The sequence below is a fragment of the Hemiscyllium ocellatum genome, chromosome 11 (assembly GCF_020745735.1).
Source record: "Hemiscyllium ocellatum isolate sHemOce1 chromosome 11, sHemOce1.pat.X.cur, whole genome shotgun sequence".
Taxonomy (NCBI): domain Eukaryota; kingdom Metazoa; phylum Chordata; class Chondrichthyes; order Orectolobiformes; family Hemiscylliidae; genus Hemiscyllium; species Hemiscyllium ocellatum.
The window spans coordinates 103,200,068-103,469,066 of record NC_083411.1 but is presented as its reverse complement, the minus strand read 5'-3'; the positions used below and the strand labels follow the sequence as shown (position 1 = coordinate 103,469,066).

At 42.0% G+C, this 268,999-nt stretch overlaps 1 protein-coding gene across 3 annotated transcripts; it reads left to right on the top strand.

Moving 5' to 3' along the window:
- The first annotated feature begins 32,833 nt into the window (after window positions 1–32,833).
- On the top strand, window positions 32,834–247,886 carry stard8 (StAR related lipid transfer domain containing 8). 3 transcript variants are annotated; one of them, XM_060832771.1, is made up of 16 exons: window positions 32,896–32,957; window positions 76,709–77,387; window positions 107,126–107,159; window positions 183,103–183,174; window positions 189,663–189,744; window positions 199,291–199,354; window positions 202,447–203,771; window positions 210,092–210,265; window positions 213,273–213,432; window positions 215,883–216,081; window positions 218,013–218,223; window positions 223,582–223,696; window positions 226,904–227,125; window positions 231,480–231,697; window positions 242,141–242,317; window positions 243,549–247,886. In XM_060832771.1, the coding sequence occupies exons 2-16, from the start codon at window positions 76,845–76,847 to the stop codon at window positions 243,661–243,663; spliced, it is 3,711 nt and encodes a 1,236-aa protein (XP_060688754.1). In that variant the 5' UTR covers window positions 32,896–32,957; window positions 76,709–76,844; the 3' UTR covers window positions 243,664–247,886. The 3 variants fall into 3 exon arrangements, with proteins under 3 accessions (XP_060688756.1, XP_060688754.1, XP_060688755.1); XM_060832773.1 differs by lacking the exon at window positions 76,709–77,387 and having other exon boundaries at window positions 32,834–32,957; XM_060832772.1 differs by lacking the exons at window positions 32,896–32,957; window positions 76,709–77,387; window positions 107,126–107,159 and adding an exon at window positions 137,202–137,594.
- Window positions 247,887–268,999: the final 21,113 nt, after the last annotated feature.

Sequence of the window (268,999 nt, the reverse complement as noted above, 5' to 3'; positions counted from 1 at the left end):
GGAAAATGGGCAAAGGAGTGGCAATGGAATATAGCATGGGAAAGTGAAGCTATGCATTTTGATAGGAAGAATAGAGGCATAGACTATTGTCTAATTGGGAAAAGGCTTCAGATGTCTGAAGCACAAAGGGATTTAGGAGTCGTAGATTAGGATTCTCTTAAGGTTAATGTGCAGGTTCAATTGGCAGTTGGGAAATGCAATTTAGTGTTTATTTCAAGAGGGTGAGAATGCAAGAGCATAGATGTACTGCTGGGACTGTATAACACCTGGTCAGACCACATTTGCAATATTGTGAGGAGTTTTGACCCCCGTATCTAAAGAATATGCTGGTGTTGGAGGGGCCTAGAGTAGGTTTACTAGAATGATCCTGAGGTTGAAGGGCTTGTCATATGAGGAACAGTCAAGGACTGTGGGTCCATACTTGTTAAGAGTTTAAATGAGAGGGAATCTGATAGAAACATCTTCTCCACATCCACTGTATCCAGGCGTCTCAGTATTCTGTAAGTTTCAACTAGTAGGAGAGACTAGGACCCAAGGGCACAGCCTCAGACTGAGGGGATAACCCTTTAGAACTGAGGTGAGAAGGACTTTCTTCAGCCAGAAGGTGGTCAATCTGTGGAACTCATTGCTGCAGAGGGTTGCGGAGGCCAGATCATTAAGTGTATTTATGACAGAGATGGTAAAGCTCTTGATTGGTAAGGGGATCAAGGGTTATACGGAGAATAGGGTTGCAAAACATACCCACCATAATCGAATGGTGGAGCAGACCCGATGGGCTGAATGGCTGAATTCTGCTTCTATCTCTTATGGTCTTATGTCCAGTCCCTCTTGTAGGATAGACCCACCAGAGTTGGCAGCTCAATGACACATATTCAGGAAGAAGTTGCCCTGGGAGTCCTTGATGTGCACTCCAGATTCCATGAAATCTCATGGTATCAGGTCAAGCATTGGGAAGGAAACTACCTGTTGATTACCATCGGCTGCCCTTTCTGCAGATTAATCAGTATTTCTCCAGCATCAACCTAGTCTGTATTAATTTGGTTATTTGATGAGATATAGACATTGCATTTATTGTTCATCCTAGTTAACTGGATAGTATCACAACCTATCTGTTTCTGACCTTCACACATAGACCTTCCAGAAGCAGTTATTGGAAATGACCAAAAGCAAAACTCTTTTCTCCTTCATAATTCAGGTGTGTTGAAGCTAATTATAACACCCTGATTGCAAGCCTGGCTGATATCAACAACTCATGTGGCATACTGAGGAAATTTGGCCATTTTAGAAATTGGCCAAGAATGAGCCTAACCCTGTGTGTTTTTTTGAAAAAAATGTGTTTCCCATTGTTCACTCAATATGCTATATTGTATAAAACACCCTTTAGTCACCTACACCTCCAACTTGAACGCTAAAACCAGTCATTTGGAATTGTGAGTATTGTTAGCTAGAAGGCTATGGTGGGAGAGAAATGATATTTTTCTTTGTTTCCACTATTTGAACATATGGGTTTGGGTTGATTTTATCATTTTTCCTAACATGTCTTGAGGTGGTGAAAAGATTAGTGCTTGGATTTCACCAAAGTGCAAATAATTCAGGAAAATGTTTATGTGACGTTAAATAGCTGCCTCACTGACCATTTTTAGGTTGACACAGAAAGAATGGTGTTTTGGGCAAGGCGATACTTATTTGGCAGTTATGAATTCATACGGCTAGAAATCATCGCTATCAGGAAAGGACGGTTGAGAAAATATGAAACTGAAATAATCTTTTGAAAGAAATGGCAATTATTCATGGAAGAATAAGCAGAATGCTGTCTTTGTAAAACAGATTGAAACAATTGTTCACAATAATGGACAACCTGCACAATGAGATATGTCAAAAAGTTCTTTTGTATTAGATTTGTCCTTCAAGTTGATGAATTTGCAACATGGTTTCCTATTTTCATTCAAGAACTAAAGGAGAAAGATGAGGGAACATTGGAGGCAGCGTCATGAATGAACATTTGCCTACTGCATATCTTATTTGCTATAGCCAATTATATTTTTGTCAGAAACTGTTGTTTGAAATGTTGTTAGATTCAAGTTACAGCAAAAGGGAAGGAGAGAAGACAGTAACAAAGGTAAAGCACATAAATCTCCTCTAACTGACCTACGTAGTAGTAGGGGGAATGTTTCAAACTTGCTAAAGTGTTAACGAATATAATAGCTTTGTCCATGCTTCTCTCCAACTTCTCCCATCCCATCCTTCTCCGAAATAGAAGCCAAAGTGAATTTGTCCCTTCATAAAATTAGATATCACTCATATTTCACCTTAATTTCAATTGACCCAGTGTCCACAGCCATTAGGCAGTTAGTGTTCCAGTTTTTCACTAACATTCATACGGAAAACTTCTTGCATTTCTAAGAGCCTGAGTTTTGAAATAGTGTCACCTTCTTGATGATTTCCACTGCTCCCGCAGCCCTCCTGCATTCCATCATAATTGTAATGACCTCAGTAAGTTGATGCTTCAAGGATCTAAGGAATAGAAGCATGTAGTACATGAAGCCCAATGGCCCATTGAGTGTGTAATTAAAAAGGAGCAACTCTGAGGCCACACTTGTTCCACTTTCCAGTGCTTGGCCAATAGTTTTAATGTTATGACACTTTAAAAGTTGTCAGGTTTCCCATCTCAACTAGTCTCTTGGGTACTGCGTTAATGATTTCCCACCACTCTCTGGGTGAGAAAAGATTTCCTCAAATCCCCTTTAAACCTTCAGCTATTCACCTTAAATGTATGCACCTTGTTCTTGACCCATTAACTAAGGGGAACAGCTGTTACCTATCCTCGCTGTCCATGTCCCTTACATTCCTAAACATCTCAATCAGGTCTTTGCAGCATTCTTGCTGCAAAGAAAACAACACAAGCTTATCCAGCTTCTCTTCAAGCTAAACTGCTCCAAGCCAGGTAACGTTCTGGTGAATCTCCTCTGAATCTGCTCCACTGCACATGTCCTTCCTATGGTGTGGTGACCAGAGCTGCACACACTACCCCAGCTGTGGCCTAACCAAAGTTTTGTGCAGCTCCAACAAAACATTGCTGTTCTTATAATTTATACCACAACTGTTAAAGGTGTGTGTCCTACATGCCTCCTTAACCACCCTATTAAACTGTCCTGCCACGTTAAACTATCTGTGAACAAGCAGTCCAAGATCTGTCTTATGGTTTTCCTGATGTCTTGCCATTCTTTGAGTATGATGTAAAGTTATTTAATCTGTTTTCATAATTTAACCACTTAAACCATGGTAGACTACTGGTAACTTTGTGCTATGGCTCCTCTAAGGCCAGTGTATCATCCCAGAACCCATTTGCAATTCAGGACTCCATATTAGGTTTGACCAGGTCTCTGGTCTACTGAAGTAAGTTTTTTTCATAGAGGGATGAGCTGTCTTGAGATCACTAGAACTTGTGTGAGACACAAGAAGAAATAGGATATAACCTGGGACACCCTGAGGCTTGAGGCCTTCCCCATCACCCAATGCATGGCAATGATTTTGGATGTTGTGTCACACGCTGGCACATCGTTCCCCCTCAGCACCATATCATACACCTCCTCAACACCTCAGATGATTGTGACACCATCACCAACTCATTCCTGCTGGGGGTCCCAGGCTATCTCCATAACTGCCTTCTTGACTGCCCTGTTTGTTTTTATCAGTTGGGTGCCATTCCCCGGTGCACACCCCAATTTCAGATCCTTTCCTGGCACCAGTTTTTCCTACAAGGATGGGAAAGAGATGGAAGAAGGGGGACTATAGTCCTGCAAGGAGAAGGACAACTCCTCCCAATGGAATGAGTCAACATGTTAATGTTGTCACATGTCCCCATCAGCACTAAGCTGCAAAGTTTTGCTGAAGGTTAACATTTAGGAGGAACAGGTTGAAATGTTAAGCTGTACAAGATCAGATCCAGGTTAGATGTCAGGAGCCTATTGTTTTTGCAGCAAATAGTGAAACACTGGAGCAAGCTGCTGTCTCAAGTTGTGAACACCTATTTACTGAATTCCTTCAAGTAAGAAGGCTGGACCTCCTGTTTGGGACAGATGTTACAATCCATAAAATGTTGGTATTATAAGGAACATCAGACCTACAGAGATTTACTGGGCAGGATTTGCTCACATAGGATGATGAGAGGGCAAGATCCCAGATGTCTTTCCTTGAAATTAACTAGGGCTTTGATTTGATTCTCCATCTCGCTCAAATGATCACAGGTTTTGGGTTGGGTGGAGAGTGAACATATTTGTGTGGGACCAACTATATAGAGCAGAGTGCATATTCATGTCTATCACTGCCCATATGTTTCTTCATACCCTTTGCTGAGCCTGGGTATGTTTAGTAACTATTCATAATTGAATACATGATGTGCAGCTGACACCAGATGTCCTGAAAACCTACCAAATTGTTTCAAAATTTACTTCAGCTGTGGGCTACTTATTCTATTTATTGCAATTCTGAAATCACTACATTCAATGTTCCTTAAGGATGCCAAGATTCTAATATCTATTCTGGATAGCTCGTCAAAGATCCCTACTGAATGATATTTACTGACCTTGATCTCAAAACCATTGGTGTGCATTGAGACCAAGAAAAACATAGTACAGGCCAATTTCCTTTCACATGGATATTTGTTATACTGTAGTCAGAGAATAGACTTATGACATAGTAGGGAGAAAAATGAAGAGTGTGTTTGGACAGAATCAAAGCTTGGGATGTGGGAAAGTGAGTCCAAGGATATACATGTGGTAAGGATTGTAAGAGAAGGAGCCCAGTAAATATGTAATAAGAGATTGTGTGGAGTCCCTGGATGTCCAGATGTAAGAATAGCATAATGAGACATGGAGAGAAACACACATCCTATCAAAGAGTAAAGAAAATAAGAAACAGAACAGTTCTATAAAAGTATCACAAGGCTTTCTTTACTTGAAGTCAAATTCCCACAAATTTTATTTTCATATTTTATTAGTCGGCTGGGATAGAAAAGTTTCTCAGAGAAAAGCAGATGAGCTTTATCTTGTCTACAAGCGGAAAGCAGCCAAAATGTTGCATATATTTATCTGACCCTTAGGTATTTCTGTATTGCAACCATATCAGAAAGTGTTTTGTTAATTATGTTTAACTCCTTCCATTCTTTTCAATCCTGGTCTTAGCTGATATTTTCATTAAACTTATAGATAGTTACATAATTCATAAAGTAATTGGTTGACATGTAGAGGTATGGTTGCATTGGTCCCGGGAAAGCCTGAAATAATGGTCTATGTTTGGCTTCAGCTATTCTATCTTTTCATATTAATGTTTCCAGTTTTTTTGTGTTTATTTTCGATATTTATGAACTAAGGTCAGGGTGTGTTGATACATTATTTATTAACTTTTAAGTTCAAAGACTCTTCGATACTTAGCAGAAGAAAACCTTTTTAAAAACATTTTTGAATGAGCACTGTTATAGCCAAATTAATGTACAAAACAGAAAAAGGTTTTTTTCAATTATTTTCTTACATCTAGTCTTATAAGCACAAACTTTGATTTTGAAATTTTTTGAATTTTTTCTTGAGAGGTTGGAGCTTTCTCTTATATGTTATCAGTAAAAACACAAATTTGGACATCGAGTTTAAGGAAGTTAGCCTTATGCTCTTTGGAAAATCTGTTAGAATTTTCAAGGTTCTGAATTGATTAGCAATGTTGATATAGAGAGATTGGTAAATGAATACATAATAGAACCAAAATAAGAATGAAGATATTAGAAGGCAAATACAAGACTGATGTTTTTCATGCAGACGGAAGCAGTGTTGTCGATTAAATATAATTTATTAAACTTCAATCTCAATCTAAACTGAGTTAGCTGATTTCAACTATGATGGAAACATTTGATCTATTGTGGCAACAGGGAGTCCTAGCAAAAATGGAGTCAAATCCACACTTGTTAGAGTCATATTTAGCTCAAACAAATGGTTATGATTTTTGGAGGTCAATTTTCTCAACTGTACAGAAACTCCTCAGGGGAGTGTGCTAGGCCGTAGTTTAGAAGTGGGGATGTTTGCTCATGTTTTCACAATGATGATGACTTCTCAGATATAAGGATTCTGAGTATCCAAGATGGAGGACGTGAAAAATTTCTGGCTACAACAGCTGCTCCTTTTTTGAGGTACTTTAGGAGCTGGAGGTGATTTCCTGGAGCAGCAATTACTGTTTTATATGCTGTTGCATTGTTTTGGAACTTTGGAAAAAATAGTCAAAACAACAGCATTTTAAAAGGGAGAAGAACAGACAAGGAAGCACATGGTGAAGTCATTGCAGGAGAGACAGAGAAAGAGAGAAAGAGAAAAAGAGAACCTGCACAGTTACTGCCTTTGCTGTTTGAATTCATGTATCGCTGGACATTGGAGTGCATCTGGGAAAATTAACAAACAGTGAAATTTACAACTGATCTTGGAGGAACTGTTGGGCGAAGTTCACAGCACAGAATCAGATAAGTTAATCGTTGTTTTAAGTGGCCTACAGAGAATCTGCAGTAGTGAGTAGAGTGTGTTCTTTCTTGATTATATGTTTTTGGAGGTCGGTCTCTTGATTAAACTTAAAATATAAGCGATAACTATTAATTTAACCTGGGGGCAGTGTTTGTAGAGGAATAAGACAGTGTTATTTTCTGGGTCTGGGCAGTAGGAGTATACTTAAGAGGGAAATCAGGAGGACAAAAAGGGGACATGATATAGCTTTGGCAAATATAATTAAGGAGAATCCAAAGAGTTTTTACAAATACATTAAGGACAAAAGGGTAACTAGGGAGAGAATAGGGCCCCTCAAAGATCAGCAAGGTGGCCTTTGTGTGGAGCTGCAGAAAATGGGGGAGATACTAAATGAGTATTTTGCATCAATATTTACTGTGGAAAAGGATATAGAAGATATAGAATGTAGGGAAATAGATGGTGACATCTTGCAAAATGTCCATGTCACAGAGGAGGATGTCTTGAAATGGATAAAGGTGGATAAATCCCCAGGACCTGATCAGGTATACCCTCGAACTCTGTGGGAAGCTGAAGAAGTGATTGCTGGGTCTATTGCTGAGATATTTGTATCATCAATAGTCACATGTGAGGTGCCAGAAGACTGGAGGTTGGCTAACGTGGTGCCACTGTTTAAGAAGTGTGGTAAGGACAAGCCAGGGAACTATAGACCAGTAAACCAGACGTCGGTGGTGAGCAAGTTGTTGGAGGGAATCCTGAGGGACAGGATGTACATGTATTTGGAAAGATAAGGACTGATTAGGGATAGTCAACATGACTTTGTGCGAGGGAAATCATGTCTCACAAACTTGATTGAGTTTTTTGAAGAAGTAACAAACAGGATTGATGAGGGCACTGCAGTAGATGTGATCTATATGGGCTTCAGTAAGGTGTTCGTCAAGGTTCCCCATGGGAGACTGATTAGCAAGGTTAGATCTCATGGAATACAGGGAGAACTAGCCATTTGGATACAGAACTGACTCAAACGTAGAAGACAGAGGGTGGTGGTAGAGGGTTATTTTTCAGACTGGAGGCCTGTGACCAGTGTAGTGCCACAAGGATCGGTGCTGGGTCCTCTACATTTTGTCATTTACAAAAATTATTTGGATGCAAGCATAAGAGGTACAGTTAGTAAGTTTGCAGCAGACACCAAAATTGGAGGTGTAGTAGACAACGAAGAGGGTTACGTCCGATTACAACTGAATCTTGACCAAATGGGCCAATTGGCTGAGAAGTGGCAGATGGAGTTTAATTCAGATAAATGCGAGGTGCTACATTTTGGGAAAGCAAATCTTAAAAGGACTTATACACTTAATGGTAAGGTCCTAGCGAGTGTTGCTGAACAAAAAGACCTTGGAGTACAGGTTCGTAGCACCTTGAAAGTGGAGTCGCAGGTAGATAGGATAGTGAAGGCGGCGTTTGGTATGATTTCCTTTATTGGTCAGAGTATTGAGTACAGGAGTTGGGTGGTCATGTTGCGGATGTACAGGACATTGGTTAGGCCACTGTTGAAATATTGCGTGCAATTCTGGTCTCCTTCCTATTGGAAAGATGTTGTGAAACTTGAAAGGGTTCAGAAAAGATTTTCATGGATTTTGCCAGGGTTGGAGGATTTGAGGTATAGGGAGAGGCTGAACAGGCTGGGGCTGTTTTCCCTGGAGCATTGGAGGCTGAGGGGTGACCTTATAGAGGTTTACAAAATTATGAGGGGCATGGGTAGGGTAAATAAGCAAAGTCTTTTCCCTGGGTTAGGAGTCTAGAACTAGAGGGCATAGGGTTAGGGTGAGAGGGGAAAGATATAAAAGAGACCTAAGGGGCAACTTTTTCACACAGAGGATGGTATGTGTATGGAATGAGCTGCCAGAGGAAGTGGTGGAGGCTGGTACAATTGCAACATTTAAGAGGCATTTGGATGGAAGGGTTTGGAAGGATATGGGCCAGGTGCTGGCAGGTGGGACTAGATTGGATTGGGATATCTGGTCGGCATGGATAGGTTGGATTGAAGGGTCTGTTTCCATGCTGTACATCTCTATGACTCTATGACTGTATGAAGTAGGTCAGTGGTCAAATGCAGCAATACTTGGATAAAACCTTGTTCTGACAAGTGAGAAGTAACACTTGTCGCACCCAAGTGTCAGGCAATCACAATCATTTAATGTAACTTGTGAAGAGAAACTTGCCAGGAGCACCAGACATGGGACCTCTCAACTTGTACTGTGGGACCTGGAAAAGCACTTGTGTTCCTTCTGGCACAAGACGAAATTGAAAAACACCTTATCCATTGAGGCTTTTTATGACAATAGGTTTTCTTTCTCATGATCTCTTTTGAGGACAAGTTGTACTCCATTCTGCACAGGCCACAGTTAAAAGTGAATTTAGGGTCCAAAGAAGTAATTGGACTCTGATGGTGCTGATTTAAATAAGGAGCCTGCTGGCTTCACACTGTTCACTGATTCACATTTAGCTGGCCGCTCAGAAAAGAACTATTTTAAAGTGGAGAATGGCAAGATTGGTGCAGGATGCCAGCTGCAAATTACTTGGCTGACTTTAACTGCCCGCTTAGTTAGTTTCCAATGGATGGGAAGAGTTAAGAAAAATTCTTAGCAGCCCAGTCACACAGGACAAACAGGCATTATGGGGGAATATGCAGAGGATATTCAGTGCTTCTCAAACTGTATTCAGAAAACCATTAACTCTTTTTAAAATAAACAAATTGGGTAAAATAAAACATCCAGAAACTTTGACTCATTTACCTGATTTTATGATGAATGTGAGTGTTTAGATTAAAATTCAAATCTTCTAATTTTTGGCTCTTGTTTGAACATAGAACATAGAACATAGAAAAATACAGCGCAGTACAGGCCCTTCGGCCCTTGATGTTGCGCCGACCGAAGCCTACCTAACCTACACTAGCCCAATAACCTCCATATGCTTATCCAATGCCCGCTTAAATGACCATAAAGAGGGAGAGTCCACCACTGCTACTGGCAGGGCATTCCATGAACTCACAACCCGCTGAGTAAAGAATCTACCCCTAACATCTGTCCTATACCTACCACCCCTTAATTTAAACCTGTGTCCCCTAGTAACAGCTAACTCCACTAGCGGAAAAAGGTTCTCACTGTCAACCCTATCTAAACCCCTAATCATCTTGTACACCTCTATCAAATCTCTCCTAAACCTTCTTTTCTCCAATGAGAACAGCCCCAAGTGCCTCAGCCTTTCCTCATACGATCTTCCTACCATGCCAGGCAACATCCTGGTAAACCTCCTCTGCACTCGTTCCAATGCCTCCATGTCCTTCCTATAGTATGGCGACCAAAACTGCACACAATACTCCAGATGAGGCCGCACCAGAGCCTTATACAACTGCAACATGACCTCAGGACTCCGGAACTCAATTCGTCTAACAATAAAGCCCAGTACGCCATATGCCTTCCTCACAGCACTATTAATCTGGGTGGCAACTTTCAGAGATCTGTGTACATGGACACCAAGATCCATGTTTGCTGAGGCCTATTTCAATCAGTTACTCTTGCTTTGAGTTCTTGGCAACTGCACACAATAAGCAGTTTATATACCAGATTGGAATGGATAATAATTACTTTTAGCATCTTAGGTTCTGGAAAAAGCATTGTTAACTCAGGTTGATAGCCAGTTGGCCCTGAACCAAGGAAAACCAGTTTGAGGTATCTGGGATGGTATACTTTCTTGACAGTATGCACCATTACAGTATATGGTGTATCAGAATGAATGGAAATCCCCCTTTAAATTCACGTGTACTTACATAACATTAGTGTTTATAGCCATCTGCAGAGAAACACTTCATTGCAATGGAAAACCTCCTTCAGGTAAAATTCAGAAAAATGTTAAGAGCACTGTACTTTCCAGTAAATTGTGTGCATTTATTGTTCATCCAAAATTGTTTTTAAATTTGAATTAGAACAGAAGATGCAGGTAGGTAGAAACAATGGAAACTGAAATAGTTAACATTTCATATCTGTGGCCTTTTATCAGAACTGGAAATTTAGGATGTCATAAATTCTACACAAATAAAAAGGGGGTTAAAGAACAAAAGGGAACATCATGTGAAAGGCTGTGAGAAGCCCTGCCTATACACCATCCCCTTCACCTCCATCCAGGGCTACAAACAGTCCGTCCAAGTGAGACAGAGATTCACCTGCCTCTCTTTCAACCTAATTTACTGCATCAGGTGCTTCCGATGTGGTCTTCTCCAAATCAGGGAGACCAAACATAAAGCTAGGGAATGGTTCACCAAGCATCTCAGTCAGGCTGGGAGGGGCCAACTGGAAATCTCAGTCACCGCCCATTTTAATTTCCCATCCCATGCTCTTTTCGACATGACCATCTTTGGCCTCCTCCATTTCTACAACGAACCAAACTGCAAGTTGGAGGAACATCACCTCATCTTCCAGCTGGGCAGCCTACAGTCTGGAGGACTCAACATTGAGTCCCTTCCCTTCTCCCGACTCCCTTCCCAACCCCTTCCCTTCCCTTTCATGCCTCCCAGCCACCTGCTGGATTCATTCTTCCCATTGACCAAACAGGTTGTACCCTCTGCTTGTCTTCACCTATCCCCACTTCACCACCCTGCCCCCGCCACCCCCTTTATCTGTAGCTCCCCTTACACCCACCCCCAGTCCTGAAGAAGGGTTACACCCGAAACGTTGACTTCCCCATCTCCTGATGCTGCCTGGCTTGCTATGTTTTTCCAGTCTCCTGCCTATCTACCATGGGATTAAATGGGCAGGAGTGGGTGCAAAACCAGACAGAGTGGTAATGGATCAATTAAAGAAATAAAACTTGGTCTAAAAAAGTTGGTGGATGGAATGATAGACAGTTGCATCCAAAAACAAAAAAAGAGGGAAGAAATCCAAAGCCTTCAAGGAAAAAAGAAACAAACTGGTGGTGGAAGTATGGTCTGAAATGACTAAACTCAATGCTGAGTTTAGAAGGTTATAATGTGCCTAATTGAAACACGTGTTCTGTTGCAGGAGTTTACTTTTAAATTTAATTGGAGTTGGTGCAGGAGGCTAACGGTTAGGAAGCATGTAATGGCAATTCATGAATATGATTGGAATTCACTGTGTGACTGACCAGTGCCATGATGTGAAGTCTGAATGAAAATTCAGTTTCTGCAGGGAGAGGGGTTGGGCATTGGAAATGTGCTACAGAGGTGTCCTACAGGCAAGAGTCAGATTTTATGTCTTTAAATTTCAATGACTATCTTTTATAACATATTAAAAATTACATCAGACAACTGTGTGTCTTGAAAAGCTGGTTTCTGAATGGCCAGTGCAGATGATTGATGGTAATACAGATGTTTTATCATTGTTGGAATGATTAAGATCACTAGTTATTAAACTTTCATCTGAGGCATTGATAAGAGAGTTACTGTGTCAAATTATTCCATGGAGACAAAATAATTCTGACAAAACATCGCTGAGCTGAAATGTTAACTCTGTTTCTGTCTCTATAGATGCTGCCAAATGTGCTGAACCTTTCTAGCAATTTCTGCTTTTATTTCAAATTCTCAGCATCTGTAAATTTTATTTTGTTGTCTTGATGAATGACTTTTTGTTGCTTATTGTGTTTAGAAGGTTATTTTATGTGAATCAGTTAATGTTCCTGTCTTTTCCTCATGTTTCAAGCAATTTTCAAGTATTGTTTAAGGAAGCATTTTTAAAACTTCTGAATTTGTGCATATATTTGATCTGATTTTTGACTTTTAATAATTTGCTGATCACATCCTGCCAGTTTTGTTTTAAGTGGGGAGGAACAAACATCTATTGTAAGCATTTGAGAAAACTGCGCTCTCTACTCTCTGCTGGGGGAGTATACGTATCTCGTCCAGATCCCGTACCTCCGCCCTCAGACCACACCCCTCCAACAGTAACAAGGACAGAACGCCCCTGGTGCTCACCTTCCACCCTACCAACCTTCACATAAACCAAATCATCCGCCGACATTTCCGCCACCTCCAAAAAGACCCCACCACCAGGGATATATTTCCCTCCCCACCCCTTTCCGCCTTCCGCAAAGACCGTTCCCTCCGTGACTACCTGGTCAGGTCCATGCCCCCCTACGACCCACCCTCCCATCCTGGCACTTTCCCCTGCCACCGCAGGAACTGTAAAACCTGTGCCCATACCTCCTCCCTCACCTCTATCCAAGGCCCTAAAGGAGCCTTCCACATCCACCAAAGTTTTACCTGCACATCCACTAATATCATTTATTGTATCCGTTGCTCCCGAAAGATCTCCTTTACATTGGGGAGACTGGGCGCCTCCTAGCAGAGCACTTTAGGGAACATTTCCGAGATACCCGCACCAATCAACCACACCGCCCCGTGGCCCAACATTTCAACTCCCCCTCCCACTCTGCCGAGGACATGGAGGTCCTGGGCCTCCTTCACCGCCGCTCCCTCACCACCAGACGCCTGGAGGAAGAACGCCTCATCTTCCGCCACGGAACACTTCAACCCCAGGGCATCAATGTGGACTTCAACAGTTTCCTCATTTCCCCTTCCCCCACCTCACCCTAGTTCCAAACTTCCAGCTCAGCACTGTCCCCATGACTTGTCCGGCCTTGTCCTACCTGCCTATCTTCTTTTCCACCTATCCACTCCACCCTCTCCTCCCTGACCTATACCTTCCTCTCCTCCCCCACTCACCTATTGTACTCTATGCTACTCTCTCCCCACCCCACCCCCCTTCTAGCTTATCTCTCCATGCTTCCAGCTCACTGCCTTTATTCCTGATGAAGGGCTTTTGCCCGAAATGTCGATTTTGCTGCTCGTTGGAAGCTGCCTGAACTGCTGTGCTCTTCCAGCACCACTAATCCAGAAAATGGGAGGGTATAGGTTTGTTAGTTCAAGAATGAATACCTACAACTGAACATATGTTAATCTTATTCAGTACAATCCACCAGGAAAGGAAGTGATGAGGCTGGGATTAAATTTTCTTAGACATTTCTTTTGCAAAACTAAGGACTGCAGAACTTTGAAACCTTTTACATTTAGGAAAGGTTGCAGCGGGAAAATTTCCCTCTAAATAGCAATCTGTGACTATGTCTGCACTCAGGCACAAAGGAACTCTAGGACAGTCCATTGGCACCCCCTCTTCCCACATCAGTTGCCTGGTGCACACGCTCAGAAACCTAAACTGGCCTCCATTCGTTGAGAAATCTATAGTCTCCATAGGGAATTCCAGTTGGCTTCCTTTAATTTGCCTCAGTTAGTCATTTAATAAGTGATGACAGCTAACATCCCGTGTGAGTAAGTAAACCTGTTGTCCATGATCCTTGCTTCACAAACAAAAACCTGGAACTGTGGAGTTAGCCTTTAGTCCAATGGGGCTATTTTCAGCACCTGCCCACCACTGAACCCAGCCCCAGTGGGAGCTAAAATCCACTCCTAGTTTTTCTAACACCATAGAGAAGAGATAAGATCCCTGTCACTAAATATAACAATGTGTGTATTACAGACAAGGCTGCTGTGGAAAACCTGAACTTCACTTTTGCATTTCACATTATCCACATAACTGCCTGTACTGTTGAGTACTGGTGGAGAGAATTCATACAGTTGGCTGTAACCTAAAGAAAACTTGGCCTGGATTCAGTAGGGCAGGTGATAATTGGTGGACTTATTTTTAATTCAGTTTTTCTAGCAGCTGCTCTTATTGAATCCATGTTTGGATTATAGGCAGCTGCAAGGAACTCTCACATTAGGAAGGATATTGCATAATGTCTGAACATATTATAACAACATCTGCAGAGGCTACAATTTTTCTGCACAGGATATTGGGTCAGAAGAGAGTCAGGCCTAGTTGTCCCCTAATGCCTCCTTGTGGCCTATTATGGGAGTATTGACAATGTTCTGGGACAGTACTGATGACTTAAATCAAAGCAAATACTGTGGATGATTGAAATCTGAACAAGATAACAAAACAAACTGCTGGAAGACTCAGGAGACTGTGGGGAGAGAGAGAGGGAGAGAGAGACAGACCAAGTGAATAGGCTGATTCTCCATTCCAGAGTTTGCACCTTCACGTTGGGACCATTTATATTTTTCAACATTGCTCTACTTAATATCTGATGCTACTTTGAAGGAAGAGGCCAACTAATGGTCCAGTGAGGGATTCACCATCTGACTAAGGACATGTGGAGCTTTTAAGAGATCTAATGGAAATATACTATGTCCGTTTGGAAGGGCGTGTGGCAGCCATGATTCTGAATGTGACATTTTGAGCTTGGCAGAGGCTGGACAGCAGTAAAGCAGCAACATGGCATACACATAGAAGCCCCATGGTTTGCTAATCCTTCCCTGGAGATGTTATTAGCGGTAGCTTGGAGGAGAGTCTTGTTTCTGGAGAAGAGAAGGACGAGGCCTATTTGTCAAAATGGCATGGCTTGTGTGACCCAGGAGATGAATAGCTGCAGTGTGATCAGCAGGGTCTAGGATCTGTTAAGGTGAATGAATTTCTGCACCAGGCCTTCAGGTCTGGCATCACCAGCCTGTGGGTACATAGCACTCAGAAACATCCATATACGTGTGCCAGTTGCACTTCTGAGCCATGGAAAATGCTCACAACACAAGCACTTGGAAAAGTGATATTGAAGTCATGGATGTCATATATGAATGAGCTGCAGGGTGTGGTGATAGACAGCACCAATGTATTTCACTCTTGATTTTGTGAAATGGGCATAGAGAGAGAGGGAAAAGAGTTGTGTTGGTGATGGAGTTGATGTTTTCGCTTTACTGAAGACCATAGACGAGCTGCTGCAAGCTACTCCTTCATCAAGCAACTGGAGCAACTTGTGGCTGTGTCCCCGCTGGTACTATGGCACAGAGGACACAGTATGGGCATCTTAGCTACATGCAAATACAAACCATTAGCCTCTCCCCACATCTGCCTCTGTCATGAGATGGTGTTGTGGGAGTGGGGAACAGTTTGCAATTATTGTGTGTAAACAGAGCTGCATCAGTCATTTCATTTTCCGATTCACTTTGGTGATTTTTGTAACCTTTCCATTTACTGTCTTGTGGGTGGCACGGTGGCACAGTGGTTAGCACTGCTACCTCACAGCACCTGAGACCCGGGTTCAATTCCCGACTCAGGCGACTGACTGTGTGGAGTTTGCACGTTCTCCCCATGTCTGCGTGGGTTTCCTCCGGGTGCTCCGGTTTCCTCCCACAGTCCAAAGATGTGCGGGTCAGGTGAATTGGCCATGCTAAATTGCCCGTAGTGTTAGGTAAGGTGTAAATGTAGGGGTAAGGGTGGGTTGCGCTTCGGCGGGTCGGTGTGGACTTATTGGGCCGAAGGGCCTGTTTCCACACTGTAAGTAATCTAATCTAAAAACCATGAAGTAACCTGATTTTTATTGTTCTGCTCCGAACAGAGATGATACCTTTTCTTCTTATTTCTTTTAACTTTTCAAATAGGTGGTCATGTGTTTACCCAAACCATGTTTATGAGCTTCAAATTTAAAAATGATCCATATGGACGAAAACATAGTGGAATTGATATGCATTCAAAATTCAGAATGGCTGGTATGGTGAGAATTGTTATCATCATACACCCGCACACACAAGCATGCAAAGAAAGAAAGGCCAGGAAAAAAAGTTACAACTATGATTATAGTTACAAATGATTTAAACCATGTTCATTACCTTCCTGTGGTTGGCTCGCCAGGGAGAATTCTTTTCTGTATGACCTCATGCAGTTGGTGGCAATTAAAGATGTAGCAATATAATTCTTGTACAAATGGAATTTGCTTATCTATCTAGTGAAATACAGGGATCTTGAGATTAAAAGAAGGCTGCAGCTAAGTTGAAAGCTGCTCTGTGGTTGATTGTGCCAATGTAAAAAGCATTCTGAGGAATGAAGTCAATTACAGACTGTTCAAACAATCCAGTAGTTTCAGTCAATCCTTGAAAGTGGAGTCGCAGGTAGACAGCATATTGAAGAAGCCGTTTGGTATGCTTGCCTTTATTGGTCAGTGCACTGAATATAGAAGTTGGGAGGTTATGTTGCGGCTGTACAGGACATTGATTAGACCACTTTTGCAATTCTGCTTGTCTCCCTGCTATAAAAGGACATTGTGAAACTTGGAAGGGTTTAGTAAAGATTTACAAGGATGTTGCCAGAAGTGGAGGGTTTGAGCTATAGAGACAGGCTGAATAGGCTGGTGTAACTTTCCTTGGAGGGGTGACTTTATAGAGGTGCATGAAATCATAAGGGACATGGATAGGATAAATAGACAAGGTCTTTTTCCCAGGATGGGGAGTCCAAAACTAGAGGGCATAGGTTTAGGGTGAGAGGGGAAAGATATAAAAGGGGCAACCTTTTCATTCAGAGGTTGGCATGTGTACAGAATGAGCTGCCAAAGGAAGTGGTGGAAGCTGGTACAATTACAACATTTAAAAGGTATTTGGATGGGTATATGAATAGGAAGGGTTTGGAGGGATATGGGCCAAATGCTGGCAAATGGGACTAGATTTATATAGATTATCTGATCGGCATGGACAAGTAGACTGACGGATCTGTTTCTGCGCTGTACATCTCTATGACTATATGAGACTATGCGACTGTTTTTCCCAGTTGTGACAGCTCAACTGATTTGATGGAGATGATTTTGATGTCCTCATAACTGTGAAGGCCATTAGTGTCATAGCATATGTAAAGTGTTTCAATTATTTATTTTGTTCCAAACTGACTGAAGTATTCATCTTGTCTACAGTTCCTCTATGCTGAAAATGTGTTGCTGGAAAAGCGCAGCAGGTCAGGCAGCATCCAAGAAGCAGGAGAATCGACGTTTCGGGCATGAGCCCTTCTTCAGGAATGAGGAGAGTGTGCCAAGCAGGCTAAGATAAAAGGTAGGGAGGAGGGACTTGGGGGAGGGGCATTGGAAATGCGATAGGTGGAAGGAGGTTAAGTAGAGGGTGATAGGTCGGAGTGGGGGTGGGGGCGGAGAGGTCAGGAAGAAGATTGCAGATTAGGAAGGTGGTGCTGAGTTTGAGGTTTGGGACTGAGACAAGGTGAGGGGAGGGGAAATGAGGAAACTGGAGAAATCTGAGTTCATCCCTTATGGTTGGAGGGTTCCTAGGCAGAAGATGAGGCGCTCTTCCTCCAGCCGTCGTGTTGCTATGGTCTGGCGATGGAAGAGTCCAAGGACCTGCATGCCCTTGGTGGAATGGGAGGGGGAGTTGAAGTGTTGAGCCACGGGGTGGTTGGGTTGGTTGGTCCGGGTGTCCCAGAGGTGTTCTCTGAAATGTTCTGCAAGTAGGCGGCCTGTCTCCCCAATATAGAGGAGGCCGCATCGGGTGCAGCGGACGCAGTAAATGATGTGTGTGGAGGTGCAGGTGAATTTGCGGTGGATATGGAAGGATCCCTTGGGGCCTTGGAGGGAAGTAAGGGGGGAGGTGTGGGCGCAAGTTTTGCATTTCTTGCGGTTGCAGGGGAAGGTGCCTGGAGTGGAGGTTGGGTTGGTGGGGGGTGTGGACCTGACGAGGGAGTGGTCTTTTTGGAAAGCTGATAGGGGAGGGGAGGGAAATATATCGCTGGTGGTGGGGTCCGTTTGGAGGTGGCAGAAATAACGACGGATGATATCATGTATATGGAAGTTGGTGGGGTGGTAGGTGAGGACCAGTGAGGTTCTGTCCTGGTGGCGATTGGAGGGGTAGGGCTCAAGGGTGGAGGAACGGGAAGTGGAGGAGATGTGGTGGAGAGCATCGTCGATCATGTCTAGGGGGGAGATTGCGGTCTTTGAAGAAGGAAGCCATCTGGGTTGTCACTATCAAACCGGCAGACAAGGGAGACGCGGTTGTAGTTTGGCGCACCGACCTTTACACCACTGAGGCTAGATGCCAGCTCGCGGACACCTCCTCCTACTGCCCCCTTGACCATGACCCCACCTCCCACCACCAAACCATCATCTCCCAGACCATCCATAACCTCATCACCTCAGGGGACTCCCATCCACCGCCTCCAACCCCGCACCACCCGTTTCTACCTCCTGCCCAAAATCCACAAACCTGACTGCCCCGGCTGACCCATCAGCCTGCTCCTGCCCCAATGAACTCATCTCTGCATACCTCGACACGGTCGTGTCTCCCTGAGTCTAAGAACTCCCCACCTACGTTCGGGACACCACCCACGCCCTCCACCTCCTCCATGATTTTCGCTTCCCCGGTCCCCAACGCCTTATCTTCACCATGGACATCCAGTCCCTGTACACCTCCATCCCCCATCACGAAGGACTCAAAGCCCTCCGCTTCTTCCTTTCCCATCGTACCAACCAGTACCCTTCCACTGACACCCTCCTTCGACTGACTGAACGGATCCTCACTCTGAACAACTTCTCTTTCCAATCCTCCCACTTCGTCCAAATCAAAGGAGTAGCCATGGGCACCCACATGGGCCCCAGCTATGCCTGCCTCTTCGTAGGATATGTGGAACAGTCCATTTTCCACAGCTACACTGGCACCACCTCCTACCTTTTCCTCGCTACATCGATGACTGAATCGGCACTGCCTCGTGCTCCCACGAGGAGGTTGAACACTTTATCCACTTTACTCACACCTTCCACCCCAACTTCAAATTTACTTGGACTGTCTCAGACTTCTCCCTCCCCTTCCTAGGCCATTCCATTTCTATCTTGGGCGACTGAATCAACACAGACATTTACTACAAACTGACCGACTCCCACAGCTACCTAGACTACACCTCCTCCCACCCTGCCCCCTGTAAAAACGCCATCCCATATTCCCAATTCCTTCATCTCTGCTGTATCAGCTCCCAGGAGGACCAGTTCCAATACCAAACAACCCAGATGGCCTCCTTATTCAAAGACCGCAATTTCCCCCCAAACGTGGTCGACGATGCTCTCCACCACATCTCCTCCACTTCCCGTTCCTCCGCCCTTGAGTCCCGCCCCTCCAATCGCCACCAGGTCAGAACCCCACTGGTTCTCACCTACCACCCCACCAACCTCCGTATACAGCGTATCATCCGCCGTCATTTCTGCCACTTCCAAACGGACCCCACCACCAGGGATATATTTCCCTCCCCTCCCCTATCAGCTTTCCGAAAAGACCACTCCCTCCTTAACTCCCTCGTCAGGCTCACACCCCCCACCAACCCAACCTCCACTCCCGGCACCTTCCCCTGCAACCGCAAGAAATGCAAAACTTGCACCCGCACCTCCCCCCTCACTTCCCTCCAAGGCCCCAAGGGATCCTTCCATATCCGCCACAAATTCACCTGCACCTCCACACACATCATTTACTGCATCCGCTGCACCCGATGTGGCCTCCTCTATATTGGGGAGACAGGCCGCCTACTTGTGGAACGTTTCAGGGAACACCTCTGGAACACCCGGACCAACCAACCCAACCACTCCGTGGCTCAACACTTAAACCCCCCCTCCCATTCCACCAAGGACATGCAGGTCCTTGGACTCCTCCATCACCAGACCATAGCAACACGACGGCTGGAGGAAGAGCGCCTCATCTTCTGCCTAGGAACCCTCCAACCATAAGGGATGAACTTAGATTTCTCCAGTTTCCTCATTCCCCTCCCCCCACCTTGTCTCAGTTGATTCCCTCGAACTCAGCACCGCCCTCCTAACCTGCAATCCTCTTCCTGACCTCTCCGCCCCCACCCCACTCCGGCCTATCACCCTCACCTTAACCTCCTTCCACCTATCGCATTTCCAACACCCCTCCCCCAAGTCCCTCCTCCCTACCTTTTATCTTAGCCTGCTTGGCACACTTTCCTCGTTCCTGAAGAAGGGTTCATGCCCGAAACGCCGATTCTCCTGCTCATTGGATGCTGCCTGACCTGCTGCGCTTTTCCAGCAATACATTTTCAGCTCTGATCTCCAGCATCTGCAGACCTCACTTTCTCCTACAGTTCCTCTATGTAGAGTTACCAGAAATGCAAGGAGTGTGATATTCCAAGGAGGTAATTTAAACTGGTTATTGCTGTTCAGAACTTGCAGAAATTGTTTTCAATTGCCTTAAATTTCTCTCTGTTTGATTTCTCTGATTGTGTACAGATGCGACATTCCATAAGTCTCACACAAGACTTTGTCAGTCAGTTGCTGAATTTATGTCCGGAGTTTTTCTTTGAAAAGCAGTTCTCGTTTTTTAAAAAGAATGCATTTCACAAGTAGATGTATAAATTATTTACAAATACTTTGATGTTTTGGTCTGTTATCTTAACAATCCAGTAGGTGCAAAAATTGGATAAGAGTCAAGGTTAGAGCGATGTTGGAAAAGCACAGCAGGTCAGGCAGCATCCAAGGAGCAGGAAAAATCAACGTTGCGGGCAAAAGCCCTTCGTTATTCCTGATGAAGGCTTTTGCCCAAAACATCGATTTTCCTGCTCCTCGGATGATGCTGCCTGACCTGCTGTGCTTTTCCAGCACCACTCATCTTGACTCGAATCTCCTTCATCTGCAGAACCCACTTCTAATGCAGGAATTGGATAAACCTGTTTGGAAATCCTAACTTGGAGAACAAGTAGCCTAGAGCTGATGACTTAGAGTGTAAAAAAAAATTGGTTAGGTTTATAATCAGCATATTTAAATGCTGATGTTGTTTTCAGCACTCTTCTGAATAGCTGTCTTGCTGTAAAGATGATATCCATTGTCCTATAGTTAGCTCATAAACCACACGGATTGCAGGAGGAAGTCATCTATGAAGTTGTATTCAGGATGGTCAATCGAGAAAAAGTGCCAGGAAACTAATAGGGGCTGAAGACTGATAAGTCCCCTGGACCTGATATATTGCATCATCAGATATTAAAGAAAGTAGCTAATAATGAAAATAAATACGCTGTTAATTCTTAGAGTCAGGAAAAGCCTGAGAGAATTGGAAAATTGACAATGTAATACCTTTATTCAAAAAGGGAAGTAAGCAAAAAAAAGACTATTTTAGGCCATATAGCTTAACATCTGATGTTGGGAAAGTATTAGAATCTAATATAACAGAAGTAATAGCAGGGTATTTAGAAATAATATAATCAAGCTGAGTCAGCATGACATTGTGAAGGAGAAAACTGCTGAAAGAATATATTAGAATTCTTAGAGAAAGTTAAAAATCAGGGTAGGTGAAGGGAACCTCCGATGTTATACATTTGGATTTCCAAAGGGTGTTCAATAAGGTACAACATGTAAGACTATGTAATAAGAGCCTGTGGCTAATTAATAGGAAATGGCAAGTTGAGATAAAGGACGCAATTTCAAGATGGCAACATGTAACTAGTGGAGTGCTGGAGCCACAACTATTTGTAATATGTTAATGAATTTGATGACGGAAATGAATATACTATTGTCAAGTTTGCAGGTGACATAATAAGTGGGAAGACAAGTGGTTATGATGACATCAAGAGTCTGCAGAGGGATACAAACAAGTTAAATTAGTAGACAAAAACTTGGCAGGTGGAATATTAGATGCAAAAATGTGAGGTTATGCACTATGGCAAGAAGAACAGTGAAGCTAAAAATTATTTAAATGGAGAAAGGCTACAGAACCCTGAGGCACAGTGGGATTTAGGGGTCATTGTGCATAAATTTCAAAAAGGTCACATTAAATTCAATAGGTAATACAGAATGCAAATAGAGTGTTGGCCTTTCTTTCACAAGAAAATGAGTATGAAAATGGGGAATATAAGCAAAATACTACAGATGCTGGAAATCTGAAATAATGATGAAAAAAAAATAAGGTGCTGGAGAAACTGATCAGATTTGGCAGCATTCGTAGACAGAGAAAAAACAGGATTCATGTTTTGAGTCCTATATGACTTTGTGTCAGATTCTGAGGAAGAGTCATTTTAGATTCAAAACATTAACTGTTTTTCTTTTAATTGTAATTCATTATTTTGGATTTCCAGTATCTGCAATATGTTGATTTTATTCCCTATTTTTATACTTATTTCCCTTGAATCTGGGCTCTCTGGGTCAGAGGAAGGGGACACTGCACCACACGTGCCTTCGGAGTTGCCTCATAAGTGATTAATTCCTTGCAAGAATGAAGCAAATACTGTGGTGGAATGGGGGCCATATATGCTTTTTCAATGTACTGTAAAACTGGGGATTGTTTCTCTGTTTGGTGTTCCAGCCTGTCAGCTTTTGCATTCCATCAATCATTTACATTTCCCTTCAAGCAAGCTGGGACATGTGTCGAGCATTTTTATAAGCTTGAGGCCTGGTTTTGTTGACTGTAGGGCTGCTTAAAGGATTTCATGTGCAACCTTTTTCATTTGAGAAGATAGAAGACATTTCTCCATCATTCTGAACAAACCAGCCCTGGTGCTTGCTCACTGTGTTCCAGGATGTCCACTGAAGTAGACTACTTTTGGATACTTTTGGGGGGAATGACCTACCAGGGGAAAGCCATAGTGGCCAGGTTTCTGGAACTGAGCCTGACCCTGTGGCTCAAAAGGGAAGGGGGGAGAATAGAAAAGTGCTAGTGGTAGGAGATTCAATAGTTAGAGGAACGGACAGGAGATTCTGTAGTCATGAATGGGACTCCCAGAAGGTATGTTGCCTCCCAGCTGTCAGGGTCTGGGATGTTTCTGATCGAGTTGAGATTCTGAAGGGGAACGGTGAGCAGCCAGAAGTTGTGGTGCACGTTGGCACCAATGACATAGCCAGGAAAAGGGATGAGGATGTAAAACATGATTTCAGGGAGTCAGGTTGGAAGCTGAAAAGCAGGATAAGCAAAGTAGTAATCTCAAGATTACTACCGATGCCATGTGCTAGTTTGGTGAGGAACAGGGAGTGAGTGCAGCTAAGCACATGACTGCAGAGCTGGTGCAGGAGGGAGGGTTTCAGATACATAAATGATTGGGGTACCTTCTAGGGAAAGTGAAGGATAGGTTGCACTTAAACTGGAGAGGTATCAATGTGGGAGATTTGCTAGAGCACTTCAGGAGCGTTTAAACTAGTTTGGCAGGGGGATGGGAACCAGAGCTGCCAATCAGAAGAGAGGGTGATTATTGAACGGGCAGAAATAGAATGCAGAGAGTCTGTCAGGAAGGATACACAGTTGATAGGGCAAAGGTCTGTTTCAATGTGAGGAGTGTCAGGAATAAGAGTGATGGGTTTAGAGCATGGATCAGTACTTGGAATTATGATGTTGTGACCATAACTGAGACATGGATTTCACAGGGCAGGAATGGTTACTGGATGTTCCAGGGTTTAGATCTTTTTTTGAAAAAACAGGGAGGGGAAGGTAAAAGAGAAGGGGAGTGGTTTTGTTAATTAGAGAGTGCATCGCAGCAGAAAAAGGAGGTTGTTGAGGAGGATTTGTTTACTGAGTCATTATGAGTGGAAATCAGTAACTGGAAATGAGCAGTCACTGTATTGTATGTTTTCGATCACCACCACTCCTCCCCCCGCTCCCCCCCCCATACCAGTGGAGAGATGGAAGAACACGATTGGACATCAGATCTTGGAGAGGTGCAGATGTAACAGAGTTGGTGTTATGGATGACTTCAACTTCCCCAATATTGATTGGAACGTCCTCAGGGCACATGGTCTGGATGGAGCCAATTTTGTCAGGTGTGTCCAGAAGGGATCCCTGACTCAATATGCAAGTAGGCTGACTGGGAGGGGGGAGGCTATATTGGATTTGGTGCTCAGCTACAGGCCAGGCCAGCTGTCAGATCTCTTAGTGAGAGAGCATTTCAGTGACAGTGACCACAACTTGCTCACCTTTACCATAGCTATGGAGAGGGATAGAAACAGACAATATAGGAATGTATTTAATTGTAGGAAGGAAATTATACTGCTATTTTACAGGAGCTGTGGAGTATAAATTGGGAACAATTTTTCTACAGGAAATGCACAACAGAAATGTGGAGACTGGCTACAAGTGCTCCTTATAAACAGAGTTAGATAACTCTGTCCTACTGAGATAGGCAAGGAATGGCAAGGTGAAGGAGCCTTGGATGACAAGAGCAGAGGAGCTTCTCATCAAAAGAAAGAAGGAAGCTTATGCAAGGTTGAGGAAACAAGGATCTGGCACAGCTTTAGAGGATTACAACTCAAAAATGGACTGAGGAGATCTAGGAGGAGGCATGTAAAAGCCTTAGCAGGAAGGATTAGAGAAAACCCAGAGGCATTCAACACTTAGGTGAGGAATAAGAGAAAGATCAGAGAGAGGATAGGGCCAATCAGGGATAGTGGAGGAAACTTGTGCTTGGAGTCTGAAGAGGTAGGGGAGGCTTTAAATGAGTTTATTGCTTCAGTATTCACTAGAGAGAGGGACGTGAGAACATCATGGACCAAGTTAATGGGCTTGAAAAGATTGATATTAAGGAAATGGATGTGCCAGAAATTCTGGAAAGCCTCAAGATAGCTAAGTCCCCAAGGCCAGATCAAATATATCCAAGGTTACTACAGAAAGCGAGGAATGAGATTGCTGTGCCTTTGGCAATGAACTTAGCATCCTCCATCTCCATGGGATTGGTACTGGCTGATTGGAGGAAGACAAATGTTATTCCTCTGTTCAAGGAAGGGAATAAGGAAATCCATGGAATTACAGACCTAGTCAGCCTGATGAAGGGCTCTGGCCCGAAACGTTGAATTTCCTGTTCCTTGGATGCTGCCTAACCTGCTGTGCTTTAACCAGCAACACATTTTCAGTCTTACATCTGTGGTCAGCAAAGTACTGGAAGGGATTCTGAAGGATAGGATTTATGACTATTTGAAAAAACATAGTTTGATTAAAGGTAGTCAACATAGCTTTGTGAGGGGCAGGTCATGCCTCACAAGCCTTATTGAGTTCTTTGAGGATGTGATGAGACAAGTTGATGAAGGTTGAGCAATGGATGTGGTGTATATGGATTTCAGTAAGGCACTTAATAAATTTCCCCATGGTAGGCTTATTCAGAATGTTACGAGGTATGGGATACAGGGAAATCTGGCTGTCTGGATACAGAATTGGCTGGCCAAAAGAATTCAGTGAGTGGTCGTGGATAGAAAGTATTCCACCTGGAGAGTGGTGACCAATGGTGTCCTGCAAGCATCTGTTCTTGGGCCTCTGCTCTTTTGTGGTTTTATAAATAACTTAGATGAAGAAATAGAAGGGTGGGTTAGTAAGTTTTCTGATGACACAAAAGTCAGTGGTGTTGGAGATAGTATCGAGGGCTGTTGCAGGCTACAACAAGACATTGACAGGATGCAGTCCTGGGTGGAGAAGTGGCAGATAGAGTACAACTTGGATAAATGCAAACTGATTCATATTTGAAGGTTGAATTTGAAAGCTGAATACAAGGTTAGCTTCAGGATTCTTGGCAGTGTGGAGGAACAGCAGGATCTTGGGGTCTAAGTACATAGATCCCTTAAAGTTGCCACCCAAGTTGATAGGGTTGTTAAGAAGGTGTATGATATTTTGGCTTTCATTAACAGGAGGATTGAATTTAAGAGCTGCAAGGCTCTATAAAACCTTGGTTAGGCAACACTTGGAATATTGTGTCCAGTTCTGGTTGCCTTATTATTGGAAGAATGTAGATACTTTAGAGAGGGTGCAGAGGAGATTTACCAGGATGCTGCCTGGATTGTAGGGCTTGTCTTATGAAGAGAGGTTGAGTGAGGTAGACTTTTTCACATTGGAGAGAAGAAGGAAGAGAGTTGAATTGATAGAAGTGTACAAGGTGATGAGAGGCACAGACAGAGTAGATAGAATAGATAGGCAGAGACTTTTCCACAGGGCAGAAATAGCTGTCACAAGGGGTCATAATTTTAAGGTGATTGGAGAAAGGTATAGGGAGATGTCAGAGGTAGGTTCTTTACGCAGAGAGTGGTGTGTGTGTGGAATGCACTGCCAGAGATGGTAGTAGAGTCAGAGACATTAGGGGCATTTAAGCGACTGCTGGACAAGCACGTGGACGGCAGTCAATTGAGGGGTGTGTAGGTAAGGTTGATCTTAGATTAAGATAAATGCTTGGCACAACACCATGGGCTGGAGGGCCTGCACTGTGTTATACTGTTCTATGTTCTATGAAGTCTTAAAAATCCAGAGATGGAGTTGTTCCATTCATCATTTTTATCACTTGGAAAATCAAACTGCAGAGCAGTGTAACAAGGTCTAAGGCAATAGTAGGCTCCTTAAGTAGTTTGACATTGAGTTTAGGCTATGTTGGAAGTTAACTTACTATGATTTGGTTAGAAAATTTCAGGATAGGAATCTTTAAACTTGCTGTTGAAAAATACTCTTGGCTGTTTGTCTGGAGTTTTCATGGCCACATCGGTGTATCAATCATGGCCTGTACCTGACTGAAATCTGCCAGGGAGACAAAGCACACCCTTCATTGCCAGAGTGGCCTCATCAGTCTGGAAATCAATTTATTCCAATGGCTACTCTTCTGGTGGCTTTCTAATGCTACGATGGACAATTCCTTACAATATGAACACAGGTCTGCTGCCACACCTTGAAATTACCAAGCGGCAAAGAAGTTCATCACCACTGTCCATTTCATTGGCTAGTGGAAGGACATGAACATGTCAGACCTGAGCTCCTCTTCCATTAAGACAGGCATGACATCAGCAAACTGCTTTCATAGTAACATGTCTGCTTTGACATATTCCAAAATTGAGTCATTGGGAAAAGCGCACCTGAAATCAAGTCTCTCCTCCATTTCATAAGTCATCACAATGTGAAATATAAGCAAATTTATCTCTAGGATGGTTGCTGTCTGAAATGAGAGCACTATGTAAAATAAAAGAAACTCATACCAGGTTTCAACGTTAGACAAGGAAACAAAAAAATAATTTATTATAACAAATATATCCTCTAAATTGGCAAAAACAAATGATTTATTTACTAATATATAAGCTAAGGCAGTGATAAGGTCTTTCTCTCCTACCTTGCCATCCCATTTACACTGCGTAAAATCATCAATTTCCTTGAGAATCTTCAGTTCGCCAATCCTCTTATTTTTTTTGCCTCTAAACTGGAATGAGACTCTGATCGCTATATCCTTCAACATGTCAAGTGCAATCTTCTTTCTGATAATAGCCAAGGGATCTGAACTTCAAGTTTGGGTATCCCAAGCCTGCTGCTGCTGTTACCACTGTACAGGATTCCGTCTGTTGTATGTGGCGGGCGATGCAGGAATTCTTTCACTGCCCTGCAAATAATTTGATCAGGTTTGATATGTGTATTCTGCAATTCCTCTGCCAGGATCAGGTGGAAGTACAACCTGGGGATGACATGGGTCTTTAATATCTCATGGCTACTGCTTGCAGGTTATCTACCCATGTTCAAAGCTTTTCCTCGCACCGTCATTTTCATCCGCTGTCATTTCCGCCACCTCCAAACGGACCCCACCACCAGGGATATATTTCCCTCCCCTCCCCTATCAGCGTTCCGCAAAGACCACTCCCTTCGTGACTCCCTCGTCAGGTCCACACCCCCCACCAACCCAACCTCCACTCCCGGCACCTTCCCATGCAACCGCAGGAAATGTAAAACTTGCGCCCACACCTCCTCCCTCACTTCCCTCCAAGGCCCCAAGGGATCCTTCCATATCCGCCACAAGTTCACCTGCACCGCCACACACATCATCTATTGCATCCGCTGCACCCGATGTGGCCTCCTCTATATTGGGGAGACGGGCCGCTTACTTCCGGAACGCTTCAGAGAACACCTCAGGGACGCCTGGACTAACCAACCCAACCACCCCGTGGCTCAACACTTTAACTCTCCCTCCCACTCCACCGAGGACATGCAGGTCCTTGGACTCCTCCACTGGCAGAACATAACAACATGACGGCTGGAGGAGGAGCGCCTCATCTTCCGCCTGGGAACCCTCCAACCACAAGGAATGAACTCAGATTTCTCCAGTTTCCTCATTTCCCCTCCCCCCACCTTGTCTCCGTCGGTTCCCTCAACTCAGCACCGCCCTCCTAACCTGCAATCTTCTTCCTGACCTCTCCGCTCCCACCCCACTCCGGCCTATCACCCTCACCTTGACCTCCTTCCACCTATCACATCTCCATCGCCCCTCCCCCAAGTCCCTCCTCCCTACCTTTTATCTTAGCCTGCTTGGCACACTCTCCTCATTCCTGATGAAGGGCTTATGCCCGAAGCGTCGCATTTCCTATTCCTTGGATGCTGCCTAACCTGCTGTGCTTTAACCAGCAACACATTTTCAGCTTTTCCTCCCAATCCTCTTCTGTCACGCCTGCCCATAGATTGATTGGGCTCCCAGGTACTTTTCAGTATCACCTGGAGTTATGTATGCGATGGGTTCCTTCCTGCGTCTCCAATTCGCACAGTTGTTGTATATCATATTGGATTTAAGGTGGGAACCTTTTGTCTTGGTCACGCTGATATTCAAACCTGTGCAGTTACAGACGTTTTGTAGAACCCTCATGTTCTGTCCCATCCCAGCATGTGAGTTGCTCAGAAGGGCTATATCGTCTGTGAATGCCAAAACAGAACAGTTAACTCTTCTGTTCACCCAGGGCTAAGGGAACCCCTGAGTTAGCTTTCTCCGGGGAGCACATCAGTGAATCCAAAGCTATTTTCAATAAGATTGGTGAGAGTGAGTTGCCCTGCTTGACTCCCCTCTCAATATTGATTAGGTTGCTCTTAGGTTTGGTCCCTTCAACTGCTGTAGTAAGATCTTGTAAGATGCTTGATTAATGCTATGAATTTATCTGGTAGATGCATTCTCTTTAATGATTGCAGAAGAGGTTTGTGTCCAACTGAGTTGAACGCCTTTGCCCAATCGGCATAAACAACTGCGAGTTCCTTCCTGTTGTTCTTGGCTCCCTTGATAATGTTCTCAAGCACTACAATATTTTCATTGCAGCCCGGAGTTGCTGTCATCTTCCGCCTGGGAACCCTCCAACCACAAGGAATGAACTCAGATTTCTCCAGTTTCCTCATTTCCCCTCCCCCCACCTTGTCTCAGTCGGTTCCCTCAACTCAGCACCGCCCTCCTAACCTGCAATCTTCTTCCTGACCTCTCCGCCCCCACCCCACTCCGGCCTATCACCCTCACCTTGACCTCCTTCCACCTATCACATCTCCATCGCCCCTCCCCCAAGTCCCTCCTCCCTACCTTTTATCTTAGCCTGCTTGGCACACTCTCCTTAGGTTAATTTCGACTGTCTCACTCAGTCTTTTCACCATGATCTTCATAAATAGGCATAGAAGTATTGGACCAATCGTTAACGAAAGCCAGTTGTCAATATCTTTCAGGTGTTCCTGATCCTTGCATTTAGGAATCAGGATGGTCCAACTCTTTTTCAATGACTCCAAAAGCGTACTAGATTACAGCCATCTTGAAAAAAGTATTGACAATCTCATTTCATCCTCCTCGTGGACATTCTCAATATCTGTCAGCCTCATGCCATCTGGTCCTGTGGCACTATGAGCAAAGGTGGCCTTAATTGCATCGCTGACCTCCTTTTCCTCTATCTACCTCTTCAGTAGCCTGATATCCACAACACCATTGTGTAGTGTACATTTGTTAAGCATAGCCTTGTTATTTGGACTGGAGAGCTTACCACGGAAGCTCTGTTCCAGTTCATCTGTACATATTGGACATGAGAGTGCTGTTGGCGCTCCCACAATCTGTCTAGCTAATTGTTGTCTGTTTCTGCTAGAGCAATTGTGTTACTCTAAATACTGCCTTTCGCTGTGCCCGTGTCTTCTTTGCTCCGGTGTTTACCGTTTCCTCTCCAAACTTTCTTTTATCTTTCTTGTCTCCATTCAGGGCACGCTTACTTCTGGAAGATTTCCCTTTGCTCATCAGTATTTCAGTGATACTTTCCATTTGTCCAGTCTCAGGGCTTGACTGTCAGGGTCATTCTTTGCTTCAAGAGTTCCTTGGCTGGTGTAAGCTGGTCACCCATGCCCCTATGGGTAGGGATGAGTGAAGTCAGTCTGGTGGTTCTTCCCAGTCACACTCTGGGTTTCTCTGGGTTACTGGACTCCCCTTCCAGTTCTCCTTCCGGGGGGTACTCTGTAGGAGTACCAGCGGTGATTGCTTGCACTTGTAAATGCCTGTGTTTATCTGAGATTTTTTTTGCAGATTTTGTTGTCAGGATGCCTGTAATCTTTATATTTATTTGCTTGCTTCCAGCAAATCAGGTCTCCAACTTTCTGAGGAGTGCAACTTCTTCCTCAGACCATTTATAGGCTCTCCTCCCTGGCTTGGACTTTGCTATTGTTATTTGGTGACATTTCTCATTATGTAAGGCCGATGTCTACGTCTCTCGTGCTGACCAAGTCTTCTCTCTGTCGTGAACTGCAGTTCACATTTGCTGCATTGTAAGTTACCATTCAGAATGGGCTGTCCTGTCCCCTTACATTTGATATAATGGCAGTAGATAGAATGATACTCCACAGCCTTGTTGCAGTGAGAACAAGCCAATGGGGAAAGGAGTGTATTGCAGAGCCTACAGAATAAACCATCAATGGGATAATGGATAATCACTTATCTCACTGATGATCTGACATAAGTAGACTTGAATGTGACCTCGTCAATATAGGTGTTTGCCTCTCGTGTTTCATTTTCCTCGATTGTTTTGGTCTCTCTATCTGTCATTGCCATTTCCTTCTGTATCTCCACTGGAAGTATCTTGTTGTAGAAGATTTGTGCTCTATCTATATTCACTTCTCCAGGTGGATGGGGAATCCGCACTGGCTCTTCCACAATAGTCTTTATTTCATCCTTGGTCTGGTCTGCTGATCCTCTCGGTCCAGCACCTGGACTTGGCTCCCAGAAGAGCAGGTAATATTGTATATAAGGTCTCGAGATCTCCTCATCAGTTTGTGCAGAGGCACACCTCTTCTCTAGCTCGATGATAGAGTTTGCACAACTGTGCATTGGTACTTATCACAACTCACTACTCCTGATGAAGCTGCAGAGAGGTTGTTTTCAGGGACACTTCCCATCCAGACTCTTTTGTTGGAAATGGATGCTCCATCGCTTTTTTTTGTGGCTGATACTGTCTCATGACAGATATCTGATCTATGCAGATCAATGGCCATTTCAGACTTTTTTCTCTGCCTTTTGGTTACTCAAAAAGAGCGTTCCAGTAGGGTCCGAGATGAGGTATGACCTTGTTACTGAGGCTGCCAAAAGCATTTCAAAATGACCACAAAGGTGACTAGCCAGATTTGACCCTCCTGGGAGACCTATCCAAAAAGGTCATAGTTACTCCCTCCATGAAGGATGTCACAGGTACTACCTTGCTCTCCACCAGACAAGAGAAGTCCTGTCACTTGTTGGAAAGTTCTGGTGATGAAGCATTCTGCCAAATGACTTTGAAAGTCTGCTCAGGGAAGCACATGACAGGATCCTTTTCCTGCAGGGGTTCAAGGATGCTACATGCTAACCACTACCTGATGGACTTGTGGTCAAAGGTGTTTCTCTATGCAAATCTCTCCATAAAAGACACATGCTATGGAACAGTCCGATTACATGGAGTGTTCTGCGACAACTTCAGTACATAAAGACACTTGGAGTTTGCGTACTTAGAGTCTATACACAGATTGATGCTGCCACACACAGAGGTGGCCATCAGGATAAGGGTGTCATTGGGTATGTTCTTCCTCCCTTAACCAAAGGTTTGTTATTAGTGTTCTTGCAGACATGGTCTGTCTTAGACCTCCAGATGAAGTGAACATTGCCTCAGGTGACTGCAACAGTGCAGGATCTGGAATGGGCTAGGCCTGCGCCATGTACAACAGATGCTGCCAGACCTGCTGAGCTTTTCCAGCAGCTTCTGTTTTTGTTTCTGATTTACAGAATCCACAGTTCTTTCAGTTTTGTTTTAATCCATCATTATTGATTGGTACAAAAGTGCTGCCAGGGTCCATGTCCTGAAAGGAATATTCACCTCCAGCAGTGGCTGGGTGATGACTTTAAATGAAAAAAATTGTGACTTGTTTATTTTATGTCACTCACTACCTGAAATGTTCATGGGCCATGTGGCAATTTTCGGGTTTATTTAGGCCCTTAGGCCCTTTGGCAGCTACTCTGGCAGGGATCAAATCTGCCACAGTTGTAAACCAAAATGCTGTGTCTTGAATGTGAGATAGAAAAGGGTTAAGTACTGGATTTCTTTGCTGCCTGCCTCTTTGTATCTGATTCTCTGCTGTCTTTTTTCAAATGCATGCAGATGTCAGCAGTCAGGTGTGTGGCTGATGATGTCATGGGGGAAGTGAGACAGCGCTCACTCACCTTGTGGATCTGCTCCTTCTAAAAGTAAAAAAAACGTTGGCTGCTTGCCAGTGGAGAATGTGGACTTTGAATATTTGCAGCTTAAGCTGGCGGGTGAAAATGTCTTGCAAAGAAAGGTCACCTTCTCACATAGGCTGATGTTTCTCGAATGACGACCGTCAAGGGGTATCTGCTTTGGGTTCACATTGAGGTAAATACTTTTTCAAAGCACATTTTTAATTATGAAAGCTTGAACTTGTGAAGGCACTCGGTTTGCTCTAAGTCCGACTGAATACTGTGATTAGGTTGATAGGGCTGCTGATAATTGGAGTTACAGGATAATTAGCTATTTACTTAAATTGGTTTTAATGCCATGGTTCAGTATTGCTGTGGATTCATTTCTTAGGTTCCTGTGTTCTTCTCAGAGCTTTGAAAGCATAAACACTTAGGTTCCAATTGGTGTGCTTAAGAATGTAATACAAGAAAGTAAATGTGTTCATTATTTTTCCCATCAATATTTATATCCTGCTGGCCTGAAAAGAGCTAATTCTTGTTGGATATGGTTCTCCAGTTCCATGTCCAATTAGCAGGTAAATTAAGTTAGCATCTGTCATAGGGAAGACGTTAAAAACAAGTTTAAAAGGTGTTATAGCAAAACACTTAGAAAAAGTCAAGATAAGCAAGCAGATACTGTACACTACCATTTTGTGAAAGGAAATCCTGTTTATTGGATCATTTCATTATGTTTATTTAAAAATTTACAGGAGTTCTTTGAGAAACTAACATGTGCTGCAGATAAAGTGGAACCGGTGGATGTATTGTATGTGTATATCAAGAAGGCATTTGAGAAAGTGCCGTATGGAAGGTTATTCTTGAATGCGTAAGCTCATGGTCTGCATAACAGGAAATTGTAAACCTAAAAGGGTCATTTTTTTGGTTCACAAGATGTAGCAAATGGTGTGTCACAGGGATCAACGCTGGACCAATGCTCTATTTTTACAATTTATATGACTAACTTGGATAAAGTTAGAAGGACGAAGGAATGGTTGCTAACATTGCTGATAACACAAAGCAGGAAACTAAGTTAAGGACTATAAAGCTATAAAAATATATAGATTGTTTAAATGAATGGGCAACGATCTGGCAAATAGAGTATAACGTGTGTAAGTTCTCTAAGACTCTATGACTTTAAACATGCACTTGTCCAGATTGGCAGGAAGGGTAAAAATGAAGAGTACTACCTAAATGGTGAGAGATTGCAGAGCTTAGCTACAGAGGGATTTAGGTGTACTGGCGCATCATTTGCAAACTTTTATTATGCAGGTACAGCAAGTGACAAAGAATGCTAAAAGAATGCCAATGAAGTGAATTAAATTTAAAAAAATGTGCTTCCGTTATACATGATGTTGATGAGACCACATCTAAGGAGTCCTGTGTTGGTCTCCTTATTTAAGAAAGGGTATAAATGCACTTGAGGCATTTTTGAGAAGGTTTATGAGACTAATCTTGGAATGGGAGGGAGAACTGAAGAAAGATGGAACAGGCCAGATTTATATCCATTGGAGTTTAAAGAGGTGAGAGGTAACTTAACTGAAATATATAGGATCCTGAGGGATTTTGATTGGGTGGATGTCAAATAGGTGTTTCCTTGTGGAAGAATCCAAAACTAGAGATTACTGTTTGAAAATTAAGGTGCCCCATTAAAGAAAGGGACGGTGGCACAGTGGTTAGCACTGCTGCCTCACAGCGCCGGAGACCCGGGTTCAATTCCCGACTCAGGCGACTGACTGTGTGGAGTTTGCACGTTCTCCCCGTGTCTGCGTGGGTTTCCTCCGGGTGCTCCGGTTTCCTCCCACAGTCCAAAGATGTGCGGGTTAGGTGAATTGACCATGCTAAATTGCCCGTAGTGTTAGGTAAGGGGTAAATGTAGGGGTATGGGTGGGTTGCGCTTCGGCGGGTTGGTGTGGACTTGTTGGGCCGAAGGGCCTGTTTCCACACTGTAAGTCTAATCTAATCTAAAAAATTATTTCTTCAAAGAGTGGTAAGCCTTCGGAACTCTCTTTGTCGCAAAACAGCAGTGGCAGATTCTTTGAATATTTTTCAAGCAAATGTTGAGAAATTCTTGGTAAGTAAAGGTGAAAGGTTGTTGGACTGTAGCTGCTGAAGGGCAATCAGAAATGGACAATTTATGCTGTCTCTGTCACTGAGGCCAGCATCCCATAAACAAATACTTTTAACAAACCCATAGGGGATGCAACCTTTAATAAGGTCATATGATCAGATATCTTATTTTAAAACATCAGGGAGATGAGTGCATGAATGGGAGGAACTTGGAAGGATGTGGACCAAACTAGTTGGGCTGAAAGATCTGCTTCCACGTTGTATAACCCTAACTCTATGACTTACAGCAGTTGTCCCTGAAACTAACCAATGTTGTACCTGAGACTCGGAGGGTGCAAGATGGGGATTATTTGAGATAAACTTTATTTTGCATCCAATCTGTTGTGTTGCTGGTCTGAAAGTGTGAGAAATTGATCTCCAACCAAAGTAAAGCCTGTGATTGTCTATCTTGAACTGTGTTTGTTTGCTAATGGCAATTAAAGTTCTATTGAAGCAAGTTTCATATAGACTTGTGGAGATCACTTGCTAGTACAGAAATTGTGTACTGGTTTAAAATAAAACTACTGTTGAAGCTTTGAATACTTGTAAGGACCAAATGGACAATGGACTGAATCTTACTTTTTTTGGTAAGTGTCAGATTGTGTCCAGTTTTTTTGAAAGTTTTTCAGTTCTAGGCCTAGCGAGATCTCTTGCTATATCTCACCAAACTCATCTTGTTAACGATCTACCCTGCCCCTAAGATGTCCCTTTTGTCCATTTTACCACTTGCTGTTCTAAAAGCAACTCACCACTCAGCAGATAACTGCTGAAAGACTCTTCTCTAGCACATAATAATCTTTAAAAGGCTGCTTTGCACCCAGCCAAGTGTTGGCAGTCTGGCATAGATCATCACTGGCATCATCATGGCAGAACAGCTGTAAAGCCACGCTGTTCATGGCACATAGTATGGCTGACACTGCCTTGCACATACTCTCTCTCTCATCCAGTGTTTAATCATTGGGTCACATAGTCACATTGGGTCACATACCTGTCCTTAACTACATCCTGTTTAACTATGCTCTCTAAGTGACAGCAGGTCTATCCTTAAAGCCCGCAGGATGCTCACAGCTTATTATCGTTCCGTTGAGAAAGATCACAAAGAGGCAAGTTTTCAAGTAATTCCAAACATGAGCCAATGGAAATGTACAGCAAAAGCGAATAGAGGCTGCAATACACATTGTTACACCTCATTGGGAGAGCTTGCTGGAAATCAGACACTGGGACTCTTGGAGACATTGTAAGAGTAAATAAAAATTGTAAAACTGCGCAAAATTCCCAATTTACTGCCTTTTGGATTAAGTTGGCAGGAAGTACAGAGCATGTTTCTCTATTTAATAAGAATGAATATTTATTACAAATAAATAGATTCTAGCTATAGGTAGATACTTGTGAACTGCTGCCTGTAACTCTACGAGCTAATACTTCAAATTCCTTGTAAAGACTTTTAAAGACAGAAAGAAAAAAAAACATGAGTTTCATGAGCAGGTGGAAAAATTGGGAAGGCAGTTCAATGGTCCTTGTTCACTGAGATGGTCCTTTTTGTTGTCAGGACTTGCAGCTCCTCAATCTTCCTTTTCCACTTACTTTCACTTGTTACCAGGAAGCACAGGAGTCCAATCACAGGACAGGTTCACAACTTATAAAGTGCCTGACTTATTAGTTAAAGGCCACAACAGATAACAACTGTTGAGGGAGAATAAACTAACTTTCTTTAGGCTTGAGGTTTTTTTTTCACTGTAAAGGAAGGACAGCTCCTTCCTTTTTGGAAATCTGCTGAGCAATCAGACATTCACACTCACAAGCTGCTTAGCGACCTGGGAATTACTCACATAGTTGCTGGAAAACAGAAAGCTTTTGTCATTGAAAACAGATCTTCATTCCACAATCTAATCAGTTACTTATTGCCAGCTGAATCTCCATTCGTACACATCCCTTGGCTCCATTTTGTCTGCAATTAGACATAGCAGTGTAAACAACACATACAATGAGGGTCAGGCTACTTGGTTTTAAAAGGTACAAAAGTTCTTTCAACAGTCCATAGATTTTAATTGCTCCTTTTCCCACTTCAGTCCACAATCAAAAACAGACAATAAAAAATTCTCGTATTTCCAGCCTCCACAATCCAAGCCAAATGCTGGCCATGCTGACCAAATTCCACCTAATATACAAAGTATCAAAGGGACAAAAAACTCATGTCAAATAGGGCTTTGATTTGTTGAGACATTGACATGGAAAATCCAAGTGAACAGTTATGATTCAAAATTAAAAACAGCGTGACTTAGTTTAAACGATCTGTTCATTCTGATGTGCTACAATTTATCTCTGGAGAAGTTGAGACTTGAACAAGGTCTTCCAGCTCAAAGATAGGGACATCACCACAGTACCACAAGAACTTTGTCTTTTTCTATTTATTCATGGGATGTGGGCATCACTTGCTAGCAACCAGGTTGCTGTGGGTCTGGGATCACATGCAGACTAGAGCAGATGGCAATATCCTTCCCTACAATACATTATAGACCATAAGGACATAACATATAGGAGCAGAATTAGGCCCTTTGAGTCTATACCACCATTTGATCATGACTGATATGTTTCTCAGCCCCATTTTTAAATTTATTTGTGGGATGTGGGTGCCGCTGGCTGGCCAACATCTATTGCTCATCCCTAGTTATCCTTGAGAAGGTGTACTGCTGTAGTCCACCTGTGGGTTGACCTATAATACCATTAGGGAGGGAATTCCAGGATTTTGACCTGTTTTCGTGCTTTCTCCCTGTAACTCTTGATCCCCTTTCTGATCATGAATATATCTTCCTCTGCCTTAAATACATTCAATGACTTAACTTCCACAGCCTTGTACAGCAATTCCACATTAGTGGCCGAGTTTTTACAACAAGTGACAGTAATTACATGGTTACCGCAGGATTAAATTTTAATTCCAGAGTTTTCACATAATTCAAACCTATGCCTATAGAATAGGAGCCCAGGCGTCTGGTTACTGGTTCAGTTACATTGCCATAACATGACCACAGAAACCTCATGGAGCAGCACCCTGCCCCCTACCCCAGCTTTTGGCAAATTAAAGAAAACACAATGTTTGGACCTTTTGCCTGCCTTTTCAACCCTGATTGACAGAGTTTGCTTGAGGCAATTGCACCTTTTCAATTAAACACAAGTTTGGGGGACATTGTTCTCTGGTCCATCCCTTGCAGCATCTTTTGACCAATCGGAGTCAACTTGTCTTTTTTGAATTTAAACAGAAATATTGTTGAAATAACTCCACAGAGGCTGATGTCTCAGCACCAAGTCACCCTTTATTTACACATGCGTAATACTTGACACTGGTCTGGCTTCCTCAGAGCCAGTTCTGACTGAGCAGAGCCTCTGACACTCTTGTTTATATCTGTCAGTCAGAGCTCCCGGATTGGATGAAATTTAACAGCCCAATCAGGGAACTCATAATCTATGAGGTCCACTTTGCTGACCTTGTTACAATCACTACAATTCTGAAACTGTGTTTCGGAGCATTCTCCATGGAAATATCTTGACCAATCAGAACAAGGTATTTGGCCGGATGGGTGCATGATGAGCTTTGAGAGCATGTCTTTTTCTTCCAGAAATGCACAAGTAGAGGTCTTGCTTTCTAGACCTGCAGGTGGAAAGTTCTTTTTGGCCGTGTAAAAAAGTACATAAATATACACATTACAAGTAAGTGTTTGTTAGAACAGACAATTTTACTTCATTTACCAGATGATGCAGCAGATTGAAACCTGGTGGCCTCTCAAGATCAAGGGATTTGTTCACATTTATACTGGAGATTAACTATAGCTTCAACATTTTTTAATTTGCTTTTATGTTCAAAGACTAAAGTGTTCACACCTTGAACTCTCCCTATTTTGTTTTATCAATATTATGAACACCAACCTTCCATTTCTTTCATCATTCTGCCCTAAATTCAAACACAGACTAAGTTTTCAAGACTTTGCTCTGAGGATATTTTTCATCTTCATCACTTGGCAACAAATTTACAGAGTGAATTACCTACCAGTTGTAGAAAACTGCTTGCTTATCATTTCACCTTGATACTCACTAGCTTTTTGTCCTTTTGGTCTGAATCTATTACCTCTCTCATGTGAAAGATTGAGTGCAGTTTGAAATAAATAACCTATATACTTTAATTTAAAACCAGTCTAGAGATAGCAAATCAAGCTCAGATGAAGTTGTCACTGTTTCTGACACTTTGTAATGACCTGTAGAAAATAGTGACTTTGAGAAGGATGGAGAAACAACATCACCCTCTGAGTTTGAACCATAACCTTCACCTTTTAGACATGGATGATAATGTAGCCTTAGTTAGATAGAATGCTGCTATACACAATGTTTCAAGTCAAAAAAAAGATTAACTCATTATCTTGAGAATGAACGATAGATACTGACTTACCTCTGGCTCATTGTGTACCACATCCAGCAGAATCTGAAGCAATCAGTGTGTGTGGAAATAGGAGACAGAGATTGTCTCATTCCTTTTTGCTAATGTCCTTTACTTAGGCAAACATGGTTTAAAGTACACAGATATGTTAATTGATCTTGAAGCAGCTTCCATGATATTATAAGCTGCAATGGGGATATGACATAATTTCTTAATATTAAGACTCAAAGATCAATTTTTATTACAGAAAGTATGAAATACTTTATTTTCATTCTGCTCCTCCTTCTGCCATAGGCTGAATGTAGCAATGTCAGAACCCACATGACAAATAATTCCAGAAATATACCATTTTTCCTATAAATGATTATTCTCTCTTCAATTGGTTGCACAGCCTTCAGCTCTCCAAGTGGAAGGTTTTCAAATCTGTACCTAAAAGTGAATTTTCATTAACCTCTCATAAACACTGTCACATAACCATTTTCAAATTCTACTGGCTAGGGATCAGAAATGTCAACCTGATTGATTTTTTTTCCCTCCCGTGAGATGCTGTGGTTAGTTGTCACAGCTTGCATGAAATCGTCCAGTTCAGCACAGAACAGGGTTGTACCTACTTTCTCCTCATCTGTGTGGTTCAATGCAGCAACATCCCACTAGTGAGTGGCTGTAGCCAACATTTAAAAATGTCTAACTTATAACCTAATAATCTATCAATTGGAAAAATGCTATATTTAATAGGAGTGTTTAAAAATGCATGCAAATCATTTTGCTCACAGATATGTGATTTTCTTTTTGACAGGGTGGTAGCTATTGGTTTCTGTCCAGATAAATTACCTTTACCTTAAAGACTGGGGTGTGGCTTTCTCCTCTACTGGGCAAAGGAATGGCAAGTTTAAACCCAGGGAACTGGTGAAGTGATTCACCTAGTATAAAGCAAAGTTAAATTACTGTTTACAGATTACTCATATATCAGCACTGTACAAAGTCAAGTACTTTGCAATGGTTGCTACTGATAAAGAACAATGACACTTGAAATTGAGTAAATAAATATTTGAGTGTTGAAAATTCCAAGGAAAAGGACAGAAAAATGAGTTAATAGTTTAACCAGTGCAAGCACAGGTATGATATAGCAGTTGTTTTCAGAGATCAGTATGATTCTTCAGAACAAGTTGTGCCTGAAAAATGTCAACTCAATTGTTAATGTCACAGACACATTTTTTTTCCACATCATTTCCCTCGAACAAAATCGAATCTCTTATGAGCTGAAATCTGGTGAGCTGGAGTCACTAATTATCCCATTGACTTACGTGTTGAGTTTTCTTGGCATCTAGTTTCTCTCCATTCTGTGGTACAATGGAAACTGCCTATTAATGAGGCAGGATTTGCAGTTAAAGAGGATGATAACAAACAATAATCTCCAACAATCGGGCTCTCACAAATTCTGTCGCCCCTGCCGACAATGCCTCATTGGAATTCTCATGCAATTTTTTTCAGATGTTTTCCCTTAGCCCATCTTGTTTGGTGAAGTTGTGAGTGTGAGATACCATATTGATGGTACTCCACCTGGCCAAGAGGAGAAGGTCATTGACATTCGTTTTGCACTGTTGGACTTTCTGTCAGACAGCTGAGACCACTCTGAACCTTGTTGCAACCTTGGACCAGGTTCTTTGGTCTGCTGTCATGACATGTGATTAGAGGAAGTCCCTTTTCTCCACCAACCTGTCCACCTGGACCTCTATGTCCCTGATTACAAAGCAGGTTGCCAAATTCCATTTTTGCTAAGACCAGCGCAGATGTCACAAAGTGTGCAGGGCATCTCTGGCTATTCAACAACCTTTTAAAGATGGTGCTGGTGTCAGGAATGATCATCTATTCCAGGATGACCCAGCTGTGTGAGTTCTTTTGACTTTGTTTGGTAGAGACCAGCTTGCGTTAGACGAGAGGGCGCCCTTAGGACATGTTAGGTAGTGAATTAGGCAAGTTTGAGACCATAGTATGAGAAATCCTCCACAAAACTCAATGAAAATGATGGTTAACCAAGTACTGTAAGATTCAGCCCAATGTGTCAAATCCCAGATGACTCTTGTTTAGAATTGTCCTTTTTCTGGCAGGTTTTATTAATCTATACCTCAAATTTTAGCCATTTATGTATCTTTACCCTCAGATCCCCCAGTTGCTCTTCCTCTTTCAATTATTTTTTAAAAATCAAAGTACTTGTGGACTCCTTATTCTTCTTTCCAAATGCGTATGTTGTGATGGAACCAGGTGGACCTCAGTCACTATGAGATCCTTGATTGGAGTTGGTAACCTGGGCCAATCAGGAAAGCCCTGGCTGGCCAATATAAACAGGAGATCGCTGCTGTTTGGTGGTAGTGTGGGGGTTTATATGTTAAAAAAAATTAAAATGTATATAACCAGGAGGTGAGAATCTCCTTAGTTCAGGCGACTGACTCCAAGGTGGCTGGTCACAGCCAGTGTACTGTGTACAAGTAAATGAAGGGAGAGTTGGTGATGAGATACTAGCCTCTGAAGTTATGTCACAAATCTTGGGCTGTAGAGTGGATGCTGCTCTATAATGTGCAGCATTGTTTGTGGCTGGACACAAATGTGTAAGGTTTATCTACTGAAGTCCCAGTGGTGGAGATTGGCTATGCAGTGGTTTGTCCAGAATTAAAAAAAAATAAACAGGAGATTTAGAATCTCCTAATGGCTTCGAGCTGGCTGATCACACAGCCAGTGTCCTGTGCTCGAGTAAATAAAGGGTGACGTGGTGACGGGGTACCAGCCACCATGCAGTTATTTCAATGGTTACAGGAGAAAACTGTATGTGCTTGAAGAACATTCACGTAGAACAGTCAATTGGAGTTGGGGTAAGCATTTCTGGCATCATGCCTTTATTTGCGAAACCTGACTTGTTTGATCCTGCTGTCGAACACTGGCCCCAGTATGTGGAAAGAAGGCAGTGTGTTTTCTGGGCAAATGACATTGGGGCAGATGAAAAGCAACGGGTAATCCTTCTGACTCCTCGTGGACTTGCAGCATTTTAACTTTCCCAGATACAACAGACACTAAAAACTTCCAAGAATTGACGGAGTTGGTTAAAGAATATTACAACCTCAAGCCTGCATTAATTCTGAGATACTATCGGTATTAATTTGGCTGTTATTAAAGTGGAGGAACCGTATCGGGATTTTTGACAAGGTTAAGACAACTGGTAGAGGCATGTGATTTTGGGTTTATCCTGAATGAAATGCTGAGACCCCATTTAGTATGTGGCATTAATGACATAACCATTCAGCCTACTGGTTGAAGTCCAACTGGACTTCAAACAGGCACTGCAACTGGCTTTGCCATTAGAAAATGCATCAGGTTGAGTTTTTTGAAGAAGTAACAAAGAATATTGATGAGAGCAGAGCAGTAGATGTGATCTATATGGACTCCAGTAAGGCATTCGACAAGGTTCCCATGGGATTAGCAAGGTTAGATCTCATGGAATGCAGGGAAAACTAGCCATTTGGATACAGAACTGACTCAAAGGTAGAAGACAGAGGGTGGTGGTGGAGGGTTGTTTTTCAGACTGGAGGCCTGTGACCAATGAAATGCCACAAGGATCAGTGCTGGGCCCTCTACGTTTTGACATTTACATAAATGATTTGGATGCAAGCATAGGAGGTACAGTTAATAAGTTTGCAGATGACACCAAAATTGGAAGTGTAGTGGACAGCGAAGAGGATTACCTCAGATTACAACAGGACTTGGACCAGATGGGCCAATGAGCTGAGAAGTGGCAGATGGAGTTTAATTCAGATAAATGTGAGGTGCTGCATTTTGGGAAAGCAAATCTTAGCAGGATTTATATACTTAATGGTAAGGTCCTAGGGAGTGTGCTGAACAAAGAGACCTTGCAGTGCAGGTTCATTGCTCCTTGAAAGTGGAGTTAAAGGTAGATAGGATAGTGAAGAAGGCGTTTGGTATGCTTTCCTTTATTGATCAGAGTATTGAGTACAGGAGTTGGGTGGTCATGTTGCAGCTGTACAGGACATTGGTTAGACCAATGTTGGAATATTTCGTGCAGTTCTGGTCTCCTTCCTATTGGAAAGATTTTGTGAAACTTGAAAGGGTTCAGAAAAGATTTACAAGGATGTTGCCTGGGTTGGAGGATCTGAGCTACAGGGAGAGGCTGAACAGGCTGGGGCTGTTTTCCCTGGAGTATCAGAGGCTGAGGGGTGACCTTATAGAGGTTTACAAAATTACGAGAGGCATGGGTAGGGTAAATAAGCAAAGTCTTTTCCCTGGGGTTGGGAGTCTAGAACTAGAGGGCATAGGGTAAGGGTGAGAGGGGAAAGATATAAAAGAGACCTAAGGGGCAATGTTTTCACACAGAGGATGGTATGTGTATGGAATGAGCTGCCAGAGGAAGTGGTGGAGGCTGGTACAATTGCAACATTTAAGAGGCATTTGGATGGGTATATGAATAGGAAGGGTTTGGAAGGATATGGGCTGGGTGCTGGCAGGTGGGACTAGATTGGGTTGGGATGTCTGGTCGGCATGTACGGGTTGGACCGAAGGGTTTGTTTCCATGCTGTACATCTCTATGACTCTATGACTCTAAGTGGAGCATGGAAGCTATAGGACATCCCAATATAAGTGAACACCCTCACCTGTTCAAATGAACTTGGGGAATACCATATAAGTGTTGGCAATCACAGGGCCTCAGACAGAGCATATCCTGAACAGAGTGACCCCAGGCTAGCCCCACAGCAGAATCCCACAACAAAGCTGACCCTTGGCCAAGTGGCTAAAATGTTCTTCAGGGTCTGGGTTAAAAATCACACAACACCAGGTTATAGTCCAACAGGTTTATTTGGAAGCACTAGCTTTCAGAGCACTGCTCCTTCATTATGATGACCCACCTGATGAAGGAGCAGAGCTCTGAAAGCTAGAGCTTCCAAATAAACCTGTTGGACTATAAAATGGTCTTATGTGAGTTGTAACTTTTTATGCCCCAGTCTAACACTGGCACCTCCAATTCAAGATCTTGACTGGCAAGCCATTGTAGTTGCCTCTGGTATGCAGACTAGAGACAGCAAAGGGTCCTAAAAGGCCTGATTTGATTAAGAAAACTTGTAGGCTGGTGCCCAGGAGGGTGCACATTTTGGAAAGTTCCCCTCTATGTGGGTTGCAACACGTAAAATGAATGTTTAGTTAAATGGTCACTCTGTTCCCATGGAGGCCAATACCAGTGCAGTTGTATTTGTTTGCAGCTGTATTCTGGTTGCAGAATCTGGATTTAATGAGATTTGCTCGTGATTCCAACCTTCAAGTTTGCACAAGACCTCAGCTAGACTGAGAACATACAATGGTGAACCGTTGTAACTCAAGGATACAACTTCTCTTCCGGTCTCCTATGGGTAGCAGCTGGTGCAGTTACCACTGATGGCAGGAAAAGGCTCTAGTCCAAGCCTATTGAGGCAGAATTGGTTGAGAAAGGTTCACTCTGATTGCTCAATATTTTTTGATTGGAAAATGGCTGCCTTAGTGAAGTCCTAGTGAAATACTCAGGAGTTTTTTAGGAAGGGCCTGGGCTATCAAAGGAGCCAAAGCCACTTTACATGTTGACCAGAAAGCAATTCCAAGAGTTTGCAAAGCCCATCCAGTACTATTTGCCTTGTGGGAAAAAGCAGAGGTGGAAATCAGGAGGCTGGAGAGCGAAGGAATCAGCAAACCAGTGCGGTTTGCAGAACAGGCAGCACCAGTCATACCGATTGTGAAGGCTAACAGCTCAGTTTGCCTTTGTGGGGATTTTAAGCAAATGGTAAACCACTGTTTGCAGCTGGATAAATACCCGATCCCTCACATCGAGGCCTTGTATGCAAAGTTGGCAGGGGGGCCTGATCTTTATGAATCTGGACATGAACCACTCCTACCTACAATAATGATTGGATGAGGAGTCCCAGCAGTATTATAAAATTAATACCCATAAGGGTTTATACCAACATGCAAGTCTGCCATTTGGGGTACCATTAGCCTGAACCCTTTTCCAGCAGACTGTGGCAAACATTTTACATGGGCCACCCTGGTTTCCATTTATCTGGATGACATGCTAATAACTGGGAAGGCCAATAGCGAACACTTGGAGAACATGGACAAAGTGCTTAAATGTTTCTCCCAGGCACACTTAGAACAGAAAAAAAGAGTGTTCCAGGCACCCTAAGTGACCCACTTGGATTACAGAGTTAACAAAACCAGGTTACACCCGTTGGAGGATAATATGAGGGTGTTCAAAGGAGCCCTAGCTCCCAGGTCTGTACTGGAGCTTAGGTATTTCCATGGGTTAGTGAATTAATACGGAAAATTCATATGTAACCTGGCCTCCATCTTGATATCCCTAAACCCACTTTTGAAAAAGGGTCAGCTTTGGAAATGATCGCATTGCCAAAAAGTAGCCTTTTGGAAAGTGAAAAAGCAGCTATCGTCATTTAAGGTGTTGGCCCACTACAATCTGAATCGAGAGGTGGTGCTAACACATGATGCCTTCCCCTACAGCACTGGGGTAGTGTTGGCTCACACGTGGCCAACAGAGAGGAACATTCAAGAATGTATACTTCCCAGACGTTGGCTGATGCCGAATGCAAATATGCCCAAATAGAGAAGGAAGGTTTGATAGTCATCTTTGGAGTGAGGAAATCCCACCTGTACCTTTATGAATGCAAATTTGTCATAGTAACAGATCACAAACCTTGCTAGGGCTACTGAAGGAAGACAAGGCGTGCTGACCATAGTTTCCAGTAGAATTCAGTGGTGGGTCCTTATTCTCAGCATGTACAAGTACCAGCTAGAACACCACCCAGGAAGCCAGGTGGTTAATGCAGGTACCTTGAGCCACAGGTCACTGGCAGATATTCCATCAGTGGTGCCTCTCCTTGAAAAGCTGAAAATGTGTTGCTGGTTAAAGCACAGCAGGTCAGGCAGCATCCAAGGAATAGGAAATTCGACGTTTCGGGCATAAGCCCTTCATCAGGAATGAGGAGAGTGTGCCAAGCAGGCTAAGATAAAAGGATAAAAGGAGGGACTTGGGGGAGGGGCGATGGAGATGTGATAGGTGGAAGGAGGTCAAGGTGAGGGTGATAGGCCGGAGTGGGGTGGGGGCGGAGAGGTCAGGAAGAGGATTGCAGGTTAGGAGGGCGGTGCTGAGTTGAGGGAACCGACTGGGACAAGGTGGGGGGGAGGGGAAATGAGGAAACTGGAGAAATCTGAGTTAATTCCTTGTGGTTGGAGGGTTCCCAGGCGGAAGATGAGGCGCTCCTCCTCTAGCCGTCGTGTTGTTATGTTCTGCCGGTGGAGGAGTCCAAGGACCTGCATGTCCTCGGTGGAGTGGGAGGGAGAGTTAAAGTGTTGAGCCACGGGGTGGTTGGGTTGGTTGATCCGGGTGTCCCTGAGGTGTTCTCTGAAGCGTTCCGCAAGTAAGCGGCCCGTCTCCCCAATGTAGAGGAGGCCACATCGGGTGCAGCGGATGCAATAGATGATGTGTGTGGAGGTACAGGTGAACTTGTGGCGGATATGGAAGGATCCCTTGGGGCCTTGGAGGGAAGTGAGGGAGGAGGTGTGGGCGCAAGTTTTACATTTCCTGCGGTTGCAGGGGAAGGTGCTGGGAGTGGAGGTTGGGCTGGTGGGGGGTGTGGACCTGACGAGGGAGTCACGAAGGGAGTGGTCTTTGTGGAACGCAGATAGGGGAGGGGAGGGAAATATATCCCTGGTGATGGGGTCCGTTTGGAGGTGGCGGAAATGACGGCGGATGATACGTTGTATGCGGAGGTTGGTGGGGTGGTAGGTGAGAACCAGTGGGGTTCTATCTTGGTGGCGGTTGGAGGAGCGGGGCTCAAGGGCGGAGGAGCGGGAAGTGGAGGAGATGCGGTGGAGGGCATCGTCGATCACGTCTGGGGGGAATCTGCGGCCCTTGAAGAAGGAGGCCATCTGGGCTGTGCGGTGTTGGAACTGGTCCTCCTGGGAGCAGATGCGGCGGAGACGAAGGAATTGGGAATATGGGATGGAGTTTTTACAGGGGGTAGGGTGGGAGGAGGTGTAGTCCAGGTAGCTGTGGGAGTCAGTCGGTTTATAGTAGATGTCTGTGTTGAGTCGGTCGCCTGAGATAGAAATGGAAAGGTCTAGGAAGGGGAGGGAGGAGTCTGAGACAGTCCAGGTGAATTTGAGGTCGGGATGGAAGGTGTTAGTAAAGTTGATGAACTGTTCAACCTTCTCGTGGGAGCACGAGGCAGCGCCGATACAGTCATCGATGTAGCGAAGGAAAAAGTGGGGGGTGGTGCCAGTGTAGTTGCGGAAGATGGACTGTTCCACATATCCCACGAAGAGACAGGCATAGCTGGGGCCCATGCGGGTGCCCATGGCAACTCCTTTAGTTTGGAGGAAGTGGGAGGATTGAAAAGAGAAGTTATTCAGGGTGAGGACCAGTTCAGTCAGTCGAAGGAGGGTGTCAGTGGAAGGATACTTCAGTCAGTCGAAGGAGGGTGTCAGTGGAAGGGTACTTTCAGTCAGTCGAAGGAGGGTGTCAGTGGAAGGGTACTACTGCGAACCCTCTCCTTGAAAAGTCTGTTTTGGTTTGAACTTTCCTGGACACTCTTCCAGTCACTGCTGACAATATCCGACTGTGGACACAAAAAAATCCTATCCTGGTGAAATTAAAAGAACTGGTGGTAATAGGGGAGACAGAAGGGCCACCACCAACCAGTACTGAAACCTTTCTGGACCTGTCGAGACCAGATCACCATAGAGGACAGCATATTACTGTGGGCAGCAAGGGTGATTGTCCTGAGTAAAGGTTGCCATCAGATAATGGCTGAACTCTGTCACAGTCATCCAGGGTTTTCAAGATGAGGATGCTGGTAAGAAGCTATGTCTGGTGGCCAGGGTTGCATGCAGACATAGCTGGTGGGACAGTGCTCAGAGTGCCAACAAGCACAAAAATTGCCATCCATGGCACCCTCACATTCATGGGAACGGACAAGTAAACCCTTGTTGAATATCGACTCTGCTGATTCTTTCATGGGCTCAATGTTCCTAGTCATTGTGAACACCCATTCAAAGTGGTTGGAAGTGCATAAAGATTGTTCAACAAACTCAGGGGTGATGATTGAGAAGCTGTGGGCATTGTTTGTGAAACACAGACTGAAAATGTGTTGCTGGAAAAGCGCAGCAGGTTAGGCAGCATCCAAGGAACAGGAAATTCGACGTTTTGGGTATAAGCCCTTCTTCAGGAATGAGGAGAGGGTGCCAGGCAGGCTAAGATAAAAGGTAGGGAGGAGGGACTTGGGGGAGGGGCGATGGAGATGTGATAGGTGGAAGGAGGTCAAGGTGAGGGTGATAGGCCGGAGTGGGGTGGGGGCGGAGAGGTCAGGAAGAAGATTGCAGGTTAGGAGGATGGTGCTGAGTTCAAGGGAATCGACTGAGACAAGATGGGGGGAGGGGAAATGACGAAACTGGAGAAACACAGACTCCCAAAAGTATTGATCACAAACAATGGCACGTCATTTGCCAGCAGAGAATTTGAATATTTCCTCAAGTTGAATGGTATTTGGCATGTAAGGACAGCTTCATACCATCCATCGTCCAATGGTCTAGTAGAAAGAGCAGCCAAAATGTTGAAGGCAGGCTTAAAGGAGCAACCTACAGCATCACTTCATGCTAAACTGTTCCAGTTCCCGTTCAATTATAGGACAACCCCACACGCAACAACAGGGGATAGCTCCAGTACAGTTGCTGATGGGAGAAGATTCTTCTTTTTAAGGTGAGAGGAGAGAGATTTACAAAAGACATGAGAGGTAATTTTTTTTTAACAGAGGATGATCTGTGTGTGGAATGAATTTCCTGAGGAACAGTCTTGTGTGCCCCTGGGTCTGGCAGGCCTTACTGTGAGCTGGGAGCTGGAGGGTGGGTAAAACAGATTAGATTACTTACAGTGTGGAAACAGGCCCTTCGGCCCAACAGGTCCATATCAACCCACCGAAGCGCAACCCACTCATTCCCCTACATTTACCCCTTTACCTAACACTACGGGCAATTTAGCATAACCTGCACATCTTTGGACTGTGGGAGGAAACCGGAGCACCCAGAGGAAACCCACGCAGACACGGGGAGAACGTGCAAACTCCACACAGTCAGTCACCTGAGTCGGGAATTGAACCCGGGTCTCTGGCGCTGTGAGGTAGCAGTGCTAACCACTGTGCCACCGTGCCGCCCACTGTTTTTTTTTCTTTGTTAGAACACAATCAGGAAGGTAAGTAGGCTGCCCTGAAGAGCTGGAAAGGGCATGGGGTGAGCTGCCTCGTGATCGGTGGGTGGATTGATCGTGTTGGTGGGGGTGGGGGGTGGAATCTCTTTCTATGCACTTTTTCATTTGATTGGACTGTCTTGTTTTTTTTTGTTACTGTTTCGTTTTGTTAAGTGAAGGTGGGGTTTCACCCTCCTCTCCATGTTACCTGATTGCTTGGTGGGGTTTGACCTTGATGCTCCTTCTCCTGGAGTGTTTTTTTTTGTGAACTACTGTTTTTTGTTTATCATCAATTGTTTGTATTTCACCTAACCCACACATCTTTGGACTGTGGGAGGAAATCGGAGCACCCGGAGGAAACCCATGAGACACAGGGAGAATGTGCAAACTCCACACAGTCAGTCGCCTGAGGTGGGAATTGAACCCGGGTCTCTGGCACTGTGAGGCAGCAGTGCTAACCACTGTGCCACCATACCAACTTGCAAGATATGGAAGCATTTATGAATTAACTGCTGCATTTTACTGAACAAATGGGCGGCACGGTGGCACAGTGGTTAGCACTGCTGCCTCACAGCGCCTGAGACCCGGGTTCAATTCCCGACTCAGGCGACTGGCTGTGTGGAGTTTGCACGTTCTCCCCGTGTCAGCGTGGGTTTCCTCCGGGTGCTCCGGTTTCCTCCCACAGTCCAAAGATGTGCGTGTCAGGTGAATTGGCCATGATAAATTGCCCATAGTGTTAGGTAAGGGGTAAATGTAGGGGTACGGGTGGGTTTCGCTTCGGCGGGTCGGTGTGGACTTGTTGGGCCGAAGGGCCTGTTTCCACACTGTAAATCTACTCTAAAAAAAAATGGAGACAATGTAAGCTGAAGTTTATATTTGATGTTTTTATCATGAGGCAATGCACTGTTGTTATTCTAATATTTTAATACAGTTAAATACGAAGTGGCACACTGAAATACCTGCACAGAGGCCGGTGTCCCATCACCAAGTCACCTTTTATTTCCTTGTGCACAGTACACAGGCTGTGCCCAGCCAGCTCACAGTCAGTCCCCCAGACTGAGGACATTCTAAAGCTCCTGGTTATCCTTTTTTTCATTTCATGAATTTTATTTTATTTTATTTTATTTTTTTCCACCCATAGCACCAAAGATGTGCAGGTTAGGTGAACTGGCCATACTAAACTGCCAATATGTAGGTTCGGTGCATGGGAATGGGTTGGTTGGGATACTCTTTGGAGGGCTGATGTGGACTTGTTGGGCCAAATGGCCTATTTCCACACTGTATGGGGTTCTATCAATAAATTAGCTTCAAGCAATATTCCTGTTTGGATGCTGATTAACAAATTATTCTTTAAAATACTAATTTTAGTACAGTTAGAGGTCTTGTGGTTCAATAGGTAACATTCTTGCCTCTGAGACAGGGAGCTCAACATTCAAATCCCAATTCTGGACTTCCTGGCTACAGAAGGAGAGCTTATGATTCGGTTCAAACAGGTTGGTAATTAGTTTGCTCTTCCTTTCTAAACTTCCTTGATATTTCCAAAAGAAGCGAAGTGTGTGTGAAACAAGAAAATCCTTTCCCTTTAACATAGTACTTATCCCGATTAATTCATGATTTTGTCTTTATGGCACTTTCATTAGATAAAAACAAATTGCACAGCCTCAGGACATCCCATTGCACTTTCGAGCCATGACAATTGTTGTTTTGTAAATAAGTGTGGAAGTCAATTTGTTCCCATCAGATAATCTGTAGGCTGTGTGTTAATTAAGGGATAAAAGTTACTTAAGCCATTGGAAAGATTCTTGACTGTTCATTCTTTTAATGCTGTACTGAGGTGCCAATATAGATTATATGCTCAAGGACAGCAACTGGGCTTGGACTGCTAATTTAGAGTCTGTTCTCATTGAATCATGGATTACAATCAACTGCAGGGAAACTGTTTGTGAGGACCCATTTCAGTTTGCAATATCATATTTGGAAACCATTCTAGAAATAGTTTACCATCACTTTAAAAAGATTTATGGTCCTATTTTCTTTGTGGTGCTCATGACGCATAAGATTTGGATGACTTCACACACACAGTTGCCAGAGGGTGGAATCGAACCCAGGGCCCTGGCATTGTGAGGGTCAAATAGAGGTCAGAAGCACAGTCATGAAGCTATGGTTTTCCTCAAATCCACAAATTAATAGCTCAAAGGTGGGTTTTCCATTAAATTAAGGATGGTGGGTGACTGTAGCTGAAGCTTACTAGTCTTTTAGGGAAGGCCTGAAAGCTCACTTGAGCACAGCCCACTGCTCAGCTGCCTGGAGGCACCCTTCCAGCAGTTGGGCTGCTCCTTGATGTCTCGTGAAGGCTGACTAAATCCTGTTGGCCTCGGACATTGACTTTAGCTCGGTCTTTAAACAGTTTTTAATTAGCCATTACACATCCCACTTTGGGGAATGTGGGCAAGGGCTGGGATGACAACAGGAAATAGACACATCAGCCAGAAGATGGAGCTTTACAGAATCTGTTGCTGAGTTCACACCCACAAGGGCCTAAAAATTCTGCCTTTACAAACATGATATGCATTTCTGGCATATTGTACAGTCAATATCAAATATTCTATGATATATACAGACCCTTGGTACATTAGAGTGGGAGGCCTTTAGTCAACAGCCTTTTCCCATTGAGCTTTTGCTGACACCAACTTTACTGTGTAACTCAACTGGACAGTGGAGTATGTCGATTTGTTACAAAATCAGTTGCTACAGCATTTTGCACTTGCTGACCATAAAGTTTTGGGCAGACCAAATTGAAGCTCCTCCAATTCAAGTTAACATTTATCTCAGTGTACATCCCTGGGAACAGTCTGTAGAGCACAGAGTCCAGTGTTTTGGTACTGCTTGAGATAAACGTTGACAAAAAACACTGCATCATTTTACAGACCTTCTTTGCAAACTCACATTGCAGAGAGGTAGACAGCACTCTCCTTCTCCACTGCAGCTGCCTCGAGGGCAGCACGCTGGGAGAATCCTTTTCAAAAATATCATTTATTCTTTACTTATGATTGTATTGGTTCTAATGGAGGTAGGTTGCAAACACTTGTGTGAGCTGCACACATTTCCACCTCTTCCTCAATTTTAGAGTTGAACCCGGGCTACTAAACATTGCTTCTGCCTATCTCCTTCACTCTGATAATGCCATAGTGATCTTTGTTTATTTGATTCAACCATGTTTCTTTAGCTGTGGTGGAATGATGACCTTCATTTCCCATTGGAGACATCCTGCTTGTATAAACATGTGACATATGGCTGCAGTTTGGGGTTGTTCCTGTGATCTCTCCATGAAATACCATGTCCATCACTTTGTAGTAGCAGATTATTTCCAGTGTGCTTAAATTATCCTGACATTACTGAAGTGTTTGCTACTTGTTTTAAGTAAAGACTGTTTGTTTGTTTATAAGTGGTACATTTAGGAAAAGGTAATCTAGAGAGCCCATGAGCATCACCGTATAAATTGGATTGCTACCACTTAATTGCACAGATATGAGCTGGTAGTAACAACACATCCTCCTCTGCGTATGGCTTGCTGTTTGAGAAGGTATCCCTGTACGAAGCCCAAGTATTACGGTCAATGGTCTGTGGTTTGAATTTCATGAATCACAGAAGGTTGGTCTGTAGGCCAAACAGGTAAATAAGAAGGTAAATGGAATTTTGTCCTTCGTTACTTAAGAGATTGAGTTTAAAAGCAGAACAGTTATGTTGCAGCTGTATAGAGTGCTAGTGAGGCAGTTTTGGTCTCCTGATTGGAAAAGGACGTACTAGCACTGGAAGAGATGCAGAGGAAGTTTACTAATTTGATTGTGGAATTGGCTTATGAGGAAAGACTGAGTTGACGGGGCTTATATTCATTGGAATTTAGAAGAATGGGGGAGGTCTTATAGAAACATATAACATTATGAAGGGAATAGATAAGATAGAAATAGAGAGGATGTTTCCACTGGTGGGTGAAACTGGGACAAGAGGGCATAGCCTCCAAATTAGGGGGAGCAGATTTAGGACTGAATTGAGTAGGAACTTCACCCAGAGGGTTGTAAATCTATGGAATTCCCTGCCCAGTGAAGTGGTTGAGGCTTCTGCAATAAATATTTTTAAAGATAAGAATTTTTTGAACAGTAAAGGAATTAAATGTGGCCACAAAAAGATCAGCCTTGATTTTATTGAATGGTGGAACAGGCTTGAAGGCCCAGATGGCTTCTCCTGCACCTAGATCTTAGTCTTTTAGTCAGGTACATTTCTGGCTACTTGTTTTGGTGGCATCAAATAATGTCAAAATAATTTTTAAACCTTGTTTCTCTGCCTGTGCCGAGCTCATTATCCCATAATACAGACTCGACAATGCAGTGATGAGCATATCTGCTTCGGTTTTGTAAGCTTGAACAAAATAATGGAATCTGTCTGCATAAGAGTCACAGCTTATTATATTTTCATCATACAGTCCCACAAAGCCACAACTTCCTGCTTTTGTTTTAACAGGGAAGGGTCTTCAGAGTGAGGCACATGGAAAATTTCTTCTGCACTTTTCACCTCTTTCAGGTGAATCCATTATAATAGTTTTTCGCTGACCATAGATACTTTGGTACAGTTATGGTGTCTTTTGACTTCTTTTTATTGAAATGCCTCTGAGATCTGCCGTGAGCAGTACGATCCTGTCTTTTTTCCCCCCAACAAATCAGTGGATTGATCCAATGGATCTTGAAGCAGTTTTAATCCTTCATGCCATTTTTCTTTTTGTGATATGTTTCAAGAAAAACCAGGAGGCTGAAGAGTTTAACAATAGCAGGAGTTTTATTATGGAGGTGTTAACTCTGCAGGAAGCAATGTTAAAATAAGCTGTTTCCCTCCAAAATGATCAATGATTTCACGTGATCAGATTGTTAAAGTAGCAGTCCACCCTACTTACCAAATACATAAAGATTTCTCTCTACCCTCAACTTGGTTAGATGAAATACGTTTAACTTGCCACTCGGGTTCCTTGCTCTCATGGATACATTTCTCAGTTCAAATTTACTTATGTTTTAAAAGGAACAATTTTCATTAGAATTTCTTGGGTTAAGGAAAAGGGTGTGTTGATTAGTTACTGAAATGTAAGGAAAATTAATAAAATCCAATGTGAATATATACAAAGTAGAAATAAGAAAACACATAGGTAGAAAAATGTTTATACAAATCAATCTTTGGCTGGTCAGTGATGGTGTAGCTATTATGCTGGGTGATTTCAAGTGTCTTGCCTCTGGAATGAAGTTGTTCTGTTTCCTTTTTGGCAGCTGCTTTGCAGATTGGTAATTTGCTTCAAACAGTTAGTGAAAGGAAGAGAGATTTCTTCCGGTACTCTCATGTCCACGGGTGCTAAATAGATGTTCCTCTATGAGCTTTGCAACATATACCGCTCCCATAGATCTAGAACATCAGAGAAACACACTGAGACCTTTGTTGTAGTTGTCTTTTTTACTCCTCTTGTCTATTCCTGGAAGAGGAAAACACAAACATATCTTTATCCCAGAACTGATTTGACTTTGCGTCCACATCATGTCCACAGTCTAGGATATAACTTATAGGATTTGGTTATCTTCTGAAATGGCCTCAATTATTTCTAGAACTACAAGAGATTGCAGTTCAGAGGTTGCATTGCACCAATTCCTTTTAGGTGTCTCTGACTGATGTTCCTAGATACTCTCATGCAACATTCCATGGGTCTGTCTTGGGACTGAATACAATTCCTACAGGAATCTTTCAGACTGTCATTGAATTGCATTCGCAGCATGTGCACTCTGGTCATGATTGGTTTATATGTACATTTTAAAAATAATGAACAAAAATAACTGATTTACTTAAAAGTTCAATGTCTATGTAATTAGTGATCTGTTATTGTGATACCATGTTAAAGATCAATGATTTGTTCTAAGTTTCCTGTTTGAAAAAAAAGGACCATTTTTTAAAGGAGAGCCTAAACAGCAGATGTCAGTGAGCTATTTAACAGTATACTTGGGCCATCATAATCACACTTGATGCAGATTCCCCAGTAAGGGTCCATGAAAAGGGATTACATAGTGAATTCTGGTTCAGTGTTATCCTCTTCACTCGGGTCAGGATGTAAATGCTGCTTTTAGTGCTTTACGACCACCATAATTGGGTCAATCAGCTCAGTGGAACCATCAATGAAATGAGCCCTTTAGGGTTGCACATTTACTGAGGGGAACTATTGGGCAAATTCAAGACAGGTAAAGCAGTGAATAGGTACGTAATATAAAGAAGTCTTGCACTATTAAAAAGTGAAGGGCATTCAGCAGTGGGCATACATCACCTGTGCTGAGTTAAATGTTGTTCTTACTATTACATGGTTCATCCTTAAAATCTTTCCCTGTATAGTTAATACTTTGTAACTACAACACTGAAAATGTCTTTTTTTAGGAACTTCCATCTCACTTAGGAGTCTTCATGTCAATTCACATTCAACAATCGGCTTTGAAAACTCTGCTCACATTTTGTCAGTTGTGGCATATTCACCTCAGCTCTGAGGCAACCCACAACATTCTAAAACAATCTACAACACTCTACAAAAAAAATCCTAATCTCTTAATGTTGATAGAAATTCCAGGATCTTGATTTGAATCTGTATCATCACCAGAAACTAACCAGTTTCTTCCTTGGGCATACCCAATGTCTATACCAGGTTTTGTTAAAATCCATTCATTTTACTACAAACAGGCTTACAACAGGTGTAAACACATTCCCTCCACTATTTGAAGCTGGCTGGAGATAATAAGAGAGTTCTAATGCATGTTTATTATTCCAAAGGTCATGAAGCATTACAGAAAGGATGCTGATAAACAGAGGGTGTGCTGCTAGTGATAGGATCAGAAACAGTATGTATTGTGTCAGTGTACTTTTATAGAGCTCTTGTTATAGTGTAGAGGATATCCTGCTATGTAAAATAATTTAGTACAAATGCTGTTGGTTTTGCTTTGTTAAATAAAACACTCAAATTGGTAAGTGCACAATCTGGCACACTATTGAACCACAGAATCAGTCTTTAGATTAAACTGAATTATTTGATTTCATAAGAGTGGGACTGGGGTTATAATTTGTTCTAAGAAAAGAGCTAACATGAGCCAAAATTCTTAATCACCATTATTGCTCATTGAAATCTTCTGGAACCTCGATAGTGTTCAAGCAAAGTGAAATTTGGATGGCATTATGGTCAATCCCAGAGCTCGCTTCTGTTGACAATAAAATTAGGTCAGAGAAACTGGAAGAACCCTCCTGCCATTCATTGAATACTGCCCTGGGACGACGAAGTCCAGAGTAAACAGAGAGGCATTTTGTTTAACATTTCATTCAAAAAGACTGCTTCACTGAAGGTCCAGTGCCCCATCAGCTCTGCAAAGCCATCACTTGGAGAAGACTGTGTGTCTTTTTTGTTGCTATATTTGCATTTATTCATTTTGTTGGGATCAGAAAATTTGTGACCCAAAATCTTTGCTTTCCACATAGCCTAAAAACTCCATAGTGTTGTGAGATATCATTATTCTACAGCAAAAAGGTTAAAAAAAAGTTGCCAATTTACCCATTGGGAAGCCATGAAGAATGAGAAGGAGGAGATGATGCAACAGATTTACGTAGCATCCAATATCGAGAGGACTCGGAGGCAAAATTAATATGATTGGTAGCCTCAGAAAATTTACCTGGTTAAGACTAACCAGCATTTCTCTAGACCATGTATAAAGTAGATACTCTACATAAAGTTCTGTTTTTACTTGTGCTGTAACTGAAGCTGCATGCAAAACAGAATATTACTCTTTCATGACTTCTAGCAAATACCAGTGTTGACACACTTCCAAACTACATTTAAAACTGGCACTATTGTTGCAATAGCCTTTATAAAAGTACACCCAAGCAGTAAAACTCCTACCACAATCTAAATATATGATATTAGTGTAATTACTCACTCTGTTCCAACTGAGGCTGGAAGATTGCATTGTGGCTCTGGTCCCATTACCCCATGGGTCAACAACATAACATAAAAATGCTTTTCCCGGTTACCACAATGACTAAGTAAATAACAATATCAGGTTTTACATGATAAGATCAATCAACTAGGTTTCTTAATAAACAAAATAAAAAAATTTATTCAATAAAGATTCTACAGTTGGTTACCAAAAACAGTCAGTAATATAAAATTACAAATACTTATTTCCTTAATAATTACAAAGTGCACACAGAAACTCGTTAGGAAAGAACAAAAAATTTCCCTGCACAGATTGTCCATTTGAGGGATAAAGAACTTTGGCCATTGGTTATTCTTAAAGGCAAAAGAACAAAACCATTGGATGTTCTAGAGTCAATGGCTCTCGTTTGTGACTGATGTGGTCATCACTCATCACACGCGATTGTCTCTGAGGTTTTCTTGACATAGCTTGCTCAAGAAATACAATCTTGAGAATTTAAACATTCTTTCAAAAGAACAAATTATTTTCATATTGAACTCAATAAAAGGATTTGTTTTCCAGAAATGAAAGATCAACTAGGCTACTTGTTCTTAACAGGTTTTCCTTTAACAAGTAACAGGCAAAACAATTTCAACTAACCTATAAAGCCAAGAATCCAGAAATCAAATGTTGATTATCAAAATTCCATTGTCTACTCTTCATGAAAAACCTAGAGTAACCCATTTATCTCTTGATTTTTAGTTTTTTTTCTTTTAACTATCATTTAAAACCTGTATGTATTTGTATTGCAGTATTATTCTTTCTCAAGATTAGCAAATAATTAGATTAGATTAGACTAGATTACTTAGTGTGGAAACAGGCCCTTTGGCCCAACAAGTTCACACCGACCCTCCGAAGAGCAACCCACCCTGACCTATTCCTCTACATTTACCCCTTCACCTAACACTACGGGCAATTTAGCACGGCCAATTCACCTATCCTGCACATCTTTGGACCGTGGGAGGAAACCGGAGCACCCGGAGGAAACCCACGCAGACACGGGGAGAATGTGCAAACTCCACACAGACAGTTGCCCGAGGTGGGAATTGAACCCAGGTGCCTTGCACTGTGAGGCAGCAGTGCTAACCACTGTGCCGCCCTTTATAATAAACCATGCTGCCCTAATAAACTCCTTCATTTGTTAACTCAAACCTGGTGTAATTGGCTTCTTTTAAAAAAAACATAAATACATTTGGCCTGGGGGAAAGGCATCCACAGGGAGGGAATCCTTTATAAATTAACCTTGTTGTAACCAACCAAGGGACAAATAAAGAAGGGCAGACAGTTAATCCCTGCTCAGCTGGGGGCTTGATAATTTGGAGTATTCTGTCTGAGACTGTAACAGTTGGGGAACCTTGCCCAGGATCTGGCCAAGAAGGTTCAAGCCACATTCCTATGAGTAGCAGGGTCAGGCATTTGATGCAGTTGCAATGTGGTGAAATGCAGCTGAAAGGTTTTGTCATGACTGATCACAAACATTCAGAGCGTTTCATCAGTTCTTGGCAGCACAGTAGCTAGCCATTTTATTTCATCATACTACTATGGGAACACATAAGAAATGTTGGGTCACATCCAGAAGTTTCATTCATTATTGCTGAAGGGAGGCATGAACTAGAATGCACAGTTACACACACTCGTTGATTTTAGTGAATTAAATTTGGTTGCATTTCATTTCAACTGTGCCCAGTTTGCTGACACTGCAGCATCAGATACCAGCAGATCAGGCAGACAGTCTTGTGGAGTAATAGTGCCAAATCATTATCATTGTCTCTAAGGGCATTAAAGATTTAAATGCAGGGAATAGTTTATTTGGTTTGTCATTGCTGTTTGCTACTCTTTCACCAAATTATGTACAGATGTTGGAATTGAGCAGAGCTTTGATACTTAATCTGTGTTGAACTAATTGCTCACAGATGAATTGACGTTATTGAGTATGATTATTAACTTGAATATGGAGAAGAAATCTCAGAGCAGGTTCACATTCCTGACTACTGCCCAGTGACAACTGTTGAAGAGTGCACTTGTGAATAATGATTGGAGCTTCAGTTGTTCCTCAGATCAGATTCAGTCATGAAAGATTGTGGCTTGTATCAGCTATTAGACAGGAGTCTGTACTTGAATACCAACATCTAAATTTGAGTGAACAGCCTTCAGGGGATTAAAGGAATGAAAAATATTTTTATTTTTGTGACATTTTAATTAGAGTGCTGTCATACTTCGTACCATGCCTGGAAATAATGGGGTAAGTTTTTTGAGACGAATTGTGGAGATGGTTCTCACTGTGGGATTGACTTTAGCATGGGGACAGGTCAGGTTTCTCACCAAATTATGTTCTTCTCAGCACATTACAGATGCACAGACAGATAAATGGCCAAATTTTATGGACAAGAAAGTTAGGAAATTCTCAAGTGCTATCAACACCATATTTGAAAGATAACCTGGACAACACTTCACTGTCTGCAAACCAGGGACACCATTTAACCTCTGCTCATCACCCTATGCACTCCTGGAGATGTCAGAAATCAGACAAAAAGTGGCACTTTGTTTAAGCAACATCTTGCTAGAGGTTCTTCAGAAAGCTGCTTCTGAGGGCAGGATAGTTCTCTTCCCTACAATGTCAGAAGGAGGTGATCCTGACTAGTAAATCAGCTATCAGAGATGGCTGGTGAAGTTGGCATCTGTGGTAGCTCGAGAGAACCTGGCTGCAGGGCTGCAAGCAGATGGATATACGACTGCCCTCCACCAGATGTTTGTGCCAGTCTCTGCTCAATGCATTATGACCCTTTATGATTGTGAGTTAGCTTCGCTAGGTTCCCACTGCATAGGATTGTGCACAAAAGGTTGGGTGCCAGGCATCAGATACCTCATGTAATCAATGTCTGTCACTTCATCGCAACTACCAATGTAGCAGTGCTGGCATCTCAGTGACACTGCCTCCTACACATCTGCCCAGGTTCACACTTAAAATGAGCTACAACACCAGTGTTTCATCACAACTGAGAGAACATACGTATTTCATTGCTTTTCACCAAGACATTGGATATGGACACAATCACAAAATGGCCTTTAGAGTTGATTGATCTTCTGAGTTCAGCTCTACTTACCTGCCCTGGTCAGGTTTGCAGCTATCAGTCAGTGCGGCTGCCTCATCTGGGCAGATTAGCTGGCTTAGTCAGGATGCACCTCTTACTCTTTGAGTGTTTAACAATGACAAGCCAGGCTACGCATAACCTCTCATGAGCTCATCAGCTTGGAGAGATTTCACTTCTAAGCCTGGCAACATTTATGCAAAGAAACAGCTTGCATATGAAGGAACCAAGTAACTGAAGAGGCTTATACCACTGGGGCTTAGAGGAAGATGTCTTCTCACCAGTTCACAGTGCAGTGTTAATGAGTGTCATGCACTGCCTACGAATGTAGAAAGTTGCTGATTACGAAGGCTAGGAGAGCCAAAGCCCCTGAAAGATTGTGAGAACTAACATAGAACATAGGAAAATACAGCGCAGTACAGGCCCTTCGGCCCTCAATGTTGCGCCGACCGAAGCCTACCTAACCTACACTAGCCCAATAACCTCCATATGCTTATCCAATGCCCGCTTAAATGACCATAAAGAGGGAGAGTCCACCACTGATACTGGCAGGGCATTCCATGAACTCACAACCGATACCAGATAAACTTTAAGCTGTCTTTGGGAAACTAAATGTTTGCCTCTTGTTCAATTAAGATCCTCACACCCTTGCTCACTCTTCTAAAAGCTCTGGGTGAGCTCAGAAAATTCTGACTGATGTTTCATGTTTAGTTTGGCATGCAAATTTAAAACTGACATACTTTGATGGGATTTTCTCACTTAGTTCACTTTTCTATTTGTTTTGAAAGTCCTTATCATGATGCACTCCTATCAGCGGGATGAAAATAATTATACTTGCACTCTTCTTGCCATAAGATATAAAATATCCAAAAGTACAATAAATAATTATGAAATAAACTGTCTGCCATTATATTGGGAAATGGAAAAGCCATATTCGACAAACTGTGAGGCTGCTCTGTTCAGTTTAGGATACCTTGTTATAGGAAGGATCTTATTAAACTGGAAAGAGTGCAGAAGAAATTTACAAGGATGTTGTCTGGATTCAATGGTCTGAGTTTTAGGGAGAGGTTGGACAAGCTAAGACATTTTTCTTTAGAGCATAGGAGACTAAGAGGGGACCTTATAGAGGTGTATAAGATCATGAGAGGCATTGATAGTGTGAGTGCACTAGTCTTTTTCCCAGGGTTGGGGAATCGAGGACCAGAGGGCAGCAGTTTAAGGTTAGAGGGGTGAGAATAAAAGGGAACCTGAGGGGCATTGTTTTTTACACTGAGGGTGGTATGCATATCGAGCTGCCAGTGGAAGTGGTTGATGTTGGTACATTAACAACATTTAAAAAAACATTTGTCCAAATACATGGATAGGAAAGGATTAGCAGGATGTATGCCAAGTGAAGGGAAATGGGGTTAGTTCGGCATGGACTAGTTTGGGCCAAATGGCCTATCTCCATGCTGTAGCACTCTATGTCTCTAATCTGCTTTCGATGGTGTTTATTTAGTTCAGAGATTCAAAAGAAATCACAATTCTTCTTCAAGTACTTATATCAATCCTTCACTGTCTATATGAAATATTGCAATAAGCAAAATGAGCACTGGCTTAATGTTAATGAATGGCATCTCCAGCATGGAACTTTCTCAATACTGCCCTGAGGTAAGTATCAGGAGAAAGTGAGGACTGCCAAGGTTATGCTGAGGCTTAAACACAAGCTTCTGATCTGGTCACATCTGAATTTTCTTGGCTACAGCTGTATTTATGAATGATTTTGCTTCACAATGTGACAGAACAATAGGCAGTATACTTCCATGGTGGAATATCATGCCCAACTTATGGAATGCTTGGAGATAAGGAGCACTTAAGTAGACAGGAGGAAGGTGGGAACATGTGCTTGGGAACTCCATCTCCTTTTCACCTGGAGGATATTTAAACCTATGGTAGGAAGGCCTGACATAGTTTTCCTGCCCTGCTGCTAATTGAGGTTCTAAGTAGCAAATTATGGCCATTTAAGGACTTCATCGTGCCACTGCTGGTAATTTCACCAATGGTGGATTGAGAGCTTGCTATGTAAAGAATACACCAAGCAGAGTTTGCTGGCTTATGATGGGGGTGATCCCATGTTTAAAGGCACTATGCCTGACCAAGGGATCCTGCTTCAGAAATGAGGGTGCCCACTGAACAAAACCTTACTGCTGAGACCCCTCAACTGCAAGCCAAGACCTGTACCTATGATCCTGACCTGCCATCCTTTCCCTCTGGTATAGGATTGGCAATGAGCTGAGGTCTTGGATGGTTGTAGGCACTCCCTTCCTGATGACATGGATGTTCAATAGAGCAGATGCCAGGATGGCATCTCTGCCCTTGGCATCCTTGATCCTCAGGAAGAGCTGCTGCAGGAAGACCTGCTGAATACTAGGAGCAGCACATGATGTTGCAGAACTTCCCAAAATGAGGTGATGGGGCTGTCCCACCAGTGGCTGAACAATAGCTGCTTCCTGCACAAGATTATGTCTTCACTAGTTGTCAATAAAGCCATCAAACTGTGGATGTTTATTGTATGACCCAATGCTGGCATAGCAACAGCAAGGATGGATGTTGGACCCCTGCAACACTCGGTTAACCCTGTAGTTAGGGCAAATATAGTTAGGGATGGGTGGGGAGAGGAAGCAATTGATTGGAGACCTGTGTTTGAATTCTACCCGGGCAAATGGTAGAATTTGAATTCACAAGAATATGGGATGAAGAGCAAATGATAACTATGAAACATCGTCCCTGTTTGATGCAACAATGTCCTTTAGAAAAAGAAACCACCATCCTCATTAGGTCTGACCTAGCTGTCTCCAGAACCCTGACTGACTCTTAACTGTCTTCTGGGCAATTAGGGATGAGCAATAAATACTGGCCTAGCCCACATCCTGTTAATGAATAAAATAATGCACTATGCTCAGCACCATTTAACATGCCCCAGATACAGAGGTAGTCCATGCCCAAGTGTAAAACAACCAGGACAACATCCAGGCTTGGGCTGATAAGTGACAAAGAACATTCATCACTCAATTACCAGGCAATGATCATCTCCAACAAGAAAGAATCTGAACATTTCTTTCTTATTCGATTACCATTGCTGAATCTTTTATAATCAACAGAGGGGGTTACCATTGACCAGAAACTGAACTGGACTGGCCATGTAAATACTCCAGTTACAAGACTCGGCGACTGACTGTGTGGAGTTTGCACGTTCTCCCCGAGTCTGCGTGGGTTTCCTCCGGGTGCTCCGGTTTCCTCCCACAGTCCAAAGATGTGCGGGGTCAGGTGAATTGGCCATGCTAAATTGCCCGTAGTGTTAGGTAAGGGGTATATGTAGGGGTATGGGTGGGTTGCGCTTCGGCGGGTCGGTGTGGACTTGTTGGGCCAAAGGGCCTGTTTCCACACTGTAAGTAATCTAATCTAATCTAATCTAAAGAGGAGATCAGAGACTATGTATCCTGTATTGAGTAACTTATCTCTTGACTCCCCAAAACCTATCCATAATCTAGAAGGCACAGATTAAGAGTGTGAAGGAACAATCTCCCCATTCCATTTAATAACTGCTAATAACACTCAAATAACTTGACACCATCCAGGACAGTGTGGCCCACTTGATTGGTACTCTAACTATCATCATCACACATTCCCTTCACCATTGATGCATATGGTAGTTGTATAAGCCATTTTAAAGATGGACTACAACAATCCCTAGACTCCTTCGAGAGCACCTTTTGATCTCTATCAATCATGAGGACAATGCCAGCAAGGGAACATTACCAATTGCAAGCTATCTTTCAAACCATACACTATCCTTACTCAATACATTCAGCCCTTTAATGCTGCCCTGACATTTTATAAGACCATGGCTGATCTGATTGTGGTTTCAACTCCAATTTCTTGTCCCGCCCATAATGCTTGACTCTTTTGTTTATCAGAAATCTATCTAACTCAACTTTGTATCAATTCAGTGATCCAGCCTCAGTTGCTTTTTGGGGGAGCAGATTTCAGAGCTGAATGACCCTCAGAGACAAAAAAAATTCTCCTCATCCCATCTTAAAGGGGAAGTCTTTCACTCTTAACTTTCCTCCTCCTGGTTCTTGTCACCCCATGCAGAGGATATATCCTCCCACTATCAACCCTATTAAGTTCTCTCAGGATCTTATATAATTCAATAGGATCACCTAAGATTCTTCTACATTTCAATCCACTTGGAAATGGTTGCAATTGGTCTTAACTTTACCACTGCTGTCTTTGTTTGCTCTTTGCTAATTAGAGTCATAGAGATGTACAGCATGGAAACAGACCCTTCGGTCCAACCTGTCCATGCTGACCAGATATCCCAACCCAATCCAGTCCTACTTGCCAGCACCCAGCCCATATCCCTCCAAATCCTTCCTATTCATATACCCATCCAAATCCCTTTTAAATGTTGCGATCATACTCTCCTCCACCACTTCCTTTGGCAGCTCATTCCATACACATACCACCCTCTGCATGAAAACGTTACCCCTTATGTCTATTTTATATCTTTTCCTTTTCATTCTAAACCTATGCCCTCTAGTTCTGTACTCCCCCACCCCAGGGAAGATATTTTGTCTATTTACCCTATCAATGTCCATCATGATTTTATAAACCTCTATAAGGTCACCCCTCAGCCCCGGCCTATTCAACTTCTCCCTATAGCTCAAATCTTCCAACCCTGGCAACATCCTTGTAAATCTTTTCTGAACCCTTTCAAGTTTCATAACATTCTTCTGATAGGAAGGAGACCAGAATTGCACGCAATTTTCCAAAAGTGGTCTAACCAATGTCCTGTACAGCCGCAACGTGACCTCCCAATGCCTGGACTCAATACTCTGACCAATAAAGGAAAGTATACCAAATGCCTTCTTCACTATCCTATCTACTTGCAACTCCACTTTAAAGGAGCTATAAACCTGTACTCCAAGGTCTGTTTGTTCAACAACACTCCCTTATCTCTCAATCAATATTACTACAGATTACATTTTCATTACAACGTTGTTATTTGAATGCACAAATCTGATACAATCCTTCCTAAATTAGTGACTAATTGAAATTAATTAATTGTCAGTAAAACATCTGTAATAGATTGCGGAAGCCACTAAGTATTAATTTAGATCTATGTTCTTTAGACAGGGAGTAAACAATTATGGAGCGCAGACAGAAAACAGATTAACTCAAAGCCTGAAATACCATGAATTTCTGAATGGTGAAACAAGCTCAAAGCATTAAGTAGTATACACCTGGTACTGTGTTTATATGCCTTCTTAAGTTGCCTGCAAGTACAGAATTAATGCAGGTAAGCAGGCCATACAACCCATCTGGTCCGGGTAGTTTTTGTGCTCAAATCAAGCATGCTCCCATTTGCTTTCATCTAAAACCATAACTATCCCTTCAACGTAAGGGATAAATACACCAACACTATTTCCTTCACCCACTCTGTGGTCGTTTGTTCCACATCTTAACATTCATTAGCAAAACAAGTTCCTTCTGAATCCCTGACTGGATTTCTTGATGACTCTTATATTGCTGGCATCTCATTATGCTCTTCCTCATGAGAGGTGATATTCTCTCTATACCCACTATCCAAATTTTATGTACTGAAAATTGGTCACCCAGTCTTCATTTTCATGAGAAGAAATATTGTCAAACATTTCTTGATTTAGTCCACAAAAAAAATGAGTTATTTCAGAACTCGCCATATGTTATAATGTAATACTAAAGTAGCCACAATGTTTAATGCAGGAATGTTAATACCAGTGTTAATTCTACAGACACATTATATACAAAATAGATCCTGCATTTCAAGTCAATGATGAGAGGTCAGTAACTTACACTGGCACCACCTCACCTGTTCCTCCCCTAATCGATGACTCTAGCACCACCCTCATCTGTTCCTCCGCTACATTGATGATTGTATTGGTGTTACCTCGTGCTCCCACAAGGAGATTGAACAGTTCATCAACTTTACCAACACCTTCCACCCTGACCTCAAACCCACCTGGACCATCTCAGACACCTCCCTCCCCTTCCTGGACCTCTCCATCTCTTTCTCTGGTGAACAACTAACCATGGACATCTACTATAAGTCCACTGACTCCCACAGCTACCTAGACTACACCTTCTCCCACTCTACCTCCTGGAAAAACGCCATCCCTTATTCCCAATTCCTCCACTTCTGTCAATCTGTTTCCAGGATGACCCAGATGGCTTCCTTTTTCCATGATCGCAACTTTCCTTCCCACATGGTTGATGATGTCCTCCATGCACCTCCTCCACTTTACGCACCACTGACCTTAAACCACGTCCCTCCCAATGCAACAAGGACAGAACCTCCCTGGTCCTCACCTTCCATCCCACTAACCTCCACATACAATGCATCATTCTCCGCCGCTTCTGCCACCTCCAAACGGACACCACCACTAAAGGTATATTTCCCTCCCCACTCCTATCAGTGTTCCGCAGAGACCATTCCCTCCGCGACTCCCTCGTCAGGATGATGCCTTCCACCGGCCCAACCCCCATTCCTGGCACCTTCCCTGCCACCACAGGAAGTGCAAACCCTGCGCCCGCACCTTCCCCTCACCTCCGACCAAAGCCCCAAGGAATCCTTGTGGGCGGCACGGTGGCATAGTGGTTAGCACTGCTGCCTCACAGCGCCTGAGACTCGGGTTCAATTCCCGACTCAGGCGACTGACTGTGTGGAGTTTGCACGTTCTCCCCGTGTCTGCGTGGGTTTCCTCCGTGTGCTCTGGTTTCCTCCCACAGTCCAAAGATGTGCGGGTCACGTGAATTGGCCATGCTAAATTGCCCGTAGTGTTAGGTAAGGGGTAAATGTAGGGGTATGGGTGGGTTGCGCTTCGGCGGGTCGGTGTGGACTTGTTGGGCCGAAGGGCCTTTTTCCACACTGTAAGTATTCTAACCTAATCTAATCTACTCCATCAAAAATTTGCCTGTACGTTTATCAATGTCATCTCCTGCATCTGTTGCATGTGATGTGGTCTCCTCTACATTGGGAGAGAGGACGCCTTCTTGTGGATCGTTTCAGAGAACATCTCTGGGACACCTGCACCCACCAACCTCATTGCCCCATGGTTGAACAGTTCAACTTCCCCACCCACTCTGTCAAGGACACGCAGGTTCTGGGCCTTCCCAACCACCAAACCATTCCCACCTGGCGCCAGGAGGAAGAACACCTCATATTCTGCCATGGGAGCCTGCAATCACACATAAATTGTGGATTTCAACAGCTTCTTCATTTCCCCTCCCCCCACATTATCCCAGTCCCAAGCCTCCGACTCGGCTCTGCTCCCTCCCCCTCTGACTTATCACCTTTGAACTCACCTTCATCCACCTATTGCTTTCTCAGCTACCTTTCCCCCAAGCCTATCCCCATTTATCTCTCAGCCCTGGCCCACAAACCTCATTCCTGATGAAGGACTTATGCCCGAAACGGCGATTCTCCTGCTCCTCAGATGTTGCCTGGCCTACTGTGCTTTCACAGCAACACACTGTCGACCCACTTTCCACATATTTGCCAAATCTGACCCTTTCCAACATTTTTCATTTCATCAGGTGCTCAGCGCTCCCAGTATTTTGCTTTTGAAATAAGACATAATGCTGACATTTTGCAATTTATATGTTTTGTTTAGTACACCCTTAAAACCACATGGACTGCAGGGAAAACATTGTTCGCCCTCCCATTATAAACAGGTACTGTGAAAAGCAAGTAGAAATAGGAAATTAATACAGAAATTGCTGGAAATGTGCAGTGGGTCAGGCAGCATCTGTGGAGGTGGGGAGGGAAGGAGGGAGAGAGGGGAAAGAGGGAGAGACAGTAAAACATGAGTTAATATTTGCAGTCATTGGGCTATTACCAGAATTGTAAACTGAAAGTTGGGTTCTTGCTAAACAGAGGGAGATGACTGTAGGCTGTGGTGGGAGGCACAGTATTTCAATTACCTGGTTGTTAAAGTTCCTGTTTTTGCTCATTGTAGTGAAAATGTTGAACCCATTTGTAATCATGCAGTTTGTTTTTTTTTGCTACATATAGAAATATATGGAAAGTAGAACAGCTGCTCAGGAAATATATTTTTTGGTGAAAGACAAGGTTGTGTTTATAAGAGAAAGCTTATTGTTTGGAATCTTTTGAACTTTGGCACTTGCTAAATGGACCATAGTGATATTTTGAAGTTGTGTACATTCTCACACTGCTAAGATGTTCAATTTGTTCTTTGCCAGGCTTCACTTTATTGGTCATGCTGGGTACATTTAGGACCGGGTTAAAATCATTTTAAATTTGAAGAAGAGTTTGTCACAATGATAACGAAAGAGATTTTTTTTATCACCATTGTCTAAGGACATTCAATAATGTTCCAAATGGGACTGATGAAAACGTTTGTGAAAAACAAATTGCTGCTACATTTCATGAGGTAATATGAGGCACATCAGTAATATGCAGAGTACATCCTCCTACCTCTGATCATATCAGTGAGTAGAAACTAGATGCAAGATAGTAAAGCAAAGCATGCCTTTACATGTGTTTTTTAACCTCTGATCTCTTGGCAATCTGAAATATGTCTTTCCTTTGACAGTTCAAGAGCATTTAAAAGAGTAGTCTACAGCTGAGTACATTTTGTGATATGCTGTTGGGCAAAGCAGTCTAGTATTTGGTAAAACAGACAGAAAGAAAAATTAGAGTCTAAATTATTAAACTGTTTTGAAAATTAGTCGCTTAGTCATACAGATCTTGAGAATTGATTAAAAAGACATGTTGTCAAATTTTATATCTTGCATTCATCAGAACAGACACAAAAAAACCCATATTTCAAAGGGAATAACTTACACTGGATGTGAAAGCACGCTGAAAACAAAAATGCTGGAAATCACAGCGGGTTAGGCAGCTTCCATGGAGGTAGAGCAAGCTAATGTTTTGAGTCTAGATGGGTGCGGATTGATCAAGGTGTTGTGATGGAGAATGTTCCAGGGAACAGTTATATCCAAAGCTTCTGCTGAAATCCAGAGGGCAAGTCAACTTTAGTTGATATATTTTTATGGGCAATGTACCATGGTAATTTGTCCCCATGCTCTTATTTAATTGAAAAAAATGAGCAATGCCTGCACATACTCTTTCCATTCAAGGTTTGTGCGAAGATTTGTAGCTCGGGTGCTCGTTGTTGTGGTTCTGTTCGCCGAGCTGGAAGTTTTTGTTGCAAACGTTTTGTCCCCTGGCTAGGCGACATCATCAGTGCTCTGGAGCCTCCTGCGAAGCGCTTCTTTGATGTTTCTTCTGGTATTTATAGTGGTCTGTCCTTGCCGCTTCCGGGTGTCAGTTTCAGCTGTCCGCTGTAGTGGTTGGTATATTGGGTCCAGGTCGATGTGTTTGTCGATGGAGTTTGTGGATGAATGCCTGAATGCGGACAGCTGAAACTGACACCCGGAAGCGGCAAGGACAGACCACTATAAATACCGGAAGAAACATCAAAGAAGCGCTTCGCAGGAGGCTCCAGAGCACTGATGATGTCGCCTAGCCAGGGGACGAAATGTTTGCAACAAAAACTTCCAGCTCGGCGAACAGAACCACAGCAACTCTCTCTATTGACAGTAAACATGGGTTGGAGGATATCGTGGCTCATTGATTGTGGCTCTCTACGTCAAGGTTAGAAGATCTGAGTTCAAGACCCACCTGTCTCAGACATGCATTGTAATGTGTTTGAATGAATTGATTAAAAATATCTAGAGGAGCCTGTGTATGAATAAATAGGACTTAAAACAAGTATTGGTGTTGGGACAGTGCAACTTTTCAACTTTCTATTACTTTACCTGAAAGTCACCTTCCAAGCATTTATCGCTTTGGAGGAAAATTCCGTGATATTAGTCCTTGATTTGCCTTTGACTGATTGGAGCCTGTTATTTAGTTTGATGTAATATTCTGGACTTAGCTTTGTTTATATTGCATGTATGTGGTATACAGGTTGTACCTCCCAAATCTGGCACTATCTGGTCCAGCAACCGCTATCGTTGGGTACCTACAGTGTATGTTCAGTTTTGGTTTCTGTCTTTGTAAAGTTGCGATTTTGGGCATATGGTGGTGTGCACTTGCAGTTATTTGAGCAAAGTGTATTTTTTTGTCTGAAATTATTGAAATAGTACTTGTTGGCTCTTCAGTGGAAAGATTTGTTTTGTTGTTCACAGCTGGGTGTGGGAGGCTTTTAAAATGAAATGCTTCAATTTTGTACAGGATCTGGTGCAGTTGGTGCTGATGCAACTTTTATCATTTTCTACGTTCAATGTTGAAGCACCCTTATTCTTTGAAAATATGATATACAGCAAAAACATTTTATTGGATATAATTTAAAAATGCAGAACGATTTTGAGCAGTATTTTTCTCAGTGCTTTATAAATTGCTTTAAATATTTCCATGCTGAACCTCACCCATGCCCTCCTGAGGTCTGGGAAAAGCCTGATCCTGAGGCTGATACACTACGGACGTACAACCTGTACCTCTTCGAAGGTTTGTTTTGGTCTCCTTTGATAGGTTCAATATCTAAGAGATAGGAGTTAATCTTTTTCAATAGTATGAAATGAACAGTATTGTACATTTTATAGCCCACTTGTTATTCAGTTCCACTGAAGTCAGTGCAGCTGAATATCAGACAGGTATTAAGGGGAGAGGATGTAACTGCCCAATTTGAGCTATTGCCTGGGTTGGATTTTCACCCCAATGTTTCTCCAATCTACCTTCATATTTCAGACTATTGTCACAAGCAGTTTGACATGCGATTGTATGAAGTTCTTCAGTGCTTGATGTTTCTTTTTTGTGAGAAATGTATATAATCCCAATCCCATTCAACCCCCATTCTCTGTTTCAGTGTTCATACATGATTCAAGGGAAATTCCAGAGGTGATCTCCATACTTACTTGATTTGGTCACTGTCTGAATCTGAACCACACCATTTGCAATCTTGATGTCCAAACTGACCCATCAGAACTTCTAACCCCACATTATTGCCATCTGCAAAATGGCTTATTCTACCTCCATAACATTGCCTGTTTTCAACTTTTTCCCTTTATTTCCTGTTTCAATCCTCATTTATGGTTTTGTTAGTTCCAGGCTCAATTGTTTGAATGCTCTTCTGACAGGCCTCCTGTATCCTAATGTGGCCTGTTTATCCATTACTCCTGTGTACAATGACTGATACAGGTTGCCAATCTGGCAATGTTTCAATTTTAAAATTTAATTTTTGTTTTAATGGTCTTCCATGGTCTCACTATTCCCTGTCTTTGTAACCTCCTCCAAGCTAGAACCCTCCATAATCTCTTTATTCTTCTAATTTTGGCCTGTTATGCATCACTGATTTTTTTGTCTTTGCTTCATTGACAGCAGTTCCTTCACTTCCTTTGCTCCTAAGCTCTGCATTTTTATCCCTTATGCCTCTTAATCTCTATACACTCTTACTTTAGTTAGGATTTTACTTTAAAACCTACTTCACTGATGAAACCTTTAGTGATTTGTTCTAATATCTTCTTCTGTGGCCTGGTATCAAAGTTTATTGAAGATCCTTTAGTATTGTTTTTTCAGACATTTTACAACATTAAAGGCATTATATTTTATGAGGCTGTTGGCTTTATTGCTCTTGTCATCAAATACAAAGTTCAATTTCCCAAAGACCCTGACATGAGCATTAATTTTAAGGTCAATGTAGGAGTAAATTTATCACTTCTGACTCGTGCTCTTTATGACCTCAAAATGCTTACAAATGTTTTTGCTCTGATTTTCACTCTCCTGCAGTTCCTGATTTTTAAAAATTTCTTCAATCTGTATCAATCAACCACCCACTCATCCTTCATGCATGAATTTAGACTGTGAATGTTGGTAAGCCATTTGTTTATAAATGCTACTGTATCGTAGTCTGATCTGCTTGCTTTCTGTATAGATATAAGATCAGAAGACTTGCCTGATGTCCTCTTTCTTTTAGCCCAGGGCTAAAGATAATTCCCCAGATGCAATGAATTGACAATGCTATGTAGAAATGTACTCCAGGACCATCTGGAGAATTTTTTTTAATGCTATTTAAAATGTATCTTCACCATTATGTTCATACACATCTCTGGGTCAGATTCACCCAATAGCTTTTCTTGCAGTGTCTGTTTAAATTTTACTTTCCATGATTTTCTCTTGAAGGCTCATCATGTCAAGAATATAATTACTTATGCTAGCCATAAAAAATATGCCATCTGTTTGGAAAATAGTAAGAAAGAGGTCATTATTGGATACTTTTATGCGCCCAGTTTTTAAATTTCTTTCTCACCTGGAGTTGACTGATTATCTCTTTGGTATCCTATGCAACCAACAATTCTTAAAAAGAGGACCTGAAAAGTGATAGTAAACTGTTTAACTATTAGAAGTCTTTATAACAGAATAATCAAAAAAGAGAGATCTTTTGTAAAACTTCATTACATTCTCAGAATTTCCCAAGGTATTTACAATCAAAATTTCTTTTGAAATATCTGCAAACACAACTATCAGATTGCACATTAAATGAACCGATAACTGAACAAATGTTTGAATGATCAGATAGTGTGATTTCAGTTCTATTGTTTGGAAGAGGGTCATTGGCTCAGAAACCAGGAAAATGTCCTGCATTTCTTCAAATTGTGCCATGTTCTCCTTTGTACATACTCAGTTGCCAAACAAAGAATGGCAAGAAAAGGTTTTATTAGATATATCTGTCATTTTGCATTTTTTAATGGTCATCTTTATTAATTAAACAAAACTTTGTTTCATCAGGACAGGGTTGTCCACATTGTACAGATGGGGAGAGGGGCGATATGTGGCGTATTTACATTTTTCTCTCACTTGGGATGCAGGACAGCACATTTCTGAAAGATATGGTTTGGCACTAAAGTAAATGTGAACTTAAAACACAATTCCAAAGAAATCAATTGGTAATTTAATGAAATGCATAATTAATGAAAATGATCATTAAAAGTACCGAACAGCAGAATTAACTAAAACTTCTGTTTTTGCCATCTTGGTAAAGAAGCAAGGTTAGAATGAGATAAATTTGCCTTCAAGTCCTGATCATGAAGGAAAAGAGTGGGGATCTGGGCCAAACTAAGATCAGTTCAACTAATGGTCACCTTACTTTTGCCTCTGTTGTATACAGGCCACTCCTCCGAGCTGGCCTCAGTGGAATTTACACAGCTCTGGGGATGAGAAGTGATCGCCTCAGATTTTTGCCTCTCCCAACTTGCTTTGTGTACAAGTCTTTGGAGATGAAGATTGGTTTTGGAGTGGCACACTCACTTTTTTAATCCCTCTGCCACATTTGCAATCACTGCCAATCCCATTCCTCGCTCTCACACTCTCACACACTCACTCGAATTTATCTGTTAGATCGACCCAAAATAACAGAAAACACAGACCAGGTTTCTGTACTTAACAAGAACTACTATTTATGACAACGGAATAGATTTTAGCTACATGTAAACAACTATGAACTATTGGCACATAACACTTGTTTTAACTCTAAACCTCTTATGACTGCCCAGTCCCTGCATACACAAACAGATAAAAATAATTGTGTTACATGTAGAAGGGAATGAAATACAAAGGAAACCGCTCAATGGCCCTGCACCACAGGGTTCACCAAGATGATCCTCGGTCCTACAAGGACTTTTTTCTGTTTCTCTATCTCTTTTCTCCAGATTCCTTTCACTTCTTTGAAGGTGATACAGGTGATCGTTACACCCATTGTAAAGTATCTTAGTTATTGGTTAAAGGCAGAGCTTCTAGCAACTGGTCCAGGGAATATTCTAGCATTCTTCAGACTTAGGTATTTTAATGGAGAGAAAGGTACATCATCTGCTCTTTTCAGCAGTCCAACAGCTTCTGTCAATACTGTTAAGACCCGCAAGCTGTTCCATTACCCAGCGGTCAATCAAGCAAAGCTGTTGACTGACTGATGGCCTTTGTCATCCACAACTGATCACAACTTCGCAATCCACTCCACAAGCTATGGCCAGCCAAATCTCACTCAGTACAGATCCTCATCTATTAACAGCTTCCCCACTGCTGGATCAAAACAACAGTGGAAATATGAATTAGAACAAGGTTTAGGAACTCAGTTTTTGCAAGTTCTTCTACATTCCTTGGTTTCAAAAACAGCCCTAAAAACACCCCAATTCACTCCACGATCAGGAATGCAAGAAAATAAAAAGATATGGTCTTTACAACATAACACCGACTCTGTCTCTTTCACACTGTCTCTCGGATGCACTCTATCTCACACAATCTCTCTCCTTTCACTCTATCTCACACTGTCACACATTCTCTCTCACATGCTCAATCTCATGCTCTCTTTAGCACTCCAGAGTGTTACAAGGGGACATAAATTTAAGGTGAAGGGTGGAAGGTATAGGGGAGATGTCAGGGGTGGGTTCTTTACCCAGAGAGTGGTGGGGGCATGGAATGCGCTGCCCGTGGGAGTGGTAGAGTCAGAATCACTGGTGACCTTTAAGCGGCAATTGGATAGGTACATGGATGGGTGCTTAAGCTAGGACAAATGTTCGGCACAACATCGTGGGCCGAAGGGCCTGTTCTGTGCTATATTGTTCTATGTTCTATATCTATAGTCTCTTTTATTTTCTCTCTCTTTCACAGAGTTACACTCATTTTCCTTCTCGTTCACAGACACATGCTTCTCAGTTGGTCTTCACACTCTCCACACACACTTTACCTCTCTCACACACAAACTCTCTTTCATACACACAAAATGTTTCACACATGCTCTCTCTTACACACATACTCAGTCTATCTTTCTCAGACATAGACAACTTCTCTCTCCCCCCTCACCCCGGTCTCTTACACTCCCTCTTTTAAACACACTCTCACATTCAGAAACCTTCTCTTTCTTTTTATGTCTCACACAAAACCCACACCCTCTCTTTAACACAGTATCCTCTCTCACACACAGCCTCTGTATTTCTTTCTCACAGCCTCACAGATACTCACTCTTCCATACACAAACATACACTTTCTCTCCCACATTCTCACACTCAGACATGCACACCCTCTCTTTCTCTCTCTCTCTCTCTCAGAGACACTCTCTTTTACATACAGTAAAAAATGAGGTCTGCAGATGCTGGAGATCACAGCTGCAAATGTGTTGCTGGTCAAAGCACAGCAGGTTAGGCAGCATCTCAGGAATAGAGAATTCGACGTTTCGAGCATAAGCCCTTCATCAGGAATATCAGCCCTATTCCTGATGAAGGGCTTATGCTCGAAACGTCGAATTCTCTATTCCTGAGATGCTGCCTAACCTGCTGTGCTTTGACCAGCAACACATTTGCAGCTCTTTTACATACACCCTCTATTTCACACTCACTCAACAATTGTCTCCATCATACAGACACATACACGTTCTCTGATTCATACATCCAGGCCCTCTCCTTTCATACTCTTTCAAAGTTTCTCTATTACACATTCTCATGTATTCACAATCTCACTTACTCTCTCACATACATGAACGCACACACCCATTCTCCCTCTCACACCCTCTCTCACAGTCATACACCAACATCCTTCCTGCTTCACTCACTCACAGTCTATCATGCATATGTGTGTGAATAAGAGACAGTCTGTGGTGTCTATGTGAGAGCGATTGTGCTTGTGTGTGTGTGTGTGTGTGTGTGTGTGCGAGAGAGAGAGTCAGTGTTGTCCCATTCACAGGGACAGCACTTTTCGTTCCTTTGGAATAAATCAAACCAAAAATAATTCCAAATGATGAGATGCTGTGTGTAGAAATGACTGATAAGACTTTCTATTTAATTTTGTCATTATAAGGCATGAGTTGGCCAGCTGAATGTGTCCTTTTTAACAAATTGAAAGGATATAACTTGGAATTAAAAATATTGTTGATATTTCAACAGGCTTGCTGAGAGGCTGCGAGAAGGATACTTTCTGAGAAAAAAGGCCTCAGGAGCTGAATTCATTTTGGATCAGCAGACGATCCACAGTTAATTCAAAACAAACTCTGGAGACAGAATTAAAATACCAAGCAAAGACATGGCTCACCAAGTCACATCACCAGCATTGTCTTCACCTGAGGAAACTACCACTGTTGATTTTCCCACTGCATATGTTGATCAAAACTATACTTATCCTTCTGTGCTTCCCAAAGAAAGGAGCTTGAGTGATATGACTGTTAAGGATGACTGTGACTTTGCATTGATTCAAAATGAGTCTCTGTCTTCTCAGGAGTTGAGGACCAAAGTGGAAACTGTACCAAGACGATATTTGAAAGTTGTTAAACAGAGACCAAGTGTCATTTGCTTCTCCAAAAATTGTTTTATGTTCCTGAATAACAATGATATTGATGAGAAGCTTTATGTTGTTGAGACACATCCAGATTTGACTGCAAAAGGTTTTCAGATAAAGCAAAAGAACCTGAGCAACACACACATCAAGGACAACCCAATACTTGTAAGAGACATCTTGGATGAGAATGTTTCAGAAGTTCTTGGACAGCAGCACAACTTGAAAAATCGAACTTCAAGATCACAGAGCTGCCCCGTCACCTTCAAGGAGGACAGTAATAATTCTAGCCTGGTAACATCTCATCAATTCATTTCATCTTGATATTTTTATCTTCGTTAAGGTCAATACACTTTAGCTGAAACTTATGAAAAATATGTTTTGTTATTTAGTGACAGTACTGAGTTTTCTTAAATGACATACATCAAGGGATAGTAGCAGAGTGATGTTCTCTCCTTTAACTGGTCTGGGTCACAAAGAGAGTATTTAAAATAAATATTCTCAACAAATCATAAAACACTGTAAATACTCTTACATGGGAGGGTAAGTTAGTCATTCATAAAAGATTTTGGGCTGATTTTTAACCAAAAATTAGCCAAATGTCAATTTTGGGGCATTTCTTGTAGGGTTTCTCTCAATGAGCTGCAGCAAGTTATTTCACAGTTTTATACTAATCTTTTCCTTATGCCTCTATAATGCCACACTTGCTTATCATGCACCAACCAGTTGTGGATGTATTTGCCACTGCCAGGACTTTCCTGGATTTCTGCCACTTTTCCACATTTAACCCCCAGCTGTACACCAGGTCAATCACTGCCAGACATAACTGTCCCTTCACTGTTCATGTAGTGGGAGGGAAACAAGAAAGAGCAGTTTTTAATGGCATACAGCTACCACAGCTGACACTTCATTGCTAGTAGGAGTGTACATTCCATAAATGTACTGCTATTTTACATCAGCATCTTTCTAGTTGACAGTTATTGTAACTGTAACTACAAGAATCAAGCTGTAGATGCTACCTAATCTTAGTGCCTTTCCATGTTGGAACCCTGTCTGGAGTAATGCTTTTCTTTCCCCAAAGCTCAGCATAATATGATATCTTATCATTGTTCAAAGTAGGAACATCACATGTTGGACAGACTTCAGCAACTGAAATTGTTCACTTCTATTGAATATCAAATGGCAAAAACTAAGAACAAACAATTTGCATTGCTTCTGGTGACAGGGACTGATTGCTTTTCAAGCAGCAACAAATTTACAGCCAGTGAGTGATCACTGCACCCAGCTCTCACCCATTGGAAGTGGGTATCGTTTAAGTCATGTGTGGCTTCTTGTGTCAAATACTGAACTATTTTATTGTGGTGAAGGTGATGTTCCTTTTGCGCAATTTCCTCATATCTCCTCAGAAGACTGCTGTAGTTCTCCGACTTCTTTAGCCTCCATCACATCCTCAAAAGACTGGATGAGCACATAGCTCAAGGACTGGATTAGGCAGTACCTCAAAACTTCCCACTTATTCTTACAGCCCTAGGGAGTATGGTGGCTCAGTGGTTAGCCCTGCTGCCAGTCTGCTCCCACAGACCAAATATATGCAGGTTAGATGGATTGGCAGTGCTAAATTACGTGTAGTGTCCAGGGATATGTAAGGTAGGTGGATTATCCTTGTGAAATGTGGGGGTTGGGGGTGGGGGGTGGGGGGTGGAAGGGGAGGAGAGGAGGCTGGTACTGATTTACTGATTGGTTGCTCTTCAGAGACTCAGTGCAGACTTGAAGGGCCGAATGGCCTATATCTAGGCTGTAGGGTTTCTATGAGTTCACATAGCATGCAGCTGCATGCTCACAGAATACATGTGCTGCTTTGCAATGCCTAAGCCGATCAGCATTGCTGTATTAAGGTGTTATTTAGCATAGATACACAAACACGTGTCATGCTAATTGGTAGGGACCTGTCTAAGGTGAAGATAGTGGGTATGGGGTGGGGAAATGACTGTCTGGCAGTTTGAGATGTTAATTTAACACCCACAGCATGGGCTAGTCACCACGCGGCAAACACACTACATATTTATTCAACCAAACAGGCATGTTGGTAAGTGCGTGGGGACTAGTTCTCCATCTAGTCAAAGGGTCGGGGGCACAGTTAATCAGAGAAAATTGGCCGTGGTCAATTGGCTACTCATGGTTAGGGATCTTTTGCAGCATAGTCTGGGGAGTGGCCAATTGTCTGTCTTGAAGAAACAATGTAAACAGCTTGGGGAATTAGATATTGTCAGCTGGGAAAATGCAAACGCTATAGTCAGGGTTAAAAATCACACAGTACCAGGTTATAGTCTAACAGGTTTATTTGGAAGCACTAGCTTTGGAATGCTGCTCCTTAATCAGGTGGTTGTGGAGTATAAGTTGATTGAAACTAATTATACTCCACAACCACCTGATGAAGGAGCGTTGCTCCGAAAGCTAGTGCTTCCAAATAAACCTGTTAGACTATAACCTGGTATTGTGTGATTTTTAACTTGGTATGTTGTCTTAGTAACCCATGTTCTCCAATGCACTCTCAACTCCCTGGATGTTGTTCTTGATTGATTGTGGTGACACCTCTTGACTGATGACAGTTTGATTTGATTTGATTTGATTTGACTACTTTTCTTAGATCTTGTGACCAGGATTTCCATCCCAATTGGACACTGCATGTATTTCACATGTGTGGGGATGGAAGGCAATGCAGGTCATTCTGGCAGAGTGAGTTGTAGGGTCAAAGGCACCCCAAGTCTTCATGTTGCTTTGTCCTTGCAATCCCTGTCTACTCCAACTGTCAGCTTTCACCCATTCAAACCCAATTCTTTTCGTTTATGAATTCATCCCCCAGCATTACCTTCTGAGCTCCAATTCTACAATCAGTTCTGCCAACCGTTACATTGCATTATCATCACAGGGTGGCTGTGGGCTATTGATGATCCTTCTTGTCTTATTAATCCATGTCCTCCAATGCACCTTCATCTCCCCTCCTTCTATGTTGAGTTGCTGCTTTTGAATTAATCCCAGCATGCTGCCTCAAATCCCCATGATTAACTTCCCCAGCTTCTCTACCACAGCAGTGGCCCATGATAACCTGCTTTGACCTTTCAGTGAACATGTTGCAAAGACTGTTCATAACACAGCCATGTTGGACCTGGATTTTCAGCCCCAATTGATGAATGACTGGATATCTGACCTACCTCCGATTGATTGTGATGGACCTGCAGGATTGATCTTTCACAAATCTCAAGCATGACTATGCCAAGAGGTTGAATTACCATGTCCAAACTCTTGGGCTAAGGTTGGATGGTACTCTTGATTGACTGTGGTGACACCTCTTGACTGATGACAGTTTGCTTTGATCTGATTTGACTACTTCTCTTAGAGCTTCTGTCAAGACCAGAGTGTTTACTGCAGAAGGTACTATTGTTGTGACATTCATGTCTCATGGTGCCATACTCAATGTGCCTTCCCCTTCGACTGATCACTGCTGACAACCATAATATGCTGCCTGGCTTTCTGTGTGTGCTAAACATTAAGGCAAAACAGAAGTACTGTAAGCCTTTAAGTCCTGAATGAGTCACTAATGTGCAAAAGGTCTTGGCAACACAGAGATGCTGTGAGCATCCAAACAGGCGCAAAGTCAGTGAGCACTAAGGGAGCAAGCTGAGAGCCTTGTGATGCACCTTGTTCTGATGAACGAGATAGGTTTTTGTCCCTGCATGTAAAGCAGCTTGTCAGCAGCATTATAGTGATAGGAGTCAGTATGATCTACAATGCAGCATATAAATGAATTCTAAGTAAATCAGAGATGTGTAATGATGATATGGTTTGACCAGCCTCACTGACAGCCGGTGACATGGTGGCACAGTGGTAACCACTGCTATCTTACAGTGCCAGGGACCAATGTATGATTCTAGCCTCAGGCAATGGGATCCATGTGGAGCTTGCATATTCTCCCTGAGTCTGCATGGGTTTCCTCTGGGTGCTCTGATTTCCTCCCACAGTCCAAGGCTGTGCAGGTTAGATGGATTAGCCCTGGTGAATTGATTTGAAGTGTCCCGGGATGTGATAGAAGCTGCTCTAGTATGCTGCCTAGTGGCTGAAATCACAGCAGGGACATTGGTCCCTGGCACTGTGAGATAGCAGTGATTACCACTGTGCCACCATGTTACAGGCTGTCTGTGAGGTTAGTCAAACCACATCATCATTACATATCTCTGATTTACTCAGAGCAGTGTGCCAGAGACATTGTCACCCCTATTTCTTCTCTTAGAGTGTTGTATGGAGACAAAAGAAAAATAGCAGTTAGATTATATGCAGGTTTCACCAATCTTTCTCATTGTACCTTGGCTGTGGAGATTCTCAAAGGTGTCTGAAAAAAAGGGTGGTATTTTCACTCCCCTGACCAATGTGGGCAATGATGCAGGATAGGTTTATTAGCCATGATAAATGCAGCTTTTGGGGATAGGGTGGAGAGCTGGGTCCGGGTGTGATGCTCTTCAGAGGGTCAGTGTAGACTCGATGGGCCAAATGGCCTCTTTCCACACTGTATGGATTCTATGACAGATGGTGCTGCAGTCACTGCCCGTGGAACACATCCTGAAAAGTTGGAGAATTTCGGGGGGCCCATATGAACAAGTGGCGAGCTGCCAGGTACCTGCTCAGACTTTCACATTGGGAATTGACACCATCTAATTTCACTTTGCATGCAGGTGAGTAGGGAATTGTATGTAAATTAGACGAGTTTAGGTACTAATCAAATGTAAATGTAGCAAATAGGCTTCATCACTGCTGAAGAACAAAATTCTCATCTCACTGTTCAAGCCTCAAGTATAAAATCAATCTTCTTTCACAATGTTGAGATTCTCATTTTTCTGATATCACCATGTATTACTGATTGACGCTCCACTGCCCACACTGTTCAGAGGTTGTGTAAATATCACCCTTTTTTCAGAGAGATTTGAGAATCTCCACAGCCAAGATACAATGAGAAAGATTGGTGAAACCTGCACATAATCTAATTGCCATTTTTCTTTTGTCTCCATACAACACTCTAAGAGAAGAAATTGGGGTGACAATGCCTCTGGCACACTGCTCTGATTTCAGCCACTAGGCAGCATACCAGAGCAGCTTCTATCACCCTGCGTAGAACTCTCTGACTTAATCTTGCTGCTGTCCATACTAACACAACAGACAGAAATGAAATCAAGGTGTGAAACAGGGGACTCTGCCTTCCCAATGTGATATTGCCATCATAACGCTGGATCTCTTGTGTTAAAGAAATGTTTTTCAACTTCAGAATTCAGGCCCACAGAATACTGCAAGCAATGTCTCGATAAAATCTGCACAGGAATTTCTTACGCTGTTTTGAGATTAAAGTAAACCCGCCTGCTTGTCTTTGCTAAACATTGGTAACATATCAAAATGGAAATGAATTCTCCTTCAGGCGTCTTATCTTCCCCATCTCCCTTGCCTCACACTTCCGGCATTCTGACAATTATCCACCCTTATTTCTAGAGAACTGTGTAAATAGAGAACATTCCTTAGAAGGAACAATTGAGAGTTTTTCTTTGATTATTTACAATTATTCTTAGAAGTGGAAAATAAAACTGTCCCTTGCAAGTCCGTTACCCTCTACAATTGCAGTTGATATCATTGTTTCATCTGTTACTTTCCACTCTTGCTATCTAGACTGTTGCTTTGTGTGCAAGAGTGACTACTGTTCTTTTGTCATAATTTGGAGATGCCGGTGTTAGACTGGGGGTGTACAAAGTTAAAAATCACACAACACCAGGTTATAGTCCAACAGGTTTAATTGGAAGCACACTAGCTTTCGGAGCGACGCTCCGATCGAGCACTCCACTATCACTTGATTCCTTCATCAAAAGCCAGTGTGCTTCCAATTAAACCTGTTGGACTATAACCTAATGTTGTGTTCTTTTGTCAGTTACTTTCAGCAACAAAAGTAATTCTACTTATGCAGTTCTACTTCAGGACTACAGCCACTCATAATTGTCTTGCTTTAGACTGTCTCACTGCTGTTGTTCTTGTTGCCTCTGTCACATTTAGTAATTATTGGTGAAGATCATCTGACTCTTCATCACTGCCTTTATCAGTTTATCAGTGCCTCTCTCTCTCTCTCTCACTCCAACAAATATCGCCCTTTGGTTTGTTTATGACCTCCTCATTATAGCTGGTCAGCTTACAGTATTGTCTGGTGGTCCCAGTGATCATAGAACATAGAAGGATACAGCGCAGTACAGGCCCTTCGGCCCTCGATGTTGCGCCGACCGAATCCTACCTAACCTATACTAGCCCAATAACTTCCAAATGCCTATCCAATGCCCGCTTAAATGACCATAAAGAAGGAGAGTTCACCACTGATACGGGCAGGGCATTCCATGAACTCACAACCCGCTGTGTGAAGAATCTACCCCTAACATCTGTCCTATACCTACCACCCCTTAATTTAAAGCTATGTCCCCTAGTAACACCTGACTCCATTAGCGGTAAAGACTATGATGGTATCACTGCCATCATATTTCTTTGGCATGTCACAATCTGAGACCATCATTGATTTCCTCAGTTTTATGGCAGCTAAAAGATTTTTACAAATTAGTTTGTAAAATTCAGAGCTCTTTTTTAAAGGTTTAATAGTTGTTTGACTATTATGAATGTTTTTGCCCTTCCTCCAACCTATCTCATTTGGTTTAACATTACAAATAAATTATGGCCAGAAATGTTACAATATTTGTTTCAGTTGGCTCAGCATTTGAATTTAGTTTGAACTCCACAATTCTTACAGTATAAAGCTAATAATCTACCCTGAGATCTACAAACTGAAGGCTAATAGTATTATGAATAAATCCACTCCATAACCTCTTCCAGATTACATTTTGTTGAAACTTTCTGTCCTATACCAAGTTTATATTTCTGCGGTTCAGTGGTCTATAGCCAGCAAAAATATTTCTAAAACTAGGCTATTGAAATATCACGGCATCTTGATTCTTCCAGTAACATTTGTCATTCTTGTTAGTTACCTCGGCAACCACAGTGTGTTATAATGAATATAAAAAGAAAAGTAAAGATTTAAAGAGTTCCTTGGATAGTTTCAATTTTTTCCAGCACTTTTCAGCCAATGACATACCTTGGAAGTGGAGTCGTACATTGACATTGTAAAACTGCTATCGTTCAGAATGACAATTTTCACTGATACCTCCTCCAAAACATTTTGTTTCCATAAAATAAATAAATAATATAATATATATCCTATCATTTGAAGAATGAAATTCAAACAGTTGCACATGGGAATATGGTGTTCTGCTGTGTGGAATGAATGATCAAATTTCATTTTATGATACACATATCTTTATTCCTTGGTCATACTGCTTGGGATTGTTACAATTTAGCTGAACTATGACTACCTTAACAAACATTGCTTTCCTGTGAAATATCTCTGAAATATTGCTGAGGGCTGTCCTGATTACACAACTGGGATAGTGCACTGGCTATTTACATGGAATTAGTACAAATTCATTTCGTCATGCTTTAGTGCATAACGTGCTTTAGCAATGAGACCTGCCACCCCCCAATCCCCCGCCAATCTTGCTTTCTGTATTTATATCAGTAAATAGAAATACAGCAATTAAAAATACATAGCGATTAAAAATATATTCCTGTTGTCTGAAAAGAGAGTAAGCTTTAACATGGTCATTGTTGACACCCTGCTCTACTATTTCAGCTCCTCCTCTGTCTTTAGGTTGCTAGGTCCTTTATCCTGCTGGATAGGCAGATGTTTCCTCCATTAAATATCAGGAAGACTGAAGTCAAAGCCTTTTGTCTCCTCCACAAACTAACTTTGTTCCCTTTCTACTATTTCAATTCCCCTCCTTGGCAATTATTTGAGTCTTAATTAGATTGTTTGGAACCCCTGTGCTATATTTGACACTGATTAAGCTGCCAGGCTCCTATGCACACCATCACTAAAACCGACTATTTCCATCTCCGTACAACACCTGTATTTTCCCAGCCTCAACGATGCTGCTGAAGCTGAAACCCTTCATCCATGCCTTTGTTAATTCTAGTCATGGTTAGTCTATTGCTCTCTAGGCCCACCTCCCACTGTCTACACTCCATAAACCTGAAATAATCCAAATTCAGTCACCTGTTTCCAAACTCGTGCGAAATGCACTGATTGCTCCTGTGCTCCCAATTAAACAAGGCCTCAAAGTTTGAAAATCTCTTTTTTTTTCAAATGTCTCCATGTCCCGTCCCTTCCCTACCTGTAATATCCTCTGATCCGTCATCATAAGCATTTGATAAACATAAGCATTGTTGGTCATGCCTACTGCTGCCTAAGCCCTAAGTTCTGAAATGACTTACACATTGACTGAATGGAATTCTTATCTATTGATGACATGTGCTGTGTTATGCTCTCAACACAAGTGTGTACAGTTGATAGTGTTCTGCACCCAGAGGAAGCTATCTATGTTGTTATAGCTTATTGCTCTCCCTAAACCTTTCTGCCTCAATTTCCTTCTTCAAGACACGGCTTAAAATCTATCTGTTTGACCAAAAGTTTAGTTATTAGACTCAATCTCTCCAACTGTGGCTTAAAGTTGTATGTTACTTTATAACGCTTTTATGAAGTGCTTTGGGGTGTTTAATTATGTCAGAGGCACTTTATGAGGACAAGTTATTGTTTTTTTTCTGGAGATTATGGGAGTTGTGAGTATCTGTTGTGTTTTGTATTAATATTTCTTTGCAGAATGCGAAATGGTAGTAATTGGATAAATATTCAGCGGAAATATCAGTAACACAACACCATTAAAAGAATTACAAATCTACAAGCTTTACTTCTTGCACAGAATACTGCCAGTGAAAGGCAGAGATGGTCAGGCTCTGGTTTGGAGTGTACTCCAGTTCTCTAGGTCCCTGAGAGTTGGTCTTAGCTTCTCACTACCATTATGCTCCTTCCTTCCTCTTTTATATTATCAGATCCTTATTTCGTACACTGTACAGGTCTCTGGTCATGTGCTCTTTACTAACTCTGTGGATAATTTGGCCAAGTTACTTCTAGATCTAATCATGTGCCTATCTCCAGTATTATGACAGGTTATGTTGTCTTATGTGGTTGTAGCTGTAAACTTGTTTTCAGGTGAAAAATGATCTGCTGTATTGAGAAGTTGACCAATGCATTTCTGCATTCACATAAAGTTTGTGCACACTTTGAAGAGGAAAAATAATTGGATTGGGGATGAGATGGAGGAAGCCAATGAAAAAGAAACATTGAATGAGTTGTTTTTAAAGAACTGGGTTGTTACCAATTCTCATTGCTGTTCATTAACAGTCAATTTCTTAAGAGCTTGGCTTATGGTTCTCTGGCTATTTTGATGGTGAGCTGCTGATTAGACATTGGCATCATCACAACCTTTTAAATATCCTTGTTTGAAATCCTCCAGGAGTCAGTTTCTTTACTCAGAGAGTAGTAGGGATGTGGAATGCATTGCCTGCAACAGTAGTAGACTCAACAACTTTAAGGGCATTTAAATGGTCGTTGGAAAGGCATATGGATGAAAATGGAAGAGTGTAGGTTAGGTGGGCTTCAGATTGGTTTCACAGGTCGGTGCAACATCGAGGGCCAAAGGGTCTGAGTTGCGTTATAATATTCTATGTTCTGCATTCTATTAGCCACTGTTGGAGATATCCATTGGCACATTCTGAGCAGGATGACCTAAAATAACAAAAATCTACTGAAGGCAACATCAGTTCACATTTACATAAGACATTTCACACAACAAAATGATTCAATGATTCAATTCTTTAAAACAAAAACCTCGCATACAATCAAAGAGGAGAAAAGTAAAAGAATTTAATTCACCTCTTTGTCTATAAGAGAAACTGCAGACTTGTTCAAGATTGACTATCGAAAACAGAGACCAGCGGATTTCCTATGCAGTTTAACTGATAGTAAGAGAGAGGCTCCACATAGTTAAGGAACCACAAAGCAGGGCACCTAACTAGCTCAGGTGAGCCAAGGTGTCCCAGAGTTACATGGGACAGAACAGGGACTGACCTATTCCTGCAGAAACTGAATTTGGGGAAATGGTTACCATATGAGTAAGATAATTCCACATTTAAAGGGTGAACAGAGAGGTTTCCAAATAGCCCAGTTGTTGCTCAGAAAGCTGCCTTCCCCTGATTTAAGAAGAGGGAGCCTGTAGCGGATGTGTGGCAAGTCTGGCTCACTGAAAGCTTTCCACATTTAGAGGGAGACCTGGTAAGTTCCCAGGCAGACCCAACATTAGTGGGTGGACTTGCTTTACCCCAAGTTACAAGCTCATGAGCCTGCACCATTGATGGATGAACAGAAGGTCTAAAACCTACTCTCCAAATTTAGAGGAATACCAAGAATTTTCCCAGACAGAAAAACAATTGTAGGGGGAACCACATCGGCTAGTTTCAAAGAAATAAGCTAGTACCCTTGCGAGTTGACCCACTGCCAGTGGTGGTGCTGCCAAGCCAATTCTGGTGGTGGATATTGCATTCTTCCAACCAATGTATATTCTGGGTCCTGGCCACCCTAGCATTACTCCAAATGCTGCTTAACATGGAGGAGAACTGAGTTATCAGCTGGGATGTACGGGATGTGGCAGGAGGTTTCCTTGCTCATGTCTGACCTGATGCATGAGGTCTCATGGGGTCTGGAGGCAAAGCTGAGGACTCCCAGGAGAACTCCCCTCCCCCAAGTGTCACACCTCGTGGACTGGCCAAGTCAGTGGTACAGGACATCCCAGGGATTGTGATGGTAGTTGTCTGTAACATTATCTGTAAGTAATGATTCTGTGAGAATGACTATCTCAGATTATTTTCTGGATTAGTGGTGCTGGAAAAGCACAGCAGTTCAGGCGGCATCCGAGATGCAGTAAAATCGACGTTTTGGGCAAAAGCCCTTCATCAGGAATAAAGGCAGAGTGCCTGAAGCGTGGAGAGATAAGTGAGAGGAGGGTGGGGATGGGGAAAAAGTAGCATAGAGTACAATAAGTGAGTGGGGGAGGGGATGAAGGTGATAGGTTGGGGGGTGGAGTGGGTAGGTGGAAAAGAAGATTGACAGGTAGGACAAGTCATGGGGACAGTGCTCAGCAGGAAGTTTGGAACTGGGGTGAGGTGGGGGAAGTGGAAATGAGGAAACTGCTGAAGTTCACATTGATGCCCTGGGGTTGAAGTGTTCCGAGGCGGAAGATGAGGTGTTCTTCCTCCAGGCGTCTGGTGATGAGGGAGCGGCGATGAAGGAGGCCCAGGACCTCCATGTCCTCGGCAGAGTGGGAGGGGGAGTTGAAATGTTGGGTCACAGGGCGGTGTGGTTGATTGGTGCGGGTGTCCCAGAGATGTTCCCTAAAACACTCTGCGAGGAGGTGTCCAGTCTCCCCAATGTAGAGGAGACCGCATCGGGAGCAACGGATACAATAAATGATATTGGTGAATGTGCAGGTAAAACTTTGATGGATGTGGAAGGCTCCTTTAGGGCCTTGGATGGAGGTGAGGGAGGAGGTGTGGGCGCAGGTTTTGCAATTCCTGCGATGGCAGCGGATGGTGCCAGGATGGGAGGGTGGGTCATAGGGGGGCGTGGACCTGACCAGGTAGTCACAGAGGGAACGGTCTTTGCGGAAGGCGGAAAGGGGTGGAGAGGGAAGTATATCCCTGGTGGTGGGGTCTTTTTGGAGGTGGCGGAAATGTCGGCGGATGATTTGGTTTATGCGAAGGTTGGTAGGGTGGAAGGTGAGCACCGGGGCGTTCTGTCCTTGTTACGGTTGGAGGCGTGGGGTCTGAGGGCGGAGGTGCGGGATGTGGACGAGATGCGTTGGAGGACATCTTTAACCACATGGGAAGGGAAATTGCGGTCTCTAAAGAAGGAGGCCATCTGGTGTGTTCTGTGATGGAACAGATGGGGAGCAGATGTGGCGGAGGCGGAGGAATTGGGAATACGGGATGGCATTTTGCAGGAGTTGGCGTGGGAAGACATGTAATCCAGGTAGCTGTGGGAGTCGTGGGTTTGTAAAAAATGTCGGTATCAAGTCGGTCGTCACTAATGGAGATGGAGAGGTCTAGGAAGGGGAGGGAGGTGTCAGAGATGGTCCAGGTAAATTTAAGGTCAGGGTGGAATGTATCTCTCATGTATCTCTCCACGCTTCAGGCTCTCTTCCTGTATTCCTGATGAAGGGCTTTTGCCCAAAATGTCGATTTCGCTGCTCCTCGGATGCAGCCTGAACTGCTGTGCTCTTCCAGCAACACTAATCCAGAGTTGGTTTCTAGCATCTGCAGTCATTGTTTTTACCTATCTCAGATTATTACTTGACTAGTCTGTGGGACGGCTTTCCCAATTTTGGCACAAATTCCAGATGTTAGTGAGAATGAATTTTGCAGAGTCAACAGGGCTATGTGTGCCATTGTCATTTGAGGATGTCAGCTGGTCTGTCCAGTTTCATTCCTTTTATTAGGTTTTATAAAGCTTTGATACAAGACAGTGGCTTGTGAGATATCTCAAAGGATGCTTGAGAGACAACCACTTTGCTGTGCTTCTGGAGTCACATCTATGTCAGACCAGGTGAGGAAGGCAGATTTTTCTTCCCTAAAAGTCATTAGTGAACCAGACGGGATTTTGTGACATAAAAATAAAACAAAGAACCGTGGATATTAGAGATCTGAAACAAGCACAGGAAGTGCTAGAGAAACTCAACTGGTCTGGCAGCATCTGTGGAGAGAGAAAAACAGACTAATGTTTCGAGTCCAGTGACCCTTTGGGTTTTTACAACAATTGACAATGGTTTCATGGTTATTATTGGACAAGCCTTTTCCCGATCAAAGTGGTTGTGGGTAATTACAGTGAGAAGTAAGCAGGAACGTCTCACTGTGGCTTGGTGCAGGTGCTCGGGGACACTGTTCAGGCCCGGGCTGATGTTCTTCACCAGATGCCAGTATGACCCCTGCAGCAGCCATCTATTAATCCAGTTCCCCAACTTCAAGGAATCTTTTAGATTAGGAACTGATCTTCTGACGCCAGAACCACTCCTAGTTCTGTAGATATGTTTCCACCCTAACAAGGAAGAGTTCAGGCCAGATCCTGTGTGTTGTGTTTTCTTGGGTCGTACCTTATTGTGTCCAGTGTGGTTGTACTGAGCAGAAAGGAAGGCAGGAGGTTGGGCTTTGTCTGGGGCAGGAATAGAAACAAACCTTGTTACATGTTTTCTGATACCAAAATTACTTTTGTTTGGTGCATTTTCATTTAATCACCATCTTTCCAGAATACAATAGGCGTGGTGTACATAGAATTATAGAGAATATGCAGCACAGAAACAGACCAATGTTTCAACCAGGCCTTGCTTATGTTAATACTCCATTTCAAACTCCTATCCTTCCTCATCTATCACTATCAACACAACCCTTCATTTCTCTCTCTCTCTCATCTGTTTATCTAGTTTCCTCTTACATGGATCTTTACTCTTCATCTTCACATTATCTCAAATTTTTAGATTTAAGATGTTTCCTCTGATTGTTCATTTGATTTCTTGGGCTGTGACTTCGATCAATGATCTCCAGTTTTGCTCTGCCCCACAAGTGGAAATATTCTCTGTGTATCCACTATATCAAAATCTTCAAAACCACTGGTGCCACCCAGCCTTCTTTTTACAAAAGAGAACCAGTCTGTTCATCCTTTCCTTATAGGCATCACCTCATCTTTCTTGAAACAGCCTCATCAATCACCTTTGCATTGCGCTTACTGAACTGTTAAAGAGCACTTCACAGTGCAAGCCATATATTTACATAAAGTACAAATTTTATTCTTCTCCTTGGAATGTTAAGAACAACAAAATTATGTTGTGAGGCTAGCAAAGAAAACAATAGCAATGTAAAATGATATATTTAGCATAACAAACAGATGTCTCTGCAGCCATGGGCGTGATTTCAGGGTGGTTTATTGCTTCAAGAAAAAAGGACAAGGATATTACTGAAGTGGCTGCTGGTTGCAGTGTTGGTTTGAAGGCAGGTGGGTCAGGGAAATCATGGGAAATCATTCAGACCAACACAGTTAGGATCTGAATAGGACAACCAATACAGACTACAAATTCAAAACCTTCAGCAACACCTCTCTTTCCAGATCCTCTGCTTACAGTCACGCGCCACCACTTTATCTTTCTCTCAGTCTTTATCACAGTCAGCCCTGCCTCAACTGAGGGCCACACTGTCTAGAATTGCAAAGGACCCCAATGATATTATATCCTCAGAATAATTCATTCACTTAACAAACCATGTTTCTACACCATTTCAAACATCAAAAACTGTAAGTACAAACCGCAATAGTCAGCATTCCTCAAATATCCCAGAAGCTTCCTCCGGTCTCTGGAACTGCTTGGCAACCATCAGCCAGGAGGCCGTGACAGTCATCATCACCGTGGTGATCGATGACATCATCTCCGTCCCCACTGTCCAACACCTTGCAGCCATGGCTGTTCATGCCACCTCCATGAAGGCTGGCCAGACAACCGCCGCTGCGATCACTATGAGATCCACCGCCGCCAAGACTAACGCAAGGCCCAACCAGAACAACACTTCTGCCCCTTCTGTTGCCAGTGCCGCAGACACTTCTGCCTCCTCTGTTATCACCCATGCCAGGTGTCCTGTGACTTCCGCCCTCTTTGTGGTTGCTGCCACAGCCACTTCAGCCCCCTACGACGTCACCTATACCATGCGTTCTGCCACTTCCGCCCCCTACGACGTCACCTATACCATGCGTTCTGCCACTTCAGCCCCCTACGACGTCACCTATACCATGCGTTCTGCCACTTCCGCCCCCTACGACGTCACCTATACCATGCGTTCTGCCACTTCAGCCCCCTACGACGTCACCTATACCATGCGTTCTGCCACTTCAGCCCCCTACGACGTCACCTATACCATGCGTTCTGCCACTTCAGCCCCCTACGACGTCACCTATACCATGCGTTCTGCCACTTCAGCCCCCTACGACGTCACCTATACCATGCGTTCTGCCACTTCAGCCCCCTACGACGTCACCTATACCATGCGTTCTGCCACTTCAGCCCCCGTTGCTGTCACAACCATTTCTGCCCCTACTTATGCAACTCACGTGTACACCAACAACACCGCCCTCCCCCCACAGATCCCACTGTTACTGCCCCACTCCCCAAAACCCCAGGGTGAGCTTCACGTCTGCAAATGACATCACCCCCATTCACCCCATTACCACGCCCACTCCAGTTACAGTCTCCACCCCCAATCCCAGCTCCAGCCCTACACCAGGTTCTAGCTCCCAGCCCTGCCGAGTTATCACCATCCCCTCAGACCTTCCTCTCACTGAGGCCAAACGATCAGTCCTCAGCAAAGGCCTTACCTTCATCCCACCTCCATTCATGCATCAATGAATTCAATACGCATTGTAACATCAAACACTTCTTCCGCTGCCTTTACCTCAGAGCTTACTTTTTCAATCAAGACTCCAGCCCACCCTCCGAAGACTTCTTTGCTGCCTCCAACATATTCCATCCACCTGGGCACCCTGTGCCGGTCTGTTACCCGCCCTCAACCTCTTTATTTCCAACTCCTGCCGAGACATTGACCGCCTCAACCTAACCACCCCCCTCACCCACTCCAAACTCTCACCCTTATAATGCACAGCCTTCCACTCCCTCTGCTCCAATCCCAACCTCACCATCAAACCAGTGGACAAGCGTGTGCAATGGTAGTTTAGCACACTAACCACTACACCACTGAAGCCAGGTGTCAACTCGCAGACACCTCCTCCTACCGCCCCCTTGACCATCACCTCACCTGCCATCACCAAACCCCATCATCTCCCAGACCGTACACAACCTCATCACCTCAGGGGATCTCCCACCCACAGATTCCAATCTCATAGTTTGGGAACCCCGCACCGCCATATTTTACCTCCTACCCAAGATCCATAAGCCTGACTACTCCAGCCGACCTATCATCTCAGCCTCCTCCTGCCCTACCGAATTCATCTCCACATACCTCAACACTGTCCTATTCCCCTTGGTCCAGGAACTCCCCACATACATTCAGGACACCACCATGCCCTCCACTTTCTCCAAGGTTTCTGTTTTCCTGGCTCCCAACACCTCAATTTCACCATGGACATCCAGTCCCTCTACACTTCTATCTGTCGTGACCAGGTCCTCTAAGCCCTCCGTTTCTTCCTCTCCCAACATCCCCACCAGAACTCTTCCACTGACACGCTTATTTGTTTGGCTGAACTGGTCTTCACCCTCAACAATCTCTCCTTCAAATTTTCCCACTTCCTCCAGATGAAAGGGGTAGCCATGGGCGCCAGCTATGCCTGTCTCTTTGTCAGCTACTTGGAACAGTCTATCTTTCGCAGTTACACCAGCACCAGTCCCCACCTTTTCCACCGCTACTTTGACGACTGCATTAGCGCCATGAGGAGACTGAACAGTTCATCAACTTCACCAATACATTCCACCCCGAACTTAAGTTCACCTGGACCATCTCTGACACCTCCCTCCCCTTCCCACCGACTCCCACAGCTACCTGGATTACACCTCTCACCCTGCCTCCTGCAAAGATGCTATCCTTCATTCCCAATTCCTCCACCTCCGCCGCATCTGTTCCCAGGATGATCATAGAACACATCAGATGGCTCCTTCTTCAAAGACCGCTATTTCCCCTTCCATGTGGTTGACGATGCCCTCCAGCGCATCACATCCATATCCCGCATCTCTGCCCTCGAATCCCACCCCTCCAACCGCAACAAGGTCAGAAGCCCCCTGGTGCTCACCTTCCACCCCACCAACCTCCGCATACATTATATCATCCTCCGCCATTCCCACCACCTACAAACGAACCCCACCACCAGAGTTATACTTCCCTTCCAAATCCAATCTGCTTTCTTTAAAGACTGTTCCCCCTGTGGCTACCTCGTCAGGTACACACCATGTAACAACCCACCCTCCCCTTCCGACACCTTCCCCTACCCCCATGGGAATTGTAAAACCTGCGCCCACATCTCCCCCTCACCTCCATCCAAGGCCCCAAAGGAGCCTTCCACCTCCACCATAGTTTCACCTGCACATCAACCATAACATTTACTGTACCCATTGCTCCTGTTGCAGTCTCTTCTACATTGGGGAGACTGGACGCCTACTCTCAGAGCGCTTCAGAGAACATCTCCGGGACACCCGCACCAACCAATCCCACCGCCCCTTGGCAGAACACTTTAACTCCTCCTCCCACTCTGCTGAGGACATGCAGGTCCTTGGCGTCCTCCATCGCCACTCCCTCACCACCTGACACCTGGAGGAAGAACACCTTATCTTTCACCTCGAGATCCTCCAACACCACGGCATCAATGTGAATTTCACCAGTTTCTTCCTTTCCCCTGCCTCCACCTTACCCCAGTTCCAACCTTTGAGCTCAGCACCGTCCTCATGACCCGTCTCATCTGTCCATCTTCCTTCCCACCCATCCGCTCCATTCTCCTCTCCAACCTATCACCTTTACCCCCACCTCCTTCCACCTATTGCATTCTCAGCTACCTTCTCCCCCAACCCAACCCCCTCCCATTTATCTCTCTTGCCATGAGACTCCCAGCCTCGTTTCTGATGAAGGGCTTTTGCCCGAAAAGTCGATTTTCCTGCTCCTCAGATGCTGCCTGACCTGCTGTGCTTTTCCAACTCCTGACTCTAATCTCCAGCATCTGCAGTACTCACTTTCACCTCGGGAAATCATGGTCATGGTCTACATTGGTACCAATGACCCAGATAGAAAGATGAGTAAGGTCCTGCAAGTAGTGTTTATGGAACTAGAAAAGAGACTAGGAGCATAACATCAAAGGTTGTATTCCATAGATTACATTTAGTGCTACACACTGATGATGGTAGAGCTTGATAGCTTGAGTAAATGAATGCATGGCTGAAGATATGGTGCATGTAGAGGATTTCAGATTTCTTGTGTATTGAGTGGGTAGTTGAATTAGAATGTTTCACCACAACAGAGCCAGAATCAATGTCCTCACAAGCTATTATTGTTAGGGAGGGTTTAAACTAACTTGACAGGGAGGTTTGGAATTGGGAGAGAGAACATTAGGAAGAAGAAATAAGGTGCACAAAAGATTGTGAGAGACAGATAGAATTACAGTAAGACGTAGTTTTGCCCCACAAAGTACCTTACTAGCAGGGAATAAAATAAACTCTAAATAAGGTTTACGGTGGATGGTAAGTTACAAGAGGGCGGCATGGTGGCACAGTGGTTAGCACCAGGGAGTCTAATAACAGACACGTGGCTTAAATAGGCCAGAATAGAAAACATTCCTGGACATAAGCTATTCATGAAAGAGATGGATGGAAAGATAAGGGGAGAGATGGCAGTATTATTTTAGGAAAATATTCTAATACTGCAGAGAGAGACTATCCCAGAGGTATCAAGGACAGAAAATGGTAAGAGGTGAAAAAACAAAAAGGGACCATTTCAATACTGGAGACATTCTATAGGTCACTAAACGGGGAAAGAAAAATAAAAATGTAGTGAAATTACAGAGAAGTGTAACAACTATAGAGAAATAGTATTGGTTATCTTATTCTAAAGTTGAATAGTAATCGTGTAAAGAGTATGATGGAAAAAAGTTTCCAGTATCTTCAGGAGAAATTTCCTGATCTGTTTGTTTATGGCCTAGGTACGATCCTGAGAAATAAGTGAGTCAAGAAGATCAAGTATCAGTGGGAGGAACATTTAGGGGGCAATAATCATGATATCACAAATTTATTTTAGCAACAAGTAAAGATAAAGAGTAATCTAGCATGAAAATACTTAACATCAATAGAAACAGAAACTAGGAGCAACAGTAGGCCCTTCAGCCCTTCCAGCTTTCTCTGTCATTCAATGTTATCATGGCTGGTCTTCTACCTCAACTTCATTTTCCTGTTTTCTCCTTACATCCCTTGATGCCGTTAATATTTTAAAATGTATCTTTTAATCTTTGAATATATTCAATAAATAGCCTCCACAGCCTTCTGAATTTCAGAGGTTCCAAACCTTTTGAGTGAAGAATTCTTTTCTCATTTCATTTCTAAATAGTTTACCCCATATCCTGTGACTAGATTCTCCAACCAGGTAAAACATCTCCCTGCATCTAGTCTGGCCAGCTCCATTACAATTCTATATGTTACATTGAGATCTCCCCTCATCCTAAACTCCAGTGAATACAGGTCCAGTTGAATCAACCTCTCCGTATGGGACAGTCCTGCCATCCTTAGCCTATCAGCTTAGTGAACCTCCTACTAATTGTTGGATTTCTGAGGGGGATGAGCTCTGTCCAAGGTAAATTCAAATCAAAAATTAGTAGGCAAAACTGAAATGGTACAATTGGCTGCCTTTAATGAGGGTCAAGATTAGAGTGGTGCTTGAAAAGCACAGCAGTTCAGCCATTGTCTTTAATGAGGAGCTACTCTAAGTACAGTCAAGATCCTTTCAAGGCACAAAGTAAGGCAAATGAATCTTGAGCTACCTGGATGATGAAAGAGCAAAATGAAATAGAAAAAAGGGTACCTGACATATCAAGTTGATAATGCAACTGAAAACCTATCTGAATATAGAAAACAATAGAGAAGTGAGAAAGGAAATAAATGAGGCAAAATGAGCATATGAAAAGAGATTTACAGCTGACATAAAAGGAATCCAAAGATCTCTACAAGCATTTAAATATAAATGGTTGTAAGGTAGGAATGAATCTAGTTGGGGACTAAAAGGTGAATGTACTCATGGAGACATAAGTTGAGGCCAAATTACTAAATAAATATTTGGGATCTGTCTTTACCAAAGAGGAAGATGCTGCCAAAGTAACAGTGAAAGAGGAAATAGTTGATAAATTGGGTGGGCTAAAAGTTGATAAACTCAATTAACAAAAAGGCTGATGGTTCTAAACAATTGAAAAGTCACCAGTTGAGATGCATTTAAGTATATAAAAGCAGATGTGTGGAAATTGAAGAGGTATTATGCAGGTGAGGGGGTATCTTGAAACATATAGAATGTTGAAAAGACTGGATAGAGCGAATGTGGAACCAATGTTATCATTGTTAGGAGAGACAAGGATCTGAGGGCACAACCTTTAGAACTATGAGGAGGAATTTATTCAGCCAGAGAGTAATGAATCTGTGGAACTTCAATGCCACAGAAAATTGTGGAGACCATATCATTGAATGTATTTAAGACCGAGATAGCTGGGTTGCTTGATTAATAAAGGGATCAAGGGTTATAGGAAGAAGGCGAGAGAATGGTGTTGAGAAACATATCAGCCATAATCGATTGGTGAAGCAGGTTTGATGGGCTGAATAGCCTAATTCTGCTGATACCTTGCAGTCTAATGTATTGCAGAGATATTGTGCAGCCCTGTGTCCCTCTGGGACTATAGTGACTTTACTTACCTTTCAGTTCTCCTAACATGTAAGGTGGTGCCAGAGAATTTCAAATGTTGCCCCTTATTTAAAAAAAATCCATGTAACAATGATCCCAGCAAATATAAGTTAGTCAATTTACCACTGGAAGTGGGAAAACTTTCAGGAATAATAATTCAAGATCACATTAACTGTCACTTAGACATATATGGATTAATGAAGGAAACATAAGTTTAATGACGAGGCAGTAGAAGAGTATAAGAACAGAAAGTGCTGCAGAAACTCAACAGGCCTGATAACAGTTGTGGAGAGAGAAGGTTAATGTTTTGAGCCCAATGTGACACTTTTTAGAAACTGATGGGGGCTGGGAAAATGATGCAGTTTATAGAGTAGAGAAAGGATTGAGAAGGAGCAAGTGGAACAGATAGCCAACATACTCCAGAACAAAAGGCAAAGGCAGTGCTAATGGTAGCAGAGAAAATATTGCTGAAGGGTAGGTTCTAATAGTTGTTCTTCATGGCTGAAAATAGATTAGCCCTACTGAGAGAAAACTCATGACAATCAAGACACAGAGGCAGTGAGGGGAGAAGATGGATGAAGGAGGATGGTTATGATTAAAATGGAGAGTCCATGGCTTGAGAGTGTTGACCCTAATGGTGAGTCCTGATGGCTGTAAATGGCCTCAGTGGAAAACAAAGTGTTGTTCCTGTGGCTTGCAGTGAGCTTTGCTGGAACACTGCAACAGACTCAGAATGGAAATGTTAGTATGAGAGTAAGGTGATGTTTTGGAATGGCAGGCAACTGGATGATCTTGCTCATTCTTGCAGCAGAGTGGAGTTATTCTACAAAGCAGTTAACCAGACAGTGTTTGGTCTTGCAAAGAGGCATTGTGAGCAGCAAACACAGAAAGGAACTACAGGGAAAATCCCTACTTCACCTGGAAGGTGTGTTTAGAGCCCAGGACAGTGAAGACTGAGGAGGTAAAAAGGCAAATAATATACCTTCTGCAATTGCATGGGAAGGTGAGAGAGAAGAGATATTGGGAGTGACAGAAGAGTTGACCAAGAGGTCAAAGAGGTCATTTTCTGAGCAGAGTATGGACAGTGGAGGGGAGGGGAAAATGTGTTTGGAGGTGGTGGAAATAGTGGAAGATGATCCTTTGAATATGGAGACTAGTGAAATGGAAAGTGAGGACAAAGGTAATCCTATCATTGTTCTGGGAGGGACGGAAAGGAGCGAGGGCAGAAGTGCGGGAAATATGATGGACACAGCTGAGAGTCCTGACTAACATGGTGGTAGGAGGTACTCCTCAGTTGAGGTAAAGGCAAGACCCGTAGGAAGCATGATTGTGGAAGGTGGCTGTAGTAATTGAAATGAGTTCAGCTAAGTGGGTCTCATTGAATGTGAAATCCCAGACTGGGGCTGTTAATCTGATCCAATCAGGGAGCTTTAACTAACAGATGTAAATAGGAGTGTCAGACATGTTGTTCACTCTAATAGCTGGCTCTGAGGGAGTTGGGTTCATGTCAAGGACTCTCCATGAGTACATAAAGGGTGACTTGGTGATGGGATACTGATCTCTGTGGAGTTATTTCTGTGGCATCACTGATCAGGATTAAATAGAAATGGATAATCTAGGAGAATGGATTGGATTCCTTGCAGGAAGCAAGATGTGAGGCAGTGTGACTAAATAAACTGGATGAGTTGGTGGATTGTAATAGACTTGGTTGTCACAAGTGGAAACAGAGAAGCAAAGGAAGGAGAGAGAAGAGTCAATAATGGACGAGATGAAAGTGAGAGAAGGGTGGAAATTGAAAGCAAAATTGATGGATTTTTCTAATTCTGGATAAGTTCACTAAGCAGCAGTAATGATGTTATTGATGCCCCAAAAAACAAGTTGTGGGAAGAGTTAAAGTCAGACTGGAGAAAGGAATGTACCACATATCCCACAAAGAGACCACATTTGTCACAAGGGATCATGTGAGAAAATGAGACAAGTTTAAAGGAGAAATGGTTCCAAGTGAGATCAAGCTAAGCAGAGCAGCCTCAGACCACCCTAATTGGTGCTGGAGGTGTAGAAGGATTGTACATCCATGGTGAAGGGAGGTGGCTGTGACCGAGAAACTGGAAATTGTGGAACTGATTTAAGGTGTCAGAATAATTGCAAATGTAAGTGAGAAGGTACTGTACAAAGGGAGAGAAAAAAAGTCAAGATGGGAAGAAGTAAGTTCATTGGAGCAGGAACTGGCTGAAATGATGAGTTTGCCAGGGCAGTCCTGTTGGGGATTTTGCAAAGAAAGTAGGTGTGGCCATTTCCTCTTCCCTCCACTACCTTGGTTGAATATGTTTCATCTTAATAGAGCTGATCTATTTTCTATCAACAGCACTTTATATTAGCAGACATTTGCCATTCTAATCTCTTCTTAACTACCATTAGCCGACTCTACTTTTTTGCTCTTGGACCCTTTTACCATCTGTTTCATTTGCTCCTACTCCCCACTTTCCAGCTTCCTTCCACTCTGAAAAAGAATCATATTGGACTTGAAGCATGAACTCTCTTTCTCCCTTTACACACTTGTTGCCAGACCTGCTGAATTTCTCCAGTGCTTTCTGTTTTTATTTTAGATCTCCAGCATATGCAGTACTTTGCTTTTATTATAATAGAGGGTTAATGGTGGTGATGTAGTTGTTTGAAGAAGTTCTGAAGAAAAATCATATTGGGTTCAAAATGTTAACTCGGTTTCTCTCTTCACAGATGCTGCCCAACCTACCGAGTTTCTCTCACATCTTTGCACTTCTTTTAGATTTCCAGCATCTACAGAATTTTGCTCCCCCCATTCCACATCCCCTCCTCCCCCATTCCAGAGCCACAACATAGAAACATAGAGAATATGAGCAGGAGTAGGCCATTGAGCCTACTTTGCCATTCAGAGTGATCATGGCTGACCATCTAATTCATTATCGGCTTTCTCCTAAAACACTTTGATCCCAATAGCCCTAAGAAATAAATAACCTCAGGTATCCGAACATCAATTACCTGACTTTCCGATTATCCGAACAAGATCTCAAGGTCCCATAAAAATGTTACATCAAAGAGGTGTTACCGACACTGGTGTGATGATCGCGATCGGGAAATCTGAGTGCACCAGAAGGAGAGTGATGAGTTGACTGCAACAGGATATGGGATTTTAACTGGTCTAATGTTTAGGAAGTGGGATGGTGGGTTGGAAGGACAGTCAGAAGAGCATTTTAGTCATCCAATAAGATTGCAAATGAATGGATACAATTTTATCTGGTCTGACACGGTGAGAGTGTTGTCAGAATTGTAGTGAGAATTTTGAATGATCTGTTTCAATTTGAAAGCTGGTGAATGAAATAAAATGGGGATGTGTGAGGAGTTTTAGGTGATGAAAGGACTGATTTTGGTATTTCCAGTGTTTTAATTGCAGGAAATTATGATCAAGCAAAATTGTCAAAAATATCTATAATTACTAAGTTGTGACTAATTTTAAGATTGTAAGTATTTAAAATTAAAAATGACTTCATGTTAGACGTAATTATTTTGACTCTTATACCTGCTGTGAGGCATAATATTGTGTCTAAAGACATATTCATCCAAGATTGATAAAATTGATGCCAACAATGCACAGTTAATTGAAAGTACTAAGCGACCTCCATCTCAATGAATTTTACTTACACAAAAAGTGATTTTATTTGTAAAATATCATGAATTTTTAAGCAATATCCAGTGTTTGTACACATTTTATCAATTGAATGAAATAAAAACTCTGTAAATGTGCTTTTTTCTGTAATTATATTCAGAATGGTTTCCTTTGTTTACAATCAGATCAGTTATCTGAACAATCAGTTATTCAAACAAAATACTCCCCGCCCATTTCGTTCGGATAGTTGAGGTTGTTCTGTACATCTAACTCCTTCTTGAAAATATTCAATATTTTTGCCTCAAATGCTCTCAGTGGCAGGGAATTTCACAGGCTCACCACTCTCTGGATGAAAAAAATTCTCCTCATCTCAGTCCTAAATAGTCCACTCCATCAGTGAGCAGCAGCATCTGTTGCTGCCAATCTTTTGGAAGGGAATTTGAGTTCCCCTTGAACAGTGGTTGTAATCACCTCTGGAAATTTGGACTGCTATTATTTCAGGATTGTAGACCTCTGATCAGACCAGCAGCCTTAGGTCCACTCACCTTTCTGAACCTGATGGCAAAATTGAAAACTATCTCTTACTTGGTCAGCTTGGGGAATAATGAGGTCAGGACCTTAGAGCAGCAGCATTATGCCTAATTCTGGGCAATGCATTATGAAATATTTAAGCAAGGGCTTAGAAAAAAGTTTTGAGAATGATTCTGAAGATGTAAGACTTTGTTTAAATGGATGGATTGGAGAATCTGGCATTGTTCACTTTATAGAAGCGAGAGTTAAAGGGAGACTTGATAGACATGTATAAAATCATGAAGGCTCCCAACATAGTAGGTAGATGAACCATTCCTGTTGGTAAAGGATCAAGAACTGATTCAAGGTGATTGCAAAAATAACCCATAATGTCACCAATAATAAGTCTTTTTCCATGCAGCAAATGGTTAGAGCTGCAAATGTGTTGCTGGTCAAAGCACAGCAGGCCAGGCAGCATCTCAGGAATAGAGAATTCGACGTTTCGAGCATAAGCCCTTTATCAGGAATAAGAGAGAGAGAGAGAGCCAAGCAGGCTAAGATAAAGGGTAGGGAGGAGGGACTAGGGGGAGGGGCGATGGAGGTGGGATAGGTGGAAGGAGGTCAAGGTGAGGGTGATAGGCCGGAGTGGGGTGGGGGCGGAGAGGTCAGGAAGAGGATTGCAGGTTAGGAGGGCGGTGCTGAGTTGAGGGAACCGACTGAGACAAGGTGGGGGGAGGGGAAATGAGGAAACTGGAGAAATCTGAATTCATACCTTGTGGTTGGAGGGTTCCCAGGCGGAAGATGAGGCGCTCCTCCTCCAGCCGTCGTGTTGTTGTGCTCTGCCGGTGGAGGAGTCCAAGGTGGAGTGGGATGGAGAGTTAAAGTGTTGAGCCACGGGGTGATTGGGTTGGTTGGTTCGGGCGGCCCGGAGGTGTTCTCTGAAGCGTTCCGCAAGTAAGCGGCCTGTTTCACCAATATAGAGGAGGCCACATCGGGTGCAGCGGATGCAATAGATGATGTGTGTGGAGGTACTCCTCCACCGGCAGAGCACAACAACACGACGGCTGGAGGAGGAGCGCCTCATCTTCCGCCTGGGAACCCTCCAACCACAAGGTATGAATTCAGATTTCTCCAGTTTCCTCATTTCCCCTCCCCCCACCTTGTCTCAGTCGGTTCCCTCAACTCAGCACCGCCCTCCTAACCTGCAATCCTCTTCCTGACCTCTCCGCCCCCACCCCACTCCGGCCTATCACCCTCACCTTGACCTCCTTCCACCTATCCCACCTCCATCGCCCCTCCCCCTAGTCCCTCCTCCCTACCCTTTATCTTAGCCTGCTTGGCTCTCTCTCTCTCTCTTATTCCTGATGAAGGGCTTATGCTCGAAACGTCGAATTCTCTATTCCTGAGATGCTGCCTGGCCTGCTGTGCTTTGACCAGCAACACATTTGCAGCTGTGATCTCCAGCATCTGCAGACCTCATTTTTTACTAGCAAATGGTTAGAGACTGGAATGCATCACCTGAAAGAGTTTTGGAGAGACACTTCAAGTTGTGGCTTTCAAGAAGGGGAATGGATAAGCATTTGAAGAGAGAAAACACAATGCAGGGCTATGGGAGAGTATTGGAAGTGTTGGGTTCTTCTTGTAGAGAACCAGTTTGGATATGACAGGCTGAATAGCCTCCTTCTGTGCTATAACTATTTCAGTATTCAATAATTAGTAACATGCTTTGGTGGAAAAAATGTTTCAGATCGTCATGCTGAAAATTTCCAGGCTATAAGAAAAAGAACATTTGACAGGGCTAATTTATACAAGTACGTATTCCAGGTTTGTTTCTTTTGAGAATGCAAACATTGACGTTGAATATTTGCACGATGGAGTTCACTTCCTGCTTCTTGCTGTTTAATGGGAATGTTCATTGAGCAGGAATTCATACTGATCTGTTTATTATTATTATTTTTTGTTACTCCAATATGTAGCCTATTAAAAATGTAGTAATGGAATCTATGCACAGTACTCTCTCTGTCCTAGTGTTGTTCATTTTGGAGGAAATCCAGTTTTTTCCATTTTCTAGCTGTACACTGAAAGCTGGCAGTCTGTGCTTTCAGTTAGAAACTCAGTAAAATGTCTGACCTGAATAGAAATGGAGTACAGAACAAACCATACATTGGAATGCTACAGTTTGAGTAATTCAGTCACTGAGTCAATATCCTAGTGTGCAAAGGTGTAAAGAACACAGTATGAGCTAGATAAACACTTAGTTCATTGAGTTAGTCAAAGTTCCTGACTCCATCATTAACCAATCTACATCATCCCTTTCCATAAGGGCAATTAATTCTTGCAATTTTAAAACATAGCCTAATTCTCTTGGTGGCTGAGTGAACTAATGCATTGCAGATGTAAGACTGAATTCATATAATGAAATTACCGAATCATGATCTTAGAGGTAGGTGATTAAAGTTAGGGCAATATTTGGTGCACTAGAATTCATCCAGAGTGTTTTGTCCAGAGTGTTAAATGAGGAGGTACAATCTGACAACATGCTAGAGCAGAAAGTATGGTATATTCTTGTAATATTACAAGAACAAAAAAAAATAAAAATTTATAATATGAAGATAGGGCATTCAAGTCCATACCAATGTTTAGCATCCTTATGAGCAGTAGTCAAATCACATTTACACATCTTATTAGAACATAGAACAGTTATAGCGCCCTCGATGTTGCGCTGACCTGTGAACTATTCTCAGCTCATCCCCCTTCACTATCCCATCATCATCCATTTGCTTATCCAAGGATTGTTTAAATCTCCCTAATGTGGCTGAGTTAACTGCATTGGCAGGTAGGGCATTCCACATCCTTACCACTCTCTGAGTAAAGAATCTGCCTCTGACATCTCTCTTAAATCTAGCACCCCTCAATTTGTAGCTACGCCCCCTCGTACAAGGTAATGTCATCATCCTAGGAAAAGGACTTTCACTGTCTACCCTATTTTATCCTCTGATAATCTTGTATGTCTCTATCAAATCCCCTCTTAACCTTCTTCTTTCCAATGAGAACAGGCCCAAGTCTCTCAGCTTTTCCTCATAAGACCTTCCCTCCAGACCAGGCAACATCCTGATAAATCTCCTCTGCACCTTTTCCAATGCTTCCACATCCTTCCACAAATATGGCGACAAGAACTGTACACAATATTCCAAGTGTGGCCACACCAGTGTTTTGTATAGTTGCAGCATGATATTGCAGCTTCGGAACTCAATCCCTCAACGAATGAAACCTAACACACTGTATGCCTTCTCGTATTACTTCATCCTCTTTTCCTTCCGCATCAATCTAATCTATTCTTGAATGTAAATGTGCTTTATATCCCAATCGCTAAACCTAGAAGTGAATTGCATAGTCTTACAGCTTATTATTTACAAAAAAAAATTACATAGTTCCAAAATTCAAAATTTAATCTTGTTTTTCTGACCCTGGAAAGTGTCAGCTTCTAACTAAATAATTATGATAAGCAGTTCTATGATGTCCCTCCATAACCTCTAAGGTTTTTCATATTTGTGTCACTTCATACCAGTTAAAATCAAAATCAATCATCATTACATTTCCTTTAAACTCAATATCTTTCCTTCTTTGCTTATGACCTTCCACTTGCTTAGCACTCGAGCAGTTATGGATCAGCTCAACCGCTTGAGCAGTTCTTTTGGAACAATTGTAAAGCCTTTATTCTGTCACCACCTGATCATTCTCCCCAGTACAAGCCTACGATTTGCTGCCTCCAATTCCAGGGCTTACAGACTTGAGTGTGCTTGGCTCACAACTGGCTCAGCCATCAAACACCACGTGTAGCTGCACCACATTAAGCACAAGCAGGCCTCTCTCCAAAAACTGCCCACATGTCTACAATTATTTGGAAATGAAAAATAACGCTCACTGTTTTCTTCACAACCAAACAATTTATCACACCAGTATTTCTGCTTCCTCTATCCTGATCTCCAACAAGAGTAGTGATGAGTGCCACACTGAGCTGTGAGAGAAAGTGCTGCTAATAATCTTCCTGTCTAGTTAATTTTAATCTGCCTGTTCAGACATGACATGACATGACACACCTGTGGGCTACATGGGACTTGACCTCAGATGTTCTGGCCCAGAGGGAGGGACACTATCACTGCTGCACAACTCTGTGATCCAAAGTGAGAATCATATCTCTAGATCAATTAACATACTATGATTTAAATATGTCACAACTAATCGTCTCATACCTATTAATAAAGATGAGGTTTTGTCAATATTTTCTAATTAACTTGTTCAGCAATGTTTTTGCACACATTAGAGCAGGTGGAACTTGAATCTGTGCCTCTGGGAAGAGGTAGGGACACTACCACTCCTCCCGCAGTGTATATGGAATTATCTAATTATCAGGAGTAGAAGAAGAACCCACTCGTCTTTTCAAAAAGAAGTGCCTGTCAGACATAACAAGAGGAAGTTTTTTATACAATAGCAATGGATACAATTAAATTGATTAGTTGGCTCATTATTTTGACTTAAGACTATCAAGAGCCAGAACTGTTTATTCTGACCCCATCAGGATCTTATACAAGACTGCCTGATTTGTCACCCAAAACACTGTGACATTAGATTGGGTAGAACTTAGTGTTAAAAATGTATTAATTCTTTCAGAACCATAATTAAAGAATGGACCTTTTTTTACGTCACTATAATCAAGACACCAGTTCAGCTGTTTCCTGCCTTCCTTATGTTCATCAAACCAAAACACTCAACAGTTTTTCACCTATTCCAATTGTCTTTCTGTGGTTTCTCTTCTATTCCCTTATGCCCTTTCCAAGCTCCATTATCCAATAGACCCATCTCCTGCTCCCTTCACCACTCACATTAATCTTAATCCCATTTAACCCCAATGGTATCTGACAATATAAATGATACTCTCTTCTTAGGTCCTTCTCAAATTTACAATGGCTGATGTATGATAGTAGTGGGCAGCACAGTGGCACAGCGGTTAGCACTGCTGCCTCACAACGCCAGAGACCTGGGTTCAATTCCCGCCTCAGGCGACTGACTGTGTGGAGTTTGTACATTCTCCCCATGTCTGCGTGGGTTTCCTCTGGGTGCTCCGGTTTCCTCCCACAGTCCAAAGATGTGCAGGTCAGGTGAATTGGCCATGCTAAATTGCCTGTAGTGTTAGGTGAAGGGATAAATGTAGGGGTCTGGGTGGGTTGTGCTTCGGTGGGTCGGTGTGGACTTGTTGGGCCGAAGGGCCTGTTTCCACACAATAAGTAATCTAATCTAAATATATCATATTTGAAAAGTGGGATAAACATCCCCCCAACATAAGTTCATTTTATAATTGATATTTCCTCAATGCTTTATCCATTTCATTCTTTTCTTTTAGATGCTGCCATGGAAGACACATAGAATTATATCTGGTAAGGATCTTTCAACTGTTTTACAAATTGGGTATCATAAAATTGCATGAAAATAACCCACTGTGTTACTGATGACCAGTGAGCATGCCAGTGAGATTCATATATGTTGGAGATACTTCTTCATGGCATTAGTGAGATGTGTTTGATACTGATGAGTTGTTTATAGTCAACAGTGTTCAATTATTCCATGCATTGTCCTTTTGAATCAATGAGGGTTTGGAGGGATATGGGCCTGGTGCTGGCAGGTGGGACTAGATTGGGTTGGGATATCTGGTCGGCATGGATGGGTTGGACAGAAGGGTCTGTTTCCATGCTGTACATCTCTATGACTCTATAACTCAGCACTATAAAGGAGATGTGTCCAAATTAGCCAGTCACTACATATTGCTTGGTAATGAACCTTAAATTCTGAGAAATTTATGAAGCAAAGTTTGGATCAAAATATCATTAGTTCAACTGCCCATGTCCCTACTCTGCCTCTTTGTCTACTGAAGGCCTAAGATCTTGCTGGGTTCCAACAGTATCAAAGTCTCTGCCACCCAGAATCTCTCTTTGCAGAATTTGACATTATTTCTGCACTCCTTCATCCTGGCCTTTTGAGTATCCCTGATTTTAACCACATCACCCTTGGTTGATGCACCTTCAGCTGTCAAAGCCTTAAGTTCTGAAATTACATCCCTAAATCTCTCTGCCTCTTTTTTTCACTTTCTTCCTGAAGATGCTCCTTAAAACCTACTTCGTTGATTGATCTTTTGGTTACCTGACCTAACAGCTCCTTATAATGCTCCGTGTAATTTTATAAACCTTATAACATTTGGATACATTAAAGGCATTATATAAATGAAACAATCAGATGTATAACCTGGGAATTTCCACAGAACAATTCCAGTTCAAAATATTTACCGTTTGTGAACATTGTGTGGTTTTTCTCAGGGAAATTTGATAAATGTTTGTAGGTGTCTTCTGTCTAGTGTTAGTCCCATTTTTTCATATTTGATGATGGGTGCATGTGAGTGGGGAATTTTTTTTTCCCAAGTCAAATGACTGGTTAGAATTTTGGAATTAAATAAACACTCTGACATTTAGATATGTGGCCCACAAAGGAGGAAAAAGATTAACTAAGGTTCCTACTCCTGGTTACTTCCTCTCATCTTAACTGATTAGGAAGTTCAAATATTGATGTCAGGTGGAACTCAAGAGGAAGGGACTGAAATCATGGGTCCTGGTTCTGTTCCTGGCTCAAGACCCCAGCCCCTGCCTCAGACTCAAGCACACCAGCTCCTCTACTGACCTGAGCACAGTGGGCTACCTAGAGCCCTGATGTACCCTCCTGTCCCATTCACTGGGGACACCTGATGTTATGGCTCAAAGAGTAGAATGTTCTGATGTCCCAAGTAAGTGCAGGAATGGAAACCTGAAGACGAATTTGAGGACCTGATACCAGCCGCCTCTGGTAATAACCCAGCCTCGAGCAGGGCACTTATCATTTGGGAAATCAGAAAGGAGATCCTGTCACGGTTACTTGGAGGTATGTGGATGATTGCACACTGCCTGCCCTTCCTGTCCATGCTGCCATTATGTTGTGCAAGGTAAAAGCTTTTAAGGAATTAATGTTTCTGTCAAATTGACTCCACCCATTCTGCTTGTCATTCAGAATCTGTGGGTGGAGAAAGGGAGTTCTATTCAGGCTCATTCAGAAGGTTAGGAGGAATGGGATTCAGGGGAACTTAGCTGTCTGGATACAGAATTGGCTGGCCAACAGAAGACAGCGAGCGGTAGTACAAGGAAAATATTCTGCTGGAAGTCTGTGGTGAATGGTGTTCCACAGGGCTCTGTCTTTGGGCTTCTAATTTTTATTAATGACTTGGATGAGGGGATTGAAGGATGGGTCAGCAAGTTTGCAGACGACACAAAGGTTGGAGGTGTCGTTGAAGTATAGAGGGCTATTGTAGGTTGCAGCGGGACATTGACAGGATGCAGAGATGGGCTGAGAGGTGGCAGATGGAGTTCAACCTAGATAAATGCGAGGTGATGCATTTTGGGAGGTCAAATTTGAAAGCTGAGTACAGGATTAAGGATAGGATTCTTGGCAGTGTGGAGGAACAGAGGGATCTTGGTGTGCAGGTACATAGATCCCTTAAAATGGCCACCCAAGTGGGCTGGGTTGTTAAGAAAGCATATGGTGTTTTGGCTTTCATTAACAGGGGTATTGAGTTTAAGAGTCATGAGAGCTTGTTGCAGCTCTACAAAACTTTGGTTAGACAGCACTTGGAATACTGTGTCCAGTTCTGGTCTCCCGATTATAGGAAAGATGTGGATGCTTTGGAGAGGGTTCAGAGGAGGTTTACCAGGATGCTGTCTGGACTGGAGGGCTTATCTTATGGAGAGAGGTTGACTGAGCTCAGACTTTTTTCATTGGAGAAAAGGAGGAGGAGAGGGAACCTAATTGAGATATACAAGATAATGAGAGGCATAGACAGAGTCGATAGCCAGAGACTATTTCCCAGGGCAGAAATGACTAACGCGAGGGGACATAGTTTTAAGCTGGTTGGAGGAAAGTATAGAGGGGATTTCAGAGGCGGGTTCTTTACACAGAGAGTTGTGAGAGCATGGAATGCATTGCCAGCAGCACTTGTGGAAGCAAGGTCATTGGGGACATTTAAGAGACTACTGGACATGCATATGGTCACAGAAATTTGAGGGTGTACACATGAGGATCAGTGGTCAGCACAACACCATGGGCTGAAGGGCCTATTCTGTGCTGTACTGTCCTATGTTCTATGTTCTATTCATTTTTTGGGGGAGCAGATGTATCTGTATTTGCTCCTGGAGGTCTTAGTAATTATACCTGACCAACTATAGTTATATTCATTGCTAATATGCAATAACCTTGTTCTTTTATAAGAATATTGCTTCTCTTGTAAGTACTCTGGAAACAAATACAGATACATCTGCTCCCTCCAAAATTAGAACTGAACTCCATTTCTCCACGTACAGATTCTGAATGACAAGCAGAATGGGTGGAGTCAATGTGACAGAAACATTAATTCCTTCAAAGCCTCTACTATCAGCCACTATATTGAAGAAAGACAAAGGAAGGTCAGTGTCAGTGAACCAACTCAAACAACCCTTACGCAGTACCACAAGAAGTGACAAATATCACAAAGTGTCAGAAACAGTTCTCTCGAAAAGCACTACAACTCATAAGCTGGAATAACCATCTTGTTATCATTCCTCTGTGTCCTCAGACCCTTGGTGACCCCAGCCTTGGGTTGGTGATGTTGATAGCTGTCACAGCTCCCTCAGTAATGCTGCCAACAATGACTATTCTGATTGGCAACTTTTGGAGGAAGAGTGGAGTAGGATATCTGTCTTTGATTGACATTTAATTCAGCGGGTCTTCCAGGTCAGGCTGAGCTTTCTGTCCTCACAAACTGTCATTACACTTCAGCTTTTTTGTTTTGATATCTTAGGCTGTGCCATCTTTGAATATGGGGATAATTGCAGTGGTACCTCTTCTGGTTAGTTGTTTAATTGTGCACCATGATTCATTTATGGATGTGGCTATATTGCAAGTTGGTTGTGGGATTGCTTAGCTCTATCACATGCCAGTTCTGATGTTTTGCATATATGTAGTCCTGCGTTGCAGCTTCATCATGTCAGTAACTCATTTTTAGGTTTGTTTTTTGCTGCTCATTGTATGCCCTCCTGCATTCTCCATTGAACTAGGGGTGATACACTGACTTGATGATAATGATAGATGGGGGATATTCTGGGCCATAAGGTTACAGATTGTGGTTCATTTTAATTCTATCACTGCTGATGGGAAATAGCACCTCATGGATATCCTGTTTTGAGTTGCTTGATCTGTCGTAAGGTTGTAAGAAATAGAAACATGAATAGATAATTTTTACCCAATGAACCTGCTCCATACTTCAGTAAGACCATGACTGATTGATTGGATTGCGGCTTTAATTCCAATTTCATGTCTGTTCCCCATATTGTGTCAATCAAAGATCTGCCTAACTCAGCCTTGTATATATTCAATGAGCCAGACTCCACTAAATTAAAAACATTGCATAATCTTTCGATAGAAAAAAATGAATTTCCTACATACCCCCTCCACAGCCTCATACTTTTACATTACTCATTCAGGTTTCCCTGCAACATTGCTAGTACTTCCCAACTTCTTTTCCTTGTTGGTCCCCTCAAAATGCATCATCTACACTTTTCAGAATTAAATTCCAGTTATCAATGTACTGCCCATCTGACCAGCTCTTCTATATTATCCTGCATTCTTATTGTTTCCTCCTTGCTATTTACCACATCAATTTTTGCATTATCTGAGAGCTTACAGATCATACCTCCTACACTCATTTCCAGATCATACAATAACAGTAAAGGACCCAGTACCTGGGAGGGTAATTGAGGCAAGAAACCTCAAAATCTTTAAAACATAGTTAGATGAGCATTTATAGAGTCATAGAGTTATACAGCACAGAAACAGACCCTTCAGTCCAACTCATCCATGCCGACCAGATATCCCAACCCAATCTAGTCCCACCTGCCAGCACCTGGCCCGTATCCCTCCAAACCCTTCCTATTCATATACCTATCCAGATGCCTTTTAAATGTTGCAATTGTACCAGCCTCCACCACTTCCTCTAGAAGCCCATTCCACACATGCACCACCCTGTGAGTGAAAAAGTTGCCCCTTAGGTCTCTCTTATATCTTTCCCCTCTCACCTTAAACCTATGCCCTCTAGTTCTGGACTCCCCAACCCCAGGGAAAAGACCTTGCCTATTTACCCTATCAATGCCCCTCATGATTTTATAAGGTCACCCCTCAGCCTCCCAAGCTCCAGTGAAAATAGCCCTAGCCTATTCAACCTCTCCCTATAGCTGAAATCGTCCAACCCTGGCAACGTCCTTGTAAATCTTCTCTGAATCCTTTCAAGTTTCACATCATCCTTTCGATAGGGAGAAGACCAGAATTGCATGCAATATTTCAACAGTGACCTAACCAATGTCCTGTACAGCCACAACATGACCTCCCAACTCCTGGTCAATAATCTGACCAATAAAGGAAAGTGTACCAAACGCCTTCTTCACTATCCTATCCACCTATGACTCTACTTGCAAGGAGTTATGAACCTGCACACCAAGGTCTCTTTGTTTAGCAACATTCCCTAGGACCTTACCATTAAGTGTATAAGTCCTGCTAAGATTTGCTTTCCCAAAAGGCAGCACCTCGACTTTATCTAAATTAAACTTCTTCTGCCACTACTCAGCCCATTGGCCCATCTGGTCCAGATCCTGTTGTAATCTGAGGTAACCCTCTTCGCTGTCCACCACACCTCCAATTTTGGTGTTATCTGCAAACTTACTAATTATATCCCTCATGCTCATATCCAAATCATTTATATCAATGATGAAATGTGGTGGACACAGCATCGATCCTTGTGGCACTCCAATGGTCACAGGCCTCCAGTTAGAAAAGCAACTCTCCACCACCACCCCCGTCTTCTACCTTTGAGCCAGTTCTGTATCCAAATGTAGTTCTCCCTGTATTGCATGAGCTCTAACCTTGCTAACCAGTCTCCCATGGGATCATTGTAGAATACCTTACTGAAGTATACCACCCTGCCCTCATCATTCCTGTTTGTTATTTCTTCAAAAAAACTCAATCAAGTTTGTGAGACATGATTTCCCACACACAAAGCCATGTTGACTATCCCTTATCAGTCTTTGGCTTTCCAAATACATGTACATCCTGTCCCTCAGGATTCCCTCCAACAACTTGCCCACCACTGACGTCAGGCTCACTGGTCTATAGTTCCCTGGTTTATCCTTACCACCTTTCTTAAATAGTGACACCACGTTAGCCAACCTCCAGTCTTCTGGCACCTCACCTGCGACTACTGATGACACAAATATTTCAGTAAGAGGCCCAGTAATCACTTCTCTAGCTTCCCACAGAGTTCTAGGGTACAGCTGATCAGGGCCTGGGGATTTATCCTTTTGAATGCATTTCAAGACATCCAGCACTTCCTCCTCTGCAATATGGACATTTTGCAAGGTGTCACCATCTATTTCCCTACATTCTATATCTTCCATGTCCTTTGCCACAGTAAACATTAATGTAAAATACTCGTTTAGTATCTCGCTCATCTCCTGTGGCTCCACATAAAGGCCACCTTGCTGAGCATTGAGGGGCCCTATTCTCTCCCTAGTTACCCTTTTGTGCTTAATATATTTGTAAATGCCCTTTGGATTCTCCTTAATTCTATTTGCCAAAGCTATCTCATATCCCCATTTTGCCCTCCTGATTTCCCTCTTAAGTATACTCTTACTGCCTTTATACTCTTCTAAGGATTCACTCAATCTACCCTGTCTATACTTGACATATGCTTCCTTCTTTTTCTTAACCAAATCCTCAATTTCTTTAGTCATTCAGCATTCCCTATACAGACTAACCTTTCCTTTCACCCTGACAGGAATATACTGTCTCTGGATTCTCATTATCTCATTTCTGAAGGCTTCCAATTTTCCAGCTGTCCCTTTAACTGTAAACATCTGCCCCCAATCAGCCTTTGAAAGTTCTTGCCAATAACCATCAAAATTACCCTTTTTCCAATTTAGAAATTCAACTTTTAGATCTGGTCTATCCTTTTCCATCACTATTTTAAAACAAATAGAATTATGGTCACTGGCCCCAAAATGCTCAGTCACCTGTCCTGTCTTATTTGCCAAAGTAGGACAAGTTTTGCACCTTCTCTAGTAGGTACATCCATATATTGAATCAGAAAATTGTCTCGTACACACTTAACAAATTCCTCTCCATCTAAGCCTTTAACACTATGGCAATCCCAGTCTATGTTTGGAATGTTAAAATCCCCTACCATAACCACTCTATTATTCTTACACATAACTGAGATCTTGTTGTGGTTCTGCTCGCCGAGCTGGAAGTTTTTGCTGCAAACGTTTCGTTCCCTGGCTAGGGAACATCATCTGTGCGGTGGGAGCCTCGTGTAAAGCGCTGCTTTGATGTTTCTTCCGGTATTTATATTGGTTTGTTCTTGCTGCTTCCAGGTGTCAGTTTCAGCTGCAGTGATTTGTATCTGGGGTCCAGGTCGATGTGTCTGTTGATGGATGTTCTTGCCGTTTCCGGGTGTCAGTTTCAGCTGTAGTGGTTTGTATATGGTGTCCAGGTCAATGTGTCTATTGATGGAGTTTGGGGATGAATGCCATGCTTCTAGAGAAACAATAGCCAACCTACTGGACATACATAACAGAACACAGGAGGCCGAACCTATCAACAAGGACAGCATACTTAAACTACTGGACCTGTGCCTCACCACACACTTTACATTCAACAATCAGATATACGAACAAATCAACGGAACACCCATGGGATCACCAATCTTGGGACTCATAGCAGAGGCAGTTATGCAAAGATTAGAACATACAGCCATACCACAAATCCAACCCAAACTATGGATCAGATATGTTGATGACACCTTTGTAATCATCAAAAACACAGATATAGAAAAAACACACCTAATCATCAACGCCACACTCACAGGAATCCGATTCACACGAGAAGAAGAAAAGGATAGCCAACTCTCATTCCTAGACGTGTTAGTAGAGAGAACACCCAACGGAGAATTCACCACAAGGATACACAGGAAACCAACACACACAGACCAAGTCTTAAACTATGAAAGTAACCACCCCAACACACACAAACGAAGCTGCATCAGGACACTATTCAAAAGGGCCACAACACACTGCAGTACACCAGAACTGCGAAAAGAGGAAGAGGAACATCTATACAAGGTATTCGCCAAAAACGGATACCCACGCAACTTTATCACCAGATGCCTAAGAGATAGACCATGGAACGAGGACATGCCACAACCAAAAGGACTAGCCACTCTAGGAGTGTCTCAGAACTGACAGCCAGACTACTGCGACCCTTAGGACTCATAACAGCACACAAGCCAACATCCACGCTCAGACAACAACTCACTAGAACAAAGGACCTAATACGCAGCATGAGCCAAACTAACGTAGTTTACAAAATACCATGCAAGGACTGCACAAAACACTATATAGGACAAACAGGAAGACAGCTAACAATCCGCATCCACGAATATCAGCTAGCCACAAAACGACACGACCAGCTATCTCTAGTAGCCATACACTCAGACAACCAGCAACATGAATTTGACTGGGAAAACACCACTATCATAGGACAAGCCAGACAGAGAACAGCCAGAGAATTCCTAGAAGCATGGCATTCATCCCCAAACTCCATCAATAGACACATTGACCTGGACACCATATACAAACCACTACAGCTGAAACTGACACCCGGAAACGGCAAGAACATCCATCAACAGACACATCGACCTGGACCCCAGATACAAATCACTGCAGCTGAAACTGACACCCGGAAGCGGCAAGAACAAACCAATATAAATACCGGAAGAAACATCAAAGCAGCGCTTTACACAAGGCTCCCACCGCCCTGATGATGTTCCCTAGCCAGGGAACGAAACGTTTGCAGCAAAAACTTCCAGCTCGGCGAGCAGAACCACAACAACGGATACCCGAGCTACAAATCTTCAATCAGATTTTAAACTGAGATCTTCTTACAAATTTGTTTCTCAATTTCCCGCTGACTATTAGGCCAATAAGGTGATCATCCCTTTCTTCTTTCTCAGTTCCACCCAAATACCTTCCCTGTATGTAATTCTGGGAATATCCTACCTCAGTAATGCTATCCCTTATCAAAAACACCACTCCCCCTCCTCTCTTGCTTTCCTTTCTGTCCTTCCTGTAGCATTTGTACCCTGGAACATTAAGCTGCCAGTGCCTCCCTGAGCCATGTTTTTGTAATTGCTATGATATCCCAGTCCCATGTTCCTAACCATGCCCTGAGTTCATCTGCCTTCCCTGTTAGTCCCATGTTCCTAACCATGCCCTGTTGAAATAAATGCAGTTTAATTTACAGTCCTACCTGGTATCTGCTTTGTCCTTTCCTGCTCTGACTGTTTGATTCGCTTCACTTCTCAACTGTACCAGTCTCAGCTTGATCTCTTTCCTCAGTATCTCCCTGGGTCCCACCACCCCCCATGTCCTCTGCTCCGCCCCCATTCATTTAAATCCTCCCGACCTGCTCTAGAAAATCTCCCTGCCAGTATATTAGTCCCCTCCCAATTCTGGTATAAGAAGGACAAATTGCACAGGTCACTTCTACCCCAGAAGAAATTCTAATGATCCAAAAATGTGAATCCTTCTCCCATACACCAGCTCCTCAGCCATACTTTCATTTGCTTTATCCTCCTACTCTCTCTCCTCACTCGCTCGTAGCAAGAGTATTCCAGATATTACTACTCTCAAAGACCTCCTTTTTAAAGTCCTGCCTAACTCTCTATAATCTCCCTTCAGAATCTCATCCTTTTCCATTCTGATGTCATTGGTTCCAATGTGTACAATGACCTCCTGCTGACCCTTTTCCCCCTTGAGAACATCTGCACCCTCTCTGAGTCATCCTTGACCCTGGCACCAGAAACGTCTGTCTGTGCCTCAGACTAGAGAGTCCCCTAACACAATCGATCTCTTGGAAACTGACGTATGCTTTATTGCATTGGAGCGAGTCTCAATACCAGAAACTTGGCTGTTCGTGTGACATTCCCCTGAGAATCCATCACCCCCACTATATTTTCCAAAACAGCATACTTGTTTGAAATGGGGATATCAACTGAAGACTCCTGCATGACCTGCCTAGCTCCTTTCCTGGAGCTTATCCACCTATGTGACAGCATCTGCAACTTTTCTCCATTCCTGGAACTGCCTTACATCACTCTCCCTTGCTCTTGTAAATTCCTCATTGCCTCTAATTGTCAGTCCAACTAATACATTCGATCTGATAGGATTTGCAACCAACAGCATTTATTGCAGATATAATCCTCAGTAACATGTAAACTCCTTAAACTCCCACATCCGACAAGAAGAGCATATCACTCAACTAAGGGCCATTCAAGACAAAAGATGGAAAATTATAGGCCAATTAGCTTAACCTCGGTTGTTGGTAAAATTCTAGAATCCATCATGAAGGATGAGGTTTCTAAATTCTTAGAAGAGCAGAGTCTGATTAGAACAAGTCAACATGGATTTAGTAAGGGGTGGTCATGCCTGACAAACCTGTTGGAATTCTTTGAAGAGGTGACAAGTCGGTTAGACCAGGGAAACCCAGTGGGCGTGGTCTATCTAGACTTTCAAAAAGCCTTTGATAAGGTGCCACACGGGAGGCTGCTGAGCAAGGTGAGGGCCCATGGTGTTTGAGGTGAGCTACTGGGATGGATTGAGGATTGGCTGTCTGACAGAAGGCAGAGAGTTGGGATAAAAGGTTCTTTTTCGGAATGACAGCTGGTGACGAGCGGTGTCCTGCAGGGTTCAGTGTTGGGGCCACAGCTATTCGCATTATATATTAATAATCTGGATGAAGGGATTGGGGGCATTCTAGCGAAGTTTGCAGATGATACGAAGTTAGGTGGACAGGCAGGTAGTACTGAGGAAGTGGGGAGGCTACAGAAGGATCTAGACAGTTTGGGAGAGTGGTCCAGGAAATGGCTGATGGAATTCAATGTGAGTAAATGCGAGGTCTTGCACTTTGGCAAAAAGAATAAAAGCATAGACTACTTTCTAAATGGTGAGAAAATTAGTAAAGCCAAAGTACAAAGGGATCTGGGAGTGCTAGTCGAGGATTCTCTAAAGGTAAACATGCAGGTTGAGTCCGTGATTAAGAAAGCGAATGCAATGTTGTCACTTATCTCAAGAGGGTTGGAATATAAAAGCAGAGATGTGCTACTGAGACTTTATAAAGCTCTGGTTAGGCCCCATTTGGAGTACTGTGTCCAGTTTTGGTCCCCACACCTCAGGAAGGACATACTGGCACTGGAACGTGTCCAGCGGAGATTCACATGGATGATCCCTGGAATGGTAGGTCTAACGTATGAGGAACGGCTCAGGATCCTGGGATTGTATTCATTGGAGTTTAGAAGATTAAGGGGAGACTTAATAGAGACGTACAAGATAATACATGGCTTGGAAAGGGTGGACGCTAGGAAATTGTATCCATTAGGCGAGGAGACTAGGACCCGTGGACACAGCCTTAGAATTAGAGGGGGTCAATTCAGAACAGAAATGCAGAGACATTTCTTCAGCCAGACAGTGGTGGGCCTGTGGGATTCATTGCCACGGAGTGCAGTGGAGGCCGGGACGCTAAATGTCTTCAAGGCAGAGATTGATAGATTCTTGTTGTCTCGAGGAATTAAGGGCTACGGGGAGAACGCTGGTAAGTGGAGTTGAAATGCCCATCAGCCATGATTGAATGGTGGAGTGGACTCGATGGGCTGAATGGCCTTATTTCCATTCCTATGTCTTATGGTCTTATTTTTACTTCATCCAATCTGCAGACCCAGAAAATAGCACCATCTTATTTCTCTACAAAAAACTGCTTCAGGTTAAATTAATAATTATGACATATATTTTTAAGTTTAATCAAGAGACATACCTCAATAAAACATATAATCAAGAAAGAACTCACTCTACTCACTGCTGCAGACGTTCAGCAAGGCCACACTAAAAACTATTCACTTATCTGTTTTGGTGCTGTGACCTCTCCCAAACAGGTTCCTCCAAGATCAGTTGTGAACCTCACTGTTTGTTAATTTTCCCAGATGCACTCCGATGTCCAGTGATATATGAATTCAACAGGAAAGGCAGCATCTGCGCAGGTTCACTGCTGTGTCAGGGAGCAGTGTGGGTTTCTTTCTCTCTCTCTGTCTCCTGCACAGACCATGTGCTGCTTTTGTCTGTTCCTCTCCTTTTTAAAAGTGCGGTTGTTTTTGACTTTTTTTTTCTCCAAAGTTCTAAAGCAATGCAACAGCATATAAAGCAGTAATTGCTGCTTCTGGAATTCGAGGAAATCACCTCCAGCACCTAAAATATCTCAAAAAAGGAGCAGCCTGCTACAGCCAGAAATTTTTCCCATCCTCCATCTTGGATTACCTGAAGTGTCACAACATTCAAGGCTATAGGCTGATATAGGAAAGTGAGACAAGTATCGGCAGTAGTATATTTTGGCCGTCCAGACTTGTTGAGCTGAAGGGCCTCCTCTGCACTGTATGCGTCTATGATTCTATGATTCACTTAAGAAATTTAATTTATGTTTTAGTATAAAGCTGTTGAGTTATTTTCGTGGACCTAACGCAAAATTGCCTCCACAACAGAGATTACATTTCAAAATAATGGTGTGAAAGACTTTCTCACGTGATAAACATAATCAAAACATCTGATGAAGTGATAAGAACACAATGCTAATGATGTTTGAATACCAGTATATTTGCAAATAGAAATCACAATTTATGCAGTACTCCAACCTAATTCATCCCATCCTTTCAATTCCATGGAGCTCTTTTCCTGCAATAAATACCTGGTTATGAAGATGGATGTGGTTGACAAAGTAGCATTATAACTGAGTTCTACCAAACGCATAATACTTTCTTTTTGGGACTGATAAATAAAGGTGGGAGAAGCAGCCTTTATTTCTTGGATTTATCTTGAGGCTTTAATTGCACTGCAGTTTCTGCTTCTGCTTATAGGTTTTATTTTAATTCCAGCATACTGTCACATTTCACTTTCTTGAATCACCTTATTTTCACTTACATTTCTTTCACCTTTGATTGTATATTGTGGGACTTGCTCTTTACAACAAAAAACACATCAACCAAGCCAATGACTCCCTCTGTAGCTTGACATGGAAATCCAGAGAACCCCCGTACCGCTCAGCAGAAAATGTGAAAAACACAGCATTACAATAATGTGTGGTTTTTCTGGAGACTGGAAGGAAGGAGACTGGAATGATAGGTATTGCAGGAAGTGTGTGTAGTTTAATGTAACTTTCCTTCCATTTGTGGCCTCTGGGAATGTTTGCAATGGTTTAAGGATGCTGGGTGTTATCCGGCCTTCAGACTGTTGGGAAATAATATGCAATTTTTGGACATGGACCGAACAGTTGACCAATGGATAAGGTCATTGAATGCATGGAGTTCAGTCATCCTAGAATGAAATGCAATCTGCTTGGCAGAGCTACTGAGAATTTTCCTTACTCTATTTACTTTAGTTAAATGTTTACTAGGCGACTAAATTGAACAAAATCATCCTCCAGATTGAAGAAATAAACTTATTTGTGCAGGCTCCCACTGAATAGCCCAATACAGTGAACCTCCAGATGCATGCATATTATCAATACTGTGATTTTAATTTCCTTCCCTGACATAGTGGAAACTGGGCAGGAAGGTAGTTACAATATGGGCAGAGATTGTATCCTGTTGTCCTGGAGCCTTTCCACCAGATCCAAAATTTAATCTGATCTTTTCAGAAAGCAAACAATGCACCTGCAATAAAGATAGAGGAAATCTGTTTTAATTATGACGACCAAAGACTGATGATGCCATCATGACCCAATGGTAACTTTAACCATGGCCTGAATAGAGTCTGCATTTCCCTATCTGTCTCACACAGAATCAGTATGGATTAACTGATTCAAAATTGGTCCATAACTTTAAAACAAAAAGGAAATGGAGTTGAAAGTTCAGGTGATCTTTTCTGATCAACCAATACTCATGGGACTACAAGATCCCTGAGTTAATCTTTGTGTCTGGACAAAATGTTAAAAGGCAAATGATAGTTCTGGACACATCTGGCTTCTGGAAGAGTTATTAAAATGCAAAAGACCCATTATATAGTGAACGAGCCAGGTTGTTTGCAACCTCGGTATCATACTTGACTCAACTTCGGTGTCCTTTTTGACCCAACCTCAGTTGGGTGGCACGGTGGCACAGTGGTTAGCACTGCTGTCTCACAGCGCCTGAGACCCGGGTTCAATTCCCGACTCAGGCGACTGACTGTGTGGAGTTTGCACGTTCTCCCCGTGTCTGCGTGGGTTTCCTCCGGGTGCTCCGGTTTCCTCCCACAGTCCAAAGATGTGCCCGTAATGTTAGGTAAGGGGCAAATGTAGGGATAGGGGTATGGGTGGGTTTCGCTTTGGCGGGTCGGTGTGGACTTGTTGGGCCGAAGGGCATGTTTCCACACTGTAAGTAATCTAATAATATTTGAATCTTAGATGAGCTTTCAACCACATGTCTGTGCCATCACTAAAGCCACATACGTTCATTCTGTAATCACTTGTCCCTGCCCCGAACGCTGTTCTTCTGCTGCTTCGTGAAACCTTCATCCATGGTTTTGGTTTTTTCAGGCTTGACTATTCTGAGGTATTCCTGAATGATCTCCCATATTCTACCCTCTTTAAACATGGGGTCAGCTAAAACACTGCTTGTTCCAAATGTAGCCACTCCTCTATCCCTGACTGAAACCTGATGCTCAGTTAAATGCATTCCTTGATTTCTAAAATTCTCATCTTGTTTTTAAATCCCTCATGGCCTGCTTTCTCCTTATCAATATAATCACTTCCAGCAGTATAAGGTGTCTGCATACCTTTAATACTGACATCTTGAGCATCCCCGGTTTTAATTGTTCCACCATTGGGAACCATGTCTTTCGCTGCCTGGCTCCTAAGCTCTGAAATTTCCGCATTCCTACTTTCTGCCTTGCTGTTCCACTTTCTTTCTTTCAGGCACATATTTTAAAACCTATTGCTCTAAAATATTTGTCTTCGATTTTCTGTGGGATATGGTGTCATATTTTGTTTTATAATGCTTCTGTCAAATATCTTGAAATGTTTTTATTATGTTAAAGGTGCGATATAAATACAAATTGGTACAATTTTCCTCAGGGGCCTGTTGCATAAATTGATTCAAAAGCAAAAATAGAAATGGCTGGAAAGACTCAGCAGGTCTGTCAGCATTTATAGAGAAAATGCAGAGTAAACATTTCATGTCCAGTGACCCTTCTTCAGAAATTGACTACTGGTTTAACAACAATGTACATTTGCATCTGATGAAAGCATTTGTGCATGAGGAGATCAATTCTGACAGGTCTCTCATACTAGTGCTTTGGAAATAATATCAGCAAGGCAATGCACATGGCAGAGGAACCTCAGTGGCCACCATTAATAGTGGAAGCCATCTACTCAGCAGTGGTGACACACACAGTGTAAAAATATACCATCTCTTTAGTGTAATTCAATGTCCCAAGCCCTAATGACCCAAATGATATATCACAGGAAGAACATGAGACAAAATATGCCACTGCGCCACAAAAAAAGATATTAGGACAGATTACCAAAGGTTTTGCCTTCGGTCTGGCCGCATCTGTGGAGTGAAAGTAGAGTTAATGTTTCAGGTCCAATGATCCTAATTCAGAACTGACTGGAAATCACAGCGGGTCAGGCATCTGTGGAGAGAGAGTGAACTAACGTTTCAAATCTAGATAGCTCCTCATATAATGGAGACTCATCTAGATTCAAACATTAGCTTGCTCTCTCTCCTTGGATGCTGCCTGACTGCTGTGATTACCAGCATTTTCTGCTTTCAGTACAGATTCCAGTATCTGCACTAACTTGCTCATAAGTTGAGATAAAACCCAGAGAGGGAGAACAACAGTTGGACAGAAAAAGGAATTGGTAAAGGTCAGCCTGAGAAATGAATAGCTGCTAACTGGGACCATAGGTAGCTGACAATGCGATAGTTGTGGTAGCAGCCCATGTGATGACAGTAGTTGAATAGATGTGAGTTAGGCTGTAGGATATTTTACAAAAGAAAACTGTATAAGTTTACAGGAAGTAGCATTTCAAAGATGAGCTAAGAGTGCATTGGAATAATGCCTGAAAAGGCCTTCAGCAATTTTCACTGAAATAAGGAGTGCAGGTCTATAGCTCCTTGAAAATGGAATCGCAGACAGATAGGATAGTGAAGGAGGCATTTGAGTCCAGGAGATGGGAGGTCATGTTACGGCTGTACAAGACATTGGTTAGGCCACTTATGGAATATTGCATGCAATTCTGATCTCCTTTCTATCGGAAGGATGTTGTAAAACTTGAAAAGGTTCAGAGAAGATTTACAAGGATGTTGCCAGGATTGGAGGATTTGAGCTATAGGGAGAGGTTGATTAGGCCGGGGCTGTTTTCCCTGGAGAGTTGAAGGCTGAGGGGTAACCTTATAGTGGTTTATAAAAGCATGAGGGGAAAGATAAGATAAATAGACAGTCTCTTTCCTGGTGTGAGGGAGTCCAGAACTAGAGGGCATAAGTTTAGGGTGAGAGGGGAAAGATATAAAAGAGACCTAAGGGGCAACTTTTTCACACAGAGGGTGGTACATGCATGGAATGAGCTGCCAGAGGATGTGGTGGAGGCTGGTACAATTGCAACATTTAAAAGGCATCTGGATGGGTAAATGAATAGAAAGGGTTTGGAGGGATATGGGCTGGGAGCTGGCAGGTGGGACTAGATTGGGTTGGGATATCTGGTCAGCTTGGATCGAAGGGTCTGTTTCTGTGCTGTACGTCTCTATGACTATAACTGTTTCCACGGATTAGTTTTGAATTTCTCCTTCTTTAAGTAAAGGCCACTTCCTCTAGTTAGACCATTCAGCACAAAGTGAAAGAAATTGTGATGATATACATTATTTAGTTCCTTTAGAATCCTAAAAAAAGCATTGATATCACGATTCAACCACTTCTTTTCCAGTAAGCAAATTAAACAATTGTAATTTCAATCGAATAGCTTGATTCCCTCAGTCATTCTGTTCCTATCTTCAGTTTTCTTTCAATGGCTCCAACATTCTTTTTGTAACATGGTAAACATAACTATACAGAATACTTCAAGTGCTACTAAATAAAGGAGGGGAAGATTATCACAAAATTTCTCCTTCTCCAAAGAACTGCATAATTAAGGGTTGGTTTTTACACTTCCATACTGGGAGGTTTGATAGTAGGTGGACGGGTAATGTCAAGCAGGTCATTTTGCTCCCACTTTGCCTACGTGTCTGGAATGTTACCAGAGGAAGTGTGAGGTGTCAGGCAGCCTGCCCATCCTTTGGCACATTGAAGCCCATAATATCAATGAAGAGCCATTTAAGGACTTCATCCCCACCCTTTTCCATTGTGAGACAGCATCTTCAGGGCGTTTCAGACAATAAATTGACCCAAACCATTACACTGACGTCATAATTAATGTAGCCTTGGGTATTCTTATTGTAGATATTTACAAGATGCTGGCTCTCTATGCTTTCACATTCTAGGAGCTAAACAAAACTTAATTGGCAAATAGCAACATAAGACAACATAAGAAGAACCCTTTTTACACAACACATGGCTATAATCTGGAAAGGGTGAAGAAGACAGAATCAATTGACACTTTCCAAAACTAATTAGATAAGTCAATAAAGGGAAAGCAATTCCAGGGTTAAAGAGCACAAAGTGTGAATGCTTTGATTGCTTTTTCAATTGGCAAGAACTTGAGGGTGGTATGGTCTCTTTCTGTACTGTCATTATTCCAGTTGAACCAGGAGCATCTCAGAATTCTTCAGCATCTATACCCTTTTTTTGCCTGGTTCATTAAAATCTCAATTTTGAGGAAATGGTATACATTAGGTACCCAACACTTTAGTGACTCAACATTGATTCACATTGTAAGGGAGGACCTTTCCCTTCAGATGCCTTTGTTCTGAAAGGGACATAATATATAGGTGTCTTGGTTTTTATAATTACGCAGCTTTTTGCTGCTGCTAGATAACATACATTCTTGATACATTCTTTAAGCTGTTCAGCGATATTATAAGGGCCTTTATGGTACAGTGGTAACATCTCTACCTCTGAGCCAAGAAGCCTGGGTTCAGGTGCTACCTGCTCCTTAACATCTCTGAAGATAATTTCTCATTAACCTCTTGAACCAAAGGTTAAGGCCCCACCATTAAGCCACAAGAGCCTTTTGTACTGTCACTGAAAACAAATACCAATAAATTAATAAACTAATTTGTCAGGATCTATGGGCTCCAGGATAGACTTACCTTAGTCTGTGCTAGATTCTGGATTAGTGGTCTGGCAGAGCACAGTAGTTCAGGCAGCATCCGAGGAGCAGTAAAATCGGCGTTTCAGGCAAAAGCCCTTCATCAGAAACCCAGGCAGAGTGCCTGAAGGGTGGAGAGTTAAATGAGAGGAGGGTGGGGGTGAGGAGAAAGTAGCATAGAGTACAATAGATGAGTGGGTGGGGGGGGGGATGAAGGTGATAGGTTGGGGAGGAAGGTGGAGTGGATAGGTGGAAAAGAAGATAGGCAGGTCGGACAGGTCCGGCCAAGTCACGGGGAGAGTGCTGAGCTGGAAGTTTGGAACTAGGGTGAGGTGGGGGAAGGGGAAATGAGGAAACTGTTGAAGTCCACATTGATGCCCTGGGGCTGAAGTGTTCCGATGGAGGTGAGGGAGGAGGTTTGGGCGCAAGTTTTACAGTTCCTGTGGTGGCAGGGGAAGGTGCCAGGATGGGAGGGTGGGTCGTAGGGGGGCGTGGACCTGACCAGGTAGCCACGGAGGGAACAGTCTTTGCGGAAGTCGGAAAGGGGTGGGGAGGGAAATATATCCCTAGTGGTGGGGTCCGTTTGGAGGTGGCGGAAATGTCGGCAGATGATTTGGTTTATGCGAAGGTTTGTAGGGTGGAAGGTGAGCACCAGGGGCGTTCTGTCCTTGTTACGATTGGAGAGGTGGGGTCTGAAGGCAGAGGTACAGGATGTGGACGAGATGTGTTGGAGGGCATCTTTAACCACGTGGGAAGGGAAATTGCGGTCTCTAAAGAAGGAGGCCATCTGTGTGTTCTGTGGTGGAACTGGTCCTCCTGGGAGCAGATACGGTGGAGGCGGAGAATTGGGAATACAGGATGGCATTTTTGCAGGAGGTGGGGTGGGAAGAGGTGTAATCCAGGTAGCAGTGGGAGTCGGTGGGTTTGTAAAAAATGTCGGTCAAGTCGGTCGTCATTAATGAAGATGGAGAGGTCCAGGAAGGGGAGGGAGGTGTCAGAGATGGTCCAGGTGAATTTAAGGTTGGGGTGGAATGTGTTAGTGAAGTTGATGAATTGCTCAATCTCCTCGCGGGAACACGAGGTGGCGCCAATGCAGTCATCAATGTAGCGGAGGAAGAGGTGGGGAGTGGTGCCAGTGTAATTACAGAAGATGGACTGCTCTAAGTAACCAACAAAGAGACAGTCATAGCTGGGGCCCAAATGGGTGCCCATGGCTACCCCTTTGGTCTGGAGGAAGTGGGAGGATTCGAAGGAGAAATTGTTAAGGGTGAGGATCAGTTCGGCCAAACGAATGAGAGTGTCGGTGGAAGGGTACTGTTGGGGATATTGGGAGTGGAAGAAATGGAGGGCTTGGAGGCCCTGGTCATGGTGGATAGGGGTGTAGAGGGACTGGATATCCATGGTGAAGATGAGGCATTGGGGGCTGGGGAAACGGAAGTCTTGGAGGAGGTGGAGAGCGTGGGTGTTGTCTCAAACGTATGTGGGGAGTTCCTGGATGAGGGGGGATAGGACCATGTCAAGGTAAGTAGAAATGTGTTCAGTGGGGCAGGACCATGCTGGGACAATGGGTCGGCCAGGGTGGTCAGGCTTGTGGATCTTGGGAAGGAGGTAGAACCGGGCAGTGCGGGGTTCCCGGACTATGAGGTTGGAAGCAGTGGGTGGGAGATCTCCTGAGGTGATGAGGTTCTGTATGATTTGGGAGATGATGGTTTGGTGATGGAGGGTGGGGTCATGGTGGAGGAGTTGGTAGGAAGAGGTGTCCTCGAGTTGGCGTCTGGCTTCAGCGGTGTAGAGGTCACTGCACCAGACTACCACTGCGCCCCCTTTATCTGCTGACTTGATGGTGAGGTCGGGATTGGAGCAGAGGGAGTGGAGGGCTGTGCCCAAAGAAGAAGACATGAGGGATGTTCAGATTAGGGAAAGGTGTGTGAATACTCTGGGGCAGATCAATATAATGAATGAGAAAGTGCCGAGTATCTTGAAGTATAGTAATGTAGACAATTCCCCATGGCCAGATGGGATCTATCCCAAGATACTGTGGGAGGCAAGGGAGGAAATAGCTGGGACCTTAACAGAGACAGTTGCATCCTCTTTAACCTCAGGCGAAGTTCCAGAATACTGGAGAATGGTCAACATTGTTGCTTTGTTTCAGAAGGATAACAGATTATCCAGGTAATTACAGGCTCATAGGCCTGATGTCAATGGTGGGGAAGCTGTTGCTGAAGATACTGAGAGACAGGATTTATTCACATTTGGAAACAAATGGACTTGTTAGTGATAGACAGCATGTGGAGAAAGTCATGTCTTATAACTTGATTGAGTTTTTTGAGGAGGTGACAAGAATGATTGAGGGAAGGGCAGTGGATGTTGTCTACATGGACTTTAGTAAGATATCTCATGCCAGGCTGGTATGAAAGAAACAGTCTGCTGGTATCTGGGGTGAGCTGGCTAAATAGATACAAAACTGGCTTGAAAAATGTGTTGCTGTAAAAGCGCAGCAGGTCAGGCAGGTCCCAACCCTCGGACTCAGCACTGCCTTCTTGACCTGCAATCTTCTTCCCAACTTCTCTGCCCCCACCCCCCTCTCCAGCCTATCACCCTCACCTTAACCTCCTTCCACCTATTGCATTCCCAACGCCCCTCCCCTAAGTCCCTCTTCCCTACCTTTTATCTTAGCCTGCTTGGCACACCTTCCTCATTCCTGAAGAAGGGCTTATGTCCGAAACGTCAATTCTCCTGCTCCTTGGATGCTGCCTGACCTGCTGCGTTTTTCCAGCAACACATTTTCAGCTCTGATCTCCAGCATCTGCAGTCCTCACTTCCTCCTACAAAACTGGCTTGATCAAAGATAGAGCATAGAGGCAGAAGGATACTTTTTTGGAATGGACATCAGTAACTAGTGATGTTCTGCAGGGATCAGTATTGGGATCTTTGTTGTTTGTAATATACATATAAATGATCTGAATGAAAATGTAAGTGACTTTATTAGTAAATTTGGGATAATATTAAAATTGGCAGAGTTGCAGACAGTGTGGAGGATTGCCACAGGATACAGTGGGACATTGATAGATTGCAGATATGGGCAGAGAAATGGCAGATGTAATTTAATCTGGACAAATGCGGCACAATGCATTTTGAAGATCAAATTCAGGCGTGAATTATGTGATAAATAGAAGAACTCTTAGGAGCATTGACATACAGAGGGATCTGGGCATATAGATCCACAGATCCCTGAAAGTGGCCACACAGATGGATAAGGTGGTCAAGGAGGTGTACAGAAACACTTGCCTTCATTGGTCGGGACATCAAATATAAAAGTTGGCAGGTTATGTGACAGCTGTATAAAACTTTAGCTTGTGATTTGGGATATTGCTCGCAGTTCTGGTCGCCGCATTACCAGAAGGACGTGAATGCTCTGGTGAAAGTGCAAAGAAGCTTAATCAGATGTTGCCTGTTCTGGAGGGTTTTAATTATGAGGAAAGGAAACTAGAGTAGAGTAGAATATTTTCTCATTCATTATATTGTCCTGCCCGAAAGTATTCACACACTTTTATTTGTCATTTCTACCATATACAACTGATATAGTAAAAATCCAGACTATGTTCCTCCAGGACCAAGGTGCTACATGGACAGCACAAGAAATGGCATAAAGTGCATAAGAAGTGCAAAACACACAGGTTACAGTGTAATAAAAGAATGATAATCAATAGACATTCTTCTAGCAGCAATTCAAATTCGTGCAAAAAATTTCAGATGGAAAAGAATTCGGTCATACTATGTTAAGGAGCCTGACGGCTTGATGGAAGAAACTGTTGCACAGTCTGGCAGTGAGAGACCGAATGCTCCGGTATCTTATGCCACATGGCAGGAGGGAGAAGAGTTTGAGTGAGGGGTGTGTGGGGTCTCCTGCAATGCTCTTAGCCTTTCAAATGCAGCATGTGATGTAAATGTCTGTAACGGAGGGGAGAGAGACCCCAATGATCTTCTCAGCTATCCTCACTATCCGTTGTAGGGACTTACGATCCGAGATGATGCAATTCCTGAACCAGGCAGTGATGTGACAGCTCAGGGGATTCTCAATGAATCCTCTGTAGAATGTGGTGAGGATGGGGGATGGGAAGTGGGCTTTCCTCAGTCTCCAAAAAAAGTAGAGTTGCTGCTGGGCTTTCTTGGCTATGGAGCTGGTGTTGAAGAACCAGGTGAGATTGTCCACCAGATGGACGCCAAGAAATTTGGTGTTCTTCATGATGTCCACAGCGGTGGTCTGTCGATGTCCAGCAGAGCATGATTGCTCTATGCCCTTGTGAGGTTAACAAGCATCTCTTTTGTTTTGTCCATGTTCAAAGACAGGTTGTTGGCTCTGCACCAGTCCGCACTAGATTATTTTTACTGGAAAGACAGAGGCCTGATAGCGGTCTACAAAATTATGAAAAGCCTAATCAGATAGGATGGATAATCAGAGGTTTTTTTTCCCCAGGGTGGAAAGGTCAACTACAAGAGGACACAGGTGCAAGGTGAGAGGAGGGAAGTTTAGTGGCAAAGTACAGAGAAAGTGTTTCACACAGAGGAGAGTGGGTGCCTGGAATGCACTGCCAGTGGAAGTGGTGGAAGCAGACAAGTTAGCAAATTTTAAAGTGTATCTTCATAGACACATGAGTAGGAGGCAAACAGGGGGATAGAAACTATGTAAGGGTAATAATTAGCGGGTCTAAATAAGGATTAGGAATTGGCACAGGCTTGTTGGACTGAAGGGCCTGTTCACATGCTGTATTGTATATTTCATTATACCCAGCTTTCATGCATGGAAATGCCTTTAAGTGCTTGAACTTGGAGATAAAGATTTCTGAGATTATGGTATAACTTTATATTCCTGTGACTTTCCCTTGTGGCAATTTCTTTAACTGGAAGTCATAAACAGTTTTATGGAAGTGTTGCATTTGACGGAGGTGCTATCCTCTGTCAAATAGTGAGGTCCTGTCTATTGGTTAAAAGTTCTGCAGTATACTTTGGAGTAACAGGGAGATTTTCTCTATGTTCTTACGTATATTTCTCCTTCAACAACCACCACCAAAATGAAACTACTCATTTATTGATGTTTGTGAGGTATTAGAGCGTTGAATGTCAGTTGTATTTATCAATGCAGTGGCAGTCATTCCAGTTTGAAATTACTTCCACCATACATGAAACACCTTGAGAATTTTAAGCAAACACTGCATACATTCAAGATTCAATTTTTGATTCCACTTTGCTGTTTCTAGCCTTAAGACTAAAAGCTTCTCTCTGGAAGCCCAGTGCCCTCCCCAGTGAATTTTCTTACACTTGGCAGGGCTATTTATGATTGGAATCATAGACTCATGACTGTCTACCTGGAAATTTTGCAGATTTAATTTATAATTGCCTGAGATTTTAAAACTCATTTAAATAAATAGTTAATTGAAAAGTAAAGAAGCAACCTTGCATCCTTAGAAATTCTAAACTCCTTTGCAATGTTAGAAGAATGAACAAATCAAAAGGAACAGCCCAAAAAGCACTTGTGAATTTGAATGATCACTAAGAGAAACAGAACAAACATGTTTATCTTAAATACAGGAAATGTCTGATTCAAATCTTGCACTCATCACTCTAGACAGCAATCAAGCATGTCTGACGTGGAGGTTTGAGTTCCTTCAAATTAATTACAATACCAATCACAGTCTGATCTAATTCTTCAATTGATGCTTGCCGAATCTCTTATTACCTGTCTTGAACAATTCGAAGAGAAAATAAATGCATCAGATGCTATGAAATTGATTAACAGAAAACAGTTTTATCTGTGGCCAAGGCAACTTTAATTATCTTATCTGGGTTTTAGTAAGTGTCCACTCTTTTGACACCTCCGTCAAATGCAACACTTTCGTAAAACTGTTTATGACTTCCAGTTAAAGAAATGGCCACAAGGGGAAGTCGCAGGAATATAAAGTTATATCACAATCTCAGAAATCTCAAAAAGAATGGAAAAACTGCCAGCAATCATACCTGATGATACCTGCTGGAAAAATGCAAGTACCCCAACACTGGGTGAGGGCAGAATTTGGCTCAACATTCATAACTTCCATTGGCAACTAGGCTTCCAACAACCAGTGGCTGCATTTCCACAAGAAAAACGGTATTCTAGATGAGATTAAAGGACTAGTTGACTCCTTACTGAATGGAGGAACTAAATAAACTCCTTCCAAACCAAACAGTGGACCAACATGATTGTTAAGTATTGGGAAAGACTACATGCAGAATGAAAGTATGGGACTTCAATTTATGTGCTGCTGGAATTCATGTCATATCTTCTCACCTCAGTTAAGTCTGGTTTGAGTGCTTTGCTTCCAGCCAGCTGTCAACATACTGGAAACGATGCATCTTCTAATCAATTAGGAAATGAAACCTGAGCCACTAAACCATGGCAAATGGGGCGTAAACTAAACATGAAATGTAAAGGACAATGGAGACCCTGCCTGCCTAGTGAGAGTGAACTAATTCACTCAGTGCACTGCTTAACTTTTTGGAAGACTTTTACTTTGTACTTTATTGACTGATACAAACTTTGGATTGTATCACTCTAGCAAAACAGCTCATTGAAACATGCTCTGAAGTGAAACTTGAAAATTGAAATGTTCCTCTTCTTTTGTCTGCTACTCTCTAGCCATGTCAGATTGTGACTCTGTATTTTTCCCAAAAGTGAAAGACTGTAAATTGGACAGGAGTAGGCCACTGACCATTTGATGTGATCATGGCTGATCATCCAACTCATGAACCTGTTCCTGTTTTCTTTCCATACCCTTTGATCCCTTTAGACCTAAGAAGTACATTTAACTCCTTGTTGAAAAATATTCAATATTCTGGCCTCAACTACTTTCTGTAGTAGTGAATTCCAAAAAATTACTACTTTCGGGTGAAGAAGTTTCTTTTCAAGTCAGTCCAAAAAGATTTACCTTGTGTCCTTAGGCTGTGACCCTGGTTATGGACTCCAATCCTCCATCCCACACTGCCTCTCCCCAACCATTTGGGATCATCCCTCATTCTTCAAAACTCCAATGCATATTGTCCTAACCAATCAAATCCCTCTTCATACATCAGTTCCACCATCTCAGGTGTCAGTCTGGTAGATCTTTGTTAGATTCCTGGCATGGCTAGAACATTGTTCCTCACATAAAGAGACCAAAACTGCTCTCATTACTGCAGGTGTGGTCTCACCAAAGGCCTATATAATTGCAGCAAGACACCCTTGTTCCTGTACAAAAATCTTGTCACTGTGAAGGTTAACATACTATTTGTCTTCTTCACTGCCTGCTGCACCTGCAGGTTACCATTCAGAGATTGCATTACAAGAACACCCAGGTCTTGTGGCACCTCCCCCTTTCCCAACCTATCACCATTTAGTTGATAATCTGCATTTCTGTTTTTGCGACCAAAGTGGACAGGCATAACATCAGATTTATCCACATTATACTTCATCTGCCATGCATTTGTCCACTCATTCAACTTTTCGAAATAACATTGAAGCATCTTTGCATCTGCCTCACAGTTCACATTCCTACTTACTTTTGTGTTGTCTACAAACTAGGAGGTATTACATTTAGTTCCCTCATCCAAATCATTAATTTATATTGTTAATAGCTTGGGTCCAAGCACTGATACTCACGATAACCTACTAGTCACTGCCTGCCATTTCTTGTTGCTGTTTTCTTTACCTGTCTGCCAACCAGTTCTCTATCTATGTCAATACACTACACTCAATTCCACGCACTTTAGTTTTACATGGTAATCTCTTATATGTGACCTTAATGAAAACATTCTGAAAGTCCAGGTGAACCACACTCAGTGGCTCTGCCTTATCAACTCTACTAGTTACATTTTGAAAAATTCCAGATTTGTTAACTATGATTTCATAAATCCACATTAACTTTGTATGATTCTGTCACTGTTTTCCAACTTCTCTTAGAATCATTTGGATGTGAGAACTTCCTTCACTATTGGCCTAAATGGTTTATTATTCCCTGTTTCCTTTCTACCTTCTTTTGTAGACATGATGTATAGGAACTGGTGTTGGACTAGGGAGGACAGAGGGCAGAGTGCTGTCACTTCATCTTGTAATTTCAAAGAAATCTGTTGAACTATAACCTGTATTGTGTGACTTCTGACTTCTTTTATAGATAATGGTGTTGCATTTACAACCCTGCAATCCATAGAAACTGTTCCAATGTCTTTAGAATATTGATGTCCACTTCCTTAATTCTCTAGCACGTAGATTGTCATGCCATGGGCATTTATCAGCCTTTAATCCCATTAAATTGCCGAACACTATTTCCCTACTAATTCTGATTTCCTTCAATTCCTCCTTCTTACTCAATTCTGTGTTACCCAACATTTTTTATTTGAGTCCTCGATTGTGAAGACAGACAAAAATATGTATTTATTTGGTCTGCCATCTTTTTGTTCCACATTGTGACTTCCCTTGTTTCTGACTGTAAAATCTATATTTGACTTCATTGCCACTTTTTCTTCACATACTGAGAGATGTTTTGCAGTCAGTTTGTCTGTTCCCTGCATTTTACACTTGTACTCTACTTTCCCTCTGAATCAATTCCTTTGTCTTCCTTTGCTGAAATTTAAACTGCTCCCAATCTTCAGGTCTGCTGTTTTGTTTGGCCAATTAGAATACTCCTTCCTTGGATCTAATAGTATCCTTAACTTCCCCTGTAAACCACCTTTCCCATTGTATTTTTGTACCAGACAGGAATCACTGCCATTCCTCCATGCATTATTTAAATGTTTGTCATTGCCTACTCACCATCATCCCTCTAAATAATGTTCCCCAATTTCTCATAGTCAGCTCAGATCTCACACTATTGCAGATTCCTTTATTCATATTCAGGACTCTAATCTCAGAATCAACTATGTCACTATCCATTGCAATGAAGAATTCTAAGATATTATGGTTCCTCTGTACTTAGGGATCTCACATAGCTAGATTGCCAATTGTTTCTCATTACACAATACCCAATCCAGGATTACCGGTCCTGTTGGTTTCTTAATGTATTGTTTAAAAAAAAACACCTTGTACACTCCAGCAATTCCTCCTCCATGGCAGTGTTATTGATTAGATTCGCCCAATCTATATGCAGATTAAAGTAGCCCAAATTCGCAGCTGTACTTTAATTGCTTGCATCTCTAACTTCCTGTTTATTGCCTTCTCCAACATGACCACTTTAGTTTGGGGTCTATATATACCTAAATTATTGTCTTCTGCCTCTTGGTTTTTCTAAGTACAGATTCCGCTTCGTCAGTGTGAATATCCTTCCTGATTATTGCATTAATTTTCTGTTCTTGTCATCAATATCACTGTGAGGCTGACCATCCGGCAGTATAATTCAGTTAGGATGATAATCTATTTCTTTGTAAGATTTTTAATTAACTCAGTTGGATATATTATGATACACTTCTGTGGCAGGTGGGACTCAAATCTGGATTTTTAGGCTCAGAGGTAGGGACATTACCATCACGTAAAAAAAAGCCTGTCTTTTTCTGTGTTCTGCAGAAATCTGAGGAACAACTGCAAAGCATAAATAAAGTCAGCTGAGCAAGGCTTGTGAGGTGAACTTCTGTCGTAGTTTGGCACTAGGTCTCAAAAAGAAGGTTACATCACTTATTTGTACTTTTGGAGCTTCTCCTTTGACAATTAAAGAAGCTTGAATTGCTAGCAGGCACTTTCAACCGCAGAAAGTCAGAAGTCCTCCATGCTATGTTGTAGATAACTGAAACAGCTTGGTCTGTAAACATTGTGTTTTCACTCACTTTTATTGAAACTCCCCAGCTGCAGTGCCATTAGTGTAACTGATATAACTTATCTGACTTTCTCTGAAGTACATATGCAAGGTTAGATAAGTACATGATGGAGAACGAAATCGAAGTATATGTTGATTGGGTGAGATGAAAAAGGGTGGGAGGAGGTTTGGACAGAACAGAAATGCTATTGAAGACCAGTTGGGTCCAATGGATTCTTTCTTTAATATGGACTCTTGTTGTTCAGAATTAGTTTAAATAGTTCCTTCAAAATTGTGAGATGTTCTGGTGCCGGTTTATGAGACATATTAGTGCCAATCACATAGTAGATTATGTACTATTAGTGTGATATTGAAGCCAAAACGTGAGAAGGACCTGTCTTGTGTTCAACAACCTCATTTGGAACAGTAAGGGAGCATTAGCTAGGACTTCAGTCTATCCCAGAGAATTCTGCTGAAGGGAGTTAAGGAACTGTGGGGTTGGGAATTGGAGAAGGCAAATTGAGCAAATTAATTTTAAACACACATTGTGTTTATGAAAAGAAAACACTGTTCAGTTTAGAAGGCAAAGAAGACTAGATTTGTTTCGGATATCTGGTCGGCATGGAGGTGTTGGACTGAAAGGTCTGTTTCCGTGCTATACATCTCAATGATTATATGACTCTATATGTCTCCTTCATGACAATGGCATTTCTTACAAGGTACATGATACTTAATGCATCATTGAATTGTGTTGCAAACATTATTTCAATTTTTAGTGTTTTCTTTCTTGGTAAATATGACTAAATAAGCTTGCAAGTAAATGTTTAATTGTGTAGTACTGAAGCATATGGCTGCATTAGTTGATCCTATCTAGAGAGTCAGTAAGGATGCTACAGGACAGAGGACTGTTGTGGCACAGTGACATAAGGTCCAGGTTCAATGATCACTTCCACCAAAGGTGTGTCATAACACATCTGAAAACGTTGATTAAAAATATCAAGGGGAGACAGTGGTATGTGACTGAAGAATGTAGAATCCCAGACTTCTGTGGTGCAACAGTAGCATCCATACTTGTGGGCCAAAAGACCTGGGTTTAGCATTCACCTACTGTGCAACGGTGTAATAAACTATCTGAAAAGATAGATTGAAAATAACTATAAACAATTGGTTCCAGAGGATTAAGAATCAGCTGGTGTTCTGATTGCTATCCTCTGAGCCTTTCACATCAATTGGAGGACCTGGGAATGGGTTTGGGTGCGATTTCCTGCTATGTTTGAATAGCCTCGCGCTATTTCGAGAAAAACACTCGAGCTATGTTGGTGGCTGAGAAACTGCTCCCTCGCGATTCAATAAGAAGGGCCACTGTGGTATACATGAAACAAAAAAAAATGCACAACGTTCACATCAGATACTTGAAATAATAGTCCTGAGTACAAATATTAGAACTGTAAATAGAATGAAGTCAAATCTCAATCTTAACAAGAAAGAGAGGAAATTTGTGGAACTTTCCATATTTGATGTTTTGGATGCTGCTCAAGGTTCAGGAGTAGTCCAATAATGGTTAATGAAAGTGAATTTGATTAAAATTGCCTCTGTAACCCGGGGGTTGTGGGACAGAACGATTAATTAGTTGCTAATCAATCACTCTTGCTCGAATCTAGATATCAGCATTGAACTCAGTTGTGATACTGTCTCCTCCTCCCCATGTGAGAACATCCCAGTAGGATTCGCCAGACTCTCATGTGGACGGTGGTAACTGAAACGCTGGCGATAATAGGGGAACCCATATCACCGAATTGTTTTGGAAAAGTGTAAAATAATGTCAACATTAAATTATAGGTTGATGTAGGCTTTGAGTAAGCCCCTATTCTATCCAGTCATTGCTTCCCGTGTCCGTAGCATTCTATATCTACGGATTTCTGTTCCAAAATAAAGTAGGGACGGAATGTTATGAAAGATACTGTGGAAAGACTGTTAAATCGTGAAATTGGGGGAGGTGATGTATAATAGGATAGCGGTTTCAAGCAGTTCACACAGGCGCTAAGTGCTGAGCAGTTTTCTAGTTTGTGGCGTATGTTAACTCGGGACAGACGAGTTTTGTTTTGGTAATCCCCTCCCATCCCCCCCGCCCCCGCCTCCCAGAAGTGTAGGAGGCTAAGGCTGATAAATAATCCACGATCTCACTTTGAGTCGTGACTGACTTTTCAAGCCTGTGGCTTTACTGTAAACTTCCCGCAGCTGCGGGTGGTGGAGAAACCGCGCTTGTTCCTCCCAGAGTGAAGAAGTGGAGTGAGGCCAGACAGAGAGAGAGTGAGGCCAGACAGAGAGAGAGTGAGACCACGGTGACTCAGCCCCTCCCTGTCAGTTTACACTAACCCACGGCGCGATTCAGACAGTGCCTGGGGCGCCTGGAGTCGGAGGATGCCAGGCGCTGTCCTGGGCAGGACACACACACATACAGCAGGCACACGTCCCTGTCAGGGGCTGTACTCTCGGTGACCATGGATGGCTACGACCCTCCGACCGTCCCCAGGAGGACGCGGAGTTTCCACTTCAAGAGCTTGAGAACGTTCCTCACTAAAGTGAGCGACCGACGGATGATAGGTGAGAACAGATGTGTTTCTTGCTAAAAGTTTGGTTCCGTTGTGGAAGAAACCGGGTATATGTAATACCTACCACGGAATATAAGTATACACCGAAACACGTTTCATGGGGTGGCGTATTGGAGAGGAGTGTGTCCGTGTGCTAAGTTTTAGTTTGAGTGGCTTTCATTTACTCTTCGGAACAGTTTTATTTCTGTGTAACATCAGACATAAATGCTGTATCCCACATCCTGAGGCAAACCCCGCGAATTTCTAACTGGCGGTGTAGAGTGCTGTAATATTGTTCAACTCGTCCTACCAGCAGTGAGCTCCTGTGTACATCTGACTTCGATTGCACGATATAAAACAAACAAGATTGTGATATTGGGCTAATAATTATACATCTATGATGTTAGTGCAGTACTAGGACTAACTTTCTCCTGTGTTATGTACCACGTGATGATTTCCACCCCTCGAGCTTTTAAAGGTTTCTTTTTAATTTCAAAATTAAAAGTTAGAAACGTAAAATTGAGTGGTTTATAAAGTGAGGCTAATTTCAAGTACACCATCTCAGTGCCCCCACAGGTAGAAATTCCTCAGGATGGAAGGTTAGTCAGTGTCCAGCTGCTTTCATTGATCACAAATTCAGTTGTAAAGCCTTGACAAAATGGAGAATGAAGTGCTCCCATCATGTTGACTGATATCATTAAAAATAAAGTTCAAAAAGTTTTCTATATTTTCAAAATAATTTTGTTGAGTTGCTTGATTTCAGATAGGGCAGCATTCTAGTGGTTACTATTGGTTACGGAAACCCTTACTAGGGAGAGAATAATCAATCTCAGTTGATCATTGGGTGACCTGAGAGGTTGTAGTGATGTTTTCTATCCTACGACTGGATGAGAACAGCCGAGCTGTGACCCCCAGTGTTGAAGTTAGGCTACACTCTCAACTTTTTTGAATGTATTACAAGCATTTGATACCTGAGAAATATCTTTTACTCCTGTACTGATGCCAGTTACTACATTGTTAATTATTGTGGCACAAGAGGTCCAATTGACCTATTGTATTAATTGACGGGACACTTTCCCAGTATCTGGTAAGTTAATGTTAATATGAACTAAAATAGGTTGTTTTTGAAGGTGTCAAGTAGGAAATTTAAAAGTATCTGTTTTTCTGAGAATAATATTGTCGAAAAGAGAGAAGAATTGCCTCATAGCGAATGGTGGAATAAGATTGAAGGGCTAAATGGCCTACTGTTCCTAGTTTCTATGCCTGAAGATGTGCAGGTTAGGTTGATTGGGCAATTTAACATGGCCATTGTGTCCAGGGATGTGTAGACTAGCAGGGTTAGCCTTGGTAAATACGTGGTTACAGGGATAGGGGGCAAGGTCTGGGGTAGATGCTTTTTAGGAGGTCGAAACAAACTCCTTGAGCTGAATCCTTTCTGCACCATAAGGATTCTATTCTATGATGATTATTATATTTAAACAGGACAAAGGCATGAATGCCACATTTCAAGCAATTAATAGTACAGGAAAAAGAGTTGCTAGTTGATCTTCAAGTTAACTCTGGCTAAGGCATGAAGAAAGATAAAATAAAGAGGCTCTGCACCTTTTAGGTAATTCAACAGTCAATTACTGATTTAAGAAAAGGTGTCTAAATTATAATGTTATAGATTAAGTTCCACATTACAGACCAGAGGTCAATATCAAAATCGAAATGCATCAATGTAGTTGCGTCAAATTACTGCAGATGCAGGAATCTGTACTCAAAACAAGTGCTGGAGATCAGTGGATCAGGCAGCATCCATGGAGAGAGAACAGGCTAACATTTTGAGTTGAAATGATTCTTAATCAGAGCTGAAGCACTTCACTTTAGCTCTGATGAAGAGTCATCTAGACTTGAAATATTTTCCCTCGGACATATTGCTGAGGGAATGCTGCATTGTTGAAGTGCTTGAACCAAAACTTGCCAGCTTTATAAATTAAAATTAAAAGATCCCATGAGACAAAGGTGAACAGGAAAATTATCCCTGCTGTCCTGGCAAGGATTTGTCCCCAAACAATATTGTGTAAACAGGTTATCATATTGCTGTTTGGGGAATCTACAATGACTTGTCAACTGCTATACTTCCTGCATCAGAGTGACTACACTTCATGAGTCCTTGATTGGCTGCAAAGTGCTTTGGATGGTTATGGAAGGTGCTATGTTAATTTAGTTTTTTTTTAACATGATCAAGCTCATTTTGAAGCATGAAAACTGAGAAGAAAATTGAGAAAAGCTTGACCATTCTTCCCTTTCCATCTAAAACGAACACAAAATTACTTCATCTTGCTTTATACTGAATCTCTGTCGAAACATTGATCTGTCAAATCTTACTGGCTTCTGAGAATAACATTGCCAGGATTTGTCAGAAATGAAGTGGAGAAGATTCAGATAATGAGTAGAATATTGTGATTTCTGTAATGCTATTTCTTGCTGTTCTACTATCTACACATAGTTCAAAGGATACCCCAGAATAAATAAATGAGACTTGGATCTTGTAATGTAAATTTTGGTGGAAGATGCTGGTGACAAACTGAAGTGTTTGTTTAAATTCAGTACTCTATTCTAACTTCCATCTTTGGGGGTTCATCTGGCGATTCTGTTATTGCTCCTGGTGTTTGTCAACTTTATCTTGAGCCATATTGCAACTGAAGTATACAACTGTGCAATCAGTATGGATGTTTGTTTTAAAAATAGTTTCCATTGTTTCATTTTAAATAAAACTGTTTCTTTGAGATAGCATGAATGTTATCTTTGGACATTTCCCTTTTATATGGTCTTTTATCATCATGAGGAGAAACAGGAGGGCCAGAGATGATTCTGACAATATCAAAGGGGATTTTGGGTGTATGAGTTATCCAGACACCAAAGCACAGAATGTTTCCCTCCAGCTTTAAGAGGATAATGCTCCTTTTGGATGGAAAGGGAAGAACGTCCAGGCCTTTCTCATACTCCCCACCATCATCTCCTCCTCCTCCTCCGCTTTCATGCTTCAAAATGAGCTTGATCATTTTAAAAACAAACTATATTTATGTGGCACCTTTCAAATCATCCAAAGCATGTTGTATCCAATTAAGTGCTCATGAAGTGTAGTCACACTAATGCAGGAAAAACGTAGACATTCAAGAGATCAAAAGGGTGCATTGAGTATTATGTAGGATCTGATGCTGTCTTCAAAGAATGTACACAGTTAAAAATCTCACAACACCAGTTTATAGTCCAACTATAGTTGGACTATAACCTGGTGTTGTGTGATTTTTAACTGTGTACACCCCAGTCTAACACCAGCATCTTCAAAGAATGTCATTGTCTTATTCTGCAGCAATGAAATTTTATGCAACAGAATCCAATGCAGGGGATCCTTGCAATAATGCAATCTCTGCTCCGTAATTACCATTTAGGTAGCTGATGCACAGTTTAACTTAATCTCCATGGATGCAGTTTGCCAGTGTAAGAATGTCTTAAAAATGTGGGATTACCAAAATGGAAGGCCAAGTGGATTAAACACATGGCTATCAAAGCACAGTTAGAAGATAGTGACTTGCGTCAACAGGAAGGAATACCATAACCTAGACATGTAGCTAGGCTGTAATCACAGGCATATGATTTCGCATGTCAACACGAGGCATGCTGTTATTTGTGATGTCCTAACAATGAGTCAGCTCTGTGGTTCTTTGCCAATCATTGGGGAAAAAAAACTAACCGATAGCTTCATGGAGGTTTGGTGCACCTTTTGCAATTCTGGTTCAGATTTTTCTTTTTGTAACAGTGAGGGGGAGCAAGGCCTACTTATTTGTTTACAATATCAATAGAGTGCTGAAGGTGACCTCCTGCCATCCAGATTCAATCTGATGTTGCTTCACAATGTACTACTTCATTGGTACTGATAATGGGTACTGCCTTTTGTATCCGTCTGCATGAGACGGACACACTGCTGCAGGAAAGGGAGGAAGATGTGCTAAAAATGTTCTTAAATTTCAATACAAAATCTAAAGCATTATTCACTGTATTCAAAGAGATATTTGAAGTGTTCTGTTTGAAAGTATGGTTGATTAGGTTCTCTACAGTGTGGCAATGTGCCATTTGTCCCAAGTCCACACTGAACCTCTTGAAGAGTAACCTAACCCCAACATTTACCCCTGACTAATGCACTTAACACTATGGGCAATTTAGCATTGCCAAATCACCTGATCTGCACATCTTTGGATTGTGGGAGGAAATCAGAGCACCCAGAGGAAACCCACACAGGCACTGGGAGAAAGTCACCTGAGGCAAGAATCGAGCTTGGGACCCTGGCGCTATGAGGCAGCAGTGCTAACCACTGAGTCACAGTGCTGCCCCAGGTACAATCCAATCAGTAGCAAAGATTTCTTTGAAGCATTTGTCCATCACACTTCATCTTTGATCTAGTTAAAAAAAATTAATTGAAGGAAAACCAAGTTTTTCTTGTGATAGAGAATGGAGTTTTGTTACCTATAACCCTGAAATAAATGCAACATCAATTACACACAGAAACAATTGAAGTTGGAAAGAAAGGGATGGGAAGGAGGTTTCTTGAGCAGATGGAAGATGAAGGCAAATGCAGTTCCAGATTTTGAGAGAATCAAAAAGCCCGAGTCCAACAGATTAGCTGTTGTCCTGTTTTGCACATCAGGAGTTTATAGCAATTTTGTTTTGTTTCAAGTTGGGCATAATGGTGCCATAATGAATAGCAGGTTGAATTCAAGCCTTAGGCGACTGTCCGTATGGAATTTGCAGGTCCTCCCCATGTCCATGTCAGATGCTCGAATTTCTCCTCGCAGTCCAAAGAGATGCAAGTTTGGTGGTTTGCCCATGGTAAATGACAGGGACAGAGTGGGTCTGGGTGGGATGCTATTTGGAGGGCTGGTGCCATTTCGATGGGCCAAATGGCCTATTTCTGCAATCGGGATTCACTGAAGTTATATTTTCCTAACACTTGTTTCTGAGGGTGAAACTATGGCAGTGGCACTTCTGTTATCCTTGTTATCCATCCATTTTTTGATTTGTCCCTTTTTTATTTGCTCAAAGGCTGCTGCTGGTATCTTATTCTGTGTCTGTCATTGTTTCATTTCAAGCTGGCTAGTAGTAGGCATCTCTCTGTGCAGTATTATGAAAGTGAGTAAAACAAGATGTGCTAATTTCTTGGCACCTCAGAGTTTCAGTATTTCTTGATTAAAATGGTAATGTGAGGAAGCCAGTTTCATTTCCACGTGGATTACATGGGTTTTTCATGGGAACCATTTTTAGGTCAGCAGTGTCCTTTTCAGTCCATGAAAGATTTCCAGGTATTTAAAGTCAAATAATGAACGTTGAATATTGCCAATTTTCACTTTGGCTGTCACAGTACATTTTTATGAAATTAAGTATATGTAGCTGTGACTATAGCTACATGTAAAATTTTTTATGTGGCATTACCTGTCCATAAAACTGAAAGGTCAGCTTTGTAATTTTGTGAAATTTCCTGGCAGTGCATCATCTTTTTTCAGAATACTCAATATAATAGAGAATGTATTTAGAGAGTTGTGAACGAGGCCCAGTCCATAACACAAACTGCCCTTCCTTCCATTGACTCTGTCTATATTTCTCACTGCCTCAGGAAAACTGCCAACATGATCAAAAATCTCTCATCCCAATTATATTGTCTTCTGTTGAGCAGAAGATAAAGAATTTGAAAACTCGCACTGAGAGATTTAAGAGCATTTTCTTTCCTATTGTTATTAGAGTTGATCTTTCTCTGCACCTTCTCTGTAGCTGTAACACTCTAGTCTGCATTCTATTCTATAATCTGATGTATTTATGTCAGGTATGAGTTGTCTGGTTAGCACACAAAACAATATGTTTCACTGTATCTCGGTACGTGTGACAAAAATCAAATCATCTGGACTCCATATGTAAATATAACAGAAATTTCAAGTTTGTACACTGCTACAAGCCCCTTTCTTTACCTCCACATGGCATATAAATGCTTTCTGATTGGGGACATGTAGGAATTGTCACTTGAGTGACTGAAATCAAGGAGTTGACCAGCTGTTGTTTGCACATTTGAACTTTGTGGGACTGAAGTGGGTGACGAATGCCTTTGGCAGCTTCTGACCTGAGAAAAACAAACACTCCTAAATCAGGCAATGGGTATAACTAGATTTTGCCATTGCCACCAGTATCTGGGGATCTGACAGATGCTCTCTGGATCTAAATTCTTGGGAGGAAGCTCGATTTGTGGCAGTCTGCCTGTCAGATCCCTTACGCTGAGCAAATAGTTCAGTCGGGGTTTGATTAACAGATGAAGACCACCAATAGCTTGATTTGAGAATAGCTAACCATTGTCTTGTAATGTTAGCACCCAAGAACATCATGATCTGTGTCTGTCTGAGTTGTAACTCAGGACATAGACAATACCTCAGAATTTTTATTCTTTGGGGGCAATCTTGGTGGGTCTTCAATGGCCTTCCATGCCAGGGTTTGAGGTTACAGTAAGGAGAGACTCCAATAAAGGACAATTTCTGCATATGTTTGGAGAGATCCTTTGTACTTGCGAATGGGTAAGATGCTCTGGAATCATTCTTTATTTCGAAGTAATGCCCATGATATATGTCCTGAAGCTCCTTGAGAAAGGTTGCTGTATTCAGTTATTGTCATATTGTCTATTTGCTTCTTCTCCCCATGACTTCCACCTGTTCACCTGTAAATTATGCATATTATGTGTTCCTTTCCTTCTCACCAATCTAAAATCCCCATGTGTTGTGGATTGCACTTGATGTTGAAATAATTTTCTGTGCAGACTTTAGTGAGGTGTTTGAGGTTTTCCATGGACACTGGTTAGTAAAGTTAGATCACATGGAATCGAGGGGAAACTAGCAAATTAGATACAAAATTGGCTTGAAGGCAGGAGATGGTGCTGGTGGAAGGTTGTTTTTTGGACTGGAGGCCTGTGACCAGTTGTGCGCCATAAGGATTGGTGTGGAGTCCACTGCTTTACATCACTTATATAAATGATCCAGATCTGAATACAGGTGGTATGGTTAGTAAGTTTGGAGATGACACCAAAATTGGTGGTGTAGTGGACAGCAAAGGAGATTATCTCAGTACAGTGGGACCTTGATCAGCCTATGGGTGGCACGATGGCTCAGTGGTTAGCACTGCAGCCTGGCAGCACTAGGGATCCAAGTTCGATTCCAGCCTGGGGTGATTGCATCTGTGTGGAGTTTGTACATTCTTGTTGTGTCTGCATGGGTTTCCTCCAGGTGCTCCGGTTTCCTCCCACAATCCAAAGATGTGCTGGTTAGGTGAATTGGCCAAGCTAAATTGCCCATAATGTTCAGGGGTGTGTAGGTTAACTTCATTAGTCAAGGGAAATGTTGAGTAATAGGATAGGGGAATGGGTCTGGGTGCGTTAGTCTTTGGAGGGTTGGTGTGGACTTGTTGGGCCAAATGGCCTGTATCTAAACTGTAGGGATTCTATGATTATAGATGGGCCAATGGGCCGAGGAGCAGCAGATGGAGTTTAATTTAGGTAAATGCAGTGTTGCATTTCGGTAAGGAAAACTAAGCCAGGATGTCTAATTAATGGTAGGGCTCTGGGAAGTGTTATTGAATAAGAAAAGATCTAGGGGTACAGGTGCATAGTTCCTTGAAAGTGGGGTGACAGGTCGACCGGGTTGTGATGAAGATGTTTGGGACGTTTGCCTTTATTAGTCAAAGCATAGAGTATAGGAGTGGGCTGTCATGTTGCAGTTGTACAGGATATCGGTGAGGTGACCTTTGGAATACTGCATGCAATTCTGGCCTCTAGATAGGGTGAATAGCTAAGGTCTTTTTCCTAGAGTAGGGGAGTTTAAAACTAGAGAGCATATGTTTTAATGTGCAAGGGGAAAGATTTAAGGACACGAAAGATATATTTTTACTGAGTTCATGGAATGAACTGTCAGATGAAATGGTACAGTACAATTAAAGGCATCTGGATGAGTATGTGTATAAGAAGGGTTGAAAGGGATATGGGCTAAATGCTGGCAAATGGATATAGATTAATTTAGGAAATCTGGTCGACATGGACGGGTTGGACTGAATGGTCTGTTTCTATGCTGTATGACTCTACAATGAATAATATTGTGGTTTATTGAATTCTGGTGGGTGGTTAACTAGAGTGGGAGTGCGCTATGCCATCAGACAAATGGATGTATTATATAAATGTAGTTAAATTACAGTATGCTGGCTGATGACACATTGTCTGAATATTTTGTTCCATTCATTTGAATGTTTCCTTCTACACTGTCTTTTATCTTTGACATCAGCAGATTTGGTGTAATGGTTTCGTATTCCATCATTTAGATCATTTAATAAATTTGGTGATTAGTTTGGGTTCCAGCATAGATTTTTGTGGATACCACTAGTCACAACCTGCCAGTTGTAGTACCTGCCCATTACCTCTATTGTCTCCTGCTGTTCAGCCAATTCCCTAAATGCTTAATTCTTTTGTCAATTCCATGAACTTTATCTGAACATTTTTCTTATGAAGTCCTTGGTGCTTTAGATGGCATATACATCCCAGGTTTAGCAGATTCTTTTTCAGCAGCAAGTCTGAGCTGCTGCACTGCATCTAGAGATGCTAGAAAATGCAACCGTGGAGAACTGAGTGAGTATTCAGAGGTGGTGGATCCTAGTGGAGAAGATTATTGCCTGAGATTTGTGTAGCACAAATATTACTTGCTAATGTTTCATTAAAGCTGAATGCTGTGCAGTTCTATCATGTAAGTACTAACCACTTCTTCATGTGCAGAGTTGCAAATGTAAGTGAGCACTACAAATAATAAATTGGCTTCCCTACTTTTGACCTTAATGGAGGAAAGCTCTCTTGAAGATAATGACCAAGGTTTCATATCAGAACATTGAGAGTCAAGCAGGTGAGTAGAATGCCTTTCATTGAGGAGAAGGTGCTGGGGAAACTGAAAGCTCTGAAGGTGGATAAATCACCTGGACTGGATGGACTATACCCCACCGTTTTGATGGAGAAAGTTGTGGAGACTGTGTGGTGATATTTCAAGAATCACTGCAATCCAAGGGAGAGTCACATAGGACAGAAAACATCTAATGTAACACTCCTCCCTCCCTCCCTCCCTTCCTCCCTTCTTAAACAGAAGACAGGAAATTATAGGCCTATTACCTGATCTGTCATTGGTAAGATTTTGGAGACCATTATTAAAGGTGATGTTGCAGAGTACTTGAAAGTGCATCGTAAAATGGGGCTGGGTCTGTGTGTCTTTGTCAGATGGAGGCCATGTCTGACAAATATTAGAATTATTTGAGAAGATAACAAGTTAGACAAAGGTGATCTAGTGGATGTGATCTATTTGGATTCCAGAAGGCCTTTGACAAGGTGCCATGCAGGAGCCTGCTAAATTATTTAGGACCCCATGGTGTTAGGGCAAAGCACTGAGATAGATTGGCTGACTGGCAGAATGGGGATAAAGGGTCTGTTTCAGGATGGCAGCTCGTGACAAGCGGAATTCCCCATGTCAGTGTTGGAACCACAATGACTCATTAAGAAGGCAAATGTTATGTTAGCATTACGTTTGAGTGGCTAGAATTCCAGAGCTGGGATGTACTGCTGAGGCTGTATAACACCCTGGTCAGAACACATTTGAAATATTGCAATTTTGGGCTGCATGTCTACAGAAAGATGTGCTGCCCTTTAGAGTCCAGAGAACATTTACAAGAATGATCCCAGGGATGGAGGGCTTGCCATTTGAGGAATGGTTGAGGATGCCAGGTCTATACTCCATTCAGAAAGTGGAATGGTGGTGGTGGTGGTGGGGGGAGGAAGGTGATTTGAAACTTGCAGAATCCTGAGAGGCCTGAGTAGAGTTGATGTGGAGATGATGTTTCCACTGTAGGAGAGATTAGGACCAGAAGGCACAGCCTTATAGTGACGGGACAACTTCTTAGAACTGAGATAAGGAGACATTTCTTCAGCCAGAGAGTGGAGTGTCTGTGGAACTGATTGCAGAGGGCTGTGGAGGCCAGTCATTGAGTGTATTTAAGACATGTTCTTGATTTAGTAGGGGGAATCAAAGGTTATGGGGAGAAGGCAGAAGAATAGAATTAAGAAACATATCAGCCATGATTGAACGGTGGAGTAGACTTGATAGGCCAAATGCCCAATTCTGCTCCCATATCATGTCTTATGGTCTATCTGCTCTGTGAAACCCCTGCAGTAGTGATTTATTCTGGGTTGATTTGGTCTCTGACCACCGGCCTTTGTGCCAGGTTTGACTTTGACTGCACATGAGATTTCCCAAATTCCCATTGACTTTCATTTCATGATGACATGTGATGTCTTGGTCAATGGCAGTCATTTTCATATATTTTTCAGCTGTTTGTTAATGTTTGATCAGGACTGTAATAAGATGTGAGTGAATAAGTAATGCTTGTTGGCATTGTCAATTACACCTTCTGTCACTTTGGGAGTAGCTTGATGGGATATTAATTGGCTGGACCAGCTTCATCCTGATTTTGTCTGCACCAACCTTTGGTCTCCAACTCTCCTCCATTGTTCATTTATCATAGTGAGAGCTTCTTGCTCCTGATTGGGATCAATGTATCATTGCTCCAGAGATTAACTTTGCATTATTTGGCGACCTCTCTGTAATCTAACCCCATACATTTTAGCTAATGTTATGTGATCTAATTCACATCCTTAGAATGAGAAAAAGCATCCAATGTCTACTTATGAAATCCAAGTCTCACTTATGCTGAGGTCACCAAAGTAGTAGTCGAAATGGCAGGCATATGGGATGTTGGTGCTTATGCGTTTCTAGCTTGGTTGAGGCTCATTGTTGCATAACTGGCAATATATGTGTTGGCAATGCTTGGTTAAGAAGCTTGGACTAACTTTTCAATGAGATGGGTCATGCAACTGTACTTGGGCTAGTTGGTCCTGAGGTGTTGATTTAGCAGTTGCAGGGGAGCCTTTAACTACTGGCCCTTTTTAAATATGACCTCACCTTTTCTGTCCCATGTGCTACACAATGTTGTGCTTGCCTTTTGCTCACAGTTTCCAGAATTTCTAAGATCCTAAGTGTTAGTGAAGTTTGTGGCTTAATACTTTGAGGGCTTTGCCATTATGCCTCACCAGTCCTTTCTAGAAGCTGAGAAAGACCTTTTCAAAGGAGCAGGAAAATCGCTTATGCCCAAAAACATTGATTTCTTGGATACTACCTCCTCTGCTGTGCTTTTCCAGCACCACACTCTCAACAAAGACTGTCAAAACCTATCTGAAAGTCTGAGTTTTCTCTTACATAGTCTTCTAGTAATTACATAGTAGCATCGAAAGTAGCAGGTGTACTGAGATCATTGTTGGAGTCAGAGTGTATGGGCACGTATGTTCCACTTGAATGATGGAATAGGGAGTTAAGAAATCTGTGGTAATGGTTACTTGATTGTAAAACCAAACAGAATTGAATTCTCCGTTACAAGTGTGCTTTACTGAAATAAAGTCATGGGGCATTTTTTGATTCAGAATCAAGTTTTCAACCAGTTGACTTCTCCCTCCAGCAGTGGCAGCAAGAATTTAGAGACTTTGATTGCCAGGCATTCAGAAATTTCCCTCTGGGAGCAGGAAAGTTTTGTTTGTGCTAAACAAAAATGCCTCTTCTGTCTTTGTATTATCTGCAGACTTCTCTCTTCCTAGTGGGAAAGGGACTTTCCCGTTGAGGCCCTGGTTTCATTTGCATTTGGGAATCGATGTAAAAAGACCCTAGTTTGTATAACTTTACAAAGCTGTCATCTGCTTTAGGCATATGACTCATTTGCCTGTTTTATTCTGTGGGCTAAAATTCTCCAGATCTGATTTGAGTAACTTCTGTTTTACTGCCCAGTTGCTCAATAGGATTAAGATGGACTTCTAATGGTGTTTATTGTAATACATATTGTTCTCCTCCCACCTTGCCCTGGAACTCTGTTATAGGCCTTTTGCTGCACCCATTCTCATTGCAAGGCTGTCGGTATTAATACAACCTCCATTACAAACTCCACCCTCAGTGTATGGCTGTTAAATCCACACTCTGGCTTAATGACATTGCACTTTGTTCGCTTTATAAGGTTGTCAATTTTATGTTGACTATCTTTTAAGGCTGATAGTTCTGTCAATCTTTGTCACGTATTATTCAGTATAGCGTTCCTTTTAGTTATGCACAATTCACCACTTAATGCTACCTGTTATGGAGGTGGGTGACAAGCAGGAGGCTGGGAAAACACAACGAGCCAGGTAGCACCAGGAGGTGAAGAAGTTTTTGGTGTAACCCTTCTTCAAGACTTTGGGTGGGTGTAAGGGGAGCTGCAAATAAAGGGTTGGGAGAGTGGTGTGAGGTGAATCAGACCGTATCTTTTGGCAATTTCAGGCATCTTCTGCCTGGACAGCCTACAGTCCGAAGGACTCAACACTGAGTTCTCCACTTCCAAATAACCTTCCTTCCCATCCCCCAACTCCCATTCCTCTGATCGACCCTTCCTTCTAACTGGCAACTTGATTCATTCCTCCCATAAACCAACAAGGTTGTACCCTCTACCTGTGTTCATCTATCCCCTACCCCACCCACATCACCATCTGCAGCTCCCCTTGCATCCACCCCCAGCCCTAAAGAAGGGTTACACCCGAAGTGTTGACTTCTCCACCTCCAGATGCTGCCTAGGCTGTGTTCTATCAGTTCCTGCCTGTCGTCTTGGATTCTAGTATCTGCAGTTTTTTTTATCTCTAACCTGTTATGAATATGCCCACCATAAGAGGCAAAAGCTCTTTAGTTTCATTATTAGATTTGGTTGATTTTTATTTTGTGTTCTTGAGTTCAACATACCAGATATGACGCAACCTATTTTGGTTTTGCTCCTTGAGATTGATTGAGTGTGTTGAAACCCATTTCCTGAAGATGACAGGTAGGAAATGGAAGGTCACTGGCTGGAGCATCCAGCCCCACAGTAATATACCGTGGAAACAAGTTGTTTTTATTCTTCTGTTTTAAAACTTTCTCTTCCTTTTATTTGATATTGGAAAACTTTAGGGATTTTCTTGCTTTACGTGGAATATTTTGAATGGCCCTTTCTGATGACCTCATCCATGGGTGATAGTACCCATGGGAATGCTCACCCAAATTAGTCCTGTTCATTCAACATGTATCAGGAATAAAATCAGGTTCCACAGTTGCACTCACATTTATAAGACTGAAACAATTGCAGGCTTATTACTAAAACATGCTACTATGTGAGAAAGTGTTTCTTATTGTGAAGCGATGATATTGACATACTTGTTTTTTTCAGCATCCAGTGTTTTATATATTTCCTCATGTAAGGACTCTGTATTTTTATTTGTTTATACCTTTTGAGGTACTTTTGGGCTGTATTGATATTAGTATGTAAGTGCTTGTTGGTTTTGCTCGTTTCTATCACTTCTATCTATGATCATTTTGCTTCCTTGTTTCTGTTTGATTGAAAATGCAGCTTACAGTTAGTTCTCACTTTAGAATCAAGTCTCCTCCTTTTCTCATTTTGAACACTAGCAAAGATGCAAAGTGTAAAAGATTTTAAAATGCAAGTTTGCAGTTCCTGATTTATCTCATCTAAACACATGGGCTCTGGGTCTCTCAGCAACTTCTCCAAATTTTTATCAGATTTCTTTCTGTACATTACAAATAGGCCATTCAGAACTTTCCTCCACTTTACAATCAGCAAATCTAGGCAATGCCTTTAATGCCAACGGTAAACCAGTCACTTTCGTGCCTGTGTTACAATTAGAAAACAGAGACCTTTTTTGTTTTGGAATGTAATCTCTGGGAGAAATGGAGATAAAGTACACAAACCACCTTTTATTCAAAAAGGGAATTTATTTCAAAGTCTCGTGTTTTGCCATATTCTGGGAACTAACTGCAAAAAAAAAAGAAGTTTGGGCTATTAACTGTTGGGAACGAAGATGGGGGAAAAAAAATGTCTGAACCAATTTTGTTAAGCATTTAATAAGAAACAAATGTCCCCACAAGCTATCAATCTTGAACTAATTATAGACTGATGAAAACTCAGATTTAACTCTAATGCTCTAGTTTGTTTTTCTTTGGGAACTTTGCACTAGAGAGTGAGGGATGCACTGGGGAATTGAATGCTTTTTTTGGGCGCAATGTTAACAAACTCATTGGTCAGGAGAAAAGTGACATATTTGGTTTTACATTCTGTCCAATTTAAGCTCCAGTGATCTCAATGGAGAGAACTAATGAGTTGGTGAAAATGGTATTTTACCCAGTCCAGTAGGTTTGTTAAAATAAAATTATTCCCTTAGTGCCAGCAAAAAACTTTGCTAAATGCGTTCTATGTAGAGTAAAGCTCTTTTGTGCTCTGTCGTCATATTTTGAAGCCGGATCTGGTGCCAGTGAAAGGTTCCACCATGCTAGTTCTGCTTTAGGAAGACAGCCCATTCTGCAAAGAATTTCTATGTTTTAAGTCTCGGAAACTGTGTGAGACTGTCCAAAATTCATTTTCAGTTATACCTTTGGACCTAACAAGATAGGGGGAAAACATTTTCTTTTTAATGCTGAATTCAAAACCAGGTTCCAGAAAGGATGTGAAATTAACCCATCTTGTCAACTAATTCCTGCTGAATTGATCAATGATTGGATCCAATTATCATCTTGAAAATTCCATTCTTTGTTCTTGACCATCCCTGTTTAATAAATAATCATTACTGCCCAATATCATCCCCAAGTGGCTGGAGGTAACTCTTGGTAGATACTGTGAAATTCTTTCTGAAACCTTAATGTAATGCAGTCTATGGAGATTATTGCATATGAATTGCTTACAAAAAAAATTACAAGGAAAGCAGCTCAATTTCGTGAAACTTTGTCCAATGAACTTGTTACAGTGACCATGAGCTCCCAGAACAACTGGATCCCTAATTTGATACCTCATTCAAGTGAATTGCAGAATGACTGTGGAAAATAGACAGAATACAATAGATGTTCTTTGGAAATGGAATACTGAAGAATGTTAAAATATTAGAAATAAGTTCACTAAATTCATAGCAGGTTGTTGTAAATGAGCATGTTACAGACATGTATTGTGCTTCTGTTTGGAGTATATTCCATTACATGCAACAATATGTGGTATTCGATGACTTTCTGTTTGAACTGTGCGTGGTTAAAGTATAAGAATTCATGGCATTTGAGGTGGTCCTCGGGAAGCCAGGTAAAGTTGGTGTCCATTGTTCTGAACATCAGGAGGTTTCTGTCATATAGCCTACTCACAAATTAAGCACCAGTAACATTATGAAAAGTTGACATTTTAATGTAAGTTGTTTGTGCTCAAAGCAACGTTAGGCTGCATGAGCATGATGTGTTTGAATATGATCATCACTTGCTGCTAAGTCAAATATCAAAGGGTCCATTGTAAGTTTTCTTTTGCAATATGACTATTTCTGAAGAGCACCCCCTTACTGTATTATGCCTACTTCTTGCACAATTCATTCTTGAATAGGTTGTCAAGTTAGGGATACTGTTGCACTGAGTATCCTTGTCTACTGTTAACAATTTGTGGAGAATGTTGATACTCACTTCACATGAAACTTTGAGGGCCAAATGAAAATTGAATAATTGTGATGAAGAGGGAATGTGAATCTCTTTAAGGCAGTCACACAAAACTTGCCTTTACTAGCTGAGGCTTTAAATCTGGTAAGTGAACAGCTGTCCCTTCCATTAAGATTAGTGCCAAAGTGTTGCTAAATGTATTCTGAATCTTAGATAAATTTGATTTGAATTGGGATTATGTTTTGATTGTGTTCTCTCTTCTGAAGTTGACCCTTAATTCAGTACTGAATACCTTCCTGCAGTTACAGTAAAGTGGGCAATTTTTCATATAAAATTTGATAGTGTTCTGAATTTAGAGACTATAACCTCTGTTCAACTCAATTCTATTTACAAGCAAGATTTATTTGCCTCCCTTTCAGTAGAGATACCAAGCAGAAGCAATGAACATGGCTAATTTTCCATTTACCAGCACAATGGAGTATAATAATCATGTTGAGAGTTGAATCTGATTTTAAACCACAAAATCAATTTAGAAATTTTTAATACTTTTTAGTTCTGCACAGGCTTGGCTCTGATCAATTAGGTAATTATTCAACTCCCAAGATTCCATCAAATGAATAGGAGGGCTGATTATGAATTACATATTTTCTTTGAGTCAGCCATAGAACAGAACATTTTCTCTCTCTCCATCAAATTGGCATGTCTTTTACTCTTTACTCTGGCTGTGCCCAACAATGAGGCTCTCACAAACTTAAGGAATGATTAGGCAGCCGTCGTCATTGGCTTCACACACAGTGGCCCCTGTTCCAGTATCCTGTCGATATGCAATTCATGGGCAGTCTCTTTCTGCGTCTCTTTCCAGTTTCCTGTAAGAAGTTTAGCTCATGAGTGGTCTCTTTGATTCTAATTTCTTTGCAGTCAAAAGGTCACCTGAAAAGAATGCAATTTATGCTTGCATGAAAAAAAACAGCAATATATAAATAAAAATAAACTATTTTACCAATGTTCGTTGTTTTACACTAATTAGCTTAATCTTTGGTGTCATTATTTGTTTCTTAAAAGTATTTTCAAAAAGCCATTTGAATGCAATAACTCAATTTGCTTGTGTGGGTGAACAATTTTGGCTTATTTCCTATCTGATAAGTCTATTAATCTGAGGGTATGACCTTTTTGAGAGTCATTGCAGAGTTCACCATATGGTTTAAAAAAACTGAGCCTGATCCTTAATTTTGCTAACTTTCCTTGGCCATGATTTCCCCAATACTGACATGTTTGTTACTTAGTGCTTGAGTGCTGTCATTGTTCTTTGGAAATTACAGCTAATTATGTTGCTGAAAGTTTTTTTTTAACCTTTGTTGAGACTAATAGTTGACCCATTCCTGTCGAGGCTAGTAGTTGACCCATTATAACCTGTGGTGTCACTGCAATGTACATGGGAATACATGCTTCAGCTGATCAAATATTAAGTTAAAATATGCATCATGTTTGTATGTGTGTAAAATAGTGACGAGATGTTAAAAAGTTAACCTTTGTCCCTGACAATAAAAATCAAATTTCAATGGAAGTGATATTTTATTGTTAGTGTTTTGGAATGAGGCCGTGAAATTACATTGAAAATCATTCTTTTCTCCTGGTCATACAATAGATCAATCGTGCTTTCAATCTGAATTCTGTACAGGTTAACAGGTAGGACTGGACATTCATAATAGAGACACAAATGGTGATGGTTTAGCCTGAGGGTCAAACTATCTCTGGCAAGGGGAGAGCCCTTCATGGAAATTTCAGATGATATGGAAGTTGAACCCACACTGATGTTACTCCGCACCATAAACTAACCATACAGCCAATACAAAAAATTATTTAAATGTTAAAGTAAAAATAGTCAAATTTCTCTGAGAAAGCTATCAATTGTACCATGACAGATGGAAAGGAGAATTCAGAGAATTAAAGTACTGCTGATCTATAGTATGGAGGTAAAATACAATTTTAAATTTAAGCAATTTCACTGCCTCTCTTTCTAAAGCATCATTATAGTAAAATATCGTTTTCCTTGTCCTGGACAATAAAAATTAAGGGGTGAACTTTTGAGATCTGTTCAATATTTTACACGCACGCACGCACACACACACGCACACACACGCGTATATATAATTTTAAAATTATATCAATTGAAGAATGTGTTCCTATGTCACTGCAGTGACACCACAAGTTAAAATGGGTCAAGTACTAATCTATACAGCAATGGATCAACTTTTTAATAGTCTCAATGGTAGAAAATATTTTTGGTAACATAGCTGTAATTTCCATCTAAGAACAATGACCTCACTCAAACAGCTAAGTAACTGGTGATTAGGGGAGAATAAACCTTTCCATCTAGAAGGTAGAGTTTGGCATTGACTGCCCAGTTTGGTGGATGAGATAAACCCTCAATTTATTTTTAAGGAACCTTGATCGATGCCAAGAGTGCTATAACCTCTAAGGTCTATGGCCTAGATGTTGGTAAATGGGATAAGAATGGTCATCTAGTTTTATCTCTGCATCTACTGACTGTTCTGAATATCCTGGTTTGCTATCTTGTGATTCACTGTGATAATGCAGTGGAAGTTACATTTCTCCTATTCCTGAAGTTATCGCAGAGCTTACAAATTTTAAAATAAGTACACAAGTTCCCCAATTCATTTGATTTTCACATCATGGATGATAGAAAGCATGAAGCAATTTTCTATACTTAACAAAAGTTACTATTTATTACAAGTAATTAGTTAAAGTGTAAGTGTAGAACAGTACAAATTAAAATGCAAATGTCTTTTTTAAACTGCTTCTTTCATATGAAGGATTCTGTGAAATTGCCAGATCCCATTTGTAACTATTCTTCACACTTCAGAGCATTTAGTGCAAATCCAGATCTGCGCTATTAGGTTAAGTGGTAAATTTGGATATCGCTTTTAAACTTCCATCATCGGCTTGTTTATACCTGAGACCTTTCATGGATTAAAATGGTTTTAGAAGTAAGAAACATGGATCTAAAATGGCTGCAGCAATCACCTAATCACAGATTGGGGAAAGCTTTCGAAGACACATAAGAAATGAATTCAAATGAAATGACCATTTTTATCGAAAAACCCTGAAACCAGTTAGTTGTGTCAGCATCAAGAAATTCGTACCTCCTGTTTTAACTTGGCATATTGGGAGAGAACAGTTTTGCCTGTGAGTTCGCCAGCTTGAAAAGACAATGAAGCCAGACTTGGCAATACACAGTGAACCAGCAGAGCAGAGTGAAAGATCATAGATTGGAAACAGAAAGGGCTCAGAGTCTCTGTCTTTGTTGCTTTAATCTCTCATTTGTTCCTTTTATCACCTTGAGGGACTGTATTTCCAGTAAAATAAAACTGGGGATAAAAGCATAAATGAGGACTCCAAGATATCTATGCACTTCAAAGCTGAGGATACCAGTCAACAAGTAACGAAACCACAAATTGCTGGATAAACTCAGCAGGTCTGGCAGCATCTATGGAGGGAGAATAAGGTTTTAATGTTTCAAGTTTGATATAACTGTTCTTCAGAACATAATCTATTCTGAAGAAAAGTCATCTGTTAATTCTCTTCTTGCTGAGTTTCTCCAGCATTTTGTTTGCTTCAGATTTTTAGCCTCTGCAGTATTTTGCTTATGTTTGAGTGAATAACTGAACAACTGTGGTCTCTGGTTAAACATGCAACATCTCAAGGACTCCAGGCACGTTTCTACAATGTAGCTTTTATTTTTTCTTGTCTGTACCAGACACATTCCTGTTTAACCTTTACCTATGTATGTATATCTGTTTCTTACATTTTTATTCCTTTCCTCTGGTTTACTTTGCAATACAACTCCTGTGTTCCCCTCTCTTTGTAGGGAGTTAATCTTAAAATCTCATGATCATTAAGTTAGACATTGATGCTTTCTTGGGTCTTGAATCAGTATTGTAAGTGCAGAAACAATAGGTTTAAGATTGGGTGGAGGTTGCATTGATTCCCCTGGGTTCCGTTCAAATATGAATTCTGAAATGTTAGGATTCTTCCCTTTAACTAACCTGTTTATAAGATGTTATGGAATTCATCCAGGTGCCAAGCATAACCAATTACAGTTTGCTGTATAAAGTGTGGTTTGGGCTAGCTATGCACTTGATATAATTTTTCCCCCAATTATGTGATCATTCAATGACCTTGACAATGATAGTTTACTGTGTAGTGATAATGTTCAATAGGGTAATGGTGTTCTTTGCATATCTGTACAATGGTCTTCAGAATGACAATTGGTTACTAACTATTCATAGTTGTTTCTATCAGAATTATTGGTTGTGTGGCTACATGACATTGTTTATTCAGCAGGGTGAAGGTTCATGTGAACCTGTATGGGCTGTTATTAGAAAAGAAGTATTTTCATTGCGGTTATTATTGGAGTTTGTTGCATATTAACCTAACAACTACTTCAAAATTCAATGTTTCTTATTTTCTCATAATCAGCCTTTGCATTCCATTGGTAATAAGTTAGGTATTCCAGCTAAATGTGAGGGTCATTGAGAGGCTAGCTTAACTAGAGGTTTTGAATTAAACCGGAGGCAAAAGTTAATTCTTATTGGTCAAATCGCAAGCTCCTAAAAGTACATACAATTTTGTCTAGATAGCTTTGATATGAAGTCTATTAATTTTCGAGTCAAATGGTACAGTTCCACTACTTATAGTGCACTCCTATGTTGAGCCACTTCCTGTATTGGAACCACTGGTATGCACTCACTTGATGTCTGGTGTCCTGGTTATTAAATTTAGAAATGTCAAGGCCACTGTTTTTCATCATGTACAGCTGGAAATGGAACATCTTTCAGATTTCTACTTCAACCATTTATCCCCAGTATTGTACACTTTGAATTGCTAAACTGGTTACAGAAGAGGATTGAAACAACTTCTGCTGTGGAATAGATAATGGTTCATACACAAAATTTAGATATTAGGTTTGTGCATTAGTCAAGTTGAATAGCATCTGTAAGCCAGAAGGGTGTTAAATGCTTTGGGCACTCCTCATGTTATATCATTTCATTCTCTTTACATTCCTTTTAACTTAACTCTGACACAGAGTCATACTAACCCAGAGGATTGCCATTTGTCTCAACAAGTCTATGCTGGCTGGCTGACTGAAACAATCCAATCTGTCCCACTCTCCCACTTTATTCTGTGACTTTGCAGATTTATCTCCTATATGCGCTATTCAGTCTGTTTTTGAAATCACTGATCATCTGATTCCATCAGCCTCCAGCAGCAAGTTTCAGTTCATTATCACTCACACTTGCATTCTCCAACCCCCCTCAAATCTCTTGTCAAATCTTAAATGACTGTCCCCTAATCATGGGACCATTAGCCAATAAGGATAGCTTTCCTTTGTGTCATTTTCCTTTTTAAAATTTCTTTTACCACTTCCGTTTTGCTTCTGATTAATCTCACACAATCACCCTTCTCCACCTACTCCTGTCAGTTGCCCATACCTCATCCAATCCAGCATTTTAAATCACTCGCTACCATGTTTTTCCATCTGGTCATGGGTCTTTCTCCTTTTTCAGTTCCACCTCCTTTAAACTAGGTGTCTCTCGCTTTCACGACCATATAATTTCCATCTCTTCTCAACTGTTTGGTATTCTCGCAATCTTCACTGATCCCACGAAGTGCTAATTTAGTTCCCTCAATTTGTACCCCTTTGAGGGTAATGTCCTTACCTCTCTGAGGCACAAAACCTGGGTTAATGTTCCACTGCTCCAGAGGTGTGCAATAACATCTGTGAGCAGGTTAAAGTATCTGTTCCTTTCTTTTCTTTGACAGCGTCTGGTTTACATAACAAGGCCAAGCTGTCAATTGTGCTGTTAGTTGCCTTGTAAAGATTGCATTAAATTAGAATCCCTACAGTGTGGAAACAGGCCCTTTGGCCCAACAAGTCCGCACTGACCCTCTGAAGAGTAACCCACCCAGACCCATTTCTGTCTGATTAATGCACCTAACACTCTGGCCAATTTAGTGTGGCCAATTCACCTGAACTGCACATCTTTGGGTTGTAGGAGGAAACTGGAACATCTAGAGGTAACCCACGCAAACATGGGGAGAATGTGCAAAGTCCAAAACAGGCAGGCCTATCACCCTCACCTTGACCTCCTTCCACCTATCCCACCTCCATCGCCCCTCCCCCTAGTCCCTCCTCTCTACCTTTTATCTTAGCCTGCTTGGCTCTCTCTCTCTTATTCCTGATGAAGGGCTTATGCTCGAAACGTCGAATTCTCTATTCCTGAGATGCTGCCTGGCCTGCTGTGCTTTGACCAGCAACACATTTGCAGCAGGAATCAAACCCAGATCTGTAGCACTGTGAGGCAACAGTGCTGATCACTGAGCCACCATGCTGACCTTAAATGATCTTTTGCTTCAGCTTTAGCTTCCGTCGTGAACACTCCACTGCACTTTTTTCCAATTATTTCAAACCAAGATAATCCATTGCTTAATTTGGTATCATTCTCTCTGTCTGTCACATCTCTTAATTTTGGTAACATTTGGAGATTTTAATATCTCTGAATCATTTTGTCATCAATGAATTGGCTCTGAGTGAACCTTTGGACTATCACTGTTTACCATGCTTTAGTCTGGGACTCATGCATTTACCACAATTCACTGACCCTTTTTAACTTGCTGTTTGTTCTATTCCTTTCATTTATTTTTTTCTCTCCCTCTCCTTTATAATCTAGATGTCCTGTTTCACTTTCTTTCTTAATTTTTTCTCTCCTGTCTTTCTCTTCCGCATTATCTTTTTATTTTCCTTTTCACATTCTTCTGTCATTTTTGCTTCTCCATCCCTTCACGTTCCCCTTTCTTCTACCACCACCACCATTATTTTCTTTCTTTCTTCACCTTCCTTTTCCCATCATGGTCTCTTCCCTCTTCTATTTCCTCTCCCTGCTTTTTTCCTCTTTGTCCTTTTTCCGGCTCTGTATGAAGGCGTTGTGGGGGAGGCATAAAGCTATAAACAGATTGAGCATAGGCTACAAAAGGTGCCTGAACATAAAGAGTGCGTAAAGTCACAAAAGTTACAAAGTATGAAGGATTTGATAATGTCCTCCTGAGTAACAAATGGAATGCAATCCTGGCCAAACTTGAGGTAAAAGTAGCCAATGCTTTGGGGAGGGGAGGGACTTGCTTTGACAGACACAAATTTCAATTCACCTGAAAGACCCCGGTAGACTCAGTTTCTCCACAATTCAAGTTGTTTACGTTTTGAAGTGCATTCATATAAAAAAAATTGCATCCCCAAATTGTGAATTCACAAATGTGAACTTGTGTAAGGACAATCTCTGTTCTTTCTGCCTCTTAGTATTTGAGGAATTTTCTGATCATCTCCTCCTTTACAGTTTCATTCAAAAGCTGCTGAAGTTTAGTGTCCATTAAAGGTTGGTCACAGGGGACTCCAGCTGCACAGTGGTAGTATTCTTACTTCTGATCCAGAAAACCCTGGTTCATGTCCCCCACGCTCCAGAGGAGTTTGAAAATATTGATTATAAATAACATGAAGTTGGTCACAAGGCCTTTGGCAATTTTTATAAGAGAATTTTCGATCAGCGTTTAACAATAAAGTTCTAACTTTGATCGCTGTTTTATGGGATTGATCCAGAATGATGAGTTGCATGTGTATAACTAACTCTGATCTTATAACTGACCTCATGATAAAGTCGAATTACATCTTGCATGAATGCAGAATCTAAACTAAAATATTCAAAATCAAATTTACATTTCTGGGTAGGTCCTTATTTTCTTTGTTGCCGATACATTCTGTGGTCAGGTTGATAAGCAAAAGCTACATTGACTAGCTCTTCTCCATTTTTCTGTTCAGTTATGTTATGCTGTGATAAAATTTGTGATGTGTTGTTTACCAGGTAATGGAAACTTTCAGTTGAATAAAGTTATATTTTCACTCTACATGAGTAATTTGGTGGAGCAGATTTTAGATCCTTCCCTATTCTCATCCCAATGATTTGGATGGGCTCTAGATGTTGATCACAAGATAGAATGAAGTATGTGAGACCTTTGATCTGCTGCTGTTTTTTTTAGCTCAAAAAGAGAGGAAAAAAAGGACTTGGATTAATGTTAATTCAAAAATGTTTTAAACTGCTTGGAATATAATTGAAATGCATGTTGTGGAGGCAATCGCATCAGATTTTTGAATGCTGCTGATTGAGCCAACCTGCTGCATGTACCTGAAGAGTTAAATTTTTATTATGCATTTAGCCTTTTGAAAGAAGCCCTTCTTCCCAGGGCTGTTTCCTATTTATGAGAAGTTTTGTCTTCAGTGTACACTTCCAGAGATCTGTGATTCATGGGACAGTTAACTTGAAAATAATTGCCAAAAATACTCTGACCAGTTTCCTCTCCTGTTCCTTACCCACCCTCATCCTGGTCTGAGGTAGCAAGGAAGGAAGCAGCTTGGGAAGGCTTGTCCGTCCTGGTAGGACATCGAGATCTTTTCTTCTTAAATTTTATTTTTTAAAAGGACACAACCCCTCTCTTTTTTTTCCTGTAAGGATCTTTTTAATGTGTTTCAGTTCTGTGATTTTTTTGCCTGATCTAAACAGTTCCAGTTGGAAACATTTGGCTTCTTTTACAAATGTTGTCCAAATACTGATGCAAATGTCACAGGGAGATACAAAAATAGTAAAGATTCTGTGGTATTTTTCTGAGATGTGCAGTGAATTATGTTGATATCTTGAATAATCTTCTTCTCTCAACTCATTGAAAACAGACAACTAGTAGCTAGTCACCATTTCACCACATGAGGTTTAACTGAAAACAAAATGGTGGTTGTGAGAATCTAAGAAGTTATCGCTCTCTAACTTGATGTGCATATGAAACTTTAATATCATGAAGTTCTATAAGAGTTAAAGATTTTATTTCAAAAGAATATTTGGGTGCACTTTTGTGGTGATCTGTGTTTAAGAGAATTTTTTGGATTATGAAGGGGATTATTCTGGAGAAGCCACTTGCTGGAATAGCAAATTCAAATATTTTGGTAAACTGAAATTGAGGGATTGGAAGTGCTTGAAATAAGCAGCGTTTGAAAAGAGTAAAGACAAATTTAGCATTCACGTGTAGACCTTCACTTCAACTTCTGAAATGTTAACCTGTCTTTTGACTTTTCAGATGTTGTTGTGTTTTCAGCTATTTGTGTTTTAATTTCTAGAATTTGATTTCTTTTTTGTTACAAAACCATTAAGGAAAAATTATGGGGCAAAATTTTCACAGGGTTGCTCAGTTCTCAATATAACTTTTTGAATGTTTTGAGGAGGCCCTGCAGAAATAGAGCAACTGTTCCAAAACATGCTGATGACCAGGTGGAGCTTCAAAACTTGAAAGTTAAATACTGAATAAATTAATAAATAGTAAGATTATTGAGGCAGGTGGTATAAGTGGACTCATCTGTTCTCCTGATGGTTGAGTGTAGTATGGTGCTGGTCCATGTGGACTACGAAAGGCCTAGGTTAAATCTGGGATTTATGGTAAATTTTTGGATTGAAATATTATGGGGATTTTCTGCGTTTTTAACTCACTTGGACAGAGGGGAAAGTTAATTAGATGCTTCATTCCTAATTAATATTGGGGAAGAGAAGAATTAAATTTCTCTCTGTTAGCCAGTCTGAATTTGCACTGTTCCAGCAGCAGAAAAATTCAGAAGGCCTTTATGCTGGACTTATGGCTGTTCCGTGGTCTGTTCTTCTTCTGTTGTCTTGCTGTGATCGACGCTTTCCACGTGTTTCATGTCAAGGTTGGCACTGGTTCAGGCTCAACCTCGTTGACTGGCTGTGCTGCTGAGTGCCAGTCCTACTGCTGTTCTTCAGAACCATATGATCAAAGTGGTGGTTGACCCAAAATCCTTTCTAATAGAGGGTGAGAAAAGAACTCTAGCGCTTTCTATTTTGGCCTCCATGATCAGCTTATGTGTACTGTCAGCTGAGTTCTAAATGTTTTGAAACATGGGCATATTTTGCCCTCCTTTAAATGGTTGGCCATTTTGAGAGTGGCGCATTGTGTTCATGCACTAAAAACACCAGAACTTAATTGTAGATAACCTGTTTTGTGGAATTTTCTACCAGAAGCCCCACACGTTGGTAAATGGCTCTGAGCAAAAAAAAAGTTGATGGTGGTGGCAATGTCTGGGGTGGTGGATGGAACCCCCACCCTATCATGCCACCTCAATCAGAATTAGGTAGCATTCTCCTCACCTTTTAAAAATCATCTGTCTTTTCTCATCTCTTGGCTCACAGGAAGAATTGCTGCTTTGTTGAGTTTATGGAGTGCAGATGTTATTAACTGAATTGAAAAGAGCCTAACTGAACTAACCGCCTGATTTGGGGAGGGGTTGCTAAAAAGCCATTTTCTGCAAAGAGAAAGGATTGTCATGAGGTTTGGGTGGAGTTGATCTTTTCAGAATGGAAGTTTGTTGGATTGCTGGACCTATTAGTTCTTTCCTGTTCCTAAAAATTCCTCTGTTCTTACGTAATGGTGTGTGTGTTCACAGTGCAGAGCGGTTGCTGCCTATCTAAATTTAAACTCTAGGTCATTGCTTGCTTTGGGCTGGGTTTCAGCTCTGGCGCCAGGATGGCCCAAGTAATTAGAAACAAGCTACGTGAAAAAAGATTCAATGGCTACATTCACGTAAAGCCTTTTATTCTTTCCACTCGCTGTGTAGGTCACAATCTGTTTTGGGGGAAGAAGCATAAAACAAATTGCTTGATTAAATGGAGCAGCTAGTGGGTCTCCTTTCTTGAAATGAATACTGAGTTTTATTAAGGTGTTAATGATGGAATTCTGGGTGGATCCACTTTGAGATGCTGTCTATGGAGTGCACAATTCAAAAGATTACTTAAAGGCATGTTACCTGGAAGTTTTATTTGACAGGCTCTTACAACTATCTGAAAATAATTTCTTGTTCAGCCTGTTCTCATTTGTGTGTGTGGCTTTTGACATGTAATCTTGTCACTTAAAATGCTTGAATGCACTTATTTGGCACTTATTGAATTTTACACCCAGCAAGGTGGTGGAATGGATCATAGCCAAGAATCTGTTGTTAAACAAATGGCAGGTTTAATTTGGATGTTGGAACGTGAAATGAGTGAAAGACTCTCTAACTTGTGGATCACTGCAAATTGCTGGATGATTTATGCTGCTCTGTGGTCAGTCTCTAGAAAATGCATTTGTTGCTCATCCCTAATTGTGAAAAGTGAGTGGCTTGTAAGGTCATCTTAGAGGACAGTTAAGAGCCAACCACATTGCCATGGGTCTGGAGTCATATGAGTCATCTGGACACAGATGAGGATGGCGGATTTCCTGCCCGAAAAGGCACTAGTCAACGAAATTAGTTTTTCTAACAATTGATGGTGGTTTCATAGATGAGCTTTCAATTCTTGTTTGTTTACCATGTATACTTGTGTAAAAGTCAAATTTTTTGGACTTTTTTTAAGGTTCAATTTATAGGGTCGACTATTACACAGGCACTCATTCTGAGGAGCTGAAGTTCATGTTGCAGTTTGAAATACTGTATTATTAGTAGAAGTCTATTTGATTGCTCGACTAATCCTGGGTAAAGATGAAAAATGCAATGAAGGTAAAGTTAATTACCAAATAAAAGAAAGAGAAACAAAAATGAATAACTGGTAGCAAATTTTATTTATACTGGCAGAAAAATTTAACATGTCAAAGATTCATTGAAATCCTGCAAAATCTCACTGTTCAACACTATCATGTCCTGGTATAATGGTACACTTAAAATCAAACATTTCAAGACGCTCACACATTCAGAACTCAACTTTCCCACAAAATTCTTCCAAATCCCCTCCCATTTACTTTTGTATGTAATGAACCTCGGCAACATGAACAAATTTGTCAAAGAATTAAAGATATATGTAGCTAATATTTAGGGTGTAGGTTTGCTCGCTGAGCTATAGGTTTGATATCCAGACGTTTCATTACCTGGCTCGGTAACATCATCAGTGGTGACCTCCAAGTGAAGCGAAGCTGTTGTCTCCTGCTTTCTATTTATATCTTTCTCCTGGATGGGGTTCCTGGGGTTTGTGGTGATGTTCTTTCCTGTTTGTTTTTTAAGGGGCTAATATATATCACTTTTATTCAGATATAATGGCAAATTAAAATTAACTTTTTTTGAACGATAGTAACTTCTGGATGTATGGTGAACAAAGTGCGATAAGTACTGGTAGACTTTGTACTATTCTGAATGAATGAATCAAAACATGCTGTAGTAAGCCAAGTGGGCTAAGTAGAGGAATGAATGAATAGAGATACAATATTGTAAACAAAGACCGATGAGTAGAGTTAACGGTATGAATGAATGTGTTGTTTAAGTGGATTAATGGGAATGTGTAGTTTCCTCTTGTGAGAGGTTTATAATGTGATTATTTACATTTACATGAGATCTATGGAAAATACAAGATTTTTTTCACCAAAAATAGAGTCAACATTTACATTGACTTTTATATCAGTATATATGGTAACTGAATTTAAATACTAGTGGCTGCCATAGTGGTTTGAACTCCAGTCCCCATCTCCTGATCACAATCCCAGTGACATTGCTACAACACTGAGCATGTTGTAAGAGAGTTTTTTTTTACCTACTCTGGGGAAAATATGGGACATTGAGGCACAAGAATAAACAATGTTGGTAGAAAAGAGTTAGGTTACACTGGCAAAGATTGTTTTTGCTGCTCAGTACTTTCAGAGCAGTAATTTTTGTAGGGTGGAGAGAGTAAAGTTCTCTATATTACTCCTGAGATGGTAGAATGTCCCAATTGCACGAAATTAGCTTTTTCATTTTTTGTTTGTTCTCGTGGTTACTCATGAAATTGGAAATTTCCAATTAGTCCGTGTCCAATTATGATCAGTTTTATGTTGTGGACTCGTATTGGAAGTTATGTTGAGATTATTTTGAGAACCTCTGACAGCTAGCAAATAATAAGGGTAAAATGACTGGCTAACTAATTTACTTAACTACCAGAACTCTGCTTGAAATGAGACTTGAGTGTAGTTGAGAGATTAAAGTTTGCATGTAGTCTTAGTTAGGATGGATTGAAACTGTATGTATTCTTAAATTTTAAGACACAATTTAAGTGAGTGGAAGTCAATGCCCAGTTTTAAATTATTTTTTCAGTAGAGCAATGTTAATTGACCAAATACGTTGACGATTTTCACCTAAAAGCGTGCCTTGCTTTTCAGTTGTCCCTGATTTAGTTAGGTGTTGAAAACCTGAGCAGAGTTTGCACCCCAGTTCATATCCCCTAACTCAGCGCCATCTTCAGAGTCAGAGATGTATAGCACAGAAACAGACCTTTTGGTCCAACTCATCCATGCCAACCAAATATCCTAACCCAATATAATTCCACCTGCCAGCACCCAAGCCCATATCCCTCCAAATTCTTCCTATTCATGTACTCATCCAGATGCCTTTAAATGTTGCAATTGTACTAACGTCCCTTTCTTCTGGCAGCTCATTCATTACACGTACCATCCTCAGCGTGAAAAAGTTGCCCCTTAGGTCTCTTATATTTTGCCCCTCTCATTCTAAACCTATGCTCTCTAGTTCTGGACTACCCGACCCCAAGGAAAAGATTTGGTCTTTATCCTATCCATTCCCCTCATAATTTTATAAACATCTATAAGGTCACCCATCAGCCTCTGATGCCGCAGTGAAGACAGCCCCAGCCTGTTCAGCGTCTCCCTATAGCTCAAATCCTCCAAACCTGGCAACATCCATGTCAATCTTTTCTGTACCTTTTCAGGTTTCACAACATTCTTCTGATAGGAAGGAGACCAGGATTGCACGCAATATTCCAAAAGTGGACTAACCAATGTCCTGTACAGCCACAATGTGACCTCCCAACTCCTGCACTCAGTACTCTGACCAATAAAGGAAAGCATACCAAACGCCCACCTTCATTAGCGCAGCAGGTCAGGCAGCATCCCTGACCTGTTGCACTTTTTCAGCAACACATTTTCAGCTCTGATCTCCAGCACCTGCAGACCTCACTTTTGCCCACCTTCATTATCCTATCAACCTGCGATGGTACTTTCAAGGAGCTACAAACCTGCACTCCAAGGTGTCTCTGTTCAGCAACACTCCTTAGGACCTTACCATTAAATGTACAAGCCCTACTAAGATTTGCTTTCCCAAAATGCAGCACCTTGCATTTATCTGAATTAAACTCCATCCTGCCAATTCTCAGCCCATTGGCCCATCTGATCAAGATCCCGTTGTAATCTGAAGTTTTTGCTGTCCACTACACCTCCAATTTTGGTGTCATCTGCAAACTGTACCTCCCTATGTTCCTATATATATGACAAAAAGTAGTGGACCCAGCACTGATCCTTGTGGCACTCCACTGGTCACAGGCCTCCAGTCTGAAAAACAACCCTCCACCACCACTCTGTCTTCTACCTTTGAGCCAGTTCTGTACCAAATGGCTAGTTCTCCCTGTATTCCATGAGATCTAACCTTGCTAATCAGTCTCCCATGGGGAACCTTGTTGAATACCTGACTGAAGTCCATGTACGTCATGTCTGCTACTCTGCCCTCGTCAATCCTCTTTGTTACTTCTTTAAAATCTCAGTCAAGTTTGTGAGACATGATTTCTCATGCACAATGCCATGTTGTCTATCCCTAATCAGTCCTTACCTTTCCAAATACATGTACATCCTGTCCCTCAGGATTCCCTCCAACAACTTGCCCACCACTGACATCAGGTTCACCAGTCTATAATTACCACCTTTCTCAAATAGTGGCACCACGTTAGCCAACCTGCAGTCTTCAGGCACCTAACCTGTGTGTATTGATGATACAAATATCTTGGCACGGTGCCCAGCAATCACTTCTCTAGCTTCCCACAGAGTTCTAGGGCACACCTAATCAGGTCCTGAGGATTTATCCACTTTTATGCATTTCTAGACATCCAGCACTTCCTCCTCTGTAATATGGACATTTTTTCAAGATGTCACCATGTATTTCCATTCATTCTATATCTTCCATGTCCTTTTCCACAGTAAAGTACTTGTTTAGTATCTTTCTCCATCTAATGTGGCTCCACGCATACGCTGTCTTGCTGATCTTTGGGGGGCCCTATTCTCTCCCTAGGCACGCTTTTGTCCTTAATGTATTTGTAAAAGCCCTTTGGATTCTCCTTAACCCCATTTGTCAAAGCTATCTCATGTCCCTTTTTTTTTGCCCTCCTGATTTCTCTCTCAGCATACTCTCCTTTATACTTTTCTAAGGATTTACTCGATCTATCCTATCCATATCTTACGTCCTTCTTTTTCTTAACCAAACCCTCAATTTCTTTAGTCATTCAGCATTCCCTATACCTACCAGCCTTTCCTTTCACTCTGACAGGAATATACTTTCTCTGGATTCTTATCTCATTTCTGAAGGCTTTCCATTTTCCAGCTGTCCCATTCCCTGCTAATATCTGCTCCCAATTAGCTATTGAAAGTTCTTGTCTAATACTGTCAAAATTATTTTAGATCTGGTGTCTCCTTTCTATCACGATCCACTATTGTACAGCTGTTTTTTGTCATATACCACATATACAGATTGATCATGGTGTGAGCACATAGGAAATTAATGAAGGTGAATTTGATGATAAGAGACTTTAGTTATGAGAAACTGGTATTCTTTAAACCAGAATAAATATGGATAAAATATAATGAACTAAGAATAGTGCAGCACAGGAACAGACCCTTTAGGCCACCATGCCTGTGCTGACACATGACATTTTCTAAACTTCAAAACATTTTTCCTCTACATAATCCATGTCCCTATTCCCTACTTATTGCCCTTAAATGTTGCTCCTTGTAGCTGTTTTGATCATCTCTGGCAGTGTGTTCTAACCCCGTATCACCTTTTTATGTTTTAAAAACAGAAATTGTCTCCTATCTCTTAGTTTTTGTAAACCTCTTTCAGGTCACCCCTCAGCCTCTGAAGTTCAAGCGAAAACAAACCAAGTTTGCCCAATGCCTCATCATAGCTAATACCTCCAAACCAGGCAACATCCTGGTAAGCTATTTCTGTATATGTCCCTCCTGCATTAATCTTCCAAAATGCGTTGCCTCACATTTGTCCAGATGAAATTCCATCTCCCACTTCTCCAGCCTATATAGATCCTCCTGTCCATTCTGGCACTCCTCCTCACTATCCACATGTCCCTCTATTTCTGTGTTGGAGCACCTCTATTCTCTGATCACCAAATCACTCCTCTTCTACTGCTACTGTCTTCCATGACCAAGCCAGTTCATCTTACTAACTTACCAAAGATCCCATGTGATTTCACCATCTGTATCAGCATGCAGTGAGGGACCTTGTTAAAGGCTTTGCTAAACTCCATGTAGACAACATTCATTGTCGACCCCTCATTGATCATCTTTGTCACTTCCCCTAAAAAACTCAATCAAGTTGTGAGGTACAACCTCGGCCACACATGGCCATGTTGCCTATCATTAATAAGTCCATATTTTCCGAATGTTCAAACTTCAGGGATTTAGATACATTAATTAAACTGTTTCCATTGGATCTTGAATGGATAATGAATTTAAGTTTTCCTTTTAGAACAAAGGGAGAAACTATAATTTTTGCATGCCACATTGTGTTGTCAGTTAGGGAAAACAAAACTCGGTAAAGATGTGGATGCTGAATGAGCATGGTTTTTTCAGTCCGTGCAAGTGTGGTGGAATAGGCATCATTCTGTTATAAACAATCTTTTTTTCATGCTTAAAGGTAACAAGAAAGGATGTTACAGTGAATTGTCCCTCAAAGACTGTTCATAAAGTGAACCTCCATTTCAATTATTTTAAAACTTCAGATTACCCGGACCCCTACTTGCAAAAATCCAGAACTTCTCATATGACGTTAGAAGTCTCACGACGCTAAGTTATCGTCCATCAGGTTTATTTGAAATCACAAGCTTTCAGAGCACAGCCCCTTCCTCGGGTGAAAGGAGAGAGAAGACACAGAATTTATAGGCAGACCGATCAAGGGCAACAAATATCTTGTCTGCTTTCTTGCATCTCTGCAGAAACTTGACGTCTGTGTCGGGATCTCTTTGTCTATAAATTGTCTGTGTGCTCTTTTCTCTCACTTCACTTGATGACAGGGCTGAGCTTTGAAAGCTTGTGATTTCAATTAAACCCCTGGTGTCGTGTGACTCCTGACTCTGTGCACCCCAGTCCAACGCTGGCACCTCTACATCATGGTTCTCAAATGACAGCAAGCCTTGAAACTGAATATAAAATGCAATTCTCTAAACACTCCTTCCTCCCTCCCCCTCCCCAATCAAACGTTAGGCCTGGTGCTGGGGCAATTGCTGTCTGGTGATGTCTGATGGGTTACCGGGGCGAATCTGTTCTAGGTGTGAAATCTCCTTTATCTCCATATCAGGGAAATTGCTTAGTGTGCGGGTTGAACGGGATTAAAAGATCAGTACCAGGAGGAGAAAGGGGCTTGTTCTCTGGGCTGTTGCTCGATGAACTTGGCTGGTGGGATGATTTTGACCAGCTGTGGTAAGCCGGATCTGAGAGAACTGCCGAACTGTTCTTAAAGAGATTTATACCCAATGAGGGACTCGGCAAACAGAACCCGGGCAAAATCCTTCTCTCAGTGGGTTTAACACCCACCCGTGGATTCTTTATGGGGGACTGGGGACGGGGTAGACAGGTGTCAGTTTAAAATAAAAATGGATATCAAACAAGTTCAATTTGTGCAGCTAAGCTGTGACTGGTGAAGAGTGAATCCTGTGTGTGTTGGGGGAGCAACAGATCTACAGCTCTAAGTCTTCCTTCTCACCCCTGCGCTCAGATGTGACCCTGACCGCCTCGAGATACATTCTCCTGGCTGATGATCACAATTGAAAATCATGGTCACATTGTCTTGTTGGCTACACTAGACGGTGAGGCCAGTTATAGATCCCAAAATCCCTGACCCAGATCAGCTAGCTCAGTGCAGACATGGTGCCAGTCATCATTTGGGTGCTGAGCTTTCTGCTGAATAACTCTTTTTGCTCAGCCACCAAACAAGCAGCATTTTATCTTCATAAATTATGGTACTTTGTTTGTTTTAAAGGATATTTGACCAGTAAAGAATTGCAGTAACAGAAGCACATATTGCTCTGACATTGTACATTAGCAGATGCGTTCAAAGAGGTGTTTAATGATAAGACAGTCGTGGTTATAAATAGGAACTCGAGTCTCTCAGACAGTCAGACTGTGGTTTACAAAATGAACGTTGACAAGTTGTCATCTTCAGACGCTGAAATAAAAACAGCAAAGATTGGAAATTCAGAACAGATTTGTGTGATTACAAGAGGATGGGTTAACATGTGGGTACTAACTATTGATAAGAACTGGGCCAAAAGCAGAAATCTTGCAGATTCTGGAAAGCTGAAACAAAACCAGAAAAGTCTGGGAAGACCCAATAGGCAGCATCTGGGGGGGCGGGGGGAAGAGAGAGAGATCGGAGGGTGGGGGAAGAGAGAGAGAGAGAGAGAGCGCCAATATTGTAGATTGTTGTCCTCTCAGAAACCTCTTTTATTAGCCCCCTTTATAAGGAGGGTGGGTGACAGTGAGGAACAGTGTATCCCGGGTGTTGGCCTCCGATCTGGCTGGGTGGGGTATCTTTAGTGAGCGGATAGAGGGGTATCTCGCTATCTTGCTGAAGTTATGGAGGCAGGACACACGCAGGTCTTAAATGCCTTCTGTATCTGACGTGTGATTAACAATCTGACATAGCATTTCTTTCAAGTTAGCAATCCCAATTGTACAGAACCAGCAACAAATGGGAAATGTGAGTTTAATTCATGCTCTGAGCTGGTCATTCATAACATAAAGGAGAAATGATCAAATATTAGTACCCTTGCTATATTTAAAGTAGACACTGAGCAGTGGGTGGCACGGTGGCACAGTGGTTAGCACTGCTACCTCACAACGCCAGAGACCCGGGTTCAGTTCCTGCCTCAGGTGACTGACTGTGCGAACTCCACACATTCTCCCCGTGTCTGCGTGGGTTTCCTCCGGGTGCTGCGGTTTCCTCCCACAGTCCAAAGATGTGCAGGTCAGGTGAATTGGCCATGCTAAATTGCCCGTAGTGTTAGGTAGGGGGTAAATGTGGGGGTATGGGTGGGTTACGCTTCGGCGGGTCGGTGTGGACTTGTTGGGCCGAAGGGCCTGTTTCCACACTGTAATGTAATGTAGTTGCAAGGATGAGGGTTGCTAAATTCATTAGCATAGAGCATAAAGTCAGCTAGGTAAAAACGAGGACTGCACATGCTGGAGATCAGAGTCAAGGTTAGAGTGGTGCTGAAAAAGCACAGCAGGTCAGGCAGCATCTGAGGAGCAGGAGAATCGACATTTCGGACAAAAGCCCTTCATCAGGAATGAGGCTGGGAGCCTCTGGAGTGGAGATTTTTCCTGCTCCTCAGATGCTGCCTGACCTGCTGTGCTTTTCCAGCACCACTCTAATCTTGACATTACATCCTCCCCAGACAGCAGATTTTTTATCCTTTTATGTGAATGATAATTCAGTCAGTTTATGTGAATGAGTTGTGATATGCTCAAGTGGCAGCACAATAGAGATTGTCCCAGTTTTTGATATATCCTGCTTGCTGAACAGGGGGAGGCTGCTCCCTGAAATTTCAAGTCAGGATGAATGGCAAATAAATTTACAATGAATTAGTGGTTTCAAGCTTCACACTTAGTTCCTTCATCTCTGGAATTCTCTTCTAAGGCAGGTTATCCTATGTGCACAGGATTTTTGTGGGGTCATATACAAGATGTGGGTGCAATGCAATATATGATTTCAGAAATAGATGTAGACGAAGTTAAAGCTGTCTACCCATTCAGTGGATCTGTGCTGCTGAGATTGAAGAATGTTACTTGGAAGCAAGTATTCAGTAATGGGTATTTGAACATATACTGGAGTTTTACTTCAGGATTGTTTTGGGATTTCGGAGTATTTATGCAGAACTTTTTCTCCATGTGGATCAGGTAAACTTCATAATGGATTGCACATAATCTGGAGTAAGAATGGGACTGATGAGCTAGATGTTCTTTTTGCGCTAAGCTTCCTTATGTTTTGCATGTTTATTGAATTAAATCTGCTGGGCTGCAGCTTTTTAAGTGTTGGGTAATTTAGCTTGCTTGTTTTGTCCAAAATACAATTTTCCCACATTCTTCTGTGTCCACAGTAGTTTCCAGATCTTGGATTGATGGGCACTGATCCTTGTTACAGTGCACGATGGCCGCAACATTCTATTACTGTACAAAATGTCCTAGTCTCAGTTTCTTTTCATAGCCGAAGCCTCCCTTTCACAAATCATATCAATTCTACAACACACCCCCATTTTGGAGGTGTACAAGACTGGTGAGAGGTTGCAGACTCCTTCCACCTGCCTCGGGATATGTTTGCATGAGCTGATATTCCTGGCATTAGAGAAAGCAAGCTAACACACCCTTGATAGCATTAAATTATAAATTGATTTAGTGAGGCCTTTTTCATCTTTCACATGGATGTTGGACTATCTCTATCTATAAACATTGCCTTGATTTCTGTCAGTTCCATTGCTGGGTGAATGTGGAGAGAAAACAAAAACCAGTGAAAAGCTGGAAAAAGTGATAGAACATAGTTAAGATCAAGGAAAGAATAAATCTGATGCATTTTCTTTGTTATTTGAGCCCTTGGTTATATGTCATATAATGGAAAATGTAATGCTTGATACTCATCTATTATTGGTAGTTCAGTGGCGTATGGACCACTGCTATTTGTACGCCAGCAATAACTTTTTATTTATTTGAAAATAATGAATCCAATAATCATTCTCATTCTGCCTGCTTCAGATGGGGAAACCTTTCATACTGCAATTGTGTGTTGGGAAAGAGACTAGAAAAAGTAATCTTCAGAATTTTGGAGTGGGAATCTGATGACAGTGAGGCTTTGCAAGCTTATTGTAATACTAAAGCCAAAACCTGTTCCTGCTTTGTGATTTGTTGGAATTCTGCAATATAAATGTATACTAACCAGCATTGTGGTGTCCTCAGCTGCCTTCAACCATCCTTTGATAAAGACTTTGCATCCCTTTATAATCTTATAAAAACATGTGTGACTTCCTTTCCCACGACATCGGCTTCTTGAATGTGAGACTTGAAGTGGGGGAGGCAGGAAGCTACCTCCTACTTCTGTGGCTGTAACATTACAAAAAATTTAAAATATAGGTGGCCATTGTTTGTTCATAACTAGTTTAATTTGAGTCTGTTCCTGCTCAAGTGTACTGATGGAGTTCATTGTTTTGATGCTTTGTTTTCTCCCCATGGTTCTTAAAGTCCATTCTTGTAGCAACTCCCCACATTGTTTGAGAGCCTGTAGAATGAAGATTAGATTTTCCAATCTGTATTACTAACATGAATTTTTAACTATCACTGACTTGTGTTTCAGTGCATTGAGATTTGCAACAGGCAGATAGCTAAGACTGATTATATACTCCTTGGATATCTTTTCTCACAATTCAGAAAACTTAATTGTCCTTCTCCCCATCTTACCCAAAGATCTCTCCCATTCCCTTTAGCTGACCCCAAGAGGCTAGTAATATGACCACAAACTAGGAGTTGAATTTTTGACTTTTCTGGCTTGTAACGCTCAAACTCTTCTTAACATAGCGAGTAATTAAGCTTCCTGGGATTACCTGAGTTCAGACTGTTGTAAAATTCCACTCTAATTAACTTTCATTAGAGCCCTTCCATTGGAAGTGATCAAGCACAATTCTCAGTGAAGTTACCAGTGTCAGTTAGTAAATGGTGTATGCCAAGACTGCACCACAGTCTTAGAGTTTGAGTGGCTGCTTGGCAACAGCAGGACAGTTTGACATTGGTTCATTTTGCCAAGGTACAGGGAATAAAAGACGAATCTAGGTGGTCACAGTCACTACCAGTGAGATACTGCCTGAAGGATAGGAGACAGGCACAGAAACCCAATGTTCTCACTGTTGCAAACAACCGCTTCCCTCACTTGATCTTACCCCCTCAATTACCCCCACACCACTAGCTCTGCAATGGTCTGCACATTGCCTACTCACTCACTGGGGGCACCTCTCTTGGTGCACTATGCTAGCGGTGACATCAGATGCCCATATTCATCTCGTTTAATCCTGCCTTTCTCTCCGTCCAGGAGAAAGCACCATGCTAAACAGCAGAATGAGCTAAGGGAGGTGCACAACATTTGGCTCCTCCATCTCCACGAGGAGAGGATTCTAACCCTGAGCATCACAAGTGGTCCACCAAGTGTTAGAGCTCCTGGACTGATGTTAGATGCAGCCCTTGACCATGTTGACACACTCTGACTGAAAGTTGTCTCCCTTGACTGAGGACTACTTGCCTTAGACTTTGAGAAGTGGCCATTTGTTTGAGGAACATGCAGTGTTTGCCATCAGTATTCCCAATAATTCTGTTTTCGTCTGCATTAGACCTTTGTGCGTGGCAGTGATTTCAGGAACTGGAAATCAATGCTGTGAATGGTGTCAGCACACTGATTGCTGTGACGTGCAGCTTTGAGGGAGTGTTGCTTGCCTTTATGCTGCTAGCACGTGGTGAAAGTGAGAGATTTACTAGCATTGTATAGTACAGCAAAGAGTCCATCTCCTTGACTAATGACTGCTGACAACCCTGACCAGCTGCTTGGGTTTGTGCTTGCATTGAAAAACAAGTAAAAATTTAAAGTACTGTCAGCATACTATCTGTGGCTGAGGGAACAAAGTGCTAAAAAGCAAGGCAAAGAAGAGATGCCGTCAGCATCCAAGTAAGGGCTAAGTAAGTTAGTGTGAAGAATGCAAGTAAGCAGCCTTAAAATATAACCTGGTCCAATCTATAAGTAGGATTCCTGTGATAGTTGCTGGTGTGCCCTAAAGTGTAGTGTTTGATGTGCAAATGTACAGTGGAAGTGGATTGGCAATCTTCTGTGATGGCGTGGATATACTGGCACGTGTCTGATGTTATTAAAGGTGTGATGTGTGTGGTTGCTGCCTATGGAGCAGACTTGAAGGAACTTGTGCTGGGCATCCAAGACGGACATCCAGAGGACATGCCAAATAATTAATATGACTTTATACGCTAACTAAATCATTCATAGTCTGTACTGATGAATTTTGTGGATGGATCCTTTAAGGAATAAATTGAATTTGAGCTCATATATCCTTTTTTAAACAAAAAGGCTTTGAGAGATTAAGTGGTGTACGCAAATCAGGTATGGACATTCACACTGCTGAGTTGGTCATCCACCCTCTCTCTTTTTGCTCATTAAACTCTAAAGTGATGGATGTCTTCCCCATGACATGTCTACATATTGTGCATACTATTAGTCACAAGAAAGCAACATACCTTCAGACCATAAGGCCATTTGGCCCATCAAGTCTGCTCTGCCATTCAATGTGGTCATGACTGATTTGATCCTCAACTCTATATTCTTGCCTTTTCTCTAGACCTCAATTCCCTTACTGATTAAAAATCAATCTCTCAGCCTTGAATGTACTTAATGAGCCAGTCTTTACATGCCTCTGCCATAACTAATTTCACAGTTTCACTACCCTTTGAGAAAAGGAATTCCTCCTGCTCTTTCTCTTCAATGCTCAACCCCTTACTCTGAGATTATGCCCTTTGGTCTTTGACTCTCCTACATGAAGATACAATTTTTTTAAAATTGAATTTGTCAAGTCCCTGAGAATCTGGTACACTTCAATAAAGTCACCACTCATTCATCTAGATTCCAATGAATAGAGGTCCATTCTACTCAACCGCTGCTCATGAGACCGTTCCTTAATTACCAGAATCAACGACTTGAACCTTCTCTGGACTGTCTGTAATCCAGTATATCTTTTCTTAAATGAGGGGATCAAACCTGTTCACAGCATTCTAGGTATGGTCAGACTAATGCCTTGGATAGTTTTAGCAAGATTTAGTGCTGCATATGTTGACATCCCATCATTAGGGAGTTCTGCAAAATTGTAATCTTTATGTCATTAATTGACTGTACGTTGCACTTTGGGGAATGAAATTGGATGAATGACTGCATTCTTGGTTGACTTGAGGTAACCTGTTTGTTTTACATGTAGGACTTGGAAAAAGCTATGAATCCTCTTTCCATGGAATCCTTGCCAAGAGAAACCTGGGTTTCCTTTAATAAAATGCTACCTGGCTGATGCAATTTAATGAAATTCATTGCATCTGCAGTGGCATGAGTGCTCAGCTATTGAGAAAATGAACTATTCTAAGCTCAACACCACAAATCCAGTCATGTATCTTAACAGAAAAATATCCTGGCTCAAAAATATATCAGGATGACTTACTCACTCCTCCATTTGTGATGACTTCTGACCTCATTCCATATTTCAGTGGAGTTGAAAATACTGCAAATGGCATTGACCTGGAGTTTGGGTTTGAGGCACAACTCATTTTAACAGAAAGTTAGATGAATTAGAAAAGAAGTGATCCTGATATTGGTAAATTGTGCAAGCTGGAATTGTAAGAAAGCAGTGCTATTTATCTTGTTACTTTATTTTTTATTTAAGTAGATCAGTATGCATTTCAAGATCAAATTACCAGAATTTGTCCTTAAAAGTGCTCAAGGCATCATTTAATCACACATGGGGGCTTTCACTTAGAACTAGCATCTATCCCCAAAGGGTCAATTGACTTTTTCAGGCTTTTGGTGATGTTGGATATGGCCAATATGTTCCAGTTCAGATACCCTATTTGCTACACCGATATTAGAATCAAACTAGGCTTGTGATACCCCACTTAAGGGCTTCTATTAAAATATTATTTGGAATCTTAGCAAGAAAACATTGATCTTTCTTGATTCGTCTTGTATTCAGCACTGTGCATAAAAATATTGAAATCGTTTTCGTGCTTCCAGTCCCCAACACTAACAAATCTGGGCATGATATGGAGAGGCCGGTATTGGACTGGGGTGTACCAAGTTAAAAAATCTCTCAACACCATGTTATAGTCCAACAAGTTTAATTGGAAGCACTTGCTTTTGGCACAATCACCTGATGAAGGAGCAGCGCTCTGAAAGGTAGTGCTTCCAATTAAACCTGTTGGACTATAACATGGTATTGTGATTTTTAAATCTGGACATGACACTTCCTTTATAATTAAATTAAATGAATAAAAGCCAGAATAAATGTCTGTTTTTCAAGCTGCATGTTTTATCACCTTTGAATTCTGTCAACACAGGTTAACACTGCTTTATTGTCTCATTTCCTCTTGAGTCTTCATTGTGTTGTAATCTTGTTGCTCAATTTTCACTGTGACTGACCTCTCCCAGTTTATTATTGCACTCTAATCTAGGTGGTAGGCTTCATTTCATCACAGCCTTGTTTCAGGCACAGTTTGATATGCTGTAGCCCCATCATCTTCTCCACCCACCCCCTTCCCTAGCTTGGAGCTGTTGCAATGTTGTTTGAACACTCTTTCCCATCTCCTCCAAACAATTACTGATTTATGTTGTGAACTTCTCCATAATTTACACTTTACTATGCTCCTCACCCCCCTCCCCTAGTTTACACGGTGTTGTAATTCTGGCTCCTTCGACTTCACTGTAACTAAGCGACCTTATTCCTTAATATATTCTCAACGATTTTTGTTCCTGATCTCCAGCATTGGGTTGCATTGCGAGGCAGGTCTGCCCATTCAGTTGATAACTGAAACCTGCTTCTGAATTTGAATAAACAGGAAACTCACGGAGATATTGAATTCTAGACAGAGGCTGAAGTCAGGAAGTTAAAAATCACGCAACACCAGGTTACAGTCCAAAAGGTTTATTTGGAAGCTCTAGCTTTCAGAAATTCTGTATCTTACGATCTTATTCTCCATAACCATCTGATGGAGGAGCGGCACTCCAAAAGCTAGTCCTTACAAGTAAATGTGTTGGACTATAACCTGGTGTTGTGTGATTTTTAAATTTGTACACCCCAGTCCAACACCAGTTCCTCCAAATTGAAGTCAGGAAGGTTTCTGATTTTCCTACAAGGCTGACAAAGGATTGTTTTGTACAGCAGCTTATAGTATTTCCAGAATAAAAATTGCTGGAAGCACTCAGTATGTCTGGTATCTGGAGATACAGTAAAGACTAGATTCATTTGCTTCCTGTTGGTAGGTTTAAGGTTTGAAAATCAGCGTCCACCTCACTTGTCCCAGCAGTGGAGGTAGTTATTGGTGGCTGACCCAACACTGGGATAATTGAGGCACTTAAATGGGTAATTAATGGGGCCAGTAAAGGGCCTCATCCTAATGCAGTCAGGATTTCATCAGTCATAGTAGAGACTCATTCCTCACTGTTATTCCTGCAGCTTTTCCTGCAGGGGTTAGGGTCAGAATGGGTTGTTTCTTAATAAGTCTGCTTGACCTATTGGAGTGTCTACCACCCCCCCCCCCCCCCCCCCCCCCCCAAAAGTGCTACTACCCCCTAGTTTCCTGACCTTCCATAATACTGCAAATCCTGGCCCCTCCAGCCGCTGCCAGGACCTGGCTAGATTTCCTGAAAACCTGGCAAGTCAAGTGACATCATGGAGAGTGAAACTGTAAAAGTTTCCCATTTGCTTTCATGAAGCTGCTCGCAGCTTTTCAGTCTGAGTAGCTCAGAGACCTTTGCCAGTGTATGCAAGTATACCTTTATTCATCAATCTTCAATGGGATGAACCTTTGGTTAATTTTTGGAGATGTACTCTACAGTTCAGATCCTATATGGAGTGAAGTAATTTTTATTTTGCAAAGGTTATTTAATTATTGTAAAGGTTGAACTATATTGTTTATAATCTAAGGTCAGTCTGAACAGCTGAAGTGATTTTATCTCATGGATTAATTTGAGACATCAGTTTGGGGTGAGCCTATTTATCCATATAGCTGTCAGTGATAGATCAAACGTTCTTTGTCTCCAGAGAAAGCATTCATTGGAAAAGCCCAAATCCAGGTTGGAGAGATTCTTTATCCAACGAGAATGTTGGATGTGCACTGAGCACAAACCCTGGAGATACAGATGTTCTCTGGTTTTTAAAGTAGGTCAAGAAGGATTTGAGCAGAACTCCTGTGGTGCAGTAGTCGTGGTACCCACCTCTGAGCCAAGAGGGGCAGGTATAAATCTCACCTACTCTAGAGGTGTGTAGTAATATCTGTGCACAGGTTGGTTCCTTTTTGATAAGGATTAATCAAAAAAGCTTCAGTATTTGCTCAGTCTTGCTACTGATAATTGCTGTGACAAGTGACCATTGTGTCCACACAATGAATGGGTGTGTCATGTAGGTGGAGGAGGGTGGTTTGGAAGTTGGGGAAATGCAATTTGATGCAATATTTCAAAGAAATGAAAATATGAAGGAGAAACTGAACTACACACAACAGAAATCTGTTTCATTCCTGCTCTGACCTAAACCAGGCTGGCATTTAGGCTGAAAAAGAAATCAATGAACAGTGGATGTTAGAATTCTGAAACAAACATAGAAATTTCTGAATAAACTTAGCAGGTCTAGCAGCATTCTGGAGTAGGGTCACTGGACTTGAATGGTTAACTTTTTTTTTTCTCCACAGATGCTGTCAGACCTGCTGAATCTTTCCAGCAATTTCTGATTTTGTTCGTGGTATTTAGGCTTGATGGTTTGTTTGTGTTCCTGATCTTAGAAGAGAAACTCAGCCCTACAGCTTCACTGTTCAGTGAAGTTTTAAGAATATTCAGCTGACAATACCTTGGTAATATATATGTCAGTTTATTCATGCAAACCTATTTCAAGTGCAATTCTGGATGAGCAACAAATGCTGACCTTGCCAACAACACCCACGCTCGATTAAAGGAAAAAAAGGAATGTCTGGCGTATTAAAACTACATCTCATATCAATCAGCAGGTTCAGGAGGAGGAGGCAAAGCTGAAAAAAACTTTAAAATGCTCTGATGCATTGACCAGACCATTGCCTTCTGCCTGCATAGTATTGTCTAGATTCTGATATCTCCAACTGTACTGCACATGCAACGATTCTGAATGTTATTTTGGTATCACAGTTACCATTTTGCACACTAATTTCACATTCTTTCCGTAATGTTCAATTTGTAGATATCAAGAGGACAATTAATTTTGTATATTCACAATGTTAAAACCTATAGTAACCTTTCATTGAATGAAAGGTCGCTAAAGCTTTACTGTGGCTATCTGGTGCACACTTTGACCCTTCACAAACTTGGAGTAATGTAGAGGGAGCTTGATGCTGAATAGAAAGGATCCCATTCTCCAGAAACACAATTTGCTCAATTTGAGAAAACCATTTGTTTTCTGCTGAGAAAGTTGAACTGCTGATGTCCATTTTGCAAGATACCATCAGTATTGAAAAATGAGAGAAAATGACATAAGAAATTAGCAATTAAGTAATACTAAGCTTTTTGATTTTAAAAACTTATCAATTTTTTTTGTTGAATAATGGATAAAGGTAATTATTCAGGTTCAGAAGAGATAGCATTAGAGTAACAGAAAATAATGATCTAACAGTACAGTAAGGAAACTATCGAACTATCCAAAAAGATTGAGGTTGGGGCAGTGGTATCTTTGGAACCATCTGTATTTTATCCTGACAAATCCCCTCCTTCAAGCAGAAAGTGAGGTCTGCAGATACTGGAGATCAGAGCTGAAAATGTGTTGCTGGAAAAGCGCAGCAGGTCAGGCAGCATCCAAGGAGCAGGAGAGTCGACGTTTCGGGCATAAGCCCTTCATCAGGAATGAGGAAAGTGTGTCCAGCAGGCTAAGATAAAAGGTAGGGAGGAGGGACTTGGGGGAGGGGTGAAGGAGATGTGATAGGTGGAAGGAGGTCAAGGTGAGGGTGATAGGCCGGAGTGGGGTGGGGGCGGAGAGGTCAGGAAGAAGATTGCCGGTTAGGAAGGCGGTGCTGAGTTCGAGGGATTCGACTGAGACCAGGTGGGGGGAGGGGAAATGAGGAAACTGGAGAAATCTGAGTTCAACCACAAGGGATGAACTCAGATTTCTCCAGTTTCCTCATTCCCCCCCCCCCCCCCCCACCTTGTCTCAGTCGAATCCCTCGAACTCAGCACCGCCTTCCTAACCGGCAATCTTCTTCCTGACCTCTCCGGCCTATCACCCTCACCTTGACCTCCTTCCACCTATCACATCTCCATCGCCCCTCCCCCAAGTCCCTCCTCCCTACCTTTTATCTCAGCCTGCTGGACACACTTTCCTCATTCCTGATGAAGGGCTTATGCCCGAAACGTCAAATTTCCTGTTCCTTGGGTGCTGCCTGACCTGCTGCGCTTTTCCAGCAACACATTTTCAGCTTAAATCCCCTCCTTCACTCTGAAGACTTAAGAGGTAACCAGTCACTCTTTAGAGTGAGCTGGGGATTTGACAGGATAGACATACAGAAGATGTTTCCAACTGGAGTTGAGTGAAAGAAACCATGAGCTGCTTATGTAAGATAGTTGCAAAAAAAACCAAAAGGAAATTCCAGAGAAACTTCTGCACCAATGTGAGTCAAGAATATTGAATATGCAACTATAAGGTATCAAATAACGTGGATGCAATTAAGGAGGTTATGGATGAACTCATGGAAAACAAATTGGAAGCTATGTTTATGGGTAAATGAGAAAGAGTGGGACGAAGTTGATGTCTGCCTGGCCTAATTATAGGCATAGACCAAATTGAGCAAAATATTTCTGGGCTGTAGGTTCATGTTTTAAATCAAAAATATTTTTTTGTTTTGCTGTTTGTTCTCACATTATGTGTCACTTGCAACTTCATGGCTCAGCAAGAGTTAATTGAATGAACTCTATTACAGAGCTGAAGGCTAAGGAAGTGTGTGATTGGCTGCGGGCAGCAGGATTTCCTCAGTATGCACAGCTCTATGAAGGTAGGTGTGGTGTTTGTGCCTTATTTATTTGTTTTAATTTGGTTTTTATAAAGAATGTAGGAGGAGAGGGCAGCCAATGGGAAAAACTGAGAAATTTGCTTAGCTCTGCCGTTATAACATGGGATGCACACTTGATTTTGTTCCTCTTTTAAAATTATTTACAAACAGGATCTTTTCCCTTTGTTGTCTTTCTTTATTTTTCCCCATGAGAATTTTCCTTAAGCTAAACAATGTTATTTATTTGAATGTTATTGTTTGCAGCACCTTGGTAATTATGGATAAGGATGGTCACATAGCTTCAGTTAATCTGTCTAATTAAAGACCTTCTAACATTTTTCCCCCGACCACCATACATTACACATTTTAAAAATATTTCCAAGATTTTGCCTCCATCTGATGCGTTCTTTCAAATGTTGATTTACACTGTTAAGAATTTCCTACAAATGGTCCTAAAATCACGCTTTACTGGTTTGAAACTGTGCCCTTTTGTTCGCCTCCATGGTTTAATTTTGGAGTAATATTCTGGCTTAATTTTTTCAGTGCTGATAAGAACCTTGGGCAACCTTTGTGAACAGTTCGTTCTTCACCGGAAATGTCCTGTTTATCTAGTTCATATGTTGCATTGGTAACAACAATTAAGCAGATATCCTGGGATTTTCCTGAGGGGCACTTCTGATCGGTCACTTGAATTTTTGGATCCACAAGACCTGCAGAATTTTTGCAAATGCGGCTTTTAGTTAATTTTCCACTGCTATTACAGCTGTTCATTGAGCATCCACTGCATTAGCTTTTGTATAGATATCAGTGGAAGTCTTATTGTAAATCTGCATCATGTTGTAAAATTCCTGACAGTCTTTGTCACTTTCTGCAAAATGTTGAAGATGTTTGTCAGGCAGAATCTCTCTTCTGAATCCATATTACTTTTTAAATGAGATGTTTCTTGTACAGATCATCCAGTTTAATCCAATTACTCTCTGGATTGGATTAAATTACTTTAATCCAATTTATCTCTGAAAGTTGCCACCCAGGTAAATAGTGCTGTGAGGAAGGCATATGGTGTACTGGGCTTTATTGGCAGAGGAATTGAGTTCCGGAGTCCTGAGGTCATGTTGCAGTTTTATAAGACTCTGGTGAGGCCTCATTTGGAGTATTGTGTGCAGTTTTGGTCGCCATACTATAGGAAGGATGTGGAAGCTTTAGAACGAGTGCAGAGGAGGTTTACCAGGATGTTGCCTGGAATGGTAGGAAGATCGTATGAGGAAAGGCTGAGGCACTTGGGGCTGTTCTCATTGGAGAAGAGAAGGTTTAGGGGAGATCTGATAGAAGTGTATAAGATGATTAGGGGTTTAGATAGGGTAGATACTAAGAACCTTTTACCGCTAATGGAGTCAGGTGTTACTAGGGGACATAGCTTTAAATTAAGGGGTGGTAGGTATAGGACAGATGTTAGGGGTAGATTCTTCACACAGCGGGTTGTGAGTTCATGGAATGCCCTGCCCGTATCAGTGGTGAACTCTCCTTCTTTATGTTCATTTAAGCGGGCATTGGATAGGCATTTGGAAGTTATTGGGCTAGTATAGGTTAGGTAAGACTCGGTCGGCGCAACATCGAGGGCCGAAGGGCCTGTACTGCGCTGTATCCTTCTATGTTCTATGTTCTATGTTCTACTTAACAGCTTAAACTAAATAGGGGAATGGGGGTCAATTTCACAGAAAAGTAGGAATCAAAGTTAAAGGAAAAGGTAAGGTTGCAGGTTAGTGGTAGGGCTGATTTATTAACAGAAAATATAAGGAAGGGACAAAATGTGTGGATATGATATTGCACCAAAACATCATCATAATGTAAGGGAATTTAATTATAGAACAACTTAAAGGTTTTGTACCTGAATGCATGCGGCATTCAGAACAAAATTAATGAGTAAATAGTGATTGGAAACAAATGGGTATGATTTGGTGATAATTATGTAGTTTCAGGTAGAACAGGTTTGGGAATGAATATGGAAGGATTCTGTGTTTCAGAAGAATAGACAAGAAAGAAAAGGTTGTGGAGTAGTTTTGTTAGTGAAGGAAGGGGAGTGCTGCAATGAGGAGTGATAGATATTGGAAATCAAGACGTAGAATCAGCCTGGTTAAAAAATGAGAAATAACACTGGAAAGGAGATCGCTGTGGTAGTAATTGATAGTAATTGAGTTGATTTGATTTGTTGTTGCATGTACTGAGATAGTGGAAAGTGTTGTTTTGGCGCCAAAACAGGCAAATTGTATCAGGGTAGAAGAACAAAGTGCAGAATAGTGTTATAGCCACAGAAAAGGGGCAGAGAGAGAGTGCTCAACATGAACCTTTTGAGAGGTCAATTGAAAAGTATATCAGCAGAGAAGGTGCTGTCCTTGGATCTGTTGATATGTGTAAAAAAAAAATCTTCTGCCTGATGGAAGAGAGTGGAACTGGGGTGGGAGGGGTCTTTGATTATGGTTGTTTTCTCAAACAAGTGGAAAGTATAGATGGAGTTAATAGATGGAAGGCTAGCTTGTGTGAAGGACTGGGCTGTGTTCACAGCTCTGTAGCTTTTTGTGGTCTTGAGCAGTTGCCCTACCACACTCTGGTGCATCCAGATACGATGCAGTATAGAAAACCTCCCCAAAAAATTGGTAAAAGTCCTTATGCCACATTTCCTTAGCCTGCTGAGGAAGTAAAGACATTGCTGTGCTTTTTTTGACTGTCATGTTGACGTAGGTGGATGAGGACAGATCGGTGATCATCATCACTGCATGTTGCTGTATCACACAGTGACATAAACAGGCTTCACGAGGTATCGCTTAACTTGTTTTCAGAACATTCTACCATCTCTTTAAATCCCTGGTCATCCTCATTTCAGTCCACTGTTTTAAAACACAGAAAAATTGAGAGACCCAGTCTGTATACAAATCTTAGTCTCACTATTTTCTCTTTCAAACTGGATGTAAAATTCAATCATATTACAATTGCTGTTGCCTAGAGGTGCCTTAATTCTGAGGCTCTTAGTACGATGTAACCTGACCAAATTAATTATGTCTATAGCTTTAGGCTACAGCTTGCATGTTGTCACAGTATGTCGGGAAGCCAGTCAGCTACTGAGAATCAGTTTGGGAATTTGCCAGCATTCTAGAGGGGAGATGATTCTCTACCTGTCTCCTTGTCAACCTTTGGGGCAGCTCTGTGGTTTGGACCTGCTTTCAGCAGAGGACTCCAAGGTAGACAGAGCAGAACTGATTTCGCTGGTGGTATGAATCCAGAACAAAGGGGTGGAACTCTTATATTAGTGCTTGGCTGTTTGGGGTGTTGTCAGTGAGCACTTTTCACAAATGGTTCTGCAACTTTCACTCTGGAAAGCTCTTTAAAGCTTAATGGGAATATGGGATAATAAAAAGTCATCCAGTGGGGTGGCGTGGTGGCTGAGTGGTTAGCACTGCTACCTCAGCATCAGGGATTTGGGTTCGATTGCAGCCGCTGGTGACTGTGTGGTGTTTGCACATTCTACCGGTGTCCGTGTGAGTTTCCGCCAGGTGCTCCAGTTTCCTCCCACATTTCGAAGACCTGCAGGTTAGGTGGATTGGCCATACTAAGTTACCCATGGTGTCCAGGGATGTGCTGGCTAAGTAGATTAGCCATGGTAAATGTGGGGTTCAGAGCGATAGGGTAGGGGATTGTGTTTCTAAGTGACATACACTTCAGAGGGTTGGTGCAGAGTTAATGGGCTGAAAGGCCTCTTTCTACACTGTGTAAGGATTCTGTGATTCTGAGGTGAGAGAAATTACTTCTGTCAAAAGATCTCAAATCTGTAGACTTCATTGTCTCAGCATGTGGTAGATGTGGCACATTGAGTAAATTTAAGGGGTGGTAGATTTTTAATTACTAATGAGTTGAAGAATTCTAGGGACCAAATAGGAAAGTGGAGTTGCAGTCGAGTTGAGATCAGCCATGATCGTACTGAATGGCAGAGCAACTCTAGGGGCTGAATTGCCTACTCCTAGTTCATGTTCTTAACATGGAATATTATGAAGATTAATGGATTTGGGTGCTTGATAAAACAAGAAGTTTGGTCTTTGGTTTTGATCTAGAAATCATTTTGGCCATTTTCCAATTTACTGTTATCTTCCCAGGGTCCATCATGAGCCAAGCTTTACTTGGTACTGCTGTAATCTAACTGACTCCTGGAGATTAAGCTCCTTACATTCAGCACCCCAGCCCACAGTAACACTGGAGAACCTTGCAGTCACTCTTGCAGTCTGCATCCTCTGCAGCATGTGTGCATCTCCTTTTTAAGGTGTGCAGTATTCACTTGAAGTTTTAGAAACATCTGATTTCCTGCTATCACCTTCGCTTGTGTCTGAATCTCATCTCCGTACCAGTGTCATTTTGAGCATTGGGACCATCTGAACAGATAAATGTGCTGTATTATATTTACATTATTGGAATTTATGAATTGTCAAAAGTGGCTGAGTTCACAAAAGATTAACTTGTACAACTACTTTCACTTTAAGTATTTGTTATCTCCTGCAATGGAATTTCCTGCTTTAGCCTAAGTCTGTACAGTACTTGAAATGTTTAATTAAGGCAAAATGTTTGTTGCAACTTTTAAATGATCCTGGAGGATTGACAGAACAATTACTGGAAGTAGAGCATATTGGGAAAATGATTCTCAGCCAAATGTCATTTCCATTAATCAGTTTTCACCTCAGACTAACAGCTCGGGGCCCCACTGTGAGCATACATCGACTGCTTCCTTCAGGAAAGTTGATTGCATCCCAAAAATATCCCAAATGTTTCAGCCTAGTTTTTGTGTGATACAGATTTCCTCTTTGAACTGGCTTGGAGTCACTGCTGGGTACACCAAATGTACTGAAATCATTGATAAAGTATTGTTGAGAAGGTGGCTTGCTGGCTGCCTCTCCAGGGAAGACCCAAACCACTCACTATCAGCCAGCAGAAGGGTTGCTAATGCACCTTCCTTTCGACATTGAGAGTCTTGACGTGAAAATCCTACCCAGTGATAGCAGCTGGCCCAGCAGAGGCTACTGTCTTTTCTGTTTAGCAGCAGCACAGAGATGGCCATGGCTGCTTCGGGATGTATGACTCCATCCTCAGAGGTCCAGGATTGCAGAGGACTTGAGGCAAAATGTGAGCGATAGTTCTTGCGCTGGGGGACATAAGGAGAGTAATACATAGGAAGTAAGGAGAGAGATGGTCAGTGGCTTCAAGTAGGAAAGTAACTTCCCAATCTAATGTCCAGTCCTTTGAGTTGACAATTATCTACAGGATAGTGGTGATCAAGAACATTGCATGATGATACGCCTATGTGCCACTGGGTTATTTCTCATTGGCAATCTGAACCCCTTGATCTTTGCCCACATAAATACTTTATTTGCAGTGGGGCAGAAAGGTTAACTCTGGCTTCATGCCCAGGGCTTAATTCTGGTGGAAATGAGATGATAGCAAGGTTACATGTGCTACCACCTTGGTGAATACGCACCCTTGCCACCTCTAATCGTGCCACCTACTTGTGCCGAAGATTCTTTCTAATATTTTGTTTATTTTGGCCTCGGCTTTTCTTATTTCTTCTCTCCTGCCATACAAATGCACTTTTCCTTATTTAATTCCTTTAGATGAACTACATCTGCAATGTCCAATGTCTTTAAGCTGACTGACTTGTTCAGGTGATCTCAGTGATACCAGTGTAGTCACAACTCTTCCTTTTATTTGCTGCATTTATTTTTTTTCCCCAGATTTTGTTGAATTAATTCAACTGTTGCTAGAGGTCTATCACTATGCAGCTAACTGACTCTCAGTAGTACAGTTCTGTCACAAAAGCTGAACCTAGTTGAAATACTCAATAAATTAAGTGATGTCAGATGACTTACTGAGTACCTCTGGCATTTTCTGTTTTTATTTCAGATGTCCAGCATCCATCATGTTTTACCCTAGTGGATTTTTTTTTAAACTGTCATTGACTCCTGTTGTGGTAGCAAAGTTCTATTGTAACCTTCTCTATTTGTAACCTGTCAACCTTCAATTCAAGGTAATTTTGTGACATTTTGTCACTCACTTGCCAGAAGTGAATTGGGGATGTTCAGGTGTAGCTGTGGTTGGTTTTCTGACCATTTCTTGAATTAGTTGGAAGAATCTGTGTTGCATTTTCACTTTAGCTTCCCAGTGGATGAGCTGCTCTTCTTAAGGTCCAAGTTCAGTAAATTCAGAATTGCCTGTGTTTAAATACAAAAGTTATCCACTCAAACATGCTATTGGAGGGTTTCTTTTGTGGATGGAGCTGTATCTCTGAGATTCAGCACCTGAAGAAATATTAAAATATTCAGGACCAACAGAAACTCTGAAAGAATAAGAGTTTTGATTTTAGTGATCCTTCAGTAGATTTGAGGAAAAAAATTGACTAATTTTCAGTGATAGATGGAGTATATGAGAAGGTGATCTGTAAATGTGTTTCTTTCTTGTAGATTCTCAGTTTCCTATCGACATTGCGTCTGTCAAGAAGGATCATGATTTTCTCGACAGTGATTCTGTGAAATCCTTGTGCAGGTAACTTTTTTTTTCTCTGAAATAGTGTTTACAATTTTAACCCCACACATTCTCTCTTTGTGGTGGAGGCTGGTACAATTGTAACATTTTAAAAGGCATTTGGATGGGTATATGAATAGGAAGGGTTTGGAGGAATCTGGGCCGGCTGCTGGCAGGTGGGACTAGATTGGGTTGGGATATCTGGTCAGCATGGAACGGGTTGGACCAAAGGGTCTGTTTCATGCTGTACATCTGACTCTATGTCAACTCTTTGGTATGTTGCCAGTAGTGTGGTTAATTGGGGCTGATAAGATTTAGCATGCTCCATTCGAGAGTGGCTTTTCTAGATTGTAAGGAAGTGATATCCAGATTAGAGACCATGTCAGTTTAATGCAGGATAGCAATACTATGTCTGGGTTAAGGTTTTTAAATGAATATTTTGACATCAGTAACTGAATGTCTGTAATTGATGCATAGATTGTTCTTAGGGCAGTGTTATGTGACCTTTAGCAGTTAGTTCCAGTATGTAGATTCTTGTTTTGCAAGGTTATCAATCATGTAAACCGATTTAATATGGTAGATGACTTCTATCTACAACAGACTTTCTGACATAGTCCCAACTACCTGCACATACATTTGATGCAATCTTCTTTAAAAACTGGTTGTGGGTCTTTTCAACTGTTGATTTATTATCTCCTTTTTTTTTATCATTGACCGCTTCATTTTTGGGGTCTAACACTTCAGCTGCCCTTGCTTGGGTTCCTGGGATCATGGATTCAGTAGGAGCATCCATAACGCTGTTAGGAAGGGAGCTCCAGGATTTTGACCCAGTGACACTGAATGGTGAGGTATTTCCAAATTTAGATGGTGAATGGCTTGGAGGGAAATGCAGGTGGTGGTATTCCCTCAGTATCTGTTGCCCTTGTCTTTATGGATGATCTGTCTTAGTAGGTTTCTTGAATTTCTGTTGTGACTCTTATAGAAAGTTGCAGCATTGTGCATGGAGTGTCTGGTGGAGGGAGTGTATGTAGGTCTGGTACCAATCAACGGGCTGCTTTGTTCTGGATGCTTCACACTTGTTGCAGGATTTCTAGTGTCTTTCCAGCAATTATCGCCACAGTATTTGCATGGGTAATCCAGTTTTATTTCTGGTCAGTGGTAACCTCCCAGGATGTTAGTTTATGAATAAGTGGTGGCAATGCCATTGAAGAGGTGATGATAGATTCTCTTCGTAGAAAGAATCATTTCCTCCTACTTGTGTACCATGTGTTGCTACTTACCATTTGTCAGACCAAGCCCAGATACAAGCATGCTGCAATTGGGCATGGATTATTTCAGGATCTGAGGAGTCGTGAATATGCTGAACATTGTGTAAACATAGGTGAACATTTCCAGTTTTGAATTTGTTTGAGGAAAGCTCATTGAAGCAGTCGAAGATATTATCCTGAGGAACTCCTGCAGACATCTGGAGCTGAGATAATTGACCTCCAATGCTTATCTTCCTTTGAGTTTGGAATGAGTCTAACTAGCAGAGACTCTTGCATATGATTCCCATTGGCTGTAATTTTTGCTAAAGCTCTTTTGTCATGCTCTGTCAAATACAGCCTTGATGTCAAGGCAGTCACTCTCACCTCACATCTAGAACTCAACTCTTGTCCATGTTTGAGCCATGCCTGTAATGAAATCATGGGCCGTGTGGGCCTGACAGAATCCAAACCGTGTCTGTGAGGCAGGTTGTTGCTGAGCAAGTCCTGCTTAATGACATTGGCCCCTTCTATCACTGTACTGCTGATCGAGAACAGACTGATAAGATGGCCCCTTCTATCACTGTACTGCTGATCGAGAACAGACTGATAAGATGGTAATTTCCCAGGTTGGGTGCATCCTGCTTTTGTGTGAAGGATATTATTGAGCAATGTTCCACATTGTTAAATACTCGTGTTGTATCTGTACTAGACCAGCTTGGGTAGCGGCATTGCAAGTTCTGGAACATAAGCCTTCAGAGCCCTGTGGTTTTGGTAGTACCTACCACCTTCAATCATTTCATGACATCACATGGAGTGAATCAAATGGGCTAAAAATGACATCTGAAGAAAATCTCTGGAGGGGCTGAGATGAATCATTTACTTGGCACTTCTGGAGGAGGATTGTTGCGAATGTTTCAGCCTTATCTTTTGCATTAATATGCAAAATTATCATTTGAAGATAGGTATGTTTGTGAGCTGCTTTCTCCAATGAGTTGTGTAATTGTTCACTATCGTTCACGACTGGATGGAGAAGGACTTGGATCTGATCTGTTCATTGAGAAATGCTTAGCAAATGCAATAATTTGCTGTTTGGTGTACACACACTCCTGTGTTTGGCCTGCCCTGGTTTGAATGGCTATATCTGTTGGAAATTCTGTCCCATTAAGCATGATGGCAGTGCTGCACAACACAATGGATGGTATTCTTAATTTGAAGACAAGATGTGTCCCCGTTATGACTGTATGACAGTCTGTCCTCCTGATACTGTCATGAGTAGATGGAGCAAATGAGGTCAAGTATATTTTTCCCTCTTTGCCTGTGACAGGTGGCAAAAGGGACTGAGTTTGGCAGCAAGGTCCTTTAGGATTCTCAGCCTCATCAATAGTGATGTTGCTAAGCCCTTTTTGATGATGAACATTGCCCCCAGGGTGTGTTCTGCATCCTTGCTGCCTTGGTGCTTCCTCATCATTCATCAGTTGGTGGAACAGGGATGGTGTTGTGTGGGAACTAGCTGTACTCTCAGAATCATCATGTTGTAAGTTTGCTTGCTCAGCTGGTAGATTTGTTCTCCAATGTTTCATCACCATGCTTACATACCTTGTCAGACTATTGCTTGAACAATTTTGGCACTCACCCATGCAGGTTAGTAAGGAGCAGTTTGTAGGGTCAGCAGGGCTGTGTTTTGCCTGTTCCAATTCCCAGCTGTCCAGTTTCATGCCTTTTTAAAAGATACTTAGCCATTTAAATACAGCCTACCAGGGCATTTAAGAGTCAGCCTCATTGTCGTGGGTTGGGAAACATGTAGGCTGGAACAAGTAAGAAAGCAGATTTCTTTCCCTAAATGACATTAGTAAACAACATGGGGTTTTATGGCAATTGACTATGGTTTAATTATCATTGTTAGACTTTTAATTCCAGATTTAAATTCCAAGTTCAGCATCTGTTATGGTGCAATTTGAACCATGGTCCCTATGGCCAGGTCTGAGTTTATAATCCTGTGAAATTCTCACTATGCCATGTATTTAGAAGGGCAAGGACTGATTTAGGGATAGAGAACATGACTTTGTGCATGGGCAATCATGTCTCAGGAACTTGATTGAGTTTTTTGAAGAAGTAACAAAGAGGTTTGCTGAGGGCAGAGTGATGAAATTGAAATGTATGGATTTCAGTAAGACATTTATTAAGGCTCCGCGTGGGAGACTGATTAGATCTCTCAGAATACAGGGAGAACTAGCCATTTGGATATACAACTGGCTTGACAGTAGAAGACAGAGGGTAGTGGTGGATGGTTGCTTTTCAGACTGAGGCCTGTGACCAGTGGTGTGCCACAAGGATTGGTGCTGGGTCTACTACTTTTTGTTGTTTATACAAATGGTTTACATGTGAACACAGGTAGAGTTAGTAAGTTTGCAGATGACACCAAAATTGGAGATGTAGTAGGCAACAAAGAAGGTCACCTCAAAGTACATTGGGATCTAGATCAGATGGGCCAATGGGTTGAGGAGTGGTGGATGGAGTTTCATTTAGTTAAGTGAGAAATGATGCATTTTGGAAAAGAAAATCTTAGCAGTACTTATGCACTTAATGGTACGTGCATGGGGCATGTTGCTGAACAAAGACTTTGGAGTGTGGGTTCGTACCTCCTTGAAAGTAGAGTTGTAGGTAGGTAGGATAGTGAAGAAGGCATTTGGTATGCCTTACTTGGTCAGAGTATTGAGTACAGGAGTTGGGAGGTCATGTTGCAGCTGTACAGGACATTGGTGAGGCCACTTTTGGAATGTTCCATGCGGTTCTGGTCTCCTTCCTATCGGAAGGATGTTGTGGAGCTTGAAAGGGTTCAGAAAAGATCTACAAGGATGTTGCCAAGGTTGAAAGATTTGAGCTATAGGGAGAAGCTGAACAGGCTGGGGCTGTTTTCCCTGGAGCATCAGAGTCTGAGGGGTGAAATCATGAGAGGCATGGATAGTATAGACATACATTGTCTTTTCCCTGGGTTGGGGGAGTCCAGAACTAGAGGGGATAGGTTTAGAGGGAGAGGGGAAACATTTAAAAGGATCTTAAGGGGCAATGTTTTCATGCAGAGGGTGGTGCATGTATGGAATGAGCTGCCCGAGAAAGTGGCGGAAACTGGTACAATTACAGCATTTAAAAGGCATCTGGATGGGTATATGAATAGGAAGGGTTTGGAGGGATATGGGCCAGTTGGCAAATGGGACTAGATTAGGTTAGGATGTTTGGTTGGCATGGACGAGTTGGACCGAAGGGTCTGCTTCTGTGCTGTACACCTGACTCTTTAACCTCCCAGTTAATGTGGGGTTTGTTTTTTTTTTCTTCCTCTTATGGTGCATCTAGAAGATGAAATGAGAAATAGTGTTCATGTGTGACTTCCAACTGTAATGATGTGGTGCAATGCTTCCGTGATATTTGCTGACAGTTTATGAACCAAGTGAAATATAATAGGAACTAGTAATTTACAGCTGCTCTAGCAGTTCCCAATTTCTAACATTGTGTATGGTGTCCTTCCCTTGTATCTGTTCTCATTCTGGTCTTGTGGCTTACCTTCTGCATCAGACGAACATGAAAAGTGAGAATGATTCTGGATTATTGTGAGATAGGAATAACCCATAAATGATGGCTGATTCCTCTAAAGGATATGTTGAAGTACATATACCAAATAGTTGAATTCCAAATGAAGTCTAAAGTGGGATGATTTAATATAAGGCTGTAAATTATAAGCAACCACTAACCAGTAAAATTTGAGAGCATTTGAGGGCATTTTGAATAACTACTTCAGCACAATGTTCAGGGCAGATTGATCATTTATGGGCAATCTTGTTCCAAGTATGTTCTCGGAAGATGTCACTAACTCTTCGTGTTGCATTCCTAGTCAGGGCACTAATTTTTTTTTGCACTGACTTGTTGGCTTAGGGACAGCTGAGTGCCCTTACTGCTTCCTGCACTGTTAGTAAATTGCTTTGTGAGCCATTGATATTGTTGCCCTTTGTCTAAGTGAATGCAAGGAAATTTCTATAATATTCATTGTTTGAATCTAAGATCTCAAGAAAAGTATCTCAAATATTCTTGAAATTACTGAGTTTCCAGTGTTAGTATATCTGCCTCTCAGGACTGTGCTGTCAAACTGTCAATATCACAATTTTGGGCCAGTTTTGCTAACTTGCATTTGGGGTCATTAGCATTTGTGCAGTAGACTTAGAGGTAAAGTGGGGTTAGTTTTTAGAAAAGTTTTGTTTAAATTGCAGAGAGTTGGTGTCTGTAACTAGTACTGCATTGCCTCTGTCATACTTGATTAAAGTCCCTTCTCTCCTCAATTTGATGATTAGGGGTTTAGATAGGGTTGACAGTGAGAACCTTTTTCTGCTAATGGAGTCAGCTGTTACTAGGGGACGCAGCTTTAAATTAAGGGGTGGTAGGTATAGGACAGACGTCGGGGTAGATTCTTTACTCAGCGGGTTGAGAGTTCATGGAATGCCCTGCCAGTATCAGTGGTGGACTCTCCCTCTTTATGGTCATTTAAGCGGGCATTGGATAAGCATATGGAGGTTATTGGGCTAGTATAGGTTAGGTAGGCTTCGGTTGGCGCAACATCGAGGACCGAAGGGCCTGTACTGCGCTGTATTTTTCTATGTTCTATGTTCTAATTTGAAGTTGAAATAATGGGCAGTCAGGATTAGATAGGATGTTGACTCAATGGCTGGGCTACTTTCAGTGACAACTAATCAATAACCAATAGCTAAACCAGCCCAATTTTTCTTCCTCTTGTTTAATAGAACGTGTATCAAGCAGACTCTGGTTCAACATTTGATGCTTCCAACCTAACTTTTTTTTTGTCTCTTCACCCACTTCAGGTGATAGTCTTTGCTGCCTAAACATTAATTAGAAGCCATCTCCATGCACAATATGAACTATCTTGTTCAGGTAGTCCTCGGATAAAGGGCCAAAGCTTCTGAATAGTTGTGGTTGCCACTCAGCACCTGCTTTTTAACTCAGTGACAGAGTTTCATGCTTTTGGCCAGGATTTCTGAACCTGGCCTTTTCAGAAGTGCTGAGTTTTTGACTGGATTTCTTCTTTGTAATGCAGACTCATTGGGTAAAGCCACAGCTTCCCCTGACAGGACTAGCTGCCATATTCTAGAAAGCCTCATTCACTAATGCACTGAATGGCTTCGGGACATTTAAGTACCTTTTTAGTATGTGAGTAAATGGGTATGCAGTGAGAGAGTAGGATGGCAAGGTGACAGGCTGGCAGGATGGATAGGGATATTTTCACTGGTGCATTCATCATTGGCTTCCGTTTCTACAGGATAACTTACTGTGTTCATTAATCTGGTGTATCTGTTCCTTTTTTTTTGTGCAGAGGACCACATTTTGAATGTGAACTAAACATAGCTCACTTCCTGGAAAGGGCTGCAGACTTGTCATGTGAAACATTTGTGTGGTGCTGTTGTAGTCAGCAAGAGATTTACATTAATTATTGTAAAATTCAGTATCATCTGCTTTGTAGTGGCCTTTATGTTTCAAAGTTTATTCAAGGTTACTTCATCCCCACCCCTTTCCAAATCTGGTTGACTCAAAAACTGATTAATGGTCACCAGTGCTTCTGTGTGACTGAGAAATAAACTGCTGTTCTTCTATCTTCCCCTACAGAATTTACTAATATGTGAAACATGCAAGCGCACTTAATCATTTAAAAGAATTGGCACAAACATCAGTAGTATGGTGAACTAGAGATATCAGTCTGTAAAATCCCAAGGTCAGCTTTGTGCCCTTGACTGGGAGCTTCACCAGTCACAATTCATTGACACAGCACAAGTCCGAGCACCCATCTGGTAGCTACGGAGTTTTCTGCTGGACCTGACTCTGTGCTAGTTGCCAACCGCTTCATTGAGAAAGAAATGTGTTCACTTGCCAATGGACAACTCATGACTACACTGTTCGTTTATTAGGTTAGATTCCCTACAGTATGGAAACAGGTCCTTTTGACCCAACAAGTCCACACCAACCTTCCAAAGAGTAACCCACCCAAACCCATTCCCCTACATTTTCCCCTGGCTAATATACCTAACACGATGGACAATTTAGGTGGTGAATTCACCTGTTCTGCACATCTATGGACTGTGGGAAGAAACCGGAGCTCCCAGAGGAAACCCATGCAGACACAGGGAGAATGTGTAAATTTTGCACAATCGCCTGAAGTAGGAATCTAACCCGACCCCTGGCACTGTGGGGCGGCAAGGTGGCTCAGTGGTTAGCACTGCTGCCTCAGCACCAGGGTCCCAGGTTCGATTCCAGCATCGGGCAACTGTCTGTGGGGAGTTTGCATATTCTCCCCGTGTCTGCGAGGTTTTCCTCCGGGTGCTCTGGTTTCCTCCCACAGTTCAAAGATGTGCGGTTCAGACGAATTGGCCATGCTAAATTGCCCGTAGTGTTAGGTACATCATTCAGGGGGAAATGGGTTTGGGTGGGTTACTCTTTGGAGGGTCGGTGTGGACTGGTTGGGCCTGTTTCCACACTGTATTGAATCTAATCTAATCTAATCTGTGAGACAGCAGTGCTAACCAATGAGCCACCGTACTGCCCATATTGCAGGTTACCTGCATCAAGGTAGGGTTTAGCATAGGCCTGGTCTCCTGTCGTCCTCCAATTGTTAAGGATTTAAGATGTCATGTTCTCCATCAGCTGCTGCAATGCATTTGAGATTGTGAGCCACAACCTAATCATTCCCACTGAGGTAACTGTTAGTGATGTTTGAGAAGATTTATAGCTCAGGTTGAGGTTCTGGATGTAAGCTTGCTTGCTGAGCTGGAAGGTTTGTTTTCAGATCTTTTTGTTACTGTACTAGATAACATCAGTGAGCCTCCAGTGAAGCGTTGGTGTTATGTCCCACTTTCTATTTACGTGTCTTGGTTTCATAAGGTGGGTGATATCATTTCTGGTTCTTTTTCTCAGAGGATGGTAGATGGGGTCCAAAGCAATGTGTTTATTGATGGAGTTCTGGTTAGAATGCCAGGCCTCTAGGAATTCCTGTGTGTGTCTCTGTTTAGCTCGTGTTAGGATGGATGTATTGTCCCAGTCAAACTGGTGTATTTCATCTGTATGTAAGAATACTAGTGATAGTGGGCCATAACTTTTGATGTCTCCTTGTTTATCCTGGTTACTCGCTTTCTGCCTATTTGTTCGAGTATAGTATTTGTTACAGTCCTTGCATGTTATTTTGTAAATGCCATTCAATTTAGTTTTTTTTCCCCCCATTCATCCTTTAGGTTCACTAGTCACTTTAGGTGTATTGGTAGGTTTGTGGGCTACCATGATGCCAAGTGGTCTGAGTAATCTGGACGTCATTTCAGAGATGCCTTTTGACGTAAGGTAATGTGGCTCGAGTTTCTGGGCGCATTGTGTCAGCTTGTTTGGGTTTGATGTTGAGAAATCAGTGGACTGTGTTTATTGGATACCCGTTCTTCTTGAATATGTTGTATAGGCATTTTCTTCTGTTTTGTAGTTCTTGGGCACTGCAGTGTGTTGTGGCTCGTTGAAATAATGTCCTGATGCAGTTTTGTTTATGGGTGTTAAGATGATTGCTTCTGTGTTTAAGATAACTGTCCCTCCGTGTTGGTGGAGAATATGGAGGAATAGTGCAAGCTTGTCACCTTCCTTGAAGATGTATTGCCAGTTTGCTATGGTCTGTCGTGTCTCTGAACTGTGGCACTTGTGTGATGGAACGAAAAAAATCATTCATCTTGTAATTTAAATGTTGACGTGCCAGGATAACCAATTCATTCCAAATTCCAGCTTCTGACAGTTTAACATGCTGCATACTGCAGAGGAAACTTTGATTCTGGATCTGTGCTGAGTTATCCGATCTCAGTAGTTCTAGAGGTGTTCCTGGGCTAGACTGGAAAAATGTGCTAAATGTTTCCGATCACAATCATGAGTCTTGGCGAAAAGTAAACATCAAGGTGTAGACTGTAGGCTTCAGTTATGACTCCGTTTAGTATTTGTCCATTATTTCCATTCTCGACTATAGGAAAGGAGCTGGCAGACAACTGGTACCTGTTGAATTGTACAGCAGCAAGAGTCAACGTCATCTAGAGAGGACAGGAAATTAAAGTGGAAAAAGTCTCTGGAGAATTGCAATGCAAGAAATGTCAGTGTTACAGGAGTGAAGCTGCTGACTGACATTTTTTGCGCAGGGTACAAGACAATCTCACTTTTGAAGTGGATTTATAGATGAGGTCTTGTAGTTGATAATTTGTGAATCAGATGTGTGGATAAAATGACTTAATTTAATTTTGTTTCTCTTCAGGCGGCTGATGACTCTAAACAAATATGCTTCTATAAAGCTTGATATCAACATTAACAGGAAGTCGGTAAGCTTTCTCGAATAATTGTACTGGCCACTTTTCTTTCTAGCCAAGCTTTCCTTTTTTTTTGAAAGGTTGGAGGTCTAGTTGCCAGTTGCAAAGTTGTTTTTGAAAATGAGACTGACTTTTTTTCATAATGTTTAGCATAATTTAGTAAAGCTGCATTAGCTTTTTTCTTTAGGAAAAAAGGAAAGGTTTTGATAGGAGTGACTGGTGTAAATGAAACTAGATCCAGGTAGAATCATTGAGTCCAGAGACCAATTATTAAGACCATAAGATGTCACAGCAGAAAAGGGCCCTTCAGTCCATCAAGTCTGCTCCACCATTCAATGAGATGATGCCTGATCTGGTCATCATCAACTCCATTTTCCAGGCTTTTTCTATCTCCCGTGATTCCCTTACTGATTAAAAACCAATCTATGTTGACCTTGAATATACTTAACAGCACAGTCTTACAGCTCTCTGTGATTAAGAGTTCTACAGATTTACTACTGAGAGAAGAGATTCCTCCTCATCTCTGTCTTAAAAAAGGGCAACGCCTTACTCTGCGCTTTTGCCCTTTGACCTGATATTCTCCCATAAGAGGGATCAACTTTTCTGCATCTACTCTTTGAAAGAATTAGGGTTAAGGTGAGTCAGGTTTGCTAAGAATCTTTTATGTTTCAATAAGGTTGCTTCCATTCTTAACTCCAGTGAGTACATGTCCAATTGACTTAACGTCTTCTTATAAGACAGTCCTTCCACACCCAGAATACATCTAGTGAACCGTCTCTGGGCTTCCTCCAATTCTAGATAAATGCCCAAAACTGTTCACTATATTCCAGCTGTGTTCTGGTGAGTGCTTTGTGTAGTTTTAGCAAGATCTCCCTACTTACTTTTAATATAAAGACCAATATTCCTTTTGTCTTGCCTCTGATCTTGGATACCAGCTTTTTGTGATTTATGCATGTGGAATCCCCTCTCTGATGTAACTTTCTGTATTTATATAAATCATCTATTTTCCCTGTCGAAGTGCATTACTTCCAATTTTCTCACTATATATTCCATTTGCCAAGCTTTTGCCCATTTTCTTAATCGATTTATGTTTCTCTGCAACCTTTGTTTCATTCATGCCACTTGTCTTCACCATTTTTGTCATCCACAAACTTGGCTGTGGTAATTTCATTATCCAATAATTATAAATAATTGTGGCTACAGCACGGCCTGGCACGTCTAGCTCCAGCTTCCTTTCCTGAAAAGTACCTCCCTTATCCCATGTCTGTCATTGATTAGTTAGCCAAGCCTCCTTCCATGCTAATATACTACCTCCAGCACCATGGTTTTTTTGCATAGTCTCTCATGAAAAACCTTCTGAAAATCCAAACTCATTCCCTCCATGAGTTCCCCTTTACTTATCCTGCTTGTTACCACCTCAAAGAATCCTAATAAATTTCAGACATAATTTCCTCTTTATGAAGCCATGCTAACTCTGCTTGATCATCTTGTCTGTTTTTACTGTATAGCCACTCCTTGAGTCCTATAAACTACTACCTTTTTTACTTCCCTTCAGTCCCCCTGTATAACCCTAATTATTTGATTTGCCAGGGTAAAGTGTGTCCAACAGAAACTGCTCCCTTCTGCCCCAGTGCCAGGGCCCCATGAACCAAATCCTATTCCACCCACACCAAGCTTAGAACCACATTTTTTTTCATCAGCATGAAGTAATGTAAGTCTTATACATATTGAGCTATTTTTAAATAAATGGAAGAAAACCCTGGAATCTCATCACAAGCTAAAGACCCTTTACTTTCAAGACTAGAAATATTAACCTGTTCTACTCCCCAGTCAGCTGCTTTCCCTGAGCAGGCATCACTCTGGTTCATGATGTTGCTCCATCACTGGTCTCACTGCAGGTCAGCCTCTCAATCCACCTTTTTATCCTCTCTCTCATTCAGGAGTTTGCTTTTTATGTTAAATCTTAGTTAACACACTCCTGTCCCCTTTGAACTGAATTTCCAGCAGTATATTGATTTGGCTTCATCTCGCTGCAGCCAAGGTCGCCTGTGCACTCACCGTGCTCCTTCCTCAGAGTGGTGCAAGCAATACCTTTTCTCATCTGGATCTAAGCAGTTGCTTCTTAGTACCAGTGATCATTACTCCATTTATAAATCAAACACTTTTAATTCTTTTTGTCTAACTCACTGAAATAGAATACTTGGAAGGTTCAATGTTAATTTTATTGTCACTCTTCAGACCTAATCAAGCATTCCTTTGATTTGCTAGGCTGGGTGACTAAAAGTTTTCAACATTAACTGGCAGCATCACGAGTTCAGCACCTGCCTCAGTTTGTCCTGTAGTGAGTTGATGATGAGATGGCACTGTTGAGCCTAGCCATAGGGTGCAACAGAGGAAAACCACACGTGGGTGTGAAAATGTTGGCCTGAAAGTCAAAGTTCTAATTTGACTGAGGCTGCTTTTTTTTAATTTATGGTATGGTGGCAGCCTGGAGGAGGGGAGCTTCCTGCTGTCTGGTAAAGAGAGATTTTTATTTTGGAGTGATTCAGGAAAGAGAGGGACAAATATCCAAGGAGAACTTGTGATTGTTTCCCCAATGTGTCACTAAATAAAACCCATTGCAAAAGACTATGGGGTGGAATGTAAAAGGTATTGAACATGATGTTCTGCAAAAGAAAAATTTGAGGGAAAAAAAGCACTTGCATAGATTTTATAACCTCAGGCCATGCTAAAATGTCTTATAGTCACTGCAGTACAAAATATTAGAAACAATAAATTTTCTCAACTATACTTGTCTATTCCTTGAGTTAGTTGACACAAAATAGGTCAGAGCAGTTTGCACCTTGACTGTTCACAGAAATGAGTGCAAAGGCCTCACTTTCATGGGATTTTCATTGCTGTTATCTCCAAAAATAGTCAGGTACAGATATTACTAAGCTGTGAGGTATGATTGTGTTCTCTGCTGCTGAAGAACAAAGGCATAATATTTGTGTTTTAATTGGAATCTGGGACCAGGGTAGAACACAATTAAAGGCTGGATTTTCTTCTCTCCTTTTCCCCTGGTGTGACTCTATGTTGTAACTACTGTGGCATTATTTTTCTAGGGTAATGAATCTGAAGAAGATGATCTCTGCGCAATCAGTGATCGGTGGGCGTTTCAGCAAGATAGCAAAAGATGGTCTCGGTTGACAACTGTTGACTTCCTGTCAAACCGTGCTGAGTTCCTGAGCTCAACAATGAAGGAATCAGCCAGTCGGGAGAGTATGCTGTCTGACCTTAGTGATCCTGAGCCTTGTTCTGAGCATTGCAGTAACGGCAGTGCTGGAAGCATCCAAGAAGAGTTGTTAGGTCATTATTCAGGCAGTCAGCTGGAATCAAAGGAAAGTCCAGGGAGTGTTTTGATGGTTCATTCTCAAGCAGCACAAAAGAATAATGATTGCTCAAGTGACAACTTTGTTTCCACTGGAACACAAACTACTCTAGACATCTTGGAGAACCCCAGAAAACACAGGACTAAGAGCTTTTTGAGGCGAATTGAATCTCTTCGATTTAGAACTCTTCGGGGTAAAGACAAAGCCCTTTCAAAGAGCAAAGAACGAAGAAGTGTCAGGATAGTATCACAACAGCATCATGAACCTTTACAGAACACCAGTCCTCCGAAAACACTTAATGAACCAGCAAAAGGCTTGGCAAAGGATGTATCTCCATCAAATCTTGCATCTCTTGTTGACCCTGGACACACAAAAGTCTTCAACTCCAGAAGCAGCCACAGCATAATGCATGGTGGACTATACTTGGAGGACTATGAAATGGGGCTTACGGCCTCCAACCATAATAGAAAAGATGAGCCTTATTCTCATGAAGACTATGTTGTCCGTGTCCCCACAAACCACAAAGTAGGGACCTTCCCCAAAGCCCTTTCCATAGAGAGCCTGTGTCCAGCTGCAGGTGATCACTTAGTGGACTGGAAATCAGAAAATTTGCCCTTTGGAATGTCTGCATGTAGTAGCATCAACAACTTTCAAGGGCTTCTGTTTCAGGGGCGAAGGGGTTCATGTAGCTCGATTGGGAGCAAGCGAAGTATTTATGATAATGTGCCCGAATCTCATCCATACAATGGTGCAGTTGGGCGTGAGGACTACTTCAAACAATTAGATGATGTTTTAAAGCATGTCAATGGGTTACAAGAGTCTGTGGGCCTCTGGTCAAAAACTGTATGCACAGAATTTAATGACACAGAATCCGATTCCACTGGTGAGACAGTTTTTCCTTCGCAAGGTCTGAATTTTGAAGACCGCTCGATGTCTGATGTGGGGACCTCTGCAAGTGATTTTGACAGTACTGGGAATTCATTAATTGAAACTGAAGAGATAGAGATTAGGGAGAGGAGAGATTCTGGAGTCGGGGCTTCATTAACCCGAACAAACAGGTTAGTGATCTCTGACGCTTTGTTGATTTATCGTCTGAGTCTTCAATAAAATAGCCTTTTTCAATATGTTTTGATTTTGTTCACCCACTTGTGATAATGAGCCCTAAAGATTGGGGAAGTTTATTGCTCAGCACTGGTTTGTCCTGAATTCGATTATCTATTGCCACCTTGGCAGAGATTTTCTCCAGTCTGCTATCAAACACTATTTCTGATCTTTAAACATTGTTAATTTTCAAATTTCTTGTTTGTAATTGTACATTTTGTGAGCATTGAATAAGGAGAAGAGGAAGTCACCTCTGATGCATTCCTCAGATAACAGCCTAATAGCTATCGCTGAAGCTTTCATGTGAAGATTTGTTTTCGAGTGGGTGTATTGGTCTAGCAATTTCACACCATCCCAATCTAAAGGAACATAATTTAGCTGTCCTGTCCTTCCCAGCATGAACTGAAATCAGTTGTCTCTGCACAGATCAGAAATCCAAACTCATGGTCTGGTTTTGAATGTTTCATTTACTGAACTTTCCTTCCTTTCTGGGAAAGGGGGAATGTCCGAAGGACTGGATACTGTACTTTGATCACTGTGCACAATAGTGTGCCATCAGTGGGAATTTTCAATTTGCAACTCTCTCATTATATGTTGTCAGGTAGAGTCAAAAAAGGAACACCTGGTGGGAGATTTGCAGGACAGAACTTAACATCACAAAGACAAATCTGATTGTGATATTGTGTGTTGTATCATTGGAAATGATTACCTATATGTCACTTGGGACTAAAATTGTCCCTGAGTAAAAATGACTGGAAATTGCTATTCTATTTGATTATTACTATTTTATTCCTCTGGTAAGAGGATAGATTGAGATTCTGGTAGTTCGGATGAAGTTCTCAAAGTACAGTTTGCTCTGTCCAGCATTCTCATGTTATGAAAGCTGTTGAAAATGGATTATGTTATTAAACAGATATAAAAAGAACAAATTTTAAAAGAACAATGTTGCTGCAGTCTTCATCTTAACTGCAGTCACACTACTTGAACTCTGAAACATTTTAGAAGTCTTTGAGTGACCTGATGTACTCTAAGAATGCAACACCTTCTTGTATCCAATTCTTTCTGAATATTTATACGGATTTACGTAAATGTAATTTGCATCAATTCATCAACATAGATGTAAAATATGTTTTGATGAAGTCTTGATCCTGATCCTGACATGTGCTGAAAGTATCCATTATGGCACAGCAATTGGCTGCTCCTTCCCTATTAGAATGTGAAGGAAGGAATTCAGCTGGGGAAATGAGCACAATGCTGGAGAAAACCCCAAGTTTGGCAGCATCTGTGGAGAGAGAAATAGAATTCATGTTTCAAGTCTGGTATGATTCTTCAGAACTGAGTTTCTCCAGCATTCTTTGTTTTGTTTTAGATTTTCAGCATCTGCGATATTTTTGACCCAAAACTAGCAGGCTTTATGTTTATCATTGCCCTGCACCTTCTCTCATACCAGTTGGCGTCAGCAAACCACAACCTTATCATATTTCTTCTCTGCATTACTCGGTGCACCCCATTGTCCCTTCAAACACTTCATGTGTCCCTGATCTCCAATGTAATTTGCTTGCATCTGTCAGGCATTGTTGCACATGGGAGACAGATACGTCTCCTGCATCAATGCAGCATGCATCTTAACCTGCTGCCTTGCCACTCATTCACCTCTGTGTTTAACTGGAGGTTTCCAGGAGTTTGAGTCACTCAGATAACAGATCCTACCACACCTGGGGATCCATGTCCTTCCTGTCTGGTAAATCAGGCTGCAGTCCGTCCTGACGGTCAAGTGCAAGCATAGACTCAGTCTTTCGGTCCAACTTGTCCATGCCGACCTGATATCCCAACCCAATCTAGTCCCATCTGCCCAGCACCTGCCCATATCCCACCAAACCATTCCTATTCATATATACCCATCCAAATGCGTTTTAAATGTTGCAATTGTACCAGTCTCCACCATTTCCTCTGGCAGTTCATTCCATACACCTACCCCCCTCTGTGTGAAAAAGTTGCCCCTCAGGTCTCTTTTATATCTTTCCCCTCTCGCCTTAAACCTATGCCCTCTAGTTCTGGACTCCCCCTACCCAGGGAAGAGACTTTGACTATTTATCCTTTCCATGTCCCTCATGATTTTATAAACCTCTAGAAGGTCACCCCTCAGCCTCTGATGCTCCAGGGAAAACAGCCCCAACCTATTCAACCTCTCCTTATAGTTCAAATCCTCCAACCCTGGCAACATCCTTATAGTTGGTGGATTACAAGTAGGTCATTTAAAATGCTGTTGAGATGCCAGTCCATATAGTGAATTGGAGTCAGTCAGGGCTGTCCAACCCTGTAAGTCTGGGATGTGGCCTCAAGTGTTTCATCAGTAATGGTCAGGAGGCTCATTAGGGAGTAGTCCATAGAATCTTCTGATTAAATGGCTAACTCGAGGCTTTCGTGTCCTGGGGTTCGGAGAGAATGGTGACTGTGATAGGGACAATTGAAAATAGGCTGGGACCTCAGTATGTTGGAGAGGAACTTCGTTCTGGAATGGACAGGGGTTCCAACACACTCAGGCAGCTAGCCTCTCGATGTAAAGCCAGAAATGTAGCGCAAACTTCCAAAGTCAAAAGCTTTGTGGGTAAAGTGGGCATATTAATTATTACATAAAAGGCTAATTGGAAATGGTGAGTGAGGGGGATTGGGAGGGATGTTTAAAAGCTCTCCAGAGCCACAGGAATAGTGAGACAAAGAAGGATGGGAGGGGACTTTGTGCATCGCAAGTAGAACGTGCAAGTCACTTGCACAAAATCAAAGTTGGGACTTGATATGATCAATTGAAAGTCAGCTGCACCCAATAATACACACACTGACTGTCAGCACATGAAAAGTGTGTGGAATAAGCTGCTTTTCTTAGGGGCAGAATAATACTCGTGGAATTTAAGATCCTGCAGTAATTGTGTCTCCATTACTTCAGTAATGCCATTCACCTGGCTTCAGTTTACACCTCTTCGGGCGGGGAAACAAAATTTAAAAAATAAGTTGTCTCTAACCATCGTGATAATTACATTGTGCTCAATAATTACCTCCTTGTCATATCAACTAATCAACTGTAATGAGCATAAGCATTTAAAACTTGAAGCCAAAGTTTCCATTTCCTAATTATATTTCATTGAGCATTGATTTGTAAGTATTCAAGGACATGGCCTCTGATATGGACTAGATTTGGCTTTTATTTCTGAAGGAGTCAGTGAGGAGAAGTGGGTAGGTGTTATCATGGTGGCTTAGTGGTGAAAATGTACTCCCAATGTTGCTTGAAAAGTTTGGTTATAAAATGTGATTGAATGAGGTCACGTAACTGAGCTGTCCACAAACCATAATACTGACCACCTTGACAAACCTTCACACCACTGTGGGCATAACATGAGGCAACAAAGTTATGGATTTGAGAACTCAGGAGTTCCTTTATAAAATTGTTATCTTGCTAATGTTTCTGGCTAATTATCTGCTTACTGACCTTATGTGGACCATGGTGCCATTGGTGGACCATGGTGCCGTTGGTGTCATTTTGGCTTTGGTACTATTCCGAAGAAAACATTGAAATAGTAACAATTGCTGTTCCAATCAGGGTGGTGTGGTGACTCAGTGCCAGGGATCTGGGTTTGATTCCACCCATGGCGACTGTCTGTGTGCATTCTTGTTTGGACTGGTTTCTTCAGGTTTCCTCCCACAGTCCAAAGATGTGCAGGTTAGGTGGATTGGCCATGCTAAATTTCTAGAAGTGTCCAGGGATGTGCAAGTTAGGTGGATAGACACAGTAAATGCAAGGTTACAGGGAATAGGGTTGGGAGTAGGTGAGAGTGGGATGTTCTTCAGAGAGTCAGTGTGAACTCGAAGGGCTGAATAGCTGTTTTCACACTGTGTAGGGATTCTATAATTTAACTTCTGTCACCAAGCCCAGCTGAACCAACAATTTCCAATCGCTGCTGTACAGACTACAGAAGGAGCAGAGGCAGGTGAAGTTTGACCATGGAGGTAATGGAGAATGATGGGATCAGGCATATACAGGCTTGCTGTCATTTTCTTCAACTGTCTGCTATGCTGTATCGATGTTGATTTAAGGGAGTTTTGGTTTGTTATCTACAAACTGTGTTGTCTACTGGTGAGGACTTCTATTTTGAAGGACTAGATGGCAGTCTCATTCCAGTGATCATCATGGTCACAACTCTCTTGAAGGTATCCTGGGTACATCAATGATTCTTCCATATGAGTACTGTTTCCTGCCTCCTTCCAAAAGTTATTAGGCCACATAAAGATGGCTGTTGGGAGACTAGAGATCTCCCTTGCAAACATGTCAATGGATCTTCTGAGCATTCAGTAGCTTCCTCTTTTGGAGCTGAGGATCTCCAATACTGGCCTCTTTGCAGTGTTTTGATGGATGTTGTATAAGAAAAGAGATGGACTTAATTGTTGCGGATGGATAAAAGCTAGTGCAGACTAAGATTGCATTAGCTCTTGTGGTAATGGAGCAGCAACTGCAGCTCAGTGAAATTTTATTAATTCATGGGGCATGGCTTTCGTTGATGAGGCCAGAATTTATTGTCTATTCCTAATGCCCTGGAAGGTGTTGGAGACCTTTCATCATGAGCTACTGCTGTCCATTTGCTGTAGGTAGACCCACAGTGCTGACAGGGAAGGAGTTCCAGGATTTTGACCCAGTATTAATGAAGGAACAGGAAGATATTTCCAGGTCTGGACGATGAGTGGCTTGTTGTAGAATTTGCATGACGTGTTGTACCCATGTATCTGCTACCCTGATAAATGTTAGTAATGGATTTAAAGGTGTTTCCAAAGTGCCTGGGTGAATTTTTGCATCTTGTAGAAAGCACGCACTGTTGCTCCTGAGCATTGGAGGTGGAGGGAGTGGATGCTTGTGGATGTGGTGTCAGTCAACCGGACTTTGGGGGTCCTGGATGGTGGCAAGCTTCTAGTTGGAGGCACACCCTTTTCAGGCAAGTGGGGAAGATTCCATCACACTCCTGACTTGACTTGTACATAGTGGACAGGCTTTGTGAGTCAGGAGGTGAGCTATTTGTTGTAGGAGTCCTAGCATCTGACCTGCTCTTGTTGTCATTGTTTATATGGCTAGACCAGTTTAGTTTCTGATCAATGGTAACCATTAGAATGCTGATTGCTTAGAGTTTTTTGGCCATTGAGATTTCTGTATCTGCATGAGTGGTTGTACTGTTCTCCCAGTCAAATTTAGAAGGTTGTAAGGCTTCTTTAGTTTTCTACTCAATGTCTTTATAAGTAGCTCAGGTCCAAGTACTGATCTTCCATGTAGCCTGTGTGTTCATAAAGTGAGCAGAGTTCATAGTTTATTATTGCAACCATGGCTTCTACACTGGCAAGGCTATTAAATAAGCACATGGTGCCTTGATGCAACTCATACATTTACACACACTCTTCCGTTCCCAAAGCTTGGTCAGACATGCATTCCAACAGGAGTACAATGTTTCTGGCATTCTTCAGGACTCTTTGAATCATAAAATCCCTCCAGTCTGGAAACAGGCCCTTCGGTCCAACAGGTTCCCACTGCCCCTCCGAAGTGTGTCCCACCCAAACCCATTCCCCTACCCTATTACTCTACGTTTACCCCTGACTAATGCACCTAACCTACACATTCACTGACATAATGGGCAATTTAGCATGGACAATTCATCTAATCTGCACATCTATGAATTATGGGAGGAAACCCGGAGCACCTGGAGGAAACCCACGCAGACACTGAGTGAATGTGCAAACACCACACAGACAGTCGCCCGAGGTTGGAATCAAACCTGGGTCCCTGTGAGGCGGCAGTGCTAACCACTGAGCCACCATGCTGCCAGCAATTCACTTTCCGTTAACGTGTGCAAGAGGTGAATTAAACATAACAATGGGGGTGCAATAGAAAAATGTAATGTGAAAATAAGCTGGTTTGGACATAGTTGAGTGTTAGCTAATGCCTAGGGGAAAGAAAGAAATAGATCCCTTTTTGAAAGGAACTGAAAAATTTTGTGGCAGTCTGTCTTAAAGCTGGTGTTGCTGCAATCTGTGACTTCTGCTTTGTCCCCTGTAACGATTCAGGATTCTCACCTGGAATATTTAAATTGGAGCTTTTGTCTGCCCATGATCGAGCATGTAAGGCAGGGTTTTGCATTGTTGTCTTGTGAAACTTATGCTGGCAGTTTGATCCTGAGTATCTTGCATGTGTTGGCAGCCTTGGTATTTGGTGTCCTGACTTAATAGCTGCATTTTTGTTCCCCAGAAAGCTCCGCTGGCACAGTTTCCAGAACTCTCACCGTCCAAGCCTGAACTCTGCTTCTTTGGAAATCAATAGACAATCGGCAGCTCAGCTCAACCTTCTGCAACGATTCTCTTTATTGCGTCTGACTGCCATCATGGAAAGATACGCTGTCCGCAATAAGCAGGGCTGGAACTGGTCAGTACCCAAGATTAATACAGAGAAGACAGGGACTCAGCTTTCTCATTTACTGCATTTGTCTTGTTCTTGTGGGCTCTGGAGCCCGGAGAGAAATTGCAATGTTTATCTCGTCACTGCTTGCACTATGTGACAGAGCTAGGCCTGTTGCTAATTCTGATTTGGTATTAACTGTATGCCTTTCAAAGCAGATGTGAAAAGTGACATATTGACTTCCTATTACAGACAGTATTAATAGTCTAACAAAATCTAGCAAGCAGATAAATGCATGTAAAGGAACTGAAAATCCGTGTGTCACAGGCTGACATGTGGTTTTAAATGGTTTCTTTGTAGAAAAACAGATAGTCAAAAGACCCATGTAGACAAGCATCTAGTGCAGAAAATTGGCTAGTTGATTCTCAATAATCAATCTCTGTTATAAAGGCCATCAGAACCTTAGGACAATTCCATCTATGAAACTGCTAAATACTCAATGTGCACACTTCTATTCAGAAATGTCACGCAGGCACAGTTCTCAGCAAAGTAATAAAGTGAAGGCATCTGGTTATATTTTTTCCTGCTCTGCTTAATCTGTTATAGCACTTTCATAATCACCCCAGCTGATATGATTTCATTCAATACAGTGTAGACATGAAAAACTTCTGTGGTGGCTTTGTTCTGTTATATTCATCTGAGGTATTATGAGATGGTGGTTGTTTTGTTGCTTTCTCTCATGCTTTGGTCACCAGGTCAGATGGAAAATAAGCTGCCAGACTCCTTCCTTTTTAAGGATGTGAATCCAGGAAATGTCTGGGAAAGGTGTAAGGGTGACTCTGCCTCTGATAGGATCTTGATCCATGTTTCATGTCAAACAACCCATTGGTGTTCATCGAAATTTGAACTCGTGACCTTGGAGCTGAAGTAAAATCAGATAATTTGCATTAGTAAACTGCCAAAATAGCACCTCCCTTGGGCATTCAATAACTAGAATTTGTTTAGTAATTTCAGGAGCTGGCTATGCATTGTTACTGCACTGCATTCTAGTGATCAAGAAGATTCATCCTTAATGTTTCCTTTTGAAGATCAAAAACATCCGATTGGACGTGAACCCTACTGTTGTCTTGTCACATTTACTGTAACCAGACAAAAAATACACAATAACAGGAATCCACAGGTCTTGGAGGTTGTCCAATTGCAGCCTTTGGTCCTCCAAACTTTGCAGATGGTTTCCTCCTTGCAGCTGTGGGAATGGATGTAGGTTATATCATATGACAGCAGTGAGCATTGAGAGGAAATATGGAAAATGAGCTTTGTCGTGGGGCTGGGGTCTATGGTTGAATTGTTCTAAAAGCTTACAAAAGGTGGAAACAGATTGCAATTCTTTGTGCAAAAACAAAAGAATGGTATACTGTGAAGAAAGGAAAACAAAGGGAAGGGACTTGGAAAGCAAAACCAGAACTGGAGGACTGGATACAGAAATCAAAAGCTGAAAGCAAGATGTAGGGTGTGGAATTCAACTTTGGTAGCACTGCAAAATGATTGATAAATTTTCCACTCGCCAAGAACCTCATCACTTTTCTCTTGAAGCCAGAAAGGGGGTGAGAAAAAGAATTGGTGAATTGTGGTAGGAGCTGGAACAGAGTTCAGATGTTCATGAAGTAGAATGGTCTATTCAAAGCTCTCTCTACAAGGCCACCCTCGAGGCTCCCTGCCTCATTCCTGATGAAGGGCTTTTGTCCGAAACATCAATTTTCCTGCTCGTCGGATGCTGCCTGACCTGCTGTGCTTTTCTAGCACCACTCTAATCTTGACTGGGATAGTCAATGTCCTATTTCAGTTCCTTAGTAGTTACAGAGGAGGAACACCAGATGTAAATAATTGATATTGAGCACTACATTGGGACCCTCAGACAGATGTAAGTCAATGTTAACTGCAAAGAGATGCTTACTGGTAGTTCATTGTGATGGAATCTTCTTTGGGTAAATATGCTGCCACTGATACCCCTCCTATTATACTTGTCTGGAGGGGTTAATAATATTGAAGGGTGAAGAATTAACCACAAATAAGTCTTGAGTAGAAGAAACACATACTTGTGTAATGAGTCTACATCAACTTAAAATTGGTTAACTATATTAACAATAGTTACGCAAAATTTTAGCTTCAAAGATAGTACCTAAGTATTTACTTCATGGCTATTGACTGTAGAACTGACTAGCTCCTCCTAGAAACATACAAATTATTTATATATCAATGTTCATTGAATCCATTCAGGCCGAGCTGCTGACATGACAAAAGGGAAATGGAATATTTTTTGTTTCTGCTTCCATCAAACCATTGGGTTACACAGACCTGCTGCTGTGCTCTACTTCCTTTCTGGTGCAGACACAAGTCTGGCTTTGGCTCAGCCTGAATGGATGTCCATCCAGTGCTTGGCTAGGAAGGGATTTGAACCCAATTTATTGGAATTTAGGAGAAATGAATAATTTTGAGAAAAAAAATAGAAAACGCAACAAAGAATTTTTTGGAGACACTGTCCAAAGGATTAAATTCACCTGTTAGTTAGGTTAGATTCCCTACAGTGTGGAAACAGGCCCTTCGGCCCAACCAGTCCACACCGACCCTCCGAAGAGTAGCCCACCCAGACCCATTCCCTCTGACTAATGCACCTAACGCTATGGGCAACGTAGCATGACCAATTCACCTGACCTGCACATCTTTGGACTGTGGGAGGAAACCGGAGCACCCGGAGGAAACCCACGCAGACACAGGGAGAATGTGCAAACCCCACACAGACAGTTGCCCGAGGCTGGAATCACACCTGGGACCATGCTGCTGTGAGGCAACAGTGCGAACCACTGAGCCACTGCCGTCCCTGAGGCGATCATGAGGCTGAGGGAAAATTAATCAAAAACAAAGCGAGTTTTAAGTGGAATTTGTCAATAATTAGACTTATTGTAATTTTACTTTTTAAATGTTGTCATCAATGGACAGCATTTGGTGCATTATTAACTCTTGTGCTCTTTCACAGGGGTGTTCCCAAGTTCATGAAAAGGAGCAAGGAACCAGATTACAGAAGCAAATATGTGTTTGGTGTTCCACCAATTGTAAATGTGAAGAGGTCAGGTCAACCACTCCCTCAAAGCATCCAGCAAGCCATGCGCTATCTACGTAGCCAGTGCATGGGCCAGGTGTGTTTGAATGTTCTGATGCAAATCTGAACCTGTTGTAATGTGCCCAAAAAAGATTTCTTTGGTAAGCATTGAATCAATGTATCTCATTCCTGATGAAGAGCTAATGCCCAAAACGTCGATCCTCCTCCTCTTCGGATGCTGCCTGACCTGCTGTGCTTTTCCCACACCAAATTCTTGGCTCTGATCTCCAGCATCTGCAGTCCTCACTTTGTCCTCCTCGATATTACTCAGAACTGGATACCCTGGGGTTTAAGAAAGGTTTTCTTGCTGGATCCTTGAACCAATGGGGGTCTGTGAAGAGACTGACATCTCAGATAGTCAGATAACTTCTGGATTTTTGAGATCTGTTTTTGTTAGTGTTGGTGTCAGTATTTGACACTATTGCCACTTGGGTGGCACGATGGCTGACTCTCAGCACCAGAATCCTAGGTTCAATTCTAGCCTTAGGTGACTGTCTGTGTGAAGTTTGCACATTTTCCTTCCCGTGTTTACCTGCATTTCCTCCCACAGTCCAAAGGTATGCAGGTTAGGTGGATTAGTCATGGGGGTTGCAGGGATGGGGTAGGATGCTCTTTGAGGGATGGCACAGTGGCTAGCACTGCTGCCTGACAGTGCTAGGGACCGGGTTAGATTCCAACATCTGGCAACTGTCTGTGTGGAGTTTGCACCTTCTCCCAGTGTCTGCATGGATGCTCTGGTTTCCTCCCACAGTCCAAAAATGTGCAGATTAGGTGAATAGGCTGTGTTAAATTTCCCATAGTGTTCAGGCAAGTGTAGGTTGGATGCATTAGTCAGGGTTAAATATAGGATAATAGGGTAGGGGAATGGGTCTGCATGGGTTACTATTCGGAGGGTCAGTGTGAACTTGTTGGGACAAATGGCCTGTTTCCACACTGTAGAGATTCTATGATTATTCTAAGATTCCTGTTCTGTGCAACATGAAGAGGATATTCTTAAATAGGGTTTCAGTGGGACCCCAAGAAATTTGATATTACTGGAAGGTCAACAAAGTTATGACAATCATTGTAGGGAGTTCTGGGACATATACTAATAGTTATAGCTGTTCCTTAAAGATTCAATAAATACTGATAACATTACGTTGCTGACACCTTTGTTTCACACTGGACAAGATTCTGGTAAAAATTTCTTAATGAAATTGTGCAGTGATGCAGTTTGTGCTTTTCAGTTGTTTGTACTTCTGTAAGTGTTGGATATGAATTGACAATTTTCACTCTCAGTAAGTCATGAGCTACGTTTGGCAGGAGGATAGAAATGTCAGAGTCAGAGCCATACAGCATGGAAACAAACTCTTCAGTCCAATTCATCTGTGCTGATCAGACATCCTAATCTAACCAAGTCCCATTTTCCAGCATTATCACTCATCCCTCTAAATCCTTCCTATTCATATATCCATCCAGATGCCTTTTTAAATGTTAACATTGTACCAGTCTCCAGCAGCTCATTCCATGCACGCACCACCCTCTGTGTGGAAATGTTACACCTCCGGTCCTCCTCAAAATCTTTCCCCTCTCCTTTAGCATAGTCCTGGGAAAAGACCGTGGCTATTCACCCCAGCCATGCCCCTAATGATTTTATAAACCTCTGTAAGGTCACCCACTGTAAAGTCCTCATTAGGCTAAACTCTTATATCTTCAAATGGCTGAGCAGTGAATGATCTAGATTGAGATTTGGATATGTGCATCTTAGAGTCCAGCTAATGAGTGAGTTACAAAGACCAGAGGAGGAGCTGAGAGAAATTACTTTGAGAAACAACTGGAAATAATTCGCTTTTTCCGTAAAGAGCAGGCAATTATCTGCTATCAGATGGAGCAGTGTATTGAATTTAGTAGTTTCACTGTTTAAAGCAGCTGTAGAATCTCAGAAATGGCCATGACACAGTGAGGCTGGCCATCGGTATGTTGTATTTATTCAGGTACCTGCTTTTAACTGCGGTTTATCTTATCTTATTTGTCTGGTATATTCCCATCACAATTTAAAAAGGAACAGCTAGTGCTAAACCAATAAAGAAGTGGCTAAGATAGAGTAAGCTAATTATCTCCTGTACTTATTTTTAGAAGTCATTTTTCCCAAATGCTACTTGCACCTTTTATACAGGCTTAAAATAACTCTGCTTCCTCCAGCTGTCTCCTGGACTGATGCAATCACCGATGAGGATGAAAGTGCCAACCTCCCTAATCTTTGGTTTAAGTTGTGTCCTTTTATTCCCTGTGACAGATTTCGGCATTTGATTCTAATATACTACTGGCTAACTTATTTCACATGGAAGGTTCTTTGCAATCTTTCAGCACACCCTTCCTGTTGTAATGGATGGCAATTACCTCTTCTGAAATTAATGTTGCCCATTGTTATATATTTGAAAAATCTCCTACTCAGGAATGATTTGAAATGTGTGTATTGGAAAGAAACACTTTTTGTCTTCTCAACAGGTTGGCATCTTCAGGAAGTCAGGTGTAAAATCCCGAATCCAAACTCTGAGGCAAATGAGTGAAAACAGCCCTGACAATGTTAATTACCACGGTCAGTCAGCATTCGATGTAGCAGACATGTTAAAGCAATATTTCCGGGATCTTCCGGAGCCTATTTTCACCAACAAGCTGACAGAAACCTTTTTGCAGATCTATCAATGTGAGTGAAATAGGAAAAAATATGCATCTTCCCACTGTCTTTATTATGTATTGTAATGTATTCTCAATAAGCAACTTATATTATGGTGCTGAGGAATAAAATCCTGTTTAATTTAGATTACCAAGAGTCAATGTAAGTATATTTATGCTGAAAATGTGTTGCTGGTTAAAGCACAGCAGGTTAGGCAGCATCCAAGGAATAGGAAATTCGACGTTTCGGGCATAAGCCCTTCATCATGCTGAGCATAGTTCAGGAAGCTGCAGGGTAAAGCTTCCTTTACTTTGAAACAAGAATGTGCCTTTTGTGCCAGAATGAGATTTCCATTTTGGACTTGCTACTTTATGAAAAAAATGTTCATTTACTGCCATATTTTTCAATTGGACCATACTCACTAGAAACTGTGTTGCGATGATTCATACAATGAGATACTCCGTTCATGTCGATCACATGGTCAAGAGCATTTCATTCTGCCAGTTCAGCTGGCTATCATAACTCAGAGCTATTGTATATCAGCTGACTCAGTGATAGCAGTTTCCAGGACTTCTACACAAAGCTCAAGGGGGACTACACTCAGATGGCATCTTTAGGATGAAACATTAAACTAAAGTACTATTTGACCCCTCGGAAGAATATAAAAGATCCCACGGCAGTATATTGAATTGGTATAGGAAGGTATCATTTGATATCCTGAACAATATTTAGTAATTCAATACTTCAGAAGCTGATTATTTGGTCATTATTCCAGTGCTGTTTGTGGGAACTTGCTGTGCAGAATTTTGCCTTGTTTCCCACACTTCTGAAGATCTTCACTGACACTGAAATTCTTGACAGTCATGAATAGTCTTGCAATTTTTCATAATTCCAGTGCTTAACTTGCTTTGTTGTCCAGATCCCTGAGGTTGAGCTGTTTTTGATGGTGAGACCAAGAACCTGTCACGCCCAATGAGTGTTTACCGATTTAGATCATCAACAGGTTACCGCCCCACTCTGAACAGTACTTGCTTTTGAGGTGCTGTCACTCTCAAGAACTAAACACAATCTCCTGCTTAATGTGATGTTTACAATTATGCTAATGGCATGTGTTGCAGCTATTTTCTTTGTTTTTTATTCATTTATGTGATGTAGTGTCACTGACAGGATGTCTATTTATTGCGATTCCTCATTGCTCTTGAAGGTGATGGGGCAAAGCCATCTTTTAATTACTGGTTTGGGTGATGAAGTTACTCTTAATGATATTTGTTTGGTCATAAATTCCAAGGTTTGAACCATTGTTAATGAAGAAACATGAAGTATTTCCAAACTAGGTTAGACCTATAGGGAAACTTTGAGGTCATGGTGTTCTCATGTCTGTGGCTTTTTACTGAAATGGTAGAGATCATGAGTTTGGGAGATGTTGTCAGAGAAGCTTGGGAAGCTGCTACAGTGCAATTTTGGATTACTAGTCCAGATAAATGGACCATTAGCCCCTGGGACATGCATTCAAATCTAGTCATGACAACTGGGGAATTTAAATTCAGTACATGAAAGAAATCTGAAATGTGAAAAAAGCTAATATCAGTTAGATTGACCACTAAGCTATTGGATTGCTGTAAAAATATAACTGGTTCACTAACGTCCTCTTAAGTCTGTCCATTTGATCTGGCCTGTACTTAACTACAGATTCACAGTAATGTGGTTGACTCATAACTACTCTCTGACATTGTCTGCCAAGCTATTTGGTTGTATCTCATAAGCAATTGTGGGTGGATAATAAATTCTGGCCTTGCCAGTGACGTCTTCATCCATGAATAAATTAAAGAATACCGACATAATTTTTTTTAGGTGAAGTTAGTGCATTTTATTACACTTTAAGACTGCAGTAGGAGTTTTGTTCAGAATTTTTAAAATGTTAAATGAGCAAGAATCTGTGATTCCTCCTTTGTGTGTCTCAGATGTGCCAAAAGACCAACGCCTCCAAGCCCTTCAGGCTGCAATTGTGCTGTTGCCAGATGAGAATCGTGAGGTGCTTCAGTCGCTATTGTACTTCTTGAGTGACATTGCGTCAGTGCAAGAGAACCAAATGACTGCTGGAAACCTGGCTGTCTGCCTTGCTCCATCTCTGTTCCACCTAAATGTGCCAAAAAAAGAAACTACCTCGCCAAGGTGTGCTTTGCAATTTCTAGTTACTCTGCAATTGGATTTCTTTGGGAGTGAAGGAAGAAGGGCATTCCAATGACTTTGATATGTTTAAGGGATGATGCAGACTTTTCTGCTTCACTGATGGCTTCAACATTCTGGACAAATAGCTGGATCACAGTAATGAGAAATAGTTAGCAACGTGTGTGGACTAAAATTTCTACCTTCGTTTCTAGTGATAAAAACTGGAATTAAAAATTAGTGGGAGGGGGATTTTGGGATTGTTGTTTTGCCAATTGTTTATTGTCAGACTTGAATAATATGAAAAAGCAAGCTGTAATGCTAGGTTAACTGATTAGGAGTAAAATTATGAAATAGTCATTAGAGATGTACAGCAAGGAAACAGACCATTCGGTCCAACTCGTCTATGCCAACTAGATATCCCAACCCAATCTAGTCCCACCTGCCAGCACCCGACCCATATCCCTCCAAACTCTTCCTTTTCACATACCCATCCAAATGCCTTTTAAATGTTGCAATTGTACCAGTCTCTACCACTTCCTCTGGCAGCTCATTCCATAATGCACCATCCCTGCGTGAAAAAGTTGCCCCTTAGGTCTCTATTATATCTTTCCCTTCTCACCCTAAACCTATGCCTTCTAGTTCTGGACTCCCCAACCGCCAGGAAAAGACTATCTATTTATTCTATTTATATCCTTCATGATTTTATAAACCTCGATGAGGTCACCCCTCGTGTAAAAATAAGTGATTTGACAAAATGCCATTTTTCCTAAAACCTGATCTACAATTGATTGCTGCTGGAATACATGATTTCTGTTTGGTTTTGACAATGAGGCTGATGTTTTAAAACAGCTTTGTCCCATTGATAGCAATGAAATGAATGAGCAGTCAAATCTGTTTGTTCCTTGATGGAAGATTGCTGCTTTTAGACACTGTGAACATCTTTGCTGTGACTTAACTATGCCATGGGATGTTTAGTGCCAACTTGAACAAATAGAGAGGAGGTCGTTTTCACATCTCAGCTGGAAAATGGTGTGATCCTTAACAATTGTGATCCTTTTCTGTTCCTTTTGGATTGTGGAGCTAGATTAGTGGGCGGCACGGTGATACAGTGGTTAGCACCGCTGCCTCACAGCGCCACTGACTGTGTGGAGTTTGCACATTCTCCCCGTGTCTGCGTGGGTTTCCTCCGGGTGATCCGGTTTCCTCCCACAATCCAAAAGATGTGCAGGTTAGGTGAATTGGCCAGGATAAATTGCCCGTAGTGTTAGGTAAAGGGGTATATGTAGGCGTATGGGTGGGTTGCGCTTCGGCGGGTCGGTGTGGACTTGTTGGGCTGAAGGGCCTGTTTCCACACTGGAAGTAATCTAATCTAATCTAATCTAAAAAGTAATCTAATCTAATCTAATTGAGTTTAGGTCTTATAGTCATGCTCCATCATTTGACCTTGAATCAGGAAGGAAAGTGTTACTGACTGATAAAAGTAGAGAACCAGTTGGAGGCTGAAACAACATTCACATTATATCTATTTGGTTGGAGTTTGGTTTGTTGAAATTCTTTTGTTTGTCTTTTTGATTGCTGGGCACCTCAGAAATAAAATAATGTCAATTTACCACCGAGTTGTATTTCAGAAGGAGGAAACCTTCACTTTCTTCAATAGAGCTAGAATTAAATTATCCTCCCTGAATTAATTCTGATGAAGCAAAAGAAAGTGAAAGATGTGGAGAAGACAGAAAATTAAGGAAGGCAGGAGATAGATGGTGAAAATACAGACTGGAAAGCAAAGATACAATCCAAAGGCCTGTCATTGGTTCATTGCAAATGACCACGTGAACAAAAATGCCTCCCATTCCTTGCACATGCAAATAACTGAATTAAGAGCATAAGCAGACCATTCAGCCCAAGAGCTACTGTACTATTCAGTAAGAGAATTTGTTTGATATCTTTGAATTTTGAGCTCTACGTTCCCACTAAATCATGATAAATTCTTGTCAGGTAAGGGAATCAATGGTTATATACCATTAACTTCAAAGTATTTAATGACTCATGATTCCATTGCCTTCTGACGCAGAGTTTAACAGTTGCATAGCCCTCTCAGTAAAAAATATCTGTCTTAAAAGAGAAATGCCTAAGTTTTAAATAATGCACTGTAGTTCTGGACTTTTCCATGTGACAATTCATTGAGGATGTGCGCTGGAAAATAAGCCCTCTTATTCCCAGAGTCATCACAAAAATTAAGCTTTGAAAAGAAACATGCAAAATTCCTAAACTACTTTGTTCTGACCCAGGTTAGTCGATAATATGGACCAGGTTTCTGTACTTGTCAAGAAATGCTATTTAGTACAGCTAATTAGATTTTAGCTACTGTAAACAGTTAAGCTAAATTAAGCAATCTCTTTAAATAAAACCCTATCTTATTAAAGCTCAACTCCTGCACACCGACAAATATAAACAGGAAAAAAAAACATGGTTGGAGAGAAAGCTAGAAAAACTGTTCCATCGTCTTTGGGTTGGCTCTTGCAAACCAATGGAAGCATTCTAGAAAAGAAAGGGTGAGGGCCAACCTTTGGAATAGCAAGAGGCATAGGGTGCTGGTTTATTTATGAAAGGATTTGACTTGTCCCCTTCAAAGTCACAACTTGGAACATCAACTGAAGGAAAGATAAGCTTGTTTCCTTCTGGTTTAAATGTCTCGTTGCACTGTGTGTTTTGGTTGCTGTAGATCCCTTAGTTTCTCATTTGGTCTGACTAGCTTCTCTGTTTTGTTCACAGCTGAAGCTGTTCAGCTCCTTGACAACTAGTCACAGTCTTTGGCAGGCAGAGAGCCCTCATTAGTAACTGGCCACTAGTCCAGATCAATCACAAACACACCAATTGTTTCTTCATTCAAAATTGTGGTTACATTTAGAGGGCCTGTAGACCATTCCACCAGTGACTTAATTCCCCTGCTGTTCCACTGAAGCTGATTCTGCATCTCCGTCTCCTGGACCAAGGGTAACCTTTTAACTATCACATGGTACTACCTTTCCACATTTACCCAGCTTCCTATTCTTGAATGTCTTTTGTCCCTCAATATTCAGAATCCAATCCATGCCACCATGCATATCTGTCTCTAGATAATATTTATTTAACTTGATGGATGCCATAAATTTATTTACATAGTTATGAATGCAGTGCATGTTGAAATATGAAGACTTTAGTTTTGTCTTTCTGTTACCTTTTGTAATATCAAGTCTCAGCCGTTGAAATATTTTGAGGCTTGTTTTAGGTCTCTTCCTGCCATTCTCTAACCTTTTATTTCCAACATTAATATTTTGCTCTCTGACCTCGATTTTATTTGTTACATCTAGCCAGATTTGGTGGTTGTTCCATGTTGTTTAGTTTTGATCTCTCTATTTACCTAATTGTGTGGTCTTCCAGTACATTGGTCGAGCATGATTCAGATGCAGACCATCCCAATGATATTGCTCTCTCAATGGTCTGAGGAGTGACATTTGGAGTTTATTTTTTTTATTAGATTAGATTACTTAGTGTGGAAACGGGCCCTTCAGCCCAACAAGTCCACACCGACCCTCCGAAGAGCAACCCACCCAGACCCATTTCCCTACATTTACCCCTTCACCTAACTCTACGGGCAATTTAGCACAGCCAATTAACCCAATCTGCACATCTTTGGATTGTGGGAGGAAACAGGCACAGACACGGGGAGAATGTGCAAACTCCACACAGACAGTTACCTGAGGCTGGAATTGAACCTGGGTCTCTGGTGCTGTGAGGCAGCAGTGCTAACCACTGTGCCACCGTGCCACCTATAATTTGGATAAATGTGAGGTATTGCATTTTGGTAAAGCGAATAAGGACAGGATTTGTACAGTTAATGGTCATGTCCTTGGCAGTGTTGTCAAACAGAGACCTTTGAAAGTTGTGTCACAGATAGACAGGGTGGTTAAGGCATTTAGCATGCTTTCCTTTGCTCAGACCTTTGAGTAGAAGTCTTGGGACATCATGTTGAGATCGAGATTGCACAAGATATTGTTGAAGCCATCTTTTGGAGTACTGTGTGCAGTTCTGGTTGCCCTGCTATAAGAAGGATATTATTAAATTGGAGAGGGTTTAGAAAAGATTTACCAGGATGTTGCTGAGGATGGATGGTTTGAGTTATGAGGTGGAGCTGATAGGCTGAAACATTTTTCACTGGAGCATAAGAGGCTGAAGGGTGATCGTAGAGGTTTATAAAATCATGAGGGGCATAGATGATGTGAGTAGCAAAGGTTTTTTCTTTTGGGTTGGGGAGTTCATATGAGGGGTATATTTTTAAAATGAGAGGCGAATGATTTAAAAGGGACCTGAGGAACAACTTTTCACACGGGGTGGTTCATATGTGAAATGAACTGCCAGAGGAAGTGTAGATGCAGGCACAGTTCCAAAGTTTAAAAGATATTTGGACGGATACATGAATAGGAAAGGTTTAGGGGTAATGGGCCGAATGCAGGGAAGTGGGTGAGGTTGGGAAATGTGGTTAGCATGGATAAGTTGGACCAAAGGGCCTATTTCTGTGCTGTACAACTATGACTCTGATTCTGTGACTCCATACAGATATTTGTGCCCCACAACTGGAATCCAATTCTCCCACATCAATCTTCAAGCTACATATCCATTTCTCAAATCTTATGTGCCAATTGGCTTGAAGCTCAGATAACAATCCAGAGATTACCATCCTTCACAGGATCATAGAATCCCTACAGTGTGGAAGCAGGCCATTCAGCCTATCAAGTCCACAACAACTCTCCGAAGAGCATTCTAGCCAGACTCACCCAGTAACCCTGCATTTCCCATAGCTAACCCACCTAACCTGCACATGCCAGAATGTTATAGGCCATTTAGCATGGCTAATCCATCGTTGGACTGTGGGTGGAAACTGGAACACCTGGAGGAAATCCATGCCGACAAACACCACAGAGTCAGTCATCTGAGGGTGGAGTCAAACCTCGGTCCTTGGTGCTGTGAGGCAGCAGTGCTAACCACTGAGAACTTGTGCTGCCCTTGAGGATTTCCTTTTCAATTTGTTGCCTTTTGCTGATTTTGGAAACAATGACTAACAATACAGCATTTCAAATGTTGAGGCAATAAGGAGATCAGTGCCACTGCAGAACAAAAATTCCAATCAGAGTCAACCTTTGTCTCCAGTGCCTAAATGAATTTGCTTACTGGTGAAACATAGAAGATTTGTATTGTAGTTCAATGTTATATCCTTTCAACTGCTTTCTGCGGGATGGTAACAGAGCAGTTAGAGACAAAAATAGTGAAGTTTGTGTGAAGTTTATATGGGTCGTCTTAAGATTTTTTTCTTGACCTTATTTGTAGGGTGATTCGAAGAAGGGGTGTATTGAACAAACCTGATCAGAGGGACCTCAATGAGAATCTGGCAGCAACTGAGGGACTGGGTCATATGATTGCAGAGTGCAAGAAATTATTCCAGGTACAATCAAAGATAATTTGAGTTCATACTTCGAATCTTTTGACCACACTTGGGAGTGAAAGAGGGTGATGGAAAGATTAGAATTGAAATGTGCTGTATTTGTAAGGAATGGGACCATTCATCACAGCAGATTCGCCACCGTCAATTAGCCACTGCCCTTTGACCTCTGTGGGTGCTTAGCCACCGGCCATTGGCCACTGAAGACGATTCACCACTGCAAATACCGCAAATAGAAGTATAAACAATATTGGATGAACCCCATCAAGTCTTTTTGCTAAAATACAATATACCTGAGAGAGTAAAATAGGGACTATGTTGAACCTGCCATCCACAAACCACGTTGACTCTGCTAAATGATGTATCCAAAATTCCCTACCAAATATGATTATACGATTACTTCCTTGGCCATCCAATAGTGTATATACGTCTATTAAATAAGCAGTGTTCAACGTGTGTATGCATGTTTGAAATGGTGAAGTCCTTGGTACCTAATCCCAGACCACAGTTTATCCATTGTGACTTTGAGCAGGCAGCTATCAGTGCTATGAGAGAATGTTTTCCTGAAGTTAGAATTAGGGGCTGTTTCTTTCATTTGGCACAAAGTATGCATAGACATATCGCTGCAGTTGGAGCAACTCATCAATACAACACTGATCCTGATAATGCTTTAAAAGCAAAAATGATAATTGCTTTGGCTTTTATCTTTATAAATAAATAGTGCATAACTATCAAATGAACTAAAATTTCATTGTTTAATATTACTGAGATTTTACGGCCATTATAAAGATTTGTAAAATATATTTCCTTTTTCTGGTTAAAGTTTGTAACTCATTTTTATATATAAACCAATAAAATGATACTTATTTTACCTTTTTTTTATCAATATAGAATATGTAGTTATATAATGGATGGCTTTGAGGTATGTATGGAAGAGTTGTTGGAAATTCTGGAAAGGGTGAAAATAGATAAGTCCCCTGGGCCTGATGGCATTTATCCTAGGATTTTCTGGGAAGCAAGGGAGGAGATTGCAGAGCCATTGGCCTTGATTTTTAAGTCCTCGTTGTCTACAAGAATAGTGCCAGAAGACTGGAGGATAACAGGTGTGGTTCCCTTGTTCAAGAAGGGGAGTAGGGATAACCCTAGTAACTAGAGGCCGGTGAGTCTCACTTCTGTTGTGGGCAAAGTCTTAGAGAGAATTGTAAGGGATAGGATTTATGAACATCTGGATAGGAATAATGTGATCAAGGATAGTCAGCATGGTTTTGTGAAGGGCAGGTGATGCCTTACAAACCTTATTGAATTCTTTTGAGAAGGTGACTAAGGAGGTGGCCGAGGGTAAAATGGTAGATGTGGTGTATATGGATTTTAGTAAGGTGTTTGATAAGGTTCCCCATGGTAGGCTACTGCAAAAAATACGGAGGTATGGCATTGAGGGTGAGTTGGAGGTTTGGATTAGGAATTGGCTGGCTGGAAGAAGACAGAGGGTAGTAGTTGATGGTAGAGGTTCATCTTGGAGTGCAGTTACTAGCGGTGTTCTGCAAGGATCTGTTTTGGGACCATTGCTGTTTGTCATTTTTATAAATGACCTGGAGGAGGGGCTAGAAGGTTGGGTGAGCAAGTTTGCGGATGATACGAAAGTTGGTGGAGTTGTTGACCGTGAGGAAGGATGTGGCAGGTTACAGCGGGATATAGATAAGCTGCAGAGCTGGGCAGAAAAGTGGCAAATGAAGTTCAATGTAGGTAAGTGTGAGTTGATTCACTTTGGTAAGAGTAACAAGAAGATGGGGTACTGGGCTAATGGTCAGATACTTGGTAGTGTGGATGACCAGAGGGATCTTGGTGTCCATGTACACAGATCTCTGAAAGTTGCCACCCAGGTAAATAGTGCTGTGAAGAAGGAATATGGCATACTGGTTTTTATTGGTAGAGGAATTGAGTTCCGGAGTCCTGAGGTCATGTTGCAGTTGTATAAGACTCTGGTGCGCCGCATCTGGAGTATTGTGTGTAGTTTTGGTCTCCATACTAGAGGAAGGATGTGGAGGCACTGGAACGGGTGCAGAGGGAATTTACCAGGATATTGCCTGGTATGGTAGGAAGATCGTATGAGGAAAGGCTGAGGCAGTTGGGGCTGTTTTCATTGGAGAAAAGAAGGTTTCGGGGTGACTTGATAGAGGTGTACAAGATGATTAGGGGTTTAGATAGGGTTGACCATGAGAATCTTTTTCCACGTATGGAGTCAGCTATTATGAGGGGGCATAGCTTTAAATTAAGGGGTGGTAGGTATAGGACAGATGTTAGGGGTAGATTCTTTACTCAGCGAGTCGTGAGTTCATGGAATGCCCTGCCAGTAACAGTGGTGGACTCTCCCTCTTTATGGGCATTTAAATGGGCATTGGATAGGCATATGGAGGATAGTGGGCTAGTGTAGGTTAGGTGGGCTTGGATTGGCGCAACATTGAGGGCCAAAGGGCCTGTACTATGCTGTATTTTTCTATGTTCTGAGAAGTATGAAAGAACAGGTGGGAGGGAAAACAGTCAGTACATTTACATATTTCCGGTGGCGAATAGTCTCCAGAGGTCAAACGACTCCAGTGGAGAACTGGCAGTGGCTAATCATCGGCGGTGAATCTGCTGCGGCGAATCGTCACCAACCTGTACTTGTAAGGCCTTTTGAGTGTCTCCCCTAACAGGTTCATCTGTTGCTTGTCCCTCCTCCTCATTTCCCAGCCTCCTGCTTCTGCTGTCGCTCTCCCTCCAGTAGTTCCTCCATCCGAAGGAGTGAAGGGAAACACAATCAATGATAAACAGCGAGTACTTAATGTTTGAGGGGGAAAGAAGCTATGAAAGACTAGGAGGCTTAGATCTGTCTTTTAGGGCAGGTTGAATTAAAATCGGGATCCTGATGTGGTTATCTATTGTTCTGCAAGTTTTCTTGCTATCTGTAACATAAAGCAGCGTGAAGATTTTTTTGTCTCAAATGATTTAGTTGCTTCTGTAAAAATTGAAGGAACGTATGTGGCTTTATGCTTGTGAGAAAGACTCAATGTCTCATGTAAATAATTAATTTTGTTATTGGCCAGTATGGGCACACTGTTGAACATAAGGTACTTGCAGCATTCATTCGAAGGATTGGCACAACTCTAGACAAAATATTTAGTGGACCACAAATTTGACTATTGAAAATTTTATCGATTTTGTTTTTGACAGATTCCACATGATATAATGGTGCAGTCTCGAAACTCCTACATTGCAGGTGATGCGCATCCTCTGCCCATGGACAGCTTAAGGGGACATCACGAAGGCAGGGATAAGGAATATATGATCTGCGTGGAAGACATTATTCAGGACCTACTAAAGGAGGCTGGAGAAAAATTCAAAGGCTGGACTAGCATCCAAGGACCTGTGAACACAGAACTTTCTTACAAGAAGGTATTTTATTGAAGTTTCACACGTTTAGACCCTTGAAATGAATATCATCTTACAACACATTGTGCTTTCAAGGTTAGGTTTAGGCCAAGTTTTGCTTACCAAATTATCCCTCTATTTGGATTGAAGTGAAAATTTGCAAAAGTGAACTTTCACTTATACTTGAATCATATCTTAACATGCATGTATAACTTTATTTTGTGCTTGCCATCTATAGTTTGATTAGTTGACCGGGTGGTACGTGTGTGGAATGAACTGCCAGAGGAAGCGGTGGAGGATAGTACAATTGCAACATGTTAAAAGGCATCTGGATGGGTATATGAATAGGAAGGGTTTGGAGCAAAATTGTCCGGGTGCTGGCAAGTGGGACTGGATTAGGTTGGGATATCTGGTCAGCATGGACAAGTTGGACTGAAAGGTCTGTTTCCGTGTTGAACATCTCTATGACTCTATGGATAGTTGCTTTGCATACAGACTAATGCAAATAGGGTGGGTTCTATTCCTGAGGTGCCCATGATGAACTCTCCTTCTCAACCTATCCTGTTGCTTGAGGCAAGGTGACTCTCTGGTCAAGTTACCATCAGTCGTGTCTCTCGAACGAGAGCAGCTCTATGATCTGGTGGGAAAATGGTGACTTTACTGTTATGAGAACACTAGTACTTTACATTTACATTCTTAAAATGATAACAAATGTTATATCCTAAAATCATTTTTTGTTTTTCATAGAATTAAAAATTGTGTTACTGTTAATGTGATCTGTATTTTATGATGTGATCTCACATTTGTAAAACCAAGACTAAATGCTAGGATTGCAATTGTTACGCCCTCTAGTGTCCCTGCGTCACATATGGGGTGTCACATTGGTTTAGTGGTTAGCACTGCTGCCTCTCCGTGCCAGGGATCTAAGTTCAATTCCAGCCTCATCCGACTATGTGGAGTTTGCACGTTCTCCCTGTGTCTGCGTGGGTTTCCTCTGGGTGCTCCGATTTCCCCTCTCAGTCCAAAGATGTGCAGGTTAGGTGAATTGGCCATGCTAAATTGCCCATAGTATTAGGTGCATTAATCAGAGGGGAATGGGTCTGGGTGGGTTACTCTTCAGGGGGTCAACAGGTTCCTGAAGAAGGGCTCATGCCTGAAATGTCGATTCTCCTGCTCCTTGGATGCTGCCTGACCTGCTGCGCTTTTCCAGCAATACATTTTCATTTCAGTAGTCACCCAGGCTGATTCAGTTTTACCTTGAGCTGAAGAGGCTGCTTTGACAGTTCATTAGCTTTTCTAACGGCTAAATGTTGTGCAACTTCTTTAACCGCTGGTCACAAGTATTTTCAATTGCTGGATTTTTTGGGAAAATTTTGATGACTGTACAACTGTCTCAACAGCAGAGCTTTGGGATAAGTGATTAATATAGAAACTAACAGAAAAGAGGAAATCAGTTAAAAGCTTCAGTCTGCTTAACAGTGTGTATGGTACTTGTGGGTTATTTATGAGATAATCCTGTTCTCTAAGTGTGTTTAAACCACTTCCAACTTTTTTTCTTGCTAATCTATCTGGCCAGACATTGTGATCTCAGTCACTGATTTTTTTTTCGGATGTAGAACTGTAGATAAAATCATGGACTGTAGGAAAACAAAATTGTCTACAGATAGTGAATACACAAGGGACCAGACTTTGTCTGTTCTGCCATTAAGAATGTGGCTGGTTAGTTCAGTCAAGCAGGACTATCCCATTTGGTATCATAAGTTAAAATATTCCACTGAATCATCGAGTCTGTGACTGGAATAGTTGATGAGGAGAATTATTGCTAACACAGTTGCTTGTAATTGTTTATGCCTGCCTTCAGACAGTGCAACAAATTTAACAATTGGCAATGCAGTGTGGTTAATGTTTTCCATCTGGAGCTGCTTTTTACTGAAGTATTTTATAAACTATAAGAACATAAGAGCAGGAATAGGCCAAGCAGCTCTTTGAACTCACCATGGCTGAGTATGTACTTCAATACAATTCTCTTGCACTATCTCCATATTTCTTGTGTTTTTTAATAGTTGAAATCTATCAATTTCAGCATTGAACTGGTTCAATGACTGAGCCTCTAAAACCGGCTGAACCTGAGAATTCCAAAGATTCGACATCCTCTGAGTGAAGAAATTTTCCTTGTTTCAGTCCAAAATGGCCTACTCTTATTGAGACTGTCTCCCCTGGAAATAGATCCCCTCAGCTAGAGGAAGCATTCTTACTGCGTTACCTTGTTAATCCCTGTAATTTTTCTATGTCTGAATGAGATTCTTGGAAACTTCATAGAATGTAAGTCAGGCTATTTAATCTTTCCTCCAAGGACATTCTCTTCATTCCAGGAATATATTGGTGAACATTTGCTATACTACCTCTGTATCAAAAATACGTTTCCTTCTATGATGAGACTAAAACATATCTTTGGTGAGATATAGTCTCACCAAAGCTTTATGTAATGAGAGTAAGGCATTGCAGGTCCAATGTTTAGCCATGTTATAAAGGGTAACATACCATGTGAAATTTTACTCCTTGCTGCACCTGCATGTTAATTTTGGGTGACTAATATATAAAACTTACACCCTCCCCAATTATATCATCTGCAAACTTGGAAATATCACATTTAATTTTGATCATCAATCATTTGATCTAGATCATGGATAGCTAGGGCCAAAGCACTGATCTTTGTACTACCTCACTAATTGCACCTGACAATGAGCCATGTACTCCTACTGTTTTCTGTCTATTAACTAATTTTTAATCCATGTCAGTATATTATCCCTAATCCCAAGGATTTTATATTTGTTGATCAGTCTTTTGTATGGGACTTTATGAAAGCCTTCTGAAAAAATACAGCATCTTCATCAATTCCCTCTTATCTATTTTGTTAGTTACATCCTCAAGGTTTGTCAAACATTTGTTTTTCATAAATTCATGTTGACACTCGCCACTCCTTTTTAAATAGTAGCATGAATAATAACAAGTAGCATTTGTGACCTTCCAATCTGTGGGATTATTCCAGAGTCTCTAGAAGTTTGAAAGATGACCTCTAACGCATTTACTCTGTCTACAGACACCCCTTTCAACACTGACATAGATGATCAGGTCCCATTGCTATTTTTAAAAAAATATTAATAACTTGCAGTTTGTAATTTACCCTAGTTGTCAGATTTTCCATTATTTTTGGGAGGTTTTTAGTATCTTGCTCTGAAGGCAGACAAAATATTTGTTTTGTTTCTCCACCATTTTCCTATTTCCCATTATATTTTCCCTTGATTCTGTTTGTAATGGACTCGTTTATTTTTGCTCAGCTGTTTCTCATCCCTGCGGAAGCTTTTTCAGTTTATTTTCACCTGGGCTAGTTTACTGCCTCATTCTATTTGTTCTTTTAATCCTTTTTATTGATTGTTCTTTGCAGAATTCTTAAAATCATCAAAATCCCCAAACTCACCATGATCTTTGGCAGCTTTACACACCTTTTCCTCTGCTATACCATATAATCCTGGGGGTTTCTTGCATTAGATGTGCTTGTGTGATAGAGCAGAGCTATCCTTATTGCATGAGGTAATGTAGTGAAGAAGTGATCTAAGTATTTGTAGAGTGGGAAGGTTTCCTACATGTTGGAATTGGGCTAGGGAGTAGTTTTCAAATAGGCATGACTTTCCAGGAAATATTCTTGTAATGCCCTGAGTTTTAGAAGAAAATAAATAAACTTTGGGATGGCTTTTGTTTTTGGCTCCCTCTCTAAAATTGTACAAGACATTGGTTCGGCCGCATGTAGAATACCGTGTACAGTTCTGGTCGCCACATTGCCAAAAGGATGTGGATGCTTTGGAGAGGGTGCAGAGAAAGTTTACAAGGATGTTACCTGGTATGGAAGGTATTAGCTTGAAGACAGGTTGAGGGGGGACCTGATTTGAGGTTTACAGAATCATGAAGGGTATAGACAGGGTGGATAGAGACAAGCTTTTTCCCAGGGTGAAGGATTCAAAACCAGAGGTCATGCTTACAAGGTGAGAGGTGGGAAGTTTAAGGGGGATACACGTGGCAAGTACTTCAGAGAGGGTGGTGGGTGTTTGGAACGCGTTGCCAGCAGAGGTGGTAGAGGCAGGCATGATAGATTCATTTAAGATGCATCTGGGCAGATGCATGAGTAGGTGGGGACCAGAGGGATACCAATTCTTAGGAATTGACCAACAGGTTTAGACAGTACATTTGGATCGGCTCAGGCTTGGAGGACCGAAGGGTCTGTTCCTGGGCTGTAAATTTTCTTTGTTCTTTGAAAGGGGATGACAATCTCTCTCTGTAACACCCTAATATGTTTTCCTTCTGTTCTACCTGGTGTTGGTAGGTTGGTGATGGACATCCCCTTCGTTTATGGAAAGTGACAACCGAGATAGAAGCCACTCCTAATTCTGTATTAAATCGTCTGCTAAGAGAACGCCACCTTTGGGATGATGATGTGCTGGTTGTAAATGTTGTGGAACAATTAGATAAAAATAAGGAGATCTGCCATTATGTTCTCGATAGCATGGCGCCACATCCCAGGCGAGACTATGTTGTTCTAAGGTAAGACTGATTACTGGGTCAGCATCAGTCCTTCATGAAAATGTGTTCATTGCTAAAGTGTAGCATTGTAATTCATGAATACTTGTAATTGGCACCTTTTACTCACTAGAATCCAGTCCTGAGTATTATATGTAAAATAATTAAATGCAATTTTAATGCAACATCTGAACAGTTGAAGTAGTTATGCTGCTTGATGTTTCTTTCTCAGCATAAGATCAACATCAGGAAATAGAGTGAATTGTTTTATGTTCATAAATATTCATAACCACAAAATGACTTTACGATGGGTTCAATGGCCAGAGAATAATTTGCACATCTTTGGGTACAGCTATTATTTTGTGAATGAGAATAATTAGATTTAGGCACAAGGCCAAGCATGCTATGTGAACGATTTCCTCTGCTCAGTATTTTCTCATTAAGCACATGTATGATTCTTCTGCATCAAGTGACTCGAGAAAATCTTCATGAGCATATTTATGATGTGTTCCTAAAGGGCTGCCAAAAATATTTATATGAACAGCAGACTTGGAGTTCAGATAAACAATCGAAAGCATTTTTTTGTTAATGGTCTTGAATAAAGTTACTTTATATGTGCCTTTCACTTTACAATGTCAGATGCATTACCTCATTAAATATACGCAAGTTTAAACTGCTTCAGGTTTTGCGTTGGATTCAAGTTATTAACAGTTCTGCTTGATTTTCACTACTTTTGTGATGGTCTAAGGTTGTTTTAGATAGTTTTAAACTTGTCATTCGCATTACCCTTTAGCTTTGCAAACTCAGTGGAGTATACAGCAAGTTTCGACAACATCATTGTAATCTTGAATCACTATCATTTTGAAATGTCAATACTTAAGAGGTCCAGCATTGTTAGGAACATAATATAGGAGCAAGATTAGACCATTTGTTCCCTTGAGCCTGTTCTGCCATTCTGTGAGATCATGGCTGCTCTGTGACTTAATTCCATATATCTGTACCTGCCTTTGGCTCATATCCCTTAATAGTTTTGCTTAACAACAATTTTTCTTTCTCAGATTTAAAATTAACTGATCCAGCATCCACTGTAATTTGACAAATAAAGTTCCGTACATTGATCACCCTTTGTGTATAGAACTGCTTCCTAACACCTCTTTTTAAGCAGCATGGTGGGTCAATGGTTAGCATGGCTGCTTCAGTGTCAGGGACCCAGGTTCCATTCCACCCTTGGATGACTGTCTGTCTGTATGGAGCTTGTTCATTCTTCCTGTGTCTTCATGGGTTCCTCCAGGTTTCTTCCCACCATACAAAAATGGGCAGGTTAGGTGGATTGTGATGCTAAATTGCAGTGTCCAGGGATGTGCAGAAAAGTTGAATTAGCCATGGGCAATGCAGGGTTACAGCGTTAGGGTAGGGAGTGATTCTAGGTCTGATGCTCTTTGGACAGTCAGTTTGAACTTGATGGGCTGAATGGCCTGCTTCCAAGTTGTAGGGATTCTGAGTAGATTGGCCCTAATTCACAATAATATCACCCAGTTGTAGAGCTCCCAACTAGTGTCACAGAGTCATTGAGATGTACAGCACTGAAACAGACCCTTTGGTCCAAACTGTCCATGCTGATCCGATATCCTAAATTAGTGTAGTCACATTTACCAGCCTTTTGTGCATATCCCTCTTAAACCCTTCCTATTCATACACCCATCCATATGCCTTTTAAATTGGACCAGCCTCCACCACTTCCTCTGGCAGCTTGTTCCATGGACACACTCTACGTGGAAAAAGGACCCTTTTAAATCTTTCTCCTCACTTTAAACCTATGCCCTCTAGTTTTGGAATCCCTACCCTGAGGAACACTCCTTATCCAATCACTCTATCCATGGCTGTCATAATTTTATAAACCTCTAGAAGGTCATCCCTCAGCCTCCAACGCTCTATGGTAAATAGTCCCAGCCTATTCAGCCTCTCCCTCAAAACCCTCCAACCCTGATAATATCCTTGTAAATTTTTTCTGAACCTTTTCAAGATTCACAACATCCTTCCTATAGCAGGGAGACCAGAATTGCGCACACTATTACAAAAATGGCCTAACCAATGTCTTATACATCCACAACATGACCTCTCAACTCCTATACTCAATGTACTGACCAATAAAGGAAAGCATAGCAAATATTGCCTTCAGCGTCCTGTCTAAATGATCTGGAGGAAGGCATGTGTGGTTTGATTAGCAAGTTTGCAAGTGACACTAAGATTGGTGGAGTAGCAGATAGTGAAGGGGGCTGTCAGAAATGCAGCAGAATATAGATTGTTTGGAGAGTTGGGCAGAGAAATGGCAGATGGAGTTTGATCTGGGCAAATACGTGGTGATGCATTTTGAATGATCCAATTCAAGAGTGGACACGGTGGCACAGTGGTTAGCACTGCTGCCTCACAGCGCCAGGGACCTGGGTTCAATTCCCGCCTCAGGCGACTGACTGTGTGGAGTTTGCACGTTCTCCCCGTGTCTGCGTGGGTTTCCTCCGGGTGCTCCGGTTTCCTCCCACAGTCCAAAGATGTGCGGGTTAGGTGAATTGGCCATGCTAAATTGCCCGTAGTGTTAGGTAAGGGGTATATGTAGGGGTATGGGTGGGTTGCGCTTCGGTGGGTCGGTGTGGACTTGTTGGGCCAAAGGGCCTGCTTCCACACTGTAAGTAATCTAATCTAATCTAAATGGAAAAGCTCTGGGGGAAAATTAGTACACAGAGATTTGGGTATTCAGGTCCATTGTACCCTGAAGGTGGCAACATAGGTTGATAGAGTGGTCAAGAAGGCATACGGCATGCTATCTTTCATCAGATGGGGTGTTGAGTACAAGAGTCGACAGATCATGTTACACATGTGTCGGACTTTGGTTCGGCCACGTTTGGAGCACTACATACCAGTTCTGTTCACCACATTACCAAAAGGATGTGGATGCTTTGCAGAGGAGGTTCACCAGGATGTTGTCTGGTATGGAGGGCGCTAGCTATGAAGAGAGGATGAGTAGATTAGAATTATTTTCATTCGAAAGCCAGAGGTTGAGGGGGGATCTGATTGATTGATGGAGGTCTATAGAATCGTGAGAGGTGTAGACAGGGTGGATAGCAAGAAGCTTTTTCTCAGAGTGGGGGACTCCGTTACAAGGTGTCACAAGTTCAAAGTGAGAGGGGAAACAATTAAGGGAGGTATGCATTGAAAGTTCTTTATGCAGAGGGTGGTGGGTGCCTCGAACATATTGCCAGCGGAGGTGGTGGAAGTGGGCACAATTGCGTCATTTAAATGTACCTAGACAGATACATGAATGGACAGGGAGCAGAGGGATACAGATCCTTCAGAAATAGGTCACACATTTAGATAGAGGATCTGGATTGGCGCAGGCTTGGAATGCCGAAGGGCCTGTTCCTGTGCAGTAATGTTCTTTGTACCTAGGACTCCACTTTCAAGGAACTATGAACCTGCACTTCCAAGTTTTCTTTGTTTAGCAACACCTTATTATTAAGTATGTACGCCATGCCCTGATTTGCTTTTTTCCAAAATGCAGCACCTCACAGGTTATCAGTGGAAATAGAGTAGATAAAGATAAACTGACTTTTCCTGTTAACACCTTCAAAACTTTGATCAGATCACCTCTTAACTTTCTATATTCTAGAAAACAAGTCCAATTTGTACAATCTTTCCTCAAACTTCACCTCTTAAGTCCAGATATCATTCTTGTCAACCTACATTGCACTCCCTCCAAGGCCAATATATCCTTCCAAAGTTTGTGGTGCCCATATTTGTTCATAGTACTCCAGGTGGGGTTTAAGCAGAGTTATGTATAACTACCACATGACATTTGCAACTTGAACTCCAGTTCACTAGATATAAAGGCCAGAATTCCATTAGCTTTCTTGATTAATTTTCTGTACTTGCTCACAACATTTTAAAATCTACGCACCTGAACCCCAAGTCTCTTAGGACATCATCCACTACATTTAACTTCATATGATCTGGAAAGTATTCCTTGTGGAAATCTCTCTCACCCTTTGTGGGACACCCACTGGTCACATCCTGCTGATTTGAGTACTTACCCAATATTGTTATATTCTGACACCAGCCACTCAACCAATTTCACAGGTCTGTTAATAATTTGCCCTCCATTCCATGGACTGTTACCTGGTTAACAGTCTCGTAAGTGGGACTTTATCAAATGCCTTCTGGAAGGCCATAAAAATGTAAAATGGGAGACTTTAAATGGTTGGTAGGCCTTAATTAGTTTTTGCTAACTGCACTGAATTAGAAATTTTATTTTTGATTGAAACTATCTGTTGTTTTATGCTACTGCAAATGTACATCTCCAGCAGTGACTATTTCATGCTACCTCTTCAAGTAGCATGCTCCCTAATGCAGGTTAAAGCACTGGCTTTCGTTCCCTTGTCAAGAAAAAGTGACATTTTTTTTGTATATGAAAAAGATAATATCTTCCAGCTCTCAAGACCTCATAAAAAGAACAATCACCTATCTCTGCCCATGCCATCTCATGGCCTGTACCCACCCCATGGCCCCTTATACCTTCCATGTCAACTTTTGCCCCTTCTTCCCACTCTCTCTTGTCTGTAGTCCTTCTTGCCAAGCTAGATTTCTCTAAGCATGTCCTTTATAGCCCCGAGGCTCGGTTAGTGCCACATTTTGCCCCCTCAACCTCCCATGCCAACCGAACCTAATATCCATCATGAGCAGACCTCAGGATAATGCTAAGACTATAAAAGCTTCTCAAGTGTTCATTTACTCACTTCTTATTTAACAAACAAGAGTTTATAACCACTTGGAGCTGTCCCTTAAGCTATGAGCTGGTAGGCAGTCCAGTATGATGAGAGGTTGTGAAAAGGGTCATTCAGCATGAATCATGTAATGATTGACCTCTGTCTAATGTCAAGAGATGCAATTGCAACCACTAGGGAAGCAGTAGTGTGTACATTGATGGAACTGCAGTCTGACAAGACGTCAGGTCTTGGTTGACTTCATCCTAGGTGTTAATTTTAGACTTTTGAGGCACCTGGTAGACTTGCAGATGATACAAAGATATGTAGTGAAGTATGTTGTAAAAAGTACATAAGGATGCAGACAGATATAGAGAGATTGGGTGAGTGCACAGTAATCTGGTGAATGGAGTAGATTGTGGGGAAAATTTTGACTTGGTTTTAACAGGACTTTTTTGTTTTAAAAAAAAAGCAGTAGTTAAACTGAAAGCAACTACAGAAATCCAACGTGCAGAGAGGCCTAGATGTGCTAGTACATATCACAAAGTTAATATGCAGATACAGAAGGTTATTAATGGAATGCTATCTTTTAATAAGAGAACTTGAACTTAAAAGTGAAGTTTTGTTTCAGTTCTGCATGATGTTGAAGAAACCATATCTTCAATACTGTGTGCAGGTTTGATCTAAACATGTTCAGGTGGCTCAGAGGAGGTTTATTAGATTGACACATGGATTTGTTTGTCTTATATGGAAGGATTGGACAGAAGGGCATATTTCCATTGGAGTTTAGAGGCGTGAGGAGGGACTTTCTTGAACGTAAGGAGCAGGAGTAAGCCGTCTGGCCCTTGGAGCCTGCTCCACCATTCAATAAGATCAGAGCTGATCTTATCATGGCCTCAGCTCCATTTACCCGCCCTCTCACCACAACCCTTATTCCTTTACTATTTTTTCAAAAAAATTCTCCATCTTAGCTTTAAAAATATTCAGTGAGGAAGTTTCAACTACTGCACTAGGGAGGGAATTCCACAGATTCACAACCCTTTAGGTGAATAAGTTCCTTCTGAATTCAGTCATAAATCTGCTGCCCTAATTTTGAGACTATGCCTGTTGTCCTAGTTTCACCCACCAGTGGAAATATCCTATCTACTTCTATCTTATCTACTCCCTTCATAGTTTCATGTTTCTAGAAGTTCTGCCTTCAATCTTCTAAATTGAGATGAATATAATCCCAGGCTACTCAGTCTCTCCTCATAAGCCAACCCCCTCAACTCCAGAATCAATATAGTGAATGTTCTCTGCACCCCCTCCAGTGCCAGTACATCCTTTCTCAAGTCAGAAGACCAATCTGCATGCAGCACTTAAGGTGTGGCCTCACTAGCATCCTATACAGCTGCAACATAACCTATCTGCTTTTAAATATAATCCCTTTAACCACGAAAGTCAAAGTTCCATTTACTGCCTCAATTACCTGAAGTCTGTAAGGTCCTGAACAATAACAAGGGGAACTTGGAAAGGATATGTGTGACTCAAACAAGAAGGTACTTTTGTTTTTAAGAAAAAAGCCTGTTACCCTTTAAGGACAGAAATGAGGAATTTTTCTAAGATTTGCATGACATTGAAATTCTGTCTCTTAAAGTCTGGGGCTGGACCTTGAGATTCCAGTTTCTGGTGTAACTTTGGCTAAACCAGTGATCCCCTCCATTTATGAAAAATTCAGGTCACTGTTATGATCTGGATGGGTGGTGAAAGCAGATTTAATAATAAATTGCGCTCTGGTATCTTGATTTGAAACTATTTGCAGGACTTTAGGAAAAGTGCAGTTGAGTAAGGCTGATTGGATAACAGATATGATGGTCTGAATGGTCTCCTATGCTCTGATTCAGTAATCCCACCACCAGGAGCATAGTTCAAATATGTTTGACTGTAGAAATTGTGTTCAAAGCCATGTGTAGTGACTCTAAAATAATTATTGGATTATTATTGGATCTTGGAATTCAACTGTTGACATCATGGCTACATGTTAAGTTATATAGTTTTCATATAGTTTTCATTTCAAATTAATGCTCAGACTTTCAGCCTGGTTTCTGACATTATTATTTCAAAATGTACTTTTATCTCTGATTCTGTTCCCCGCTATTTTTTCACCCTTCAGTCTCACTTTTGCTATTGCTAAGAATCGGAGTTTGGGTACCTTTTGCTAAAATAACCATTTCTTCCCCTCATCCTGTTGCCCTATTTCATGAGCGTTGTGACCCATTTTAGACCCACTTCAACCTCAAAGATACCATCTTGATTCCTCAACTTTATAACATTTCAATCCCTAGCTTCCACTATTACTCTGGATCCTCTGACATTTGTTTTACTTCCTACCTTCCCTCCTTTGGTTACTGGCACTCACTGTTGTGCTGTGTTTGGATCCATTCCTCCTTCCACATTAGTATTGCTGTTCCACTTCTGGACCACCTTCCTTGCTTTCATTTCTTTATTTCTCTATTGTAGTTTTGATTGTGCAAATTGCTTTATATTTTTGAGGCCAGTATTGATATTTAACGCCAAACTATTCCAGATCCTATTCTGTCAAGTGCCTCAATGTATTCTGGATTAATACATATCTATAATATATCTTTGCTATTTTTAAAACCTCCAACATCATTTTTCTTGCTATGCTTATTCCCAAATGTATATTCCAAATATTTTTATTCAAATCACCAGGGCCTGATGATCTACATTGCAGGGTAATAAAGGAAGTGGCCCTAGAAGTTGTCACAAAGCTAGTCCTTTTGTTTTCTCTAAAAAGCTGTTCCTTTTCTCAAGGATACTGTGTCCTTGATTTTTTTTTTCAGAGGGGTCATAAAACCCTTCGGGCTCCGAAGCATCTACTTCGTTAGAGATGAAAAAGGATTTGTTTGTTATGTACACAGGTGAGACTTCAGGCCAAAGTGGTCAGGTTTTAGAAGTGACCTGTGTACTGGACTGAAAGGGGAATGGTCAGCTCTCTAGCTGAGCAGTTCATTCCAGAACTCGTTAGGAGTTCAGCTGTGTGGAAACAAGCTGCTAAACTTTCCTCTCCTTCTGCCCTTCTAACTTCAACCTGTAAGCATTTGTTTCATTTTTACTGTGTTTCCGGGTTTGCTTTTTGGGACTGTTGTAATTGGAACAGCATAATTGAGTCTAGTTTGGATAGACTGAGTTCTGTAGGGGGTCTTTATTATGTTTGTGTTTCATTGTGTAATTTTGTGAATAAATTTTTGTTTTCAATCCTGGCAGTCAACCTAGCTAACTTACTCCGGGTAATTTTCATCGTACTGAAACAAACTGCACTGTTATGGTTTGGGCTGCCTGCTTAAGAATGTTTTGAGTGGTCTGCCCTAGTCTATAACAAAATATTGGATGTTTTGGAATCTTCCAAAATTCCATCACCTCTGAAACACTTCCTACAGATTTGAAGATGACAAGTGCAGTCCCATTCTTTTAAAAAGAGAGGAAGAGAAAAACAGAATTACAGACCAGTTAGCCTAACATCAGTAGAGGGGAAAATTCTGGAGTCTATTATAAATGATAACATTTAGAAAGCATTAATGGGTTTGAACAAGGCCAGCGTGGGTTTATAAAAGGGAAATCAAGCTTAACAAATCTGTAGATTTTTGAGGATGAACCTAGTAGAGTAGCTAATGGAGAACCAGTGGATGTGATCTATTTAAAATTTCAGAAGGTATTGGATAAGTCCCTTAGATTAATTGTCCAAATAGAGCACCCAAGCTAGGGCGTAGTATATTTCGCATGCATCCAGGATTTGTTGCCAAATAGTGTAGGGGAATAAATGGGTCATTCTCAGAGTTGGCTGGTTGTGACTACTGGGGGCATCTCCAGGATCAGTGGAGGGCCTCAGCTGTATGGATGAGGGAACCAAATGCAACATTTCCAAGTTTGCTAATTATGCAAAACTAGGGTGGATTGAGAGTTGAGGAAGATGTATGGAGGCTTCAATGTGATTTAGACAAGTTCAGTGAGTAAGCAAACACACGGCAGATGCATGACATGCTCAATGTCAAGTTTCACACTTTAGTGTGAAAAACAAAGGAAGAATATTATTAAATGGTGATATTTTGGGAAGTCATACAAAAGGGATCTGGGTTTCCTTATACACTAGTCAAGGAAAGTAGATAGGTAAGTGCAGCAAGCAACTCAAAAGGCAGATGCTTTATTGGCTTTCATTGCAAGCGGATTTGAGTTCAGAAGTAGGGCTGTTGTACTGCAGTTGCACAGAGACTTGATAAGATCACCTCTGGAGTATCGCATCAGTTTTGGTCTCCTTACACAAGAAAAAAAACCTTGCAATTGAGGGAGTACAGTGGAGGCTCACTAGGCTGATACTAGAGATGGCAGAATTGTGCTATGAGTGTAGATTGGTTTGACTAGGCCTGTATTCACTAGAGTGTGGAAGGATAAGCGGAAATATGATTGGAGAGTGCAAAATTCTAGTAGGGTTGGACAGATTAGATGTAGAGAGGATGTTTTCTCTGATTGTGTCCCTTGGTTTTAGATTCCCCAGTCTCAGGACACTGGGTAGAGTTTTAGAACGGAGATGAAGAAAAGACCATTCATTTAAATGGTAGTGAACCTGTGAGCTGCTTTACCACAGCTTTACCTGTGAGCTTCTTTACCACAGCTTCTTTACCACTAGTTTGTGGGAGGCCAAATCACTGAATATATTCAAAGTTTTTTTTTAAACAAGTTGTCAACAAGTAAGGCGAGAAAGTGGAAATGTAGCAATGAGATAGAAGATCAGCTATGAACGTATTGAATGTAGGAGCAGACATAAAGGGTTGAATGGCCTACTCCTCCTGGTTTATGTGCTTCTTGACAATCAAAGGCACATTTGATACACTTTAAAAGCCCATTCTACAGATTTTTGTGTTTCTCTCCAAGTATATTTTGATTGGGCACATCACAGTTAAAAATCTATTCTGAGATCCTCACACTGAAATTACTGATTTGAATATTAGGCAGACTTCTTTCTATGAACGTGCACGTCTTTGTGGTTGGCTTTAAAAATAATTTAGTATGCCAAGTGGAGAAATGTGAAAATCTGCCCCATGTACCTCTTATTTACTATTGGTGCCACCAATGGCTATCTACTGGTACCATCAAGATTAAGTTACACATTTAAAGGCTTTGCAAATTAGAATACTTCCCATTTCATTTAATTCATCAGAAACTTATTGCCTGGCAACTATTGTGAATAGCTGAAAATGTGTTGCTGGAAAAGCGCAGCATCCAAGGCCCTCTGATGCTGCACTTTTCCAGCAACACATTTTCAGCTCTGATCTCCAGCATCAGCAGTCCTCACTTCCTCCTAGAACTATTGTGAATATACTTATATATTCAGAAACATTCCAATCCTGTTGGATTTGATTAACTGTAATAATAAATTATAATATGTATTTTCTTAATAGCTACTCCAATTGGCATTGACTCCATCCACACTCACTCAGGTGTGGTGTGTCATGGTTCGTTCTTATTCAATGATTTTTACCACTTATTGCAACATGTTGGTGCATTCTCAGTAAGCCCCAAACTTCCTTTGAGTGGTCTTTACGAACAGTGACAACAGTTTACTTTTGTGCCTTTACTTTGTGTCAAATTTTTATAGTTGGCATAGCAATGTCCAATCCACTGTCACAATGTACGTTTTGTTTTATCTCTGATGTAGGGCATGGCGGACTGAATTACTGAAGGAAGCGTGCATTCTGGTAGCAGTTTCTGTTGAGCATAATGCAGTGCCCCTGGAAGGTGGTGTGAGAGCAGTAGTCCTGAATTCGCAATACCTGGTTGAGGCTTGTGGCCCAGGCCGGTCTCGACTCACGTACATCTCCAGGACAGACCTGAGGTTTGTGTTTCACATTATTCCTTCCATTCTGATATTAAACTATGCAGGGACGTGAGCATCAATCGAGAGAGAGCTGTCCTGGTGGCGCTCATTCTTAGGCACTGGGGTTACCCTTCAAGCAGATCCAAGTACATTAGTTGATTAAGCTTAAAGAATTCTCGTGGGATACTAAATGGAGCGAAAGATGCACTGTCTCTAACAGCTATTGTGATCAACTGAAAACCTCAAAGTCTAATTTTGAATTAAATTCTGAGATATTTGTCTCCTGTTAAGATCATTTTTCTCCTTGGGTATGGGTCATCAAACACTTCTCATGAATATTCCACTCCAGTCAGCTGCTGAATCAAGCAGCTTCTGTTTTGATCTGTGTATTGTGTTGCATAAAGTAGATTGTATTCTACAAAGCTGGAGTTTGATATGGACCTTTTCATGGTATAGAAATGTTTAATTCCTTTCATTTCAAGTAAGTACACCTTTACACAAACGTTTAGAATCACTTGTTTGGAATATAAGTGACAGCGATTAGAGATGTTTCAAATCAAGCTGAATATTATAATGGGAGAGTTATGTTACTGATTTGGTTTATTGTCATGTGTACATAAGTACAGTGAAAAGCATTGTTTACGAGCAGTACAGGCAGATCATAGCAAAGACATACAGATCATAGGATGGAAAAAGATTTGACAGGCATACAAATTACATCACACAAGAGGTGTGTTAGGCGTGATCAACTTGCTAGGAGATTAGCAAGATCAGCGTTATTTGAAGTTCGAGTGTCCATTCATCAGTCTAATAATGGCAGGGGAGTAACTGTTCTTGAACGTGTGTGTTCAAGCTTCTGTATCTTCTGCCTGATACAGGTTATAGAAGAGCTTTACTGGGGTGGGATGGGTCTTTTGATGAAAATTTTTCCAAGGGAATGGTCTGGGTAAATGGAGTCCATGGATAGGAGGTTGGCTTCAGTGATCTGGGCTGTGCACACAACCTTCTGTAGTTCTAGTTCCTGGGCAGAGTGATTGCCATACCAGGCCATTATTCACCCGGTCAGTATGCTTTCTATGGTGCATCTGTAAAACTTCGTGAGGGTCCTTATGAACATGCCTGAATTTCCAGAGCTGTCTGAGGAAGAAGAGACATTCTTATGCCTTCTTTACCATTGCATCTATATGGGCTGAATATTTTTCTTTTTCTTGTTGTTGACTTTTCTTCTTATTTTCTTTTTATCTGTCAGGGGTCGGACTCCAGAATGGTATAACAAGGTCTCTGGGTACCTCTGCGCAGTAGAAGTTGCGAGGATACGGGATTCCTTCCTGCCACCAAACTCACGCGGTGTACATCTGCAATGAGCTAATACTACAAGCAAGAGAAAACTGTATTTAATGAATATTCACTCTTCACAACTGTCACTAATCTGTGTCTTCTATCTATTCTAACTGGACAAGATGCATCATGAGAGGTCCAGATGAAGATGGATCTTCAGCCCATTCAGCATTATATTTACAATATACCAGACTTTCTGTCATGCCTTCATAGTACCCAACTGTTGGTTTAATATGTCCGGTATCCTGGTTACCACCATGCTTTTGTGTAAAGATATCATGCGTGACATGGGACTCAATAAGTAATTGTTATTTGATAATTAGATTTTAGCAGTAACACACTAATGAGTTGGTGAGATACATTAAAAATGACATTGTTCTTCTGTCCAGTGTCTTGGTTTTAATCTTTTGTATGGCTTTAATTCATTAACTGCTGTGACATTCTTGCACCCATAGATCTGGGGTAAAGAAAGAAGTTATTTCAATTTGTGCTCAGTTGTTGAAAGTAAACCAGCCCAAAAGTCTATAAATCTGTTCACTGTGATATTGTCAACCAACACATTCAACTAGAAGGACAGATAAATGCAAGGAAATATCTTGGAATTTGGAGTCGAGACCCTTAAACAATGGAATAAGGAAACGAGAGGTGTATGAGTGTTGACTTTCAGAGAAGTGTTTACTGTGTATGGGGAAGTGCTGGGGATGTTGATGGGAGCATGTGATTTGGTTGTGGAGCTGAAATGGAATGGTGTTTTTAGGAAGTTGTGTGGGTTGCTGCTGACTGGCCTGCAAATAGGTTCTTTCAGTGGCAAGAATAAACATTTAAACCATTTGAGGTTATTTTATTAAACTTCATGCTCATACCTGATCTTGTGTATTGTTGTAGCATACTACATTGACTTGCTGCACAAATAAGAGTGCAGTGTCCTTGTACTGTGAAAATACCTAGCATTTATATAGACAATTTCTTGCCTTATTTACATAAAACAATCTTGGAGCTGGAAATCAGAGGAAGACTATCTCATTGGCAATCTGATAAATCTAGTTTGTTCCCTTTCCAATTGGCTGTGAGAAGATGCTGTAAGGGAGTGCAGGGCTACATTTTGACCGGAGAGGTCATGATGATTCTGCCGATATATATCTGACCAGAGATGGCAACTGTAGACATACTTCATTCTTTTGCAATGCACTAGACCCCTTTCATAAGAGGGCATTGGTGGAACGTCTATGTGATTGCCCTCCTCTTATTTCTCTGCTTTGAATTTGTTATTTTAATTATCCAAATTTTATTTTGTTTTAAGTAGTTTGGATAGGTCATTCCACTCTAGGTCTTTGAGATGACAGTTCTAGCATCCCAGTGCTGGTTTAACACCCTTATAGTTCCAATTTAATATTATTTTCCATGATACAATCCTTGTAATATGGCAGTTTGTGTATTAACTTTGTTTGGGGACTTTTAGCACCATGCAAGGGAAGAGCTTGATGCATCTTGGTTGATTGGTTACCTAACCCAGTGGTTATGCCAGTATATGAACATTACTGATTATTACCAGAATAACCAAGATAAACATAATCCTCAATTTCCATTTAGTAAAAATACAATTTAATTAATAGATATAAAAAAGTCCCATATAGTTCTGTTTTTGAAAAAATGCAGTTTAAAACTTAAACAACCCTTTGACCTACAAATAAGTGAATGCATTTAATTTAAATTGGTGCATGTTGGAGTATTCGTATTTTCTTTTGCATGGTGCTATTTATGGTCAAAGTGGATACTTGTTATTACAAGGTGCTTTGATTTCAGACTTGCAGCTGGTCACTGTAATATTAGAAGTAAATTGGCATTTATGTTTGCATGGTTTTGATGTATAGATTGTGTTGCTCTATAGCTCTGTTAGTAGTTGCATCTCTGGTCCAGCATTCTCAGTTGGCATTGGCGACACCAGTTGGCCTGATTGCCATAAATTGAACAATTCTTCAGCTTTCAGAGTGGAATGGTAATTTGGCTGGAATGCTCATATTTAACATTAACTGCTAGTTGTTACATTATATTCAGTCACACTTTTTTGCACAGCAAAACTTTAAATACTGTTAGCTTTGTCTATGATTCATATCTCTGCATTGTTTAACTCTTTCTTTTGACTTGAAGGAGCCTTGTTGAAGGAGGAGAAGTTGGTGACCATATTTTAGCTATCAGATTCTTTTAAAAGCTGGAGTGGTCATATCTTCAATTAATAAATCCAATTTAGTTGATCGTTACAATCCCAATTTTTAGAGATTAGAAGAAATTGTTTTATTTTAGAGTTTGAATGGACTCTTGCTTGAATTTTATTGAACTATAGGTGAAACAGCGTCACGTTTAAATTGTTAAAGAAGCAAAACTAAACATCCTCGCCAGGAATCTTGACTCTTCAATTGCCACATTTCATCTTTATATTTCTTCCACATATCACTTACTTATTGTGAAATTTTTGCTTAATCACAAGAATAAAATTGGGGGCAGTTATAGGATTTTGATCACTGTCAAAAGACTTTTGCAGATGTGATTTTCTTAAAAATTGAATGTAGTTGGCCTCCAGGCCTAGACTAAAAGAAATATGACAAGTAGTTGAGCCGTGTTGTGACAGAAAATGTGAAAAATTAGCATTTTATAGCAATTCTTAAATTGACTGAATCTTGTGATGCATCTATGAGCTACAAAATGACCAAACGCATCTCAGGATTAACAAAGTTGATCTTTTGAGTACGGTAGAGATAAGCTTTTAATCTGTGTTGAAAGAAAGGTATACTCACTTTAAAGGATGAAATGTGCTAGTCATGGGAAGCTGGAAGAGGAAGGATGTGGGAAAGGAAAGAAATAATCAAAACAATGTGTGATGTGAGGATAAAAGATCTGCAATCCAGATGTATTACTGCAACAAACTGCAAAAACTATGCAGGTAAAAACAATGACTGCAGATGCTAGAAACCAGATTCTGGATTAGTGGTGCTGGAAGAGCACAGCAGTTCAGGCAGCATCCAAGGAGCAGCGAAATCGACATTTCGGGCAAAAGCCCTTCATCAGGAATGTAAAAACTATATATCTTCATGAACAGAAGTGTTGCTTAAAAAAAAATCACTAGTGAGTTGAGCATAAGGGTTTGGATTGAGTCTCTACGTATCATCATCTTTTGATCAAATGTTAAGTTCTGTTAAAAAGCAAACTGTAAGAATCATTGATCTGTCAAACCAAGAAATATAATTATAAAGAGACATGATGTTGTATAAATAGTTAAATATTCTGGAATTCTCTCTGGTTCCAAAAGTGAATTAATGCAATTAAAGGCAAAATACTGCAGATGCTAGAAATCTGAAATGGACAGAGAATGCTAGAGAAACCCAGAAGTTCTGGCAGGGTACCAGAATCATGCTAGACATGAAACGTTAAATGTTTCTCTCTCCACAGATGCAGCCAAAACTGCTGAAATTGTCCAGTATTCGGTGTTTAGTATTTAGACAGATCATTTCATCAGGAGATGGGATGACAGATAGATAGGCCATAATAAAACATTTTAAGGTTTGCAGAAGCTTCAAATATGCTGGCAGAATCATATTTTTCAATTTTTTTTCAAATCCGTTTTTCAATTCCTGATATCTTGTATTCCAAACTCCCTTCTCTGACCTCTGAAATTGCTCATTGTTCCAAGTAAGGTGTTTGGGGAAAAAAAAAGGGCTTTGTGTGTGGGGATGGCAGAGAATATGCTATTTGAATAACATTACTGGACTGCTTATACAGGACAGTGCTTTAGGTAAACAGCCTAATCCATCATGAGTATTTTGGAAATCACAGATGTATTTTATATAATTTTCCATTCATTACAATCAAAGGTTGGAAAAATGTGAAGATCAACCCTCAATATAGTTCTACCTTTGTGTTTATTAAGGCATTGTATTCTCATGTTGAGAGAATGGACATGAAGAATGCATATGTACACAAGTTCTTGTATGTTAAATTAATGGATATTACCAGTGCCCAGCGCATTATTGTAGGACAAATGTGTGTGACTGAGTATTCATGGATTGGAAGACCTTGAGGGATGTAGAATGGCACAGGTTCTATTTAATATTGAGTATTTTTGATCTCAGGTATTTAACTTGTTGAGTTTTTGTTGCCAACTGTACATATTGTATTTCTATAAAATCTGTCCAATGTGAAACATTTGTATGGATTTTTTAAAAAAGGCATATTAAAATTATATTTTTCTTGACAATTTGCCCAATGTACAGATCATTTTAATAAATATTACTTCAGGTTAAAATGTCTGAAATGTTTTGACTAATTTTAAGTGAGCCCTCTGACCCTGCCATAATATAGTTGGCAACATTCTTAGCCAGATCTGTGTGGTGCTATGGGGACAACAGTAATCCTGTCATAGGCAAATAAAATTAGCCAGGAATGCAGCTTTCTTTGCTCTGCACTGTTCAATGTCTTAAAACAAAGACAAATCACAGTCCATTCTAATCTCTTCTTTATAGTCTTTTATTTGTATCTTCCATCTCCATGGGAGATACGTTTGACTTAGTGCAATGGCAAATAGTTTAACACTTTTTTTTCCCCCTTTCAACACTTCTGCTGTCAAAATTATCAAAAGTCCTTCCTACTACAACTAAGGCTTTAAAATTCAATAATTGACTTCACCGTGCTTTACTTCTATGGCCTTTGGCCTTTTGACCTCCGTTTCACAATGAAAATAAAGTCCAGTCCTGGTCAAACAGTCAATTAATATTGAAGTTGAAAAACAAGCTTGTAATCCTCATTGAGTTGCCCTGAAAAAGGTTATGAACGGTTGTTGCCCTGCGCTCTCTGCTCTGAACGATTGTTGCCCTGCGCTCTCTGCTCTGAACGATTGTTGCCCTGCGCTCTCTGCTCTGAACGATTGTTGCCCTGCGCTCTCTGCTCTGAACGATTGTTGCACTGCGCTGTCTGCTCTGAATGAGGTTTCCAGCTTGCCTTGTTAGAGAAGCTTCTCCCTGTCTTTTGATTGTAAAGATGATATTGAGTTGGAGTCTGGTGTGGGCATTCTGGAGGAGTTCCCATTGCATTGACACAGCCAATAACCAGTATGATAGTGAACAAAGGTAGATCCAGTGAAGGTCTTCACGAGGACAAGTGTAGGATTCCTTTGGCATCAGCAAAGATACACATTTGAAATGTAAAGGTTCACTCCCTTACCCAAGGGTCAGGGAGGTTTGCCATTGCAGTTGGGTATGATTCCTGGAAAACTCAATTTACCTCCCAATGGTAGGCGAACATAAGGGTGTCCAGTAAATATACCAGACATTGGAGATTTTTGAAGTGCTATTTATTACAGCCTGACCTATGGGAGAATTGCCCATCCACTGTCGTCACAATTTTCAGTGAGATTAACACTGGGCATGTGAAAGAGCTCTGCTATTGTCAATTCAGAAAGAAATCTTGGGATGTTTATCTGCACAACTTTCCAATGTACCAGGGAACTGTAATGTTATACAATGTGTAAATTTACAGCAGAGAAATTAGATTCATTTACAGTTCAAAGTATTTAATTTCACTTAGTCATAGAGATGTACAGCACGGACACAGACCCTTCATTCCAACTTGTCCATGCCAACTAGATATCCCAACCCAATCTAGTCCCATCTGCCAGCACCATATCCCCCCCCCCCCCCCCCAAAACCCTTCCTATTCATATACCCATCCAAATGCCTTTTAAATGTTGCAATTGTACCACCCCCCCACTACTTCCTCTGGCAGCTCATTCCATTCACGTGCTACCCTCCGCTTGAAAATGTTACCTCTCACCCTCAGAACGTGCAGCCCTCCACTCCCTCCGCTCCAATCCCAACCTCACCATCAAACCCGCAGACAAGGGAGGCGCGGTGGTAGTTTGGCGCACTGACCTGTATACCGCTGAAGCCAAACGCCAGCTCGCGGACGCCTCCTCTTATCGCCCCCTTGACCACGACCCCACCTCCCACCACCAAACCATCATCTCCCAGACCATCCAGGACCTCATCACCTCAGGGGATCTCCCATCCACCGCCTCCAACCTCATAGTCCCACAACCCCGCACCGCCCGTTTCTACCTCCTGCCCAAAATCCACAAACCTGCCTGCCCCGGCCGACCCATTGTCTCAGCCTGCTCCTGCCCCACCGAACTCATCTCCCAATACCTCGACACGGTCCTGTCCCCTTTAGTCCAAGAACTCCCCACCTACGTTCGGGACACCACCCACGCCCTCCACCTCCTCCAGGATTTTCGCTTCCCCGGTCCCCAACGCCTTATTTTCACCATGGACATCCAGTCCCTGTACACCTCCATCCCCCATCACGAAGGACTCAAAGCCCTCCGCTTCTTCCTTTCCCGCCGCACCAACCAGTACCCTTCCACTGACACCCTCCTTTGACTGACTGAACTGGTCCTCACCCTGAATAACTTCTCTCTTCAATCCTCCCACTTCCTCCAAACTAAAGGAGTTGCCATGGGCACCCGCATGGGCCCCAGCTATGCCTGCCTCTTCGTAGGATATGTGGAACAGTCCATCTTCCGCAACTACACTGGCACCACCCCCCACCTTTTCCTCCGCTACATCGATGACTGTATCGGCGCTGCCTCGTGCTCCCACGAGGAGGTTGAACAGTTCATCAACTTTACTAACACCTTCCATCCCGACCTGAAATTCACCTGGACTGTCTCGGACTCCTCCCTCCCCTTCCTAGACCTTTCCATTTCTATCTCGGGCGACCGACTCAACACAGACATCTATTATAAACCGACTGACTCCCACAGCTACCTGGACTACACCTCCTCCCACCCTGCCCCCTGTAAAAACGCCATCCCATATTCCCAATTCCTTCGTCTCCGCCGCATCTGCTCCCAGGAGGACCAATTCCAACACCGCACAGCCCAGATGGCCTCCTTCTTCAAGGACCGCAGATTCCCCCCAGACGTGATCAACGATGCCCTCCACCGCATCTCCTCCACTTCCCGCTCCTCCGCCCTTGAGCCCCGCTCCTCCAACCGCCACCAAGACAGAACCCCACTGGTTCTCACCTACCACCCCACCAACCTCCGCATACAACGTATCATCCGCCGCCATTTCCGCCACCTCCAAACGGACCCCACCACCAAGGATATATTTCCCTCCCCTCCCCTATCAGCGTTCCGCAAGGACCACTCCCTTCGTGACTCCCTCGTCAGATCCACACCCCCCACCAACCCAACCTCCACTCCCGGCACCTTCCCCTGCAACCGCAGGAAATGTAAAACTTGCGCCCACACCTCCACACTCACTTCCCTCCAAGGCCCCAAGGGATCCTTCCATATCCGCCACAAGTTCACCTGTACCTCCACACACATCGTCTATTGCATCCGATGTGGCCTCCTCTATATTGGTGAGACAGGCCGCTTACTTGCGGAATGCTTCAGAGAACACCTCTGGGCCGCCCGAACCAACCAACCCAATCACCCCGTGGCTCAACACTTTAACTCTCCCTCCCACTCCACCGAGGACATGCAGGTCCTTGAACTCCTCCACTGGCAGAACACAACAACACGACGGCTGGAGGAGGAGCGCCTCATCTTCCGCCTGGGAACCCTCCAACCACAAGGAATGAACTCAGACTTCTCCAGTTTCCTCATTTCCCCTCCCCCTACCTTGTCTCAGTCGGTTCCCTCAACTCAGCACCACCCTCCTAACCTGCAATCCTCTTCCTGACCTCTCCGCCCCCACCCCACTCCGGCCTATCACCCTCACCTTGACCTCCTTCCACCTATCCCACCTCCATCGCCCCTCCCCCTAGTCCCTCCTCCCTACCTTTTATCTTAGCCTGCTTGGCTCTCTCTCTTATTCCTGATGAAGGGCTTATGCTCGAAACGTCGAATTCTCTATTCCTGAGATGCTGCCTGGCCTGCTGTGCTTTGACCAGCAACACATTTGCAGCTGTGATCTCCAGCATCTGCAGACCTCATTTTTTACTTGAAAATGTTTCCCCTTAGGTCTCTTTTACATCTTTCCCCTCTCACCCTAAACTTATGTCCTCAAGTTCTGGATTCCCCCACCTCCGGGAAAATACTTTATCTATTTACCCTATCCATGTCCCTCATGATTTTATAAACCTCTATAGGGTCACCTCTCAGCATTCCACGCTCCAGGAAAAAACAGCCCCAGCCTATTCAGCCTCTCCCTGTAGCTTGAATCCTCCAACCCTGGCAACATCCTTGTCGATATTTTCTGAACTCTTTCAAGTTTTACAACATCCTTCCTATAGGAAGATCAGAATTGCATGCAATATTCCAAAACTGCCCTAACCCATGTCCTGTACAGTTGCAACATGATCTCCCAACTCCTGTACTCAATAGTCTGACCAAGAAAGGAAAGCATACCAAATATCACCTTTACGATCCTATCTATCTGTGAATCCACTTTCAAGGAGCTACGAACCTGTGCTGCTTGTTCAGCAACACTCCCTAGAGTCTTACCATTAAGTGTATAAGTCCTGCTATGATTTGCTTTCCCAAAATGCAGCGCCTCGCATTTATCTAAATTAAACTCCATCTGCCACTTCTCAGCCCATTGGCCCATCCGATCATGATCCTGTTGTAATCTGAGGTTACCTTTGCTGTCCACCGCACCTCCAATTTTGGTGTCATCTGCAAACGTACTAACTATACCTCCTATGTTCACTTCTCGAACATTTTAATAAATGATGAAAAGTAGAGGACCCGGTACCAATCCTTGTGGAATTCCACTGGTCACAGGTCTCTATCTGAAAAACAACCCCCCACCACCACCCTCTGTTTTCTACCTTTGAGCCAGTTCTGTATCCAAATGGCTTGTTCTCCCTATATTCCATGAGATCTAACCAGTCTCCCATGGTTGCCTTTGTCGAACGCCTTACTGAAGTCTATATAGATCATGTCCCCACCCTGCCCTCGTCAATCCTCTTTGTTACTTCTTCAAAAAAAAACTCTATCAAGTTTGTGTGTGGGAAATCCTGTCTCACAAAGCCATGTTGACTATCCCAAATAAGTCCTTGCCTTTCCAAATATATGTACATCCTGTCCCTTAGGATTCCCTCCAACAACTTGACCACCACTGAGGTTAGACTCACTGGTTTAGAGTTCTTTGGCTTGTCATTACACCTTTCTTAAACAGTGGCACCACGTTAGACAATCTCCAGTCTTTCAGCACCTCACCGGTGACGATCAATGATAGAAATATCTCAGCAAGAGGCCCAGCAATCACTTCCCAGCTTTCCATAGAGTTCTAGTTTACACCTGATCAGGTCCTGGGGATTTATCCACTTTTATGTGTTTCAAGACATCCGACATTTCCTCCTCTTTAATATGGACATTTTTCAAGATGCCAGCATCTACATTCAATATCTTCCATGTCATTTTCCACAGTAAACACTGACGCAAAATACTGGTTTTAGTATCTCCCCCATCTCCTGCGGCTCCACACACGGGCTGCCTTGCTGAGGGGCCCTATTCTCTCCCTAGTTACCCTTTTGTCCTTAATATATTTGTGAAAGCCCTTTGGATTCTCCTTAATTCTATTTGCCTAAGCTATCTCATGTCCCTGTTTTGCCCTCCTGATTTCCCTCTTAAGTATACTCCTACTTCCTTTATACTCTTCTAAAGATTCACTCGATCTATCCTGTCTGTACCTGACATATGCTGCTTTCTTTTTCTTAACCAAACCCTCAATTTTTTTAGTCATCTAGCATTCTCTACATTGACCAGCCTTTCCTTTCACCCTGACAGGAATATACTTTTTCTGGATTCTCGTTATCTCATTTCTGAGTGCTTCCCATTTTCTAACTGTCCCTTTACCTGTGAACATCTGCCCCCAATCAGCCTTTGAAAGTTCTTGCCTAATACCATAAAAATTAGCCTGCCTTCAATTTAGAACTTCAACTTTTAGGTCTTGTCTATTTTTTCCCATCACTATTTAAAATCTAATTGAATTATGGTCGCTGGCCCCAAAGTGCTCCCCCACTGACACCTCAGTCACCTGCCCTGCCTTATTTCCCAAGAGTAGGTCAAGTTTTACACCACCTCCAGTAGGTATATTCACATACTGAATCAGAAAAGTTCTTGTACACACTTAACACGTTCCTCTCCATCTCAACCCTTAGACTGCCATAGTGTTATGTTTGGAAAGTTTAAAAACCCCTATCATAACCACCCTATAATTCTTACAAATAACTGAGATCTAGGGGGTCTATAATAGAATCTCATTAAGGTGATCATCCCTTTCTTATTTCTCAGTTTAACCCAAATAACTTCCCTGAATGTATTTCCAGGAATATCCTCCCTCAGTACAGTTGTAATGCTATCCCTTATCAAAACCGTCACCCCCCCTCCTGTCTTGCCTCCTTTCTGTCGTTCCTGCAGTATTTGCATCCTTGAACATTAAGCAGCCAGTCCTGTTCATCCCTGAGCTATGTTTCTAATCATGCTCTAGGTTAGTCTACCTTCCCTGTTAGGCCTCTCATTGAAATAAATGCAGTTTAATTTATCAGTCCTACCTTGTTCTCTGCTTTGTTCCTGCCTGTTTGACTCACTTCAGTTCTCTGCTGTACCAGTTTCAGATTGATATCTTTCCTCACTATCTCCCTGATTCCACCCCCCACCCCCCCAATCTCCCAACTTAATAGTTTAAAACCTCCAGAGCAGGTTGAGTAAATCTCCCTGTCAGTATATTAGTCCCCTTCCAATTCAAGTGCAATCCGTCCTCCTTGTACAGGTCACCTCTACCCCAAAAGAGATTCCAATGATCCAAAAATGTGAATCCTTCTCCCATATACCAGCTACTCAGCCATGCATTCATCTGCTCATTCCTCCTATTCCTGCCCTCGCTAGCTTAAAGCACCAGGAGTAATCTAGGTATTACTCCTCTCAAGGAACTCCTTTTCAAATTCCTGCCTAACACTCTATATTCTCCCTTCAGAATCTCAACCTTTTCCCTTCCTATGCTGTTGGTTCTGATGTGTACAATGACTCCCTGGAGGGCCTTATTTCCCCTTCAGAACATTCTGCACCTTTCCAGAGACATCCTTGATCCTGGCACCAGAGATGCAACACACCATTCTGATTTTTCGCTGCTGGCCACAGAGATTTCTGTTTCTGCCTTGGACTTAGGAGCCCCCTAACACAATGAATCTCTTTGTACTCGATGACTCCTCATTGCATTAGAGCCAGTCTCAATATCAGAAACTTGACTGTTCATGCTACGATCCCCTGACAGTCCATCACCTCCTACATTTTCCAAAACAGCATACTTGTTTGAAATGGGGATAGCCACAGAAGACTCCTGCACTACCTGCCTACCTCTCTTACCCTTCCTGGAGGTAACCCATCTATGTGACTGTATCTGCAACTTTTCTCCCTTCCTATAACTGCCATCCACTTGCTCTTGTAAATTCCTTATTGTTTCTAATTGTCACTCCAACTGATCCATTTGATCTGATATGATTCGCAGCCAATGGTATTTATTGCAGATATAATCCTCAGTAACACGTAAAGTGTCCCTAAATTCCCACATCTGCCAAGAGCGTATCACTCTACTGAAGGCCATTTTTGCTTCTTTCAGTCTACAGACCTGGAAAATAGCACTGTCTTATTGCTCTACAAAACACTGCTCCACTAATACTTATGGCTTATGTTTTTAAGTTTAACCAAAAACATATACCAATAAAGACATAAAATCAAGAAAGAACCTACTGTCAGGCCACACTTAAAAATATTCGCTTATCTGTTTCTGTGCTGTGACCTCTCCTAAACAGGTTCCTTCAAGGTCAGTTGTGAATTTCACTGTTTGTTAGTTTTCCAAGACATTCTCTCGCGCTCTTGCTTTCTCTCTCTCTCCTGCACAGACCTCACCATGTGCTTCCTTTGTCTGTTCCTCTCCTTTTTAAAAGTGTTTTTTTGACTTTTTTTTCTCAAAAGTTCTGAAACAGTACAACTGCATATAAAACAGTAATTGCGACTCCTGGAATTTGAGGAAATCACCTCCAACAACTAAAATACTTTAAAAAAGGGAGTGGCCTGTTACAGCCAGAAATGTTTCCTGTCCTCCATCTTGGATTACCCATAATGTGTTTTAAAACAAGATGAATTTTTAGGATCATTATAACATTGTGGGCGGCACGGTGGCACAGTGGTTAGCACTGCTGCCTCACAGCACCAGAGACCCAGGTTCAATTCCCACCTCAGGCGACTGACTGTGTGGAGTTTGCACGTTCTCCCCGTGTCTGTGTGGGTTTCCTCCGGGTGCTCCGGATTCCTCCCACAGTCCAAAAATGTGCACGTTAGGTGAATTGACCATGCTAAATTGCCTGAAGTGTTAGGTGAAGGGATAAATGTAGGAGAATGGGTCCGGGTGGATTGTGCTTCGGAGGGTCGGTGTGGACTTGTTGGGCTGAAGAGCCTGTTTCCACACTGTACGGAATCTAATCTAATCTAAACGTTTCCATAAAATGCCAGCATGTTAGAGCTTAATGATGCTAAATATACTATGCTGAATATTGTGAAAGTCCCAGTGGTTCTCAAAACCTTTTCAATGACTGGTTTCCAAACATATGATTAACCATAAACCCACCTCCACCTAGAGGATCATAAATAAATGCTTAGTAGTGCAAGAGTTAAGCATTGATAAAATATTACTTTTTAAGCTTTTTATTTTGCACTCATCAAAAAAGGACATGGAACAGGGTGGGCTAAGGGTTGAAGAGACATTGTTTTATAAAGCATGACAAGTGGGCATAGATAGGTTGGTCAATCACTGGAATGGAGACCAAGAGCTCTTAACTGTCAATTTAATCCTCCAAGCAGGTAGATTGATTGGCAGGTGGTTGCCATGGGGATGCAATGGCAATTGGCTGAAATCAAGACTTTTTTTTGATAAAGGTGCACTGTTTGTATGCATTCCTTTTACCTACATATAACGAAGGCCTCCGTACGTCTATATTTAGCTTCTAGCACTCCCAAATGCATCAAATTGTGAGCCTGATTGATTAAATTAATGTTGCTTGTTAAAGTCTTGTTGATGGTCCAGCTTATTCCATTAATATTTGGATTGCTATCTTATCAAACAAGCTAGATGTCAAAAAACATTATGTGGGAACTCGAGCAAGCACATGACAGATTGATCATTGTGTTGCCTTGTCTGGTGGTGCATTTGCTCTTTAACCAGAACCAAAGGCTGTCACTACTGTCATATTGAAATGGTCTATAGTGCAGACAGGCTGGGATGTTATGCTTGTTAGTAGGGATCAGTCAAGGAAGGATGATGTGGAGTCATCTTGATGATGGGTACACTGGGACATTAATCTAACACCTAAAGTACATGCCAAGTGCTTGTGTGGCAAACACATTGCATACTAAAGCAAAAGTGAAGACTGCAGTTGCTTGAGATGAGAGTCGAGCGTGTGGTGCTGGAAAAGCACAACACGTCAGACAGCACCCGAGGAGCAGGAGAATCAACGTTTTGGGCAGAAGCCCTTCATCAGGAATAAGGTGTGAGCCAAGGAGATGGAGAGGTAAATGGGAGGGGGGGTGGGGCTGGGGGCAAGGTAGCTGAGAGTGCAATAGATAGATGGAGGTGGGGGTAAGGGTGATAGGTCAGAGAGGAGGGTGGAGTGGCTAGGTGAAAAGGAAGATGGTCAGGTAGGACAGGTCATGAGGGCAGTGCTGAACTGGAAGGTTGGATCAGGGATAAGGTGGGGGGAGGGGAAATTAGGAAACTGGTGAAATCCATATTGCATATTAATTCCACCAAATAGCCATGTTAGAAACTGATGAGGGCTAGTCATCAGTTCAGTCAAAGGAGGGATGCTGTCAGTTAGGGGAGCCTGGCATCATGAATTACAGGAATAGTGTGCACACAGTGCAGGTCAGTTATTCATTTGGGATACTCACACTGTCAGTGCAGTCTGAGAGACATTCAGCAATCAATCCTGAAGGAGACCACAATTCCCTAAGGGATAGTATATCGTTAGGCAGAGAGCTGAATACACAGTGGTCAGTTATGTCTAGGATTGCTCATTAGTTGGTCAAAGGCCTGGAGTACATATAGCCCTGGATGTCCTTCTGTTGATCTTTCAAGAGTGTTCTGTGAGGGGGGTGCTAACAAGGATGGGGGAAGTCAAGGCTGGGAAGATGGAAAGCAATGGCATTTATAAAGGTGGGGGTAAAGACAGTCATAGGAGGAAACTTTATATGGAGGAGGAGGGTCTGCAGAACAATATTAGTGGGCCTGGTAGGCTATAGAAGGGGTGGAGGGGTGTTAATGACAATAGCCACTAGTGTGACTTCCATAGGGTTGGAATAGAGAACCAGGATGGGCTTCATTATGGTGTAATGCAGGTGCTCAGAGTGCAGGGGGGACAGTCATAGTCATAGTTCAACATGGTAGGGGGATAGTTTGAAATGGGCTGTCAGACTAGTATAAGGTAAAAAGGACATGGAGGCTCATGGGGTATGGAGTACCTGGTGATCAGGCAGAAGCCAGTGCTGATGGTGTCCACAGTGAGATATGTTCCCTGTTATCGCTTGCTGTTCTCTAGATGTGCAGTGTTACTAGAAACAATGCTAGCGTGGGTTGACTAAGTGTTAGTGTGACGGGGGAAAGACATTGGAGCAACAAATACATTCAGCTGTTTGCAAACCCCAGCTATATTTCATGTGTAATCATTTCATCATCTATTTGCAATGCAAGCAGTTGTTGTGGTTCTGTTCGCCGAGCTGGAAGTTTTTGCTGCAAACGTTTCGTTCCCTGGCTAGGGAACATCATCAGTGCTATTGGAGCCTCCTGTGAAGCGCTGCTTTGATGTTTCTTCCGGTATTTATAGTGGTTTGTTCTTGCCGCTTCCGGGTGTCAGTTTCAGCTGTAGTAGTTTGTATATGGGGTCCAGGTCTATATGTCTGTTAATGGAGTTTGTGGATGTTCCCTAGCCAGGGAACGAAACGTTTGCAGCAAAAACTTCCAGCTCAGCGAACAGAACCACAACAACAGACACCCGAGCTACAAATCTTCAACCAGACTTTAAATGCAAGCAGTGTGAGGGTGCGTAGATGCTGATCAATGGTGATTTGCAACATGATTGTAAATTAAACTTTGGCATCTCAATAATGTGGAAGTGAGCAGCAGTGAGATGACAAAAGGCCAATACTGGTTGAAGTGAAATCACTATTTGTCCAACTTTCAAGGATCCTGTGTGTGTCAGATCTGTCATGTAAGTGTAACAATGGTCTGTGGTGAATGCAGTGAGAGGCTGAGTGTTTGATATAGGTCTGGGGTAGGTAGTGTTTCGGGATGTTTCAGGTACTCCCTTCTTGATGACAGAGTGGTATGGATCTGGGTAGCAACTTCACTGAGTTGTTGCACAGACTGAGCCTGAATGTGAAAGGATGATGGGGACATGTCCCTCAGGGTGTGGTGTGTATCCCTGTGACCCACAGTGTGGTGAAGTGTGCTCCACTCTCACCTCCAAACTATTCTGTTCCTTCTGCTCCATTTTAGGACATTTCCGCTGAAAGCCTTGGGTCTGGTCGTGAGTGACATATTGGTCATTGCAGTTGCTACCTAAGAAGGTAAAGACAGATACTGGAGGACCAAGGCTGGGAGAAGCCCAGGAACAGCAACAGGCTGACAGGGAGGAAGAGGTGTAACAAACTCAGAGAGGTTTCACTGCTGCACGGTCCCTCAGGCTGTGTGAGGTCAGAAGGATGCCCAGTATTTTCTGGCACTGACTGCAGTGTTGATGCAAACTCCAGTTGTCCTGGAACACTGTGACAAAACTACATCGGATGCTGATGTGGAACCTGAGGGCGGCAGGAGTGGGAGGTCATCCTCTCCTAGTCAACGTGAAGTTCACAGTGGCACTGAACTTTTATGCTCCTGTCTCCTTCCAGGGCATGATGAGTGACCTGTGTGGCATCTCTCAGTTTTGCACCAACAAATATATCAGGACAGTGACGAATGCCAATTCTGCAAAATTACACTGGTCACTGGTTCATTGTGTTCCTTATGGAGAGGTGAGGATGGTCAGTCACATTCAGAAATATAGCTACCTTCCCCCAGGTACAGGGGGTGCCATTGACTGCACACATCTGACACTGAGAGGACTGTATCACAATGCTGCAGAATTCATCAAAAGGAAAGGGTTCCATTCCATTGATGTCCAGCTGATCTGTGATCACCATTAACACTTCCAGGAGGTATGGGCTCACTACCCTGGTACCTGCCCTGACTCTGACATCCTGGAGCAACTTGTGTACCTACTACATCTCAGGCTGCAGAAGCACTCTTATATACCTGGGGTATTTGAGGCTCAAGGAGCAATTTTGAGCATCTGGTATATTTGAGGTTCCAGGTGTGTTACAAAGCTTGTTATCAGGGGAAAAGATTTACCAACTGTAAAGATCGGTCTACTTATTTTTCTGTATTTTGATTATGGACTGAAACAGGGGAAGGATTGTTTTAAAAGCAAATGATTAAAAAAGGATTTGGCGTACTTACTGAAAGCAAGTTACTAACGCTCATAGTAAGATTAATTTACACTCATGTTCGTTCAAGCAGTGGGGAAGATTATTGCAGATAGGCTTGTGTATAAAATGAGATTTGGCCAGTAATAAGTAACTGATTGGTCTATAGAGTGGTGAGCAGTTGTCAATGACAAAAACATTCTGCCTGACAGCAACCATGTCATTAAATCCCATGTATCTGAAAAGTTTATGGAAGAAAATGATATGGTTAGAAGTCTTCAGACTTCTGAATGGGGACATGTTGTCTCTCTCTGCAGTAAGAAATACCCAAAGCATGAAGAAAGCCAATTTGTTTACCATCACAGTTGCTATACACTATGGTTTTTAACCAACAAGTAAGAGACTTTATAGATTATGAACCAGTCACTCTGTGCCTCTTGCAAAGAAGTTAGAGTACTTGGAGAAGACAGATTGGAGGTCAACATGCCTGACAACAAAAAAGGAGCATCTCAGTGAACCTTATCAACAGGAGCCATTGAACTGTCTTGTCAGTTCTTCTCTCAAACCTTCGTCAAGATTTGTTTAAGTCTATCTTTACATGTGTCAGTGGAGTTTTATACAGGTTTCAGAGTTTTAACTAGCAGAGTTATAGGTTGACAATTCAGAATTGTTTACCTGTACTGGAATCTATGTATTTGTAATTTGGGCTCAGTAGTTAGCACTGCTGCCTTACAGCAGTAGAGACCTGGGTTCAATTCCAACCTTAGATGACTGTCTGTGTGGAGTTTGCACACTTTCCCTCTATCTACCCAGATTTCCTCCAGGTGATCTCACAGTCCAAGGATGTGTAGGTTAGGTGGATTGGCCAGGGGAAATGCAGGGTTATGAGGATAGAGAGGGGAGGTGGGTCTGGGTGGAATGCTCTTCAGAATGTTGGTATGGATTTGATTCATCGGATGCCCTGCTTCTACACTGTAGGAATTCTATGATTTCCAGGTGTTCTGTTTAAAATAATAGTAGCCCATATAAAGTACAGAAACCTTGTTTGTGCTTTCTGTTAACTTGGGTCTAAAAGGACAGATAAATTGAAGAATTTTGAATACTTGGTAAAATTGTAAACTTTTGTGACAACTCCAGGAATAATGGGGCTTAATTTTCAGTGCTGTACCCAATGAGACATAAGACCACGATGACAATAGCTCATGGTGCTATTTTGCAGCTTCTTGGCTGATGCAGATTGCAGGGTTTGTTATCACCAATGAGGATCATGAATAGGAAGCTGCAGTCAGGAGTGTGGAGCTGGAAAAGCACAGCAGGTCAGGCAGCATCCGAGGGGCAGAACAATCAGCGTTTCGGGCAAAAGCCCTTCATCAGGAACCTGTAAGAAGCTACAGTTGTCCCTGATAGAGCTCGGGTGTGTCAGGCACTGTAAGCCAAACAGAACATCACTGACACCTGCTTTCAAGAGATGACAGCTGGGTGTAACAGACCATCATGGACTGTAAAATATTTGTTGTTCATGATGCCAAAATATAGTTTCCTTTGTCAGGGTGAACCTCAGCAACTATTGGTTTTGTTTGTGTTTGCTTGTGCTTTCTGTAATTACAAGGTCACCTTTGTATTTGTCCGATTACATGCCTGCGTGTGATGTCTCCATACTCCATACAAGATGAGGGTCTACAGTGGGAATAGGGTTCTGCTGACTTAGAGGGTGTTCAAACAGAATGTACATATGGACAGGTGGAGTGTAGAGTTGCTGGTAGTTACACTGTGACTAAGCTGAGAGAATGAGAGATTAGTATTTGTGAAACAGTGCCAGCCTTTGCCATGAATATGTTGTGACTAATGTGGCTTTGTGGCTGGTGTGCAGTCATGTTGCTGGTGTGGGACAATACTCGTCAGGGTGCACAGCAGCCTTTCAAAGGTGGTGCCAGTGCAAGGGATGCCAGTCTTTCGCTGGATAACTGTCAAGTAGTGAGCTGATCTTGGAATGTCAGAAGGTGTAGTGGGGTCAGAGTTAGAAGTGACAGACATCATAATGGCAGAGTAGTTAGATAAAACAGCTAACAGCAAGTTTGGTAATGTATCTCCAGAAAGCCTGCTAGGCGTTGTACTGGGACTTCCTCAAAAAAGCTCAACACAACTCAGACTTAGCTAAAAAAAAATGGACAATGTGATTACCATCTGCCATGTAGGCTACAGCCTGAGCCTGTTGGAAAGAGCAGGGGTGGATCTCTGCTGCCACCTGGTGTGAACCATGGCAGCTGCACCCAGCAACTGGATGAAAGTTTTAAGTTGCTTAGCTTTTGAGTTAAAAATCAAACAAAACAGGGTTATGGTCCAACAGGTTTAATTGGAAGCACACTAGCTTCATCAAGTGATGAAGGAGCGATGCTCCGAAAGCTAGTGTGCTTCCAATTAAACCTGTTGACCATAACCTGGTGTTGTGTGATTTTTAACTTTGTACATCCCAGTCCAACACCGGCATCTCCAAATCATAGCTTTTGAGGTCACTGCTATTTTACTTTCCTAATCTTTGAAGCTATTTTCATTAATGAAAATCTTTATGAATTCCTGAGGATGAAAACCATCTGTGGATTGTGTAGAAAGGCTTCCAAAGGCACTTTTTGTCATTGATTTTCTACTTTTATTCATTAGCTGTAGTGGAAATGGGAGGAGGTACAAAGCACTTGGGCCACTAAGCAGATGGGCCTTGTTCGAGGAAAAAAGATCAGTGCCTCAACACCGGATTACAGTTAACTGAGTGGTTGATGAACATTTCTTTAGTCAAAATACAAGACAGAAAATTAAACATTTCATTCAGCATGAGGTAAATGAATTAAAAGAACAACAGCACAGATCAGGTCCAGAAGCATTAATTAAAATATTTTAAGCAAAATACTAATTAGTTTCTAAAAGAGGAAATGGACTTTATTTTTAGTTCATGGTCAGGCATCTGAAACTTGCTGTTTGCAATTTCTGCTGCTTGTGAAACTTCAGGACATTCCATGTGTTTTGGGTGGTCATTTGTGTCAGAAGTATCTTTAACTATTCGAATTTGAGCTCAGACTTCTGTGCTCAAGTGGTAGCTGAAGCCGTGCCTCAGGGAGAGTAACACTTTCCTGGATTGTACGTTCCACAAAGTAGTCAGGATGGCACTTGGATGGCCATCCAGATTATCTAGGAAGGCAGGAGTTACAAGTATCTTCATAGATGGGTAACTCAAGATAGTCAGCATTGCAGACTGTTGTGAGCGGTGACATCTCAAACAAGTGTAACCCATACCATGGCACCAATAGGCAAGAGATTGCTCTTGAAGGAGCAGCAAAAAGAAGAAATTGCAGTCATTGGAGATCTCCAAGATTTCCTCGTTAGATGATGGGAACAGGCAGGTCTGTCTCTAATCTCAGCCCCACACTGTAGAACAAAATCGTTATTTTGTGAAGAAGAGTCCCTGAATCTGAAGAGTTAATTTCACTTTCTTTCCACAAGTGACAGGCATTACATATAATTGGAAAGGCAAGGACTGATTAGGGATGAAGGGACTGGGGACATTCTAGCAAAGTTTGCCGATGATACGAAGTTAGGTGGACAGGCAGGTAGTACTGACGAAGTGGGGAGGCTGCAGAAGGATCTAGACAGTTTGGGAGAGTGGTCCAGGAAATGGCTGATGGAATTCAACGTGAGCAAATGCGAGGTCTTGCACTTTGGAAAAAAGAATAAAAGCGTAGACTACTTTCTAAACGGTGAGAAAATTCATAAATCCAAAGTACAAGGGGATCTGGGAGTGCTAGTCGAGGATTCTCTAAAGGTAAACATGCAGGTTGAGTCCGTGATTAAAAAAGCGAATACAATGTTGTCACTTATCTCAAGAGGGTTGGAATATAAAAGTACCGTTATGCTACTGAGACTTTATAAAGCTCTGGTTAGGCCCCATTTGGAGTACTGTGTCCAGTTTTGGGCCCCACACCTCAGGAAGGACATATTGGCACTGGAGCATGTCCAGCGGAGATTCACACGGATGATCCCTGGAATGGTAGGTCAAACATATGAGGAACGGCTGAGGATCCTGGGATTGTATTCATTGGAGTTTAGAAGATTAATTGGAGATTTAGTAGAAACATACAAGGTAATACATGGCTTGGAAAGGGTGGACGCTAGGAAATTGTTTCCGTTAGGCGAGGAGACTAGGACCCGTGGGCACAGCTTTAGAATTAGAGGGGGTCAATTCAGAACAGAAATGCGGAGACATTCCTTCAGCCAGAGAGTGGTGGGCCTGTGGAATTCATTGCCGCAGAGTGCAGTGGAGGCCGGGACGCTAAATGTCTTCAAGGCAGATATTGATAAATTCTTGATGTCACAAGGAATTAAGGGCTACGGGGAGAATGCTGGTAAGTGGAGTTGAAATGCTCTTCAGCCATGATTGAATGGTGGAGTGGACTTGATGGGCCGAATGGCCTTACTTTCACTCCTATATGTTATGGTCATATGGATAGTCAACATAGCTTTGAAAAGTAACAAAGAGGATTGTGTTCTGTATAGACTTCAGTAAGGAGTTTGACAAGGTTCCGCATGGTAGACTGGTTAGCAAGGTTAGATCACATGGAATACAAGGAGAAGTAGCCATTTGAATACAGAACTGGCATGAAGGTGGGGACAGAGGGTGGTGGTGGAAGGTTGCTTTTCAGACAGGAGGCCTTTGACCTGTAGTGCGCCACAGGGATCGGTGCTGGGTCCACTGCTTTTCATCATTTATATAAGTAATTTGGATGTAGACATAGGAGGTATAGTTAGTAAGTTCGCAGATGACACTAAAATTGGTGGAAGATTACCTCAGAATACAATGAGATCGCGATCAGGTGGGCTGATGGGCAGGGGAGTGTTAGTTGGCACTGAGTGTTAGTTTAATTTAGAAATATGTGAGGGGTTGCATCTTGGAAAGGCAAATCAGGGAAGGATGCATACACTTAATAGTAAAGTGTTGGAGTGTTGAACAAAGAACTTGGAGTGCAGGTTCATAGTACTTTAAGAGTCGCAGATCGACAGAATAGTCAGAAGGTGTTTGGTGTGCTTATCTTTATAGGAGTATAGGAGTTGGGAGGTCACGTTGCGACTGTACAGGACATTGGTTAGGCTACTTTAAGAGTAATATGTTCAATTCTGGTCTCCTTCCTATTGGAAGGATGTTGTGAAACTTGAAAGGGCTGAGAAAAGATTTACAAGGATGTTGCCAGGGCTGGAGGGTATAAGCTATAGGGAGAGGCTGCATATGTTTTATTTATGACATAGTCATTCTCACTTTACAGACAATAATACTTTATCTAAAATTTCTCAGACACTGCCATCACCATTCTTGGGTATTTCCCATCCCGTCAGTAGGGCAGGTCCAGCAGAGTGATAAAACAATGGTTATACAGTCAGGAGAGAGTTGCCTTGGGAGTCCTCAATATTGAATCCGGATCTAAGAAAACCTCATGGCACCAGATGAAACAATGATCAATGAAACCTTCCTGCTTCATCCTCCCTCAGCTGATGAACGTGGAGGAAGCACTGAGGGTAGCAATGCTACAAAATTTAGTGGGTGGGGGACTTCAATGTCTGACACCAAAGTGTAGCGTGTCAGCAACACTATTGACTGAGCTAGTCACGTTCCAAAGGACACTGCTGCTAGAAGGGGTCTGAGCCAGATGGTGAGGGAACCAAAAAGGGCAAAATATATTTTACTTCACCTCCAACAGTCCTGCTTGCGGCAGATGTACTAGTCCATGACAGTCTCAGTAGGAGTGATTACCGGGCTGTCTTTGTGGAGGGTAAGTCTCAGTAGGAGTGATTACCGGGCTGTCTTTGTGGAGGGTAAGTCTCATCATTACAATAAGGATACCCTCCATTGTGCTGTGTGAAATGACCACCATGTTAAATAGGACAGATTTCGAGTAGATCTGCCAGCTCAAATCTGGGCCTTAATGAGACTCTATGGACCATAAGCAGCAGCAACAGAATTGCAGTCAAACGGAGTCTACAGCCTTATGGCTTGGTTTATCCCCCACTCTACAGTTACCATCAAGCCAAACCCTGGCTCAATGGAGAGTGCAGGACTGTGTGCCAGAAGCAGCACCAGGCCTAACTAAGAATGATGTGTAAACCTGGTGAAGCACTAAATGGGACTACTTGCAGCCAAATAGCATAAGCAGCAAGTAATACAGCGAAGCCAGTCCCCAACACTGGATCAGATCAAAGTCTTGCAGTTGTGAATGGTGGTAGATGATGAAATGATTTATGGAGGAGACTCCATAAATATTCCTATCCTCAAAAAATGAACAAGCCCAGTGCATCAGTGCAAAAGAAAAAGCTGAAGTATTTGTAGCAGCCTTAAGCCAGAAGTAATCCCCCTCTTACAGAGGGTCCCAGCATCACGTATACCTGACAACAACCAATCAACTTGACTAATCACATTTGTGGTATCAAGAAACAGCTGGAGGCACTGGATTCTGCAAAGGCTCTGACAACATTTTGGCAACAGTACTGAAGGTACGTGTTTCACAAATTGTTGCTCCCTTCACCAAACTGTTCCAGTACCATTACAACTCTAGCATCTACGCAAATAATGCGGAAAATTGCCCAGGTATGTCCTGTACACCAAAGGCAGGACAATCTATTCAGCCAATTTCTGGCCCATCAGTCTACTCTCAGTCATCAGTAAAGTGATGGAAGGCATCATTAGCAATGCTATCAAGCAGCACCTGCTCAGCAATAACCTGCTCAGTGATGCCCCAGTTTGGGTTCCACCAGGGCCACTCAGCTCCTGACCTCATTACAGCCTTCTTTCAAACATGGACAAAACAGCTGAATTCCAGAGGTTAGAACATAGAACAAAGAACAGTACAGCACAGAACAGGCCCTTCAGCCCACGATGTTGTGCCGACCACTGATCCTCATGTGTGCACCCTCACATTTCTGTGACCATATGCACGTCCAGGAGTCTCTCAAATGTCCCCAATGACCCTGCCTCCACAACTGCTGCTGGCAACGCATTCCATGCTCTCACAACTTTCTGTGTAAAGAACCCGCCTCTGACATCCCCTCTATACTTTCCTCCAACCAACTTAAAACTATGACCCCTGGTGTTAGTCATTTCCACCCTGGGAAATAGTCTCTGGCTATCGACTCTATCTATGCCTCTCATTATCTTGTATACCTCAATTAGGTCCCCTCTTCTCCTCCTTTTCTCCAGTGAAATAAGTCCGAGCTCAGTCAACCTCTCCTCATAAGATAAGCCCTCCAGTCCAGGCAGCATCCTGGTAAACCTCCTCTGAACCCTTTCCAAAGCATCCACATTTTTCTTATAATAGGGTGACCAGAACTGGACGCAATATTCCAAATGTGGTCTAACCAAAGTTTTATAGAGCTGCAACAAGATCTCATGATTCTTAAACTCAATACCCCTGTTAATGAAAGCCAAAACACCATATGCTTTCTTAACAACCCTGTCCACTTGGGTGGCCATTTTAAGGGATCTATGTACCTGCACCCCAAGATCCCTCTGTTCCTCCACACTACCAAAACTCCTATCCTTAATCCTGTACTCAGCTTTCAAATTCGACCTTCCAAAATGCATCACCTCACATTTATCCAGGTTGAACTCCATCTGCCACCTCTCAGCCCATCTCTGCATCCTGTCAATGTCCCGCTGCAGCCTACAACAGCCCTCTATACTGTCAACGACACCTCCAACCTTTGTGTCATCTTCAAACTTGCTGACCCATCCTTCAATCCCCTCATCCAAGTCATTAATAAAAATTACAAACAATAGATGCCCAAGGACTGAGCCCTGTGGATCATCACTCACCACAGACTTCCAGGCAGAATATTTTCCTTCTATTACCACTCGCTGTCTTCTGTTGGCCAGCCAATTCTGTATCCAGACAGCTATGTTCCCCTGAATCCCATTCCTCCTAACCTTCTGAATGAGCCTACCATGGGGAACCTTATTGAATGCCTTGTTGAAGTCCATATACACCACATCCACAGCTCGATCCTCATCAACTTTTCTAGTCACATCCTCAAAGAACTCGATAAGATTTGTGAGGCGTGACCTGCCCCTCACAATGACTGACATTCCAGAGAACGACTGGCCTTGACATTAAAGCCACACTTGACCCAGTATCGCATCAAGGAGCATGAGCAAAACCAAAGTCAATGGCAAACAGGGGAAAGCTCTCTTCTGGATGGAGATAGCACAAAGGAGGTTGTTGGAAGTCAGTCATCTCAGCTCTGGGACATCTCTGCAGGAGTTCTCGGCTCAACCATCTTCACCTGCCTCATCAATGATCTTCTTTGCAAAGTAAGGTCAGAAGTGGGGACGTTCACTGATGGTTGCATAAATTTTAATACCATTCATGACTCCTCACATAGTGAAGCAGTCCAAATCCAAATGCAGCAATACCTCCAAGACGGCTGCATCAGCACAGTAAGTAGTGTTTAGGCTCCTGAACCCCTCCACTCCAGGCCGGCCACATCCTTCTCTTTCTCTCCTGTCTTGTGTTTCTCTTTCTCTTTTTTCTTATCTTCACCTTCTGATGACTTGGGGAAGGTGGAGCAGTGTTTGGTGGACCATTTGCTGTGCCAGGCGTGTGGACTCCTGGCTGTGGTAGGCCTGAAGTATGGACTTGTGGACTCGGCAGGTCATCATCTGTGGTGGTGCTCACAGGGTAGCTGTCTGTTGTCTGCAGCGGGCACTCTTGGCAGTGGCAGTGGGTTGCTGTGCCCGGAGGCTATGCCTGGAGAAGGGACTCCTGGCTGCAGTAGGCCTGAAGCCTGGGACACCTTGCAGAAACCTTGTAGAAGCCTGG

Coding starts and splice junctions, on each gene's coding strand:
- stard8 (XM_060832771.1), top strand. CDS start 76,845: ATGGCTCACCAAGTCACATCACCAGCATTGTCTTCACCTGAGGAAACT. Junction 77,388..107,125: donor ACAGTAATAATTCTAGCCTG/GTAACATCTCAT, acceptor CTTTTCTTTTAG/ATGCTGCCATGGAAGACACA. Junction 203,772..210,091: donor TCATTAACCCGAACAAACAG/GTTAGTGATCTC, acceptor TTTGTTCCCCAG/AAAGCTCCGCTGGCACAGTT.